Genomic DNA, 288,358 nt, shown 5'->3' on the forward strand with positions numbered 1-288,358 from the left:
GGGAGTCTAACATTTTATCAGAAGCAACATTAGACAAAGAGGTCAGAAGGTTGATATCAGGCTCAGAGGGAGCCACACCATCATGAAGATATGCTTAATTCATCCTTCTCTGTGAGAGAGAAGTTTGAGGAGCAAGTCCTTGCTTAATGCATTCTTCTTTGTGAGAGAGAAGTTTGAGGAGCAAGCCCTTGTTAATACACTCTTCCCTGTGAGGAAGAAGTTTGAGGAGAAGGCCCATGTTCCACCCTCTGGGAATAGACATGATGAATGTCAGCATGTTGGGTACCATGATGAATCGTGTTCCACCCTCTAGGAGTAGCCATAGTGGATGTCATTTCATAACTATATTATTAACAAGGATTCCTCCCTAGTTAAGAGGGAGTGTTGATGTTGTAGTGGCCACCCTTGTAAAGAGATAGATGGTGTCATTGAGGACTGACCCCTTGTGAAAGGGTGCCTCCCTCAAAAATATAGAAGATGCAAACTCATTCTTCGATCCATTCAATAAATGTGAAGAGCAATTTATATATTAGTTAGAGCAGATTGATCCTGTGAAGAAGGCCAATCAGATTTGTTCTTATGAAATTTGCTTCAAGGAGTGAACCAACATATATTGGGCCCGTATCTTGCATTATTGCTAGACATATTTGATATATAAAGAAGAAATTTTTATGTTGGGTGTTTCTCCCTCGAGTAGTAGGGTTTTCTCTTGGAGATCAAACTGTAGATATTCTAGCCAAACCTCTTTCAGAGTGAAGGTTGATCACTTCAGAAAAGGTTTAGGTATGATATAAAGGTAATTTTCTTTGTAATCCATATTTGCATGTTTAATGTGTAAACTTCTTTGTCATGACAAGACATTTTTGGATTTTATCCCCTGGGTTCATATCTAAGAGGTGATGATCTCTCAAGATAGTGAACACTTGTATGGGGACATTATAAGGTGATGATCTTATAATGTCCAAACCAGTTATCATGTTGGATCTCTGGTATGTCATGGATGTGCCATGATTGTGTTGTGATATTAAATTTGAAATAGAATGCTAGTGCACTTATCACAACTTGGATAGGTTGAAAATTTAATTATTTTCATATGATTATCCTTAAGTATTGTGTGTGTAGGAAATACTGATATATCACGTGCTTAGGTGATATCATGTCATTACAATATGACTAACCCCTTGTATCACGTGTTTAGGTGATACTTCATATTTGAAAGGTATAATCCTATGTAGAGTAAGATTATGAAATCTCGTAAGGAATCCTGACTATCATAAGAAACGAGATGATAGATATGGTAACTTTATCTTCCCTAGCTAAGAGAGAGTGTTGATAATATATAGTGTCGATAGTAATCCTACAAGCCAACTAACTGAAACCAAATATGTAAATAGCCTATCAGCCTTACATATTTGGTAAACTGATTATTTACTATCACCATGCTTTATACATTATTCATTCAATCCTTATATGTATGATTAATAAGCAAAGTAATATTATTTAAATCGGTATGGGTATAACCAATTGGGCCTTGATTAAATATCTTTGTTGGCATTGTCCAAATGATCTTATAATGCCCAAACCAGTTATCATGGTGGATCTCTGGTGGATCATGAATGAAGCCATGATTGTGTTGTGGTAAAACATTCATATGAAGTGTTAATGCACATACCACAACTTGGATAAGATGAGAATTTAAATCTTTCTCATATGATTATCCTTAAGTATTGCGTGTTTAGGCAATACTGATATCACATGCTTGGGTGATATCATGTCAAATACAAGATTGACATAATGAACTCTAGTATCATGTGTATAGGTGATACATCATACCAAATGTTTAAGTGGTGTGATTCCCATGAATGACTAAAAGAATAACTATCAATTACATTATGATGCTTGAATATATTGTCTACATTCATCTTACCTAGCTAAGAGGGAGTGTTAATGCATAATAGCTTCGATAAGATAAATGATTGAATGAGAGATAAATGAAGTCTCTCATTCAATCATTTATCATATTGATAACTATGATAAAACCATCAAGCAATTGAATCATCCTTGATAGTCATTATATATTTGTATATGATCAAACTATTGATTAAACCATACTTTGCATCTTCCTCATATTCATCTATTTAATGAATCTTATATCTAGATGAATATCGATCTAATATAATAATGACTCTGATTAATATATTATTATTGGATTGCATTAGACCAGGTTGCATATTATATCGGGGTGCATATAGTATATGTATCGAATGCATAGTTATCAGTTAGTATTATGTTAGTCATCGATAGTTATCGGTGTGTTAGTCTACGCCGATAGTTATCGGTTGTCAAGGCTAACACACTGATAACTATCGGTTGTTAGCATTGACAGCCACCAATATACTATCGGGTGGTAGCGCTTGGTAAATATCAATAATCATCGGTTATACTCCACACCGATTAACATCTATGTAACATGCATTTTATTAGTATTAACAATAAGACACGATCAAGTAATGTCTTGATCAGTCATGACCGATCAAGGCATTGCTTGACCGTGCCTTGTTTGTCATATACTTATAGCAAGTGGCATTCGTGAGATAGGACATAGAAAATATAAAATGCTCCTCTGACCTACCACAAATAAGAAGATATTCAGATATATACATTAAGGTAATCATAGAATTAGATAATAGAATATAACTTGCATATTGAATGTAAATTGGACATCTTTTACAATTCCAAAATCGGGGTTTGACCCAAGGCAAACTCCTATCCACAACCCTCTCTTGGTGTGTGTATGAAATTGATTTAGAGGCTACAATCAAAGATTTCAAAAGAATTGACAATGACGAACAGGTTCATATTTTGAAGGAGCAAAAAGTCAAGGAATAGAGCAACCTGCCTCCATAATCTCAGGAATTTTGCTTGAGCTTCCGATAGTGGATCTAGTGTGCCTCCTTGATCTAGAAAAGATCCCACTTACCTATTAGAGAGTTACAAAATAAGGGAGACCTACCACCATAGTCCTGATGGTGTAGGAGCACCCTTCCAAGCTCTCCCTCCTTCTTGTTTTGTTGGTGTTATGCTTCTTTTGAAGCCTTTGTATATAAAATAATGAGCCATGTGCTCATAGGTCCTAGTTAGGGTCCTAATTTTGTCTTAAGGGTTATAAGTCAAGATTGAGGATTTCTTGAAAATTGAGGGTATGTGTGCCTTGGAGGTGTTTAGGGGCCTTTTATAGCATGGTTTCCTTACATTGGCCCAATGTGGGTCTAGGAGTCATGAAAAGCAACATTGGGAAAGTTGCTCAAAAATTGCAAAAGTTGCATGACAACTTTTAAAAGTTGTCAAGCAACTTTTCCACCATGATGTCAAATTCTTTAGGTTAGCATGGAAAACCCTAGTATGGGCACACAGACTGAGGTATGGGTAGTATAAGTATTTCCAAACCCTAAGTTAATGGGTTGGATGTTAGATATTGTACGGCCTAAGCAAAGAGACTTGACTATGACTGTATTTTTGGCTACTAGTCAGTTTGAATGAAGCAACCGAACTGGTTAATGGATTGATTTACGTGCAAAAATGTGTGGATTGTCTTCTATGGTGTAAATACTTTCATTATGAGCAATTAGATTAGGTTTTTATTTGTAGGTTGTGTGTGTTTGTAAATATTTTGAAAATTGTCTTCTTATTGTCCAGTTTTGGACAAGATTGTGTAAATGGTTGCATAACTCCATTCCCTATTGTGGAACCACCATGAAACCATGGGGAATGAGAGTATAGACCTTGTACCATACTTCAAAGCAAGCAGGTCCCTTGAAAATGTAGGGAGGCCATCAAGAGACCCAATCCTAGGCGAGACTGAACAGTGCCCAGCTAGGAAGGGTTAAGTTGCAGAGGTCTTGGAGAGCAAGGTTGGTCAGAGAAGAGAGCACCCTATGGAGGAGTTGGAGAGGGGTGAGTGAAGTACCATTGGTGTGAAGGAGAAGCTTCCACCAATCCAAAAAAGGTGGCAAGAATAGCAAACCTGCACTGTGTCCCTGGCAAGTCCTAAAAACCCTCCTAAAAACTGTTAAAAACCTTAAAATCTACCTAGGGCACTATACGGCCACTTGGAGGCCTAAAACCTAGAAAATCCTTGAGCCCCTGCCAAATGAATGGTATTCCATTTTGGGAGTTTGGGTTTTTTTTGCATCATTTGTGAGAGGGATCCCTAAAGGACCGAGTAGGAGGCCTAATTGGTCCTAATCCTTGTAGCCCTGTTTTGTAAGCAAAAACACAAAATAGTGAAATCGGTAAGGAGTTGGAGTCTTGAAACTTCTTGGGGGCACATGAATGGGTGGAAAGACCATGAATTAGACCTAATATAACCTTTCTAAGACCTTGGAAGGTGTAGAACAAGCCTAGCCCTTATTAGCCACAGTAAGGGGTTTTGAGTCTCATGAGTAGGTGAGACCTTAGCAGAAACATTGCAACTCATTGGTGGGTGGATTGGGTAAGGTCAGGGGACTCCTCAAGTAAAGGAATTCCTAGAGACCCTAGGGTGTGTGGAGAACACTAGGTGATCCAAGGAAAGGATCCAAGAGCATAGACTAGGCTAGTCTATCCCTAACCCCATCCCATCATATTGGTGGTGTACCTAGATGACATTCTCATCTATAGCATAACCAAAGAGGAGCACCTTGAGCATTTGAGGCTAGTCTTAGAGAGGTTGCATGAGGAGAAGTTATCCATCAACCTAGAGAAGTGTGACTTCTTGAAGCAAGAGCTGGTCTACTTAGGATTTGTGGTGTCTAAGGGAACCTTGAAGATGGATCCAAGTAAAGTGGAGGCAATCTTGAATTGGCCTGCACCTAGAACAAGGACTGAGGTAAGGAGTTTCCATGGATTAGCTCAATTCTATAGGAAATTTGTGAGGAACTTCAGTAGCATATGTGCACCAGTCCTTGACACCATTAAAGGAGGCCTTAAAACTAAGTTTAAATCGACTGAGCAGGCTAACAAAGCATTTCAATTGTTGAAACATGAAGTAGCCACAAAAACTATCCTTCTCCTACCTACTTTTGATAAGCTATTCACATTGGAGTGTGATGCAAGTGGAATTGTAGTAGGTGGTGTATTGAGTCAAGAGGGAAGACCTGTGGCATTTTTCAGTGAGAAGCTTAATGAAGCAAAGAAGAAGTACTCAGCCAATGACCTAGATTTGTATGCATTAGTGCAGTCTTTAAAGAAATGGAGGCATTACCTACTTCCAAAAGAATTTATGGTGCTCACAAACAACTAGGCATTGAGTTACATTAACACTCAAGAGAATCTTAGCAACAAGCATTTGAAATGGATGGAATACCTCCAATCCTTCACCTTCACCATCAAGCATAAGAAGGGACAACTTAATAAGGTGGCAGATGCATTAAACAGGAAGATGTTGATAGTTGAAGAACTACAGTTGCAAAGCATAGGAATAGAAGGTTTCAAATACCTCTATGAAGGAGATGAAGACTTATCATCAGCTTACAAGGTTTGCAAGGAGTTTGAGAACCATTTCCATGGTGAGTATGTAGATTATACTCTCCAAAATGGTCTCTTATTCAAGGGTAATCAGTTGTGTGTACCAAGAGGATCCATGAGGGAAAAGCTCATCCAAGAGAAACACAATGGTAGTTTGAGTGGACACTTTGGAGTCAACAAAACCTTGGATTTAGTACAGAGGTACTATTATTGGCCAAAGTTGCCAAGAGATGTGAAGAGGTATGTGGAGCAATGTGGTGTATGTCAAAGAGCAAAAGGAGGATCAAGCAATGTTGGTCTCCATCAACCATTGCCGGTCCCAAATAGGCCTTGGGATGCATAAGCATGGACCTTGTAGTAGGACTTCCCAAGAGAAAAATAGGTATGGACAGCATCTATGTGGTAGTAGATAGATTTTCCAAAATGAGCCATTTCATCCCATGTAGGACTACACATGATGCAAGCTATGTTGCACATCTCTTCTTTAATGAGATTGTTAGAATTCATGGACTCCCTTTAAGCATTATTTCTGATAGGGATAGCAAGTTCATGGGCCATTTTTGGCAAACATTATGGAGGAGACTAGGAACTAACTTGTCATTTAGCTCAGCTTACCATCCACAAACAGAAGGTCAAACTGAAGTTATCAACAGGGTGTTAGGCAACTTGTTGAGGTGTTTAACTAAGGAGTATGGGCAGGCATGGGACCTAATGATTCCTCAAGCAGAGTATGCATATAATGACAATGTGAATAGGACCACTGGTAAAAGTCCTTTTGAGGCTGTGTATGGCAGACATCAAGGAGGAGTATGTGAGTTAAGAGACCTTGGTAGTTTGGAGATGAAGAGTGGACAAGCAGAGGACTTCACTCAAACCATCAAGGAAGTCCAAGAGAAAGTTAAGAAGGCCATCCTTGAATCCACTCAAAAGATGAAAGCAAAAATGGATGAGGAAAGGAGAGAAGTTCAGTTCAAGGTGGGTGACTATGTGATGGTCCATTTGAGCAAAGCTAGGATGCAAAGTGGTAAGCCTACCAAACTGCAAATGAGAAGGGTAGGACCTTGTAGAATCCTCTCACAATATGGTAAGAATGCTTACAAGATTGACCTACCTTCAGATTTGGCTATATCACCAGTCTTTAACGTTGCTGATCTGATCATCTAGAAGGGTGAGATAGAAGGGCAGACTAAGAATCAAGCCAAGGTACTGCAAGACCTAGATGTTAATGCCTTACCATAGGTGAAGAAGCCAATAGTAGAGGAGATCTTGAAATCCAGAGTAAAGAAGTCCACCAGACACCAGGTCTACATGGAACACTTGGTGAAGTGGGCAGGTCAGCCTAAGTCTGAAACTACCTAGGTTGAAGAGAGCAGGTTCAAGACACTTGGCATAGACTTGGCTCTCATCTCTTCTTCTATTTCTTAGTTGTGTGCATAGGGGGAGTATGGTGTAGAAGAACCCTTCCAAGCTCTCCCTCCTTCTTTTTTTGTTGGTGTTATGCTTCTTTTGAAGCCTTTGTATATAAAATAATGAGTCGTGTGCTCATAGGTCCTAGTTAGGGTCCTAATTGAGGTCTTAAGGGTTATAAGTCAAGATTGATGATTTCTTGAAAATTGAGGGTATGTGTGCCTTGGAGGTGTTTAGGGGTCTTTTATAGCATGGTGGTTTCCTTAGGTTGGCCCAATGTGGGTCTAGGAGTCATGAAAAGCAACATTGGGAAAGTTGCTCAAAAGTTGCAAAAGTTGCATGACAACTTTTAAAAGTTGTCAAGCAACTTTTCCACCATGATGTCAAATTCTTTAGGTTAGTGTAGAAAACCCTAGTATGGGCACATAGACTGAGGTATGGGTAGTATAAGTATTTCCAAACCTTAATTTAATGGGTTGGATGTCATATATTGTACGGCCTAAGCAAAGACACCTGACTGTGACTATATTTTTGGTTACCAGTCAGTTTGAATGAAGCAACCGAACTAGTTAATGGATTGATTTATGTGCAAAACTATGTGGATTGTCTTCTATGGTGTAAATAATTTCATTATGAGTAATTAGATTAGGTTTTTATTTGTAGGTTGTGTGTGTTTGTAAATATTTTGAAAACTGTCTTCTTACTGTCCAGTTTTCGACAAGATTGTGTAAATGGCTGCATAACTCCATTCCCCATTGTGGAACCACCATGAAACCATGGGGAATAAGAGTGCAGACCTTGTACCATACTACAAAGCAAGAAGGGCCCTTGAAAATGCAAGGAGGCCATAAAGAGACCCAATCCTAGGCGAGACTGGATAGCGCCCGACTAGGAAGGGTTAAGTTGCAGAGGTCTTGGAGAGCAAGGTTGGTCAGAGAAGAGAGCACCCTTTGGAGGATTGGGAGAGGGGTGAGTGAAGTACCATTTGTGTGAAGTAGAAGATTCCACCTATCCAGACAAGGTGGCAAGAACAGCAAACCTGCACTGTGTCCCTGGCAGGTCCTAAAAACCCTTAAAAACCTTTAAATCTACCTAGGGCACTGTGCGGCCACTTGGAGGCCTAAAACCTAGAAAACCCTTGAGCCCTTGCCAAATGAATGGTAGTCCATTTTGGGAGTTTGGGTTGTTTGTGCATCATTTTTGAGAGGGATCCCTAAAGGACCGGGTAGGAGGCCTAATTGGTCCTAATCCTTGTAGCCCTATTTTGTAAGCAAAAACACAAAATAGTGAAATCGGTAAGGAGTTGGAGTCTTGAAACTTCTTGTGAGCACATGAATGGGTGGAAAGACCATGAATTAGACCTGATATAACCTTGCTAAGACCTTGGAAGGTGTAGAACAAGCCTAGCCCTTATTAGCCATAGTAAGGGGTTTTGAGTCTCATGAGTAGGTGAGACCTTAGCAAAAACATTGCAACTCATTGGTGGGTGGATTGGGAAAGGTTAGGGGAATCCTCAAGCAAAGGAATTCCTAGAGACCCTAGAGTGTGTGGAGAACACCAGGTGATCCAAGGAAAGGATCCAAGACTAGGCTAGTCTATCCCTAACCCCATCCCATCACTCAATAATTCAACCCAAACTTACAACAATAGGTTTTCTTCCTCTTCTTCTTCTCAAATCCCTATCTGTGGCTCTGTATGATGTTTGTAGCACTCTGTTATTTCTAATTCGCTTCAATTATTCATTGCTTTAGCCTATATTTTATGATATAAATACAATTTCAACTAAAAGGGGGTGGCAAACAAACAAGTAAATTTGATCAACATCTCAACACCATCTCAACCCTTTTCCCAATTGAATTATGGATAGATCTATTGGTTCCACCCCTATTTTAATGTAATGGTTAATTTAAAGTAAGATTACTGGTTTTATTATCTTAATTGGTGAAACCTTAATTTTACCACCATTGTAGGTATCTAATATCATACCAATAACTAGGTCCATCTATGTTTTCACATATTTTAGAGATCTCAAAAAATCATGCCCTAATGATGACTTCTCACTTCCCAACATCGATATTATAGTACTCTTATAATGGGGCATGCGATGTTATCACCCTTCATGGATAGTATTTCAAGATACAATCAAATCCACATATCTATTGAACACCAACAAATAAATTTGAACAATCAATGGAGAACCATTTGTTATTAGATGATGCCTTTTAGCCTAAAAAACACATGAACTACTTGTCAAAGAGCCATGAAAATTATATTTCATGATCTACTCAAAGATATCATTAAAGATTGTGTGGATGACCTCCTAGGTAAATCCAAGACAATATAGGGACACCCTCAAGTTCTTAAGTGCATCTTTAATCACTTAGATAAATACAAAGTACACCTTAGTCCAAAAAAATCAAACAAGTTATTGGGCCATGCAAAATAATTGAGATTGATATAGCTATTCTAAGTTGTAATAGAAATGCCTCCACAAAATAATCTAAAGCAACTACAAAGTCTTCAAGGTAAACTTCGGGTAGTCAAATGTTTGATTACACAACTTGCAAATAAGTACCCACCATTTTCTCATCTACTATGAAAGAAATGACATTTCAATGGGATAAATCTTATCACTAGGCATTTGATAAAATCAAGGACTATCTAGCATCATCACTACTGCTCGTGGATCCTACTTTAGGATTCTCTTGTTATATATATTTTCCACATCCATAACATTAGGGGCACTTCTAGTGTAGTGTGACAAAAAGGAAATGATAGAGCCATATATTACATCAACTACACCTTGGTAGGATATATTTTCTCTCTACTCCCATCGAAAAATAATGTATATTTTTGTGTTTAGCTCAAAATATTTGACATTACATGCTCGGTAATCAATGAAGCTCATTTATAAGATGGACCCACTCAAATATCCTATCAAGAGAACCCCTCACGTGATCAATGGCTAAATGAGTCATGGTTTGGTCAATATAAAAGTGAATAAGTGGATAAAAAATCGATGAAGGGGTAGGTTAATGTGGATCAAGTAGTAGAGGATCCCTTAACAAACACAAATACTTTGATAGTGAATTTTATTAATAAGTCTATATTCATGGTTAGTGATACTTAACATAAGATTTAATTTGACATACCATACATGTGAAACATGGTCCAAGGGCACACATTATGTTTGTTACTCCACAAGGTGATCTCATACCAAAGAATTTCAAGTTAGCCTTTTCATGCAACAATAAAATGTTATAATATGAGGCCTTGATCACAAGACTTAAAATGTCTATCTAATGGAGAATAATCCAATTTCAAGTTTATGGGGATTCATTACTTTTCATAAAATAAATTATCGTTGAGTATCAAATAAAATATGACAAGCCCCTCCCTTGAAAACTCATGGTGGATATCTACAAATAGTACTTCATTTACATGTAGTTTGAACAAGTAATTTGCATCAATAATAGAGTTGTAGATGTAATTACCATGATTATATATTTGTTAGATATGCCATGAGATAGTTGGTGATTTGAGTTGCTAGTTGGATAACTATTGATTCCAACATATGAGGTCCTTGACATTGAACTCATTTGAGACATTTTTGGACTTGAATATCCTTGGTATCGCAATATCTACACTTACCTTCATGATGAAACACTACCACCATACCTCTACCATAACCACCCCTTAGCCCTTTTTATGAATGGGGCCTCAACTTAGTTGAAATGATTAATCTATAATCCTCTAATATCACCATTGACTATTTTGTGACATGGGTTGAATCCATTCCCCTCACTTTCCCTATTGGAACCCAAATATCCAAATTTGTCCTTTATCATATCATTTTCTATTATGCAATCCCATCCACCATCATAAAAAATAATGGTAAGTCATTCAAAAACTATGAGGTTCACACTCTTTGCAAAATTTTCCACATCTACCATTATTAGTCCATCCCTATTACCCTTGAGGTAATGGCTAGGCTAAGACAACTAACAAAACCTTAAAATCCTTAATGAAGTTGTCAATCATACTAGTCATGACTAGTACCTCCATCTTAATCCTACCCTTTAAGTATATCACATTATAATTCATGCAATTACATATGCCACTCCCCATTCCCTAGTCTTTGGCATGAAAGTTATCTTTCTGATCGAAGTTAAACTCCCATCATTATATGTCTCCTTGAAGAACCTTATTGATGATGAGGAGTATTGAATTGCATACTTGCATTAGTTAGAGATCCTAGATGAATAAGAAAAACCTAGGGAACTCTAGACTCGTGATCTTGTACTTAAAGAGAATTAGAAAAATCTTCAAAATTGAGAAAATAAAGGAAAACTTGAGCCTAATTGATTGGGGCCATATTTCATAATATCCAAATATATGGATTAAGTTCTTATTAGTTATCCAATCCTAACAAATTACATTTAGATGAACCACTCAACATCATCCATCTCATATGGTTTTGTGCTTGAATGCACGTGATATATTTTTTAAAAATAAATAAATAAATACCCAAAAAATGAAAAATCTATAAATAGTAAAAAGAAATAATTTGTCATATGGTGAAAACCACTCTTTGTGGTACCTTATATAAGTAACATGAAAAAAAATAGCAAATAAAAATCATGTTTAGAAGGTAATTCTATCATCCCACAAGTCCTCTGACCATCCTTGTTTCATCCATTCTTGCTAGATAGGTCATCCTAGCATATCCTATTGCATCCCATTTTTTCACATCTCTTATCTCTTATCCCTAACCTTTGCCAGACTGTCTATCCTATCTCCTTACCAATTAATCCTTACATGACTTAGATATTGATGAGTCTCATAAATGTCCTTATTTTCCTTGTTTTAGCTCATACTTTTCATAACTTTAGTATCAAAGTTATCAAAAAGTGTAACAAGATTGGATAAATTGCATAAACATATAAAGTTTCTATGGGAAAATGAAATAAATTGTAATTTACTAGGAAAAGTTTTATTCGTGTTATTATAATAGGAGATCTATTTGTCGAGAGGTGAGAGTACTAGAATCAAGTTGAAGGGAGCCATGTTCAATTCACTTGCATATGCAACATAATAAATAGACGTAAGATATGATTTATGATATCACCAAAACATAATACAAAGTAAAATAATTAGTTAAAGGTGTAATAATAACTTGTCCTATCAAATGAATGTTAAAGATCATGGAACCACTATAATGGAAAATTGCATAAAGTTGTAGTTAGAAACCTATCTTGGAGTCATTTGCTATGCGAACACAACAAGATTTTTCAATAAGCAATTGATGGTTAGGAAATGACAAATCCCTTAATCTTTATGATAACATACACTCTTAAGAACATATAATAACAATAAAATTTATATAGACAAATATCAAGTCGTATCAAATGATAAATCTCTAACAAATGTATTGGATCTATACTAAAATATCTAGGTCAAGTTTATATTTGAGATCATTTCTACATCTACTCTCTATTTTTGTCATGTCATAGATCTAATATTCAATATTATGTAATTTTCTTCTTGGTTCCTCGGTTTTCCTCTTTTGGATTTTTTATCCAGGCTAATAGTATTTTTTCTACTTTTGTTTCAATTTTCCATGCATACCCAATTGCTTATATTTGTAGCAATTCCTATATAATATTTTGAATTCATAAAGAAAGTCTTATTGCAATGTTCATTAATTTATTAATCCTTACTTGACTTATGCTGTAATTACTGATGATAGATTTTTTATATACTTAATGACAATTTATATGAGTTTTCCACAATGCATAATGTTATAGAGTGCAAAATTTTGGATTGAACTTTGTATGTTTTAAAAAACAATTAGAAATGTAAGCAAAGCATATGTATAACTTATTCTGTGCAACCCTTATTTTGCACAAGGCCTTTGAAACATTTTCAACAAGTCCATTGATTCCCACTCCATGAGATCACATGTATTTGAGCCTTTTTGTCAAATAATTCAATGTATTGTTGCCTATAATTCTACCACAAAGAAGATAATTTTGATTATTCTTGGACAAAACTTCAATACCCTATTGAATAACTCCCATTAAAGGGTAGGTCATGAGGGGAGATGGCAAAGGTAGTCAAGTCCATTTTACACTTGTCATTTGCATTTACTTTAAGAATTTCAAAATCTTTTCATCAAATATATTGCATGCATATTCTAGCCCATCCTTAGCAATACATATTGCAATAACTCGTAAATTATAAAATTATACCAAATATGTTACATGAAAACAATAGCCTCTACTTTATAGGAAAGATTTTTAAGAAAATGCTTTTGGAATTCCATTGCAAGAAATGTGGTAAAATCTTTAAATAAAATGCAACTTACAAGTGTAAAGCCAAATTCGACAATTGTAAGTGTTGTGGAGTCGAACATACATCAAGATTTATGTGATGAACTTGTTGAGGCTAGGTGATATACAATCACAAAACATAGTCCCAAATGAAACCACAATTAATAGTTCAATTGATTTCCTTTACAAGGTAGATAGAGGAAATGATGCATGGAAAATGTTTGACAAATATAGTAGATGTGCTTATCGCCTACGGTTGTGACATATAATATTTTGGTGGATGGGCTTGCAAAGATGGCAATGTTAAGAGTGTTGGTTGAAAATTTTACAAACTGGGTGAGTTTACAAAATTGTGGTTTTAACCACAACGTGTGAGATTAAATCTCTCCTGATTTCTAAGGGAAGCCTCCCCCTTCAACTTACTACTCTATCTTCCTAAAATAAGATACAACTTTGAAATTCTAATCTAAACTTTGGTGGTGCATCATCTTATTCTATTTTTCAGAATAAATGCTTTTCTCTCCTCTTTATTCTGGAAAGAATTTTACAATATAGAGCAGCGAGAATTCTTACAATTTCAATGTTACAAATTAACTCAAAATGTAAGAATGATCAAAATACAAATAAGTAAAGAAGCAAAATTTCTATAAAGGCCCAAAGTCCTCCATTGCTTCTCCAGGACAGGAAAGAGTGTTTAGGTTGGAAGTCTTAAAAGTCACTATTGTCCTATCAACCTTTTTAAAAATACTTCTGTAACCCACGGTATCAAATTGGGATATTCAAAGTAAAGTACAAAATCTTTATCTTAATATCCTCATACAAATTTAAAACAATATTTTCCAAAATGATAAAATGAAGCTCAAAGTCTTCAAATTAAGATTTCCTTTTCCAAGATGGCACAATAAAGCACAAAGTCTTTGAGGTGCTATCTTACTATATTTCAGCTAGCTTTAATCTCGAGAATAACAATTTGAAGCTCAAAGTCTTCAAAATGATATCACATTCACTAGTTCCTAATTCTACTAACAAAAGCCAAAACATGACACAAAGTTCACAAACCAACAATTGTTTCTATTCTTTAACAATGCTTCCTCAACAACACCTTACTTGAGCCAAAATAAGAATTTACAACAAGAATGACATAAGAACACTTTCACCATAAATCACAATGAATCCATCACAAAGTTTGAATGCCAAAGCTTTATTCTTATTTGATCAAGTTTGCAAAATAATAGGAACACAAAGTTTCACTTTTGCTCTTTACTTTAACAAAGTTTTGTTGCATATAGATTAAAGATTCTAGAACCATATTACAATAAGCAACCTCATATATATAGGTGAGGTGCATTGAGAAAATCTAGGAAAAACTATGAATAAATCAAAGAAGAGTCCTATTTGACTTTGGACTCGTGCATTTCCTAAGTGAAAAGAATTAAATACAAAATGACACTTGAAGTGTCCAAGTCTTATTCAAAAATGCATCTACAACTCTAAACTATGAAAAATGCTAAGTGTCACTGGACACTATATTTTTGATCTTGCATCATGAATTTATTGAACTTATGTAGAACTACTTTCATTTGTTCTTGATCAGGTCGTTTAGTGTGACTTGTGATGACCTTGACTCGAGTGATGGAATCTCTGAGGCTCATGTAGCATTTATTGTTCTTCTTTAGAAGAGAGGATAGATCATCCAGATTTACTTTGATATCCATCAACTTATTAATTGAGGATAACGAGAAATTTTTTTTGTCAACCTCTTCACCAACTAACACACTGAATTCTTTGACAATGACATCTTCATGAAGGGGCTTCTAATTCTCATCGACAAAGGTACAAGGAAGAGTTGATATTTTCTTGTTGATGCCTTTCCCTTTATCATTACATTCCTTATGTGCTTTCCTCATATCTTTGATAAGTACCTCTAATGTGTTCATTTGATGTTCTAGTACTTCTCTTTGTCCAACATGCATATCCATTGAAGGGACTACTCCATCATCAACTAGAACATATAATTAGAAGTCCTCAAACTTCAACCAAGAGTCAAAGTCTTTCTCATATGTCTCCAATTACAATTAAAAATAAATTCAAATTTTATTCATCTCAATCTTTACCTCCTCCAAGTTGTTCATTAGAGTGACTTTTGAACATAGAAGATGAATTCCTTGGCTCAACAACCTGTCCATCCATTTGCCAATTGTTCCCCCACATGAATTGACCTATTTAGCTTGTTTAATGATTTGCTCATCCTCTGAAGAAGTGGCAGGCTCAACTACTTCAGATGATTTGGTTATCTTGATCAAAACCTCTGTGAGTTGATCTACATATTTCTTCAACTTGTCTTTCTTGACCTTTTCTTCATTAAACATTGTCACAGGATGTTGGAAAGATGTTTAATCATCTTCTACTACTCCTTCATGCATTTTATTTCCTAAATCAATTTCCACATACTTATTCTTTGATTTGTCTATTCTCAATCTGGACGAAGTTTTGGCCTTCTTCGTACCCTTGGGCTTAACAGGAACCAACTGACTAAAATTAAAGTCATCTAGTGAAATGGCTTGTTTCTTTGTCTTGGGAGTGTTGAATACTAGCCAAGGTGGCAAAGGTGTGTCATCATCCACTCCAATAGTCAACAGTTGTGTTGCCAACTCCTAATAACAAACATTTTTAGTAAAAATGGGTGGAGTAGAGGTAACAATGACAAGTGGATTTTGAGGAATAGAAACCCTAGGAGGAACTTGGGTTTCTGACATAAACTTATCAAAATCTTCCAACATGCAAGAAGTAACCTTAGACAGATTGGGAAGGAATACAATATCAATATAGTCATGAGGTGTGTCAAGGGTAGACTCACTAGTGGATGTGGAAGGAATAACATGGATTTCAAGATCTTGTGATGAAAATGGAACCTAAAGGAATAGTATAAGAAGTTGAAATTGAAATGGTACTTGTAATATCACATGATGTAGGAGGAATACCTTCTTGTGTCTCTCGAGATTGGGAAGTACCTGGGATTTTGGGTAATCTCTCCTCAACAAATTATCCTTCCTCTTGTTCTTGTTCTTTTTCAGGTTCCTCTTCTTATTCTTTCTCACCCTCATTATCTTCTTCATGCAACTCTTCATCAACATCATCATGAGTTTGAGTCTCTTGAGTTGAAGACTCGCCTTGACTCTTACCTTTTCCAACTGTAAATTTGAACTTCAAACCCTTTGGAGCTATAGGATCCCGTCTATTCTTGGTCCTCAATTCTGAAGTCTTTCCCACAGCTCTTGCAGTGACATCCCTGGATCCGGTCTGGAAAGGCTTCAATTGAACACCATGCAGATTTAACCAAACATTGGTGTTAGCAAGGATATTCTAGAACATGGCCCTTATTGAAGTATTCTCCTTTTGGGACCATTGAATAAGAGGTAAAAGTGATCCGACAACTTTTTTCTTCTCATACATAAGATCTAGGATGTCTTCATCCTCCTCAAAATCCTCAGGAATACCAACAAGATCCAAATTCTCAATTTGCTCTATTGTCGAGTGATAGTAGTCAAGCCTCCAAATATCTTATTCGGTTTTGCAATCAATCCACGCTTCTTCAATCCAATGGACATGAGTGTATCTCTTCTTGATTTTATTCTTCATGCCTGTTAGGTCCCGGAGACAACTGAGAGGGGGGGGGTGAATCAGTTGTCTAATAAATTCAAACCAAAAACCAATTAACCAACTTAATGCTTAATACAGGTAAACCAGTTAAGTGTGCCAGTAGATAGTGTTAACAGTAAATTGCTATACCAGTAAAGATTAATGCATGAAACATAAACATAGAGTCATCCACAACACATAACACCAATATTTTGTATGTGGAAACCTTGTAAGGGCAAAAACCACGATGGGAAACCTTACCCACAATCAGATGATACTATTGTAGATATTAAGTGTACATAAATGGGGTCTGCACATGCAGAAAGGCCAACAGCTTAAAGCTCACTGCTCAATCACAAAATGGGAGTCACACTGACTATAGTTGGATGGTTAAATCCAATAAGAATGTACTGCACAAAATAGCATCTTCATATGTTGGATTCAGTACTGGTGTAATGCTAATATGCTTCTACAAAAACCTAGCTTCACCTTCAAATGATGTCTTCGTGTATACCTCTGCTTAATCTCGCATATACCTTCACTCAATTCTTTTTCTGCATTCCACACTTGATCTTACAAATAAGATCTTACATTTATACCATAACCTAAGACCAATTTTAGTAGGTCGACTCTACAAGATATTGCAATAAAAACATTTTACATACAATATAATATCCAATGCAATAACCGATTAAACATGTTGGCTTAATGCATTTACATCAATAATAAATCATCTCCATAGCGTGCCATGCTGATCTGGAAAAGATAAATCTGTCGGTGTAACCCTAGATAACCCTGGACCTATTTGTCGGTAAAAGCAAATATGTAAATATGAATATACCAATGATCAATTCTTCAAAAAAAAGTATCCACATGATGTCTTCGACATTACCAAGTGTCTTCCATATCATTCCAAGTACCAGTGAACATTATATCCTGTCGATGAACCATATACTAGTAACTGTGCAATAGTTGCTTGCCAGTGAATGTTGTTGGATCTCCAAAGTGCTAGTTTTCAGTAGGTGTTGACATCAATGACAAAACCATACCAAAATACCAACAATATCCCCCTATAGCATTGATGGCAACACAAGATGGAAAAACCATCAAAGTGCCAAAACAAAAATGCCAAATACCAAAAACCAACAATCTCCTTTAGACAACAATTTCTCCCCCTGGGAGCAACATGTGTTTATCCAAAGATTTATTTTTCAATACCAATCTCTCCTCAAAAGATAATGTATTTTTCCACAGATATCTCTCCCCCTTTGACATCAAATGCCAAAGTTACAAAAATCAAGTTCATACCAAATACCAACTACTCCCCCTGAGAAGTAGCTTCCTCATCAAAGATCGGAGTAAAAGATTTGTCTTTCAATTCTGTCGGTTGATGACAATCATCAACTGTCTAAGTCTCTACCAGTGGTGGTATGACTCCAAGATGAGATATTCAAAGGTCTCCTTAGGCAAAGGTTTTGTGAAAATATCTGCAAGTTGTTCTTTAGTATTCACATAAACCAGTTTTATCTCTTTTTCTTCAACTTTTTCCCTTAGAAAATTCAATTTGATAGAAACATGTTTTGTTTTAGAATGTAATACAATTGCTGCAGTGTTATCACAATATATAGTAATGGGTTCTTTGCATTTTACCTTTATGTCTTTCAACATTTGCTTAAGCCATAGTACCTGTGTACAGTTAGTTGTTGCTGCAACATATTTTGATTATGTTGTTGATAAAGATGTACAACTCTGTTTCTTACTCAACCAAGAAACTAATCTTTTTCCAAGAAAGAATGCTCCTCCAATGATGCTTTTTCTATCATCCACATCTCCTGCCCAATTTGCATCTGTGTATGCACATAGGTCAAAGTTTTCATCTCTAGGATACCATAATCTAAGATTTGATGTGCGGTGTAAGTACTGAAAAATCCTTTTTACTATTGATTCATGATTTTCCTTAGGACTACTTTGAAATCTAGAAACAATACATACTGCATTCATAATATCAGGCCTGGTTTGTGTTAAATATAGTAAACCTCTTATCATAGATTTGTATCTAGTTGGATTAACAGGTGTAGATTCGTCCCTTTGAGATAATTTGTCATTTGTAGTCATAGGTGTGCTTGCCGGTTTAGAGTTTTCCATCCCAAATTTCTTTAGTAATTCTTTCAAGTACTTGGATTGACTCAAAAATATACCTTTATTAGTCTGTGAAATCTGCAATCCTAAAAAGAATTTTATTTCTCCAATCATAGATATTTCAAATTCTTGCTGCATCTTAATAGAAAATTCTTTACATAATCCATCTTCTCCTCCAAAGGTTATATCATCAACAAATACTTCAATAATCAAGATGTCATCATTAGTTATTTTGTAATATAAATTCCTATCTACATTTCCTTTAGTAAAACCAATCTTTAAAAGATACTTATCCAATCTTGCATACCAAGCTCTTGGGGCTTGTTTTAATCCATATAGAGCTTTTCTTAACCTGCAAACCATATCATTGTCATTTGTCAAGGAAAATCCATCAGGTTGTTCAATATATACTTCCTCTTCAAGATCTCCATTCAAAAATGCACATTTAATATCCATTTGATAAACTTTGTAGTCCTTGTGAGCTGCAAAAGCCAAGAATAATCTGACTGCCTCAATTCTGGCTATCGGTGCAAAGGTTTCATTGTAATCAACTCCTTCTTTCTGAGAATATCCCTTACACACTAGTCTTGCTTTATTTCTGACAACCTTACCATCTTCATTAAGTTTGTTTCTAAATACCCATTTGGTTCCAATTACATTTTTATCTTTAGGCTGGGGAACTAATGTCCAAGTATTATTTTTCTCAATTTGTCCTAATTCTTCTTCCATAGCTTTAATCCAAAATTTATCTTCACATGCCTCATTGATAGATGATGGTTCAATTTGAGAAATAAGACATACCTCTTCATTTGCCAATCTTCCTCTTGTCATAACTCCTTTAAATTTGTTTCCAATTATCTGATCTTCAGAATGATTCAATCTTACATACCAAGGTGTCTTAGTTTGTTGTTGTTCTTCAATTACTATGGAATCCTCTGATGATACCGGGGTAACTGGATCTTCAATCTGTACCGGTGGATTTAGTGTAGGTTCATTTGTTACAATTTCTGTTGTCAATTCAGAGTCTATATACCTTGAAGTTCCTCTGAATTGTTCATCTATCTTTACATTTGTACTCTCAACAATTTTCTGCAATCTCTTATTAAAACATCTATATGCCTTGCTCTTAGATGAATAACCAAGAAATATTCTTTCATCACTTCTAGGATCAAATTTGCCAATATACTCATCTCTTCTAATATAACATTTACTTCCAAAAATTGTGAAATACTTAAGAGTAGGAGTATTACCAAACCATAGTTCATTAGGGGTCTTACTGGTTTCACCTTTGATGTGAACTTTGTTGAATGTATAGACAGTAGTTCTAATTGCCTCTCTCCAATATATATGTGGTAGATTTGCTTCTAATAACATACTTCTTGCTGCATCCAAGATAGTTCTATTTTTCCTTTCAACAACTCCATTCTGTTGTGGTGTCCAAGGTGCTGATAACTGTCTTCTGATTCCATTCACTTCATAGAATGTATTAAAGTCCTTAGATGTGAATTCTCCTCCTTGATCTGATCTTAAACATTTGATTTTCTTACCGATTTCATTCTCAACCATTGCTTTGAATAATTTGAACTTTCCAAGTGCTTCTAATTTTTCTCTGAGAAAAGTAACCCAACACATTCTAGAATAATCATCAATAATTAGCATGAAATATCTATCACCTTGTAAGCTTTTAGTTCTAGTTGGACCACATAAATCAGTGTGAATTAAATCAAGAGCATTATTGGATTTTTTTGGAATACTTTTGAAACTAGCTCTAACTTGTTTTCCAAGTTGACATTCCTTACAAATTGTATTGTGAGGTTTCACAATTTTAGGTAGATCTCTAACTTCCTTAGAAGTACTAATTTTTACTATGCAATCAAAGTTGACATGACATAGTCTCTTATGCCATAACCAGCTTTCATCTATATGTGCAATTAAGCATGCCTTTTCACTATTATTCAAATGAAAGATATTACCTCTAGTCTGATTACCGGTTGCAATTTCCAAACCAGTTTTATTCATGATTTTGCATTTTCCATTTTTGAATTGTAACAGAAATCCTTTCTCAACTAATTGACCAACACTTAAAAGATTATGCTTTAATCCTTCAACATAGTAGACATTGTCAGTGTTATTCTTACCATCAAGAGATATTGAACCCTTATCTTTGATTGAATAGGCTTTGTCATCTCCAAATCTTACTAAACCTCCATTGTATTCTGGAAAGTTCAAGAATTTACCTTTGTCTCCTGTCATGTGATGTGAGCATCCTGAGTCTATGATCCATTCATCCTTTACTTCAACTTTGGTTGCTAGGGCTTGTTCTACTGGTTGAGCAGTAGGTGTCAGTTGATCTTTTGTTATAGCAACAAAAACCCATCCATTGCCTGTTGGATCCTCATCATAATCATCAGTCACACCTTCATCAGCAATGTAACAGGATTTGTCTTTGTTCTTCTTAAATTTGTATCTCTGATATTCAGGATTAGGCTTGTATGTTCTTCTAGCTTCTTCTCTTAGTCTAGCATGTCTATCAGGGCATCTCGAAGCCATATGACCAATCTTATTGCAATTAAAACATTTAAAGGGTGCTTTACCTTCATACTTACTTCCAACTGGACCTTTTGGCATTTTTCTTGCAAATAGTGCTTCAAGTTCTTCAAGCTCTTCATTCTCCTTCCTGGTTTCTTCAAGTTCTCTTGCATAAAAGGCTTTCTAGTCTGATTTGTCAAATGATGGAGCAGATGATGTTGATGCTTTAAAGACCAAATTAGTTTTTATAGTAGCAAGAGGACCAAATTCGTCAATTTCAAAAGCTAAAAGTTTTCCAATCAATGTATCCCTAGTTACCTGATGTATTAGGCATTGTTCTCAACTCATTTATAGCAGTAACCTTCATTTTATATGTTGGTGGCAATCCTCTTAAGATTTTTGAAACAATTTCATCCTCACTCAGGGTTCCTCCACAACATTTAATACCCAAAACAATTTCATTTACTGTTTCCATAAAAGCAGAAATCCTTTCATCTTCTTCCATTTTCAGATGTTCATACCTAACTCGGAAGCTTTCAAGTTTTGCAATCTTGACTGTGGAATCTCCTTCATTTAGTGTTTCCAAATGATCCCAAATAACTTTACCAGTAGACCTATCTGATAATCACATGATTTGTTGATCTGATAATGCGCTCAAAAGTGCTTCTCTTGCTTTGCAATCATTCTCTTCATCTTTAGCTAAGGTAGTTGGAGCAGTCTGACCAGCAACAGCAGCAGTATAACCATTCTTTGTAACTTCCCAGATGTGTCTCCATCCTGATCTTCCATATCCCATAGTTGGTTCCATCAAGTTTAGGACTGTCCTTCTTGAAATAATTAGTAGACATTGGATCTCCTCAAGTTGTTAAACTTCTACAAAAGAGGACTAAGCTCTTATACCAATTGTTAGGTCCCTGAGACAACTGAGAGGGGGGGGTGAATCAGTTGTCTAATAAACTCAAACCAAAAACCAATTAACCAACTTAATGCTTAATATCGGTAAACCAGTTAAGTGTGTCGGTAGATAGTGTTAACAGTAAATTGCTATACCGGTAAAGATTAATGCATGAAACATAAACATAGAGTCATCCACAACACATAACACCAATATTTTGTACGTGGAAACCCTGTAAGGGTAAAAACCACCTTACCCACAATCAGATGATACTACTGCAGATAGTAAGTGTACATAAATGGGGTCTGCACATGCAAAAAGACCAATAGCCTAGAGCTCACTGCTCAATCACAAAATGGGAGTCACACTGACTACAATTGGATGGTTAAATCCAATAAGAATGTACTGCACAAAATAGCATCTTCATATGCTGGATTCAGTACCAGTGTAATGCTGATATGCTTCTACAAAAACCTAGCTTCACCTTCAAATGATGTCTTTGTGTATACCTCTGCTTAATCTTGCATATACGTTCACTCAATTCTTTTTCTGCATTCCACACTTGATCTTACAAATAAGATCTTACATTTATACCATAACCTAAGACCAATTTTAGTAGGTCGACTCTACAAGATATTGCAATAAAAACATTTTACACACAATATAATATCCGATGCAATAATTGATTAAACATGTCATCTTAATGCATTTACATCAATAATAAATCATCTCCATAGCATGCCATGCTGATCTGGAAAAGATAAATCTGCCGGTGTAACCCTAGATAACCCTGGACCTATTTGTCGGTAAAAGAAAATATGTAAATATGAATATATCAATGATCAATTCTTCAAAACAAAGTGTCCACACGATGTCTTCGACATTACCAAGTGTCTTCCATATCATTCCAAGTACCGGTGAACATTATATCCTGTCGGTGAACCATATACCAGTAACTGTGCAATAGTTACTTGCTTATCGGTATATGTTGCTGAATCTCCAAAGTGCTACTTTTCAGTAGGTGTTGACATCAATGAAAAAACCATACCAAAATACTAACAATGCCCTCGTAGTCAAAATGTTTCTTGGCCTTGAAATTTTCATTGTCACTCTTCTCATTTCTTCTTCCATGGCATGGGCCTTGTAGATAGAATTGATGAAATATCTCCCAATGGAAAAGGAGAACTTGAGACTAGTCTTATGAGCTCTAGATTGTGATAATTTTGATACTTAATATAAGTACAAATCTGATAGCCAACAAGATGAGAGGGGGGGGGGGTGAATCATACAAACTTAATCATTAATGAAAACATCAGATTCAACCTCGGTAACATATATCAGTCATAGAATAAAAACTGTCGAACATGCAAACTCAAAAGCATATGAACAATATAAACCTCATAACACCAGATTTAACGTGGAAACCCAAATAGGGAAAAACCATTGTGGGATTTCGGACCCACTAAGAAATATACTCTTCTAGAGTATGCTCGGTTAAAAGCCAATCCTGTTAAAGATTACAAAACACATTGCTAGATGTGACCCAGTTAAGGGATTTCCCTCAGATCTGTTAGGATCTTCACTTTGTTAGAAGTGACCTTGTCAAAGGATTTCAAACACTCATTTAGAATGTCACCTTGTTAGAGGATTTACTTATAAGACTGTTAAGTCCACTCGGTTAAGAGATTTCCTGTTACTTTCACAATCTAACAGTAATACAATCTATCTGCAACTTTACATCTAAAATGCTAAAGCAAATTCTTATTTGTTCAACACAATCTAGACATAGAACTATTCTTGTCTATTTGTTGGGCATCAATACTTTGTTATTCCAACATGTCTTCAAGCTTTTGTGCTTGGTGATCACTATGTAGCATCCCTGTGCAAACACTTGCCCCACATCCACTGTTTATCAATAGTTCCTTATTAATAAACAATCATCTAACCACTTAATATCCTTGATCACATTTCCCATGATCAATCATAGCCACCAGATCTTCAATCTTGTCCAGGTTTATTGTATCTTATGATCTAAAAAATGTTTTACCCTGCCTCGAAACTTGCACAATCATCTTGGAACTTGTGTTAGGGTAATGCGGTTCAATCTGAGCTGTAGATCTTCTTATCGACTTTCCATTGCCTTAGATTTGTTAACAAACTTCTTCCATGGCTTGCCAATCATTGATCTGCTCTAGCTCATCAGCTTCTTTCATTAAATATCACATGTAAACATTTAATGCATTATGTTATAGCTCGGTTACAACTCGGTGAATACTAAACTTTACTCGGTAGACATTCTATCTTCATTAACCGACTGTGATAACCTTAGGGTTTACCGACTAGGTTCCTTAGGGTTTACCGACTAGGTTCTTTGCCTGATAACATAGTGTAGTATTAACCTTTACATTTTACAACATATGTATGATGTTAAAACAATCTAAAACATCAAGATCTCATCATTGTCTGACTCGGTAGAGTTGCCCATTGAATAACTTATCCCTTTATTCATCATATTCTTTCTTGTGTCTTTACCGACTTCTTTATAATCTTCATATCATATTGCTTAAGATATGGCAACATCATACTAAATTAGAAAATCAATTTCTTGACATCAATGACAAAATAATAATATCAAGACAGTAAAACATCTTTAATCAGTTATGTCCATAATCATCAACAACCTTCTCAATATCCTTGTTATATTGCCAACAATCTCCCCCTTTGGCATTGATGGCAAAACCAATTGATTTGACCATTAAGAATTCGGATTGCTGTGATTCTGAAATGCTGAAATGCTCTCCCCCATACATCAAACTTCTCTTCTGGTTTTCTCTCAATCTTCTCAGGTCTTCTCCTCTTGGTAGTCTTCTCCCCCTTGGGTAGGTCTTCTCCCCCTGGTAATCTTCTCCCCCTTTGACAAAATAATAATATCAAGACAGTAAAACATCTTTAATTAGTTATATCCATAATCATCAACAACCTTCTCGATATCCTTGTTATATTGCCAACAGATTGATGCTCATGTATTGATATCATTTGATGAGCCATTTCCATGAGAATAATTTTATCTAATGGATACCTTGGAAGCATGAAGGATTCTTCATCAAAACATCCAATCCTAAGATATGTGAATGTAGGGAACTAGAAGAAGATACGACCATCTTGACTTACTACATTTCAGGCCTCATCTGACACTCTCTTGTTCCTAAAGATCCTTAATCACGTGTAATGAGTGAAGAAACAATCATTGACTCTCCTGAAATGATGTAAACTCTCCTTGAGAGTTAACTGGGTGAAGTACTGATAAACAAGAATATGACTCTTGCACCTATGGTTGATAAACCTGGAAAATGCCTCATTGAGGCGACTGCATAAACAAGATATGAAGTCATATAGAACTTCAAGGTGGTAGGCACTTTGATCAATTGCTCGCACAATGCATCTGCAATCTGCTTGCCCCAGTAGATCTTCTTCTTATTTTGTCTAATGATGTGAATGTACTGATACATCCACTTGTGATATGTATTAGAATCTGGGAGCCCTTTTACCCTACTAAGGAGAGTAATAAGATCATTAACCTCCTCAATGAAGTCATTGCGAGGAAGAGTTTCGAGCAACCTTGCAATTGTAGGCCTAGGAATCTTTAACCAATTGTTATTGATGTTCCTTCTGCACTTATCTAAGTTGTTGTCATAGTAGGTCACAACTGATTGCATATCAATGTTAGCATATTGATCTATAAGAGGGCACTTGAAAATTGTGTCAAAGAAGTCCTCATCAAGCTAGATGAGAGTGTTTTTCCCTTCGGCATCCTTCACTGATCTAGTTGCAAGATCATATTTGTTAGCTAGGGCTAACACAAATTTTGGGTTTTGTGCAGACATGGGAAAGACCGCCACCAGATGAATTCCATTGTTGATGGTGGGCTCCATTTTGTAAGACACTGGCGACTCTCTGACTCTTTTCAAGAATTCTTCAAGATCCACATGCTCGATTTTAGTATCTCTGATATGGTCAATATTCGATGATACTGAAAGAGGAAAAACTAGATGAAGCTCTTGCTTTTTTAACTTCATTATTCTTTTGCTTGGTGATGGCTTCGTCATTTGCAATAAGTGCACTGCAACATTGAAAAGTTCATCACCACATTTGAGTTGGTTAACCCCCATAAGAATTCCAATTTTGATAGAATAAAAGCCTTTGATCAATCACAAATTGGTTAAAAATCACCAATTTACAAGTGTGTGAATCAAGTGTAAATCGGACTTACATCTAATATTAATGAAAAATGGTAGGAAGTGCATATCAGACTTGTAAGTCCGATTTGCACTTAAGAGAAAAACAATCATCAAATTAAGGTGTATCTCGGGCTTATATCCCCAATATACACTAGGGGAAGGTCAAAAAAAAACAAAGGTGCATATCAGAGATATATCCCTGATATACACCACAAAATGGGAATACAACTGTAGAAGGTGCGAATCAAGGTTGTATCCTCGATTTGCACTTTGAAGGATTTATTTGGTGCAAGTTAGAGATATATCCCCAATTTGCACCTTGCGGAAAACACAATAAAAACAATGGAAAGATGGTGGTGTTGGTTGGGGTTGTAACCTTGACACGCACCCAAGCAAGGGACTATGGTGGGAGTCGGGGTTATAAACCCAACAACCACCAATAGTGAGCAAAGAAAAGGAAATGGTGGGTGCGGTTTTCTTTTTTAAAAAGTGACGTGAGTCAGGTTTAAATCCAACACACATCAAAGCCAAGGCTTCAGTGTGTGTCGGGTTCAAAACTCGATTCACAACATAGGCTAGGGTTTGATAAAATTGGTTATGCGGGTTTGAATAACAATAATATACACCAAAACAAAACTTCCATGTATGTTATTTGTATTCAAAACTCGCAGTGACATAACAAAGATTATTGAGCAAAAATCACAGGGAAGAATAACAAACATACGAAGGAAAGATGAACTCGATCTCAAACAAGAAGAGCCTTGATGCCTTGTGAATCACCACACAAATAAAGAAGAAAGAAGACCTAAAATCTATAATAAAATAGGCAACAATCTCAAAAAGAAGAGGACTCTTATAACATTAAATGCAAATGTGTGATTCATAATGGTGTGAATCGGACTTGTAAGTCCGATTTGTACCAACATGACCTAAGAGGTGTAAATCAGACTTACAAGTCTGATGACACCTAAAAAGGACTAGCAAGTGCAATTTCAGGTTTAGAATTTAATTTTGCACCTAAGGACTCAAATTGGTGTAAAGTTGGATTTTAAACCCGATTTTGCACAAGAACAAGAAAAACTCACTTTTAAGTTAAAATTTGAATTTCAACCAATAAGATGAGATTTTCAAGATTGAACACTAAGTATTAAAAGACGAGCAAGATGACAAAAATGCCCCAAAAACTTAACTTAGAGAAAAAGAGGACGAATTTAGGAAACAATTGTATTGGGTTATCTTGTTTTCTCACAAAACGAAAACAAGGATAACTAAGAGAGCTATTGAGTTTCTTGACAAAATGAAGGCAAAAAAGTTCCCTCCACAACAAAGTAACCCACATACAACAAAAACAAAAAAAAATACAATTTTCTTTGGTGGTTGCCTCCACTTGGGTTAGTAATGTTTCTTGCAACTACGATAATTATAACAATGCAAACCTCAATCGTACAATCTTTTAGTCAGAATTTTTTTTACTACCTAGGTTTCACAAACTAAGAAAATTTTCTCAAGTTTTACAAAAAAATTATTGAGTGATCAAACATTATAGAAGAATTATTGCTAAGAAATCAAGGTTCAAACCCTTTGCTAAAGAACATTTATTAGAATTTTAAAACCCTTGAATATCAAGATCTACTCTCCCCATAAATAACAAAGAGAATTACTTTTTGTGATGCTACTTATCATCTATAAACCTTAATGAACTATAATCTTGTAGAGCATATCTACAACTTCTACCAAAATACAAATCTAAGTCTTTCTTCTATTGCAATTCTATCTAGAAAGGGTGCACAAAATTTATAAACCAAAGACCATTGCAAGTGAATTACCTCAAGATTTTGCACAAATTATGTCATTGAAACCAACAAGATTGATAAGGAAAAATGAACAGATTTTATAGAAAAAATATTACGTAACCCTAAAAAAAACCATAATGTCAATTTCAAGCTTCCCCAAATCTACCCACTTGATTTTTAAATATATGGACTAGAGATGAGAGGATTCATTTGGCCAATGGAGTTGATAAATGAGGGCTCTATTTCAGTGTATATAATGATTGGGTGAATATGAGTTGTGGCTAATGCCCAAGGCATGTAAGGAGCATTTTTCATAGAATCCTAAGTAACACTGCATCTTAGTTGACTGCTACACAAAAAGAAATCAAAAACATTTCAATTAAACTATTGTTATAAAATTAAGAATAAGAGTAAACTAAAATTTATTTGATTCTTGCATAACTCGAAAGTACACCCTGAAACTAAAATAGCCACCACTTCATTTCCAGGTTTTACTATGGACTGACGTTACATAAATTTTGTAGTTGATAGATGCCTACACCTGTTTAAATGAATACTCTCCATGTCTTTCATTATGCAAACCACGTTCTTGCACACAATCAACAAGGAAGACTTTGTAAAATCTGTTACATTTTCTTCGCCATCTTTCCCGTTGAATTTTTTTTGTTGAAATATTTTCCAAGAAAATATGCAATGTCCAATGAAAAGCCAAATAAGCCATCATTTTTTAAGTAGCGATAAAAATAGAAAAATTGAACTTCAAGGCATAAGTCTTATGTTTTTCCTAATCATGTATTAGTGAGATAAGTTTAATACTACTTTTTTTGAGATGAAAACATTAGTCTCTGTCTATATAGGTAGAGACTTATAACTAAAGGTAAAAACTACTTTTTTTATCTGGTAGGCTTTCATTAGTGGGCTTTGTCTATCACAAGTGTCTCATGATTGCTCGACAAAAATGTTATGCAATTTCATTTTTGTTAAACTCCCAACAAAGTCTTATGTTGGATATTTTCTCATGTCTGGTTTCTACATTCCACCTTTCAATTTTCAATTGTCGTAATTGGAGGAAACGAAATCATGAAACCAGGTCAAGATATTTCGTTAGAGTTTTTTTACGATTCTTTTACATCCTCATCCGATGTAAATGACTTGTCGATTTTGCAGATATGATTATAAATTGAGTGTAATGTTGGAATTTTTGAAATGCTATGTTGTTTTTGGGTACACTTGTTATATTTTATATGTTTGCAAGATGATATTATTAATTCATTTCTAGAGTGTAATGGATTCAAATAAACCCAATTCTCGTACTTGAGTTAGTGTATGCTGCAAGTATTGGAATGATAGGACACAAAATTATATATAATAAAAAAATTTAGAAGATGAAGCTAACAAAAAAGCTTAGAAAATTACATGGAACATAATTAAATATAGATTTTTTTTTAGAAACTTGAGATGAATCTGGAGCTATCAGGCCTTGGATTGAATCAATGATAATGCCAGTCTATCTAATGTCAATATTATAATTTTTAGGGTGAAGGATAAAGTTTATAGTTTGTTTATTAATAAAAAATGTAAAAATTATATCGATCAAAAAAAATAAAAATGTAAAAATTATAAATTATAATTATTTACGGTCTAAAATAGAAATTGAGTTGAGAATACGACATAATATACATATAAAAAATAAATCTACCATAAAAATAAAAATACTATTGTGTTAAGTGAAAAATGATGATGACAAACTATTGTAAAACCACAAAGATCCAACCACAAACAATCTTATTCCTACAATAAAACATTCACCATACACCAATGAACATACCTAAGAACATGCAAATCAACAAATTGAAACAATAATACCATTCACATGCCAAGTAAGGTTTGATCTCCATTGTCTCCTATCTCCATTGATCTTGTTTAATATATTTGCTCTCGGATTTTGTATGTGCACAAGAGCTCAACAAAGAATGGATTGTGGTTGTGAAGTTACTTGATCACAAGAAGGCTTGATAGTTGCAGTAGGTGTTAGAAGGAGAGAAAGAATCCCCTTATATAGAAGATGCTTTAGAAAATGGAGGGATAAGATTAAGAGGTGAAAGAAATAAATGGTCGGCTAGGATTAAAGGGTAGGTATAAGAAAAAATAAAATATGAAGAGGGTAGGTAAAGGAAAATTAAGAGATAAATGACATCTGTCATGAAGAGAAAAAACTAATGAATTAATTAAATAAATAAAGATTTATTGAACTAATAGAAGGATTGGGACCAATTAAATAAATAAAATATTTATTTAATTTAGGGAAAAGATAATTTAAATAAATAAAAAATATTTATTTAAATGAGAAAAGGGCTAGAAGAAAGTAATTAAATAAATAAAAAATTATTTAATTAATAGAAGACTTAGGATAAAATAATTAAATAAATAAAATATTTATTTAATTAAGCAAGACAATTTTAGGTTTCTACAACTATATCAATGCCAATCCTTCAAATTTGAATCTATTTTGACAATTGGACATAAATTCGCTATCACAATTTGTTTTAATCTATTATAAACTATTTCATGACAAACATGGAAATAATGTTTAAATTTGAATTATGTATTTATAATAGTAAATTACTTATACTATAAAACATAGTTAGAAAGGAATTTGGATTTACATTAAATAGTTTATATATTGATTATTACTTTAAATTTTATTTCAATAAATATATTAATTATTTAATCGTAATTTGTTATTATAACTTTCTCAATTTCAATATATAGAATATTATTAGACTTAAACTTTTGATTTTTTAAATTAATATTTTTACTTATTAAAATAAAATACTATTCAATTTAATATATATATTTGATGAATTGGCATTTCCATTAAAATAAGTATAAAAGAGTACACTATTTACCAAAAAAAGTGGGAGGAAAGAGTCACTCCCTAAGAATCACACGAGCATAGCCCAGAATCATCTAAAAAATATGGGCCTAGCCCGAAAAATCTAGAAACATCCAAAAAAGCCTAAGCGGCTAAAGCAGTAGCAGCAAAAGGAAGAGGCAAATCCACATCATCTTTTTTACCCCATACATTAGTGGGGTTAGGGGGTGGGTCATGAAGAGACCATCCATCCTCAGCATCCTCTTCTTTATCATCTTTATCTTCTCTTGCTCGAGAAATTGCGAGGGCAAGCTGAGGAAACCCTTTAGAAGAACTAGGCCAATTAGAAGCCGATCAACTAGAACCACCAAGAGCTGAAGAAACACCGCCACCCGTAGGCCACCCAGAGGCAGAGCCACCTCGAGGTGGAGAGGCAGAGTGGTGCCGTTGAAAGTCTCTCCCTCAACCAGAGTGGCGGAGAGGAGCCTGAGAGCGAGGTGTGTTGGAGCCATTGATAGAAGAGTTGCGACCATGCTAACGACCACAAGCTAGTGAACGATTGCTCGAGGCAAAAGGGTCCGGCGGAATCCTCACATTCGTACAAGGGGCATTACCCCAGTGATCCAAAAACACTTACAAGTGGGCCACTTCAAGCACCACTTTACTAGCTTGCACTTGAATCTGTAACATCACAGTATTGCATATACAAGCTTAAAAAATCATTTATCCAGGTCCATAGTAGTTGGGCTCTTCTACAGAACCAGAAGAGATGCATAAAGGTCTCAGGCAACCCACAAAAGGGACAATGAGGGTTTGGCACCCCCAGATGCTTGAGATGAGAACCCAAGAGCAAGCCTTGGAAAAGAATACACCAAGCAAAATGAGCCACTTTAGGCTCAACAATAGCAAACCAGAGGGTAAGAAATTTGCGACTCCATGTGTTATGTGAAGACTGTAAATGCCACCTGAGCTTCAAAATGGGAACCATAGGCAAATGAGGCACAAGCCATTAGTAACCCATCTTGGGTTTGTAAGTACAAAACGTGGTGTTGGGAAACCAACGCCAATCTTTCCTCCAAGGCCTCACATAATGAATACCAAGCTTGTGTAGCATATTCAGAGGTAGAGCAGATAACACAAGCTCAAATGTCTATTGATTTGGTCAGGCAAGGTGATATTGGGTTCACAAATCTTCCCAAGAACAGAGACTCATAGTGGCATGAGAGAAAAGTTCTCGATGAGTGCAAATGTCGTGTTTGTGAAAACGCAGAGCATGAATTCCAAGAACACGGGCAAGAGGAAGCTCATGGACCTGTATGAGAGGAGACCACCAAATGTTGTGATGGTTGAAAGAAAGACGATCACAAAATTCTAACCTATCCTAGCGAAGCCAAATCTTAACAACTTCCCAAGCCCACCAAATAATTTTGGCAACAAAAGTGCCTTGAATGCGCACATAATCTTTCACAATAAGAAGGGTTTGAAAGCCAATCCCCTTGTAGGCCAGTCTATTAATTGGGTACCTCGAAGAAATACAGTTTTAGAGCAGAATTTTCCAGGCTTTATTGCCAAAATAGCTATGAGAACCTATTTGGCACATAATGCAATCACATGCTTCTGGGTAGATAAAATGCCAAGCCCACCAGATTCGCGTGGGAGACAACAATTAATTTGCTTTTAAAATTATGTCAAAAATATTATTCTATGCTTTATCTTGATTTTTTATTAAAATCATTTTTCTCTCCATTTTTTGTATTTTTTTGATTAGCGAATAGTTTTTTTCTGGGGGTTTTAATTTTTTTCAGTTAAAATAAAACCAAGTGACCAATCAAATGTGAGGAGGGAAAATATTGGGATGGTTTTCTAATGTTTTGTAAATTATGATATTGATATTTATTTTATATTCATTCTTATCCTTATCCTTATTTATAGTTTACTTTATAGCTAATCATAATTAATTTATTAATATCATTTTTTTCTTTTTTTAGCATTTTTCTCATTCACCCATATATTTTTTCCTGAGATTTTTATTTATTTTTCCTTAAAAATTAAAGGATGCCCAATCAAATATGAGAAAAAAATTAAATGGTTTTCAAGTGTCTTATGGTAAGGATCTAAATATTGTTTGTTGTACTTTTTTTCTAAACCTTAATGCAAATAAACCCCTCTTATAAACTTTTTTTTTTTTATTAAACATTGATTATAAAATTTTAAAAAATTCAATGATATTTGACATTATTTATGATATAAAAAATAATTAAAAAATTACATAAACAAAATTAATTTTTTTTAAATCTTTTGAATATGTTTTTTGTTTTTTGTTTTTTAAGCCTTTTTACTATGATTTTACTTGTAAGTTTAATGTAAAAGTTAAAATGTAAATTTATCAATTTTAATATAGTTTATTTTATTTTATTTTTCATCTTTTATTTCAATTATACTTTTAATTTTTCAAATTTAATTTATTTAAAAATTTAACTATATTTATGTTTGATTTTATAATTAAAAAATATTTGTTAATTGAATTCTTGTAAATTTTAATATTTAAATTTAGATTAAGAAATATAATTTATATAACTTATATAATATTATAAAATAAAATAATATGATATAAATGTGCTCCATTTAAAAAATATTAAATCTTGACATAATAATATTATATAGTTAAATGTTATATATTGATTTTTATATAAAATTATTATTCAATTATATTTATTTCATTTTTTAAAATATATAATATAATTTATACTTACTATTTTTTTTTGATCGGTAAGAGGCCGAGGCCAAGAATTTTATTAATTATTTTAAAGTTTACAGTACAATACTCCACTCGTGCGGGCACCGGTAGGAAAGAGTGGAGGCGAGAAAACCTTCGGCCTTGCCCGGGACCATAGTCCAGCATAATTTACATAATAAACAAAAATTCCAGATTTTGGTACAACAACAACAAAAACCAACAAGACCCCGTGCCAGGGTAATCAGGAGGAGTGTTTCTATTTTACCCCTCCTTTACAAGCCCTTATTTGCCACTTTCATATATAAGATGTCATTGTCACTTAACATCCAACTTTTATAGCTCTGTAGATGATCTTTGATTGTATAGTTCCATGTTTGCACGGGGTCTACCTGTTTGGCCTACATAGTTAGTTGCTCAAACACTAGGCCGGTTGTTAGTATCACTCAGCCATTATAATGAATGAAAAAATTTACTGTCCACCTGGAAAGATAACCTTTGTAAACTTATCTTATGAAACCTATCCTTAAAGAAAATTCATACGAGATATAGAAATTAGAACTGTGATAGGAATTAGATTCATTAATGCCCAGACATGAGGAATCACACACTTACCAACTCTTGTTAATGCTCCTGGATGCGGTCCCTGAGAGAGAAGGGATCCAGGTTACACTAACAAGGGTAGGTAAATGGGATTCAGTCATTCCCACCTCCTTTCCTTTGAAATTATAGCAGAAAGGATGGTGGGGTAAGATTCTACCAGGTTAGTCATAAATAGCTGTCCCATCCCTAAATTTGCCTATTACCACCTTTAAACCATATTATGTAAGATATGTCTTGCAAGATAGCTAATTATAGAGATTCAGCAAGTGGTCATTAAAGACTTCTCCTGGATACATATATAAAAGAATTCCCTTAGTGGATGTAAATGCCACTGAATACATACTTTCACATGCAATCTAAAGTAAAAATTAACAATTGCTGGTGCTTTAGAACAAAGAGGAAGAATATGACAGCCTTGACTATGTCTTAAGGGATCAATACCTCTTATTAATTTGTCTCAGTACTAATGTCTATAGTTAGGGTCTTATTTACCCGAAGGAGTCTTCTGCTTTGATTCGAATCAAACAAGAAGATCTTCTGCAAATATGACCCCAATCTGCTATCGAGAATTATACCTTAATGAGACTGTAGGTATGAAAAGGATTGTGATGAGAGATAGGAATGAAGTATACTTCGAGGGTTGAAAATTTGGTGGTGGGCATGAACATGAAAAAGGGACCATAGACAAAACCATCCATAAAATTCTTGAAAAATAACACAGAGTATATGTATATATATATATATATATATATATATATATATATATATATATATATATATATATATATATATATATATATATATATATATATATATATATATATATATATATATATATATATATATATATATATATATATATATATATATATATATATATATATATATATATATATGCATGAGTATATATATATTGATGCATATGATGGTATGTTTGTATATATATTGGTATTTATGAGTAAATATATTTGAATGTAAGAATTTGTAGGTATCTGAGTTTATTTCTGTAAGATGACATTGAGCTCGCCCAAGGCTAGAAATGACTAGTGTAAACTGGGGCTACCAATAAAGGGATATATCCGAATGAAAACCATTATAGACGAAGCACTAAAACATGAATACTTCCCTTCATTTTTATCCCTGAAGCTTAAAAGACCCAAGAAATCTACAGGAAAACGGAATTGAAAGAACCAGTTATGCCTTTAAATACTAATAATCCCTTGTCTCTATATTTCTTATGGGTCTGAGGCTAATGACTGGATTAAATATACAATTTGCTAGATATGCAAAGCACAAAGTTACCTTTTTACTAGGGATGGTTAGCACCTTTAGAAAACCACTAGAATCATGCATTTCAGGGGTGAGAATAACGCCTTAAAATGATGGCCACACATCTTAAAAAACCAATGTTATTGAAAGCTAACCAAGAATGTTATATACATATGTATACATATGTATACATATGTATACATATATGTATATATATATATAGATATATGTATACATATGTATACATATATGTATATATATAGATATATATATATACATATATATGTATATATATACATATATATACATATGTATACATATATCTATATATATATATACATATATGTATACATATGTATACATATGTATACATATGTATACATATATGTATATATATATAGATATATGTATACATATGTATACATATATGTATATATATAGATATATATATATATACATATATATGTATATATATACATATATATACATATGTATACATATATCTATATATATATATACATATATGTATACATATGTATACATATGTATATGTATACATATATCTATGTATACATATGTATATATATATATATATATATATACATATACATATACATATACATATGTATACATATATGTATATATCTATATATATATATATGTATACATATGTATACATATGTATATATATATATCTATCTATATATATATATATGTATACATATGTATATGTATACATATGTATACATATAGATATATATATATACATATATACATATGTATATATATATGTATACATATATATATATAGATATGTATACATATATACATATGTATACATATATATATATATATATATATATATACATATGTATATATAGATGTATGTATATATATATATATATACATATATATATATATATATATATATATATATACATACATCTATATATACATATGTATATATATATACATACATCTATATATACATATGTATATATATATATATACATATATATACATATATATGTGTGTGTATATATATATATCTATATATACACACACACACACATATATATACATATATATATATATATAGATGTATATATATATATAGATATAGATATGTATATATATATATAGATATATACATCTATATATATATATGTATATATATGTGTGTATATATATAGATATATATATATACACACACATATATATGTATATATATGTATATATATACATGTATGTATATATATACATATATATACATGTATGTACATATATATACATATATATACATGTATGTACATGTATGTACATATATATACATATATATACACATGTATGTATATATATGTATATATATACATATATATGTATATATATACATATATATACATATATATATATATATATCTATATATATATATATATATATGTTATATATATATATATATATATATATATATATATATATATATATATATATATATATATATATATATATATATATAGATATATATATATATATATATATATATATATATATCTCTCTCTTATGGATATAAATTACTGAATGAATGTACAATACTGAATTACTTCCCTTTTTTAGACTAGAAGCATAAGAAAAAATCAGGACAGTAGACATCTTCAGATACAAGGATAAGATTGTAATCCATATTTTACCTTTGTGTAAATACTTTCCTTATATTCTTCTAGCAAACTAAATCATTGTCTTCGAAGTCAAAATAACTAAGAAAAAACCAGCTCAAGACTATCAAGTTTAAGAGATCACCTATGCTACGTTCTTTTTCAAAAAAGGTTATTAAGCATAATGTTTCAGAGTATTCCTTAACATCTAAGAACAAAAGATTATATCTAATACTGAGACCTTGTCTTTGACGAGTGCCCTTACAGGGCCATTATCCTTTCCTGCTCAACTTATGAGAAGAGCGAGGCTCAGAGCTCCCTAGAGTCTTTGCAGAGAGGGCTTCAGGGGAGCGGGGGATGGGCATGTGATCGGGGATGACCGTAATATTTTCTGCATCCAGATAATTCTGCAGCCACTTCTCCCATGGGGGTTTCTTTACCATGAGGATCCAGGAGAGAAATAGGAAGTTCTTGCTCCTTACAGAGCGTAGAGCTTCGAAAGCCATTTGGTCTTCAATAACCAGAATAGGAAAACAAGGAACCGGTTTGTTATTCCTGATAAAGACATCATAGTCCCGAGGCCTGGGAGCTATAAGTTCATCATCTATGTTCACCAAAACTCATTCCAATTCACCAAGAACGTCCTTGATGAAGACCTTCTTGCATAATTTCGCCACCACCTCCCAATCCCTTTCGAAATACATTGCCAAGGCCAGAAACATTGCGGCAATATCTGAGTTGGCTCGAGTTCAGTCCTCATTCATTATGAAATCCTTCCCAAGAAATTTCATAACCACCCCAGAAATCAGAGGGTTTTGTTGAACTAGGATACCTTTCAGTCTCTCATCTTTAATTTCACCCACAAAGGCCATCTGGCGTTTCAATTCCATTAGTCTGAGCGTTGTATCCATTGTTGCTTAGCGGAAGGATTCTCAGCTTTCCAAACAAGGACTTGCACTCTACCAACTTAATAATGAGCAGTTACTAAATAGTAAATATCAAATAGGGAATGTGCATTTCAAGACAAGAGATCATTAATATTACCTTGCCGCAATCGAGCCTAGGTTAACTCAAATGTCCCATCACTGTGGCAGCATTACTCATCTTTCGCTGTTAGCCGTCAAAACAGGCTTTGATCAAGAAAGGAGCTAATGTATGGAATTATCAATAATGATTCATACGGCTATTAGAGTCCTCCAACTAAAGGGGTCAAATAATAGAGAATAAAGCTATGGATACCTTAAAAAGCTTAGGTTTCAGCGGGAGGCTATCTATACATTAATAGGGTTAGCTCTATATCCATGTTTCATATACTTTAGCTAAGATATGAACTCATGTTTATAATCCTAAACTTATTTAATGTATGGATTAGTCTTCTTCTAATCCCCAAGCCTATTACATCGCATTTAACTATAAAGATTACCTGAGAAGAAGGAATAAAGATACAACTTATATCACCAGGTGTCCCTTAATTTAGAGCCTATCTGAAAGGTTTAAAGGGGAAAATCCTCAAAGATTAATTAAAAAGTGAATATTTAACCATTGGCTCTAAAGGTTCTAAAGGAAGACTTGCAAGGGCTCGAAGCTTTTCTACGACATAATTAAGTTTAAGATATCTAGTTAAATGAATATAGATCCTGATAAATATGATTGTAGAAGGACTTCTACAAGAGATGAATTTTATGTATATATATTTAAACGATGGCTCTGGAGACTCTGAAGGTGGACTTGCAAGGGTTCGGAGCCTTTCTAAGGCCTAAATAAATTTGAAATATATGGTTGAAAATCTATAGATCTTAATAAATATGATTATATATATAAAACTTCTACATGAAATGTATTTATATATATATGAGGATTTGTGTTTATAGATATAACTATTTCACGGATGTGGATATATGTAAGTATATATATCACATTTGGAAAATATATGTGTGGATGTCTATATATACATTACATATATGCCTGCATGCATCCATACATCCATACATATAAGTGTTTATATATCTATCTATTTGTATTGATGTATGAATGTATGTATGTAATTGTATCTATGTATAAATATCCACATGCATATATAACTAGACTTGTGAATATATACTTAGTATATTCAAATATCCAACAAATTTATTTTGGAGGAAGCTAAAAACGCCCAGAATCTATTCCTAGATCTAAATGCGGGGGAAAGAATTATCTATGGATGCTAAGATGTATCTATAAGAATGATGATTATCTGAACACCTCGATTCTAGGAGTAGATTGAAAATGGATTATGGATCAAGGAAATACCGGCCTCTACACTGAAGATGGGAGGGAGTGAAGATAGAAAGGGCAGAAATTATCTTAGGTAGGCAAGGATGGGAGTTTGATGCCATCAGCCCCCAAGTTAGCAAGCTCATCTGCCCTTTTATTGCCCTCCCTATAGATTTGATTAATTGTGAACCTATCAAACCCTTTGCATAGATCCAAAGCCTTTGATAACAAGGTATTAAGTTTCCAATTGGGAATGTTGCCTTTTCTAAGAGCATTGACAATTATAGCTGAATCACCCTCAATTTCTAAACACATTGCATCAAGTTTCCTGCATAAGAGCAGACCTTCCACCAGGGCCAACAGTTCTGCCTAGTTGTTTGTAATAATGCCAGTTGGGGAGGCGAGGGATGCTACTTCCTTGCCTTCCCAGTTGTGCATAACGCATCCTATCCCTGCTTGCCTTGGGTTGCCCTGGGAAGCCCCATCAAAGTTTAACTTCAGCCACCCTTTACCAGGGGGATGCCATCTGCAAGATGCTCTAGATTGAAGGCTGGTCGAAGGGCCTTCACCTACAAAGGGGGGGAAGGACAAGCCTTTCCAACATTTTATTATCTTTCATCCCAGTAAGACATGTAAGCATTTTTAAGTGAACCCGAGGCAAGTCTGTTATTTACAAGCTCTGTGACAGCTGACTCTATTTTATTAATGATTCTGAGGACATCTAGTTTTTCATTCTTAAAGATGCGTTTGTTTCTTTCTTTCCAAAGTTCCCACATTATGGATGATGGGAGATCTTTCCACAATCCTTCAAAGAGACAACCCCTCTTAAGAAGAGGCCAAGCCCTAAGCATTCCTAAGATGGTATTGGGGAAGGCTGCAGACCACTCAAGTTTATTGGTAAACCATATCTAGCACTGATGAGCATAGGGACAGTTAAGGAGAATATGATTGGTGTCCTCTTCCTCTGCTTTGCAAAGGGGACATCTACTAGGACCCTCATAGCCCATATGCCTGAATTTGTCCGCAGTGAGGAGTTTGCTTTGGATTGCAAGCCAGGAGAAAATGACTGCCTTAGGTAAACAATTCCTATCCCAGCAAAGATTTAGTGGAAGTTCTACCTTAGGTCTTAAAATTGCTTTGGATATGTGAGAGTACCCATCCCTGGCATTGTATTCTCCTCTTAAGGAGCCTTCCCATACAAGCTTGTCCTTATCATAACTTAGGACAAAGTTCCTAGAATTGAGAATGGACAAGAGTTTATGCTTGTCCCCTATCGGGATGACTTCATCATCCCTTTCAATCCACTACCAGCCAACCCCCTCCTTTGAAGGGGATAGGTAGCTATTTAACAGGGGACCTCTTTTTGCTTCAAGAAGGGCTCGGGTAGTCCCAAAGTCATGGATGTTTTCAATGGCTTTATATCCTCCCCATGAATCTGACCAAAAGAGAGCCTTGTCCCCTGAGCCTAGGTTCCAAGTAAGCCTGTCTGTGATGATCTTCCTACAATCAAGCATAAAATTCCAAAGGTAGGAGCCTCTAGGGGGGTTGGACTCCCTAAATATATGAGATGGGCCATCTCCATTAAGGTACTTGAGGTTAAGTAATCTTGCCCATTTAAGATGTGTGAATCTGAATAATCTCCATACCAGCTTCACCCCCAATGCTCTTCCTTGGACTCGAAGGTTTTTGATGCCCATACCCCCATCCTCTTTGGGTGAGAATATCTTGTCCCAGGAGATAAGTGAGATTTTGTGGTTGTTATCAGTTCCCTGCCAGAAGAAAGTTCTAAGATGCTTGTTGATTTCAGCAAGTTTGGAAGATGATAGCTGCTGAAGGGAAAGCTAGAAAATGGGCATAGCTGATAAGACTGATTTAACCAAAGTAGCTCTGCCAGCCGAAGAGAGCCATTTCCCTTTCCATGAGTTGATTCTAGATTTGATCTTATCCACTAAGTTATTCCATAAATTAGAGGGTCTCCTGCCTCTGTCAAGGGGGATGCCTAAATATTTGCAAGGAAGGGATCCTATACTAATTTCCAGAACTCTGTTGATATCTTTTTCTAGAGTGGGGTCAATGTTGAACATAAAGATAGCAGATTTAGCTAGATTAACCTCTTGACCTGATGCTCTCATGTAGGAATTGAGGATATTTTTAAAAGCGCGGGCCTCCCTTATGTCACCTTGTCCAAAGAGCATTGTGTCATCCACAAATTGCTGGTGGGTAAAGGGGGGGAGGCCATTAGTGATGGAAATGTCTTGAATCTTCCCTATCTTCTTGGCCATCGTAATAGCTCTTCCTAGGGCTTCAGCCATAATGATAAAAAGAAAGGGAGATATAGGGTCCCCCTGCCTAAGCCCTCTCGAACTACTAAAGAAGCCTATTGGGGAGCCATTAACTAGAACCGAGAATCTAGGGGAGGATATGCATTCAAAGATAAGGTTGATCCAGGTTTTTGAAAAGCCAAAGGCTTCTAGGCATTTGCAGAGGAAGCGCCAGTCGACTTTGTCATAAGCTTTACTAATGTCCAATTTGATTAACATGCTTGGTGATTTGTTAAGCTGAACTGAATGCAAAGCTTCTTGGGCGATAATCACCCCATCATAGATTGATATTTCCATAACAAAACCAGTTTGTTCCTCACTAATAATTAAGGGAAGGAGATTTTGGAGTCTAGCTGCTAAGGTTTTAGTTAAAAATTTGTACAAAGTGTTGCATAGAGCAATTGGTCTGAAGTCATTGAAACTCTCCGGGTTTTCTTTTTTTGGAATGAGGGCGAGGAAGGTGTTGTTGACTTCTTTAAGAATCTTTCCTGAGTTTCTTACCCCTTCCAAGGCCTCCGTGATTTTTGTTCCCATAAAATCCCAGCATTTTTTAAAAAAGCTGGTGGGGAAGCCATATGGACCTGGAGCTTTGTTAGGATTCATCTTGAAGAGGGCAGATATGACCTCCTCCACAGAGAATTTCTTTAAAAGGATTTGGTTGTGGTCACTGGTTATGAGTTTTAGGATATTCTTAATGAAGTCGATTGGCCCTTAAGGTCAAAGCCTTCAAGATTGTTTAGGATATTCTCATAGAACTTAGCTGCTTCAGACGCAACCATATCTGGTTCGGTCAGGATGGACCCATGGTTGTTCATAATTTGAGAAATTCGGTTGACCCCTCTCCTTTGCTTGGTGCTATTGTGGAATAACTCAGTATTTCGGTCCCCTTCCTCAACCAAGTCTCTCTGGATTTTTGTTTCCAAAATATCTCTTCGCAGGATAATATCTTTCCATATTCCGAGAGAAGGGTCTTCTCCTTAAGGAAAAGGTGCTCATCCATCCCTCTCTCTAGGACCTCAATATTAACCCTATTGAGATCGTTCTCTATTGATGTTTTTTTGTCAAAGATGTTACCAAATTTGGTACTATTCCACTCTAAGAGCTTCCGTTTTATGAGTTTTAGCTTACTTGCAACAATAAACATCTTCGAACCTGAGAAGGTGGAGCTACTCCACCATTTTTCAAGTAAGCTTAGAAAGTTATCATCTCTAAACCACATATTCTCAAATTTGAAGGGACATTTTTTTGGGGTATAGTCTGATATTAAGTTTAATTGAAGTGGGAAGTGGTCTGATCCTGATAAAGGAAGAGGCTCTGCCTTCAAGGAATAGTTTAGTTCTGAGAGCCCGCCGTGGATAAAAAACCTATCAAGTTTTTCTGCTATATTACAGAAATCAGATCTTCTATTGTTCCAGGTAAAGGCATTTTCTACTGTCTTGATTTCCAGCAATGAATTCCTGTTGATCCAAAGATTGAAGTCTATAGCTGAAGGGGGGAGCCTACTGCTTCCTCCTCTTTTATCTGAGGCTTTAGTAATGGCATTAAAATCTCCTCCAATGATACTAAGGTCATTCGAGAAGCTTTTAAGAAAGATCTCAATATCCTTCCATACTTTCACCTTATCATTATTCAGGATGGGGCCATAAACATTAATTAGTTTAAATCTAAGGATATTTTTGTAGATTACAACCTCTCCTCCTATCCAGTTCTACTGAATCTCTAGTGGTGTGAACGAAAGGGATCTAGGATCCCAAATGATAGCTAAGCCCCCTGAAGCACCAGAGGCTGGGGAATGATTAAGTTGTCTAACCCCTAGTTTTTGCCAAAAGATAGAAATCTCGGATGCATTCATTTTTGTTTCTTGAATTAATATTAAGTCAGGTTTAGAGACAGAGATACAACGCTTTAAGATGCGTTGTTTGTTAGGGGCGTTCAATCCCCTAACATTCCATGTTATGATTTTCATGGCTCTGTGAGGAGGTACTTCCCCTACCCTACATTAAAAAGAGTAGATATTTTGGATTGACCCTTAGCTTCTCCATCCTTCAGTCTCAATTTGGCTAAGGATCTCCTACCTCTTCTTTTACTGAATTTAGCACAATCTAGAGAATCTTTGCTTTTCCCAAAGCAGAGAATGCCCAAGGTGTTAGGATGTTGATTTTCCTCATTCTCTGATGCTATGAAGAGTTCCTTTGTTTCTAAGTTAACTCTAGTAATATTTACCAGATTGTTAATAAGGAGATCTCTTTGTCTTTCCAATTCTTTGTTATCACAGATTTCTTCAATCAATTGGTCCATGAGGGCGTTTACTACTTCTTCCCCTATGAAGTTGGCGATGATATCAACTTCCTTGGCTACTTGGTCAGCCTCAGAAGCTATAGTTGTGGCAGGGTCAGCCTCTGGGGATGAAAGATTAGCCTTTTCCCCTAGAGGGGTTATCATATTTGAAACTGGGAAGATTTGATGGGATTGCTGTGAAGTCCTTTCTAGATCTTGGGTAGAGTTACCCTTATCTTTTGAAAGTGATAGGGTAGTAAGATCCCGCAGAGGGGAAGTTTTGAGGAGTTCTCTCTATCTTGTGAGATAAGAGAGCCTAATGGTGACATAATTATCATGCCAGATTGTTCATTCTGGGGGAGCCCCTAACAAATTTCCCCTTCTTCCAAATTACCAATTCCCCTATAAGGGTCACCCATAGGAGGGACAAATGGTGGAGGTGGTTGGGGCTAAGAACATGGGGACTTAATTAGGGTTTTCTGATGACATAGAACTAGAGAAGGAGGATTAGCCCTGAGGTTATTAAAACCTGTGATGGTGAATCCCCCTCTGTCCACAAATCTAATTGGAGCTATTCTTGATTCAGTGATTAATTTAGGGAAAGCATTTTTTGAGGGAGACTTTCTTGGTCTATCCATTTCGAAAGGACCATTGTAGAAGGGTAATTCAAGAGGTAAACTCCGATTATCATACCTTAGTGTTACTGATTCGACGGTTTTAATGTTTACATTCATGTTGACAATCAGGAGATTGTTAAAGAAGCTTAAAGCAGATTTTTTAACTTCTACAAATTTGCCTATTTTATTCCCTAAAATTCTTTAAAAGTCATTATTTCTTAATTCAATTGGGATTCTTTCGAGTGATATAGCTCTATTAACCATACATGAATTTAATTGTGAAGGATGAAAGAGGGTATGCCACTCCCAACAGTCAAACCCTAAGCCCTTGAACTCAGATAAACCCTTATTTAATACTGAATTTTTAAAATTTTGATTACCACATTCAATAGCTAAGAACTGATTAGGGAGGATGTCAATTTTTACCTGGTTATTGAGAGAAGACGCCACCCAGTTGGAAATTTGTTCAGATGGAATCCCCCAACCTTTCCATGGTGTAAAAAACATTCTTTTGTTGCAATGCATTCGATACATATCCAATGTTTGGGAATCAATGTCAATGATTATCCCATTGGGGCCATCTTTGGAAGATTTGCCAGCAGACATTTTGGTGGCTGAAGCCGTGGGACTGTTTGTTCGGTTAGGTTTTACAGAACCTTCCTTCCACCCTGGGTTGGGATGTCACTGCAAGAAATTTGATTGCTTTTCTGCCTTCTTATTTCGGCGCCTTACCGGCTTCCAGTTTCGATCCCTGCCTTGGAACGAAGGAAGGGAAGCCCTAGCCGAAACAACCAGTGGATATTTTGTTTTAGCAAAGAAGGCTTCTTGCTTGTTGATCTGAGATTTTGCTCGACTTAATTCATTTTCCCTAGCATCATTAGCCAAAACCGCAAAATGGTTTCCATAGCCATGATAAACACTTCGCAGAGGAAAGGGCTGGTCGCAAAGAGAAGACTTGATTCTATCTTTCGCAAGTGAAGATATTTTCACATATCATAAAACTAGATTATTCTATGCTAGGTTTTAATTTATACTTACTATTATATACAATATTTTAATATTATAAATTATTATATATATATATATATATATATATATATATATATATATATATATATATATATATATATATATATATATATATATATATATATATATCTTACATATCAAGGAGGTGTCTAAACACAAGTTATCCTCCTTTACCTATGAGCAAAATTGGCCATCTTTCGTTTATAGATATGAAAGTATTTTGTATCCAACATCATCTCTTACCATCCCCATCGAAAACAAAAAGTACCATGCCTTAGACCAGGGACTTACAAAAGCTGCATCACTTTTCTTCCTAACTAGCTGTACCAAACTGCAAATATTTGAAACAGGTTAGAAGGCCAACAAATACACTTACCCCATAACATTACCTATTTATCTAAAAACCTCAAAATTTGTGAGATAGTGAGACAAAAAAACTATAATACCACATAAAAAACCTTTATCAAGCATCATCACCATACGAGCTTTCCACACTTGCCCTGCATCCTCTGCACTACAATAGCCTTTGCAGTCACTGTGCAATCCTAACCGCATCTGGAATGGGCCTCTCCCGCTGCAATTTCCTATATCAGGCGCCTGTCATCTGGAATCCATAGCTCCCCCACACCCAACTCCCAATCATTCCCTACTTCCACCTCCCTACAGTCATCCACCCCAATATCCCTCCACCCTAATAGCCCCTCATCTCTCACAAATTTACCCATCTTGAAATTTTTCAGTCGAGCTAGGATACTCGTAACAAAGAGGATAAATATCATATTTCAATTCCGCTTTGCACCGGTTTGATTGAATTTCTCCACATCCAACGTTAGCACCACCAGAAATTTTCTCACTTTCCTATCACCTAGTCAAGACACGTAATAGTGATGTGCCATGGGGACCCGCTTATGCTCATCAATATTGTCTAGCACGACATCAATTTCTCCCAGGAAGGAATGTCGAAAAATCATCTACCATACCTTCTTTGCCCTCGGCTTGCATACCCCTAGCTCAATGCAAATTGCTAAGAATATGGCTGGAATATTGACATTTACCCTGTATTTGTGGTGCAACACTTGAAATTCTAACCCTAATATTTTCCTCATCGCATGAAGGACCAACGAGTGCCCAGTCTCCATCACTGGTGCAGGAGCACCTAGTTTTGCTTATACTCTCCATTTTTGGTATTTTTCATGTTTTAGTGTCTTGTTAGTTTTTAAATGTTTTCATAGGTTTTTTTTAGTCTTTTCACAGGTGTTTGATCTCATTTTGTGCTTGAGAGATCAAATTTTGCTTCTTAGAGCTTGAATTGTCAATTTTGTGCTTCTAGGCCAAAAAGGGCTAAAAAGTGAGAAATTGCCTTACAGGCCTAGAAATGGTTGGGAAAGTTTTGGAACATGTTTTTTGAGTGATTTTAATCATTCCTAAGTGTCTAGGAGGGATAGATAGGTTAGGTTGCTCAAAAATGTCATTTGGAGCAACAAAAGTTGCTTTCTTGCTTGGAAAGTTGTCATTTTTAAGACAAAATGTGTAAAAGAAAACCTCCTACAGTTGTGTGTCTGTACAGGACCTCATAATTGCTTCATAGTTCTATAAATATGCCTCCCTCTTCTTTTTAAAGGGTTGGCAATTGTTTTGAAGACATTTTCAATTGGAAATATCAAGAATTTTGGCTTTTTAATGGTGTTTTAACTCATTTTCTTGTGACAGTCCGTACTGGAAAGTTCCTTTCCATATTGTACTTCCTGGAGATTTTTCTTAATGTAAATTCAAGGAATTTAATGTATTAAATTCATTTGTTAAGCATTTGGAAGTTTATTGTACAAACTAGTTTCATTTTTGGCTTTTGACTGCCCTGTCAAGGGTTTGGGCCACAAAAATGCATCAACTTCTCTAAATCCAGGTTTGGGATCCCATGGATGGACTTATACAAGTTTTATTGTACTTTTATAGTGTAAATATTTCACATTTTGGCCAGGGTTGTGAGAAAGAAGAGTTTTTTAGCATATGCTAGGCAAATTGGAAATGAATCTGGCTAGCAACATGAGTAAGACCAAACTTGTTTGTGCTCAAGACCAATTTGAGTGAGAAAACTTGAGGCAGAGGTCTGCACTATTTTAAAATGAGTTTTGGATGCATTTGGAGTGCCAAACAATGTACTTTTCATCTTGCAAGTGTGTGTTAACTCTAGCTGGCAGCAAGCATATATACATTGTCCAGATTTATGATAGTCAAAATAGGTCTCGGTGCAGAGATGATAACTGTTTATTTCACCGTTGGATCTTTATGAATTTTGGATATGTTTTTCATAATCAAGATTTATAAAACTCCACTGAAGCGATTGGACTATTCTTTTCTGGTTTGGGATTTATTAATGTCTGAGTGTGTGCTAATTCTAGCTGGCAGCAAGTACCCAGTTTTGGGGAATTAATGAATTTTTGGGTATAAACTTGCTTTGTATACATTTCCATGCTTTGGATTCTTGTGACAGATGTTGAAGAAGTGTTATGAAGTTACCACAAACCTTGGTGAAGGTTTGTATGCTATCCTAACCTTTTAAAGTGCAGTAAAACAGTGAAAGTGCAGTCATAATGCACAAAACGGACAATTGATTGCTTGTATGGAAAGTGTTTGTCATAATGTAATGAAGGGAAGTGATGGGGAGTTGTTTCTAATTATGTGACAGAGGTCCTACATGAATTTGGGGGCTTTGTTTGTAGTTTAAGATTGACTTCCTTTGTTACAAGGACAAAACCCTCTCAAACCCTACTTATTTGCCTAAAAATGTGGACAGTCACCATGCCAACTTCTCAGGGGCTAAAATCATAAAAATCTCTGAGAATACACCTTTTTGACACCATCCAAGTCAGTTTTCATCTTGGTTAAGGCCATCGTTAGCTTGTGGAAACAAAATTCACTCAATTAGGCCTCCACGGGCTAGTAGCCCTTTTTAGCCCTGTTTTCACAAAAGTGGAATCTGATTGTGCAAATGATGCATAAACCTTCCTAAATTGTCAAAAAAAGTTGAAAAAGACTCAAAGGACCTAATTAAACCAATCATGACAATCAAGACACCATTTTGGGGTGTGGACCTATGTTGGAGGGTTTGAGTAACTTTGAGTACCTATGAGGAACCAAGCTAGTATAAGGAAGTTGCATAACACACAATAGGGTGGTTGCTTGAGGAGAAGTGTGGGTGTGGAGTTTGATGCTTCCAAACAAAAATTTAATACATTAGGAAAGCATATCCTTGGGTCCATCTGACAAACTAGACTAATTTAAGCTCATTGAGTAACTTCTCACTCAATCTCCCTATCAATCACCATGAGCAATCTTCTGTCTGAAATCTCTCCCAAGAATTCTATTTGTTGTTTGGTAAATTCCAGAAGAATTGGAGTGTCCATTTTCATTATGTGCCTTCTTGAGTGAACAACCTTATACAACGAGTCCTTAAGACCATATGTAGCGTCGTAAATTGCACACCCTTAATTGGGTGGTACAATTCCACGCTTAGGTTAGCACCCACCTTAGTGCGTTTGCATTTTGCATTTCAAATTCCCTTTAAGCATTTAATTAATTAATTTAATTAAATCTACAGTCTTCTTTCATCCCTCTACACATCATAAAATTGAGCCCTTTACCTTAAGTATGCCCCTTGATATTTTATTCTTCCAATTAACCATTTCATCAAATACCCTAATTATGTCTTATTTTGAACTTCAAGGCCCGGTTTTGCATATCTAAATGTCACAAATTCCCGTATACTCTTGGAATTTTCTCTAAATCAAAATATCTTGCTTCCCCAAAAATTTAGCGAAAAGTTGGTTGGACCGTGTGTTTGGACCAGGTAGTTGTTATCGACTGTAGCGGCGGGAGTCTCCTTGGCCGACTACGATCAAATATGCAATTAGCCTTTCAAATTTGCATATTTCTATATCCCAATTAAAATAAATGATTTGTTAATAAAATATATTTATTTTGTTGAAGGGCTGACTTGGTAAAAGTTTGCCACCCTTGAGGAAAGACATGTTGATTTGAAGGGAGCCGACCCTTGGTGAAGAGACACCCACTTATGGGTATAAACAAAGATCAATTCCCTCTCCATTATATGACATATAATCTACAACAATTTGAATATTATACACAACAGTTCAAATACATACAACAGTTCACTCTCACACTCCAGATTGCAAAACATCTACAACAGTTTGCACTTCTAGAGTAGATCGGGTATCATCTAGAATAGTTTGTGTATCCTCAATAGACCGATTCATTCTGATCATGCTTCAAGGAGTGAAGTGATACATATTGATATTGTAAAGGCATCTTATTGTGCCTATTTGTTAAATATAATAAGAGATCTTGTTGCTGGGTTTTTTCCCCTCATTTTGGAGGGTTTTCCCAGGGTATATGCTGTGCAAATTTGATTGAATTGTCTTATATCTCTATTCTATTAATATGATCATAAAAATAACGGTACCTACCTACTTGGTCCCGAATTTTGGGAGCATGTTTTGGCAGTATTTTAATATTCAAATCCAAGAGATTGCAGAAAATATTATTTCTAGGTCGGCCTATGACTCAAAACAAAGTTAGGGTTTCATACATATAGGCTTTCCTTCCTCATTTGAAGGATTTGATTCTCTAGAAATTGAAGGAGCCTCTTATGAAGTGAAAGTGCAGGTTATGTGGAGTCTACATTAAAAAAAAAAGAATTCATCAAGCATTTATCAAGCCTTCATCAATCATTTTCAAAATCAATTAGGACCTTCGAAGATATTGAAGAATAATAGGAGATCACTGACTGTTGATTGGCTTCTACCTATCCCTTAGGGTTTGGTATGGTTTCATGTTATTCTCATGTCTTTGTATGAGCTTCATAACATTATTTTTAGATTCACAATCATGCTTTAGATCCATTATTACATTTGTGATTTGAAGCATTTACATTCACATTTACAAAAAATCATTTAGGGTTTGCTCTCCAAAGCGTAGGGTAGAACTCTAGATCTACTTTCTTGTTCATTTAGGATCTTACGTACACATGAGATTATTGCAAACACATTTTCAATACATTATCGGCTATTTGTGGAGGTAGAAACCACCAAAACAAGGGGTTTTACTAAGGCAAAACCCTATATAGCCACCTAGACACCATTTTTCAAGTTGCAGGTGTAGGTACAGGAATCTGACGCATGCACAATTTTTGGGACCAAAAGAACACATAGATATAGATCCAGTCTCAGAATTTAACCTTAGTCTTTAGGGACTAGGGCATGATGCCCTAGTCCTCTAGTTTTTTTGCATTTTTTGGTAGTTCTACATTTCAGGTCTTCAAAATCGCAGATCCAGTAATTTCAACTTTTTGTTTTGACAAGGACCAAGGCGCCCAGTGCCCTAGTCCTGCCTAGTCAGCTCCAAATTTCAGTCACAAGTGCACATTTGGATTTCCCTCTTTGCTCTGTACTTAGTCTCTTAGTTTTATTCAATTAGATTCTGCATTTTTAATTTATGTTTGATCCATTGTTCATCTCCTAGCTTAGTTGGTTATTGCATCATATTTTGCACATCTCCTCTTCGTTGCAATGAAGGAATATAAACCCTAGGAGATATTTCTTGACTCTCTCTTTCTCTCACAAGAAGTAGTCAAAGTGAGATATCTCCCTAGGCTCTTTCGTATTCCAATGTGTACATGAGAGTGGGATTAGATGATAGTTAATTGGTTCCCTTTTTATGCTCCACACCACTCTGCCCGCCTAAATATCCTCACCCCAAAAAAGGTTGCAAGTTGTCATAATTACATACCATTATGAGAGTGCACCCCTGATCGTATTAATTTAAATCCTTGAGCATGCCAAATGATATCAAAATTATTAAATCAACGCTTGGGAACTGACGTAGTGATTGCCTATAATCCGTATTCTCACATCAAATTCATCCCGTACAAATATTTTATCCCCTATACCATGCTGACAAAGCTCGACTCCTTATGAGCTTCTCACACAAGTCTCTACCTCAAACATCACTTCTCAATCGTACATCTTTTTACCAGGATTTCCATACATCATCCTGCCAACCATCATCGACGAGTAAGCCAATATCATCACCACCAAATCGTCCTTCCGAATAATCCTTTTTTATGGTTGTCCAAATTTTGATTTTCAATTGATTTCTAGGCATTCTATCTTTCCTGCTGCCAATTTTGCTAGTTCTACCGCCGTACTGTTCCCTTCACGATAGATGTGACTAATTTTTAATTCTAAGAATCTATTGAGAAGACTTGAGATGAGACTCAACCACCTTTGCAACTGCCAACTTGGCATCCAATTGTTCCTAATTACATTGATCGTAAGCAATGAATCACCTTCTAAATGAATCAGATCAATCTTTAGCCTCACTCCTAGTTCGAGACCCCTTGCGCTGCTCAAAATTCAACCATATTGTTCGTAGATTCACTAATATGTTCTGCAATCGTACCTACAATGTCTCCCTTTTCATTCCGGGCAACACAAGCAATTCTCGTTGGCCTTGGGTTTCCCATTGAGGCCCTGTCGAAATTGATTTTCAACCATCCACTTTCAGGAGCCTGCCAAACTATGTTTCTTCGAAGTTGTGACAGTGAAATCCTAGGAGTGGAATCATACCCCTTAGGAACAACTAGTCCACTAAAGTTCTTTATCATCTCACTATCCCTGTTTGTGAAAATGTTGTGTTTATTTGCTTTCCTCTTTGCCACCTCATTAACCAATTCTGCAATTGAGGCTTCGATTTTCCAGACTAGTGCCTCTCTTGGAATTACTGGTCTTTGAAGATCTGACAGTTTCTCTCTTTCCAGAGCTCCTAAATAATGGTTGAGGGGAGTATTTGGCATGTGCAACTAAACATTCGAGTAGTCTTGTGTTATGGCCATGAAATGAACCAATCTTGCAACCTGGCAGGGGTCATGTTGTCCTCATTTTTGTTTTAAAAAATGAAAGACCATTACATTAAAAAAAGTCAAAAAATGAAAATTTTACTTTATGGCACACTTCCCGAGGTAGAATTTTGCCAACCACGTTTTAAATTTCATCGCATTTTGGGTTCGTTTTCTATGTCTTTCCTTCAATTTCGGGTTTTTTCTCCCTGACTGTAGGTGAAATTTTTTCCTTCAATTGCAAGTTTTAATGATTTCATTTGTTTTGGTCTTTGTAGGGAAATTTTTGGATAATTACAAGTGCACTTTATTGAAAAAAGGAACTTGTAACTTACTTTTTATTTCCCCCTTGATGCTTTTTGGCTTTTTAAGTCATAATAGGGATTTTTTGGATAAGTTACAAGTTAATTTTAAATTGCATATTTATAAATAACTTGTAATTATTTTCTAAAACCCCTATTTTAATGTCTTTTGCTTGTAATAGGGTTTTAAACCCCTATTATATGTGTTAAGTTATTAAAACTTGTTGTAGGGATTTTATTTTTCCTTTACAAGTAATTTGTAACTTGCACATCTCTCTCCAAAACCCGATTTTGCTTAGAAATGAAATAAAGTGACAATTTTAAACTTGCTACTATGCCCAAAAAACCCGATTTTCTTCATAAAGTGCAAATTGGGGAATTTTAAACTTGTAATTGCATTTCTAAAACCCGATTTTGCCTTGTTGAGGGAAAAGTAACATTTTAAACTAGCAATATGGGAATTAAAACCCAATTTTCTCTATTGCATGTAAAATAAACTTGTATTTCTTTCCCTAAAACCCGATTTTCCTCTCCTAAGACAAATTTTCTACAAATTCTTCCCAATTTTTGTGGAGAAATTCATGGAGCAAGGAGGTGTTTTTGTTGCAAGGCGATTTGTGTGAGCTATGGGACACATTGTTGCTGATTTGGTGAATGATTCAACCCTTATTTTCTGCTAAACCGTTTTCCACGTGATTCCTAAGACCCATATTTTGGTGGATCCAAACTTCACAAAGCTGCAATCTCCTAAGTCATTTTTCTTTTCATGCTAAGGTGTTGGGGTTTGATGGAGGATTGACCACTTCTTATGCCTCTAAGTTTGCATTTGTTGCCACATTTTGCTACCCATAGCAAGGGTTTAGAATACGGTTTATTCTCTATTTAAGAGTTCTTCCTCCTTCTTTCAAAGCTTGATCATCTTTTTGAAGAGGCATTTTCAGTTTGATGCAAGGTATGATTTCTTTTTTTTGTTTGTTTCATTTCCTTGTTTTCTTGTCTTCTTGTTTTTCCTTTCTACTTGTAAATTTGTGTATATGTTTATTTTGCCCCAAAAATCGCTTTTGTGAGAGAGATTTTCCCCTTTGTAAAGCAATTTTTGAATTGCATTGTTTTTCCCCATTTTCCCTCTTTACTTGTATTCGGGATTTTAAGTCACGATTACAAGTTGAATGAAAATCATTGTTATTCCCTTATGGTTACAAGAATTTAACCATCTTTTGTCAAAACTCCAAGTTGTAAAGATGAAAAATACCCATCCTTCTAAAACCGGGTTTTTAGAACCAAATTGCATGTCCAAAGTTCTTCCCATTTTCTTGGAAATAACATTCCCAAAATCTTCCCATTTTTATCCATCCATATCGCCTATATTCGTACTTTCCGTTCATGTCATTTCCCACAAATCTAATTCTCATTTTTCACCATTTCTCCATTTTCCGTTTTACAAGTAAACTTGCATTCAGGTTTTAAAAATCCGATTGCATGTGCACTCTTCCTAACTTGTATACTTGTAAAATTTTCCCCAAGATCTGAAATTGGTCAAAGTCAAATTTCCACCATTCCCATTTATGTCCCATCTTTCTCTCACAAAATCGTGAAGTGCAAGGGTTGGAGTTCTTCCCATTTGAAGAAGGAAAAATGTTAGTTGTAGCTGATTTTGATGTTGCCTTAACACTTTTAAGTCTTCATTGCAGTATACCAGGTTATCCTTCAATGTCAAATTTACCATCCTCTCCTATTCCAAAGAAGATGAAGTATAAATATGACAAGTATCAGAATGAAGTTTCACCTTCGCAATTTTCCTCTCCTTTGGATCGCATAAAAGATACAAAGATAGGGCATGTGGATATGTTAGAATTTGTCAAGAGAGTGGAGGATCTGCACGATAGTAGTATGTAGCGATTGTTGGACAACCACATCCATCACACATCCTCTTTTCCAGTGGCTGCCCTAGAACCTGAATTTGTTCTCGCTTGCGCCCATCGGTTTGACAAAGAGACAAGAACCATTAAAAATGATGATGGTGAAGCAATAATCCGCCTTGATGCAGGTAAAATTGAGAAAGTCTTCAGAATACCACCAACACCTGTTTATATGGAAATTTAAAAGGATAGTGCAGCCAAGTACTATGTCAAGAGGGAAAAAGACTGCAAACGTCATATTAACAGGTGGATTCATGAGCAACGAGCCGCCTTCTCAAGGTGGGCTAAGTTGTACCGTTATGACTTTAAGTGGGAAATTAGAGACATCATAACTCTCCTCAGCAGGATAATGGGTCTTGAACACTCGAATGTTTTTGAACACTGGATGTATCAGTTTACCATGTTCATAAGGCAATCCCATCATATATCATGGGGAGAGATTATCAATGATGCTTTATGCGAGCAACTTGCAACAATCCCTACCACCATGACTTTCTACATGAATTCATACTTAGTGTATTTGGCAAGGTCACTCAGACATTTCCCTGGTCTTTCTACCAAGGGTGACCGCTCCCTTATACTTGTATGGGAATATTATGATCAACTGCCTTTCGTGTGTGTGAAAAGTGGACTAAGGATCTGTATCTGCAATACACAACACTTCAATTAAGTCATTATATGTATGGTTAGATGGATATAATCAATGAATAATAAAACCATAACAAATCGACCCATTGCCTTCTAAAATATGCGAGTATAAGATTGCTCTCAGATTTGTAGAAGCAATCCAGTGACTAGACAACACCAAGACGAAGGATTTTAATCTATATGAGAATGATATTAATGCTAGATGGATGCAAGATTAATCTAACAAGATTTAAGCAATAAATGAGATAAATGATCTAAATATGTATGCAATATTCTCAATGAACCTAGAGAAAAAATAGCATAATAACAATATATTCTCCAGGATTTTTTGAATGAGAGATGAGAGCTTGAATTTATAGAAAATTCAGAAAGAAACCAACGACTGAGATCAAATGATGATGAGCGGTCAAGATTTTCCAAGAGGAAGCACAATCCAGGTCAGTTGATGTGATTGGATGCTTTTCTCAGTTTTAAAGGAAATTGAACTAAAATTAAGATAAAATCAAGAAAAAATCGATTTATTCTCTATTTCATTCAATTTTAAGATTTAATTATTTTAATTGCTTTCTTTGAGATTATTCATCAATTTTTAATTTGTTTTTTTCAAGATTATCTCCAATTGATTTCTTTTCTCAAAATTTTAATTCTTTTTTGGTCAATTAATTCCTTTTTTGATTTATTTCCATTTTTGAAGATTTGTGCTCATAATTTCCAATTCCTCTTTCTTGATTTTTTTCCTTTTTTGAAGATTTGTGGCAAATTGATTTATTTAATTAAATTAATTCCTTTTTTTGATGATTTAATGGCAAATTGATTTATTTAATTAAATATGCAAAAGATATTTAATTAAAATAAATAAGATAATTGTTTAAAAATGATTTACTTGGAATGGTCAATTAATTAAATAAATATTTAATTAATATTGGTTGATTAATTTGCCATGTGACATTTGATGATTTTAGGAATTAATTGTGTGCTCAAGATTTATTTAATTGCCTTTGGTTAGGACCTTGGTGACGTTGTCGAGATTAGGGGCTCATGGTTTAGATGACTTTTTTAAGGGTATTACATTTGCCCCTCTTTGAATTAATGTGCGAGCAGCGCGTTGGTTCAAAGAAAATTCGATGTCTAGGAGATACCAGTTCTGAACTTGATTGATCTTGAACTAGATGAAAAGCGAGTTGTTTAGCTTGTTTCAAAGCGATGAATCTGAATGAATTCTGATTAAAGCGATACCGATCTTGAACTTGATTGAACTTAGGAATGATAGAAAACAAAAGATACCGAACTTGATTGATCTAGACACAGTGAGTGATGATAAAAATCGATCTTGAACTTGATTGATCAAGATACGATGAGTAAAGATAAACTGTCCAACTTGATCCAAAGTGACGAATACCGAACACCTACATAGATTGAGTGTGATTAAAGATACTCTTTAAACCCTTGATTGAGTTTAAACGAATAATCAGCTTGATGAAAAGTGATGAAAGTGATTAACGTTAAGAGATTGATTCAGATGAAGACATATATTAGCTTGATTTGAAGCGATAAAACTGATATGCCCCTAGTGATTGATTCAATTCAGATGATTGAGAAATCTCAACTTGATATAAAGTGATGAAGTTGAGATGCCCCTAGCGATGAGGTCTTATTTGATTGATTTTCTTTAGTTGAAAAAGATTTTTTGCTCGACTTTCGATGAAGATTTGAAAATTTTCTCGACATTGAAGAATGTGAGGTCATAAGGTCATGAGTATGCCCCCTCAGGAGCGAAATCAAAAAATAGCGAGGGTACATGATGATAGGCAATTTCTTTAGCGATGATAAGTTGTTTTGAGCATAAATTGATTCAGAGGAATTTTTGAAAATTTTGCATTGATTGATAAGAAATTGAGCGCAAAGTTGATTTGTAGAAATTAAATTGAGATTCGGCGTTGATTCATGAGAAATCGAGCGCAACTAGAAGAGAGAATGAGTTTGTGATGAAAACGCTAAGTGGTCAACATCATGAAATTTTGATGAGAGAATTGACATCAGATTTCTATTTCGATCCCAAAAATGGACTCAGGACAGTCGATTTATGAGCTCTTGATTTGATTTCATTGTACTTGTGTTGATTGATTATGAGATGTTGTTCTATATGATTTATTCTATATGTATGCATATCTTTTTAGTAGGGATGAATGAATGCAAATGGAATATTGGTGTTTATTTTTGTTTCTTTTTATGCAAATAAATGATGATGCAAATAAATGAGGAGAATGTGTAACTAGTAATGCAAATGTTTATTTTTCTTCATGCAATAATATGAATGCAAATAAGTATAAAATGAAATGTATGGATCTATAGAAGATGCTCATGTATGCAACTAACATCTCAATACACAAGTACTCGATCGGAGAAATGATGAAAAGAGACCACTTAGCTAAGAAATGATGAAGCTTCCAACTCTCATTCAGAAGATACAGAGATTAGTGTTACCATACCGAAATCACTCTACATTCACGAGATGCAAAATGAAATGCAAGATGACATGCAAAATGCAACCTAAACCTAGTCACTAGATTTTGAAAAGCTTAATTTTCATCATCGAGCATTTAACAATTATAGCAGACAGATTAGAGTTCCTTGCTTTTCATGTGCAATATTAATTATCTTGTCCGCAATGACCCTTTTTTCATTCATATCCTTGGACAGATTTCGCAGGGACCTAGATTGCACAATAAAGAAATTCCCTCAAAATAGACAAAGAAATGATGGGAACCTCCCTGTAGCATTCAAATAAGCGGAGTCCAGGTATGTGAGGCGATTTTATCTTGATGTGAAGGCTCTTATCACATACACCCAGCTAATTTAGATGTATCCAGATCATTGGGATCATTCCTTCAAGTAGAAAACAAAGAAGATATTATGCCCCCAATCCTTGCTCCTCTTAGTCAAGATAGACTTCCTTGAGTTACTCAGAGGGATAATAATCGAAAACCAATATAAAATACAACACACAAAGAAAATTTTCATTCATAGCTCAAACTATTTAGTGATTGTTTTTCATTATGTTGTTTTGCTTGTTAACTCAGTGATAAAACTCTTCAGTAGTTAGGAGACAGGTAACCGACTCGGAGTGGACGACCAGGTTTCGCTGACGTAAGGTTGACTTGGTTGATACTGCTTAGGACATGTAATGTGCTTTGTTGATTACCTAAGACTAGGACATTTTTTAGTTTCGAGCCATGAGGGTTCCAATGAACCAAGATGTCACAAAAGTGACTGAAAGTTATGTACAAACGAAAGCAAAGATGCATGAAAGCAGGAATGCCAATGTTGCATTGATAGATGGAGCGCTTGAGTACAAGAGGCACCTATTTTCCAGGTTTTCACCTGCTTGGCAAAGATTCATTTTTTTTTTTTACCAAGGTGCTTGTTTACCAGGTTTTCACCAAGGCATTTTCTCTCTCTTTTCCTTTTTTCTTCTGTTTTTCTTTTTCTTTCTTTTTTTGAATTTCTTCAGGACTTTTTTTTTTATTTTTAGGATTTTTTCAGGACTTTTTCTGATTTTTAGGATTTCTTCAGGACTTTTTCTGATTTTTAGGATTTTTTCAAGACTTTTTTTTATTTTTAGGATTTTTTCAGGACTTTTTCTTATTTTTAGGATTTCTTCAGGACTTTTTAGCTGTATAGGCTATTGGAGCAGAGAAATTTTAAGTGAATAATTTCCTCAGATGGATGGTGTTGATCGGTTCACGGAGCTATTCTCCTTCCCATGTTGAGAGTTGATAGGCACCAGAGCCAAAAGTTGCAATAACGATATAGGGATCGAGCCAGTTGGGTTCAAACTTCCCTTTGTTGTCTCGAAACTGTTGATTTTTAGGATTTTCTCTCAGAACTAGGTCACCAACCTGAAATTCTTGGTGTCGAGCCTTCTTGTTATATCCTCTAGACATTCGCTTTTGATACACTCTGAGATAATCAAATGCCACTTACCGATGCTCATCCAACAATTCGAGCTCTTGCAATCTAAATATTCTATATTCTTCATCAGTAACAAGACCTTGCAAAGAAACTCTTAGAGATGGTATTTCCACCTCAATAGGTAATACTGCTTCAGACTCATACACCAAAGAGAAAGGTGTAGCCCCACTAGGTGTTTTGATACTTGTTCTATAAGCCCACAGTGTAGGATTGAGCTGCAGATGCCAATCCTTCCCAAATTTTTTCACTGTTCTGTGCAAGATAGTCAATAGGTTTTTGTTAGATGTCTCTGCTTGTCCATTACCTTGAGGGTAATATACTGATGACCAGTGTTGTTTTATTTTGAATTTCTCACAGAGTTCGTCTAGATCTTTGTTCTTGAATTGTCCTCCATTATCAGTTATAATGGATGAAGGTATACCATACATGCAGATGATATAATTAAGAATAAAGAGAGCTACTTGTTTGCCAGTTGTCTTGATGAGCAGAACCACTTCTACCCACTTAGTGAAGTACTCAGTGACAGTGATAATAAATTTGTGTCCATTAGATGATGCAGGATATATTTGGCCAATCAAATCAAATGCCCAATGTTGAAAGGGCTAGTGTGTCACAAAGGGTATCAGATCCCTTGCTGGAGCATGGATAAGGTGCCCATGCAGTTGGCACTTTTCACAGGTTTTAGCAAATTTTATAGCTTCTTTCTCCATGTCTGGCCAATAGTAGCCAACCCTTAGTAGTTTTCGTGCTAGAGTTAGACCGTTCGAATGGGATCCACAAACACCTTCATGAATCTTGGATAATGCGTGTTGAGACTCTTCAGTTTCTAGACATCTAAGCAAAGTATTATCTAAACCTCACCTGAATAGGTCGTTAGTAATGATGACGTACCGTGACGCATTTCAGATTAGGTTCTTTTTTTTCATTTCGGGAAAGATTAGCAGGGACAACTTGGTCATGCAGGTAAGAGTAAATGTGGCTATAACGAGATGAGTCATGTCCAATAATAGAACAAACTACCTGGGACTCGAGAGAATCATAGGCAAGGTAATGTAACTCTTCCACCAGGAATTCAAAGCGAAAATTAGACTCTTGCAGCTATGGTATAGATGTCAAAGTGGCCATTGCATCCGCTGCTCTATTTGTTGTTCTAGGGATCTGCTGAAATGATACGAAGGTAAAGTATTTCTTGAGATCATCCACCATTCTCTTATAAGGCATCAATTTCTCATCTCTTGTCTGATATAGATCATTGATTTGGTTGATAATGAGTTGAGAATCTCCATAGATGTGCAATTCAACTATCTTCCACTTGATGGCCAGTTTGATCCCGTTTACCAAAGCTTCATTTCTGCAATGTTGTTTGTGCAAGGGAAGAGAATCTTGTAAGCTTTCATAATTGAATATGTCTGAGGAGTAATAAAAAGTATTCCAGCACCAAAACCATGTTGAGTGAAAGACCCATCAAAGAACATCTTCCATGATTGTTCAGTAAGGTGCGTGATTGATTCATCTAGGAATTCTATATGCAGAGGTTGACTATCTTCAAGTGGAGCATCAGCAAGTTGGTCTGCAATAACCTGTCCTTTGATGGCTTTATGTTCTACATATTCGATATCAAATTTTGTAAGAACCATGACCCATTTAGCTAGTCTCCCTGTAAGCGTTGCTTTATTGAGAAGATATTTGGGCGGATCAATCTTGGCTACCAGCTTAATGGAGCGTGCTAACATATAGTGCCTTAATTTTTGTGATGAAAAGACCAATAATAAGCATGCCTTCTCTATTATAGTGTAGTTCATTTCATACGACACCAATGTTCTGCTGATGTAATAGATAGCTCATTCCTTTTTATTGTCATCCTATTGTGCCAGAAGTGCCCCTAATGAAGTATCTGTAGTTGATATGTATAGGATCAGTGGCTTACCTTGAATCGGTGGCATTAATATGGGTGGATTAGAAATATATTCTTTGATTTATTGTAAATGTTGTTCACAATCTTTATCCCAGTTATATTGAATCCCTTTCCTTAATACCTTCGTGAAGGGTTGAGCTTTGTCTGCTAGCTGAGATATAAAATGCCTTATTGATTGAAGACGGCCCTGTAAACTTCTCATTTGACTGATATTATTGGGTGGAGTCATTTTCATTATAGCTTGGACCTTTTCAGGGTCAACCTCAAGTCCTTTTTTTGAAATTATGTAACAAAGCAATTTTCCTGATGTTACCCCAAATGCACACTTTTTAGGATTTAACCGGAGCTTGAATCTTTCCTTTCTATCTAGTATGAGACCTAGCTCTTGAATATGCGTAGATCTCTTCATAGTCTTTACCAAGGTGTCATCAACATAATCTTCCATGTTTTTATGCATCATATCGTGGAAGATAGTGGTTACTGCTCTTTGGTAAGTTTCTCATGTGTTCTTTAGACCAAATGACATAACATTCCAACAGAAGGTTCCCCATGCACATGTGAAAGTTGTCTTTTCTTGATCTTCAGGTGCTATCTTGATCTGATTGTAACCAGAGAATCCATCCATTAATGAATACATCTCATATCCAGCAGTCATATCTACTATCATGTCAATGTTGGGCAATAGAAAATTGTCTTTCGGACATGCTTTGTTGAGATCCCTGAAGTTTGTGCAAACTCTAATAGATTTGTCCGCTTTTGATACAGGTACTATATTTGATATCCATTCTGCGTAGCCTATAGCTCTGATAAATCCAGCTTTTAGCAACTTCTCTAGTTCAACCTTGACTAGCAGTGCCACATGAGGATACATCTTACAGAGTTATTGCTTAAATGGTTTAACTCCTGGTGTAATAGAGAGATGATGCATGATGAGACCAGGATCTAATCCTAGCATATCTGAGTATGTCTATGCAAAGTTGATCTTCTTTTCTAAAAAAAGGTTATTGAAATCTTTTAACTCTTCTGTTCATATTGATTGAGCTAAATGAATGATGTGTGGTGTCTCTTGACTCCCAATGTTCACTGGCTGAGTTGGCTCGATCAATATGGAAGATCTCTCTTGGAAGTGACATGGCAGTATATCAAGTATCTCACCTTTAGGCACCTCAGAGAGGTTTTCACCTTTAGGTACGTCCTTTATTTTCTCTTTTTTAGATTTTGACACCGCCACAATGTGGTTTTCGCCATCAGATCTTTTGTTTTTATTTTTCTTGTTTTTGTGACTAAGATACTTGATATCCGCTTCGGTCATGTTTTCATTTTGTTCGCTAGTGGAAGAGTACATGGGTTCAACTGCATTGAGATAGTAGGCTAATGTATAGTCATTGGCAAAGGTAGGTACATTCAAGGGTTGGTTATAAAGAGTACAATCAATCAGTTCAGGATGTATTAGGGATAAGGTTGGAACAGGCTCGAGGGAGTTCACGGTACTATCATCATGACTTTGGACCAACCAGTCGAGTTCCAGAAGACTACCTTGCATATGTGTTTTGAGACCAGGAAGAGTTACGACATGATTATCGAAATTCATGTTAGTATTTATTGGACTTAACCCAACTGACCTACTTCTAGCGTCGTCACCTACTTCAGACTAGACTGCATATCGTGGTGTGACAGTAACACGGTCAGTGGACAACATCTCAACATTCATGACAAGGTAATCATAATGTGTTGTTGAATAATCGTTGTTATAAATAGAGCTCATGTCTAAGTTATTAGAGTCATAAGATGAAATTTATGACTCATCTTTAAGTGGCTTAGTAAAAGTATATATAGTATCAACACCCACATCTTTGATGTTGCAAGTTCCTTCGTGATTTGGTTCATTGATTGCTTGTATTTGACACACTTGTGGACGTGACTTTGACGGTTCTGTTAATCCCTGTTGCCTGTTCCATTCAGCTTCCTCTGGACTGATGACTGGTTCTATTTCTGTAGCTTCTAATTCTTCTTTTGTAGTTTCGTACCTGATTTGTCCTACCTCATTAGAGGTAGAGTTAGTAGGTGAAGAAATTGCTTGTGTCCTTTCTTCCTCCATATGTCGTTCATAGTCTTCTTGTCTTTTTAGTCTGATTTCTTCCATTTATTTTTGCATTTTTAGGCATATCAGCTCTTGTGCATCATCTATGATATTACTGAATTCTTCAGGGATTTCTGTAGTAGATGTATCTGAGAGATGGTCAAGACCCCATTCATACTCATTTGAATCAGTTTCTGAATCATCTACTTGTTGTCTGCCAGTATATGTGACCAGAATGTTCAGCGGTGCAAACAATTCTCTTATTTTGTATACTTCGTCTCTCATATCCTCGGGGACTTCTACTTCCTGTGGTATTATAGCTGATATAACTGGAACTTGATTACTATTTGTTTCCTCTCTCTGGGTGGGCAATTCTTTTTGTTCACCGTCACATTCTTCCTGAGTTTGTTGAGTATTAATTTCTTGTGTTGTTAAAGGTAGTAAATTTTTCTTCCACTTACGTTGATGGTGGGGCGTGTGCTTCTGATCTGATGACTTTCTTGGATCATATCTCAGTCCAGCTTTATCATTGGCAGAATTAGTTTGTAACTGAATAGGTTCAACAATACCTTTTTGATGTTTGCCTAGAGGACCAGTACCTGAATATCCCATGCATTGAAGCATCTTATAGCCTGGACCATATTGTGTCGGGGAAATCTCACAATGTCGTATTTCTTTGTTTGCACCGTCTTCTTTGAAAAGTGATTTGAGAACATCATCCTCTTCTATTTCACCTGCAAGAGAAGTAGAGGACTGTATAAACAGACCATCATACATGACTTTTGGAGTTGAAGCTTGTGGCTTCATAACCTCTGATGGTTTTCCTGACTACCTTGGTGATGGAGGAAGAGACATTAGTGAGATTATAGGCTTTATCTTGTAGCCATCTATGCTAGTGTTTGTGATTTTCAATTTCTTTTGTAAATCTTTCAGCAAAGATTCTGAACTTCCAGCTGTGGAGGTCGCTCTATTATGAGGAACAAAAGCATCAACACTCTGTATTAATGCATTGCAGGTATAACTTGTATCGGTAGGAATACTGACTTCAACTCCATTATAAGGAAACTTCAGGCATTGATGATACATAGATGGTACTGCTTTCATTTCATGAATCCATGGTCTTCCTAGTAAGATGTTGTATGAAAGATGAAGATCCGGGACTTGAAAAATGACATCTCTTTCTACAGGTCCTACCCTGATTGGTAATTGCACTAGACCCTTAGAGGTTCTTTCTTCTTCATCATAAGCCTTGATTGTTATTTTCTTTGTTGGATCAATAACATTTGCAGAAAATCCCAGTTGTGTCAGTAGATTGTAGGTACAAATATTCAACCTAGCGCCTCCATCTATCAAAACATGTTTAACTTGGTGTTTATGGATCATGGCTTCAATGTGTAACGACTAGTTATGTGGGTGACTCAGTGGGTTATCATCTTCTTCAGAGAAAGTGAGATAATAAGGTGAGGTTAGGTGACCCACTGTAGATTGAAACCGATCTATGTCTAAATCTTTAGGGACATTGGTGGTAATTAAAGCCTTGTCTAGGAACTCTCTATGAGTATAAGAGATCTTAAGTAGTTCTGAAATGGAGATTTGAGCATTGGTTCTCTTCAATTGTTTGACAATACTATAACCAGGAGAAGATGATGAAGCTAGTTGTTTTGATTTAGCCATGATTGTGTTTGTTTTTCTATTTGGTAGATTTGATGTTGTTTGATCGAAAGTTGAGGAACTAGCTCCTGGGAGAGTAATCTTCCTTTGAGCGCGAGTCACGACATTAGCACTTTGTGTTTGATTTTGGTGATCTGGGACTATGATCACATTGCAATATTCAGTTTGAGCATATTCAATCATGTTGATCAGATTATCGTTGTTAGTGTAAGTATAATTGACTCTAGCTCCTCCCTTGGATTTTGAGGAATCTCCTTGTTCATAAGTGGGTAAGGGATCTTTAAAGGCCTTATGATCAACATTAGTCACATGATTTCCAACAACGATCTTGCCTGCATCAATGAGATCTTGGATTTCATGTCGAAGTTTCATGCAGTTGTTTATGTCATGTCCCTTGTTCCAATGGTAGTCACAGTATTCATTTTCTCTCCACCATTTGGGTCTAATTTATGGGTCATATGGTCTAGAATTGTCTGGCAATGTTATCAGATTATTTGCCAATAAAGTTTTAAAAGCCGATTCATATGATTCATCTAGAGGAGTAAAATCACGCTTAGGCTTTGAAAGCCAAGGTTTTTCTTTAAACCATTCTCTTGTTTTCTTTGGGGGATTCTCTATTGTAGTTTCAGCTGCCTTGAGTGCTTGCGTGCCACTGGCCAAGTTAAATATTGTGGATTTTGTTTTTGCTAGGATAGTATCTACCACTCCATCATTAACGACGTTCTTGTTGCTATCTTTGCCATATTTCCAGTATTTACTCTTTTCTTTAGAGCTAGAACCTTGCGACGTTTCATTCCAAAGTGATATATCTCCCTTTTTGATAAGCATGTCTTCCATTCTGAGGGCGTTATCTCCCATTTTTTTGAATGAAGGGTGTACTTGCATCTAGACACTATACTTCAATTTGGGGACTAAGTTGTTGACAAAGATATCCATTTTCTCAAGATCTGGGATGGTCCGTGAATATCTAGAGAACATCTTTCTCCATCGTTGGAGGAAGGTGAGAAAGGGTTCTCCTGTCTTTTGTCTAGTATTGCAAAGCTCTAACATAGTGACTGGGTGACGAATGTTGTATGAGTATTGTTGTAAAAATAGTTGGATTAGTCCTTCAAACATTTTTATCCCTTTGGGTAGGCTTGCGAACCATTCCATTGCTTGACCCCCTAAACTCCTTGGGAAAATGCACATGAGGTACGTTTGATCGTGCATGAACTCCATACAAGCGGCACAAAACTCTCTGACATGATCTTGAGGATCTGAGGTACCATCATATTTGTCAAATTTTGGGATCTCAACTCGTGAAGGAAATGGAGACATGTAAAGGTTTTTGTCAAATGGGAATGGGCATATTCTGTCCAGAGAATATTGTTTTGGCGTTTGATCTTTGTCTTCTATTCTTGTGACCGCAATTTGTAATGCTTGCATTTGTTTGCTTATTTTTCCCCATGGTGTCTCTTCCTCTTTAGCGACGAGGGCCTCCATATTATAACTAGTAGGGAGTTTGGCACCTTGCTTTGCTAATTCTAGGAAATAGTCTTCTTTTTCCCTAGCCATGATGACCTTTATCATTTTTTGAAATTGTTTATCATTTTGACATCTATGTACTTCAGCTTCAGGAGGTTTAGGAAGCTCAGATTCAGTCGATGAGGAATCACTATCAGTGGCATGATTGCTAAAGTCATCGTGAGTGTCTCATTTATTAGTTTCTCTTTCTTGTCTTTCCCTAGACACGGTGGGAGATAGCGGTTGACCAAAGATTGGTATGTCGTAAACTGGTATTTGTGATGAGGACGATTTATTGTAAAAGGGGTTTTCCACAAAGAATGGATTATCTTTTGACAAAAAGGGCATTTCTTTTTCTTTGTCTCTTTTGCTGCGAGAATTTTTGGTTTGAACAGGCATTTGTAACCAACAGGACCGAGAACCAAATGTTTTGTAGAAGTCAAGATCAAATTATAGCTAGTAGTTCGTTTAACGTAAAGATTGAGAGAAGTAACTAAGATCTGGTTTGGTTTCAAGAATGATCTATCCTGTGTAAGATGTTATCTAAGTTAACTTAGGTTTGAAAAGATATTTGTTTGAACTAGCTTAAAGATGATCGACAAAATCGTGCAACACAACGATAGAGGTACACTATCAAGGTTGTTTATGCTCAGGAGGATGATAACTAGTTTTAGGCTTGTTGTAGACTGTTTTGGATAGGTTTGACTGTTCTAGACTAGCAAAATCAGAGACCCGTACAACAAAATTTCTGAAACCGTACGACAGTATAACAGGTTCAGGACGACGATAGTTCTATTTCGTACGAGTTGCTGCCTAGTATCGTACGACAAATGGGTAGGTCCCGAACGACAAATAATTCTGAGCAGTTATGTTTCGTACGACACAGGATTTAGCTTGAAACGACAGACTGCTAGGTTTTGTACAACATATAATTGAGCTTTGTACGACAATTTAGTAGACTCTTACGACACAAGATATGGTGCAGGATGACAATTTACCAGACTTGTACGACTATTAACAGGACATAGACAAAATTATGGGTTTTTCAATGGCTGGGTATGACAACTGAGTATGACCAATTCTGAGATGGACTAATTTTTGACCAGGATAAACTAGTTTGTGACATAGACAAAGTTTATCACTGAGTTTGTTGATTTGTTTTCTCCAGTATTAGTATTCTAGTTTTAGTTTGAGGGATGAAAACACAGAAAACACGCAGTATAATTAGTAACTCCAATCACAACATGCAAACCCTATGGAAGTTGGCTTAGAGAAGAAAACCTTTGCTTGTTGACTTAGGTACACACCCAATAGCTAATCAGAATACGACCACTGAGTCTCACGCAATGGATTCTCAACGCCGTATTAGCCGACTCCAAACGATAATGGGGGCATGATATGGCAAGTGTCTTGGGAGAGTTACTATCTCTCTTGCACAAAGATTATCAACCTTTCGGAGGTGAATCAGGTAGCTTCTAATTTTAATTGGATCTAGTAAGGGTTTCGTTCGGCGCGTCAAGGTATAAACTCAATTAAGAGGTCTCCCAGCCTTGAAAACCAAGGTTCAATATACTCGAAGTTACTGAGGAGAGCTATTCCCGAGCATTGCTGTTGACGTGATTTTCATCAAGTCACGTTTATTTCATAGTGGGTTGGAGTACTTGGCATTTAGCCGTTCCCCTCACACCGGCCATAACGACTTTAAGAGTTTTTCAACCCCTCGGGAGGGCTTACCTGCTAAAGATGTACAAATATCAAACAAAAAAAAAAACCTCAAGGGTCTAGATTTTTGATTGTCTTAGAAAGACAAGAGCATACTCTCCTACCTCTCAGAATTTTCTAGAAAAACACAAAAGACGGATTTGTTCATTACCTAGATAGCAAGTTAGGTGCCTAAGAAAATTAAAGAATACACGATGTTTGATTAATTTCTCTTTAGGCAACCTGCAAAAACAACGCATCAGTAGTCATGTTGTTTTTATTCTTTGACAGGCGTATGTTTGATTGATAAATTCTTTGACAAGCGTCTTGTAAGAAACTGGTCAGGCTGTGAAAATACCAGGCAGGCAGACAAAAGACAATTCAGGGTTTAGCGTCAGCATAATCAAAATTTAATTCAAGAAAAACCCCGAAAGGTGAAATTTCTTTTAATCTAACAGAGAACAGAATCATACGACAATTCTCATAAAATGGAACGACAAAAAACTTTTATCATAAGAGTCAGAAATCAATAAAGAACGACAGAAGATAATAGAAGCATTATGTCATACGAGTCCATATTATGATTCGTACGACAATTTACAGGATATAATATTGTGTCGTACGGTAAACTGAAGGCTTCAATATAATGTCGTACGATGCACTGAAACTGCTCGTACGATATTTCGCAAAGATTGTATGGACAAAACCTGCAGGATAAAATGAATGATTCTGAGGCCAAAAAAAGTAGTTTTTTGCCCCACGGTGGGCGCCATAAATGTGTGTGAAAAGTGGACTAAGGATCTGTATCTGCAATACACAACACTTTAATTAAGTCTTTACATGTATGGTTAGATGGATATAATCAATGAATAATAAAACCATAACAAATCGACCCATTGCCTTCTAAAATATGCGAGTATAAGATTGCTCTTAGATTTGTAGAAGCAATCCAGTGACTAGACAACACCAAGTCGAAGGATTTTAATCTATATGAGAATGATATTAATTCTAGATGGATGCAAGATTAATCTAACAAGATTTAAGCAATAAATGAGATAAATGATCTAAATATGTATGCAATATTCTCAATGAACCTAGAGAAAAAATAGCATAATAACAATATATTCTCCAGGATTTTTTGAATGAGAGATGAGAGCCTGAATTTATAGAAAATTCAGAAAGAAACCAACGACTGAGATCAAATGATGATGAGCGGTCAAGATTTTCCAAGAGGAAGCACAATCCAGGTCAATTGATATGATTGGATGCTTTTCTCAGTTTTAAAGGAAATTGAACTAAAATTAAGATAAAATCAAGAAAAAACCGATTTATTCTCTATTTCATTCAATTTTAAGATTTAATTGTTTTAATTGCTTTCTTTGAGATTATTCGTCAATTTTTAATTTGTTTTTTTCAAGATTATCTCCAATTGATTTCTTTTCTCAAAATTTTAATTCTTTTTTGGTCAATTAATTCCTTTTTTGATTTATTTCCATTTTTGAAGATTTGTGCTCATAATTTCCAATTCCTCTTTCTTGATTTTTTTCCTTTTTTGAAGATTTGTGGCAAATTGATTTATTTAATTAAATTAATTCCTTGTTTTGATGATTTAATGGCAAATTGATTTATTTAATTAAATATGCAAAAGATATTTAATTAAAATAAATAAGATAATTGTTTAAAAATGATTTACTTGGAATGGTCAATTAATTAAATAAATATTTAATTAATATTGGTTGATTAATTTGCCATGTGACATTTGATGATTTTAGGAATTAATTGTGTGCTCAAGATTTATTTAATTGCCTTTGGTTAGGACCTTGGTGACGTTGTCGAGATTAGGGGCTCATGGTTTAGATGACTTTTTTTAGGGTATTACATTTGCCCCTCTTTGAATTAATGTGCGAGCAACGCGTTGGTTCAAAGAAAATTCGATGTCTAGGAGATACCAGTTCTGAACTTGATTGATCTTGAACTAGATGAAAAGCGAGGTGTTTAGCTTGTTTCAAAGTGACGAAGCTGAATGAAGTCTGATTAAAGCGATACCGATCCTGAACTTGATTGAACTTAGGAATGATAGAAAACAAAAGATACTGAACTTGATTGATCTAGACACAGTGAGTGATGATAAAAATCAATCTTGAACTTGATTGATCAAGATACGATGAGTAAAGATAAACTTTCCAACTTGATCCAAAGCAACGAATACCGAACACCTACTTAGATTGAGTGTGATTAAAGATACTCTTTAAAACCTTGATTGAGTTTATACGAATAATCAGCTTGATGAAAAGTGATGAAACTGATTAACGTTAAGAGATTGATTTAGATGAAGACAAGTATTAGCTTGATTTGAAGCGATAAAATTGATATGCCCCTAGCGATTGATTCGATTCAGATGATTGAGAAATCTCAACTTGATATAAAGCGATGAAGTTGAGATGCCCCTAGCGATGAGGTCTTATTTGATTGATTTTCTTTAGTTGAAAAAGATTTTTTGCTCGACTTTCGATGAAGATTTGAAAATTTTCTTGACATTGAATCCCCTTGTAGATAAGCCACGTGAGGAAATGCAAGTTGTTGATTACAGGGTTACAAGGATAGAATTGGGCAAACAAACACACAAAGTGGTCAAACACGATGCCCAACAATCTATAGCCTCATTAGTGCAGTGGTATGACGAACTTCTAGCAAAGAAAGACAAACTAGAAGAGGAGAACCAACAACTTGTTGCAGCTGTTCATAAAATTGCAAAACCTGCTGGTGAAGGGAGTAATCCTACAAGTTCTTCCGGTTCCAATTCATGGAGTTGAGAGAGATGCCCAGAAAGTACAAGCATTGGATTCTTGGGTGGATCAACTTCATGATCTATGTGCACAAGTGCTGAAAGACATTTTCCAAATGATGTCTAAGTTGGAGGCCATTGAAGAGAAATTGAATCATACCTCTGACACTTTCAAACAGAATCTGGAAAGGGTTGAAGATAGTTTGACAATATGGCGCACCATGCCCCAAGAACGGTTGAGTGTTCTTCAGGAGCATGCCATTATTTCTTCTAGGGTCATGTACTTGGAATTTGAAGAACTTCTAGAGAATAAAGCCCTTGTTCTCAAATCCCTCATTGAGGAGATTAATGATGCAATGAGATTGTGGGGTGAAGTATTTCAAGGTATTGTTTCCCATTGTGGGAAGGCTTCTTGCAATATAATGAGTCAGAATGGAGAGCTGATACCAGAAGAAGAAGTTCTTGCAGATTTACAGATGAGGATCCATAATGAATGGAGGAGCGAACAATTCTCAGCTGCTTCAATTCAGGCTCTAATGAAACATCAAACCTTTTTGCATGAAATTCAATCCATCTCGGAGAAGAACAACTCTATGCTTCTTCGATGCCATGATACCATTGTGAAGACCATGGTTGTTGCCAAGAACACCCACGAACCGAATCCTGCTGAGCTACGAATGATCATCCACAAGTTTGAAGGATTCGTGTCTTCAATAATGCAACTTAAGTGTTTTTCAACACTTATGTTGTATTTTTCCAGATTTTTAATCTTTTAGTTGTAGTTTTTCTTTTAACAAGTTACATGTAAAAGCCTTTTGCAAATTGCAAGTTAAGTCTTTACTTGCACTTTTGTAATTACATGTAAGGCAACTACAAGTTGTGTTCAGTTAGGACTATAGTTGGAATAAGTCTTAGTTAGTTAGCTAGTTATTGAATAAGTCTTGGTGGTTGAGAGAATCTCTCAAGTTAGTTAGGATCCTCCCACCTTTTTCTCAAGGTTCCTCTTCTATAAATACTTGAGGGGTCTATTGTAATCTTTATATTTTTGAAAGCAAGCAAAAAATTTGCCAAATTTGTAGCAAATAAGTTTTTGAGCTTTTATGTGTAAATTGAAGAATTGAAAGGAATAAAAGAAAATTGCTCAAGCTTTGAGTCTTTGTGCTACATTTTTGAGTTTGTGTTCTATGTTACCTTACTTGCAAGTGTTTCTTTGAGAACTTAATCAAATCTGATTTGCAGTCTTTGAGCTGCAAGTATTGGAGATTAATTTAGTTAAAGTAGAAGTTCTATTGGGAAAAAGCTGTAAGACTTTATGCTTACACTTGTTCTTAACAGAGTTTAGAAGTAAGTAGATTTTATGAGAAATAACTGTGAGTCTTTGAGCTCACAGTTGTTCTTGCTGTCTTGCGTAGAAAGAATAAGACATTTCAGTCTTTGTGCTGCTATAATTTGTTCTTAATAAAATTAGTATAGAAAAGGGTAGATAAGACTTCACATAATCAAGACTTTGAGCTTGATATTATTGTCCCGTCTTGAAGGAAGTGACGAAAGTCTTTGAGCTCTCAGGAAACTTCATTTCCTGTCTCTCATTTCATTTTGAAAGTTGTTATTGTTGTTTTATATCAAATCGCTATCACTTTTGTGTGAAGAGAAAAAGATATTGCCTTTCTTGAAAAAAGAAGAAAGGCTGCTGTCCCATCTCATTTTATTTTTAAGCTTTAGATAGGTAGGGGGAGCCTTCCCTTAATTATGAGAGTTTTACTCACACACTGTGGTTGAAACCACAATTTTGTATATTTCCCCAGGTGTACAAAATTTTCAACCAACAGGTCACAACCTGAAAATCCATTTTTTCAAAAAGGTTTTCCAACAATATTCTGCATATGGACAAGTCCACAACAAATGATCTGCCGACTCCGCATTGCATTTACACATCATACATCTATTGGGACCCATGAAACTGAGTTTTGCCAATCTGTCTTGAGTCAAGATTTTGCCTTGAATGACTAGCTAGGAAAAAACCCTCGCTTTAGGTAGTAACAAATTATTATATATTATATCATATATAATTTCTTATATATTTATCTCTTCCTTTTTATATATATGTCTCTTCTTCTCCCCCTCTTTCCCTATCACAAACATAACATGTGTGTATTGGCAATGGATCCTTAGTATTCTCTATCACTCTATATCACCATGTAGATCTATCTTTCCTTATCCCTCTTCCTCTACATCTTGCTATCTCTTTTGCTTCATATCTCCCTCTCTATCTTCCTACCTCTCTCTTTATGTTTGTCTCCCTTTTTGTCTTCATCCTACTCCCTCTATCTATAGACATGTGTCCCTCTATTCATTTATGTCTATCCCTCTTTGCCCATTTTTGCCCCTCACATTATTCTTAGGCGTCTATATCTATATCTCATTGTCTCTTTATTGAGCTATCTCTCCATACTTCTTGTCCCAAATCTCCCTTTATCTCGATCTCCCTATCCCTATATTTATCTTTCAATCTCTCCCCAAATCTCTCTCTCTCTCTCTCTCTCTCTCCACATCCCTTTCCTCCATCTCCATCTTTATCTATAGCTTTTTTTTTAATCTCTATCTCCTTACCCCCTTTCTCTCACTCTTTCCCACTCCCTCTCTCCCTCTCTCCCAATTATGAACATAGCATGATCTTAATTATCTTCTCAATTTATAGGTTTTATTTCACTTCCGATTGGATCTTTGTAAGTGGATGCATAGTTGATTTGAAGATATCATTTCTTCATTAAGACCTTTGTTGCACAAACAACATAACTTGCTAAATGGTTCATTTAATACACTAGAGTATGTAATTAATAGACCAAAAAATTCCCTAATTGACCTTCCACACCTCTTCGACATACATTTTGCACAACATGGTGCAATTGCTAGTTTTAGGCTAATGCCAAATTACTCCATCAATTGTCTTATTTCACTTTCACTATTGAAATATCTGTATGTTTGTTTCAACATCGGAACAAAAATGATGACAAATAAAAAGACAATTGACTTGAGGTACTAGACAAGCCAAAAACCACATAGCATCAATCACTAAGCTACTTACGAAATCTAAACAACAAGCAATCCTTTTATTTTTTTCACAAAAAAAAAACAATAACTCATTAGTTTTTAGCAAATAGGCAGGGACTCTAACTGTAACACAACTCTTATGTATATTTAATTGTTTCTATTTTAAAACCAATTTATTTACATTATAAATAATTATCACTAATAAAAAAACTTTTTTATTTTAAGATTTTAAACCCTTCAATATATTATTTATTATTTAGAATTTATTTTACTATATTGCACCTTTGTTTTATGCAAGTGCGAAAGCCCAATTGAAATTACATGCAACCATTCTGTGAAATTGATATAGAGCCGTCCAACCCAAAAAATGTCCAGCTTGAATTACTTCATGCATCGTCGACAATCTACTTGTGTTGCTGCTCCACATTGGATTGCGAATAAATATTTCCTTTCCTCCTACTCTAACATCTGCAATTCATCCAATTTTTCAATCTATACAAACTGCAGAGGATTTACAATGTTTTCCAAGAAAAACTTCAAGTTGCGAGCCCTACATAGATGGAAAGCTGAAGAAATGCCCTCAAGTACGTCTTACAAGTTGAACGAATCCTGCAAGCTTGTTCTTCAAGCAGGGGATATAACCAAATGGCACGTCAATGGCGAGACTGATGCAATTGTAAGTATCAACATACACAAATCCTGATTTATATCTTTTTTTGGTTTGAGTTCAATCTTTATCTATGAGTACCCTCATTCTCAAATCCCCTGTTTTTACAGTTTTCCTTAATCAGTTTACTTAGGTTTAAGTACAGAGTCTTTACTTGTAAGTCATCACTTGTTCAAATTTTTTATTTATTTGATTATTGTTGTTATCTTTCTGGGTTGAAGATCATTTGTATGTATCACATGCTTGAACATCGGTAATTACAGTAAATATCAAATGAACCATTTAAAATCTTCATAATAAATAACTCAAAATAAGAATGATGATAGATTTACTATATACTACAATCAATTAATTTCGCAAACCTAAAATTTAAAAATCAGACGAAATCTAGAAATAAAAACGCGAAATCTATGTAACTACTGAATCCGCTATAATTCAACTGGGAAGCATTGTTTTTTTTTTCAAAATTACGCTAAAAGTGTCATTCCTTTTATCACTGATTACACAAAGCAATAAAACAATAGAGTCATTATTGCAGTGTCTCAGAGACAAACAGGGGTTACCTCCCTGTGATTTTTTCATATTTTCTCGATTTCCCGAACAGATAAAAGATAAATACATAACACCCTCCAAAAAAACAGAAATAAACAAATAGATAAGAGATTTCAGTACGTAGGTTTAGTTTTCATCTTTTTTTCCTACAAGATGAACGGATAACTTAAAAATCCAAAACTAAATGAGTCAAAAAAATAAAGAAATATCAAATCTGAGACTTCAGCATGAGGGTGCTTACAGATTAAGACCACATATTTATTCCCTATTTTGCAACACAGGAGCAGTAGAGACAGTGTGACATTTTGTCATGGAATGCCCAGTATACAGTGACATCTGTGCCATTTATGAAAACATTTTGAAAATGGACAACTTAAACTCTTTGTTTGAAGACACAAAACTCGAAAGAACAGCAAACCTATTGATCAAAATTCACTGTTGATGTAGTGTCCGCTTCCCAAATCTGCACTAGTTTTAAGCTAAAATCACAAATTACACAAATTAGGGCTAGGCCTCTTGAAACTTACCAAATAATATCTTGCTTAACATAATGAAATATTGTATGTAGATCCTACACACAAAACATGGGAGCATATACATAGATATATATTCAACTTATTGTTAGGGTTAGACGATATTTCATTCTTAATCAATTACTAATCCTACAACACATAAGAGTTGGGGAAAGAGGCATGAAGGGTTTTCTTGGAGCCATTTCTACACCAAGCCTAAGAGAGATTGCCTTCTACAACCTTCTTGTTCCACTTGGCGGGCCGTACTAGCTTGCTCTTCGTGTCCTCTTTCTCCCAAGTTGACAATATCTTGTGGGGTTAGGTAGAGAATGTAACCGGGTTCCTTGACTCCACAAGGTAAAAGCCCTCAAGGTTCTAGATGCCGCTTGGGACATTCTAGAACGGCCTACCTTCGAGCCCCTCGTCACCCCTCCATTACATCTCATACCTCTCCCTACAAGTTGAACTACTATTAAAGATAATTCCTATCATATTTCTTAGAATATCAGTATGCTGATAATGTTAATAAATAGAGTTGTGGCACTAACAAGTAATGCTACAATAATGGGAATGGTACCCTAATAACCATAATGCCAAGTATTATTTCATATGGACTATTATTAGGCTGGGATTAAACTGCTTATTGGATTTCATGTATTACAAGGAATCAGAAATTAGGTATGAATCAGCAATGCATGTTATAAATGACAATACCTTAATTATATTCATACCAAGTGTTGGTGTTGGAAATAAGCCACACCCGGACTGACAATGGACTGGTCCAAGAGGGCCCAGTAGCTCAGTGGTAGAGCACTCCAGCAGCGTATGGAAGGTCCTAGGTTCGAGTCCTAGCTGGTCCATGTCTCAACATGGTATCAGAGCCAGGTCCAGGCTAGGAGCCCCAAGCACATGAGAGGTGTGGCTTAAGGGGGGGTGTTGGTGTTGGAAATAAGCCACATCCGGATCGATCATGGACTGGTCCAAGAGGGGCCAGTAGCTCAGTGGTAGAGCACTCCAGCAGTGTATGGAAGGTCCTAGGTTCGAGTCCTAGCTGGTCCATGTCTCAACACCAAGAATACTTATAACATCTTGTGGAACAGATATTTAATATTATCCTAATAGGATTTCCAGTAGAATGTAATTGTAAGCAGCATTGGTGCATGGGTTTGATACAGCATACCAGTTGTTTATTACAGGTAGTGATGCTTTGCTGTCTTCCTCGCTGAGATGCAGTTTTCTTGTCCTCGATCCTTGGCTATCCTCTTCAATGAGATGCAGACCTTCGATCTTTCTTAGAGTGGATGATTCCCTTTGCAAAGGGGAATTGATCTCCTTTTATTGATCCCAAGAGAGTTGTGTTCACTCCTTTAGAGGTTTTTGTTGATGCGTTTTTGTGACACTATGCAACACAGAATAAAATACCATGTATTTTACCCCCTCTTGAACAAAATCCCCTCGGATGCTAAACTATGTGGTCAAATGAGATGACTCCAAGGTTTCTACTGTCAGGGTTTGACGTGTGGATAACTCATCGGTTTGATGTGATATTGCTGGGTATACAAAGGGACTTACATGTTGCTCTAGGATTGATCAACTTGAGGAAAACTAGTTTAGGAATGCAATCACCATAATTTGATTTGTTGGAAACATGGTTGCTGTTGCACCAAAAAATCGACCTGTCAATGCCCAATACAACCACTAGATTTATAGAATCCACAAGAGGCGGTTAAGCCATGTCACAAACCTGAGCGTTGCGCTGCACAACACAAGGAGACCAAGGGTGCACACTTGCAACAATCCCCCCCCGCGCAAGCTAGGAGGTTTGAATCTGTGACCCAGGCTCTGATACCACTTGTTGGAAACACGGTTACCGTTGTGCCAAAAGATCGACTTGTTAATGCCTGATACAACCACTAGACTTATAGAATCCACAGTGGGTGGCTAAGCCATGTCACAAACCTGAGCGCTGCGTTGCACAGCACAAGGAGACTAAGGGCGCACACCTTGCAACATGATTAACTTATGATTTAGCAATATGAGCACTTGATTCTAAATCTAACAAGGTTTTGAAATAAAATGCAAAAAAGGTAAGGGTTTAGAAATCTGATTTTAACACTATCAATGTAAGAAATTGATGACAACTTAGTGAAACCAAACCACACTTTGCTTCACCGTTAGGAACAATTACGCAAAGATGGTGCAAATCTTCTAAGGAAAAAGAGTGATGTTCGAATCACCGACACATATATTAATCCCAAAAGCACTGCGAATTAATGAGGAATAAGCAATCGAAGTTAAGTACTTAGGAGTTCAAGCCAACCATGCACTATAACTTGCAATGAACAAATTATAAATGGTATGAACTTGTAGGTTTCACCATCAATTATCAACAATATCATCCATGCAACTATGAAACTTTTACTTAAGCATATCTACTTTAACTTGAGAAGTAAAGAACCATACAAATACTCCAAGATTTCATATCAATGATTTATATCAATTTTGGCAGCATCAAAGTAACAATTCTCCAAATCTCTCTTTTACAAATGAATAGAGGAGGGTTTATATAGAAGTCTCTATTTCAAGCAATGGTCTAGATTGACTTGGAATCAATGGTTGAGATCATCCCAAAATTGGGGTTTATTGAAAATCACTAAATGCAAGGCAACAAAAATGAAATATCATCCTCATCACCAATTACGAGGAGTGAGAGCCAATGAGAAAATTAGATGATACCTAATCATCTAATAAATTTTCTTCTAGAATCTAGTTGCCCTTATCCCTTTCCTTGATGGCATATTTAGTGATTCTGGTCATCACTAATTCAAGCTCCTCGTGACACTTGGTAGGACATCATGTCGAAGCTCTATCATGTCCAAACTTTTTGTACAGGCATCAAATATGTTCTCCCAATCAGCTTCTTGTTTCCAAAGATTGCTTATGTTGACCATGAGAGAAAAAAGATCATCCAACCAATTTGTTTTGATGGATTCCAGTTCTCGGAAATAAATAACTTTTAGCCTCTCTTTGAATTCTCCTAAGTTCAGACCACTTGTGATAGTAACCTCTCGATGGATCTTTGATTGTATTTCCTTAATCGATCCTTCCATCTCAATGCAATCTTGCTTAGCTCGATCAAATGCTAGATTCTTCATCACCAAGGAACAATACAAATGATTCAAATCATATATATCTCTTTCTTCAGTCACTCCTTCTTGGATCAATGTTGGCATAGGAATCCTTTTCAATACCCTGAGGCGTGGAATTGTCTTATCTTGAGCTGTTTGGAAATCTTCTCACACTTCTTGCAAATTTTGTATTCTATTCATGAATATCATTGTCTTATCATATACTTGGATGAAATTCTTTATCTTGCTTTGAAATACCTTCAATCCATTCCTTCACTTCCTGATTTGTACTTCTCATTGCTTCATAACTATCAAATGATTCTCGAGAAATAGAAATTGGTGGGACAAATGTATGATCCTCTTGCCTCATTGGATTCATCAAGCGTTGTATGAACTCTTTCAATCTCACGTTTTCCAATTCTAATCTTTCTTTCTTCTCTTCAACTTTGTCCATCCTTGCCTGAATTGCCCTGGCGGTATCATTGAGTTCCTGAAATTATTGTTTCTTTGTTGACGGTCCAAGGTCAAGTGCCTTAACTTCATAGTCCATTGGAGTAATTTCTTCTCTAGACTTATTAACCATTCGAACTGCCACTTACAAGATGCGTGATCCTACACTGTCTCTAGTAGATTGGGAGAATTTCTTAGCCTTCTTTTGTTCCTTAGCTTTACCAATTCGAGTTAGGAAATCATCCAAGTCCTCAATTGGCTGAATTTCTTCTACTGTCCTTTACTTCAAGCTATTCTTCAACCAATCAGGAACTGTGGATAATTCCGTTCCATCCTCAAGCTGATTATCATTATTAAGTCCCCTCAAGGTTGAAATGATTTCTTCTTCATTAGGATTGGGGTTGTTGGATTCTCCCAAATCTTCTCCCATCCCTGTTTCAAAATGATGTACGGTTGGAGAAGCCAGACCTTGTTCCTGATTTTCATGTTGTACTGATTGTGATGATATGTGTTCATCATTATCCCCTCGAGGTAGCATCTTTGTTTTGGATTCATGTCTTGATTCATTTCCTGCATCATGCATATCAATCTCTCTTATGGATGAAGTGCTCATGGTGGATTGAGTAGTATTGGACTTTTGCTTCTTACTTCTTGATTCCTGACCGGCAACTTCCTTGTCTTTTGCTTGTGAACCTTCAGCCATATCCTCCTTCTTTCTAGAAACCAGAATTTCTCCTTCATTGTTTACCTCTTCATTACTTTTCATCATTTCATCTTCATCGAAAGAAGATTCATCATCTTCTATTCTTCCATATGTTAAAGGAGCACCTTGTTTCCTTAGCTTGTTAATTTGCTGGTCTACCTATTCTCTTGAGTAATCAATCACTTCTCTCATCAATGTGTTTAAGTCTGTCATTTTTGGTTGTGACCAACTTGGTGCTGGAATAGGTTTGTCTTTCTCTTGCTCATATTGAGGATGTATGTGATTCCTATTGTCTTTCATTTGATCGATGATTAAAAAAAATTGCACTTTCTCATGAAGTCCACAAACATTTTTGATCACATCTTCCTTCTAACTCCAAATTCATCGGTGAGGTTCGCCCAGTAGTCCTCTAGATCAATTTTGTGCTTGTATGTCTTTCCTTAAGCTACGAGGATCTTATGAAAAGGATCAAAATGAGTTTTGGACTTGTATGTTCAAAGTTTATAGAATTGTAACTCTGTATTAGCTATCTTTGCTACCAGGGCTTTGTTGATGTGTATTTTGTACACAGCCAAACACAGAATAAAATACCCAAATGGTACCTTATCCTTTCTTGATTAAAGCCTTTGAATGCTGAAGATATTGCGAAAAGGATCAATCAGGATGACTTCAAGGTTCTTCGTTGTAGGATCTCTACGTGTGAATAAGCACCAGTGGTCGTTGTATATGCTGTTTCTTCAAGGGGCCTTACGTACTTTCAGAGAAAGCTTGTCCGTGTTACTCTCTTTTCGACTGCAGGAACATGATTTTCCTAACACTAACAGATTTTCAAATTAAAAAAATAAAATATATATATATTTTTTCAACGTGATCATGTATCACGATGGTGTTGCCACATGAAGGATTGAATGAGGTAGTACAACCTAATTTGGAAATAGGCAACATTCAAGAAGACATTATTTCAAGATTGAACAACTTAGCGTGGAACTTGAGGAGAAGTGAAGCGGAGTATAACAGAGTTAGAATCCTTTTGGAACAAGAAGCAGACAGAGCTGAAGAACGCCAAAGGGCCACCGCCAGAGAACTTCGCAATCAAAGGAACCCGCAGTAATCTCTGCAAAACAGATCTTCACGCTGGATCGTATTGGTTCTTTCTCGCTCGAAAAACACCAAAGAATATTGAGGTCTACACCAGGCACCAAAAATCTGACTGAACTCTAGTTCACTTCAAGGTCGAAGCGGGTCAAAAGAGAAGATACTCTAAGAGAATCTGAGTCAAGATTAGAAGGCACTTCTGAGTCATCACAAGCTCCATCTCTTCAAGAACAAGTACAAGCAGCAATTCAAGCAAGTATCCAGGCAATTTCTCAACCAGCGAACCAGGCCGGTTCATCAAGTTTCCAATCAAGTTCCCAACCTTCGGGAAGCACGATGGCTCACAATGCTCCTCCTCCTCCTCCTCCTGCTCATGTGCTCAACGGCGCTACATGGATGATCAACAATCCATCACCATTAGAGTTTGCACTCTATCATGACATGCCAAAGAATTCGGAGAATTTCTGTCCCAAATTCAATGTTAGTGATTTCAATCGTACAGCAGAGGATCATATCAAGATGTTCGAAGATCTTCTTCGTAACAGGCGAGTTGAATATGGAGATGTAGCATGTAGGCTCTTTCCCTACTCATTGGGAGAAGAAGCATACTTCTGGTTCATTCACTTACCAACAGGATCAATCAGGACTTGGGATGCAATGAAGGATGCATTTATTGCAAAGTTTGGTATCCCAACCACACCAGCTGAGCTATATAGACAGTTTGTTGAGATTCGAAGGAGAGAACATGAGCCGATCACTTCTTTCAACAACAGGTTCCACAGGGCTTACACAATGTTATGACATCCCTACCTCATTGCTGACCCAAGGGAGATCTATTATGGAGCCTTAGATCATCTTACTCCCATGTTCGTAAGGACACATCCTATCCCCAATGATCTAAACACAGCATATGCAAAGGCTATTGAAGTCAGTAAGCACATGGGACAGAATATTACTGGGCCGCTACTTCATATGGGACCTACTGCAACACCAAATCAAATACAAGCAGTTAGTATGGCATTAACCAACCAGACTCTAGTTATGAATCCTATTCCACAAGCAACATATCCTAACATGCAACCGGCAAACCAGATGGTGCTTCATCCCGGAGTTGCACTTTCGCAAGCCCCACTAGCACAACCTGTGTACCTGCAAAATGCAACAAACTCTTCAAGAACACAGGAAGAAAAGGATGAAATGAAAGAGTTGATTGAACAAGTCAAGAAGCTGTCAACCGAGGTAACTCATTTGAGGAATCAGAATAATCAACTTCAAAGCATGCAAAGGATCAACCAAGGCCAACATGCAAACAATCAAAATTTCCAAGGAAATAATAATCAAGGTTTCAGGAACAACTATTAGGGAAACAACAACCAAGGCTTTCAAAGGAGAACATGGAATACAACTCCTAATAATGGAAATGTGGTGACGCCATTAGACAACCCATCAAGTTCACAGAATCAAGAGAATCATCCTACCAGTAAAGTGTTTCTAGCAGAGGCGGCCTTGTCCAGCTGGTGTAGACTCCACAATACAAACCAACATTCCGAGTTGCAGTGTCCTGAATTCAAAATTGCAGCCGACATATTCCAGCAGGAGATGCGTAGCAATGATCCACCTGAAAATCCTCCTACAATAGGATATGAAATGGTCCCAACTACCCGGTATGATCAAGCCATGGTTGTGGAAAGCTACAAGCATTTACCAGAAGGAGAAAATAACCAAGCTCAAAATGGGAGATTTCCACCAGAGTCAGCTAATGGATCAATGGTACCTCCTGGTTCCCAGTTTCCACCTGCATCAGCAAATGAACTTGTTGAAGACTCAGAGTATTATTTCCCGCCTTTGAATAATAGCGTCCTAGTTGAAGGGATAAAAGAAGTATTCCACCAGTCCTCAGGAGGTGTGGGTCCGAGAGTATACCAAAGAAATCAGAGAAATCAAGAACCACTGACAACATCGATCCCTCCAAACAATTTCTCTACTCCTCCAGATCCACAGGCTAGTAATAATCCGGAGTATCCACAAGATGCGCGAGAATACAGGCAAAGGAATGTTCCTCCTCCCGCAAGGGATGAAATGAAAAGGCTGGCTATGTTGGTGTTGGAAGAACTCAAGAAGGTTAAAATTAGCTTGCCGCTTTATGAGCTATTGAAGGTATTAGAGATTAAAGATGCTGTGATTAATAGTTTGAATGATTCAAACACAGTAAGGCCAAATGTTCAGAATACGTCCAAAGAAACGACCAACAATGTTCAAACCACCATCAATGTAATTCAAGATGAAGCTGATAGCAAGCAACGATCTGAACAAGACGAATGTATGGTCTAGACTGTAACCTTCCCAGCCAAAAAAGAAGATATGTTAGAAGGCAAGGTGTTACTCAAAAGAGGCGAGGTTAAGAAAACTCCACCCACCGTCAAAGAAAGTCTCACTACAAGTCAGATTCTTCCAGAAAAAGGGGCTGCCATTAAGAAAGATGCGATCAAAAAAGGAAAGCCTCTAAAGAAGACAGATGATTCGAAAGAAGAAACATCAGAAAAGTGTAACAATCCAAAGGTCAATGAAGTAAAGAATCAAGAACATGATGAGGATTCCTCAATCCTTTGCCAAGGAAAAGATGAGCCAGCCCCGCTCCTGCTGTCAGTCAGAATTTTTGGAAAATTATTGCACAATTGCCTATATGATTCAGGAGCTTCCAGTAATGTGATGCCCCTGGCTGTCTGTCAGAGGCTAGGTATAACTCCTGCTCCCACTAGAAGGAAGGTCACTCAATTAGACAAGACAGAAGTTCCAGTAATGGGAGAGTTGAACAGTATCCACATGCAATTAGCTGCAGACCCAAGAGTTCAAAATTTCATAGACATATCAGTCGTAGATATACCTGACTCGTATGGGATGCTTCTGAGTAGAGATTGGTCACGAAAGTTGAATGGATATGTGTCAACGGACTTTGCACATATGTGGCTACCCTGGAGAGGAGTTCCAAACCAAATCAAAATTGACAGTACTCCAAGATTGAGACTTATGATAACTGAGTATGGAGAAGATAACGAAGTCCTATTCTTAGAAACTGATTTAGGGACATACAAACCTAAAGTGGAAGAAGTCTTGATGATACAGAACCTGCAAAGCAAAGACAGTCAACAAGAAGTGATGGAATCTACAGAAATTGTCGTGGAAAGTGACCAAGGATCTGACTAGGATGATGATGGAATGTTTGAAAATTTTAGAAAATTTGTCCACAAGAATGTGCAACAAAGTATGCAACTTGGCAACTTGGCGTCCGTCCGAGATCTGCTCCTCCCCAACTGGTGTAGGATACATAATGCCGTCCATTCAGAACTATCCTGTGCTTTGTGCTAGACTGCATTAGAACAAGTATACAAGAGGGTCCCACAGACATTGATTGTAGAAGAAATTGAAGACCCAAGAGTTGAAAGTTCCTCAGAGGATGAAACTCTATCCGACACATCAGCCGAAAGCCAGGACCAAGAGACGGAAGACCAAGGAAATTCAATATGGACATTAAGGTTCGATGGATCTAAATCCAAACAAGGATTTGGAGCAGGCTTCGAATTAATTAGTCCGACAAGAGAAACTTACCTCGTCGCTCATAGGCTACAATTTCCTTGCACCAACAATGTGGCTGAATATGAGTCCTTGATTCATGGGTTATTGCTGGCTATCAGAAAGAAAGCTAAAATACTGCAAGTGTATGGAGACTTAGAAATAGCGATAAGACAAATCAGAAGGCAGTATGTGTGCCATGACAAAAGGCTGACTAGATACCGGAATCGAGTTTGGGACCTCATCGAAAGTTTTGAGGCCTTCAATATCAAGTCCATATACAGGCATCAGAATCAAGTGGCTAATTCTCTTGCACAAGCCATCAGCTCTTTGATACCATTAGCGATGGAAGGATTGAAGAAGTTCACAGTAGAGCTAACCTCAGTACCTTCAGTCCCAGATAACATCACCAATTTTCAAGTCTTTGAAGATGACAAGCATATATTGGATTTCTTGACCAACATGGATGTCTTCTTAGCCCAAATCATTGATGAAGAAGAAGTGGAGGGAGCAGAATTGGATGCAGAAGGAGTTTTGAATTTGAAAACAAACACTATTCCAAAAGGAATGGTGGAGTTAGAAAGAATCTTTGATCCCGACAAATTGAGAGAGATGAAAAGCCACAGCATGGAAGGAAACGTGTGCGACACAATCAATGTTGGTGATGGTAGACAAGTTAAGAATGTGTTCATTGGAAAGGCCTGTACTGCGCAAGAAAGAAACGGTATCCTAAAAAGTGTAAGAGATTTCCCAGATGTCATCGCTTGGAGTTATGAAGATCTCAAGACTTATGACACTGCAATCATCACTCACACAATCCCTTTGAAGCCAGGAAGCAAACCGTTTAGACAAAGACAAAGGCCGGTCAATCCTTTACTGGAACCTCTAATATATCAAGAGGTTAAGAAGCTGCTCTCAGCCAAAATCATCTTTCCAGTAAGACATTCGACGTGGGTCGCCAACTTGGTTCCCGTCAGAAAAAAGAGTGGAGAAATCAGATTGTGTGTTGATTTCAAAAATCTCAACCGAGCCTCAGAAAAGGATAATTACCCACTACCATCATTGGATGAAGTATTGCAGATTGTCAACGGGTCACAGATGATGTCATTTCTGGATGGGTATCCAGGTTATAATCAAGTATTGGTTGAGCCAGAAGATCGACTGAAGACCGCTTTCACTACCAAGTGGGGGACATTTGCGTACAAAAGGATGCCTTTTGGACTTATCAATGCTGGGGCCACCTTCCAGAGAGCCATGGATATCGCCTTCAGAGACCTAATTGGCAAATGCATTATCATATACATGGACGATATCACAGTTTTCTCCAGAAAAAGGGAAGATCATGTGGATGATTTAAGAAGAGTCTTCCAAAGGTGCAAAAGATATGGTGTTCCTCTCAATCCGAAGAAATGTATATTTGGGGTAATGGAAGGAAAGCTGTTAGGACATGTCATTTCAGAAAGGGGAATCTCTATTGATCCTGAAAGAGTGAAGGCTATATCAACCATCAACTTGCCAGCTAGTAAGAAGGAACTCAAATCATTCTTCGGCAAGATCAACTTTGTCAGAAAATTCATCACCGGTTTTGCTGAGATAATCAGGCCTTTGAATGAGATGTTGAAGAAAGACGTGAAAATTGAATGGTCGACACAGGCCAAAAGAGCATTCGAGGAGATAAAGTCGGCAATCGCAGAAGCACCAGTACTGATCAGTCCTAATTATATGAAGCCTTTCTACTTGTATTCCTTCGCCTCTGAATACACTTGTGCGGCTATTCTCACCCAGAGGAGTGAAGAGAAGGACGAGAACCCAATTGCATTCATGTGCACCCCCTTGAAAGATGCGGAACTCAGATATCCCAATATTGAAAAACAGGCATATGCATTGGTCAAAGCCATTAAAAAGTTTAGACACTACCTCTTAAGGGCCAAGATCTATGCAATTGTACCAGATGCGGTTGTAAAAACCCTCCTCATGCAGAATGAACTAGGAGAGAGAAGAGGCAAGTGGGTCGCCATTATTCAAGAATTTGATATTGAAATCCAGCCTATGAAACTTGTCCGAGGACAAGCTTTAGCTCAGACACTGGCAGTTGACGGCCCCAGATTGATCCAACAAGTTTATGAATTGGAGGATGTCACCCTAGATGAATGGTATAAGGAAATTGTGACTTACCTGCTCAACAACAAGTGCCTTGCTCGCATGACACCCACGCAGAAAAGAGCATTGAGGATAAAGTGTCAGCATTATATGCTTCAAGGATCCGTCCTATATCGCAGGAATCACGAGGGAATGTATCTAAGGTGTGTTGGCAAAGAAGAGGCCAAACAAATAATTGAACATTTTCACTCTAAGTTTGGGACAGGACATGGAGCTAACCTGGCTACAGCCCATCAAATCCTGAGGGCAGGATACTACTGGCCCACACTTTTCAAAGATACATTTAATCATGTCAGGACTTGTCACACTTGCCAAGTTGCCGCTTTCAGAGAGAAAAATCCTGCCATGCCCCTTAATCCAGTGATCGAGGCAAGACTGTTTGCAAAATGGGGAATGGATTTTATTGGTGTCATCAACCCCGCATCCTCGGCACAACACAAGTATATCATCATTGCTACTGATTACTATACTAGATGGTCGGAGGCTCAAGCTCTCAAGGTATGCACTACTGAGGCTGTAATTAAGTTCCTGGAGGAAAACATTATCACAAGATTTGGGTGTCCTTATGCATTGGTTTGTGACAATGGCTCAGCCTTCACATCATTGAGGTTTTCAAATTGGGCTTTTGAGTACAGTATAACCCTTAAGTTTTCATCTAATTATTATCCTCAGGGTAATGGGTTAGCTGAGTCAACAAATAAAAACCTACTCAGTGTTATCAAAAAACTGCTGGAGAGAAGTTCGAGAGAATGGCATACCCAACTGAGATTTGCCCTTTGGGCAGATAGGATCAGGACCAAGAACGCATTAGGGATTTCGCCTTATTTCCTAGTTTATGGTCAAGACCCGATATTCCCCATGCAACTTAGGATCCCGACCTTGAGATTTATCCAAGAATACATGGAAGACACCGATGTTGTCCAAGCCCGATTAACACAATTATTGAATCTTGAGGAAAAGAGAGATCAAGCTCTGGAAAATTTTGCAAAGCATCAGGGAATTGTGAAAAGATGGTTCGATCGGCAAGCCAGAGTCAAGGCGTTCGGGATCTCAGATCTTGTTTTATACTGGGATAAAGCACACGAGAAAAAGGGGGAGCATGATAAATTTGATAAACTATGGAAGGGCCCTTATCAAATCTCCGAGATTCTAGGAGAAAATGCGTTTAGACTGAAGACCTTAACTGGAGAAGATGTCCCATTGCCTGTCAATGGGAGGTATCTCAAACATTACTTCCAGTCTTAGAGTTCAGGAGGCCTTCCTTTGTACATAGTTAGTCTATTTTGCTTTCGTTTGGTTTGTTTTGTTTCAGGTTTGTCCTTCGTTTTTTTTTTGGGTCTTAGTTTAGGTGGTTTTGGTGTCTTAGTTTTGGTTGGTTGGTTTGTTCTGAGGGGTATCCATTTGAAATTGGGCGATTTTGTGATGAAACACTCTGACCTCCTGCTAGATTGATCGCCCCATTTGGATAATTGTGAAGTCTTCTGGAAACACAAAGAAGTTTTTCTTGATAAAATTTTGAGGCAGGCCGTATTTGCAACGAAGTAAGATTGACTTATTGGACTCAGATATTATTGTCCTCCAGTTATTATATCTTTTCACACTTATAATCTTTGAGTCATTGTGATTTTCAGGCAAAACTGTGATCGGTGAAAAATCTAAAATCTGGCTTCAGCGCCACCGCAATCCTCAAACCCTAGTGAGCTTCACTGCTTACAAGCCAAAAGAATTGACGGAATGAAAAAGCAATATCAAAGGAAAAAAGTGAGAAAATGAAAAGAAAAAATCAAGAAAGAAAAAAAATGAGTTGAAAAGGAAATATCAAAATTGGCTAACGGGAATATATGGATAACTCCATCGGGGCTATAGACGCCTGACTGGCAATGGAGCAATGTTCGTGAGCTTGCGGCGATAACCTCGTCGGGACTATGGACATCTGAGTGGCAGCGAGGCTCTATCCAGGATGCTTTTGAAGTTCAGATAAACTATGTAGCTTGTCATAGGGGAACCTGGAGATCATGACTGTCTTGTTGAGGGGAATTAACTCATTGTACACACATGGGTAACTATGGATCTAATACTTTATCCCGATATGAAGATCTCTTCTTGTAAGTGCTGTTTAACTCCTTGTTTTATTGAGGGAGATTTTTTGAGTTTTTCTTTAAGATGGATTGATGCCCAAATGTTCGCAAACATTCTCAGTGGTGTCGCCAGATGTTGTGACCTTTTCACACATCGCCCCATTAGAATGGGGACCCCCTGTTTTGTTTTTTTGGTTTGCCTTTTCTTTGCTTGTTTTTCTCTCTGCTTTTAGGATTTTGAGTGAGTGAGTGGTCTGTCTGAGCTAGCTGGATTAGGGCTGAACCTTGGAAGCTCAGTTTTAGGGTTCCATTCAAGTTAAGTCTAACCAAATTTTGGAAAATTGTTAGTCTACCTGAAGATTCAAGATTGTCAGAATGAGGTATACCTTTTAGGAGAGTCAAATTGGTTAGGTCAGGGATAAGACAGGTCTCAGGTCAGGTCTGGATTGAAGGAGGGTTTTCCTGGGTAAGGTCCAGTTTGTTTCTAAGTCTGGGTAAGCTTAGCATGGTCAATGAAGAAAGGGAGTCCAGTCGACCAAGTTAAATAGGGAATGAAATGGTTCAAGGGCCTGAAAATGTCAAATTCGCTCTTGACCCTTCCAAAGGGTCTAGGGCGAAATTCTTTGTAGACTGGATTTCCTTCACAATTTTGACTAAGTTTTGACGTGTTTGAAGATGAATTTATGTGTTCTTGCCTGGAGAGGGATTTGATCGATTTTGGAGAGCAAGATGATGCCTGAAATAGGATTTTCGCTCTTGACCCTTCCAGAGGGTCCAGGGCGAATTTCATTCTAAACACTATTTCTTGCCTTAGATGAAATTGCAAACCTGTTCTTAACCTGGAAAATGACCTGACTTTGCCCTGTGAAGTGGTTTGAAACTTAAAAATTAAGTAGTTTACCCTGGAATGGGAAAATCGCTCCTGACCCTTCCTGAGGGTCCAAGGCGAAAATTCTATTTGAGCTTATTTTTCACTGACTTTGGCTAACTTTTTATGTGCAGGGTCTCCTGGAATGAGGATTGGACGTCACTTGATGCATTTGAAGGTTTGAGAACATGAAAAATGGTGAATTTTGGACAAGGAGGGTAAATTCGCTCCTGACCCTTCCAGAGTGTCGTGAGCGAAATTTTGAATATCTCTTGTTTTGCAATAAAAGGGGTCAAGTTTTGGACATGAATGGAACAGGAACAACTCCCTTTACCCGCCTGAGAAAGTTTCAACTTGAAAAGATGAAGGACTTTGTTGAAAACCTAAAATTCGCTCCTGACCCTCCCAGAGGGTCTAGGGCGAAAATCCTTATGGGAGATGTTTTTTGCTTAACCTTGGTTGAATTGGAGTGTCAGAAGCATGATGAATGGCGAAATGAACATGATGAAGCCCCCAAACTTGTTTGAAGATGAAAGAATGAAGGAATTTTGCCCAGGAAAGGCAATTTCGCTCCTGTTCCTTCCTGAGGGTCTAGGGCGAAATTCCTTTTAAAACACATTTTTTGGTTTTTCTTGGACATGAAATCCTATTCATAGCACATTACAAGATGAAATCTTACTTGGCAAAGAGGTTTCAAGGTGAAAAGTGAAACATTTTGGTCAAAATTGCAAAATTCGCTCCTGACCGTCTTAGGAGGTCCAAGGCGAAATTCTCAAAAACACCTTTTCTTGCAAAGTCAAAATGATTTTTATGGTTGGAGTGGATGTGAAAAGGTATGTTTTATCCTTTGAAGATAATTTGGAGGGCCAACAAGAAGCAACCAAGCCCAAAAAAGGAAAATCACTCCTGACCCTTGCTGAGGGTCCAGGGCGAAAATTCTTAAGCATATCTTTTCCTCCAAGATTGAGCAGAGCTAAGCCTAGGCGTGGGTTTAAAACAATGTTTGGATTGCCTTGAAGCGAAGAGAGATTGTTGAAAGTGAAAGTTTTGATGCAAAGAGGGAAATTCGCTCCTGACCCTTCCAGAGGGTCAAGGGCAAAATTTCTAGATTCCCCCTTTTCTTGCAAATTCAAGACAAAATCTTGCTATTCATGACTTAGGTGGGAGAAGGACGTGATGTCTTATGCCTTAGAAGTGATTTGGAGCCAAAGGAATGAAGGAATATGCCTAAAACTCAAAATTCGCTCTTGACCCTCCCAGAGGGCCCAGGGTGAAAATCATAAAATCAACATGTCCCTTCTAAGTTTTTGCTAAGGCAGGGATAGACCAAGGTTGAAAAGGCCTTTAAGACCACTTGTGAGTAATGGTTTGCTTCAAAACTTGATGATTCTAGGCCAAAGAGGGAAAATCGCTCCTGACCCTTCTAGAGGGTCCCGGGCGAAAATTTGAAAAAACTCCTATTTTACCTTGCAGGAATAAGACAAACTTGGGTGGAGTGAATAAAGAACAACATTGCCTAGTGATGAGTAAAGGATTCAACGAAAGATAATGATGGAGTGAGCCTATATCATAAAATTCGCTCTTGACCCTTCTCGAGGGTGCAGGGCGAAAAACTTTATTGGAAGCTTTTCTTGCTTGGTTTGGTTGAATTGAAATGTCAAAGGCATGTTGAAAAGAGGAATGAACATGATCTTGCTTTGACAAGTGTTTGATAGCATTAAGGAATGGAAATTCTAGCCAAGAAAGGCAATTTTGCTCCTGACCCTTCTAGAGGGTCCAGAGCGAAATTCCCCTAAATACACTATTTCCTTCAAAATTTGGATGAGCTAACCCAGTGATGGAAGGAAATGGACCCTGGAGATTGCCTTGGAGGAGTTTAATGATTGAGCTAAGGTGAATTTTGGCCTAGAATGGGAAAATCGCTCCTGACCCTTCCAGAGGGTCCAGGGCGAAATTTACATTTTCACCTAATTACTCATGAGAAATGATTAAAAATTGAAATACAATATCTTGATTAGGCCAAAACAAACATAAGCTTGCCTTCCAGGAGATTTTGGAGTGAGGGGAATGAGGTGTTCAAGTCTTAAATTGAAAATTCGCTCCTGACCCTTCCAGAGGGTCTAGGGTGAAATCATTAGCAAGCTTCACTAGCCCTCAATCCAACATTGATATTCCTCAAATCATCAAAATTGCTGAATTCGAAACATTTGGGAATATTAAATTAAATTCGCATTAATTGAAGGCATTTTTCTAGTTTAATAAATTAATTTTTTGACCTTGAAATAATCAAGAGAGTATCTTGGAGGCATTTAAATTAATTCTTTAAAAATTAAAATTTTTAAATGAGCGCTCAAAGGCATTATTTTGCCTTTATTGGCAAGTCGGCCACCTTTTTTAAAGGTTTTTATTTATTTTTTACCCCTTTTTACCAAGTCGGCCTTGGGGAAAAGGAGGGTGAGCGCTCTATATAATAGGGGGGCATTGTTTCAAATTCAAATCATTCATTCATCCCTTCTAAAGTGCGAAATTGAGGAGCGAAATTCAGCAGATTGGAGGCTAAATTTCCAGAATTTACTAAGTGTTGGAGACTAAAATCCAGAATTTGCTGAGTGTTGGAGGATAATTTCCAGATTTTGAAAAGCTGGTGGAAGGCGAACTTCTTTTGAAGGTTAATCAAGACAATTCATCCAAGAGGACCAGCAATTCAATCCTTATCCAGCAAAGTTTGATCTTCTTTCTTCATTTTTCCAAGGTTGATAGTTAAGCTTTCAAAGAAGGAGGTATGAAGAATTAAATTTTTGAAGTTTATATTCAAGACTTGTTTTGATCTTATAAGCAATCCTTTGAAAATCTAAGTCTTGTGCAATCTGATTTTCATTCATAATTTGAAAATTCATAAATTCTTGAGTTGTTATTTCCTTTTCAAATTAATGTTTTGAACTATTCCCTTGGAAAGTCTTAATTTCTAAGCTTTAAGGTACGATGCTTAAGGACTAATTTTGAACTTTTTGTGTAGGCATCAAATGGCGACCCCTAAAGCCGGAGGATCTACTAGTCGGCAGGGTCTCATTAAGGAAGATCAGAAAGGCGACGAGTTGGAGACCAGGATCGTGTCCAAGTGGAGTAATATCGGAGACACCAACTTAGGAAACTTCAATGTGAAGAAGTTTCGAGAGGTCCCCTACATTGGCAAGCCATCACCTGTTGCGAAGAAGATAATTGAAAGTGGCATCATCAAGGCGGCAGGTTTCCCTCCCGCAGTCAAGTGTCATGAGCTGATGATCGAGTGTGCCCGCCACTATGACTCACAATCAAGGACGATCGTGTCCAAGGACGGGAACATCTTAGCTTACCTTTCAGAGGAAGCTATAAGCGAAGCTCTTCATCTTCTAGACCATAAAGATATGATTTACAAAAGCTTAGAAGGAGCTAGGTCAATCTATGAAGATGATCCTGAGACTTGTCTGAATCTCATCAATAAGAATTGGTTGCTCAAAAGTCGACCTCGCCTGAACAAGATTCCCAATACACCGCATAGGATTGACTTCCAGGAGGAATACAGAGATTTGATAACTTTGCTCAATCGAGTTACAGGGGCTCCTCAAGCCTTCTTCTTCGAAAAGTGGATGTTCTTCTTCATTCAAGTGATAGTCCAAGGAAAAGGAATGCTTCATTGGGCCAGAATTATTAGCAATTGCCTGGACGTGTAGTTGAGAAGGCTAAGACCCACCAAATCATTCCACATGAGCTCATATGTTATATATGCCTTAATCAGGAGTTTCGAGTATGTAGGGCTACCTCACAGAGGAGTGATTGGAAGAGGACCCGGAGAAATGAGAGTTTGTGACTCTTATGTTCATCATCCGCCTAGAAGTGACTACAAGTTAGTCAATGACACCTTCACGATGAACATTACTAGGATATTGCAAGGTGGGATTCATAATCGACTATCTCTGGATGCACAAGAGCTTGTGAAGAAGTATGGTGCATGGTTCATCCAGTTTCAAAGATTCACATACATCAGAGTTCAGGGGTGTCCTTCACCTCCCTACATGTTGCCGAGATATCCGACAGACAGGATAGTGCTACTTGAGGTGACTAGACAGTTGGCAGCCTATGTGAAGGCATCCAGACACAAGCATGGAAATGGAATTCCCGTGCCCATCATACTAGGGAATTCACTTGAAGTATGTCCTAACACTCAAGCCTCGGAAGATGCAGAGAAGGAATTATCTTTATATTCATTCACCTCCTTTGCCCCGCGGGAGAATTTTGATCCTCACGGTTATAGGGAGGAGACAATCGGTAAGAAGTACAAACATGAGTTTCAGGTGGAGGACTTTTGGATGAATCTCCCAAGTGATTTAGAGGTTAAAAGAAAGATGCATTCCAGGCTACCCTTAGATCTCATCAGGAAATGCAAAGTTTATAGAGTAGCCGATCAAGCCCAGGATAATGGTAGATACCTCCAGTTGTCCTATGAGAAAGAAGACAAAGAAGTGAAGATAGATTGGAATGAGCCCGAGGTTTTAGACTTGAGAGTTTTGATGGCTCCCGTCTTATCGTGCACTTGCAGATGGGTGGATGTACAGCATCAAAAGTTGAAGGAGCAGAATGTATCAATGACATTCACTTTGGAGGCAAGACCAGAAGAAAGAGAAGCAAGCGTGAGTGAGAATACTTCTCATTCCAAAGGCTCAAAGAGGAAAGAAAGACCTGAGAAAAGGGAACCCTCCAGGAAGAAGCAGAAAACTAATCCTGATCACCCACCAAGCACATCTTCTCGACATGAAAAGAAGGCAAGTCAAGGAGAGGATCAGGAGAGGATGGTACATGAAATTGATGAATCTATGGAATCCATGGTACAAAATGACAAGCCGGAAAAGGGACAGACGCCTCAACATTCATCAAGTCAATCTCCCCAAGTTGATGCTAATGAGCTACATGAAGAGAAAAATGATGATGAAGTGACATCTCCTTTCCTAGAGGATAGATCACTGCTTAAAGAAATACAAGTAAGAGAAACAAGATCTGCCATTCCGGATTGGTTAAAAGAGAGACTGACAAGGGTAGTTGTGGTTGAAGAGGAAGATGATGTATTTGATTTAGAAAGCCTTATAGGAAATTCTCAAGAGGTAATGGAAAAGAAGAAGGCCACAAAGATGTCCAAGGTAATAAGGGATGAGACAGGATCCAGGAAATTGCAAGTAGCTACACCAGTAGTGGACAAATATGAGGGTGAGATTTTTGCAGATGAGTATGACTTAGAAACATTTGAGCTTGGTCCACTTACCACCGAACAAGCGATGGAAGAAGCAACCGATTCATTTGAAGCACTTAAAGACAAACTTAAAGAAGAAATGGAAAAGAATAAGAAGCTTGAGAGAGAGGTCAGTGCTTGGAGAAGCTATTTTGGTCATCTCAATCAGCCCTTGAGACGCCAGGATCCAGCAGTATCTCCTTTACAAGCACTCCCTCTCGAATCAGTTGGCGAGGCAGAAAGGGTCAAGAGCTTGGTTCAGCTTATGAGCTCTTGGATTGATAAATCCCACACGGTAGCCATTGAACTTGCAACAAGAATGATGAAGACAGTTCATCGAGCTATCCAGGTCCTTGAAGTTATCCATAATCTAATGATAACTGTAGCCGCTTTCACTCACACTAGAGATGTTATCATTCCCGTCCTACAAGTGATAAGACAAACGCCAAGACGGATTCTGGCACAAGAAAAGATAATGGATGGAGGAACCCATAACCTCCTATAGTGGTCAGCTCTGCTCCAGATGAAAGAGGTCCTTTTTGAAGACATCAACACCAAATGCAGTCAAGTTGAAGGTATCATCCATCCAATTCAAGATAGGGTGTTTGAAGTGTTGTGTACCATTCTTGGCAGGCGGATCGAGATTGAGACAGATGTGGACATCCAAGAGTTGGAGGAGAGAGTCAAGGTCAGCTTTTGCAAAAAGGAGAACGTCATCACAGACGAGCAACGAGATCAGATGTTCACTACTATGTTCCTGATTGAGAAGATCAAAGAACTTGAACCCGGATGGGAGACAGCTCTTCTCACTGCTTTTGATCAAGTCCTTCACTTGGAAGAACGAATGAAGAATCTTCCTGAGATTCCCATTGCTGAGATTGAGGGAATTGTGTCCAGATTCATTGGATATGCTAAGAAAGAGCATAGGAAAGGGAACAAAATTCTAGATGAAAAGTTGTTATAGAATGATGTGGTTGCTTAATTCCTATTGGTCTATGTTTCCTCGATATTTGTGCCAATTAAATATTGGCTATGCATTTAATGATGTTTATCTAAATGGGGACCTTTTTTGTAACAAACCCTAATTAGGGTTTAGGTGTCAAAATCGCAGCCGTTGATCTTCTTTCGATCTGGGCCATTCATTGTATTTGAGGATGCTATATATACCCTCACTCATTTCATTTTGATATAGTTAGAAGTTAGAGAAGAGAGAGAGCTTAGAGAGCAGGATGTTATTGTGTAGCAAGATTGAATAGTGAAGAAAGAATTTTGAACAATTGTTGTCCATTTGGCTTTGAGATCAATAAAATATTGAAGTTATGGTGTTTTATTGCAATACTTGTGGCTATCTTCATGATTGTTTATTTTCTTGAATTGCTCTCAGTCGAAGTAGTATTTAAGTTTAAGTTTGAAGGACTAAGTGTTGTGCTTGATCTTTGGTGAGATTCATGTTCCAAACCACTAGCTTCTTACTGTTTGTAAGGACGCCTTGTGTGGTCAACTAGAAATATTGAGATTGCTTAAAAATTCAATCATTGTTGAAGTATTGATATGTATCTCTATGATAGTATCTATATCCTTGATGATTTGAAAATTACTGAATCACCTTAGAAGATCGCATCAATTCCAGTAGAGTTGTAATTTCTTGGCAATACTGAAATTGGTAGAATCTTACCAAGTCTAGCCTTCATTGAGTCATTCTTAGGATTAGATTAACATTCATCTTTTGAAACCCTTATCTTTTGATTTTTTTTTTTTTTAAAAAAATCTGTTAGTGTTAGGAAAATCCTGTTCTTGCAGTTGAAAAGAGAGTAACACGGACAAGCTTTCTCTGAAAGTACGTAAGGCCCCTTGAAGAAACAACATATACAACGACCACTGGTGCTTATTCACACGTAGAGATCCTACAACGAAGAACCTTGAAGTCATCCTGATTGATCCTTTTCGCGATATCTTCAGCATTCAGAGGCTTTAATCAAGAGAGGATAAGGTACCATTTGGGTATTTTATTCTGTGTTTGGCTGTGTACAAAATACACATCAACAGGCTTTAGGGCATATCTTCGACATTTTCCCAAGTGTGATAGGGAAGTTCACACCGGGTCTATGTTTCTTCTTCTAGATGAAGTCAAACTTGGACAATTGTCTCACTACCTTAAGAAACACCAATTTGTCTGTTGGATACCTTAGAAGCTTTAAGGATGATATGTGCATCCTCGGATCCTTACGTATGTGAAGGTTGGGAACTGGATAAACCACGACCCATATTTCTCTATCAATGCCATTGCTTCCTTGGATAACCTTTTGTGCAATCCACCTTGTAGCAAACGAGTGAGATACATTGAGAATGTATCACTCACTTTTCTATAGTGCCCTTTCTCATGCAATTGCAATTGGGGATAGCAATCATCCCTTGAATTGACCTCTCCTACTTCCCACTTCACCTTTGCATATCAACCCTTAATACTTTATATTCCTAGCCAACATGTATACCATATAGGAACTCATATAAAATGTCTTTGTCCTTTCCAAGTTCCTTAACTGAATATCCAAGTTGTCACTTATCATCTTCGCCCAATTTATCATAATCAATCCAGCTGAAATCTCCTCTATGAAGTAGAACATCCATGTTTCAAACAATGTCCCTTGAGGAGTCCCCATGATCCTATTCAATAGGAATATTATATCGCTATATTCCTCCTTGAAATCTGTACTTATGAGCTTCTTTGGTAACTTGGAATGATGTCTTCTTGGTTCACTGACCTATTCATTGTTAATGAGAGTCATACATGCATTCGGCTTATTCTCAAACATTGCCTGAGATTCCTTCTAGTTCGAGTCAGCATTCCTTGATGGTAAGGAATCCCAAATGTTTCCCTTATTGAATCTTCATCAAGGAATGCAAGTACCACTCCTTTAGGTGTCTTTATTGTCCTTGATTGTGGGTCATAATGTCTTGCACATTCGACCATCAATTCACTGCATTGCATTGCCGGTGGGAACCTGCTGCTTGATATATTCCATTCTTCATCATGTTGGCTGCCAAAGAGGATGGCATTTGATTCTGGGTTCCATACATCCTTTGTCTGATCTTGGCCATATTTAGTTGCTCAAAGTTGGTATCTCCAACTTTCTTCCACTTTGCTGACATTTGAGACTCTGGAAAGAATCCTTCAAGCACTTTCTTCATTTGTGTCTTCCTAGCAGCTATTTCGGACTTCAACCCCAACATGATCCTATATGAAGCTTGAAATCAATGACCTTGAAGTACAATGCTAAGGATGATTAATTAATTCCAAAATTTCTTAAGTTGTGATTTTATTTGTGAATTTCAGACATTTTAGCCTTCTAAAACCAGAATTTAAAACTACTGATGCTTAATTCTGGAAAAGACATGATAACTCAGCAAAATAAAAAAATTAACACCCTAGAAACCTGATTCTCAATACTTTAATAAGGTCTGATTATCATTCAAACTCAGAAATATGTCTTTCACTTCAAAATTTCACGAATGATTGATTGAATTCTGTGATTTTATTCTTGAACTTGATTGCTAAAACCTGAAATGATTTCTTGAAGATCCTTATTTGAAAATGATGAGGGCTTTGATCTACGATCAGCCCCTTCTTTTCTGCATGTAAAATTGAAAAGGTCTTCTTGAAAGTCTCCGATCTGCTGGCAATTAGTTCGCTCTGCCTTGGATCACAATCGATTTTGAAATCTGAATGGTTGAATTGATTTCCTCGTGTCTCTTTATATGCGTGTGAATCAGTTCGTGTCTTTTCCACATGATAACCCCGAGCATTTCCTCTTCCAGCTGACTTGTGGATTAAATTTTACAAGGTGCGATTTGAAATTCTATTAGTGGACATTCACACCTCATAGGGACAAACTTGTCCTTGTTTTTTGTTAATCCTCACTTGTCTTCGCATCCCTTGATGGAAAGTCATAATGCATAGGGATAGATTTCGTTTCAAACTCAATCACCTTGGTGGGAAATCGATATAGATAGGGACAATTTCGTCCCTATGAAATTCATTGCCTCCGATTCCCTTTATCAAATAGGAAGTGGAAAACTGATTCTTATAGGGACAAAATTGTCCTTAATTTCATTGATCCTTGTTTTGCTTCGAACCCCTTGATGGTAGGGTGGATTTTATAGGGACTGATTTTCGTTTTAGTTCAATGATCCTTTGTTTCAAATTTGATAGGAATTTATCCCTATGAAATTCGCTTGTTACTAACTCTTTCCACCAAATGCAATGGTGGAAAATCGATCCTCATAAGGACAATTTAGTCCTTATAAAGTTCGCTTATCTTTGCACAATGTATCCTTGAGTGGAAATCCGATTTGAATAGGGACAATTTAATCCTCGTTTTTGTTGGCATATGTGTAGAGTATGATGACATGATAGTATTGTATGTTGTCATTGATGTCAATATGCTGAAGTATGAACCGGTATATTGAAGCAAGCGATCTGGCAAGTGAACTGGTATGATGGTACAAGTGAAGCGGTGTGATGAAGTGTGAACCGGTATGATGGAATGAACCGGTATATGCGAAAAGTTGAACCGGTATGTTGGAATGTGAACCGGTATATGCAAAGTTTGTATCGGGGTTTCTGGTTGATGCATTCTAAGTCTGTGTGATTCGATCGACGACATCCTGTGATGAGTTAGCATTGAAATGAAGATGAGATCGTGTTGCCACGTCAGCCTTGTGCACGTGAAGAATCTTCTTGAGGATCTTGCATGAAGAAGATTGATTCTATCCACCTCGAGAATGTGCAAAATCTCAATAAACGGTGGAGAGCGCGTGATGGGTTATCAGCTTCCAGAAGCGGTGAAGAACGGACGATGGAGAATGTCTTGAGATTTGTTCAAGATTGTTTTACTCTATGCAATGTGATTAAACGGTTAGGATTGGACCGACTGTGTTGATAACCTAGATGCTTAGGGTTTAGGGTTTATGCTACCGACCTAATTGTTGTCTATAAGGTCGATGATGATTTGCATTGTGAAGTTACTGGCAAATGTTATGTGTGTATCCAAGTGAAGAGATACTTGATTCTTGCCAGACCAGAGTAGTGAGTAGAGATCTGCAGAGTGTGATTGCAGAAGCAAAGGAACTAAAGTGGATCTGCCTTAGCATTGAGTGCTGTTATCAAATCAGTGTATTACCTGTTGACTTCTAACCATTTCAGTAGTTGGAAAATCCCTTTACCGGGTAGCTTTAACAAGCTTTTTGTAAATCCTTTAACAGGGTGACTCAAAATCATCGAGTTCTTCAAATCCTCTTGCAAGGTAACCTTTAACAGGGTTCTAACCTTTAACCGGGTATTTAGCCATCCCTTAATCGGGTGATCCTTAGCAGGATTGGTTCCTAGCAGAACCTGTTGTAAAGTCTTTAACTGGACTAGGCTCCTAACAAAGCGGACTTCAGAAGAGTTCAAGAACAACTTGTGGGTATTCATCCCCACCATGGTTTTTCCCAGTTGGGTTTCCACGTGAAAAATGACTGTGTTATGTGTGATGCTTTAGTGTTTTCTGTTAAGTAGTAAAGCATGCTGATCCGGTGGTCATTATATTTTTGATGTATTACTTGTTTATGCATATGGGTGAAGTGGAAATGAGATATTAGGTTGTGTGAAGGTCTAAGTGTTACCGGTTTATGTCTTTCCCAGTCATATTGTGTTTTACCGGTGGTGCCGTGATTTAGATCGGTGATACTATTTTGCTAGTCAGTGCAATCTTTGCAGTTTGAGTTATTACAGAAAGAAGTTTTTGTCCATACTGATTCACCCCCCCCCCTCCCCCCCTCCTCGTATCTATTGAGTATTTACTATTCATCATTATTCATCAGTTTTAAGTTGATTTGTCCCTATAAATTTGTTCAAATTTTGCAAGTTCAACCGTGAGTGGAAATTCGATGGGTATAGGGGCTATTTAGTCCTAATGAAATTTGATCAATCCTTGCTCATTTTTTCACTTAGTGGAGATTCGACCTCTATAGGGACAAATTAGTTCCCTACTTTTGTCCCAATTTTTGTCCTTACTTTTGATGTAATCTCCCTTAGGAAAGTTGATCTTTGTACTTTGAGTGGAAAATCGATCTGTATAGGGACTTTTTGTTCCTTACTTTTGCCCCATCTTTTGATTTAACGCCCCTTAGGAAAATTGATTTTTTTTGTGGGGAGGGTGGAAAGTCGACCCTCATAGGGACAAAATGATCCTTATATCAATTGCTTAGTGGAAATTCGATTTTCATAGGGACAATTTGAATTTTCAACATCAATTTCTTCAATTCAACCCTTAGGGGTGGAAAATTGATCTCCATAGGGACAAATTCGTTCCTCAAATTCATTTCATTCAACCTTCCTTCTAGGAGTAGAAAATTGATCTCCATAGGGATTTCTCACTTGTCATCACAAAATTCGCATTATCTTGCAACCATTTTCATCATTTCCGCTCAAATCCAAAGGAAGAGTAGAAATTTGATTTCCACGAGAACCTTTTGCATCCTTGACATTGTTGACCTCATAAACTCTAAAACCTATTTACACTTGCAATTTGGAGACTAGGTGGTTTGATCATACCTTAAAGGTAATATTCATGCTTGGAGCTCAAAATTGATACCTGGTTACCTTAACTCTAGGAATTGACACGACCATAAAGCACAAAACAGGCGTCCCCAATGGGGTGATGTGTGAAAAGGCCACAACAGTGTCCCCTTTGATTGTAACAAATCAGATCATCATGCTTATGTTTTGATAACAAAGTCATGGTATCATTAATAGATCGGTAATATATATATTAAACAAAGTTATGCGCGCACACACACACACACACACATATGCATATATGCATATATAAATACATACACACACACACACACACATATACATATACATACATACATACATACACACACACACACACACACATATATATATACGTATATATGTATATACATATGTATACATACATATCTACATATATGTATACATATATGTATACATATGTATATACACAAACATATGTATGTATACACACAAACATATATATATGTATACATGCATACATATATGTATATATGAAGATAGATATTGATCAAAGGGAATATGAAGATTAGGGATGGTTTATGACAGTTGAAGAGCAGATCTAGAGAAGAGATTACATATTGTTTAAGGTCTTGGTGCCCTGTCTTTTTTGGGTGTGTGCTGTGCATGGGTCCCATAGACTTCTTTTGCCTCGTGGATATTATTAAAGTATTTCTTTCATTCATTCATTCATCCAAAGAAGAAACAAGAATAATGATTAGTTAAATAAGACATATTGGATACTTACAATGAAAGCCCAGAAAAAAACAGGAACTTGAGCACGTGGATAAAAATAGAGAGTAGTTAATTCACAAACTAAGAATCTAAGAATGTGGGTCTTTAAGAAGCGAATCTTTAAGAAGCGAATAAACTAATAAACAGTAATGAACAAATACATAAGGATTTGAGCATGCGGATGATTAAAAATGTAGACCTTCATAAATGTAGAAAAATAAACAGAAATAACCAAAAAGGAAGGGAATCGAGCATGTGGGTGCTTATACATCGAACCCACAAAAAAAACATCAGAGGTTTGAGATTCTAGATTCGTAGTACTTACGTATAGTTATGTTTGTTTGAAATAATCCATGTTTCAATCAATTTGGTTAATTATTGTTCAAGTTTTGTTACGTTTTTTAATTATTTTTTAAATGTAATCAAATTTTTATATTTTGTACTCATGTTTAGAGCAATCAGAATTTTACCCAAATTATAGTTTTTTCAAAATGACTTGCGATCAAAACCATTCATGGAAAGATAATTAATATACCCAAAATGTAATATCCCTAAATAAATATTAATTTAGAATCAATTAATTGTACTCTTATTAATATTATTTTATAATTTCTATCTTATATACTATTATATAATCCATGTCTACATATTAATGTATAATGTTTAATATTTAATATTTAATAACATTCACTAATATTTGATATATAAATTAATCTTTGTTTAAATATTAATTTAATATTAACCTTCAATATTGTTAATATCAATCGGGGGGAAGATTATTCCCGATAAGGCATGAACTGTTGGCAATATAGGCTGTGAATCTTTACAAAGAAAAGTCATGACTCTCCTCTACCACAAATTATATAGAGAAACTTTACCGCTAGCCAAGCGAGGATAGAGGATCAGCAGACAAAGGAGTCAGATTGTTAGAAGGACTTGTTGACGTGTTTTTAATGACCGCGTCTAACACAGAATAAAGTCACCAACGGTCACCTTATCCTCTCTTGATCAAGATTAGTCCGTATGCTAGGATTGCTTAAAGTTCAAACGGCTCATTCCAAGGTTCCTTCAGTGCGTGGACGTGACTCAGTTGTTTGATGGGTTTGCTAATAAGCCAAGGGGGCCTTACGTATGTTGAAGAAACTTGTGCAAGCTCAAGGATTTTTTTGTACGGATGATTTGCAATGAAAGCTCTAGTTTTGGATCTTTTGGATTTTGAATTATGCGGAAAGTAAATAGAAATAGGGTAGAGAAAAAAAACTAGATTAAAAGTAATCTAATCCTATGAACAAGGAGACGGGATAACTTGCGCAAAATCCAACCACGCTTCGCTTTGCCAGCAATGCACAACTACACGAAGGCGGTGCAATCTTCAAAGGGTGTGTTAAATATTTTTCGATTATCAAGAGAAACCATCAAATCGAACAATCTCTTCTGATAATCGAAGTTAAACATACACATATAACGGAGGCTTAGGCTAACTTTGCACAGTATGCAACAATCAGCTGCACACCAAAAGTATGAGCACGAATTTTGCAACAAGCGATCCTATCAAATCCAGTTCGTCTAACAACATGAAAGCAAATCTAATCTATGAAGAGAATGAGACCATGTGAGCTCCAAAACAACACAAGAACACACCAACAATGGAACAATGTATTAAGTGTTTGCTTCAAAAACTCTTAGCAACAATCTCTGACGATAGTCTCTCCTTCTTTATAAATGAAGGGGTCACCCCCTTATATAGGCCTCAAGCCATGATTACATGCAAGACCCTAATTAGGGTTTGCCCTAAAGATTACCCACTCAAGGTGCAACAAGGTGGGATCGGCAATTAATAACCCATTATGCCCATGAACAATTAATTTAAAGAGCCTAAAATAGCGCCCACTAGCACATTAAATGTGCCCCATGATGTTGATTATGCCCAGAATATAGCCGACACCATCATAAATGCCCATCATTCTCCTAGCGACGATGGCATGCACAGAGAATCTGTCATAAAACCATAATGAGAAGGCGACATGCAAGAAGATTCCTTATCTGATGATGACATGCATTGACTGGACGCACGTTGAGTCAACCTTCCTTCAACAATAAGTACAACATTACTATTCAACCAAAAGACTTTCGTCCAAAAATGGACGACCATTATCTCGTTCATTTATGGCGTATGCAATGAATCTGCTGACAACAACTTCCAGTTCTTCGATGGAGACACTTGGCACATTTTCAATGTTAAACTCCATCAAGGCAATTTCTTCTTTGCTCCTGGAAAAGAAGCTTTCCCACTCTATCATGACTTCCTGTGTCGTCTTCATTATACCGGAGAACGAAGAAACATTTGCAAAATGTTCCTTAGGGAACGAACCCACGAAGAAGAAATCGTGCAACTGGGATTTCAGGGAGTTCACCGTTATTCCTCCGTCACTGAGTTTCCTCGCAAACAAAGCTTCCATTGCACTAAGGATTTCTTCTTGTATCCCTTTGATAGACTCCTTCAAGGTGACAGAGTCAATGCTGAATTTGTCAAGGTTGTTCTTTCCTGAACAGATGGCGTAGAACCATCAGGGAAAGTCATAAGCTTCATTTTCTTGGATCACTTTCCCGTCCACCAGAGTTTGCCTTGGAGTCTTCGTTAGAGCCCTGAGTCACGAAATGGTTAAGTCTTGGTAAATGTCTACATCCTCCCATAGTCCTTCTGCTGTCTCTAATCTGTTTAGGAGGGCCACGAACTTCGAATGAAGCTGAGCTAGATCCTCAATGAATTTTCTTGCCTCAGCATAAACATCCTCTACCCATTCCCGGGAATTTTGCGCCATTGCTCTAATAAGTTCTGCATCATCAACCACTTCCTTGGGAAGGGAGGGAGGAGGAGTGAATGAAGGTCCTACCTCCCTGAGGGGTCTTTTGAAACTCTTGACGTATTCGCATAGGACTCTATTTTCTTCCCTCAGCTGCTTACATTTTGCCTTTGATTTCAGCAACTTCTCCTTTATGGCTAAGGAGGAATCTTCAAAGTCTCCTTTCAACATCCCTATTTTTTAGGGATTCCCCCAAAATTTAGGAGTCAGGTTCATAGGATGGAGAATTTCATCCCGATTCCGAATCTATAAAATTTTCCATACTCTGTCGAGATTTGGTGTCTAAAAATAGCAAATTCAAAAATTTGCCCGAGGGGAATTTTGCTTTTTATTCCTCGACTCCCTGGATTCCATGCCTTAGGCAAAATTTCAACTTTTAGCTTGGGCGGAATTTTGCTTTTTATTCCTCGACTCCCTGGATTCCATGCCTTAGGCAAAATTTCAACTTTTAGCTTGGGCGGAATTTTGCTTATGCCAAGGATTCATGGAACTTTCCATCTGTCCTTGCCTTCTCCAGTTTGGGGCCTGACTGCATACTTGGGCGCAATTTTGCTCTGGCCAAGGATTCATGGAATTTTTCTTTTGTCCTTGCCTTCTCCAGTTTGGCGCCTAACTGCATAGTTGGGCGGAATTTTGCTTATGCCAAGGATTCATGGATTTTTCCATTTGTCCTTGGCTTCTCCATTTTGGCGCCTGACTGCATATTTGGGTGCAATTTCCATTATGCCATGGTTTCATGGATTTTTCCATCATTTAATCTCCTAGACTTAGAATATTTTGACCTCTTGTGATTTTGAATTGTTTTCCCGAGCTTTCCATTTTAGGCATGGATTTCCAACATTTGACCCATTTCTAGCTTTCTTTGTTTGGTGTTTGACTTTCCGGAATTAGAAATGTCTGCGAACGTCTTATCCTTGTCGCCTTGTCTGACTGACCCTGCCAGTATTGACTTTCCAAAAATAGAAACCTTCCAGGGGTCAGTGTTAGATCCCTAGACAGGGTGCAGGAATGACTTACTATAAATAGAAACTTACTAAAAATAGAAATTACTAAAAATAGTAAGTTTGATTTTTGGCAAAATGACGACATTCCGGGACTCGGAAAAATCCCTAAAAAATAGGGACTTTCTAAAAATAGAAATTTGCTCCGTTTGGGCTCAAATTTTACTAGGAGGTCCCTTGAAGGGTCCTGATTCCAGTCGTATGTTTAGTTTTCCAAAAACCCTAACAGGAACCCCTAAAATCTAGGACAAAAGGCAGAAACCCTAAAAAGGGACAAAACAGGCCCTAGACTTCATAGAATTCGCTCAACAGAGAAGCAGATTAACTCTAACTGACCCCCGAACATCCGCAAACCGGAGAGATTGAAGAGATTGCCACCGAAACACACAAAAAAACAAGACCAAACGACCAAAAGGGGCTAAAAGCTAGGGGACCCCTATCTGGGATGGGGTGATGTGTGATTAGGTCACAACAGGACTGTCTGCAGTGATATGTACTCCTTACCCGATGTTAGTATGGAAATCTTAAATATGTAATAAGGTATTAATATTATTAAATATTGTTCAATGACAATCATGTTCCAGAATAGGAATAGAATTCAGTAAATAATAAATAATACGTTCCAGGATAAATGCAATATGATAAAAGAATATATCTTAGAAGATAAACTAGCTGGTTATCCAATTATAGAATAGCAGTAAACTATACAATGTTATATTGGATATTTACAAACATAAATATAGTCAGACACATAATAATAGAATAGGATATTTAATTAATTATGAAATGGTTAAGAGAAATTACTTTAAATCAGTATAATATTGGAATTACTTTGAAATATTCTTGCCATTACTACCAGTAACTAAGGAGAGGTGATGGACTTGTTTCCAAGAGGGGCAGTCTAAATCCAGTCAATAGGTTGTTTCCCAAGAGAGGGTGGGGATCAGTGACCCGAGAACCTTGAGGACAGGGTCCAAAATGGGGTAAGGGCTTGGATCTGTAAACTTTGAGGGAAGCCTATTGAAATCGGTATCAAAGCACTTGGCAACATAGTCATTCTCTTCCTCTTAGACTGGAGTAATGCAAGGGTTAAAGGTTATATTTGTTGAAGTTAATCATCTTAAATTAATTAATGAACAATTTACTTATCAATCAATCAAACCAATAAAATATGGAATGACACACATTTGATTATTTTTTGCTGAACCAGTTTCTTATTTTTACTGATCTAAGTCATATTGAAATAAGATTAATTATGATTAAACAGGGGACATTACACAAAACACAAACAACCCAATTTGAGAGAAGGGCATTATACCAAATAGATAATGTTAGCAAGACAATAATCATGCTAATATTCCCTTCACAATCTAAAAAGGGTCATCTTCAGAATCCTCCCACATCAATCAACCAAAAGGGTAAACCCAACTTTTTGTTACTTGTATCCTTTTTTAGGCATTGTTTTTGTATCCATAAAAATGCACCTTTATACATTTCAGATTCATTTTGTTCAATGCATAGAGCATGCCCATCTTTTGGACTTGTGAGATCACTTGATTGCCCTTTGGAGTTAGCATTGTCTTTGAGAATTTTGTCACATTCTCTGTAGGCATCCAATTTACTTCTTGTGGATCAGTGCATTGATCAATTCAGAGAGAGCAAGGCGCCAGATGATACCTATACCTCTATTCACTATTTTTTGAAGTCAAGTGGTGCTCATCAACACCTTGGCTTGATGTTATAATGAGAATGTAAACGATATCATCTTCTCATAGTTGTTGAGACTCCATCTAAAAAAAATGTCGTACTATTTAATAATTTAATAAAATAATTATTTTTTAAAAATTATACAGTTTAACAAATATAAAATATTTTTTATTTAAGTTGTAATGCAAAATAAATAATTTATTTTTTGATCAGTAAATATGATTTGTATTAGATTATAAAGAGCTCATACAAAATTCAAAAAATATAGGTTTGTGGCTACAAACCACTGGTTTAACTTTGAAACAGACCAGATCAAAAAAATTAATAGTCCACCCATAACAAACTACAAACCGCCCTTCCTTTCAATACTAAGCATTAAGCCATTCTAATTGATAGGGCTGAGTTAATGACCATAACTATGCCTACGAGCAGAGTCCATTACTTACAGATAATACAAAATTACAAAATTTACAGACTTAGTGCCAAAAACGAACTTTCATTTAATAATATCATCATACTAATTTAAGATTTCTTCTCTTCAGGCCGCGACACGCTCACCTAGTAGTCTTCCTTCTTGAACTTCAGTCTCTTCTTTGTGTTCTTCACCGCCTCAAGACCCAATTTCTTCACCACCCGCTCTCTGTCCTAGAGATAATCTTTGATAAAATCCGAGCCCAATTTGGCTTCCGCTGGACATTCCTCTTTATCACCAGATGCACTCCATAAAAGGAAAGGCCTCAGCAGTGGAGCGATCTCTGCAATGTGGAGCCATTCACCGTTCCTCGCCACAAATCCTTCGTTGAGCTTCACCATTGCGATGAAGGCCCCCATACCAAACGTCCATTCATCCCTCAATGAACATCTTTTTTGTTTCCTAGCTCCAGACACCAGGCCAAGAAAAGGGATACAATATCAATATTCGTTTGGTACTTGTACTCAGACTTTATGTATTCTTCGCCCAACATCACATCCACCATTTGCAAAAACATCAGGTCTTCTATTTTGAAGATATTCCTCAATCTCTCCTCTGATATTTTCCCCAAGAAAGCGAGTTGTTGCTTTTTTGTGATTAAAGTAAAGTAAAATTTGCTTCCATGTTTAATGTCTGCAACCCTTGATGGCCACTCCGCAGCTCACAACTTCCAAAGCCAAATGCAAATGAAGCTTGACAAGACTCAGCCAACTCTTAATACAACTTCGCACGTTTTCTAGCGTGCTAGGGCAAAAGCCTTAATTCTTCATAAATATCCCCTCAAATGGCTGCATACGGAAACATTGAGATCTTCCTATATCTCATCTGTTTAGGCATCATTTAATGCTACCACCCAATTTCAGGGCATCGGCTAAATCATTCCTTTCTCGCCCCGTATGTGTGATTTTAAACTCAACAAACTATAATAATTCATTTCTAATAAATTTAATATATTTATTTAATCTCCAAGCCATAGCTTCACCCTTTTTAATTCCATTTATGATTATTAAGGAATCACCTTCTAAATGTAGTTTCAGAATCGACAGTCGGCTCACCATTTTAACTGGTGACATGGCTGCCTGGGCTTTGGCTTCATTATTCGTACCAACCATCAATTTTTTGGCTCCAAAAGCAACAAATAAATAAATTTTATTTATCGTAGGGATATGATAATAATTAAAAAAGAAAAAGACATCTTTGGAACAAAAAGTTATAGGGGAACAAATGAATGAGGGAGGCAACTCGTGAAGGTAGGAGAATATGGTGTCCATCTGCTACAAAGCATGGGTAGTAGGAAAAACTTAATGGCAGTTTGACAGGAGTTTGGTGAGGGAATAGGGTGTGGACATCCATCGAAGCATAAAAGATAGAGGAATTTCTTTATGTGTTGGAGATGGCAATGCCTCAGTAGACATGAATGTAACATGTACAAGCACGCAAAAGGCACAAAAGTGTATTGACTGCATATTTATATTAAAAAAATTGTACATAACAGTATTTTGGACCTCCTTTTTATAGTTTTCAACAAATATTGCATTTTCTTTAAATTGTGTCATAATATCAATATGTATAAACTAAATCTTCTTACAAAATGAGCTCCAAAGTCTTCATCATGAAGAAGTGTGCCTGGTTTAGAGCACAAGTTTGGAGGTAAAGCTTTTGGGAGGTTGGCAAGGGTGGGCATAAGAAGCATCTATGACAATGTAAGAGGTGTACGTAAGAAGTGGTTAGCCTTTTTTGGACATAAGGAGTTGTTATTTGGTCTTTTAGTGGGTTGTTTTTGTCTTCTAGTGAAGTTGGATTGCCAAATCCATGAGAAAAGTCTTGGAGCTTTTAGAAAGATGTGTATTAACTCTTGGACACTCCTCGTGAGGTATGTTTTGCATGTAGACCACTTGGATCATGGGTTTAGTTCAAGGCTTTGGAAACCATTTATTTTTTTGTATTACTTTTGTCTATGCAATGGAGCTTGGAGTAGGAGGAAATAAGTTGTTTTGTAGGTTGAAGAAGTAACAAAGTGTTGTAGAAGTTTGGAGAGAGAAGCTATATTGATGTAACTCTATTGAAGGTTTAATACAAGCTTTGGATCTCTTTGGGTGTAGAGTTTTTTATGTAAGGGTTTCTCCACGTATAATTTGTGTAATGGTTTGCATCTCTTGTTTGGTTAATTCCATTTCCATCTATGATTTATGATAGTCATGTACTTGGATGCTTTGATTTTGCAACATACTTTCACTTGTAAGTTATATCGTGTTTCTAGTTGAGCTGCCTAAAGGGAGAAAAGCCATGGGTTTTTAAAAAGAAATTCAGAGCAAATGGTAAGTTGGAGTGGTACAAGGACCGATTAGTGGCAAAAGGTTATTTCTAGGTTGAGGGAATGAGTTTTGGTGAGATTTTTTCTCGTGTCTTGTAGACGTCTAAAATTATTATCTAATTAATTTAAGCCTTTCTACGTAATTAATTAATTTAATTATGTTTATCCTTATTCATCTTGAAATTAATTAAATTGAATTTAATTAATTTTATCACTATAGCCTCATAATTAACTCATCAAAATTACTTATGCCTTATTCTTCATAATCATCTCAACCTTCATTATTTCTTATAAACCTTGATTAGTTAATTAATTTTAATTAACTAAGCTAATTCCCTAATTCCTACAAATCACCTTTCTCTAATCTTCATCTAGCCTAATTAATTCTTCTGTAATCATGCTTATCATTATCCCTCAATTTTATATTCCTCCACTCATTATCTCTCCTCATGTCACATTCTCCTAACGTGTCCACTTGCATTCTAATATCTCATTAAGCCACCTAATCATTTGCACATCCATAATCACTTTGATTAGGAATGAGTCAACTCTTTGTCATAAATGGCTTTCCCATCTCATCCTCCAATCTTAAATGCTACCCACTTTGGTCCTTAGAATCCCATGCCACCTCTTCCCAAGGAATTTTTAATTCCTTTGTCCATTTAGTCTTCCCACACATCTCTTATTTTGGAATTTTTAATTCCTCCTCCCTCCCCCCAAGGAATTTTGTATTCCTTTTCTCTTCCCAATGTACTTGGGAGCTCTTCCCCACATGCTTGGAGAAGTGTGGAGACAAGAAATGCCTTTATGGCATATCTCTTGAATCCTACACCTTGTCCTCTCAATCCTCTCTCCCACTTTCTTTCAATCCTAGCCCTTCATTTTGAATCAATCTTGGCCCTCCATTTTGGCCTCCTCCAATCTATAAATTGGAGCCTCCTCTCCTCACGAATCATCCTCTTCCATCATATTTTTGTTGACTTGGTGGTCAACACCTCCTTTGGGGTTCGTGACATGGCTTAACTGCCTCCCGTGGATCTGGGTAAGTCTGGTGTTTGTAGCGGGTGTTGATAGCTCGAGCTTTTAGCACAACAACAAACATACCTACAATTGGTATTAGAGCCTTGGGTCATGGGTTCGAATCACGGGAGGTCTCCTTCATTTCGTCGGTGTGGAACCCTCAGTCGATGCTAAGGGGGAGATTGTTGACTTGGTGGTCAGCACCTCCTTCGGGGTTTGCTACATGGCTTAATCACCTCCCGTGGATCTGGGTAAGTCTGGTGTTTGTAGCGGGCGTTGATATCTTGAGCTTTTGGTGCAATGACAAACATACCTACGATTCTTATGCTGTCCATTTGAGGAAGAAAATCCTCCATCACACCCTCATAATGCCATATCAGATCCCTCATCCATCACTCTTAGCCAATATCCCTCATCAAATCTTGTTGTGTAGTGGAGAGCAATCTACAATCCCTCATCCAAGGAGCAAATCAAGTGGAGCAACAAGGGCGCCTCTACTTCATCAAGCTCAATCCGAGGAGCAAGAGAAGACTTTGGAAGGTATAATGGTATTTTTCATACATGTTTATGTAATTTATGTATTTATTTGAATTGATACTAACCATTGTCACCTTCATAGCTTTTTGATGCAAGACAGAGAGGGAGGATTGTCTAATTGTTGTGAAAACCCTAGTTACCCTGCTAACTAGGTCACCGTGTGAAAACGGCTAAACTTCTTCCTTACAACAAAGCAGGAATTCAAAATCACTAGCAGAATGGAAGGTAATGCAATGTTGTATCCATACATATGGCTATCCAATCAAATTGAATTCATACAACACCATACACGTGTAGGAAACAGAGTAATTGCAAAAAAAATGAACTTCCAATTGGTTGCCAATGATTTCAAATCAAGTTTTCAGAAATTCAAAATATCGAAATTCATATATCTTCATGAAAAACTGTCTCCAACCACTGGCTTATACAATTTATACCAAATTTTTGCACTTTCTCGCGGTCACAATAGATTGTTGGGCTACATGACTGTTCGACTCCCACACTTTGAAAAATCAAAACTGGACACTAACATTAGAATAACAATTCCGACCTGACAACTCAATGCTGGACACCGACATTGGAATAGCAATCCCAAATCGAGGTCCCAACCCATTGGAATAACTAGAACAGGCAGAGTAACCATTTTATGCAATTCCGATAGAGTAACCTACCCCGATGTCCCTATTTCGGTATGGCTACACCGAACAAGGCATTTGGACGTCTATCAACATAGCCATCAACAGTCGGCTATGCAGTATTCTCCAATCCCGATAGAATAAACTATCCTGATGACCACTTTTACAACTTTTTACAAACTTGTAATTTATGACTCCAAATTTGACATACAGACCTAAAGACATGAAATGACATTACAAATGGTCTCAATAGACCTTATTGAATCAAAATGACATGACCTCTAACTCTCCTAAGATTCAAACATTTAACTGACATGATGATAAAACTCTAGGTGTTCCTACACCACTTTTCCCTTGGTTCATGTCTAAATTGATCTCAATTAGATTCCTTTTATCCATTATTGTTGCTTTCGATTTAGAGGTAGAGAAAATGGATGTTAAAATGAATTTTTTACATGGGGATTTTGATGAGGAAATATTTATAAAATAGGCTGATCATTTTGTGGTGTATGGATAGGAACACTTGGTTTGTAGGTTAAAGAGATCTTTGTATGGTCTGTAGTAGTCACCAGAAATGTGGTATTGAAAATTCAATGCTTTTGCATTGAATCATGATTTTATTACAAGTGAAGATCACTATTTGTTATTTTAAAATTATTGACTACAAATGATTGTCTATATATTGATGATTTGTTTTTCGTTGGGAATGGTTGGGGAACATAAGGGTCAATTATTTGGTATCTTTAATATGAAAGATTTAGGGACTGCAAAATATACATAGGGTATGGAAGTCAGTAGGGATCAAGTTAACCAAAAATTATGGTTAAATCAAAAGAAGTATGTTGACACTATTTTGCGGTGTTTTGTTATGCATGATTGTAAACTAGTTAGTATTTCCTTTCTAGTTGGCATTGGGCTACCTCTTGTTCAATGTCCTAAAACTGATGATGAACTGTAAAAGATGTATAAAATTCCATATGCTAGTGTTGTAGGAAGCCTCATGTATGCCGTGGTCTATACAAGAACTAATAGTGCCCCAGCAGTGGGAGTTCTTAGTAGGTTTATGACAAATCTAGGTAAAGAACATAGGGCTTATGTAAAAAGGGTTTACAAACATCTATGTGGTACCTATGGTAATTGTGTTTGTTATCATGGATCTAATGACGTGGGCAAGATGCTTTATTTGCATGGGTTTGTTGATTCAGATAGGGTTGGAGATCTTGATTGCAGGTCAACAAGTGGCTATTTTTTAACTTTGTTTGGAGGAATAGTTAGTTCAAAGAGAAAATTACAACTACAGTCACTTTGTCTCCTACATAAGCAAAGTATATGGCTGCAACACATGCTTGTAAAGAGGTAGTGTGGTTAGAAAGATTGTGTTGAGGCATTGGCTTTCAGTGTTAATATTGAGGATTGGATGTGATGTCAGAAGGCTATTTGTTTGGCTAAAAACCTAATGTATTGTGCTTCCACTAAACATATTGATGTCCAATATCACTTTGTTCAAAAAATGGTTGAGAGTGGTAGAGTCATGTTATAGAAAGTGGACACTTAAGAGAATGCTGCAGATTCTCTCACTAAGTCAATGAACACAAAGTAGTTCTCTTGGTGGAGGGAGGCTTTGGGCCTTGTCTCTTATAGCACCTGGTTCAATTTATTTTTATGCCATATCATGCCATTGCAATGTGAATATCAAGTAGGAGAATGTTAGGATTGGTAATATTAACCTTGGTAATATTAGACCATTTATCTTAACTTTAATATATTATTAGATAGTATTATTTTATGTGACTCCAAGATTCTTGGAAGGGAACTTCAATGTCCCACACAAGGGGAAATTTTCTTTGTAATTAAATATTATTTTCTAGGCACTTGGAAAATTCTTTGCAAGGTGGCATTGAGTGGGGAAGCTTGATTTAGCCAATGGCAACACCTTAAAACACTTGGCATGAAGTGGAAGGGAATCTCACTATTTGTAGTGGTGCAAGAAGCATCTATGATAATGTAAAAATTGTAAGAAAACATCATGGACTATGTGTAAGAAGTGGGTAGCCTTTTTTGGACATAAGGAGTTATTTTGTCTTCTGGTGGACTTTTTTTTGTCTCGTAGTGAAGTTGGAAGCCCAAGCCATGAGAAAAGTCTCGAAGCTTCTAGAAAGATGCTTGAAACTTTTGGACACTTGTCATGAGGTACCTTTTGTATGTAGACCACTTAACTTATATTTTTAGTCCATGATAATGTTATTGGAAACCATTTATGGTTTTTTATATTACTTTTAGCTATCTATTGGAGCTTTGAGGAGGAGAATAAGTTGTTTTGTAAGTCCAAGAAGTAACAAAGTGTTGCAGAAATTTAGAGAGAGAAGTTGTATTGATGTAACTCTATTCAAGGACTAACACAAGTTTTGGAACTCTTTCGCTTTGGAGTTTTTTTTCTGCAAGGGTTTCTCCACGTATATCTTGTGTAATGGTTTGCATCTCTTATTTGGTTATTTCCATTTCCATCTATGATTTATCATTGCTATGATGCACCACTCTTACATTATTGGCTAAGTTGCCAGTTCGGGTTCGAAGAGCCGTGTTGAGACATGGACTAGCTAGGACTCGAACCTAGGACCTTCCATACGCTGCTGGAGTGCTCTACCACCGAGCTACTGGCCCCTCTTGGACCAGTCCATCGTCGGTCTGGGTGTGGCTTATTTCCAACACCAACACCCCCCCTTAAGCCACACCTCTTGTGTGCTTGGGGCCCCTAGCCTGAACCTGGCTCTGATACCATGTTGAGACATGGACCAGCTAGGACTTGAACCTAGGACTTTCCAACGCTGCTGGAGTGCTCTACCACTGAGCTACTGGCCCCTCTTGAACCAGTCCATCGTCGGTCCGGGTGTGGCTTATTTCCAACACCAACAAGCCGGTACGACAAAATTTTGAAAAGGGGTTTGGGTTCTCTAGTGCAAACACACACACACACACACATGTATATGCAGCCTATAAGCATGAATTAAGATTAGCATGTCACATAGCATCATATAAACAACAAAACCAACATAAACTTGTAATCATAGCATCATGATCATACCATAATAGCATCATATACATCAAGTTTAATATCAAAATGACAAAATATTCAAGTATCATTGTTTCAACTTTCAACAATTTAAAGTTTAATCATCATATGGATTCTCTAATTCATCATCCTTATTCTCCTCCTCCTCATCCTCCTCATCATTGACATTGACATTAGATGAACCAATGCCAATGCCACTTGCACTTGCACTATAAGTTTGCCCGCTATCCAAGTCATCAAATGCAACAAGCTGAGAAGTGGAAGCATCCAAATCAGCATGCTCTGGCTGTATATCCCACATCTTCGTTTTCCCTTGGTTGTAGTCATGTTGCTTGTGTGAAAGAAGACGTAGGTTGGAATGCACATATACTAAATTCTTCGCTCTTTTTGATTGCAATCTATTGCGCTTTACTGAGTGGATGAAAGGGTATGTGCTCCAATTTATTTCTAAAGCAGATGAACTAGCAACCTATGAAGACAAAGTAAACAGTTAAAGTTCTAAATTTATAGAAATTAAAGTTAAAAATTAGTAGCAACCTATGAAGACAAAGTAAACTATAAATAAAACTTTTGATAAATTTTAATTAATTAAACTTGTGATAAAACTTTTATAGCGAGGGGTTGTAGGTTTTGGAAGCATGTGCCATGGAAGTGTTGATCTGTTTTTTATGCACATGCGAACACAGAATAAAATACCCAAAAAGTATCTTATCCTCTCTTGAACAAAATCTCTCAAATGCTGAAGATTAGCTTAAGGATCACTTGAGAAGACTCCAAGGTTCATGAATGTAGGGTTACTACGTGTGGATAAGCTCATTGGTTGATGTGATTATGCTGGAACCACAAGGGGACTTACGTTTGAATGCCTGAATGCTTGATTTGTTGGAACTTAGATCATCTGATGTTGCAATTTAGTGATGCTTTTTTGTCCTAGACTAACTTGAATTGAAAAAGGGCAAAAGGAAAGGGTTGAGAGAGTCTATTCTAAGACCTAGAATGTAAGAAGATAGTTGAATGATTAGCTGAAATCCTACTGGGCAAGGTCTCACAATCAACTTGAACAATTTGACACAAGCTTAGTGCAATCTTCTAAGGACATTTCAAAGATGTTCAAATCATTACCATCGAACATTGATCACCATTCAAGTTAATGCATAAAAAATGAACACATAACAATTTGAAGTTAAGCTCATATCATTCTCATATCATTCCAGTTGACCACACAAGGCATGCTTACAATCAGCAAGAGGCTAGTGGTATGGACTAGGCGGATTCCACATAAGTACATTTAACAAATTCCTTCATTCAATCTAATTATTTACCATCTAACATGAAGATCCAACAAGAAACCATGCACGTTGTAAAGAAACAATACACTTCACCATAACTTCAATGAAAATGGAGTTCATTTACAACTTAGGCAACAATTTCTGCCTTCTCCTCCTATTCTATTCTAATTGCTATTCTATTCTTCTATTCTATTCTCCTCTTGCTACTAACTATTCGCTATTAACCTTTACAAATGAAGAGTTTGAGCCTTTTATAATGCTCTCAATGCAATTCAATGGCTTAGATCCATTAGAAACCAATGGTCGAGATTTTACAATGAAAACCCTAATTAGGGTTTGTTACAACAGACTCTCCTTAGCCAATGAGAAAATTATATTCAGTGAGTGTGGACCAATAGATTGTTGAACACAGAGTACCACTGAGAGGGGGGTGAATATGTGGTTCCTATCTTCCTAATCTTTACCAATCCAATTCCAGATAGTCCACTTTTTACTTAACCACTAAACAGTCATACCGGTAATGGAAGAGAGAAGAACAAAGAGATCATCCACACTCAAGAGATTCACAACACCAGTTTACGAAGAAAACCCAATATGGGAAAAACCTTGGTGAGAAGAGCTACTGGAGACTATTGCTCCAATCCAGCCTCACAAGTAAAACATAGATTTACAAAGATTTTGGGCACCAACCCAAGGAGCACCAACCCCTGCACCAAGCTTCAACTTGGTAACGTATAATAAAATACTATTTGAATACAGTTAAGGCTTCTTGTTGCAAATGAATTCTGCAACTATTGAATCAAATAACTCTCTGCCAGTTTACAGTCTTTTCTCCTTCACTAGAGCTCACACTACCGATTGTGAGATCACTGTCTCTATTTCTCAAACTCTGTTATCTTTCTCTCCCTCTCACATACAATCTCTCAACACACTTTTCACTCTAGGATGTTGTCTCCTCTGCCACACCTTACCGGTTAGGTTCAACTGTCAGACTATGACACTACCGGTAGAATCCTCTCACCGGTTTGCTTGCTCACTCACACTGCAACTTTGCTCATGTCACCTTCTGAAGTTTTCACCTTGCTCACTCTTACTTCCCTTGACCTTTCAATCTTCACAGCATCAACATGTTTCTGTCCGGAGCTCTCATCTATACGGTGATTTCCCGCCAAAATGCAGTTCAAAGTTTTGACCGTTAGGGTTTCCTCACCATCTACGAGGCAAACCAAATCCAATCAGATCCTGCACGATCTGATCACCTTGATGTCCATTTTTCCATCTTCGCCATTTGCGCGCCTTTTTAAAATACTTTTTCCAGATAAGGGAAATACGATCCATTATTTGGATCTACATCTGTCAAACTGCTATTAATATCTCTGCTGTTTCCTTCTCGAGGTATTCTTTCAATTAGATCTTCTTGCTTCGATCCAGGCGCCAACTGCTCCCTGATCTTCCTCTATCATTCCTTCTTCCTTGAGCCGCAATCAATCTGATGCAATCCCGTGATTTGTGGCTCCTTCATTAATGGCGATTATCTGTTTCATCAACCTTGTCGGTGAAGCTTCACCAACCATACCCTACTTGACACCTCAGCTCCACATGACATCACACCGATCAAGACATGGCCTACCAACACGCAGTCAGTCCGGCAAACACATCCCGGTGAAACCCTTTGCTGATAGAGTGTTCTTCTTCTGTTAACCGGTAGAGATTCCCATACCGGTAGACCTTCATTCTTTATGCTCACTGGATCTCCATCAAGCCGGTTGACATCAATGACAACTTAGTGCCAAAATGCCAACATAGACATTGAATCAAGACGTGCTGATGTGGACCTCTTTGATTGGTGGAGTAGCGACTGGGATGCCATGTCAATCTTGCACTTTGTAGACTTGATTTGATTCATCACCATGAAGGGATGTTGAGAGATATCTCTTGATACTCAACATTATCCAATTTGCTCAGTGATGATGATGATGAGAAGCAAACTTTGATTAACTCTTCTGAAACTATCTGCTTCTTCAATCATGTTCACTGTAGGACTTGTGATGACTTTGGTTGATCCTCCTTCGTTTTTGACATACTTGATGAATGATGCAACTGGTTGAATGTAGCTCTTCATTATATTGACTTTGATTCTCGGATTCCTGAAGGGAATTGAAGATTGTAAAACATTCTCTCACCATGTAGGCTATCCTTCACGCTCCAGTGTTTGCTGATGAAGCTCGCTGTTGCTTGATGAAGTTCACCAATATTCAGATGGAATTCGCTGACCTGCTGCTGATGGAGAAAAGAAAATGTTTTGAATTGATGATTAAAATGATTAATTTACCTTCCTTATATATGCACTTAGGGCAAAGGATGTGTCTCTTGGGGTAGGGGCCGACATGATTTTGAAATAAAGTAACAAATTACCTTTCTCATACTGGCCGACTTCACCTTCTTGCATTCAAATTCTAATTTTTAATTGATTTTGAGGAATTCGCTTAAGATGGAGAGTAAGGTACATGATTTGGTAAAATTCGCTCTCAATCTTGAGTAAGGTATAGGACCTAATGAAAATTTCACTCCAAAGCTTGAGTAAGGTACATGGTCTAGTGAAAAAGTTCGCTCTAGATGCTTGACAAGGTACATGACCTTAGGAAGAAATTCGCTCTGGATCCTTGACAAGGTACATGACTTTAGGAATAAATTCGCTTTTGAACCTTTGCAAGGTACGGGGTTCAAAATTCACTCTATGTCCTTTGCAAGGTACATGACTTGGAGATGAAATTCGCTCTAGGACCTCAGCAAGGTACATATAATTTCGCTCTGGACCCTTCGGAAGGTACATGCCTTGGAGATGAAATTCACTCTAGGACCTTAGCAAGGTACATCAAAATTTCGCTTTGGGACTTTTGGAAGGTACATGTTATCAAAATTCTCTATAGGACCTTTGGAAGGTACATGCCCTTGGTGAAATTTTCGCTCTAGGACCTTTGGAAGGTACGCAACTTGGAGTTGATCTTTGATTCGATTCCTTCAATTCTCTTTCACTTAATTGATTTTATCTTTAAATTTTCCAATCTTTTCATATGAAAGCATCACCAATTTGTCCTTTGAGAGCACCTATGGAGGAAATTCACTTGGACTCTTGAGCTAGTTACATGATTTCAAAATTTCACTCTCAAGCTTCTGCAATGTAGACAATTTGAAAAGTTCGCTCTCAAGCTTGAGTGAGGTACGGGGTCAAGGTACTTAGGCAAATCTCGCTCCAGTGAGGGAGCAACGTACATGATCTCTCCAAATTTGCTCTTGACCCTTGGCAAGGTATGGGAGCTAAATGCAAAAAAATCGCCATGAGTCCTTAGAGAGGTACAGGGTCTCATGTCCTTAGTAAGGTATGGGGTCTTGTTGACGTGTATTTTGTACACAATCATACATAGAATAAAATACCCAAGGGTACCTTATCCTCTCTTGAATAAAGCCTCTGATTGCTAAAGATGTCGCAAAAAAGGATCAATCAGGGTGACTCCAATGTTCTTTTATGTAGGGTCTCTACGTGTGGATAAGCACCAGTGGTCGTTGTGAATGCTGTTTCATCAAGGGGCCTTACGTCCTCCAAGCTGTAGGAACAAGATTTCTCTAAACTAACAAATTCTCAAAAAGATCAAAGGGTAGAGTTTGCAAGGGATAAATTCTAATCTAATCCTATGAATGACCTAATGTAGGCTAGACTTGGCAAGATTCTACCAATTTCAATATTGCCATGAAATAACAACCCAACTGAAATTGATGCGATCTTCTAAGGTAACAAATGATTTTTCAATTCATCAAGGATTATGGACACTACCACAAAGGCACATATCCAAAGCTCAATGACGATTGAAGGTTTAAGTAATTCAAGTCTCTCCAGTTGACCACACAAGGCGTTCCCACAATCAGTAAGAAGCTAGTGGTTTGGAACGTGAACCTCACCAAAATCAAGCCCAACACTTAGTCCTTCAAACTTAAATACTACTTCGACTGAGAATGATTCAAGAAAGTAAACAACCATGAAGATAGCCACAAGAATTGCAATAAAACACCATAACTTCAATATTTTATTGATCTCAAAGCCAAAATAGACAACAATTGTTTGGAATTCTTTCTTCAAACTCAATCTTGCTACAAAATAACTTTCTTTTCTCAAAAGCTCTAACCTTCTAACTATTTCCTATTCTCTTCTTACAAAATGAAAATGAGTGAGGGTATATATAGCCTCCTCAATTACAATGAACGGCCCAGATCAAAAGAAGATCAACGGCTGAGATTCTGACACTTAAACCCTAATTAGGGTTTTATTACAAAAGTTCCCTTTTTATTGCACAATATTAAATGCATAGCCAAATATTTAATTTGGCACAAAAATCTAGGAAACATAGACCAATGATAATTAAGGTGCCATGTCATCTATAACAACCTCTCTTCTAGAACCTTGTTCCCTTTCCAATGCTCCTTTTTAGCATATGCAATGAATCTGGACACGATTCCTTCAATCTCAGCCATAGGAATTTCGGGAAGATTCCTCATTCATTCCTCCAAGTGAATAATCTGATCAAAGGCCTTGAGAAGAGCTGCGTCCCATTCAGGCTCGAGTTCCTTAATTTTCTCAATCAGGAGCATAGTAGCAAACATTTGATCTCTTTGCTCATCTGTAATAACATTCTCACCTTTGCAAAAGATGACCTTGACCCTTTCTTCTAATTCTTGGAGATCCACATCTGTCTCAACTTCGATCCTTCTGCCAAGAATAGTGCTTAAAACCCCAAATACCTTGTCCTGGATTGGATGGATGACCTCCTCCACCTGATTGCATTTGGTGCTGGTGTCCTCGAAAAGAACTTCCTTCATTTGGAGTAAAGTAGACCACTGGAGTAAATTATGAGCTCCTCCATCCATTATCTTTTCTTGTGCTAAGGTCTTCCTCGATGTTTGCCTGATTACTTAAAGGACAGGAATGATGACATCTTTAGTATGAGCAAAGGCGGCTACTGTTATCATTAGGTTGTGGATGATCTTAAGGACCTAGATAGCCCGATGAATGGTCTGCATCATTCTTGTTGCAAACTCAATGGCAACTGTATGAGATTTGTCAATCCAAGAGCTCATAAGCTGGACCAAGCTCTTAACTTTCTCTGCTTCACCAATTGATTCAAGGGGAAGTGCTTGCATAGGAGATACTGCTGGATCCTGACGTCCCAAGGGCTGACTGAGGTGGCTAAAGTAGCTTCTCCAAGCACCGACCTCTCTCTCAAGTTTTCTACTCTTTTCCATTTCTTCCTTAAGTTTATCTTTAAGTGCCTCAAATGAATCAGTTGCCTCATCCAGTGCCTGCTCGGTGGTGAGTGGACCAAGCTCAACGGTTTCTACATCATATTCTTCTGCAAGGATTTCACCCTCGTACTTGTCCACTGTCGGTGTAGCTATCTGCAACTTCTTGGACCCTGTCTCATCTCTGATCATCTTGGACATTTTGGTGGCCTTCTTCTTTTCTGTTACTCTCTGAGAATCTCCAACAAGGCTATCTAAATCAATCACATTATCTTCTTCGTCTTCGATCACAATCACCCTTGTTAATCTCTCCTTCAACCAATCTGGAATGGCGGACCTTGTCTCTCTAACTTGTATTTCTTTAAGTAGTGACTCTTCTTTCCGGAGAGGAGACGTCGCTTCATCGTCATTCTGGTCTTCATGTAGCTCATTGACCTGGGGAGATTGACTTGATGAACGTTGAGATGCCTGTCCTTCTTCATGTTTATCATTCTGAACCATTGACTCCATAGATTCCTCAACTTCAAGTGTCCTCTTCTCTTGTCGAGAAGATGTGCCAGATGAGCGATCTCGATTGGCCTCTTGCTTCTTCTTGGAAGATTCTCTTTTCTCAAGTCTTTCCTTCCTCTTCGCACCTCTATGATGGGGATTGCCTTCACTTACGCTTCTGGGGTGAAGATTGCCTTCGCTTGTGTTTTTAGGATGAGGATGGCCCTCACTTACGCTTGCTCCTTCTGCCGACCTTTCCTCCAAAGTAAAAGTCATTGATATATTCTGCTCTCTCAACTTTTGATGTTGCACATCAACCCATCTGCGAGTACAAGACAAAACTGGAGCCATCAAAGTTTTCAAGTCCACAACCTCAGGTTCATTCCAATCTATCTTTACTGCCTTGTCCTCTCTATCATAAGAGGATTGGAGGTGTCTGCCACTGTCCTGAGTTTGATCGGCCACTCTGTAAACTTTGCATTTCCTGATGAAATCCAAAGGCAATTTGGAATGCATCTTTTTTTTCACTTCTAAATCATCTGAGAGATTCATCCAAAAGTCTTCTACCTGACATTCATGCTTGTATTTTCTACCAACTGTCTCTTCTATATGCCCATAAGGATCAAAATTCTCCCGCAATGAAAAGAATGAAAATGAATATAAGGCCAACTCCCTTTCTGCATCATCTAAAGCTGGAACATTAGGACATACCTCAACTGAATTTCCTAATATGATAGGTATAGGAATTCCATTTCCATGCCTGTGTCTGAATGCCTTCGCATAAGCTGCCAGTTGCCTAGTCACCTCAAGTAGTACTATCCTGTCTGTCGGATATCTTGGCAACATATATGGAGGTGAAGGACACCCATGAACTCTAATATATGTAAACTTCTGGAATTGGATAAACCAAGCACCATACCTCTTTACAAGTTCTTGTGCCTCCTGAGATAGCTGATTATGAATCTCGCCTTGCAGTGTCCTGGTGATGTTCATTGTGAAGGTATCATTGACTAACTTGTAATTACTCCCAGGTGGATGATGCAAATGAACATAAGAGTCACAAACTCTGACTTCTCCAGGTCCTCTTCCAATTGCTCCTCTGTAAGGTAGTCCTGCATATTCAAAACTCCTGATTAAGGCATACATGATGTACGAACTCATGTGGAAAGATTTAGTAGCCTTCAGTCTTCTCAACTGTACGTCCAAGCAATGGCTAATAATTCTAGCCCAATGAATTGTTCCTTTTCTTTGAACTATCACTTGGATGAAGAAGAACATCCACTTCTCAAAATAGAAGGCTTGAGGAGCCCCTGTAACTCGATTGAGTAAGGTTATCAAATCTCTGTATTCCTCCTGGAAGTCTATCCTATGTGGTGTGTTGGGAATCTTGCTCAGGCGAGGACGACTTTTGAGTAGCCAATTCTTGTTGATGATGCTCAAGCAAGTATCTGGATCATCTTCGTACATGGATCTAGCTCCTTCCAAGCTTTTGTAAATCATGTCTTTATGTTCTGGTAGATGAAGAGCTTCACTGATAGCCTCATCTGAAAGATAAGCCAAAGTGTTTCCTTCCTTGGATACGATCGATCTTGACTGTGGGTCATAATGGCGAGCACACTCGATCATCAGCTCATGGCACTGGACTGCAGGAGGGAAGCCGACCGCCTTGATAATGCCACTTTCAATTATTCTCCTTGCGACAGGTGATGGCTTTCCAATGTAAGGGACTTCTTGAAACTTCTTCACACTGAAGTTTCCCAAGTTGGTATCTCCAATGTTGCTCCATTTTGACACGATCTTGGTCTCCAATTCTTCATTCTTTTGATCTTCCTTCATGAGAGCTGGACGACTGGTGGATGCTCCTGGCTTTGGGGTCGCTATCTTGACACCTACACAACATTTCATAATGAGCAATATATCTTGGAACGTAAAAAATTTAGGAAACTTCATGATAAATCCTTGAATTATCATTTCCTAAATATGACGATGCAATTTGAAATTCAAAATTTCAAAATTTAAACAAGGCTAGGAAGATCTTCACCATACCTTTCTTTGAGAACTATCTCTAAAAAAGATGCAAAAATTAAGAAATTTGCTAGGCAAAATGTGTATCGAAGTCTTCAACGTGAGCTTCCTCTAGCAATTTCACCACCCTTAGCCTTCAATGCTTTGAGGAAAATTCGCTCCTCCTCTAACCTCTAGCAAAGCTCGCACTTCTCCTTGGATTGAAAAATCGCACCTTCTCTTTGGATCAAAATTCGCCCTTCTCTTTGGATGAGATTTCGCTCCTTTTGTTGCTTCTCCAAATCGCACTTAAACAATGATTGAGTGATGGATCAAAATGTTTCACAATACCTTTCTTATATAGGCGCTCACCATTATACTCTCCCATAGGCCGACTTGGTGGAAATGTGGCAAATAATAAACAAAATTAAATAGAAAGGAGGCCGACCTTTATAAAATATTTAAAATAAAACCCCAAGCGCACTCCTTTCATTTAATAATTTAATTAATTAATCAAATGCCTTTGCAATTAAATTTCGATTTTAAAAAGGCTAAATTCAATTATTAAATGCCTTATGCGAACTCATTAAATGCCAATTTTAATTAAAAAATATTTCAAAGTTTTATCGAATTTGGTATTTAATGCAATTCAAAAAGGTGTTGGCGCCTAGTATGGGAGATATTTGGGACATCAAAAATATCGCTCTGGTCCCTGGGTGAGGGATAGGAGCGCCTCATGCATTTTAGCCTTGCGTTCTTCACTTTCACGTTCAAAGTCTTATCCTGGACGTTTGAAATAGCATTTTGCTTGGGAACCCTGAGCTTAATTCATTCCTTTTGTGGAAGGAGTGTGCCTTAAAATACTTTCGCCCTGGTCCCTTGGAGAGGGACAGGAGTGATCCCCCACTTAGCCTTGGTTCGTGTCTTTTCCAACCGCCAATTCATGTTGCAAGGCAATCGATGATCTTCCTCCATCCATTCCATACATGCTTAACTTGTCCTTTGTAAGGCAAACTTGATATTCTAGAGACTTTCGCCCTGGTCCTCCAGTGAAGGACAGGAGCGAACTTTGCATTTGAGCTTGAAATTGTTGACTTTTGGGGGCAATTCCTTGTTTATCGTCCTTCGAAAGGCATTTTGGACTTTGCATGACCTTGCCTTGGCGTAGTTTTGGAAGGAAATGACTAGTTCTATAGGAATCGCCCTGGTCCTCTAGTGAAGGACAGGAGCGATCCTTAGTCCATGGTGCAAATCCTCAATCATATTGATATCAAATTGTCTTCAAGGCGTAAAATGTCATTGCTTAATCCATCTTGAATGTTTGAAACGAAAGCGGCATCTTAAAATTAGGTATACTTGAACATTTCGCTCTGGTCCCTTGGAGAGGGACAGGAGCGCCCTAACCAATTCCATCAAATTCTCGTGGTCTTCGCAACTTTGTTCTTCTTCGAAGCATTCCTAATATCATCTCCATCATGCGCCTTGGCTTGGATCCGACAAAACTTGGAAGGGAAGTCTTGACAATACATTTTCACCCTGGTCCCTTGGTGAGGGACAGGAGCGCTTTTACAATTATAAGCTCAATCACTTTTTGCTAACTTTCAAAGCTATATTCAATGGATTCATTATGTTTTCCTTCACTCATCTCCAACATGAAATTTGTTTTAACTTTGCGGGAAATTTGCCTTATGAGGAGATCGCTCTGGTCCCTTGGAGAGGGACAAGAGCGCCTTGGCCATTATGGGCTTACTTTGTGTTTTGCAACCTTCAAAATTATCTTCAACGGGTTGATTGTGCCTCCTTTCCTTCATCTCAGGCTTGAAATTCGTTTTACCTTGGCCCAAAACTTGTCTTGAGGGAAAATCGCTCTGGTCCCTTGGTCAAGGACAGGAGCGCCCTTTGAAATTCGCTTTGGTCCCTTGGTCAAGGAGAGGAGCGCCCATTGCAACTTGGGTTGATTTTCAACTTTGTAGACGGCTCAAGTTATATTCAATAAGCAAAACGAACTTTCCTTGTCCTCCTCAAATCGCGAAATCATTTAAATCTTGTGAGGACAACGTAAGTTTGGAATTCAAGCTCCGGTCCTTCAGTGAGGGATAGGAGCAATTTTGTCATTTTAGCATATTTCCTTACTAGTTGGTCGCTCAAATTATATTCAATGGACAAAACGTGCCCTCCTTGATCTCTTCCAATCAAAAAAAAAAATGTCTTGGCCCTGCAAGGATAGTGCAATTCTGAAAAACAAGCTTCGGTCCTTCAGTGAGGGAGAGGAGCGATTTTGTTCCTTAGGGTCAAATCTTCACAATTTTCATCTCAATTTTCCTTTGCTGGGAAATATATCATCATTTTGCAAGCTATGACCAAGAGTCAAAATCCAAAAAATGTCCAAGGAGATGTGTTTGAGGAAAATCGCTCTGGTCCCTGGGAGAGGGACAAGAGCGAACTTGCCTTGAATCTTCAAAATTCATCATTTTTGAGTCTTTGAAATCTTCAAAATATTCAATTTACGTCCAATTTGTCCTCCTGGAGACCCTGCACAAAACAAATTAAACAAGTCAATAACCAATATGCACCAAAATATCATTTTCGCCCTGGTCCTTGGGTGGGGACAGGAGCGATTTCACCTCTGCAGGCCAAAATATCCACATTTTTGATCTTCAATCACTTGACAAGGCAAAATTAGGCCATTTCCAAGGCCAGGGGCAAGTTAGTAAACTTTCCAAAATTTGGTCAAAATTTACCCGGACAGAATTACATAATTTAATCATTGAAATGCTAACACTTTTGAAATTGCCCTCAAAATCTTAACTGGACCCATCCTGAGACAAACTTGACTTCCTGACAGGCTCATCCTATTTCAAAATTGCAATCAATGCGAGGATGCTTAATAATCTGTCAAAATTGGACTGGACTTTAGCTTGAAAATATCAAAGGAAACCCTAAGGCTTAACCCTAATCCAGACGCTCACTCATTTAATCCAAAACCCTAAAGCAGAGAGAAGAACAGGCAAAACAAAAAAAAATCAAAAAGAGGGTGTCCCCATTTTAATGGGGCGATGTGTGAAATGGTCACAACAGGTCTCAAACAAATTTTTGTAACTCAACTCCCCAACTTTCTTTTACTCTATTGGATCATACCCCAAATCTTTAAGTCTTCTCACATAAAACATGTTAACTTTAAACCTTCAAGAAGGCTCAAGGAAAAATTCGCTCCAATCTTGAGTTGAAGGACGGGGTCTAAGGCAAGTTTGCTCCAGCAAGGTATAGGGCCTTAATGAAATTCAAGGAGGACACCATTCAAACAATCAAGGCTTGCTCTTGCAACTAGAAATATGATTAGATAACATAAGAAACCTAGGTGTGATACAAAGGAGTCCTATCTAACTATCATGCTCAACTCACTTGACTTTCTTAGTTCCTCATTTCAATCATAACCTTGCAAACAAGAGACAAGTCATTCATTCCAAAAGCCTCAACAACTGACTGTCTTCACTCCAACCTTAGGAGACCACCCTAACTTGATGAACCTTCTAGCTACTTGAGAAACTCTATCCCTTCAATGCAAAGATTAGTAGCAAAGACTCTAACACAACCTAGGACTAAGCAAAAAGGACTAATCCTGGAAAGCGAAAAGTGGGGGGTTCCCATTTGCAATGGGGTGATGTGTGAATACATCACAACAGGAAGTACCACCAACTATGAGCATCCTTCTTCGATCTATGACGAAGAGCATCAACACTTAGATCATTTCCATTTGCAAATTATATGAACTCATTTGTAATAATATCTCGCAGATCATCATCAAGATAGAGTCTAAGGAATGCTACCTTGTACCCATCAGACACTTCTAGATTTCTCCATGGTGGAAGCCTTCTCGGTTGATCAATAAAATGATTGCTATAGTACTTTGGTGTCAAGGCATGGGCTGTAATATCCCGGATAATGTTTTTTTTGTTTTAATGCAATAAGGATTACAAACAAACACCATAACTCGTTAAGGTTAGAAAATATAATCTCAATACTGCTGAAAGTAACCCTTCCACTTTCTGATCACCAAGAGCCCAATGTGGGAAGGTGAGAGCATACGGTGATAAGGGTTCGTTAGCTCACTGATCTGTTGGAAATTATAATGCAAGTACAATACTGGGCGGCAAGCCAGCCCCTTCCATTTCTCAGCGGGATGAAGACCAAGAACTTGGCGGTAAACCAGCCAAGGGAACAAAGCATAACCAAAACCAAATCACTCTACCGCTTATGTAGTGGTAGGACTTATGCATAAAAACTATCACTCAACCACATATTTCAGCGGGAGGACAATACCACTCCACCACTTATTCAGTGGGAGGACAAAAGTACAAATGAAATTACAAACACTAAGGCGGCCCAACCAGCCTCTTCCACTTATGCAGTGGGGATTAAAATGAGCACTTCAAGTTCAATAAGAGGTTAGTACTACTAACCAATGATACAAGATGATTACAATGAAGTACTACAAACATTCAATCATAGATTAAAACTGATTTCAGGCTTAAACATAAAACAACAATTTCTGATATAAAATACCAGCCTCTCTATAAATGGGCCAGCAACACAGCAATGCACACAACTCTTCCGAATCAGCTCCGAAATGCTCACGAACTCAGGTGAACAATTGCTATGACCAAGGCGAACAAACAAGAAGCTCAAACCAACACCAAAATCACCACACACGAATGGCACACAAATTGAGGCACTCCAGGAAAGGTACGACCAGCTGAGAATTTCGATTTGCTCTCAAAAATTCTACTCAACACAAAATCAAACGCCCTTCCAGAGGAATGATTGCCTCTCCAATACGCTTCTGACAAGCCTCTACCCAGAAGAAACGGACACTTAGGCAGTGATCTATGAACAAAAATCCGCTTCAGCCACTCCAAACCAGCAACACAGAAAACTCACCAAAACTCTAAAACTGAAAATCCTCACACCAAAATCCACTCTCGACACACCCACCAACTAGGTACTATATTGCAAGTACGAAACTGTGCTAGCTAGGAAGCCTCAACTTCGAAGCTCAGTTTTGCTCTCCATTTCGGCAGCATAACAATGCAAATTCTTTTGATGATCCAAATGAGAGCCCAAGGCTCTTATTTATAACTTTCTGCTCTCCCAAATTCAAATGCAAATGCACCCAAATACGCCCAAATTACATGCCGCTTCATTACCTCCCAAGGGCGCCCAAACACATTTGAAATATATTAAATAAGTCCGCTCAAAGATGGTGTCCCCATCCACTTAGGCAAGTTCGAACTTTGCCTAGGACAAAACTTGCAAACACAATAAAGTGATGCTCATGAAACAAGCTTGATTTCTCTTATGCCATTAAATTAGGAAAAATTAATAAAATCACTTGAATAAAATAAACTTCCATTTTCCAAAGTCGTCCAAAATATAATAATTAAATATTAACCTTAGAATGTAGTGTTAATATTTAATAAATCATTCTGCAAGCCAAATACTGCTCAAAACCCAAATGAATTGAGGACTGAAGTGCCGAACCATCTGCTGGACTTAACTGAATCCCTGAACTGCCTTGCTATAAATAGAACCACTTGAACTGATACTTACTAAAAATAGTAATTCATGCAATACTGCTCCGAAAAACATAATCTTCGCACCCAATGACAGAACATGGAAAACTGAGTAAGACAGCATCATCAAAACAATCAACCCTTAACTTACTAAAAATAGTAAGTTCATGTTGCACCAACGTTTGAAACCCTAATTCTTCATTCCACAGCCTACGGGTCCTTGAAATAGGCCAATGGACCACTGAAAGCACATCATTGAGAAGGGGACATTACATAGGCAAGAAGATGCAAAGGAGTGATCATCTTATTCCACCTTTCTACAACACTTGCTTCCACTTGTTTGAAGAATTTCTCCTCGAGGTCTTTCTCTCTTGCATTTATAATGCACTTCATTTTTTCTAGCATTGAGTCAATGCCATCATAAATCTCACCAATGCAATGCCTATCCATGTTGGTATAGTGAATCATGCTCATAATGGGCTCGATGAAACTAAGGAGATATGTCACAAGATCTCACAATGACTCATTCAATATTCGTTCCCTAATTTTTGCTGCCCTCTCACTGCTGCTCTGCTTCCATATAGTCCAATTTGTGCTGATCACCATATTGCAAAGTGCCACTTTAACTTTCACAAGTCGTCTCAAGACGATTGTGTTTGATGCAAAACGGGTCTCAGCAACCTATAACACAAATTAATGCCAAAATGATTAAAAAATAAAGCCAAACTTTTAAAAAGAATACACAATATAGCTTACACAATGATATTATGAACATTGAAAATTTAAAAAATCAGAAAATGTAAAATTAAATTACTATTTCACTTACCTTCAATAGTTCCAAGTTCGAAAAGGATCTAAAAATCCCTTGAGACATGTGGTGGTTTGTGATGAACATCTTGATGTCCTTAGCCTCTGCATACACATCTTTGATCCATTTAATTTTATTCCCAATCTTTTGTAGCATAAGATTGACGAATGGACTGCACAAGGTTTCCAAAAGATGTGATGATAGTGTTCCTCAATCAACAAACCAACAGCTCTACAATTTTTTGCATTGTTCGTTATGACTTGGACAACATTGCGAGCTCCGACTGACTCAATGGAGGAGATGAGAATATCTGCAATAAATTGGCCACTTTTACTTGGCCCTCACAATCGACAACTTTTTCAAAAACATTGCCCCTTTAGGGGACACTGCTATGACATTGATCAAGGGACAATTTTGTAGAATCTTTCCACACATTTGAAACAATTGATACACCTATCTCAGCCCATGAATCCCTTATGGGTTTCAATGCATCTTCAACCCCCTTCACCTCTCTTTCCAATAAGGTTCTACGCATCTTCTCATAACTTGGGCCCTTATACCCTCTTGGAGCTTCATTAACACTTCTGAACATTTGCTTCCAATATGGGGAGCGAACAACATTGAAAGCCAACCCATTTGCATATATGCACCTTGCTACATCTTGGTGGGCAATGTCTCGACTCTCATTTTGAAATGCGGTTTCTAAAGGCCCCTTTGTTCTTTTGCGTGTCAAGGGTGCTTGACTTTGAGGGTTAGCTATGGAAAAGAAGGGGTGGTTTTCAACTACAACATTGAGATTAGATGGGGGTTGCATTCCCTTTGTTTTTTTTGGTGCGGTTTGATTCAATTTGCGGGCTTCTCTCTCTTCTGCTGCCTCATGCTCCCTAATATATTTCATCACCGTCTCATCTGGTATAGGTTTACCGTCTTTTCTAGGGCATTTTTTGATGCCTCTTCTTGTTATTCCACACAAATGGCCTACCAACCGAAAATATGAACTATTACTTTCTATGCCACATCCTTGGCATCTCCAACGGAATCCCCCACCTCCTGGAAGTGGTCTTATAATGTCAACATACTTCCATAGTGGAGAATTTGGATCATTTGTTTGTTTTGATATTGATTGTTCATTTGTGCCAATGGAGGAAAAGGTAGATGCCATTCTAGTTCCTATGGCAAGAAATAATATGAACACATTCAAAACAAAAACAAAATACTGAAAAACAATTAATGTTTCATGTTTAACAATTTGTGAAACAAAAATAGTTGAAAAAAATGTTAAAAAACCTACCTCTTTCAGCCAGTGGGCGCTGTAAATGTGTGGAAATGATGCTGCAACATTTGTTGAAGCTTCAAAAATCAGTCTTCAACTCCTCCTATTTGATTTTGGAAGCCAAACTTTGTTCACCCTTTCTTCAACTTGCTAGCAAAAAACTGTTGTTTGCAACACAAATGAGTAGAAATGAGCCATTTTTATGTTTTATAACTCACTTTTAGGGTTTTATTTTAATTTTTTAAGTGGCGGATTTGAAATTTTTTTTTTTTTGCAAAAGAAAGTTCGTTTTTGGGGTGTCGGCCACCCGGGTTCGACCTGGGTCTGCCTTGGTCCGCCTGGGTTTGACTTGGGTCCGCCTAGGTTCGACTTGGTCCGAACCAGGCCTATGAATCATGGACCTTGTCCCAACCACAGGCAGACCGGACCAGGACCGGACTGGACCGGTACCAAGGGGGTTAGGGGTGCGAACCTTGCAACTTAGCATATTGGAATTTTGTGCCCTTGTCCATGGGAACTACTATGTACACATGCAGATGTACATTCATTTTGGGAGGTCATGAATGGTGGAAAAATCCATGATTTATACTTGCATTTGGATCCATTTAGGTGGCTGGTGCATTTGGATGTTTGCTATTAGTTTATCTGAATTTTCGAGCATGCTTTGGGGTATTTTGGTGCCACAAATAATTGGTTTTGTCACCATTCTTTATGTAATTTTGGGTGTTTTGGTTGCATGAGTTTGAATCATTAAGACTGTTATAATGCTTCATTTTTTGATTGCGAATAGTTTTCTTGTAAAGTTGTAAGCTGCATTTTTTTGTGTAAGTTCAATTGGGTAGCCATGAAAAGGCCAACCCACTCATATGGCTTATCTGCACAAAGCAAGAGACTTGTGAAATGATCCATGGTAATGATTGACCCCTCCTTGGTTAATTTCCCAATCCATATGCTGAGATCATTGTATAAATCTTGTGAAAGCAATAGATAGTTTAAAATAGAATAATGCAAACTGATATGTCAATATGGAACTGCTGATACACAAGTTAGAAATCGGAAGAATAAACCATATCTAGATGATGTCTAAACTAAACTTTGATTGGAAATCCTTACCAATATCTCATGGTAGAGAAATTAGAAATTTAAAAGTGAAATAGATAATTGTGGTATTGAAATGTGAATTTAAAAATCTGAGATAGAAGCCTGTTGGATAAGCATGCCAAAACTTTAGCGTTCATTCAGATTTAACACTACTTTTTTGGTAAATGTTGAAATGTAAAAGTTTTGACATAATCTAGTCCCATGTAACTAAATAGTAGGATTGTTTCAGAATGGTATCACAGCTGCCTGAATGATAATTATCTAGGCATAAATATGTGAAGAAAATAATTAGACAGTTCACTCAGTTAGGCTACTTTGAAAGAACTTAAACATTTAATATTAAGTATCGGAACTGTAGTCATATGCCATCTCTTTACTTTTACTTAACTATAAAAAAATGGTTCGTGAAATGGTTCTGCATGTATTTGTAAACTTGATTTAAAAGATGTGATGTCTAAATTACCATATTTTGAAACACGAACTACATAACTGACCTTTCAGATTTTGGAAAACAAGTTGGTATGATAAGTCATTAGCAAACCCATAGCCTTTGTCACAGTGGTTTTTTGGTCAAAAGCATGATGATTGATATGGTAGTTGTAGAGTAGAGACTCTTAACTTTATTTGAGAAATACTATGAACATTGTATATCTTATAAAACCATAAGGTTTTAGTTACAAGACTGTTGTATTTATGTCTGTATGTGAACTATTTCAGACATTGTATCAATGCATTAGTGCTTAAATATTCTATCTATTCCCTGCTGGTCCATAAGTTTTATTCTGTATTGGAACTAATATGGTGATTTCTGTGTCAAGGAAATCCTCTATAAACATGTGATGGTTGAGTGTTGAAATAAGTGCAATTATGACCGTAATTTCTTAACGAGTCTTTATTAAAAGGTGCTAGTCATGTTGAGTTATGTCAACCACTTCATTATGGAATTGGGTGCCGAGCAGATTGGTTGAAAGTAGTGGTGCTAGATGTGGTTTACAGGGGCCTTGGCTAAACCCATATGTTCCCAATAATTTTGCATGTACCTCAATAATCATGTTATGTTTGAGTTATTTATGGGGAGAGTTTAGTGGTTAAGGAGTAGCACTCTGAAAGAATTCAAAGTGGTAGGTGATTAGTGCATCTGTCCTATTGTATAGTTGAAATATACTTATGTGTGTAAGAGAGTTGTGCTGAAGCAGAAGTCAGGCATATACAATAATATTATTCAAATTGTTAGGATTAAATGTGAAATCATTATGTCTTATCCCCTAAAACTTGGCTAGGGTTGATTCTTGTGAAGTTGATCAGTTCTTTGTATCTAGGTTACATGAATGTCCTAGGATTCCTTGATGCTGGACTCAACCTTCTCCGTATATAGTATTCTTCTAGGACTTCACACATGAAGGTTGGGTCCAACTGGAACAAGGTGGAGCACAAGAAAACCTTGTTTGACTCTATGGCTAGAGAAGAAGTGCTTACATGACACCTTTTCTTCCATATACATTAATAAATGCTTGGAAGATATTATATAAATTATCATTTTTTTAATCATTGGTATAAAAGGTATAATTATATTTAGTTTATTGAATTATTTGATGTTTTCGATTCTGAGATAGTGCTGATTAGATGATTGTCTAATGCCTAAACATGTGCAAGTTATATGCTTTATTATTGGCTTTTAATTGGGTCTTATGAGAATATGACTTTGGAAGGAATTTGAAGACAAACTTAGAGTATGGGACCTATTCATCCATTTAGCTAGTGAATGATCATAATATCATCCTTAGTTGGTATGTATTTTGACTTGATTATTCCTATAAATGATATTAGTTGGCAAAATATATCAAATTGGAAGTAAGCATAGATGTTGCAAGGGTAGTACTAGTAACCCTTGTGATCATGTTTTGCAAGCTTGGAAGGACCCATTGGGTAGGTTGTGATTATGTGTTTTGTAGGCTATTTTTCATTTGTGGCAGACATATAATTTAATATAAAAATGAGAACATGTGACTTCGATCCTATTTGGAAGACGTTATGTTGGTAGCCCTTGGGCAAAGAATGCTCTTGTGATCCAAGTCTATAAGGGAGGTGTTTAGGGAATTGTATTACAGTTTGGGGTTGTTCCCAAACTTGATCAATCCTCCCTCTTCAATATGTATCAGCTTTAGGCTGAGATTTGTATCAGACGGCTATGAGCTCACCTTTGTAATTAATATGCCCCTCACCATATAGGTTTGAGCAAATAAAAGAGAATCCATCATGATCAAGATTATCTACTTTGAGATTTGGTGTGTTTGGATTTCCAAAATCTACTCTAATCTTGGATGAACTTTTAGAGGCTATGAGTTCACCTTTTCAATTAATATGCCCCTCACCATATAGGTTTGAGCGAATAATAGACAATCCATCATGATCAAGATTATCTACTTTGAGATTTGATGTGTTTGGATATCCAAAATCTACTCTAATCTTGGATGAACTTTTAGATGCTATGGTTTATACAGATTGGAGCAATAAACAATTTTAAATAAAATGTAGAATAGAAGAGGCAAAAATAATAATTCACAATAACACAAAGATATAACATGGTTCACCCTATGTGGGATACATCCACCAATAAATATCTATCCACTTTCTTTTTATCATCTAACGTAGAGAAAATTACAATTTGATGATATTTCACATTTGATAGCCACTTATTTATCAAGCCTTTTTGGCAGTTTGCAAAGGTCAGTTCACATGCCAAAAAAATAGCTGATTCCTTTATTAAATAATGGGCCCCACAAAAGGGGCAAAGCATTCCCCGTAATTGATTTGTGGGGAAAATGCAGCTGACAAAGTCACCAAAATTTTAGCCCAACAACATGATCAGTCGCCACATACCAACATTAGAGTCATTGTTATTATGGTTTGTCTCTAATGTGAACTTATGAAATTGTAGGGTTCAGAGTGGTGTACGATTCTATTGAGCCATGGCTTGAAACCACAATCATCTTGGTTATATCCATAATGAACACTGATAGCCACAATAGCATTTTGACCTTTATAGAGCTCCACCTTCCTCTTTTGAGTTACTTTTCTTATAGGTCTATGAGCCCTGAGATTTATTTATCTATAATTATGTATTTTTCTATGTATATGTGACCTGATAGAAGCAAATGTGTGTTGGTTCAATGTATTGTTTGTGTGTTGGTAATTTGACCGCCAAAGCCTATACAATCATGGGTCTAGGCTAATGGTTAACTCTATGTGGTAAAGGCAACAAGGTCGACCAATCCAAGGCTTGTGAATTCTTTGGATATGATCACATTTACCTTGCTATAAGATGATCCCAGTGTGTTGGAATCAAGTCAAATATAGGTTTAGTTTAGTCAGTTCTCAATAGTAATGTGCAAGTGATGGATACTAGGAGCTAATTGCCATATCGGTACAAGTGATGGATGCCAAACACTACCCATGATATGGTAGGGTTTAGCCAACTTTCAGCAGTACTATGCATGTCATAGATGCTAGGAGCTACCCCATGTTAGATTGGATTGACTTTCACTAGTAGCATGGAGGCAATAGATGTTAGAATCCACTAACTCAAAAGGTTCATTGAGTATTGGAAATTTTGTTAATAGCCTCATTTGTTGTGTTTTGTTACACTTACGCTCTTGCTAGTGATGACAAGCAGTATGTGATGTTTGTCTCACCATCACAATTCCCAGTGAACAAGGAAAAAAGATGGGACCCACATTGTAGTATGGGATGCATTGACATTCCTTTTTTCAACAAGATGTAGTTAAGAGCTTATATGTTAGTGAACTAGGTAAAAGGGAAGAAGCATGTAGTAAGGTGTTTCCACTTCCTTTTGCCAACTGATCATTGTGTACGTGTGATATTTGTCTGAGCTGTTTACTATGTGTACATATGATGTGTTTGCGATAGCCACATTATGTATATGTGACACATGCATGAGCTAGTTGTTAGGTACCAAAACTGTTCTCCCAAATCCTAGAGGTTTCTTCCACCTTCAAGGTCAAGTGTTTGTCTTCAAGAGGGTGAATAGAGGCTCATCAAGAGATTCAAGATGGTTTAAAGTTGACAAGTGAGAGTGGGTAATCTCTCCTACTCTTTAGACTCAATTTGAACCTAGGAGGGTATTCCTAGAGGTATGCATAAGTAGACACTTAAATTAAACAAAATGAACTATGACCCACTGATGGGGTTTCTTTAGCTTGCTCACACTTCACCTAGTTGGTGTTGCTCAATTCCACCAATCTCACCGGGTCTAGCTATGCTCCAAGACCTCCAAGTCCTTCCCAATCTCTGCTAGGACTTGCTCCTTACTAGTCTCAAGGTGTTTGCAACAAGTGTTTGACTAAAAACCCTACCATTTCAATGTGTTTCCCATATGCTCAATCTTGCTATCTTGACAACAACTTGTCAATTTCTCACTTTTCACCCCCATACTGTTGTGAGTCATTGCAGAGGTGTGGAGGTGGTGTTTACCATGGAATCAATCCAACTAGGTCCATTTGAGGTTGTGCAATCTTCATCTCCCTTACCGATTTCATGAAATTGCCTAGAAGTAGGGCTACAAGGATGAGCCTCAATTAGGCCTCCTAAATCCGGTTTTTGGTTTTACGGTCCAAAAGACTTTGCAAAGAGTCTTACTTTTCTTCAATCACTCACCTATCCCCAAGAGATTTTGGTGGTTTTGGCTTCCCAACTTGCCGTACAGTACCCTAACCCAAAAATGAGGGTTTGCTAGGGTTTCTAGGCCGGTAGTGACTGTTCAATTTTGTGGAATGGGCATCTAAAGGTCTTGTCAAGGCTTCTCCTTGTAGTTGCAACTCTGTATGGACCTCATGAACCTCTCCAAATGATTTGGCTAAGGTTTTGTATTCACCCCTGCAGTATGCACTCAATTTACACCTTGTTTCCTCTAGTCGGGTTGCTCCTGGACTCGCCTAGAACAAGGTGGTAACCATGATGAACTCCACTTCCAGAACTCCTCCCTGCATATTTACACTGTACATAGGGTAGCCTTCCATGTCCCAATAGGCCGTGATGGTAGCACGGAGGGATTTTATGGGGCAACCATATTACAAGAATTTACTATTTACAAGCCAAAACTGGCTGTTTGGAAACAAAATAATGAAAGTATTAACACACCCTATCTACAAAGCATGAAATGAGCCAAATAGTACTGGAACACACCAAAGAACTACAATCCAAAACTGGATCAATGGATTCAATCCATTAGTGTTCACATTTTATGCAAAAGAAGACCAAAACAGTGATAACAGTCCGAACATGAGTAGTTTCAGATTGCCAATCATACAAAATCAAACTTCCAACCTTGGTAACCGTGCAAGAGGAGGTTTAAATAGTCTTCCCCATGTGTGGGGGCATCCTAGGTCAAAGTGCTAACCCTAACTCCACTGCTAAGCTCTTTTAGGACCAAAGTTGTCATGACAACTTTTACAACTTTTCACATTTTGTCTTTACAACTTAAGCAACCTATTACAAGTCATTACTCATGACTTTTTAAACATTCCTAAGTCTATTCATAACCTCTCTAATGCTCACACCAAGTTATGCCTCTTTTGACCAACAAGAAGGTCATTTACCTACTCAAGCTACCACCTACTCACAAAGATGCAAGCCTAGAAAGAAAACTAACTTAACTAGGCCTACACTTGACTCAAATCAAACATACACACACACCTTGGACCCTCCCGGAGTCCTTATTAGAAACCTGACTTGCCTAAGGTCAGTACAAGCCAAAATTTGTGGAAGGACTATGAGCCTAAGTCCTAGGTGCTCCTGCACCACCCGCAAAAGCCATATGCAAATATAAACTTAACCCCAATAACTCTCATTAAGTTCAGCTGGTTGCACTAACCTCTCTATAGCTGATTTAAATAATCTACACATGTATCTAAGGATGTGTAATGTCCCCACTTTGGAATAGAATTTAATAATAAATAATAATAATATTAAAATACAAATGAATAAAAATAAATTTAAATTAAAATATAAATAATATAATTAAATATAATTAAAATTTAATAAAGTTTGTGAATGGTCAAAAATTAAAATACATGGAAGGAAAAGTTGTGACTCCTTCAAACATGGGATATATAAGGGAGAAGAGAACCTCATTTGAGGAGGGGATGATTGTGGAATCAGAAGTGCAGATCTGATCGTGAAAGGTTGTGTCCCTTTCAAAGGGCAGATATAATGAAGAGTTGTACTCTTCCAAAGGGTGCTAATGGTGAAAGGGTGTGTCTCTTTCCAAAAGGCATATATGATGAAGAGGTGTGACCTCTCCCTCACATTGAGAGATATAAAAGAGAAGAATCAAAAGCATCCAGGGACTTCACCATTGATCAGTTCTGATCATATAGAAAAGAGAATAAAAAAAGAAAGGGCTATCTTCAAGAAAATATATCAGGTACACCAAATGCAAAAAGATTGAACCTGTTCACCACGGACAGGTAAGGGAAGCATTTCCCTGATTTAATAGAAGGCACATCACACTTTCAGTATCTACATTATTTATATTAGTAACAGTAATAATAATATCATTAATGCTGATAATATTACGTGTATGTTTATAATGAAATATTATTGTTCTGAAAGTTTATGTATACTGAGCAGATATGTTTGATTTCTTATTGTCTGTGAATATATATTGTGTAATTTTATTTAAGATGAATGTTGTTTCGTAAAGAGTTTTAGGAACTGTCTTATATCCATCTTGGTGAGAGTATGGAGAGGGTTTTGTTGTGTCCTTTTCACACATCGCCCCATTGCAAACGGGGACCCCCTCTTTCTTGCTTTTGCGTTGGTTAGTTTAGGGTTTTGGCAGCATAGTGGGCAATTTTGAGTTCCCTTGCCTGAGTCTTGGATTTTTGATCATGCCTAACTGTCATTTAGGGTTTTGAAGTTATAGGATCAAGTGCGTAAAAGTTGAGATTTTTAATGATCCTAATTTTGTCAAAGTGTAGATCTTTTGAGCGTTAACGTGTTTTTGAACGTCCTCATCCGTGATATTTAAGTGCTAAGGTGTTTTAGGACCTTAAGGAGTCGTTTTCTCGCTTTTAGGAAATTATTTAATTTGATTTTGCACTTTATCCCGATAGGTTTCCTTTTGTTTCGCTCAAATTTTGGTAAATTTGCCTAAGTCCCAATGCATTTTATTGAAAATTCTAAGTGTCCAGATGATTTTGAGTGGTTAAACTATTAAATTCTTGATGAAAATCCATGTTCTAAGGGTCAAAATGCCAAAATTCTTGATGGGAGGTGCTTTTCCCCCACATTTCCGATGACCCATGATTTCCCCCCACTCAAAATCCTGATGGGAGGTGCTTTTCCCCCACATTTCTGATGATCCATGATTTTCCCCCACTCAAAATCCTGATGGGAGGTGAGTTTCCACTGGATTCCTGATGGACCTCTTTTTTCCCCCACTCAGAATCCAGACATGGGGCGATTTCCACCAGAGAGGCAAAATTTGACTAAGTGTTGGGAAATTCTCCTTATGACCCACGTTTTTCCACCAGGACTACGGATAGCTTTGATGATGACTGAAATGATGATTCCTGATGCCAATCGATTTTCCACCAAGACTTTCATGATGAGATTTCAAGGATTATAATGCGGATAGTGATTCCAGACATGAGGCAAATTTCCATCAGTGATGATTTTGACGATTTTTAGTCTGGATAACTGTCCAGACAGGGGTTGATTTTCCCCTGGAAGCAAATTTGTGCAAGTTTGATGAAATTTGATTGGGATTTTTATCCCAACATGGGGCGATTTTTCCCCAAAGGCATTTTAATGATTTTAATGAATTTTTCATTGGGATTTTTATCCCAATATGGGGCGATTTTCCCCCGGGGGTCAATTTTGATCCAAATTTTAATTTTTTTAAATAAATGACCCCAAATTTAATTTTTTTTTAACAAATGACCCCAAATTTAATTATTTTGTAATCATTAACGATTATTTTAAAAATCAAAATAATTAATAAATGATTTGCAATAAACATTAAATGATTTTTACCTTCTAGAAGCAAATCAATTTTCCCCAGGCAAGTATAAAGAGCAAAGTTTTATCTCACATTGCTTGTGTGGTGAAAACATGTTTAAAATAGAAATTCCAGCAATATAATAATATTATATCTGCCAAGTGTGATTGCTGAGTTGCTGACTTGGGTGATTTTCTCCAACTGGGCGATTTTTGGTGAAGTGTCTTTTGACACCATTAGGGCTGAGAGTTAACTTTGTTGTTCATTTTCTGATTTTTCCTAGCTGGGCGATATTTTTGGGCAACCATTGGAGTGTGTTTGAAGATTAATTTTCAGATTTTGGCGATTTTGCTAAGGTGGCGCTACTTCTCCAAGTGGGGCGATTTTGTTTGGAACATCATTTTCCTCCATTTTGTGTGCATTTCCTTCATCATTGTTGGTGCCATTGCTGGGAGTTTGCTGTTGTTGCTTTCAGACCTGATTATTTCCTCCTTTGCTGAAGATTCTTGACCTCCATTGTTGGCTGGAAGTGCATTTTTTAGACATACACTTTGTTCCTAGCTGATTTCCATCTAAGACGATTTTGTCTAAAGGCTGTTTGGAGGAAATTTTCAGTGCATTTTTAGAGTTATTCATTGTTGTTGCAGGTCTGAGACGCCATAGTTGCAGGCTGTCCTCATAAAAATTTCATTTCCAGCCCTCTCCCAACTTTGGCAATTTTGCTTGGAGGGCATTTTTATGTCATTTTGTGATCATTTCCAGGGTTTCTTATTATTTTGCAAGGTGTTGGTAAGTCTGAAACACACATTTTCAGACTTGTCTTCAAAATTTTTTCTTTTACCAGCCCTACATATAGGCCCAAAATTGATTGTTTTCACCATGGGAAAATTATTTTCATCAAATTTTTGCATTACGCGCAATTGCAACATGATTTTAGTGATTAATTTATAGAGTTGCAGGTTGTCTTCAAACTTGCTGGCAGCCATTGTTGACCTTGGGAAATTGTCTTCAGACAATTTTTTTGAGTGAAAATCTTACTTTTCACACCTTTCCTAGTTCATTTCCCAATTCGCGGTATACTCCTTTGCACTCTAATTTGGATGAAATTTCTAAGTATAAGGAGATGTCTTCAGACTTTGTTAAAATTGAAAAATATGATTTTAATGAATTTCATGAGGGTTTCATACCCTAATTTTTGTTCTATTTTCAGAATTCGTTGAGAATGTGGATAAAATTCTTGATTTCCATCCCTAAAATTGTCTAAATCGTTAAGAAATCAGAACTTGTTCAATTCTGAAAATAGTTACTAGGATAAATTTTCCGAAGTTCCTAACTTCCAGCTTCATACAGGTGCAATGTCGAAGTCCGGAATCAACATTCGGAGGGAACAACAAAAGATAGTTGAGACAGGATTCTTTCCAGAATCGAAGATGTCATCCAAATGGAAAGAGATTGCAAACACGAACATGCATTTCCTGAACATGGACCAGATGTGGCAACGAATGTTCGGAATTGGAAACCAGATTCCTTCCCCTACTTATGCAAACACTATGAAGAGCGGTATCTACCAGGCCGCTGGATTCCCGCAGTCCATTCAGTGCAGCGAGCTAATCTTGGAATGTGCGCGATGTTATGATCCCCGCTGTCGAATGATCAAGACTCCTAAGGGTGCCATCATTGCCTACCTTGTTGAGGACGTAGTTGCTGAGGTGTTCGGAATTCCACGTGGTGCAGACATGAAAGATAGGACAAAGGATGAATATGAAGAAAGATAAGATGAAGATGGATGCGTGCAAGACCGTAGTGAACAAGGAGTGGATGATTGAACCTAGGGCTCATCATTCCAAGGCTCCCAAGATACTCATGTGCACAGATTTTAAAGAGGAATATAGCGACTTTATATTCCTGCTTAATCGAGTGATGGGGATGCCACAGGGTGCAATATTTGATGGATGGATGTTCTATTTCATCTAGGATTGTCTGAAAGGAACACTGATCAATTGGTCAAAAATCATAAGTGACAATCTGGATTTTCAGCTGAGGAATGTGGAGAGATCAAGTCATTCGCCATGACTTCCTGCTTGGTGTATCTACTTGCACAATTTGTTACTTAGAAAGGATTGATATGCAGAGGTGAAGTCGGGAATGGACAAGGGCAGTGCAAAAGTTATGATTGCTATCCGCAGCTGAACATGTATCAAATTGAAGATTATAAGAGAGTGAATGATTTGTTTACCATGTACATCACACGGATGTTGCAGGGTGAAATTCACAAGAGGTTGTCCAAGGAGGCAAAAGAGTTGATTGAGCAGTATGGATCATGGTACATACAGTTGTTAAGGAATTTAGATCAGAGATAGAGAATACAATATTCTGGTAATATGTAGTGAGGATAGACTTTAATAAGATCACTGCAATGAATATGTTTTACCTCTGATGTGTATATATATATATAACTTTAACTATTAATCTTCTATGATAATATCGACAGCTTGCTGGTTCGTGAAACTGCTACGGTTATTGGTTTTAGTTCACAGCAAGTGTCGATGCCTATAAATAAAAGGATGAAGAGTCATGTCCACGTAGGGGCATGACTTCTACGTGGCTTATACCACGTAGAGTCATGATCCTACGGGGACATGACCCTTTGTTCAATGTCGTTATATATTACTTGCTTCAATTTGAATGAAGCTAAATCCTTAACACTCCCTCTTAGCAAAAGAGGATTGAATTTCATAATCAAGTTTTAAGGAACAACATTCTAGATATACACATTCATTTGACATGATCATTCACTCAGTAACACTTACTAGTGAAATACTTCATATCTCAGAGAGATATGGATTATCGGATATCTAGCACTCTGGGACAACAACAACTTGAAGTCTTATCAGATTACAACCTTGATTCTAGTGACAATTGTAACATTGTCATTATCACAGGTGAAATAATTTTAGTATCATGATATCCGACACATTCCGGGACAACAAATTAATGTAGTCAATCATGATATGATTGTTATCATAATTTCCGACATATTTCAGAACAATCATTTAATGATAACAATTCAATAACTCATCATAGCAAATTTAGTATCAAGGTTTCTGGCACATTCCGGGACAACAACTTAATGTAGTCAATCTTGATAACAAATCAGGCTATTGTGAAAGTCGTCACCTTACAATAGCGATCTTACACTTACATCACATGAAAGATCGTCACCTTCCATGACATAACACATACATGCAATATTGCATTCAAGATATTCATGAATATATCAATTACATATGATTAAGATTAATATCAAAAATTTCCATTATAATTTAGTCATACCAAGTTTACCTCTAAAGTACTCCACTTTCAACTTTGCAAGAGGTTTGGTGAATATGTCGGTACTTTGCTCTTCAGTGCTGATGTAGGTCAATTTGATGACATCTCTGTCTACCATACCTCTTATGTAATGGTATGGGATTTCTATATGCTTGGATCGATTATGAAAAACTGGATTTACAGAAAGTTTGATGCAGCTTTGATTATCATAGTAAATCACAGTGGGGTTTAGGGGCTTCCCAAATAGTCCAACTAGCAATTTCCTTAACCATACTGCCTCACGTGCTTCCATGGAGGCAGCCATATATTCGGCTTCAGTGGAACTTTGAGCAATTGCTGACTGTTTTCTGCTAAACCAGGATACAATAGCTGATCCAAGACTAAAGCAACACCCCGTTGTACTTTTACGATCAATGGAACTTCCTACCCAGTCGGAATCAGAATACCCTTGGAGTTGTATCTCAACATATAGTGCCACACAAGTATCTCAGAATATGCTTAGCAGCCATTAGGTGAATCTTCTTAGGTTCGCACATGAAATGACTTAACACATTGGTAGCGTAACAAATATCAGGGCGAGTGTTTACTAGGTACTTGTTGACGTGTCTGAAGTCGCATTGCTGCAGACTCCATACGGCCAACGCAGAATAGAATAGCCAATTGATTATCCTACTCTCTCTTGAGATAAGGAAGTCTCTAATGCTGTTTTCTAAGTTTGATCAAAGGAGACAACCTCAAGGTTTCTTTTGTCAGGTCTTGACTGCGGGATCTCTCAGTGGCTTGATGTGTTTTTGTTGGAAACACAAGGGGACTTACGATTTGCAACAAGCTAGTTTGCTGTGATTCTCGAATTACGCAATAAAGAGCAAAAGGAAAGGGGTAGGAGATCTAAAACTAACAACACGGGTATGCGGGTAGACGGATTCAGCATAACCAATTCCTGCTTGGCCAGAATAGCTCACAACCTTGCAGGAACGGTGCAATCTTCAAAGGGACTTGGAAGATTTTCAAACTGGAGACGCATGGCTAAGCACCCAATTCTGGCGCAGCTCAGACGAACACCTGCAATTGAACTAAGCACAATCAAAGGCTCAGGTTAACCACACAAAAGGATACACAATCAGCATATCCTCAGTAGTATGAGCCCGAATCTATCAAATACCTACACACCCAAAATAGAAAGATCTATCTAAAATGCTGAAAGAAACCATGCAAACAGGATGAAAACAAGACAATAAACACCAAATCAATGTTCATATATTGATTTCAACTGCCTATTACAACAATTTCTGCAGCATCTCTATGCTACTGCCAAGATCTAACCTATTCTAACTCTAAAATCTAACTATCTAACCATCTCACTATCTAACAATCTAACCCTTTACAAAAGAAAGGCCTTTGCCTTTTATAGATATTACAATTTTGAACCGAAGGCTAGGATGGACTGCATCCAAGGGCCCTGATCTGTCTTCCAGAAGCTGACATCTTTAACCCATGCCTAATCAATTCCCAGTTATCCAACCAACCACAATTTCAACCACCTACAACTGTTTTGGCATTAATTTGAGTCTATCCAACCTTCTTGGTGGTTGGGAATAGTTATCTACAAAAATATCTTGCACAGGACCCATAGGCAGTTTACAATAAAGTTGTTTCAGTTTTAAAACTGAATTTCTGGACTTAAATCCAGCTGTGTGTTTTTTGAGAATGCATAAACTTGCAGCATTCAGAGTGTTCTTTTGCTTTTTGCCTTCAATTTCGCTGGTGGACTTTATCTTTGTTCAGTGGCACGGTTCCCAATGCTCGGTTGTTTTGATCCTGCATTGCATCTTTTTCTTCTAGCTTCCAGCGCTTGGCCTTGGATTGCGATCCTTCCTTGATTTGCGTTTGAGGTCTTCCTCCTGGTTCTTTAATGACATTCTGCGATCAATCAACCAATTTTATCTCATTAAATCAATTTGAAAAATTAATTAATTAATTTAACAAATATTAAATTTAATTACGACATCTGGCTTGAGAAGCACTTTGTGAGATGTATCTTGAAAATGCTTCTCCTTTCTCTTCGAACGTGAAATCTGATCCTTGGTCTTGATAGTGTTTGGGCGATTTACTTCTGCGTGATTTTACCTTTGGAGTCTTGGGCATTTTGAAAACTTCTTATAGCGCGACTCTGGAGTTTTGAAGAGCTTCTGCAAATTGTTAAAAAACTCTCATGCTTTTTCTGGTGAATTTTGAAGCATTTAACACCTTTTGCGATTCGGAGTTTCAAGGCGCTTTTACAACTTTTAGGAGTTTTCGCGATTTTGGTGCCCAAAGGCATTTTCAGACCATTGAACTCTTCTTGGAACTTAAAGAAAACTTCGGATCCTTTGGACGTTTTTGCAAATTTGGAGTATTTAAACTTTTTGCGAATTTTCAAAACCTTTCACTTTTGGCTCCTGGGTCTGATTTTGAGGATTTAATATGAATTTCGGACCGCAACGAATCTGGCTTTGTGTTTTTCAATACTACCATTTGGTGCATGTTTGATTTTGAATAACCACTTTGATGAGACAGCTGATTTGTCTTTTGGTCTAGGTACAATGTCCCAAACATGATTTTTTAAGATAGATTGGTATTCCTCAATCATTGCATCTTTCCAAGCTTGACATGTTAAAGCCTCTTCAACATTTGATGGTTCAGATTTTGTAAGTTCAGTCATGAATGCAACATAGCATGATTGACTTCTTGTTTTCTTATTCTCTTTGAAGATTTCATCGGGTTCCACATTATTTTCTTCAATCATCTTTCTTGCCCATAGTGGTCTTTTCTTGTTCTTAGGATTTTCAGCATTCTCGAAATTAGGTGATTGAAGTTCATGATTTTCTATGCTATTCTCCCTTTGATTTTCAATTGTAGGATTTTCATCTGATTTTGCGGTTAGATCATCTTCTGCACTTAGAGATAGTTTATAAGCAGCATCTTCTTCAAATTTGACATCTCTACTGATTTCAATAGATCTTTGTCCTAGAATATAGACTCTGTATCCTTTAATGGTTTCACTGTAGCCAACAAATATGCTTTTCTTCCTGGAGGGTTCTAGTTTGGTTCTCTTTTCTCTAGGAACGTGAATATACACGTGGCAACCAAAGATTCTTAGATGGCTTAAATCTGGTTTATTTCTTGTAAAGGCTTCTTCAGGTGTTATATTCTCTAGGATTGAATGAGGGCATCTGTTTTGAATGTACACAGCTGTATTTGAGGCTTCAGCCCAAAATGAGATATGTAGATTTTGATCATGCATCATGGCTTTAGCAGCTTCGATGATGGTTTTGTTTTTTCTTTCTGCAACTCCATTTTGTTGAGGATTATAAGGTACAATACACTCCCTCTTAATCCCAACAGAAATGCAGAATTCTTTAAAATTTTCAGATATATATTCACCCCCATTATCTGATCTTAGAGTCTTTATTTTCTTCCCAGTTTGATTTTCCACTAGGGCCTTAAATTCTTTAAATTTCAATAACACTTCATTTGATTCTTTGAGTTTATGAAATAGATCCAAGTTTTCCTAGAGTAATCATCAACAAATATCACGTAATACAAGAATCCCCCTAGTGATGGTAATGACATTGGACCACACAAATCAGTGTGGACAAGTTCTATTACAACTTTTGATTTGTGTTCACTTGAGGGAAAGGATCCTTTTGAGTTCTTCCCTAGAGCACAACCTTTACAAGTTCCAACATGATCAGATTTTAGATTGGGTAATCCTGTGGTAATTTTTCCTATAAAAGGTAGGGGCACTAAATCGAAGATGTCCTAATCTTCTATGCCAAATTTCATTAGAGTTTGATACTTCATGATTTAGTGCTTTCTTTTGAGTATTACATAATTTGTATAAACTACCATCTCTAGATCCTATAGGAATAGCATTCTTTATGTTAGAGTTTTTAGGCCGGAGTAGAACTTTATCTTCATGGCAGGTGACATGATATCCTTGATCAGCTAGTCCTGAAATAGAGACCAAATTCCTTTTGATACTTGGTACAAAGAGAACATCTTTCAATTGTAATGTAACTCTTGTTCTTAATTGAATTGAGCAGGTCCCAATTCCTTTCACTGGATAAGTAGAATTGTCTCCTATTGTAACTTCTTCAGTTGAGTGGCCTTCAAAGGTTTTGAATTGATCTCTAAAACCGGTTATGTGTCGAGATGCTCCACTGTCGATTATCCACATATGTTTGTTTGAGTTTAGTTCACTTGATAAGGCTAAGAAAAATAGAGGATTCTCTACTTCCTTGACTTCAGCTATGGTTGCTTGAGCATTCTTTCTTTTTGGGCAGAACCTATGAGTGTGTCCAAATTTATCATACTTGTAGCATTGAATCTTGGAGAAGTCTTTGCTTTTGTGATTATTTCCTCTCTTCCGTTTGAACTTCCTTTTCTTCCCTTTGTTGCTTGTGTTAGCATGTAGTGCTTGAATTTCTCCCCCTTTGTTTGGACCCAATCCTCTTATGATTAGTCGAGATTCTTCTTCAGTACAATCATTCTTGAGTTGATCGAATTTTGGTAGTGTCGGACGAGCACTAATGCCTTGAATAAAGGATTTCCAACTGGATGGTAATCCCTTAAGTGCTATTAGAGATAGCTCCATATCATCTATATTATTCCCAATAGTTGACAATTGGTCTTTTAATTCTGAAATCATCATGAAATAGGATGTGATTGTTTCTCCTTTGTTCATGTAGATATGCATTAATTGCTGTTTTAAAGTGAGCAATTTGCTTGCATTATTTATTTCATATGAGTTTTGAATGGTCTTGAACATATCATAAGCCGTAGTTAGTTTTGAGATGGTTGGGAGAATGTGATCTTTAACAGCATCAATTATGATTTTCTTAGCCTTGTTGTTGTGTCTTTTCCAGGTTTTCTCTGGCTTGTCTTCGGGCATCTTAGTATCTTCTTCTATGTATGCATCTAGTTCGAGTTCTTGAAGAATTGTTGTTATTCGAATTCTTTATGAGACGAATTTGGATGCGCCTTCGAGTCTATCCTCCACTCTAACACTATTCACCATGATTGTTTTTCCTTTGATTCTGAGTGCAAGTCTGAATTTTTTTTTAGGAAAGAGGTGTCACTATTTTATTATTTCTCTAGCAATGTGGCTCTGATACCATGTTAAGGAAATTAGATCAGAGATAGAGAAAACAATAGTCTGGTAATATGTAGTGAGGATAGACTTTAATAAGATCACTGCAATGCATATGTTTTACCTCCGATGTGTATATATATGTATAACTCTAACTATTAATCTTCTATGATAATATCGACAACTTGTTGGTTCGTGAAACTGCCATGGTTATTGGTTTTAGTTCACAGCAAGTGTCGATGCCTATAAATAAAACGATGAAGAGTCATGTCCACGTAGGGGCATGACTTCTACGTGGCTTATGCCACGTAGAGTCATGACCCTACGGGGACATGACCCTTCGTTCAATGTCGTTATATATTACTTGCTTCAATCTGAATGAAGCTAAATCCTTAATAACAGTTTCCCACTTTCACATACCTAAGTATTCATGGATTTCAATCCGAACCTTACAGGCTTCCTAGGTATCCTACAAACAGAATGATATTACTTGAGGTAGTGAGACAACTTCTGGATTTTGATTCTATTTAGAAAGACAAACACAGAACGGGGATGACATTTCCTATTTCCGTAGGAAAGACATTGGAGGTTTGCCATTCCGCCACTGCAGCTAGCACAGTCATTGAAGAACTTGCATATTATCGCCTTGCGACATACAAAAGAAGAGAAAGGTTTGATTCGAATAAGAAAGTTAGAAGGATCAGGGGAGATAAGTTCATACACAAAGTGGACATAGAAGATTATTGGGCCAACCTGATGGACGAGCAAGCAGAGAAAAGAAGAATGTGGTCCAGAATGTTCGTGGATTTCATGAGGAAGTGTGGACTTTTCCTCTTTCTTGATCAGATGTTAGATGACAAGGATCATATGCATCCGCAATATGAGAATGAAATGAAGAAGGCGATTCAATTGCCTAATTGGTCAGAACAAGAAGTGACAGATTTGAATGTATTGATAAGATAAGTCTTGAGTTTCTCCCGAGGATGGGTAGACAGTTAGATGAACAAGTTAGTTGACATGGGTGTTATCTTCACTTATAAAAAGATGAAACAAGAGGAATCCTCTTTCGAAGATGATCAAAGAACTATCAACGACATAAGGATTTATGCGAATGAGGAAAGTGAAGCTCCCAAGCGAAGGAAGAACACACCAGGAGAAGTCAAGGCTAGAGGGAAGAGGATTGAGGAGGTTAAGAAGAAGAAGCAAAAGATTATCATTCCTTTACCTCCCCTCAGTGTCTCATCAATCAAAGAGATTGAAGTACTAGAATAGAATAAGCAGGTTGAACAATGTTCCAACACGGTGATATTACTAGAGAATGTTTAGGATTTATATGCCACCGCTACATCTGCTCCACCTAATGAAGATGATGATCAGACGAGATCTCCTACTGTCCTTTTAGAGGTTAGTTTGGGGAAGAACGTATATGATTTGACTAAGGATAATCCTGATGATGATGATGATGTTATCTCGACATTGAGAGAGCTTGATCGAGAGATGTGTCTCGATGATGTTATGGAGATGACTGCTATTCCTGATTGGATGATGAAGAGTATGGAGCAAAGTAAGAAGATGGTAGAGGTACAACCAATTGACGACATTGATGAATACTTAGCTAGGAGCAACAAGGGAAAAGAACCAAAGAGGGCTGAGATTTTGTCGCGTATAACTAGAGATGATACAGGAATTCGGATTGCACACGTGGTTGTTCCTATTGGAGATGTGACAAAGGATGTTGCTACTCTCATGGATTTTTCAGATTACTTCAGTTGCCCTTGGTTGTACTACAAAGGAGCAGGAATTTCAGGAAGTTGGTGGTAATCTCAAGGCGATCACTGCGAGATTGGACAGGGAGATAGAGAAGAAAAAAGAATTTAAGGAAGAGAATATTAGACTTAGAGAGTACATTGCAGGGATAAGGCGTGAGAATCCCACCCTTATTTCCCCTATTGCAATTGATCATGGACTACATATAGATTATGAGGCAACGAGAGGTACACTCTCGGAATTGGAGAGATGGATTGAAGAAACGAAGAGACAGGTGGATGATTTTCTTACTCATTTTATCTAGGCTTTTGATAGGACAACGCCACTCATGTTTAGGATATAATATCTAGAGGGAGTTTGGGAGGAATTCTGACCTATTCAGGAGAAGACTATTCCACGCCTCAAAGCCTTGAAGAGAATTCCTATGTCCACATTGATCAGAGAGAATATTGTGCATAATGGAGACATACGATTTCTATGGCTGGTATTGTTCATTGGCCATGAAGAAATCTACTTATGAGCACGCACAAAAGAATTGTGCAGAGATGGAAGGATCAATTCATGAGATCCAGTCGAAGGTCGTTGCCTCAATTGAGGAATTATTGGGAGTTGATGTCAGTGAAGCCAGTGGTTTACACTCAGCAGAATTGAGAGACAAGATGAAGTTCAAGTACTTCAATCAGTTGTATTCTTTGAAGAAGAGTCAAATGGATGACTTAGTTTCTTTGTTGATTCATGTCCACAATTCGCAGAAGCTCATGCCAGATTGGGAGAACACCTTGGATGCTTGCTTGGATACATTGGACGTGATTGATTTACAATAGGATACCTTACCCAACATTTCCATGGAGGAATTAGATTCTATATTAGCTAGATTCTTGGATTATGCTGTGAGAGAAAGAGATGCAGGGTGGAATCTTCTAGAAGATTCCCTATTTGATGACTAGGTGTTTTTCTATTGGGCCATATGTTGGTGGCTCCATTTTTGATGTAAACCCTAATTACGACAACTCTAGGGCTTTGTTGGCATGATCTTGGCCCTTGATTTTGATTAAATCTTGGCCACACATTTTGTTTGAGACTCTATATAAGCCCCATTGCCTCTCATTTGTAAGAGAGATTTTTGAGAATTGTTGGTAGATGCTGCAGATTTGAATATAAATCATTGTTCGAATTGATGGTGATTTTTGTTTAAGTGTTGTCTTGCATTCAAGGTTATCAATTCCTCCAAGTTAGATTAGAATTTGCTTTCAAGTTGTTAGATTGAATGAAGGAATTTGTTGAATGTATTTGTGTGAAATCCATTTATCCATACCACTAGCCTCTTGCGGATTGTAAGTGTGCCTTGCGTGGTCAACTGGAAGTTTATGCAAGCTTAATTTCGATTATTATGCATCCATTGTTATGCATCAACTTGGATGTTATCAATGTTTGATCGTAGTAATTTGAATATATATGAAGTACACTTTAGATGATTGCACTAAGCTTGTGTCAAAATCTATTCGACTTGATGGTGAGACCTTGCCTAGTTCAATTCTACTGAATTTGCTCACTACTTCTTGCATTCTAGGTTTAGAATAGAATTCCTTAACCCTGTTCCCTTTTGTCCTTTTTTCTAAAAATTCTTGTTAGAATTAAGTCAAGAGCTTCATTGGTAAATCCTAAGTTATCAGTACACCCATTCCATATTCATGATAGTTGAAGTTGATTTGAACAATTGTGTAAGTCCCCAAGTGAAAACAACAATTCACATCGACCATTGAGTTACCCACTCGTCAAGACCTGACTATAGAAACCTTGGAATCATTATAGTTGATCTTACTCTTAGCATCTGAGGTGATTTTGTTCAAGAGAAGGTAAAGTACTTTGGTACTTTATTCTGATGCTTGCATGTGCATAAAACACAAATCAACAGGTTTCTAGTGGTAATGAGGGGCTTTCATGTGGTCATAGGACCCATGAGGTCAAGGAGCCAGTTGCTTTCTCCATAACTGTCTTGCTAAGTTGGAAAGAATCTGAATGTTTAAAGGTATAAAGACTTGAAGGGCAAGCAACATGGGCCGCCAAGTCTAGCAAGGAGGTTAGAAGCAACCATTCCTTGGGCTTGGTAGACAACAGACCCGTGCAACCCCTCTCATGTCTCATATACCAATTTCTATCTAATTTTGCATTAGAATGAATTAAGTCTAATTATAATTGAACATGTATGTAGGTGCTTGCCTTTCCTTTTAGGTGCAGGTTGTCCTTCCAAGACTACACTCATCCAATATAAGATTAATTATTATTAAACAGGTCTATATCTAGTAGGGGACATTACAAGATGACAATAGTGATGTAATCCCTTGAGATGATTCCTTTCCAGACTCTTAACATTACTAAAGCATAAACATGTTAATGATTCACTAATAATATAATGTTTCATTTTATCTAAGAGCTATCCATAGTTCTAATATTGAATCATAAACAAGAATATACCAATTTACTTCTACTTCCTATAATACTGGTGAATGAATGAATGAATGTTTATAATATCCATGAGGCCAAACAGTTTATGGGACCTATGGATAGCCAACAAAGCAGATGAGCACGAAAAGCCTAAAACAAAAAAACCCGGTGACACTATGCCTACTTAATCTATTTTTCCTTTTGTATCTTGGATCTTCTACTTTGTATCTTGATCAGGAAATATGCGCCTAATGATTCTAATGATTTTAAGGGGTGTGGAAGGTCAAGATTTATTATTTATACCAACTGGTGGCTTATTGGGTAACAGAGTTATATGCAATCGTGACAAACAAAGAACTATAAACAACAACAAAGATATGATGTAAAATAAACACATCTACTTAATAAACTTTATTTGAACTCATTGAGATACATCTACGATAGGTAGGAGATCATTAAATATATTGACTATGCAATAGATTTAAATGCTGCAACATTTTCAAATACCCATTATAGCTTCACCAGCAAATGTGGTGGAGGAAAGTTTACCAGAAGAGGGCTTGTCAACCTCTCACTCCAAAAATCAATCCAAAATTTCAATAATCAGTCAAGGAGACAATTGTTTACATACATTTTCTACAGTAACTACCTCTTTGCAACTTCGAGAGCAGCTCTAATGGTGGATAAACGATCAAACATTGAAACCCTAGACTATTTTGCACTATGGACAGCAAAAACCCAAAGAAGCAACTCCGGATCCTTTCAAAATGATCAAGATGCTTTTATAATAGCTATATGGCATCAACCCTGATCGTAGCACTATAGCTGACTTAAAATCAACGGTGCAAATCTAATCCTACCTAAAATGGATGCTTGAGATGTAGAGAAGACTAGATGAATTGAATGTAGGTAGTTGGGGATTGATTTGTAGTAATGCTGAGTAGTTAGGAGTGGATGGAGGATAATTGTGCCATTTCATTTGGTGCTTTGTTTTAAAACTAAACATAATAGGCTACACTTTACCTCTGCATTTTAAATATTTTTTATCAAATTGTTTTTAATGACCTTTAATTTCAGCAAATTGGTGTTTTGGTGAACTTGCCTCTTGGCGAACTTTGATGAAGGCTCCTCTCTCACTCTTTATCATCCTTTACTTTTGCCTCGTTAGCGCCTTTGAAACACACAAACTATTTTGGTATTCGGTAAGTTTGCAAACTTGTGAACTTGTTGAAACTTGGATTCATTCTCCCATTCCTTCTTTCTTTTCTCTCTTCTTTTCCTTTGGCACTTCACACTCTCAGTGAAATTGAAAATCAATTAATTGTATCGATAGGTTTGCAAATTGAAAGAACTTCCGAAATTTGAACTCACTTTATTCATTACTCTGTTGGTATTTGACTCTTTCCTCCTTTTGTGTTGCACCTTTGATAGGTTCGTGAACTTGTGAACCTACTGAAATTTAAAGCCTATTCCTTTGTTTGAGGTTCAGGAGGTTTGCAAACTCGTGAACTCCTTGATGTTTTGACTTGAACACAAAAGTAACACTTAAACAACTTTTGTGATTTGGCATTTGGGGTGATTCGCCTATGTATAAGGGGAAACAAACATAATACAAAGAAATAATTGAGCATAGGGGCCCATTTAAGATATCTTGGACTGGCTATAAGCAGTGGGGAAAAAGGCGACTGATACACACAATAGAATGGACTTAACAAAAATGACACCACAAATTTGAGTCCCAATAGTAGTCACTATATATATGTATATGTGATGTATGCATGAGCTAGTCTCACTACGTATATATGACATGTATGAGGCTATGATCTAGTCATGTTATGTGTATGTGATGAATGTTTGAGTTAATCATTACATGTGCATGTGAGTTGGACTTTATGGTTTTATGTTCCTACTTGTTGACATTGTATTAACCTTTGTTTGGAATACACTTAACACTATACTATTGTTTATGGATTGAATTGGGAAGCACAAGCTTAATTAATGGTTGCAATTCAAAAGAGAGGTTGTCTATGTTACACGAAGGTTCTTGACAGGGGGATAGGTTTCAGGTTGGGAATTGAGGGCCTATGTTTGGGGATGGTGAGCAGCACAAATACATATAGCACTTAAAAGAAAATTAGTCATAAAAATATGCTTGAGGAATCAGTATAAGAATTATATATGAAACTCTTACTAAGTAAACTACGAAAAAAAAAAAAACGTTATAATGATTCCATTGAACATTAACAATGGGGGATGGAGGTTTTGGGGCAATGCCCCTAGCAAGGTCAAGGGGTAACGCCCTTGGCACATTCCTTGTCATGATGCAAGATAGGGTCAAGGGGCAGAGTCCTCGCACCAAGCATAAACTAAGGCCTTCAAAACGACACAAACCTTCATGGCAAATGTCATTTTCAAATTTTATCAATTTTATTTTCCAACACCAAGTCCTTTACTAATTTTGAAACTTAGGAGTGATTTGAAATGTGGTAGAGAAGTTAGATGCCTATTTATAAGATTTTGTGAGTGCTTAAGGTTTGGGTGGGGCCCATAGACTGTTTGGGTTAGGGTTTGTGGTATGTAGATTGAGAACACTTTTTGATTTTTAAAAAATATTGACTTTTTCATTTTCTTTCCATGGGTGAAGCCTAGAAGTCTTGAGATGGTCCCCAAATAAGGGGGATGCTTGAAAGTCCTAGGGTGGTTGGGATACTCCTTGGATTCCTTTGTAAGTCTCGGGGATGTTTCAAAGTCACCAAACTAGGGGATGCCCCAAAAACATCTCTAGGTTTTGAGTGACAATGTTTGGATGGTCAAGGGCATCCTTATGTCTCAAGGACGTCTCTATTTTATGAATGTGGGGATTTGGGGGGCGGGAGGGGGGGGAGGGGGCACAGCCCTATAGGAAACAAGATGTACGAGGTCTCATCCCAATCGTGTGGATGAAGTCTTCTTTTTGGTGTGCAAGCTATGGAACCTTTGATTCCCTAAAAGGGATATATAGGTAGGGTCTTTTCAAATGAACCCTCGAGGAATAGGATTGGGTCGAGGGATTTTTTGAGATATGAGAGCTTATCCTATTCAGTGCATGATGTAAGATTGTGGCCTAAAGTTGCTGCCATTACTATGGTTGGCAAGGTTATGAAACTAGCACTTCTAAATTGAAAATAAGCTGCTTGGTTGATTAAGGGGGTATTTAAGATGCAATGGAATTAGTAAGAGAAACATTGTTTTTTTGTTTAACCAAGGGTGGTTATTACAGACTTAATATTCACCAATCAGAAGGGTAAACTCAATTTTTGGCTACTTGTACCCTCTTTTTGGGCATGGCTTATGCAGATATCAAAATGAACCTCATTGACTTTTCAGATTCATTTTGTTGGATGCATTCTCACATCTTGGACATGTTAATTGAAATGGTGTCATCAAAATTCTCACCAAAATCACCAAGAGGGCAAAGCTCATTATAGAGGAAACTAGTTTGGACATATCCCAAGTTGATGACGAAGTCTATCATAGCACTCAACTTTTGTTAATCAGTTGGTCCCAACTAACTTTTAAGTACCATAGTTTCATAAATAGGCAGCGTTGTAAGGAATAAGAGAACAATATTGAACACTGAATTGCAAAGGAAACAATGTTGGTTTTGGTTATTGCCTCTATCCATGACAATTAAGAAATCAACTTGGGCAAAGTTGCCATGTATTCTCAGTTCTGACCGCCCAAATGTTTCTGATTCCCAAATATGACTTGGCTTACTATGATTATCCAAGTTATTGCCAAGTTTCAGGCTAATCATGATATGGATTTGAAGTCTTAAATGACTGAAATTGGGTGATGCCAGTCCTATTTGGTCAACTCTTTGCTGTGTTGCTGCCAAGGCATTTTTGCTGAGTTTGTCCCAAGATAATTAGGAGAGGTTTCCAAACTACATATCACACTTTACTCTTGAGCAATTATTGAGGAGACCTGACAATGCTCTTTTTAGGTCTTCTGTTGACTTTAGTGGAACCTTTGACATGACACCCTCACACAATGTTTTAGAGGTTACATGAGAGTATGCATCCAAAAGGCATCCTTTTGTATTGTCATATTTGTGTCCACTAATAATCTTACACCTCTTTTTCTTAAAAAAAAATTCCCTGTGGCAGTGTGCTGCTCATCATCCCTCCAGTTTGCACTTAGCCGTCTCCTAAGGAGAACGCAGAAGAAAATGCTTCCACTGGGTGGGAGCCAATTAATGACTCTACCCCCGGTGATGTTGTGGGGAAGCCTGATGATCAAGACCCTCCTCTGCCTGGTGTAGCCATGTCCACTTAATTGTGATTCTAGGTTTGACCCTCCTGTCAGACTCGTGGGTGTGCTTCTCTATCACCCTCCTTTTTTTGTGATATTGTACTATTTTCTTTAATTTAATGAAAAGTTAAAAATGATATATTCATATATCTGATTTTAAGTCCTCGGTTGTTGCATTTGTACAATTTATGGGCCCTTGCTCGCTATGTTTTAATCTAGTCCCTATTTTGCCTCAGCTTTCCTGCCCTACAAATTAACAAGAAAATGAAGAATTAAGAAGGCAAATGGTGTTGGAGTCTTACCTCTTTTTCTTTGTAGGTATGAATGCCACCTTCCTCTTGGCACTTGAGTTGTAGCTCATGTTAAAGAGTATGAAAATGTATGTTTTATCGGGTCTGATTGAATTACCATTGCACGTGGAACATCTTTGGGTTATGTTTCATGTTCATCTTTTTTAGGTCCTATGCACCTTGTATATGAGGTTTACATATATCAGTGAGCCTTCTTGTATTTAACGGCCTATATGTGTAAGGCATGATATGCTATATTGGGCATACATGTAAAATTATTGGGTACGCCTATTCTCTTGTCTATGCATGATGGGTGTATAAATACAAGCAATTTGTCTAAGTTCTCAGTTTTATGTTTCCAAGTTGATTCTTCTCTTTGGTGTCTTTTTATACTTTCTCATATTGGCATCCTAATCTCTCTTTTGCTATTGGAGTTCACTTTCCTGTTCAATGTGGACCTGGTTGTAGGATCTGGCAATTGCTGTTAAATGATGTCTTTTATATTACTTATTGAAGGAGGTATATGGTGAATTTGGTGGACCCACAAATTAGTGAGTCTTATCCCAACAGGGGTGGTTGTTAATATAATTGTTTGATTTGTGTAAGCCTATCAGAAATGCGTGCCGAAGTCACAAAAAAACCTCCTAAGATTTGAGCAATAAGACTTTCTCCTCAAGCAGAAGCCAGAGGATGAAATTATTACATACTGCACGATCTCTTTTTGTTTAATGTATAATGTTTTTAATTTGACTGCAATGGAGGACTGGCCCATGCTTCTCGCAATGTTGTACAATGCACTTCGGTAATTTTAGAAGATCTCACCACATTTGTCTTTTTGTATATGGAAAATTGCAGTGAAACATTGCAAATTGTTTCTTCTTTCTCTGTTCTCTATTCTCTTGAAAATGAAACTGAGAAGATGAAAAGTTAATCAGATGATATTATACATTATAAAGAAAGATTTAATGATCATAACCCATGTTCTTATTCTACGTCTTAGAAGGTGGATATTTTGTGAATTTTTTTGTATGAATATTGACAATATGCAGGAAACAGGTAAATGCGGCCAATAAACGCATGCTGGGAGGTGGGGGAGTAGATGGAGGTACTTCAATATTATTTTAATTTATGAATTTGAGCTCAATGTGTAATTGTTGCTGACATTTCTAGTTCTCTCAGCTATTCACAGGGCTGCTGGACCGGAACTTTTAGCAGCATGTCGAGCTATTCCAGAAGTTGAACCTGATGTTCGATGCCCAACTGGTAGTGCCAGAATCACGAAGTAAGTTAAGTTCACACTGAAGAATATTCAATTTTGTTTGCAGAAAGCTACATGTTGCACTCAATTGAGTTAATTTGCTTCCTGATATATTGCTCTGCAGAGCTTTCAAGCTCCTCGTATCACATGTTATATATACAGTTGGTCCTGTTTATGAAAGTGACGAAGACCCACCGAATGCCCTCTCAAATGCATACAAGTATGCTTATGCCTTTTTTAAGCTATTTATACAGGGGCTATACAACCATCATGGTCTTTTGGTTTCATTCTGGTTATGTTGGCTGTAATTACAAGGGTTTTTGTAAGACTCATTTTAATGGATAAATATAAAACTAAATTTCATGTTTGTTCGAATGAAGAAACTCTGTAATGGTTGCAAAAGAGAATAACATCAAATATATTGCATTTCCAGCCATATCCTGCGGTATATATCGGTGAGTTTTTGGGCACATGTGAGGTTGATTAATGTTAGGTCATTGAAAATAATTTTGGAGGTTGATTTTTCGATTAAATATGCTTATGTGTTTACATCTATGTTTACATGAACTGATTTTTATCATAGATATCCTCCCGAAGCAGCAGCTCAAGTGGCATTGTCGACGCTTCAGGAGCACACAGCCGATTTGAAGGAGGTATGTACTTTTTATTTTAAGTTGCAAGTTGCAACTGGCTAGCAATCATTAACATGATCTGGTTTTTTGCATGAAAGTTTTCACTTATAGCCTCTGTTAACAATTGAAGCAAGTAATATGTTTTTTTTAATGATCGATTCCTCTCGCCCCCCTTCTGTCTGCCTTTTTGTATTCTGAGAATTGCTTCCTAAACAATTGTGTGGAGTTGTCTTTTGGATTAAATTTTCTATTTTCTTCTGTGTTGTAATAAATTCATTTGAGGAAATAAGGCCTTCCTTGGAGCCTTTTTTCTGGGAGAACTGTATGGAGAGTAACTGAACTCTATCAACAAAGATTGTTTATGGATGGATCTTTAGAAGGAAGCTTTTACAAATTCAAGTTGTCAACTGCATTTGGAAATCTTGAAAATACACACACCTGCACATGCACACAGAACGTTCTGACACACCCTGAGACACTTCTGCATCCACATATCCTGGCTATCGTGGTTAGTTTTCATTCAGTTGTTCAATTTATACTCTCGTCTTTGTTTTTTGCAATGCACAACATTTTTGTTTTCTCCAGATACCCTATATCTATATATATATGGCATGTGAATGCGTTGAATGTGCTGCCTCTCTCTCTATATATATGCACCCAAAATGCGCTGCCTTATAGACCTTGGATTTTGAAAATAGCATACTGGTCTTCTCTTGATCACCACTCTATTCAAATTTGGCTTAGATATTTTGGGATTTGTTTGTATCTGTTGCTGTTAGCCGTTCTAGTTGTTCTTTAGTGCTTTTACTATTTTCAATTTCAGTTTTGTTTTATATAAGCAATGTGCGTTGCTGTTGAGGGTAGTGCTTTTGCTGCTGTTGTATGAAAGCTCAAAAATTGAAATTGATCAACAGTATTTCCTATGTGTCTTTGTGGAATAATTAAATGGTTCGTGCAGTGAATCAATGGAGTATTGTCATCTATGGCTGTGCTCTGTCACTATTGCCCTGTTTTGACTGATTATCAGCTTGAATAGAGCATATACAGGCTGCTGCAGGGGCTGTCTGCCGTTGTTTCAATGAGACTAAGAATAATAATTCCTTTGTTTTGTTTTCTTTGTTCTAGTTTACCATTTAAAAATACGAGTTGCAGGATCACAGGTCCAGTAAACAGAGGTTTGTCCACATCAGAATATTTATATACAATGTGAATGCACAATTTTCACTTGAAAGCCCTTCGAAACAAAAATACTAGCAATTGCACCTTTGTGTGCAACATAGTTGAAAATCTCGGACTCGCCTCGGACTCGGCAAACCAAAATTTTGGACTCGGACTCGGACTCGTGAAAGACTCGCGAAAGACTCGGCAAAAAAAAAAAACCGTAGTTTTACAAAAAAAACAGAAAAAAATTAATGCATTTAGAGAACATAAGTGCCATAATTGAAACATTACACATGTCATATGATCTACAAAGTACAAACACGCAATATTTGAAATTTCATCATTCATGGCAGCATATTCAAGTTTCAAGTTTCAACTCTAAAATGTATAATGGCAGCATAAGTATATAAATGTTCACAAAATTACATACAATGATATGTCCAAGTCCAACTGCAAATGTGAAAAACAACAATGTGAATGAACAAACCAAAGAGAGGACTACATCTTCCTCTTTGTATTTTTCCTAATATAGCTCAATTTTTCAGGCCTTGAGCTAGAAGTAGTAGCAGTGGGTGTTGTGGTATCTAAATGGTGAGATGATTCTTCTTCAAAGTCAAAGTCCTCATCATCATCCTCATCTTCGTCCTCATCTTCATCCAATCTTGCTCCTTCTGCATCTTGTGCTGCTCCTCTCTCTATTTCTGCAATTTCTTCTTCGGTAAGGACATCATCACCATCATTTTGTTCATTCATGGTCCAATCACCATATGGATCAATTTCATCCAAGTCAATGGCCTCATGTGAAACACCCTCGACCTGTCTAACTCGAAGGCGAAGGTTGTACCGAACAAATACTAGATCATTGAGCCGCTTTTGTGACAATCTATTTCTCTTCTTTGTGTGAATGCTCTCAAAGACACTCCAATTTCGTTCACACCCAGAAGCACTGCCTGGCTGAGACAAAACATAGATAGCTATCTTTTGAAGATTAGGCGTGCCGGCACCATAATTCTCCCACCATAAATCTACAAAAAACATTTAGAAATATTAGAATTGAGAAAAAAATGTAACAATCAAGTTTGTAGGTTTTTTCTTGCACTATTGAACTAAGTTACTAAATTTTTTAACTGGTTGTTGTTTTCCTCTCCTATCAATTGCTAGTTGTGATGAGAAGAGTCTCCCCTCTGCACTTTTGTAGATGTTGAACAATGAACATTTCCAAATTCAGAAATAGATACTAGATAGTCAAAGTGTCAAACTCAAATTCAATAATGAACATTTCTGAATTCATAAATAAAGATAGAGCAATTGCAAATGTCAAATCTCACCTCCAACTCATCAAGAACTTTGTCTCTCAACTCAGGATTAGGTGTCATCTTATCAATGCATGTAATAACACCTGTCATGACCTCCTCATCAGCCCTAAATGAATCAGAGAAGTAGAATTTCGGGTTCAAAAAGTAGGCGAAGGCATGTATCGGTTGGTGGAGTTGGTTTGTCCACCTACGATCAATGATGCGCCAAAGGATTTCACATTTTTTTTGTATTTCCACGATAGTAATGTGAAATGGCCTCTTTGGCCCTATCCATGGCATCATAAATGAAACCCATTGGCATGCCCTCTCCATCCACCATACGAAGAACCCTTACCAAAGGTTCTGTCACCTAAAAAAATGAAAACAAATTTTAAATTAGTAAGAAATTAACCCCTAAAAAATAAAATCAGCAAATAGACAAGATTGTATAAAGTTTACTTTTGTGTTTGTTACTTACCGCAGTCAACTCCTCTCCACTTTTGGTGAACCCTTCATCAAAAACAATGCAAACAATCTTCTTTGCTTCAGGTCTTTTGGAGTATGCAGACCCCAACCAAGCATCTGACACAAACATTTGCTTAAGATGAGGAATGGCACTAAGAATGCTCTGCAAAGTGATGAAGTGGCTAGCAAATTGTGTCACTCCAGGTCGCACAAGGTCCTTGCCATTTGTGTGTTTTCTCATCAAAGCAAGCACCCAAGTATGGTTGTAGATGAATTTGGTGACACTTTTTGCATCTTCAACCACCTTCTTCACCCATCCAATCTTCCCAATGTCCTCTAGCACCAAGTCCAAGCAATGTGCAGCACAAGGACTCCATGTAATCGAAGGATGCCTCTGCATAAGCATTCTACCTGCAGATACATATGCAGCTGCGTTGTCCGTGATAATTTGGACAACATTCTCAACTCCAACTTCCCGAACCACACCATCCAACAGATTACACAAAGTCTTTGCATTTTTTATTTCATTTGAGGCATCAACAGACTTTATGAATACCATTGCACCATTTGAAGCCACCAAGAAGTTGAGAAGAGTCCTATTCCGTCCATCTGTCCATCCATCAGATAAAATGCTACATCCTTTTCTCTTCCAATACCTTTTCTGATCATCAACCACACCTTCTGTATTTTTCACAGCTTTCTCTAGCAATGGCCCACTGAAGTCATGACCTGTTGGGGCCTTAAACCCCTTACCCGCCACTGTACATGCATTAACAAAACTTTCCCAATACACATTGTTTGCTGCATTGAAAGATAGATTATTGTAAAACCAAAAGTTTGAAGCTGCTATCCGTGCTTGTTCATGCTTCTCTCTATTCCATCCTGTACCTTCAAGTGAAGGTTGTGCACCTGGAACATTGCGTGGTATAAAAAAATTAGGGTCTGATCGAACAGGAGTGCCACTAGCCTCACCCTCATTGTCACCAAAAGATGAAAGTGACTGACGACCTCGACTGTGACCAATGGGACCCGAAGTGGACAATGTGGGATTCATTGCAGCTGCCATGGCTTCTCTTGTTTTTTGCCTTTCTTCCTTATGCATATCATTCTCAGCAAGAATGGCCTTCATCTCTCTAATAATTTCAGGAGTTGATTTGGGGCATGCCTCCACACCATATCCAGGTATTTGTGCAAGGTGGTATTTTAATCTATTGATTCTACTAGTCATCCATTTTGTGCATTCGGTGCAAGTGACCTCCCCCTTTTTGCTTCCTGCAATCCCTTATTTCCAAGCTTTATCTCTTTGTCTTCCTGACCTTGGGGTTGCCCTTGGAGTTGAACTTGCCATTGCTAATTTAACATGAAAAAAAAAAAATCAGCAGGGTTTTATGGAAAATCAACAAAAAAAATGACAATGAATCATTTGGGAAAAATAGCATTCAAAAACAAGAAAAAAAAAAGAGGAAATAACTTAGGAAAGAAAATAGAAAAAAATTTGGCAGCATATCCCCTTGTTTTTCAAGATTTTTTTCAGTTTCAAAACAATGAAATGATTTAAATGAAAAAAAAAAGAAAGAGAAAAATCCTTACCTAGATCTCTCTTGCTGATTTTTCCTTCTTCCCTCTACTCCTCCAAACCCTTCTAACCTGCTACAGCAAAAAAAAACCAAAATGAAGTCAAAAATTAAAAAAAAAACTTGTTTTTAACCCTTACGGGCGTGTTTTTCTGGGCCCGCGAGTCCCTGTGAAAGACTCGCGAGTCCAAGCGAAAGACTCGTGCGAGTCTTTGCGTAAGACTCGCGAGTCTTTCGCTGGGACTTGCCTGGACTCGCCTCGCGAGTCCTAGGCGAGTCGACTCGCGACGCCAAAGGACTCGCGAGTCCGCAATTTTTAAAACTATGGTGTGCAATGGGTACACTGAAGAGGTGTGGAAGGTCAATTAGGGAAAATTTTGGTCTATTTATGGAGGGGTAGAGCATGAGGAGATAGAGAATGGAAGAGAGGGAGAGATAAAGAAAGAGGAGATGTGGATAGATAGAGATCAAAGAGAAATATACAAAGAGGGAGAAAGAGGCAAATAATGAAGAGGGAGAGATAGAAAGATAAAGATAGAGTTAGGAAGTGATATATAGAGGGATGCAGAGAAAGAGAGATACAGGGTGTTGGTTAACAAATTTGTCTCTTAAAAATTACAAATAAATTGACTTTCTTTTGCCCAAACACAAAGACAAAATATTAACAAATAGTTGGGTAAACTATTGATTAGTTTCCCTCTAAATTTTGGAAAGGTACAACTCCCTTCATATGATCACAATTTTGGCTTTTTAAATATGTAGACAACTAAGGTATACTTTTAACTAGAAAGTAGTAAAGGTATTAACATTTGCCTATCACCATAGAACGAATGCGAATAACAGAGAAATGAAAACTCAAGTATGTATAGCTTAAGGATCACAACTCAATAATACAAAGATTATCACATGTAGAGGAGGATTCCAAACACAAGCATCAACTCAAAGATTGACAACCAATGTCTGGACAGAGCAATTGATAGACTAAAAACACCAACTGATTTTTTGAGAAAATGGATAATGGTCATTTGAATATTAATATTCAAGAGAACATCACATTTATATTTGTGCAAACTCAAAGATTTACAATACACAAACAAAATCCAACTCTAATGCTCAGAGACAAAGAAGCTCAGAAATTCAGCAAAAACTCTTTTGATCTTCAAAATTTGATCGAGTCACACTCACATGTCACAACATAAGGGGGACCAAAAAGTGTCGATCCCTTCTAATGTCCAATTTTAACATATTTAAAACTTACAAACTGTAATTGTCCAATAGTTCAAAGAAATCGATTCTTTTAAAGAATCGTTAAAAACATAATTAAACTTTTACAAATAAGCATCATAAAGCTAAGGCATGATACAAAAATGGCATTATAAGAAACGACTTCATTGCGTGGTAGTTGCATCTTCCGACTGAGGAGGCTGTTGCTATGCTTGCTAGCTTGTTCAATCTTGTCAGGCCTTGAGGACACCTTGAATTCCATCCTCATTGGTAATGATCACATTTTTGTTTTGTATTGCCCACAATGATTTCGCCTTCCTAATTTCTTCTGCCTTTAAAAGGAATGCCTTATAATGAATGGCATACAAAATCAAGGATGCATCAATCCTTATCAACTTGTGTTTCTCCTCATCAAATGTATTTGGGTCTTGTTGTGATGTATTCACACATCGCCCCATTGCAAATGGGGACTTCCACTTTTTTTTTTGCTTTCTAAGGTCTTGTTAAAGTCTTTTGCTATTAACCTTGCATTGGGGAGGTATAGTTGGTCAAGAAGCCAGGAGTCAAGTGAATAGCCCTTTTGTGAGGTGTGAAATGAAATAATGTGAGATGAGGAGTCAAGCCAAGAGTTTGATAGAGGAGCCCCTTAGGCCAAGCCTAGTTGACTATGCAGGTGTTTTCTTGATCCTCCAAGTGACCCAATTACACTTCAATGAGAGGTGAGACTTGGGAGCAAAATTTGACTAAGTATGCTAAAATTTCCTTTGCTCTAGTCTAAGAGCAAATTTTGCTTCCATTGCTCCCCTTTGGGAGCGAAATCCCTCTCTAGGCTTTCCAAATCACCCAAAGCTGCCTCTAATCATCACGTGACACCTTAGTTTGAGCGAAGGATTCAATCCTTGATCAGGAATCTTGAATAAGGTTAAGTGTGGAAATCATTTCCATTGCTCCTCATTAGGAGCGAAAAACACTTCCTTTGCCCTCATCTTGGAGCGAAATTGTTTTCCTTAGCACATTTGAAGAAAATGAGTGAGTTTTAATGCCTTTGACACCATTTTGATCATAGAAGAGGTGAATTTCATCATGATTTTGGCTAAGGAATGGAGGGAAGATGGCTTATTAGGGTCAATTCCATTGCTCCTCTCTAGGAGCGAAAAACATTTCCATTGCTCTCCTTTGAGAGAGAATTTACCTTCTGTTGCCTTTAGTTGAGGGCGAAATCCTATCCAAAGCAAGCATTGAAGTCTTTTGAAGCATAGAAGCTAAACCTATGGTGTGAATTAGTAAGACCAAGCTAGAAGGTAAGTTTGGAGATCATTTCCTTTGCTCTAGTCTAGGAGCGAATTTTGCTTCCATTGCTCCTCTTTAGGAGCGAAATCCTTTCTAAAGCATTCATTGAGGGCTTTTGATAATTCTTTATGCATAAAACCAAGAACTTAAGGTATGAGTTGATAAAGGGGCAAACTTGAGGTCATTTCCATTGTCCAAGTCTCAGAGCGATTTCCTTTGCTCCTTCTCAGGAGCGAAATGTACTGTTGGCATTGAGTTGTCATTGATGTCAACCGATATTGTAGGTTACCGATAGAGTGTGTCAACTGGTATGAAGAAGATTGAACCGACATAAAGAAGAGAAGTATGTTCTGAGTTGATAGATGATATCATCGGTATGAGGTGAGATGCAGGAGTGTGTTGGCATGCTTGAGTGATAACCGGTAAGGCATAAACCGATATGAAGGCTGGCTATTTGTTTGTGATTAAGAGGCGAAATGTTATATGAATCACAACAACACCCGATGAGTAGAACATAAAGAATGGCATGAAAACATACTGGAAGGCAAGATGTTGTCGGTAAGAGTGATTGTTCAGTGTGTTGGACATATTGGTAAGGGTTTGTACTGGTAGAAGGACTTGTCGGATGTTCAAGTTGGAACTGACCCTATGTCGGTGAGTTGAATGTATGTTGATGTGTGCCCCATGGAGGTGAGGTGGAAAACATGCAGAGGTCGGTGAACTGTTCATCGACATGGTTGTCTGTGTTGTAGGTGGTCATTAAATGATAAAACCGCAAATCATGGGTTGATGATAGACTGATGTGGCTCGAGGAAGAATGGATGACAGAGAACAATCATACAATTAAGGAATTGTGATCGAAGCATGAAATCCGATTGCAGATTGACCTCGAGAAAGAAACAATTGGATCATAAATGAGTCAACAGATTTCAAGGTCGTAAAACAGGGTTAGGTTTGCTATTTTTAGCAAACATGTTTTGGTCAGATAAAAACGCATGATGTTTTATCTCCCCAAAGCAGGTGAGCGATCCAAGGCAGATCAAATCAGATTGGATACAAATTGGGTTGAAGGAGAGAAACCCTAACCGTCCTAAGTTTGAATTAGTTTTTGGCGGGAAGCCTCAAGTTTAAAAGATGCCGACCTGAGACTGATAAGGGATGATGTTGGAGAATGAAAGTGTGTGGGTAAAGTCTGTTTGAGTGGAAAAATAAGAAAAATCTGAAGTGTTTGTGTACTGGTGAGAAGGAACAAGGAAAACAGAGTAAAGGACAAACCGATAGAGTAAGTGAAGAACACAAAGGTGTGAAAACCAGTAGAGGCAGAATCTAGGAAGGTGTGGTCAAGTGTGAATTGAATCCAACAGTCAGAGGGAGAGAAGTTTTAGCAGAGTAAGAAACTGCAACAAGGCATTGTTGCAAGGTGTGTGGAGTTTTCACATATCGGTAAGATTGAAACCGGTAGTGCAGAGTACTGAAGGGTTGCAAAACTTCATTTGCAACAGGGAATTTATGTATGCATTTGAATCTTCATATTGTCTTCACTAAGTAGGTGCTTGCTTAGTGCAGGGGTTGTAGCTTTTTTGGGCTGTAGCCTATAAATTGATCAGGGTTTGGTGCTCCTTTGAGTCGGTGCTCATAAATTAGGGGTTGGTTCTCCTTGGATTGGTACCCTAAAATTGCAATCATATCATTTTTATTGTGAGCCTGGATTGGAGCAAAATATCTCCAACAACTATTCTCACCAAGGTTTTTCCCACATTGGGTTTTCCTCGTATATCTGGTGTTATGTGATGCATTCTTGTGTATGTGTTATATTAATCTTATAGCAAATCCTTTCACACACTTCGTTTGCATTGTCTGGTTTACCGGTCATCACTTTGCTTGTTTTATGGTTACCGGTATATCCCTGATTAGGAAAGAAGTGTTTAAATCATTGATTCACCCCCCTTTCAGTGATCCATTGTGTCCAACAATTGGTATCAGAGCCGAGGTGCCTTGTTTTGTCAAAGCGTTCTCTAGCTTGGATAGATCCTATCAAGTGTTCACAATGGCAAGAAATGAATCTGCCTCCTCAAAAGCTCCTATGTTTGATGGTGTCAACTATGCCTTTAGGAGTAGAAGAATGGAAACCTATTTGTCCTCTCTAGGTTTTGATATGTGGATGTCGGTTAAGAATGGGTATATAGTCCCAAGTGTTCCCCCTACCGATCCAGATACTAAGAAAGAATATGAGAACAATGCTAAAGCTAAAAATGTCATTCTTAGTGGGTTATCTGATAATGAGTTCGTTAAGGTTATGCACTATTCATCTGCCAAAGAAACTTGGGATAAGTTGCAGAAAATATTTGAAGGTGATGCTAAAGTCAAGGAAGCCAAGTTATAGACATTGAGAGCACAACTTGAGGGTTTGAAAATTAGAGATGAAGAGAAGATTGCTGACTATCTCGAAAGGATTGATGAAACAACAAACACCATTAGAGGGCTTGTAGAAGAAATAAAAGATGAGGTGGTAGTGAAGAAAGTACTTAGATCTCTCACATCTAAATATGATACAAAGGTTTCAACAATAGAAGCAAAAGATCTGCAAACCTTTACAATGGATGAGCTATATGGTTCCCTAACTGCTTATGAGATGAGGACTGTCGGTACTGAGGCAGTGAAGAAAGAAGCTACATTCAAAACATCTTGGAAAGGAAAATAAGATTCTGCTCAAGATGGAACCGGTGAAGATTCTGATGATATCATGACAAACTTTGTCAGAAGACTCAAGAGGGGTTCCGACAAATACAAAGACAAGTTGCCCTTGAAATGTTTCAATTGTGGAAAGATTGGACATTTTGTTGCCAAATGTCCTATGGTGATAAGGATGAAGATGATCAATCAAGTGGTAGCAAATCAATTGGTAAAGACAAGAAGAAGAATGTCTACCGGCATGGTAGAAGAGGGAACCGGAAGCAGAACAACCTTTACACACATGAAAATGATACCACAGATGAGGAGAGTGCCTCAGATGACTGTTGCAGTGAAGGTGAAGTCAAAGCAAACCTTTTTATGGCCCAAGAGGTCCCGGTACCAGAAGAAGGAGAAGAAGAAGAGCAAGAAGGTGAAGTAGATCTTGAAACTGAGCTCATCAGTGCCTTGGAAGAGCTGAAGAAAACAAGAAGAGATCTGAAGAAGGTGAAAAAGGCTGCAGCTAAAGAACAGGAGATGTTGGAGCAATCTCTTGAAGAATCCAAGAAAACAATTGCATATCTAAAACTTCAATTGGAAGAGGCCAAGAGGATCTATGAAGTTACTAGTACCGGCTTGAGTAAAAAGGAGAAGGAGCATCAGAACCTGGAAGAAGAAATTGTTAAGCTCTAGAAGGAATTAGAGAAGAGCAAGAATGAACTGATGATGAGAAGCAAGTATGAAAGCAGCACATAGGCCCTAGATAAAATGTTGAGCAAGCAAAAGTCTTCAAAGGATGTCGGTGGACTTGGATTTGAAAAGGGCCAGAGTTCCGAGAGCAAGGACTCAACCGAAAAGGAGATATAGTTCATGACATCCAGTGAGAGTAAGGTCAAGGAGGTATTCACTATTGGCAAATCTAAGAAAAAGAAGTCATATGCTGCTGCTACAAGGGATCAACCAGTAAGACAGAATGCAGCCGCAGTTCAACATACAAACTAGTATGCTGGAAATAAAGGAATGAGGAAGGTTGATGACCAAGGTTTCACTAGAGTTCATCAAGTGAGGAGTAGATATCCGGTAAGACAGAATCATGCTGCTCCTAGGACACAAAACCGGTATGTATCTGAATTCTATGGCTATTGTCACCGGTGTAATAAGTTCGGTCATAGAATGACAAAATGTAGGAAGATGAATGTAACACCTAGTTTTGAGAGTAGAAACTCATTTGCTGCATTACAAAGTGCAAATTTCACATGTTATAATTGCAATGAGTTTGGTCATAAGAGTTATGAGTGTAGGAGAAATGTGCAGGATTCCTACATGAATGCTTTGAATACATCTTTCAATGCTAATGTGAAATGTTATGTCTCAAAATTTTGGTCACATAGCAAGGCATTGTAAGCTAAGAACTGACAAGCAAAAGAAAATTGTACTGGATTAGAAGATATAGACAAAATTGGAACACAAGATGACATGAGGAGAAGAAAGAAGAGAAACAGGTTTGGGTAGAGGAGAAGAAGAACAAGACAGAGTCAAGCTTGATTGTGCAGATTGCTCTACATGTTGAAAGGAGGAATCTGTGGGTAGTAGATAGTGGTTGTTGAAATCGCATGACCAGAGACAAGAAAAAGTTAATCAAGCTTGATGATTGGAATGGTGGTTCTGTCCGGTTTGGTGACAACTCCTCTATCAAGATTAAGGGTCGTGGTACATTGAATATTGATGGAAAGTTCAAGGCTCATGATATGTACTATGTGGAAGGACTAAAGCATAATCTACTGTGTGTAAGTCAAATGTGTGACAAAGGGTACAAGTTCACATTTGACTCTACCGGTTGTCAGATAAGCAAACAGAGTACCGATCAGGTTGTGGCAGAAGGAAAGAGGACAAATGGTAATGTTTACAATATGAAGGAATGCTATGAGTCCCAATGCATGATGGGACATGCTGATGAAAGTTGGTTGTGGCACTAGAGATTAGGCCACGTGAACTTTGATAATCTGGTAAAGATAAGCAAAAATCGGTATGTAAGAAATATTCCACAAATAACTAAACCGACAAGTAGGTTTTGTGATGAATGCATCAGAGGCAAGCAAATCAAAGTGAGTTGCAAAACAAAAGAGTACAATACCTCAAGACATCTGGAATTAGTACATATAGATTTGTGTGGACCAACAAGGACTAGGGTTCTGGCCGGTGAGAGATACTTCATGATATTCATTGATTACTACTCAAGTATGACTTGGGTGACATTTCTGCATGACAAATCATAGGCATTTGAAAGATTCAAGATTTTCAGAAGAATGGTTGAAAATGATAGTGGATACCGGTTAAAGTGCTTAAGATCAGACCGGGGTGGAGAATATTCTTCCAATGAGTTTATTGACTACTGTGAGAGACATGGAATCCGGAGATAGTATTCAGTAGCAAGAACACCACAACAAAATGGTGTGGCAGAGAGGAAGAATAGGACAATGAAGGAGATGGCTAGAACAATGTTGAATGAGACCAACATACCGGATACATACTGGAAGGAAGCAGTTCATACTGCTGTCTACACATTAAACCGGGTACAGTTAAGAGTGAATAATAGAATGACTCCTTATGAGTTATGGTATAACCGGAAACCATCACTCAAGCATTTTAGAGTGTTTGGAAGTAAGTGTTTCATCAAGAGAGATGCTGATGGATTAGGAAGTTTATTTTTCCGGAGTGATGAAGGAATCTTCTTGGGTTACTCAACCAATAGTAAAGCCTACAAATGCTACAACAAGAGATTAAGAAAAATGGTTGAGAGTATAAATGTGAGAATAGATGAAGACCTACACAAGGGAAAATCTGCACCGACACCCTACATTAATGATTTAGATGTTGAATATGAAGAACAATCTGACAATGGACCAGTAGAAGAAGCACCAAGCAAGAACCCCAACCGCTATGTGCAGAAGAACCATTTGGAAGAACAAATCATAGGAGATAAAAATGAAGGTGTGCAGACCAGAAGGAGACTAGCCCAAAACAATGAGCAGATAAATTTATGCCTCATGATAGAACTTGACCCCAAAACCTTTGATGAAGCTAGCAAAAGCGAGAAGTGGGTAGATGCCATGGATGAAGAGCTGAAACAAATTGAGAAAAAATCAAACTTGGGAACTTGTCCCTAGACCGACAAACAAGAATGTCATAGGTACCAAGTGGGTCTACCGGAACAAGATGAATGAAGAAGGCAAGATAATCTGACATAAAGCAAGGTTAGTTTGCAAAGGGTATGCTCAAGTGGAAGGTATTGACTTCGAAGAAACCTTTGCACCGGTTGCTAGGTTAGAGGCAATACGAATGTTTTTAGCTTTCTCTGCCTATAAAGGATACAAGGTTTACCAAATGGATGTCAAATCTGTATTTTTGAATGGTAATCTTGAAGAAGAGGTTTATATGGAACAACTAGAAGGATATCTATTACATGATGATGAGAGTTTTGTATGTTAGTTGAAGAAAGCCCTGTATGGTTTGAAGCAGGCCCCCAGAGCATGGTATTCCTGGTTAGACAAATATTTGAAAGAGCAAGGATTCCGTAAAGGGAATGCAGACAACAACTTGTATATCAAAGTAAATGGAGATCATATGATTATAGTTGTTGTATATGTGGATGACATTATCTTTGGTGGAGACAAGGACATAATTTGCAAAGAATTTGCAGATCAGATGAAGACAAAATTTGAGATGTCCATTTTGGGTGAGTTGTCCTATTTTCTTGGTTTGCAGATCTCACAGCAGGAGAAAGGAATTTTCATCTCACAAACCAATTATGTTAAAGACATGTTGAAAAAGTTTCAAATGGAGGACAACAAACCGGTAAGTACTCCCATGGTTACTGGTTGTAAATTGAGCAAACTAGATGAGTCACCAGAAGTAGAGCAGACACTGTATAGGTCTATGATTGGTAGTCTGTTATATCTAACAACATTTAGACCAGATATAGTACAAGGAGTTTGCATGGTTGCAAGATTCCAAGCTGCGCCTAAATAGTCTCACTTAAATGCGGTCAGGAGAATCTTTATGTACCTACAAGGAACAATAAGTTATGGCTTGTGGTATCCAAAGAAATGAGACTTCACTTTGCAGGCTTATATTGATGCAGATTGGGCAAGATGTATTGATGACCGAAAGAGTACAAGTGGAGGTGCTTTCTACTTAGGAGACCGATTAGTATCATGGCACAACAAGAAGCAAGATTCAGTGTCATTATCTACTGCTGAGGCCGAGTATATAGCTGCTGCTACATGTTCATAGGTATTGTGGATGAAGCAGACACTGAAGGACATACAAGTGGAGATACTGAATTCTATTCCAATCCGGTGTGATAACTCCAGTGCAATCAACATCTCCAAGAATCCAGTAATGCACTCAAGAACAAAACACATTGCAATCAAGTATCACTTCTTGAGGAAGAAGGTAGCAGACAAGAAGGTCATAGTAGAGTATGTTCCAACCAGTGAGCTGATTGCTGACATATTTACCAAGCCACTTCCTTTGGGCACATTTGAGTACTTGAGACAAAAGTTGGGAGTTGTCCCACCATCATGCAACACTTAAATGTGTAGGGATATGTATGGTTCAGGGGGAGTCAACAATTATTATTATCTTATGACTTTGGAATCATGAAGCATGGACATAGGGGGAGAATGTGTCCTACCTGTTGAAGGCATGAGTTGTAATTCAACTTGTCCAACTCCTGATTCCATAACTGCTAAAGGGAGAGAATAAGGTTGGAGTCTAGTAGTATGATTGGTGTCAGACTAAAGTTCCCTTTGCCATTGTTGTCAAAGGGGGAGGGAAACTGGTACATAAAGTGTTGACATCAATGCCAAAGGGGGAGATTGTTGGCATTGAGTTGTCATTGATGTCAACTGGTATTGCAGGTTACCGGTAGAGTGTGTCCTAAAATTGTAATCAAATCATTTTCATTGTGATGTTGGATTGGAGCAGAATATCTCCAACAACTATTCTCACCGAGGTTTTTCCCACATTGGGTTTTCCTCGTATATGTGGTGTTATGTGATGCATTCTTGTGTATGTGTTATATTAATCTTATAGCGAATCCTTTCACACACTTAGTTTGCATTGTCTGGTTTACCGGTCAACACTCTGCTTGTTTTATGGTTATCCGTATATCCCTGATTAGGAAAGAAGTATTTAAATCACTGATTCATCCCCCTCTCAGTGATCCATTGTGTCCAACATCCACTTCCTTTGCCCTTGCTTGAGAGTGAATTTGCTTCTAATGCCCTACGTGAGCATAATGCGAGGCACTTGAGTTGATAGATTGAAGGAAAGTCAGCAAGAAAGTGTTAAGATTCAAATTGGTGGCCATTTCCATTTCTCCTCAGTGGGAGCGAAATTTACTTCCTTTGCTCATGGATAGGAGTGAAATTCTCTCTAAGGCTTTCCTTAAGACTAATTTGACACATTTACACATTAGGAAGACAAAATCACAAGGTCTAATTTGATGCAAAGGCAATGAATTGATCAAACCTAGCTAAGAGGTGAGTTTGAGGTCTACTTCCTTTGCTCTCTGACAGGAGCGAAAATCCCTTCAATTGCTCCTTGTTGGGGGCGAATTTGTGTTCCTTTGCCTAAGGGTAGGAGCAAAATTGATCTCAAAGCCTTTCTTAAGGTTGATTTGATGTACTTGAAGTGATGAAAGGCAAAATTTGATTAAGTGAGAGATTTTTCTTTGCTCCTTGATTGGAGCGAAATTCACTTCCATTGCCATGGTTTAGGAGAGAAATTTCTTCTAGGGTCATCTTTGAAGTCAATTTGATATGTTTTCATGTATGGGTGGGTAAAAACTAAAGGTTTGAGTCAGGGGAATGAAGGTAAGTAAAAGAGATTGAGCTAAGTATCCAAATTGCAATGACTTCCTTTGTTCCCTGATAGGAGCGAAATGTTCTTCCATTGCTCCTCATGAGGAGTGAATTTCATTTCTATTGCCTCTATCATGGATCGAAATCATCTCCAAGACGTTTGGTGGAAGAAATTTGACAAAGCTTGAATATGAGAGATGAATTTGTTCTTCCATTGCTCCTCATGAGGAGTGAATTTGACAAAGCAAGAATTTGACAAAGTACCAAAAAATTTCCTTTGCTCCTTGTTAGAAGCGAATTCTTGTTCCTTTGCTCCTCATTGAGAGCGAAATGTTCTTCCTTTGCTCATGAATAGGAGCGAAGTTGATCCCAAGGTTCCTCTTGAGATTATTTTGACCTATTTTCACCTATGGATGAGTGGAACCTAGAATTTGAGTTGATGGATTGGAGAAAGTGGATGAAATTTTGGCTAAGTATGGCATTAATTTCCATTGCTCCCATTTAGGAGCGAATTGTGCTTTTATTGCTCGTTAAGTGAAGCAAAAAGTACTTCCTTTGCCTCATCACGAGAGTGAAAAACCTTTCCTAAGCATTTTGATGACTATTTGATGCACACCACATAAGAAAGGTGATAAACTTGAGGCATATGAAGGTAAGATCGGTGAAATTTAGCTAAGTGAATTGGGGTTCTTATCACTTCCTTTGCCTAAGGATAGGAGCAAATTTCTATTCCATTGCTCCACCCTAGGAGCGAAAAGTTCTTCCTTTGCTCCCCTTTAGGAGCGAATTTGCTCATTGACAACGACTAGCATCAAATATAGTTCTTCAGAACATCAACCATCTCACCCAAAAACCTCTTCTTTATCAGACCAAGGCGTAAAGAGTTAGCCATCTCCTTGGATTCCCTTGCATTAAGGAGGGTGGCTAAAAACATGTCAAAAATATCTGTATTTACACGATGGCAGTGGTTAGTCTTCATAAATTCTTCTCCAAGAACCATTTTCATAGCATGGATGACCAAGTCATGACTAGAATTCAAAACACATTTTAACCTCTTCTCCACGATCTCTTTAAGAAAGGCCATCTATGTTTTCTTGGACACCAAACAAATAGGCATTTTCATCTTACAGTCACACCTCACTTCCACAGTTATCGAGCAAAGGAAAACGGAAATGAATGCATTGCATCAAGTTGAGACTGATATTTAAAAGCAGTTCCATGCTTCAAACTGGAAATATTGTAGCTTGGACCATTATGAAGGTGTCACCTCAGAGGTTTAGCATGATAAAAAATCATTCTTGAGACACCTCAATTCTTAAATGTCGTCGTCCTTTCTATACCATCCCCCAACTCACCAATTCGTCATTCAAGCCATCATCAGAGGACCACCTTCTAATTAGTCAAAACATACATCACTATTCAATGCCATAAGGCTTGTGCCTTGCTTAGCTTGAGCGAAAAGGAAATTAGTGTTAACAAATTATATATTTATATTACTTCATTACTCATAGTCACAATGTGTAAATAGTTTTTATTTTGAGGAAGCAATACAAGGATGTTAGCAATTATTATCATGGTGGAAAATCACACATTTATTAATGATAATTTATTTCATATTATTTGAAGAAAGATATATTACATCAATTATCGTTTAAATATTTTAATCTATTTTTCTTTAGCCTTTCTCTTTGCAAGTTGTCTACCTTTTTTCATTTTTTCATAATGGTCAAATGAGAATGTTGACATTATTCTAAGACCTTCCAAAGACTTTACATGAGACACTGCCACAAATTTTAATCTTGTTATTTCTCGTGGTCCTATATCAATTGTGACTTTTCACAGAGTCAACCTTTGAGATTTATGTATTGTTAATGCCCATGTCAATCTTAATGGTAATTGAAGTGTTTTGCACTTTGTATTGTTGTTATTGGAATTGTATTTGGATGATGATTGTCAAATGGTATTCTTGAATAATTGTCCAATTCAACCATGACATATATTGGTGGCTCAGGTGGAGAACCTCCTAGTTTATAGATAATCTTTCGAATATATCCTAGAGCTCCATTTACAAGTCCTTCTTGTATCCAAAGATTTAAAGTCAACACCACTCTTGAATTCTCACTGATAAAAATCTCTAGATCAAGTTTTTCATTAGAAAAATCTTTTGTGATGCACGCTTCCTACTTTTGTTGCAAGACTGCATGCAACAATACATTTCAATGAATATAACATTTTTTTGTTATGATTATGAACATTTTCCTTTGTGGACAACAACTGGATAGTATTGTCAAACTCAACATTACTTGCAACATCTATGCTACTTGGGGTTCTAGTTATAAGCGACCTCTAGTCATCAATTTTTGGGTTTGCATATCTTAGATTTGTTAAAAGTTGACAAAATCTTTGTTGTTGGTTGTTTTCTCAATCTTGTTTGAATGTTTTATCAAATGTAACCATAGTTTTGAATTTATCCCACAATAACTTTTCTCTTCGGTTGCTATCATATGTCGGTCTATCATTGACTGAAGGCAATTGGTCCAAATCTCCAACCAAAATCATAAATATACTTGAAAGATGATTGACAAAATGTATTTTAAAATTGTGGAGTAATTATATAAATGTTGCAGTTATGTATATATTAAATATAATATGAAATAACTATCTTCATTAGTCATAATAAAAGGTTTACTTGCAAAACTTATGTGTCCATTTTGGGGAAATGTTTGTAGAAGTCGAGAATCTATGTTTTCTAACATCTTTTGACCAATGAAGCTCATTTCATCAATCAAAATGTATTTGATGTGTGCTATATCTTCTTGAAAACTTGTCAGTCTTGTTCCTTCTAGCTGAGCAAAATCTCGTTCTGGGATTCTCAATTTTGAATGGACTATAGAGGCCCCTATATTGATGTTGCAACTCTCGTTGGTGCAAGTAGTAGAAGGGGAGAATGACATGGCATTGCTCCATTTTCAAGAGCTTGACTAATGACACCAATTAGATATGAGTTTCATGTTTTTGTTGGTCCTTGTATTATCATGAATAAAGGCTCTTCATCTTGATGTGTATGGTAGTGTGCTATAATCATGTTGATTGCCTTTCTTTGTTTAGCATTGAGGGTTGTGTAGTTGATGCGTTGCGGTATATCATCATGTATGAGACATCCATGATCTCTCATGTTGCTTATGAAATTGATTGCTTGAACTGTGTACTCTTCACCTTGATATTTGTGAGACCAATATGTATGTCTATCAATGTCTTTTTTGCCTAACATATCTATTTTAGAATCATGTATATTTTGACCTTGATGCAATCTAGATAAAATTTCCCATTCATGCTCTGTGGTATTTCTTTGGACATGTTCATTGTCTTCAATTTCAAAATCATTGGTATTTTCAACATTTTCTATTATTGTTCTTCATTCCATATGCTAAGGATAATAGTTGAGTGACTCCCACATTGCTATTATGGAGTCATTATCATGACCAACATCTCTTTCTATGTCACCAAATGGTTTGTACAATAATAATTCTGAGAAACAGAAGTCAATCCATTTATTTGAGTCACGTGGAGTAATAGATACAAACCTAGGGGTAATTTTGACGATAGATGCACTTTGTCTTTGTTCCCATTTATTGTCTCTTCTTCCTTTAGGATTATATATCCATGGTTTGACTGCATCAAGCAATGGGACACCTTCCATAGAAGGAGGCCTTGTTTTATATCCATCAATGAGAGATATTGTTTGATCTTCATTGTTCTCTTCAGTATGTAGAGCTATAGGTTTGAAAACCTTGAACATGAAACATTTAGATTAATTTTTTTCTATTTCTCTCTGCTAATGAAAGTTCTAATAACATGTGACATTTTTCTTGAGCTGCATTGTCTTTCTATAACTGTCTCAGTTAGAAGCCTTCTATATGTTCGTGCAACTAAATCATTAGGGTTTTCAATGTTTGAAAGGCGGATCAACATTTGGCTATGTGTTTCTGAGCTTTTTTCTATTTTTGCTGCATACTTTGCAATATATTTGATTACAACATGCTTGGAAGGAACACATGTTGCCAATCTATATTTGCTCTCCACAATTTCAATATGTGGGGATTATGTGAATTCACTCTTTCTTCATTCCTTGCTAGTTCAATTTTTTTGTCTCCTGTCTCTATGTTTTCATATAATTTAGATCTTCCCAAATTCAATGGCCAAGGGCTTTATACCTGGAATGAAGATGAATTCATATATTTTATTAATTGGCATTATTTTTATATATATAAACAGTGTAAAAATATTTTGACCAATTAAATAGTCACCTGTAAACCATCCTTCCTCTTTTTCTCAAGCATGCACCCTCCCTACACACTGTTTGTCATTTACAGAGTTTAGTCTCTTCATAGTCACATTCAACGTCTATCTCTGCATGTTGTGTTGTATTTTTTAAACATGGATGGTGGTGAAAATTTTGGAATGCCTACAATTGTAAACACAAATGAATGTATTAGTTATTTGATTAGCTATAAGTAGTTCATGTGATATATTAGATGTGTATGTAAAAATATTTATGTATATGCCTGTATATGTGAATCTTGTCTAGGATTCCATGCATGGACAATGGAATGAAAATAACTTTCAACATTTTTCTTTTGCTCCTCATTTGACCAATCGATGTTGTCCATATTTGGTGCTCCATGCATTCAAAACGAATCCATGCACATGTGGTGACCCCCTATGTTGCCATTCATATGTGGTCGAATAATCGTTAACATTCATTCCTTTTTGTAGAATTTCTTTTCTAAATAGTGAATGTCTTAAGTGCATGTAGTGCACGACAATATGAGGATAATCTATAACATTTTGTTTTCGCCAATTTTGAGCTTCATGTGGAGTAGGCAGTGGTGATCCTGACATTAATGCATGCAAATCAGAGCAATACATGTCTGCAACTCTTAATGTAAAGAATATTGTAGGAGTGCCAATTTGATGAAGCATATCTGTCAATTCTGCATTACATTGAGCCAAATAAGCTCGTGTACCCCTTGATTTGGTTCCAAAACACATTAGTCTATCCGCTAGATATGTTTTCCATATGTTGACACATTTTCCATATGTTGACGCAACTCATTAATGGTGATTAACATTTTCTTGAAAACTTTTTTTTGCAAATAGTGTAGATTGATTTTGTGCACAGTGCCTCTGTATCATATTCATCACGAAATATTTGAATCTTGAATGTTGACCAAAACGATGATCCTTATACCTCAATAGGTGTTTCACAAATTCATGTAAATGCACTTGCCTCATTCAGGGTTCTAACCAATCACATCTTCCATCAGGGAACAATGTTGGGAATGCAATATCAAGTAATCCTGATGTGGCATACCCATTGATAGCAGATGCACCAATTCCTGGCCAATCAATCAATGCTATTGGATTTGTATCAAGGTTATTAACCCATTCATGAATCAATTCCATCTCTCTATGAATAGTAAGGAGTTTTGAAGCTATTGGTGTTGTGTGCTCAATTATATTACCTTTTTCTATCTTAATCAGTGGACCCACAAATATGATTTCATTTGCATCAGAATCAAATTCCATGTGCACCGTCTTTAATTTGCTGAAATATTTTTGTCTTGATAGAGTGTTGAGAACATTTGTGTCAATTCTAACATTAGAGTAAAACTTGTCATGTTGTACTTTGTACTTAAGCGCTTTATACACACGATCCCTATTGACTATAAAGCTATAATTGGTGCCACGTTGATCCCTTCTTCAAACAATAATGATTGGCAAATGAGCTATTGTATGTGGCAAAATTTGTGCAACATGTTCGACATTTTGCAAGAAACCTATCGTGTGTCCTTTGTATCTATATTGACCACCTATTGCATGTGTATCTTGTAGTATTGGGTTGACACGTGCAATCAACATTTCTTCTACTTGAGTCAATTTCGCAAGCTCCTTTGGTTGTGGCCTGAGATCCATATTATTTGAAGCGGAAAATCTATGAATACCTCTCTTGTCGACATCTAGTACATACAATACCTTGAGTAGTGGGAGATATTTTGATTCCTGGATAATATTCTTGACAAATATGGCACATGTTTGACAATCTAAGGTTATCCAATTGATGTTGAAATTGCAATTGGAATCTTTTGAAATCAGTTTCAAGCATTCCATTCAGGTTTTGTATATTTTCGACACGTGTTTGTACAATTGAATCGATTCCCATTGGAGTTGCATGCTTAGGTGTTTTTGGTACATGTTCTGTTGAACTTGAACTTGAACTTTCATTTAGAAGATTCAATTCAATATTTGCATGACATTGCTGATTGTATGTACCACTTGATTGTAGATCAAGTTGACGTCTTTCTCTATTTTGATTTTCTAATTCTTGTACTATTACTTCTGCCCTTCTTCTAACATCTCTTTGCTGTCGAGCTTCATTATCTCGTATTCTTTGTTCTTACCTTTGAACTTCTGTCATTTGTTCATGTTGTCATCTTTGATATTCTCTTCGATACTCTCTATGACATTCTCTTTGATATTGTCTTCTTTGCTCCTCTAATTCGAAATTCAATCTTGGTCGCACCATAGCTATTAATTTTTTTTTGACATAAAGTAATTGTGTTAATTTTGGAGCATTGTAGCGAAGAAGCTTGAACTTGAAAAATTATAGTGGACGAATGGCAAACCCATTTTTATTTTATAGCAATTGAATTTTGCATACAAGAATATTGGAAAAGGAACATTCAAAGTAGAATATAAATTTATAAGAATTGAGAAGTCTATATTGAATCGAACAAAATCAACCGAGTCCAAAAAATCCAGTTACCGCTAGATTCAGCAACTATGATTTCTCATTGTGGATGCCAACCTTTTTCTATTGTGAAGCTGTTTGCTATAAATTTGGAGGTCGATTCCTTGTTGTGGCAGAGCCATTAGATTATGGGAAGGATGTGTTACCTTTATTAGTTGCAGGGTGCAAACTGAAACATTTGGAGCAGTATCCAGTCACTACCTTTTGGTGTGAGAATAAGTAATTATATAGGCAAATTCTTGTGCCACTATTTTATCTCTGAAGGTGTAAGTTTGGCTATTATTGTGAAGCGAAAGGTATCTTAGGCTCGCATCTAGATAAGACGAGTATTATCTTTGTTGTTGCTATTATAGTTTGGGCCTAAACGTGGAAGAATAAAGTCATTATGCAAGTATCATTGTATTTAGTTTTCTTGAGTCAGAAATAAGGTCATAAATACAATCTTTTCCTTGTATTTTTTTTAGTGATATTTGAGAAATATTGTAATATGATCTTAACATTAGAGGTTATAGTAATATTCCAACTTTTCAATCCTATGTTGTATTTAAATAAATGCATGTGAATGTCAAACATACTTCCATGAACTTGAAACCAAACTTGCAACTGTATTGATCTGCAAACTATTCACAAAACAAAATAAAAGAAAAATTAGAAAAGGGTTTTTATACCTGTCCGAATTGGTGGATGGTCACACTTAATTACATAGGAAACTGAGTTTGGTATTTGCCATATACATCTAAATCCAAACCCTTATAGGGTGGATATGGCCTTGGCCTCAGAGGTCCCTATGCAAATGGGAATGTAGATCTAAATAATCCATATGTTGAACCTCCATCCCCACTGAGCTTTTGGCAGTCTATGTTGAATGCGATGAGACTTTTTCTCTTATTTACCACGTGTCTTTTCTTCTTATTCTACATACTGTGTTCAGTCTTCTGATATGAAAATTATTAACATTTCTTGAAATGAATGAAATATAACAATCAATTGTCGTTTTTGAAACCTATTATCTAGCTAGTGATCATTCTTGATCGCTTAGTCATACACGCTTCTCAAACTCAAAGGTCGTTGTGGGTATTGTACAAGCATCAATACATTTTTAAACATATTTGATGTGCAAATGGAGAGAAAGTCTTGGGATGTTATCATATCATGATTGTTAAGTTCTTTCAAAATTCTGTGATCAAAATAGAAGAGATGGAGATATGATCTGAAAGTTGTATTTTATCTGCTATAGCGTGTTTTAAAGATGCACCACACTTATCAATTTCGGTGTGTACATCCTCCTCAATGTAAGCATGCTATATAAGTGGATGAGGGGTTACGTAGTGAAGAGATATGTCTTCCCACGTGGGAAGACACATCTCTTCCCTACGTACCTCTCACCACAATATATAAACTAGTCACCGTTTACTTACCCGATCGGAAGGAGTGCGACTTGTTTGAGAATCGCTTTACCACCCAATACCATGAACAGTGTAACCGTTGGTCAAACGCGATAAGTTAACTTTGGTTTTATTTATCATTAGTCAACGTTAACACACACACACACACACACACACACACATATATATATATATATATTAACTCTCCCTCTTAACTAGGGAGGACACATTTCATGTTAAAGAAAACATCACAATTCATCCATTGATTGTGAAGAGAGGAGATATCACACCATAGTGATATTCAAAGATATGGTTCAACAATGAATATCAAGTCTCATGATACTCACCATAACTCATAGTTATCAAGGAAGGTATGTGCACTGACATCAAGTCACATGATGCCTACGATAGTGATAATGATTTCATGGCATGTCCATGAATATTATGTTCATAATATTCACCATGAAGATCTCTATCATAATTATGGTTTATTTAATGATATCAACCAACATATATCTACCATAATGTCTCAGAGATATATATACTATCATGACATGTCCACAGATATCAAGTCACATGATATCCATCAAGATAGTTAAATTGATAGTTGTAAAATCGTCACCTTACAATATCATTTGAAACAAGTGTTCATTATTGAAAAGTCGTCACCCTTCAATAATGTTCACAGAAGGCCCATGCAGTTATGGAGTCACACATATGACAAATAAAAGAGTTTACACACTAAACATCTTTAAATATATTAGTATATCAGAATAAATGAGACTCTCTCAAAATTAAATAACATTTTCAACCATACCAAGTTTATCTCTAAAGTATTCAATCTTGATCTTGGAGAGAGGCTTGGTAAGAATGTCTGCAATCTGATCATCTGTACTAATATAATTCAGTCGGATCACATTCCTTTCCACCATATCTCGAACATAGTGATAAGGAATCTCAATGTGTTTAGACCTATCATGAAATACTAGATTCATTGAAAGCTTGATGCAACTCTGATTGTCACAGTAGACGACAGTAGGATTTAAGGGCTGACCAAATAGTCCTACAAGCAATTTTCGGAGCCATACAACTTCTCTTGCCCCCATGGAGGCTACAATGTATTCAACTTCTGTAAAACTCTGAGCAACTGAAGATTGTTTTCTATATATCCATGAGATCATTCCTAATCCTAAACTGAAGCAACATCCTGATGTGCTTTTCCTGTCAACTATGCTTCCAGCCCAATCAGAATCAGTGAATCCATGTAGGTCAAGTTTTACATGTTTATATTTCAAATCAAAACCAATAGTTCCTCGAAGATATCTCAGAATATGCTTTGCAACAACAAGATGTATTTCCTTGGGTTCACACATGAATTGACTTAGTGCATTTACAACATAACATATATCAGGTCTTGTGTTTACCAAATACCTCAGAGATCCAATAATCTGTCTGTAGAGTGTAGGATCTGCAAACTTTGATTCTGCAACTGTTTCCTTTAGCTTGTGTAGATTTGTCTCCATAGGTGTGGTCATGGATCTACAATCCAACATTCTAAATCTCTTGAGTATATCAATGGTGTATTTTCCTTGATTAAGGATTATACCATTTGCCTGCTCCCAAACTTCCAATCCAAGGAAGTAGTGAAGAATTCCCAAATCTTTCATATCAAACTCAGAGGCTAATTTTTTCTTACATTGAGAAATACAACTATCCTCTCCTGTGATTAGTAGATCATCAAAATAAAGAATAAGAATTAATAATTCACCATTGATTACCTTGTAGTAGAGATTTGGATCTGCTTCATTCTTAGAAAACCCTAATTCCAAGAGATAGTGATCAATTCTTTCATACCATGCTCTGGGGGCCTGTTTCAATCCATAAAGAGCTTTCTTTAATTTGTAGACATGTGATTCAGCCTTATGAATCATAAAACCTTCAGATTGCTCCAAATAAACTTCTTCTTCAATCTTACCATTCAGAAAAGCATACTTGACATCCATTTGATGGACTTTCCATCCTTTAGATGTTGCAATAGCCAAAACTACTCGGACAGAAGTGTATCTGGCAACAGGAGCAAATGTCTCTTCATAGTCAATACCCTCTTTCTATGAGAAACCTTTGGCAACAAATCTTGCTTTGCGCTTCTCAATGCTGCCATCTGCTGCATGTTTGATTTTGAAGAGCCATTTAGAAGATACCACATATTTGCCTTTAGGCCTAGGCACAATATCCCAGACATCATACTCTTCTGACATAGCATCTTTCCAAACTTGATGCTTGAGCGCATCTCCAACACAGGAAGGTTCTGCATCAATGATCTCACTCATCAAGGCAGTATAACTGGAAAATAGGTTAGGTCTCTTACTTTCTCTGAAGGTTCCCTTTGGAGCAGCATAATTTTCAGCTTCTTGAAGCATCTTTTTAGCCCAAAGTGGTCTCTTCCTAGTTTCGGGATAATTTTCTTCTAAAGGTAAGCCTTGAACTTCATGCTCAGCATCTTCAGGGGTCTCCCTCTGAATCTCAGGGGTTGAATCCTCATCCAAGCTTGTAGGAGGATCTTGGTGTTCTAATTCATTAGAGCTTTTGGACCTCCTGAATGCTATGTCTTCCTCAAAGATGACATCTCTGCTTAGTTCAATTTGTCTTTGACCAAGTATGTATATTTTGTAGGCTTTAAAGGTTTCACTATACCCAACAAATACTCCTTTCTTTCCAGAATGTTCTAACTTTGACCTCTTTTCTTTGGGGACATGAATATAGACTGGACACCCAAAGATCCGGAAATGACTTATGTCAGGTTTGTTGCCAATAAAGGCTTCTTCAGGGGTTTTATTGTCAAGAAGAGAGTGAGGACATCTATTTTGAATGTACACAGCTATCCTAGATGCTTCAACCGAAAATGAGGTTTCTATATTTTGGTCAAACAACATAGCCCTAACAGCTTCTACTATAGTCCTATTCTTTCTTTCAGCTACCCCATTTTGTTGTGGGTTATAAGGTACAGTTAACTCCCTCTTAATCCCAACATTTATACAATAATCTTTAAACATATCAGAAGTGTATTCCCCCCATTGTCTGTTCTTAAGGTTATGATTTTCTTACCTGTCATATTTTCTGCAAGAGCTTTGAATTCCTTAAATTTAGAAAGGATTTCTTCACACTCTTTGTACCTCAGAAAATATATCCAGGTCTTCCTAGAATAATCATCTACAAATATTACATAATATAAAAAAACCCCTAATGAGGGAACAGACATGGGTCCACATAAATCAGAATGAACTAATTGTAATACAGTTTTGGATTTATTGTTGCTAGAATTAAAAGACCCTTTAGTATTCTTTCCCAAGGCACACCCTTTGCATGCTCCTTCAGATTTTTGACTTAGATTGGGTAAGCCGATCACCATCTTCTCTATCTTAGGTAGGGCATGGAAATGAAGGTGCCCTAATCTTCTGTGCCAAAGTTCATTCGAATCTGGAGTCTCATGAATCAAGGCTAGAGGTGGAGTGGTGCAAAGTCCGTAGAGGCTCCCTTGTCTTACTTCAATGGTGTGGGCTTTCTTGATGGTGGAGCTCTTTGGCCTAGCAAGTACCGCTATTGTAAAAAAATATTGTTTCAATGGTAAGTTGATTAGTTTGTTGAAAGAAAAATAAATTGTTTGATTGTAAAATTTGATTTGCATCTAAGCAATAGCAATCCCTTATGTCAAATGTTTCAAGACATGGAGCATATAGTCTCAAACCTTGGAACACCTATGAGCACATAGGGGTTCTTTTCCACTGAGAGTTGTTCTTGCACAAGTATTGCCTTTGTCAAAGTGTGAAGTGAACCTCCATATTAGTAAGCCATTGAAACTCCTATTTCTTTAAAGAGTTTTTAGCATAAGACAAAAGTGATAAGTCTATGGAAGGCTTCTGTAACAAGTGTAATTTTAGGCAAATAGATAAAGCAATGTTGTAATCATGTTTTGTGGGCTTCTAGACATGGTTTAATATTCCTTTATTAATGCAAGTTACCAACTAATTTCAATTTTAAAAAGTTTTGTATTTCAAAGAACTAACCTAGAGGCTAAAATCTGTAACAACTGGTAAATATTAGTGTTGTATTGTTGTATTTCTAAAGCCCCTTATTTGGTTGTTTACGCTAGTTCATCTTGGGCACCTCTTTGTGCATATTAGAAAATGTGGATCGAAAATGATAGCACAATATTTGACCATGGTGATGTGATAAGATATAGAGAGCAAAACTCGTGTATGTTTTGAGTCTCTCTTGTGATGCTATTTTGGGGAGTTTTTGGATATATTAATATTTCACCAAGTTTGGAGGAGATAGGTGTTCGGATTAAAATTATTAAAATTATTTTAAATTGTTTAAATTAATTTATTATTTTTTCTTATTTTATTTACATTAATTTAAATAAAATCTAGTAAGTATTTTATTGATTTCTTTTTTATATATAGAGTTATCTAATGAAAATTTTAAATATTGAATTTGACAACTCTTATTATAAGCGGTTGACGATATTAAAATTATCAAAATTATTTTTATTTAAGTAATAGTAAAACTAATTGTAATTATGACGGGTGTCAATTTTAATCATAAGGAGTTTTTAATCGAAAGAACTCTTATTATAATTGATTGACCGGATTAAAGTTATGTAAATTATTTTTAATTAAATTATTTTAATTTGTTTAAATTAATTTATTACTTAATTTAATCCATTTTACATTAATTTTAAATAAAATCTAGTAAATATTTTATTGATTTCTATTATTATTAAAAAATTAATTTGAAAAGTGGTTGATGAGAATTGGGTGATGTGAATATAAATTCCAACTACCTATTGAAATATGTTTATGTTTGTACGTTGCTCGATTATTCACATGGTTAACTTCTGATTAGGTTATAAAATTTAATTTTTTACCATGTTTTAGTTCCTTTTTAGGGAGTTAACAATTTATATAGATATCATAACGTGGGATTTTCCCCAAACATTTATTAAGGATTATCTGGTAAAGTTAAAAACTTTTATAATTGCATTTTAAATTAATTTAATAAATATATAAATAAATAAAAAATAATTAAAACTTTTATAATTGCATTTTAAATTAATTTAATAAATATATAAATAAATAAAAATTAATTAAAATATTTTACATTTATATAATGAATATATAAGTAATCGTTAATTTAGATAATTGTATATAATAAGGAATGATAAATTGGATGAATGTATTTGTTTTGAATTTGGATAATAAAAGTTAATTTAAATATTTTAAATTAATTTAATGAATATGTAAATAAATAAAAAATAATTTAGATAATTGAATATAACAAAGAATGTTAAATTTGATATATGTATTAGTTTTAGATTAGGAAAACTAATAAGAACATAGGAGTATTAGTTTGATTATGAAAAATAGGAGTGTTTAGTTTGATTATTAAAAATATTTAGAATTTAAGTAGGTAGTGTACGGTTTAGAAATAATGTCTTTTTTTCATTAAAAAAAACAAAACTATTTATATTTATGGTAGATTGGTACTTTATCAAATGATAAGTTTATAGATATAAGACAAATTTATTATTGTGAATTTACATTGTTAAACTCATCATTAATGATATTTTGCTCTACAATTTCATCATGATAGTTTAATCTATTCCTAATTTTTTGAGAACTTGGTAGTGTATTTAAAAATACTTTTAAGGTTATTGATTGATTGCAAGGAAACAAACTCCACCTAGATCAACTTTCTAAAATAGATCATTTTTATTTTTTTTAAACTATACATTATTACTTTTATAAAGTAAGTTTTACTAGAATTTTTTATTTATTTTTAAATTTAAATTGAGATCTTTCAAAATAGGATCAACTAATTTAAAGATTTAAAAAAATAATAATTTGTCAATATTATTTTGAAGATAGACACTTTATTTGAAATTTGGTAATATTTACTTTTAAAAATTAATATTTTTTTAACATTCATTTTCAAAAATCACTTTCAATAATAAATAAAAGTAATTATCAATATCAATATTGATAATATTTATTTATTACTGAAAGACAATGGTTTATTGATATTTATTTATTTATAATATAGTACTATTCATTTTTGAATATTAATATTGTTAGTGGCCATGATACATGGAACTATTATTTAGTAAGTTATCTATTTAAGAAACAATTTATTCAAAAAAAATATTTTAAACCTTCTAAACTTACATGGAAGGGGCAAAGATTAAAACTTACATTTTTTAGTTTCTTTTAATTATAACATTATATTTATAAATAATTTATTATATATGAAGAATTTTTTAAATATTATTTAAATTTTAAAGATTTTAATAATGGTTATATTATAAATTATATAATTACATCTATATCTCTCCTTCTATCTTCCTCTTTCTAGAGCTTTACATTTATATCTTTTTTCCTCTCCATATGTATCGCTTCATATTTCTTATTCCTTCTCTCCTTTATCTATATCTTATTCTCTCTAGATCTCTCTATCACTATATCTCTCCCTCTGTCTAGTTCTCTTTATATATCATTTACTGTCTAGCTCTCATTCTATACAATTTAATGTCCTCACCTAATATTAGGCATGTCTACATTTCCACTTTAAAAAACAAAATATATTTAATTTATAAATAAACTAAATATTTAGATTTTAGAATATAGCTACTATAATCATGCTTTAATGCTATACCTTTTTTATTGAATCGAGCAAAGGAAAAAATTACATTATGGGAGGCAACCAAACAACTACCAATATGCATGATAAAACAATAGCATTAGCATCTCAGAAGATTAACAAATTGTAGTTCATACAAAAATCTATTTACCAAATGGGCTTCCTTGCTTCCTCCAAATACTATTATTAAAATAAAAAAAATAACATATATATATAATTTAGTTTATATTATATATTAATAATAATATATTGTATTATGCTTATATTTTATAATTTTAAATATAAAAAATAAATATAATCAAAATGTATAACATTCAAATGTGAATGAGAATTTAGGATGAGATTCTGACTAGTATAGTTACGTAACATGTTTAGGAATGAAAAGCCATCAAAATAATGGCCATACACCTCATCAAAATCCAATTTACTTGTATCTTATAAGTGATAGCAAGAGAGCTGATACATGATCCTTTACTTATTATTTTGTATATTTCTCTCTAGTTGCTATTATATCATCTTTGCAATATTACTGTGTAGACTTTAAATTTGAAGAATGATGTTTTGCTTCCTACAAGTGATATGCATTAACATCATTTGATAGGATGCGCCCAATTCATGTTAGAATTTAATTCAGAAGAAAATTAGTTGTTATAGTTTTTAGTTGTCTATGTAACCTTCTTTCTCTCACGTATGCTTCCTCTATCTCTATCTCCCTATCTCTCTCTTTGCTTCTCTATCGATATTTCATTTTCTCTACTTCTCTCTCATTTACTCAACCTATCCTACTCTATATCTCCATCTCTCTCTACTATCAATTTCTATCCATAGATCTCCTAGCTCAATATCCCTTTCTCCATCTCTCTCACCAACCCTCTTTATCCCTCCATATCTCACTCTATCTATATCACTCACTCCCTCTCTCCTTCACTCCATCTCTCCCAAACTATCCCCTATCTATATCTTCTTACCCACGCTCTCTATTTCCCTTCACCTCTCTATCTCTTTCTATCCATATTTTTATCTACCTCTATCTCCCTATCTCTATATCTCTTTCCCTATCCCTATCTATCTCTCTATATCACCCACTATCTATATCTCTCTCTCTTTCTCTCTCATGCTCTATATATTGGCCTACATCTCCCTCTTTGTCTCTCACTCTCCCCACATTGGATTACATCTCCCTGTCCTCTCTCTCTCTCTCTCTCTCTCTCCGCTACCTATCTTTCTATGTATCACTCTCTCTTTATCTTCCCATATATCGCTTTTTCTGTCTCCCTCAATGTATCTCACCCTCTTTATCTCACTTCATTTGTCTCTATCACTCTTTCTCACCATCTATATCTCTATCTCTCCCTACCTCTAATACTCTACATCTCTCTTTCTATTTTTCCCTCTCTATCTTCCCCCTATCTTCATCTCTACATCTATCTTTCTCTCTTCCCTTCTATCTCTAGACATATCTCCCTCTTTATCAATCCATCTCTCCCTCCCTCCCCCTCTTCCATAGTTATCTCTTGCTCTCCTTCCCCATCTCCATCTCCCTCTCTATCTCTATCTCCTTAGCCCTCTCTCTTGATCTTAGCCCTCTATTTATCTCCCATTCCATCCCTATCTCTACCTCACTAGATCACTCTCTCCATAACATGATCTTGTTCATATTGTAGCCTAATTTTCCTCCTCATAAAGGGATTTAATTGATCACGTTTGGATCCGTGTAAGTGGAAGCATAATTGATTTGAAACTATCACTTCTTGATTGAGCATTTTGTTACACAATTTTATTTTTTTCCTAAATGACCTACCAATTGACCCCAAGTACTACACAAATGTATGCAAAAAATATACCAAAATGTTTCATTGAGAACATACAATGTTTTTTAATTTTCCTATGGAAGTTTGGAAGTTTATAGGGTAAAAATTATTGCATTAATTCGTGGGAAGTCTTAGAAAAGATGTCTAATCTTTAAAATTTATTGTTTACCATTCTTGACCGTATGTTAATAATCATAAATTGTTTTAAAGGTATTAATCCATGTTATTGTGCTAACAATCATATATTATTTTATTGTTCAATTTTATATGATTATTATTATATATTATGTTTAATATAATTTAAATTTCTTTTAAAAGTAATATTATGATTAGATTTATTATAATTAATTATATTTTCTATTAGAAGTTATTAAATATAATAAAATATCTAATATGTATTATAACATAATTTAAATTATATATAATTATATTTATTATAACATATAATTTTTTTAGTTACATGAATATATGAAAGACGAGAAGATAATTTAACATTAGTCTATTGTTAAAATTGGGTAAAACTGCCTGCGATGTCGTCTGCGGCTGCGACTGCGAGGGCTTCTGCCACGATGCCATCTGCGGCTGCGACTATGGCCGCCGCTGCGACTGCGAGGGCTTCCGCCACAGTGCCATCTGCGATTGCGTCTATGGCCGCTGCCGCTGCTCGCGAGGCCAACCCTTTGCAATCCGCCCTAACCCCTGGTGCGGCTACGACTGCTGTTCTTGGGAGCTCTGTGGGGGTTTTGGGTGGTGGTACGGTGCTTCCTGCGCCCTCTGCAGCCGATCGGGGTACCCGTGGCTTAGGGCCTGTGGCGGTTTTTGTTTGCAAACCTCTGGTTTTCAAGGTGTCTGCAGATACGGACATGGAGATCGTCCACACTTCCTCAGTGTTTGAAGCTCATGGTCTAATTTGCAGGTTCCGGGGTTTCTGGCCAAGCCTTCCTCAGCTGCACACTTGGATTTCCCAAAGCTAGGAACCGATCATAAAAGGTTCAATTAACATTTTTCCCTCAGCCAAGGGTTTTTTCATTGCCAAATTTGAATTTGCAGAGGATAGATCGAAAATCTTAGGGATTAATCCTTTCAGCTGTGAGGACAAATATGTTTTGATGGTTAAAACCTGGTTCTCAAGCTTTAATCCATCTACTGATTCATTTAATGAGATTCCTATTTGGGTTAGGCTCCCCAACCTTCCCCTTCATCTTTGGACGGATTCTCTGCTAGAGGAAGTGGGGGAGGCTTTAGGTGAATTCCTAATGATTGATAAGGAATCCTACCAAATTTATCATTCTACTTATGCTCGTATTTTGGTTAACATTGATGTCTCTAAAGGGCTTCCAACTGAGTTAGAGATTGAATCTTCCTTGGGATCTTAGGTCCAACCACTTGACTTTGAAGGTATCCCCTTTAGATGTCGAAAGTGCTTCCAGATTGGACATGTTGTTGCAGGGTGTGAAACAGATAAAAAGAAAAAAAGATCTGCTTCTTGGTGGAAAGGTGCATCCTCTTAACATTATTTTGTTAAAAAGAAAAGCTTATCCCAGGTGGTGGCACAGGTTCCTCAGGCTGAGGGTACGCCTCCTGTTTCTGGTGTTGTTGTGCCTCAGGAATGTGTGAATGCATGCGGTGGCACCCCGAGTGATTCGATGGATGACCCTCCCGCATCTCAGGTTGTTGCTGGATCTTCTGCTGTCTCTGCCTCTGTGGATGTTGGCTCTGCTCCTCCTGATGAAGGGAGGTCCTCTATTCTGGACCCTTCCTCTTGGCAAAGGCTGCTACTAGGGTTGAGGAGGGATGGATTACTGTTAAAAGAAAAAAATCTAAATTGTCCCAGTCCTCTTTTGATATGACCCTTCGATCCCATAAGGGTAGGTCAAATTCTTGATCTTTCTTGGTTGGGGTAGGGCTACTGGTTTTTGGCAGCTTGTTGGTTTTGGGTGGGGGTTAATGTTGTTCCCCTCTTTTGATTGGCTGGGTCAATTCTCTCGTGTTCTGTTTCTTTGAGTGGTCTTTCAAGTTTATCTTTCGGTTTGGGTTGCAGGTCCTTCTAAAACCTGTCTTGTATAGGGTTTCTGGTCCCTTTAAAACTTGATTTTACTTAATCAAAAACATATAATTTTTTTAAATATAAATAATATTATTATTGTATATTATATTTTATATATGTAAATGATTGAATTTATTTGAAAATTAATATTATAATAGTTGTCTTTGGAAAATTAAATATATTAATAATTTGGAAGGTTTCGTGCATTAGAATTATAAGTTATGTTTTTTCAAATACTAAAATACAATGGATTTATATGTTCATAAAAAATAAGGGATAAATAAAAGAGAAATAAAGATTTTTTTACCAATTAAAACATAGTTTTTAACTTAATAAATAATTGAATTGTATTATATCATATCATATTATATTATATTATAAAAATACTCTCTCTATATCTCCTCCTAGAAAATTGAATTAGAAAGTTAATTATTATTTTAGGAATAATAAATTAAATGTAAAATGATGAAACCATTTATATTTTTGGGTTTAATGTTGAAGAATAGGTTTTACGTAATGTAGCATTTAATTTTTTAAATATGTTTAGTGAGATTGATCTTGTCTATTACAAAAATGTTGTGAAATGTAGAAGTGATTTATAAATTGGGAAAACTAACTTGTTGATAATGAGTTGATGTAACTTGTTTAATTGTTCTCTTTCTACTTTGGACCAAATTCTCCTAGATTGTCCCCTTTCTTCGAGTAACTTTATAGTTGTTCAAATGATCAAGACAACTCACTTTACTCTTGAAAGCCATAAAATGATTTGATCATTCTCCCTATCCCTCTCTATATCAGTCCCTCTCTCCCTCCATCTATTGAGCTATCTCACCTTCTCTCTCTCTCTCTCTCTCTCAAGGCCTACATATCTGTAACTCTTTGGTCTCTATCTCTATCTGTCCACATTTCTTCTCCCATCTCTCCCTCTTTTTCTATGTCATTATCTCTCCATCTCTCTAGGTCTGTATATCTCTCCCTCTCTCTACCTCTCTATATATCACTTCCTATACCCCTATTTATCTTTATATCTCCATCCTCTCTCTCTTGCAAACATAATATGAACCTATTGGTAATGAAGCCTGATTATCTTCCTAATTTAGAGTTTTTGTTTCAATCTTGTTTTGATTCCTATAAGAGGATTCGTAGTTGATTTGAAGCTATTACTTCTCCATTGAGACCTTTGTTGCACAAACAACATAATTTGATAAATGGCCTACAAATTAACCCCATATGTTACACATATATATGAAAAAAATACATGAACATTTTCTTTGATTGACCTTCCAAACCTCTTCAGCGTACTCATTGCACACCAAGGTGCAATTGCTAGTATGTATTGAAGTGCACAATCCAAATGGATCTCACTTTAGAAATAACGTATTGCAAATCCGGTGACCAATTTTGAAAGAAAGGCTAGTGTTTTTGCCATTTTAACACATTGTTTTTCTGAGTGTCTGGAACTAAGGCTCTGAGAACAATTTCTGATTTCTCCCACTACATGACTATGCTCACTTCTCTTCCGTGTATGGCCTTAACTCCTCATTCAAAAAGGATTATGAGCAACCAATCTTGTAAAAGTGCTCCTAAAGGTTATCCTTAAAAAATAAGTGGGAAGTGGAACTCGTATGGATAAGGAAGGCAGAGATTTTTGAATAATCTCTTCGTATCATTTACAGACCATCTTGGGAAACTAAATAATGTTGCATTGTTGATGAAATGTCAAATGAAGGCTACTATTTTTACTGTTTTAATACTTGTATTATTTTGTGCAGCCTTTGGAACTAAGGCTCTCGGAACAATTTCTGATTCTCCCACTGGACCACCATTCTAACTTGTCTTCTCTGGCCTCCACCAGCGCCTCAACCCTCATTCCAAAAAGAATTGTGAGCAACCAATCTTGTGAAGATACTTCAAAAGGTTACTGTTTCCTTGAAAGTTTAATTGAATCCCGTTCCTCTGTAAGCTGGTCTGCAAAATACATGGAGAGGGCCTGGTTCCAAATAATTTCTTCTTTAAAATTATTACACTCTTAGTTCAAGAAGGGATTCTAATGAGTAGGGTTGAGAAATCATGTTTGCATGATTTTATGTTGAGTTTTAAAAAAATGAAATGCAAAGGAAGCAAGGTAACCCGGGTAATTATAGCACATATAGCTAATAGCATACATGTTTTCATTATTATCGGCATAATTTGTAAAATGTGGTCGCTACAAGAATACGTAGTCCCAGAAAGGTGGTTTTGGGCTCCAAGACTGAAGTAGATTTGATATATAGGTTAGACATGGTGCTTAACCAAAAAGATTAATTATGTGGCATAAGGTAACTTATTCACCACTTATAATATTATTAGTTCCCTTCTTCATACATCGTAGAATGCCTGGTAATCATTAGAATCAGGTATTGACTGATTAAGGCAATGGCAGGTGCACTTTGTTCTATATGGTCCAGATGCTTGGAAAGCATGGTTGAAAGAATCTGAGAGATTATTTGAAAAACAAGAGAATTGTGTAGAGAATTGATCATTTGTTGGAAGAGCTTCTGGATGTTACAGTCTAAATACATTCTAAGAGTTCTTTCAATAATAAAGCACTGCAAACAAGGCCTCAAAAGCTTAATGGTTATTTGCATAGACATCTATCTCACAATCTTGTATTTCTTTGGGAATCACAAATATTAAAGTGGATTGCATGGTACTCTAAAATGCCAACTTTGAATACTATCAATCTTCTATTTCATTGGGAATCACAAATGCTGAACTGAATTTCATATAACTGTAATATTTTTTTTTAATATTGTCAATCTTCTATGTCATTGGGAATCACAAATCTTAAACTGAATTGAATGTTACTGTTAAATGTTTGGATTGAGTACTGTCAATAAAATAAATTACTAGATAACTTTGTCCTACGTGATAATATATAACAATGCACAAAACTAGCAGTGATTTTATAGTTGATGAGCTGAAAAAGTTTCTAATGTTAATTGTCTTGCGAACTGGTTAGTAGAACGGATGAGGCATATTCTTCAGTTTTTTTTTTTTCTTGTAGTGTACATTGAATATTGTGTATTCATAGTTGGAAAAAATGTTAAATCACATGAATGGATAGAGAGAAACAAGAACTGTGAAAATGCACAAAAATAGCTGTGATTTTATGAATGTTGAGTCGAAAAAGTTTTTAATGATTTATTATCTTACCAACTGGTTAGTAGTACTATACTGGCCTTTAAGTTATGTATTAATTTTTTTCAATTCTAAGTTGCTAAAAATAGAGGTCTATAAATTTTAAAAGAGGAAACTAAGACCTAGATTATTTATCCAAATCCAAAACAAATGAAAAATACTTAAGTATGAGAATAGACTAAAAACTCAAGGATAGTTTTCAAACTGATAGAGCTGAATTTGAACAGATAAAATAGCTAATAGAATCCATATATACTTCTCCATATCTGGATTCCTATTTGTATCCTTTGCATCAGCATTTGCATAGATAAACTGAAATTACCAATTTGAATGCCGAACTTTATCAAAAATAACAGATGAACAAAGTGAAAGGGGAACAAAGTGTTTTCAAAATAGGGTGTTTAAAAAGGGATATGTGGTTCTACGATTCGAAGCAATGATTCTATGGATGCCACATTTTCTGTGGTGGTTGCTCGACATGGGGCTCTAGAGAGCTTTCATCTTGGGCCGAATTACTATGATAAGATTACAAGTGATTTCGTGGCGTTTTCAAATACGAAGATGTTGCTAAGAAAGTTTACGAATATGGTGAAGGGATTAGATGTGTTTGTTAAGGATGCCAACCTCGCCTCGTCTTCCATTGCCCACAAGTGTTTTTTGTTTTCATTCAATTTGCCTTGTATTGCTTGTCGACGGGCAACCTGCAACGATCAACTCTCTTTCTTACTGGTGTAGTCACTGTAATTCATAATTTCATACATTGAGCGAGCGAACTTTGGGCAAAGTATATGTGCTTTTTTTCCTAGAGTGGTGCAGACTTGAGAATGGAAGCTCCTTTTGCCAATAAACAATTTGGAAAAATTAGCATTTTGTATTCTCTTGTTGCAGATGCTTGTCTTCAAGTTTGCCCCAAGAATTTAGTGAATTTAATGTGGATAATGTGCAAGTTGTTAAACTACCGGGGAGGGGATTGCATGACTACAGAATAGTGTAGGGTATGGTATTGAAAAGTGACGTTGAAATCATCAAGCATGTGGAGAGAGTTAAGATTGTAGTGTTTGGTGGAGGTGTGGATACATCAGCTACAAAAACTAAGGGCACTGTTATGATTCAGCATGGTGAACAGCTCCAACATGACTTGGAAAAGCTAAAGTCTTGCAAAGTTTCTTTTTGGGCTTGGTTACAATGTGATATTAAGAGTGTAAAGTAGGGGACATCACTATATGTGGTTGTATTGGTTGGACTTTTAAGTGGGAGATTGTTGGATGTGTGAAGTTCAATGATCATCTAATCTTTCCTCGCCTCCCAGTTTCTTTATTTTTAGCCGTCTCTTAATATTTGGAGAGTTAAATATTTGTATAAAATAATGTGTAGACTCTACTGTAGCAGTGAATAAAGGATATTGCACTACTTTTCCGTGGATGTAGCTTTGTCTATCTTTTGATTGTCTCTGTTTTCTTTTTTCTGTTTCATGTTATTTATATGTTCAATCTACTCTTTAAACTCAATAAAAAGATCCCACAAAAACCATTTCTCTCGTCGAAAGCAAATTATTGGCCTGAAATTTGGTGACCATACAAAACATGCACATTTTACAAAATCCACTTTTCATTATGCTTAGATGGATGTTTGTGCACTCTTCCAAATCTTCAATATGAACAAAGGTAGGGAAGATGTTGGAAAGGTTGACTAGTCCACATTTAATGTTGTTGGTTGCATCTGTTTAATAGATTCTAAGGCCTTTTTTACAAAACTATGTCAAACATATCCTACAATCATGGCATTCCATGAACCCGCATTTCTTTGAGCCATTTAGTCAAATAGTTCACATGCCTTGTCTATGTTTCTACATTTTACATATATTTATGCTAGGGCACATGCAACTATAACATTTGACAATATCAACCTTCCATTATGCTTTGATTGATTTCCAAACCTTGTGACAAAGCTCATAAATCAAAAGAATAATAAAACAAACTTGAACCAGATATAAAAAAACAAAACAAAAAAAAAAACACATCAAAATCTCAACCCAAATTAAAAATTTTGCTTCAAGATTAATATTTAGCATTTTAAAGTGGGCTTAAAACCTAGAAGACCTTGATAGCTTATATTGCATCATTCTTAGTGAAAGGATATGCAACAACATTTATGAATAGCCAAGAATTAGACCAATGTGAAACCATCCCAAATCGTAAAACACTAAGTGCACATCAAAACATCCCAAATCCATATTCACTTGATAAACAACATTTTAAAACCATTATGTCAAGTTTGAAGTCCAATATTTCAAACAAAAGATGGAAAATTAATCAAAACTAAATCAACCTAGAGATTGGAGTGCAAAACGCACATCAAACCCATACCTTGAATCCATATGCAATCTTACATGCCAACTTAAAACCAAAGTGCTAAAAACTTTGAGCTTGTTTATTGATCAAATAAAAACAAATGCAATTTTTAATCTAGAAAATTCAATAGGTAACAACCCATACCTACTCCAAAAAATTATCATTTTCAAGCCCTAATTATTCATGTAATACTCGCCAAAATACCCTAGAGAAACTAACCATCTAGTATGCAAATAGAGATTTTTTTTTTTAAACATCTACTAATGCAACACATGCAACTAACTACTCATATGCATATAACGTCCATTAACAAGATAAACAATTAACTATCATGAACATATTCACCAAAGTACTATACGCAAGCGGAAATAAATACAACTCTACAATTAATCTTCCCTAGGGCATCTCAATGCCATTACCTAACCTATCCATAGAGTATAATCACATCATAAGCATAACATCATCATGATTACCACCATCATCTCATGAATTTTAACTCATCTATCATTATCTCTTTCATGCATACATATGATTCTTTGCTAGACCATTTGTCATGATTCCATTCCTAATAATGCAAATGCCAATAACCCCTTAGATTCATTTTAAAACACCAGTTCCAAATGTTCCTAATCCCAATCACTTATTCAACATCCTAGCATCATTATGTTCACCTAATATATCATCTATCATTACACATGAATACAATATCCATTTTACATCAAAGAGCATAGCTATCAACTACAAATACAATTACATTGTGAACTCTACACATACAACAATCTGCTACAAGTATCCATCCATAGTTGAATAGATAATAATCCACATTCATGCACAAGAGCATCCAACGAAGAACATCCCAATGGAAGAAGGCATCAAACCACCCGACCATGTGGAACCATAGGAACCACCCCCCGTGCTAGGAGATGACACAAAATCCCACACACTCTAGATCTAGGATGACACCTAATAAGCAAAGAATAACACTCCACACATCACGTGGCTAAATCAAAGCTCGATATAAACATAAGACCTCCAGAGGATACTCAACAAATCAAGACTCAAGGTGCTAGGACCTACATGTAGGGAAAGAGTGTCATCACATGCAATCATAATGAAAACCTGGGAACCCGTCTTGACATCCATAATGCCCATGTAGAGCCATCTCAATCTTGAAAGAGTAAGGGAGATTAGCTTACCTGGATCACCAAGGTCTTCTCAACCATTCCCAGATCACTATAAATACTCCAGGGACATGCATTGAGGCCACAAACCATTTCCTATCTTATTATGGCGAATTACTAGTACCCAAACCCTCATAGAATCAATTAATTTAAATTATCACTTGATTAGAAAATAAACTCCCAATGAGATATTCTAGCGGTCTAGACTCCGAGTAACCTGGCTGTCTACTCTCCATGACTCCAATCACTCACTTGGAAGCCCACTCCCCCTAGCATGCACCTAGACCTTAGGGTGACAACAATGCACATCACATAAAGATGGGCTCTCAATACATCATAACCGGATAACCAAAGTGCAGACACCTAAAATTGTCCTGTCTAATTAAATAAATATCTTTATTTATTTAATTATCTTTAGCCTAATTCTTCTATTAATTAAATAAATCTTTATTTATTTAATTAATTCATTTATCCTCTTCTAGCCTTATTTCTCATTTAAATAAATACATTTATTTATTTAAATTATCCTTTCCCTAAATTAAATAAATAAGATTATTTATTTAATTGATTCCACTTCTTCTATTAATTAAATAAATCTTTATTTATTTAATTAATTCATTAGCCTTTTCTACCTATGACACATGTCATTCATCTCTTAATTCATACACTACCTACCCTCTCATTATTTTCTTATTTTCTCTACCTACCCTTTAATCATAGCCAACCATTTATCTTTTACACCTCTCAATCTTATCCTTCCATTTCTTATTGTGTCTTCTATATAAGAGGATACTTCCTTCATTATCAACCTTAATAAAACTATGCATCCTCATTGATCAATCGACTACACTACGCTTTTGAATTTTTATATGCGAAACCTACTTGCAACCACACTTCCGTTCTTTGTTGAGCTCTTGTGCACATAAAATTTGAGAGCAAATATATCAAGCAAGATCAATGGAGATGGGAAGAATGAAGATCCAAACCCTATTGGAAATGTGATGGTATAATCTTTGTGATTTTTGATTTGCATTGTCTTAGGTAATCTTCGTATGTTATGGTGGATCTTTGTTGTTGCTAGGCTAGGGTTTTGTGGTTGAATTCATTTAGTCTTTCAATATTATTGTTGTATCCATTTTCACCATATACATTTTGGCACGCCCGGTGGGACTCCTGTCCCTTTTGCATTTAACATCTTTTGTTGTAGATTTTGTGTTTTGAAGTTGCAGATCTGACATTTCGGACAACATTTTGATACTTTCGCGTTTGCGTGCTTTCGGATCGCGTTTTTGGTTTTTTGCTGCGTCTGTGACATCTGAAATCGCTTTTGCACCCTCGACAGTATTTTATTTTTTTTGCAGATTTCGGGTAACACGTCTGTGTTCTCTAGTCGCGTCTGTGTTCTCTAGTCGCGTCTGTGAAGTCTTCAGGCGCGTCTGCATCCAAGAGCCGCGTCTGTGTTCTGGAACCGCGTCTGCATCGGATCTAAGTGCATATGCGAAGTTATATAGCGTTTGTGTTTCTGATAACCGCGTCTGTGTGAGGTTGTTACATTTTGGGTTTCTTTGATTCGGTTTTTCGTCATTCGGATTTTCAGATCTGGTTTATTTTGAGCTAACATCTTTAGATCTAGCTAACGAAATTGGTGCAGCTTGTCTTGAAAGCAAAATCATTTTGTTGAAGGCCCCTATTTTCACAGTCTTTTGGATCTAAAATCTACCTAACTTGTATGCTTGCAGGAAGGGGTGATCATTTGAAACAATCCAAACTACTAATAGATCTTTGTTGCAGGACCCTGGCAAGGGTTTTTGATTTTTATTGTGTGCCTTGTTTTCATAGACTAGCAAACACTTCAATTGGTGCACTAAAATTGAACTATTGTCTTTTGTGTCTTGAGTAATAGGCTCTTTTTGTTTAATCTTTAGAGGGTCCGTCTCCCCGTGTGGTCATTAAGACTACTAGTGAGGAGAGAACAACCCAAGTGGTAGCGAGGAAAACTCAACTCTTCCAAACCACTATAAACAACTGTATTCATGGTGAAAACCATGGATAACGTGTGCTAATTAGTTCATACCGACATTATGTCTCCCCATAAACCTGTTTGATCAAATTTATTTGATCATTTGTAGGGTGTAACCCCTACCGGCTGGGAGCCTTCTGTATTTACAGAGCTGAAAGTGCCGCATGTATGGCCACATGAGCGGATGCCCTTACTAGCACCTTTTTGTTTTAGAAGCCAAAATCCTTCTAGTTGTTGGGGCAAGAGGTCGGACCTCTGGTAGCGGCTCACACACATACGGTTCTTAGTAGAGATACAAAGTTCACCACGAGGAGTTTTCGTGTGGACTGATGCTTGGCTGCCCCGAGAAGTGAGTGCCGAGGGTGGAGCCAATGGGGTCAAGCATCTAAGTATCCACTTTGAATAGCGTAGCCTTGGGGGAAACTCCATGTGGGATCAACAACTATTGTCTTGGCCAGCCATAAGAATTGTGCTTGACTTATTTTAAACATTCAAACATTCAAGACGAAACATCAAAACATTGTGTCTTTTGTGTCTTCAAGTGTATGCAAAACAATTTTACATCAAACAAACACACTTTTCTTTGGAGTCATTTTGAGTCTAAACACTTGCAAACATTGAGTCTTCATCAACATTGTGTCCTCTTGTCACGAAAAACAGTCAAAAATTCAGATTTGGTCACAACAAAACGACTTCACAGATTGGAAAAAATCGCACAAAGTTTGCAGAAACGCGTCCGTGTCTAATAGAGCCACGTTTGTGTCGTTTAACTGCATCTGTGAAGGGCAGAAACGCGTCTGTGTCTTTTGAGCAACTTTGCATTTTCAACATCTCAGAAACGCGTCTATGTCTCACAGAATAGCGTCTGTGTCGTCTAAGTGCGTCAGTGAAGTATACAGGAACGTCTGTGTTCAGAATTAAAAACTTTCATAATCTAGCAAACAAGGAACAATCAGTTTCAGACTTATTGAGCTCCCTAGGTTATCTCTCTGGGTTTTTCATCTAGCATTCAACTTGTCTTTGGGTCTCACAAAGTCCATCATTGCTTTACACCTTACATTACATTCACATTTGTCTAAACTTGAGTCAAAAGGTCACTTGCTTGTCCTCATCATACTTTGTCCACACATTACATACAACAACATTTTGCTAAGTGGTCCCTCATCAAGGTCTATCACCTTTGGGTCTCATTTGGTCTTACTTAGAGTCAAGGTCAACTTACCTCATCAAGAGAAACAATCATCTCTTTGGAAGCCACACCTACTCTACTACATACATACTTGGTCTTACACTTTGGACATTGCAAGAACACCTCGGATTCATTTACATTCCATCCAACTCTTGGTCTTCCATAATCTTTCCATTTTCATCTAGTCTCACACATCTTGGTCAAGACCTAGTTCATGGTTGAAACCCGTTCCCAAAAACCTAGGAGAGAAACTAAAAAGGCTCAAGAGTCCGCAAACATGAGTTCCTATGAATATGACAATGATATCTTTTTCAATTTTGATCATACTACATTACCTGACATGGATGCTTATAGAAACATTCCAAATGTTGAGCACATGGACACTACAAACAACACTGATACACACAATGACAATATGGACAACTTTTCCGTACATTCAGCAGAAGTGGAAGACACCATTATGGATCCCTGTTTGAACAGATTGGTTGAGGAAATAATGAGAAGGGATAGACAATATTTCTTACAAGTGATGGCACAAAGTGGAGCCAAGATCCCTCATGATTTTGACATGTCTCAAATAATGGAAAATTGACCTTTGCAACAAACTCACTCCAACATGAATCAAAGGAGGCCTAATAGTGGAGGCAATAGAGGACCACATCTTGTGCCTGAATCACCATCATCTTTGTTTCAAAAACTTGAGGTCCTACATACACAAGGTCAAGCATATGATACCCACCTTCGCAGACCATTATGGAGGCCTTATGCAGAAAAATATACTCAATCACATACCAATGCTAAGGATCAACCACCAAAGCAATTGGATATCCAAAGACATGATCAAAATTTGGACACAAGGAAACCCCGTGTCAAATTTGGGGGCAACACACTAGAACAAACTCATGACATGCCTATAGAGTATGGTATACATGGACAAAGCAAATATTCCATTCCTCGCCATGACTCTATACCAAGTGGTACATATACGCAACATCATTATAGACCTCCTCCATATGAACATGTGTATGATCAATATCATCCATATATGCAACATGCTTCTCCACTCGGTGCTTCAGGCATGGGGTATGGTCCAAGAAGTCAGTCTCCACCTAAGAATAATTTGGAACAGCAAATTAAGGACTTACAAAAGAAAATGGAGGACATAAATACATTGAAGCCAACATACACAATGAGAGACGTATGTCCCTATCCATTTGACAATAGCATTCCAATGCCTCCATTTTCTACATATTTCGTGACGCCTAAGTTCGATAAGTACAGAGGAAAAGGGGATCCTAAGGCACACATAAGACAGTTTTTCACAACTTGCATTTAGGTAGCAGTAGAAGAGACATATTTGATGAGATTATTCCCATAGAGCTTAGGTGATCAAGCTATGGAATGATTCTCCCAACTTCCACCTGGTATTAAGTCATGGGGTGACTTAGCAGAGGCATTTATCCAACATTTCTTATACAACATAGAGACAGATATATCAGTCACTACCTTGTGCAACACCAAACAAAAGGATGGCGAATCTTTTTCATCATTTTTACAAAGATGGAGGAATCTAGCCAGCAGATGCTCTTGTGAAATTCCACAAAAATAAATGGTAGAGATGTTCACCCAGAATGTCAACAAAGACATTGGTTGTGACCTAAGAAAAGCTTGTTTGTCCACCTTCAAGGACGTCATTGAAAAAGGATTAGCGACAAAGAAAGTCCTAATTGAGCAAGACATTATCAAGATATTCAAAGAAAACAAAGATGACTTTAAAGGAAAAGACAAGCCAAGATTTTGGAATAAAAACAAGAACACAGTCAATGATGGTGTTGTGGATGCGAATACAGTATGACCCAAAATCGTTTTTTTTTCAGATCAAGCTCTACAAACAATCAAGTGAATACTCAAACAACTTCAAAGTCACGAAGGAAGTACACTCCATTGGGAGAACCACTTGAGTCAGTTTTCAAGAAGCTAGTGGCAAACAAGATAATCACAATTCCAGATTTTCCTCCATATGAGCCAAAGGTCAAACCAAATTGGTGGAATGATGATGAATATTGTAAATTTCATAAGAGCAAAGGTCATAAAACAGGAAATTGTCATTGACTGAAAAACATCATACAAGATCTCATTGATAGAGGTGACATTGAGATCGAAGTACACTCGTCCAATCAAGAACATGAAATGTTGAAGGAACCATTCCCAAAGCATGACGAGGGAAAAGCTATAGCCACAGATGACCAAACCAACTATACCAGAGCATCCTATAACTATGATTCCACTATCAATCACATTTCGATGGACAATTATGTCTCTACCATTATCATCAAGGACAGAACGCCTGAGAATTCTACCCAAAGACTCGAGATCGTCCTGAAAGGAATTGGATCTTCTTCCGAACCTACCTCTGAATGTAATGTTACAACTCGTCGAGGTAAATTCACTTTGCAAGGTGCTCCAACTAAAAACACTGCTTCCTCATGAACCAAACCTGAGTATGACCTTTTAGAACAGTTAGGGAAGACAGTCGCACTTATCTCAATCCTTGAGCTCTTATGCATATCCCCACACATAAAGCTATTCTGGACAAAATCTTAAGAGACATTGTTGTCCCTATTGATCTGAACCTAGACCAGTTTCAAGCCATGGTGGGATATCTTTCCATTCCACACTCCCTTACATTCACAAAAGCTGATGACGCCTCCGTGAGCCAACCACATAATGCACCTTTACACATTGAGGCCTTCATACACAAACATCGAATAAAACGAGTCCTGATAGATGGAGGAGCAGACCTAAACATTTGTACATTGAGCACTATTAAACAATTGGGATATTCCGATTAAGCTGTGAATTCTACAAACAAAATTACCATCAAGGCATATGATGACAAAGAGTGCTCATCCAAGGGCACAGTCACCTTACCTCTCAAAGTTGGGCCAATTACCAAGGATGTGGTTTGTCAAGTCCTAGAATTGGATCTCACATACAATATCTTACTGGGACGTCCTTAGATTCATGAAATGAGGGCAGTCCCATCTACATATCACCAATGCATTAAATTTCCTCACAATGGAGTTGAAATAACAGTTAATGGAGATCCTAATCCATTCATATACTGCAATAACTTGAGACCGAAAACTGAGACAATCATTCCAAGTAATAGAGAAGTTGTCCCTTCTTCTGCATACATTTATCCTGAATCATTAAAACCTTCAACATCAAAACAAGGTGAGCTTAAAGGGAAATTCTAGGACAAGGGCATAGGTGAATACACTTTGAATCAAACCATGTACTTACAACAAGTCATGAGTTCACCAAAAGAATATGGAAGACCACATCCTAATAAGCAGGTATCTATCATTATACTCAAATGGGACCCTACTATCTTTCAAAGATGACCACATCCTACTAGGCGGGTATCTATCATTACACTTAAATGGGATCCTACAATCTTCCAAAAGTGGAGTGAAATGGAAGAAGAAGACTTGTACAAAATGCTTTACAAAGACCCTGAAAATGATACACAAGATCACATCAGCATACCATGTAAAAAAAAAGGCAAAGGGTTCAAGATCTTACAAAAATTTGGGTATGATGGCAAAAGCCCTCTTGGCTTAAGAAAGGAAGGCATCATTGAACCTTTACAACCTGAATTGACATTCAAAAATGAGCGCTCAAAAGGACTTGGTTTCATGACTTCCAAGGTCCGCACTCAAGAGACAGGAGAAGCATTACAAATCAAAGCTGCCAAAATTCAACAAGAAAATCGCTATTCCACAGACTCCAATGAATGGGAATAGGGTTCAGACAAATCCACCAGTGACTATGAGCTCACCGAGACATTCAGAGAACCAGGTGAACCCACAGAAGAAGAGGAATTTTATAGAAAATTCAAAGTTGGTCAAGAAACAACCTCGGAGGATCCCACATAGTCCTTTCCTCTAGGTTCTAGGTCGAAATCACATAGAATGAGAACACTTGTCCCAAAATGCGCTACTAGTGATGATAATTTGGATTCGTTCACGATCGAGACTGATGAGGAGAGTGCCAACAATGACCTCGATAACTACCTCGACATACTTGAGTATAACTGCATTTTCACTCTTAGCCCCGCTAACTTTGAAGACATCAAAGGCCTTCCCCTTGTTCACCACCAACTTATTGACTGGGACCATGAAGGACCTGCACAGTTCAACACATTCCAAAATGATGAAGCTTTTATTGACTATCTTGTCATACGAAATGATCTTCCCCTTGGGGACCATAAAGAGGGATACACTATAGAACTCAACAGCGTGGCATATTTTGGTGAGGGTGTCGGGCCTTCCAGTCGCAAAAATATAAAAATAAAAACAAATCAAGGGTCTTATGGCGAAAACCACGTTGTGACGCTGTCTGACCCCAAAAAAGTAAAAAAAAAGGACGTATCTGAGGGTGAAAACCTCTTTGAGGCACCCGAAGATGGAAGGCTCGACATTCTCCCGGCATCATATGAGGAAAAGTCATCCATGTTGGTAGAGGAGACTATCAAAACAAACATTGGCACAGAAGAAGTTCCACACAACATATTCCTGGCTCAATCTTTGACAGAGACAGAAAGGTCAAAGTTCATAAGTTTCTTCATAGAACAACAAATCAATTTTGCATGGTCATACGCTGATATGCCTGGATTGGATCCGAATTTGGTAATGCATCATTTGACAGTTAAACTGGGGGCAAACCCAGTGAAATAGAAATTAAGAAAGATGCATCCACAAGTGGCATTATTAGTCAAAGCAGAGCTTGAGAAATTATTGGATGTCAAATTCATACGCCCAATTGATTATCCTGAATGGATCTCCAACTTAGTGCCTGTTAGTAAACCAGATCGTAGCATTAGAATATGTACAGATTTCAGAGACATCAACAAAGCTTGTCCTAAGGATGACTTTCCATTATCAAATATTGACTTGATCGTCGATCTCACAGCAGGTCATGCGATGTTATCTTTGATGGATGGATTCTCTGGTTATAATCAAATAAAAATCGCATCCGAGGATCAGCACAAAACGACATTTACTTGTCCTTGGGGAACTTTCTGTTGGAATGTCATGCCCTTTGGGCTAAAAAATGCAGGCGCTACATATCAAAGAGCCGTGACTGCTATCTTTCATGATCTCATGCACGTTACTGTGGAAGATTATGTAGACGACCTCTTGGGAAAATCAATAGACAGAGATACACATTTGGACATACTTTCAGTCGTTTTTGATCGGTTGGAAAAATATAAAGTAAGATTAAACCCCAAGAAATATGTCTTTGGAGTAACCTCCGGGAAGCTCCTGGGATTCATTGTCTCAAAAAGAGGAATCAAAGCCAATCCAACAAAAGTCAAGGCCATCCTAGAGATGCAACCACCAAGAAATATTAGTCAACTTTGATCTTTGCAGGGGAGACTCCAATCCATACGAAGATTCATAGCACAACTTGCAGATAAATGTAATCCTTTTCAGCACCTGCTACACAAAAACATCAAATTCAAATGGGATGATAATTGTCAACGAGCTTTCTGGACACTCAAAGATTATCTTCTGAATCCACCAGTTTTGATGCCACCAGTTTCAGATCAACCTCTATTACTATACATATCAGCTACTTCAACAGCACTGGGGGCACTCTTAGCACAACAGGTTGATGAGGGTAAAGAAAAGGCAGTATACTACATCAGTCACACCTTGGTGGGATATGAGCTAAATTACACACCAATTGAGCGTGCATGTCTCGCTGTGGTCTTTGCTTCGCAGAAATTACGACATTACATGCTAACTCATAAAACTAAGTTGGTTGCAAGGATCGATCCATTGAAATACCTTCTCAATAAAGCAACACTTACTGGGCGACTAGCCAAATGGGTGATGCTCCTGAGTGAATTCGACATCGAGTATGTTGACAGAAAATCAATAAAAGGACAAGCTATCGCAGATCAGTTAGCAGATGCTCCCATGTTAGATGATGTTCCTCTAATTTCAGAATTTCCAGATGAATCCATTTTAACAGTGTCACATGCAAAGCCTTGGCAACTATACTTTGACGGCTCATACACATAACATGGGGCAGGAGCTGGCATCCTCTTCATAACTCCTCAAGGGGATTCTATACCAAAATCATATCGATTATCATTTCCCTGCACTAATAACATAGCGGAGTACAAGGCATTAACAACTGGATTACGGATTGCAGTTCAGTGGAAAATCAAAGAACTTCATGTTTTTAGGGACTCTCAACTTGTAATTCGTCAAGCAACTAATGACTACCAAACAAAGGATGAGAAATTAATGCCTTACAAAAGAATGGTGGATGACCTGAAACAACATTTCATGAAGTTAGACTTTGAGCAGATACCAAGAGAGCAGAATCGAGCCGCAGATTGTATGGCTACAATTGCTTCACTAATCGATCTACCACTGAATGAGACCCGCTATGAGTTCTTGGTAGATAACCTTTTGGTTCCCTCATATGAGATCACTCCTACTGAGATGATATGTGTTGTCGGTCTTGAGTCCCCGTTATATGGTCCCATTTTCACATACCTTCGTGACAATACCCTTCCTCTTGACCTATCCAATAACCAACATCGCACTTTCATTCACCAATCTTCTCGATACATCATTTTAGCCGATATCCTATACCGTCGCGGTGTAGATGGCACTCTCCTTAGATGTTTAGAAGGGGACGAAGCTTAGATTGCGTTATGTGAAGTTCATGAAGGGATATGTGGTCCACATTCTAGTGGTCCCACCTTAGCCAAGAAACTCATCAGGACTGGATATTACTGGCCCAACATGGAAAAAGACTCATATCAGTTTGTCAAGAAATGTAAGCAGTGTCAAATTCATGGAGACCTCATTCATGCGCCAGCGCAAGAACTTCAACCAATTGCGACTCCTTGGCCCTTTTGTCAGTGGGGACTCGATCTCATAGGCAAGATTCATCCTCCTTCCTCCAATGGTCATAAGTTCATCATCACTACCACAGAGTATTTCACAAAATGGATCGAAGCGGTGCCTCTTACACAAGTCACTGGAAAACAAATTGCTACATTCATTCTCAACTATATCATTTGTCGATATGGTATTCCTATTTCCATCATCATCGACAACGGGCGTCCCTTCAAAAACCAGGATGTTCGTGAACTCTGTGACCGCTTCCATATTACCCATCATTTCTCCACACCTTATTACCCCCAAGGTAACGGTCAAGCTGAGGCGTCTAATAAAACAATCCTTAAAATCCTAAAAAAGACAGTTGACGACGCTGGCCGTAATTGGCATATCCAACGTAATCCCGCACTTTGGGCCTACTGCACAAGCGTCCGCACACCTACAGGAGCTACACCCTATTCACTTGTCTACGACGTTGAAGCTATCTTGCCTATTGAGGTCAAGTTACCCTCTTTACAAGTCTCTTTGCAAAACATTATCAGTGATGAAGACTAAAGGGTCTCTCGCTTACAAGAACTTGAACTATTGGATGAACGAAGACAAGCTGCTTTTAATCATCTCAAGGTTTATCAACAACGAATAAGTCGCAGCTACAATCATAAAGTCAAGCCTCACACATTTGAGGTAGGTGGCTTGGTTCTCAGAGAAAATCCTAAAAATCAGCAAGACAGAGAGAAGAAGGGCAAGTTTGAACCAAACTAGCTTGATCCTTACATCATCACAACAACATATGGATCTGGTGCATATCAGCTCTCAACCACACAGGGTGAACCTTTGGAGGATCCTATCAACAACATGCACCTTCACAGGTTTTACACATAGCTCTTCAGAGTATCCCAATTCAAAAATACAAAAAAGTCAAAAATAAATATCAAAAATACAAAAAAATCATAAAATAAAAAAATCGTTACGTGGTGAAAACTTGGCAAACAGGTGCCTTGTGACACAAAAAAATCAAAAATAAAAAAAGTACAGAAAAACATTTTCGTCCAAAGGTGAAAACCACTTCGGTGGTTCCCTGGACAAGTACCGTGGTGAAAACTGGGTCACCAGCGCGATGCGTAGAGACATTGCTCCTCCCTCCTTCAGGATTCCATCTCATCCTTTCACTTTACACACAGTCATGACCTATTCATTCATAATAAACTTACGCATTCCCATCATGGCTTGTTATTGATCTACCTAAGATTGGTTAGCCATTCATAATAACCCCCTTTTCACCCTTTCCATCCATAATAAATTAGCTCCTATCTGTGGCTAAGGAAAATCCTACATCTAGTAATGGGTGTGGAACTGAGCACATCACACGTCTTGAGGAGTACAGTTTCTTCCAGTTTTCTTCAGTCTATCCGTGCACAATCCACAATCCAGCAACATTTGCATCGCCAATCCACAATAAGGTTCCGTCTTCTTCGCAATAAAGTATCAGTTTCATGGATTCAGTTAGTTTCAGATGAGACACAACAACAACAATGGGCTTAAACAAATCAAACCTTTCAACAGACTCAGACAACATTATGGTTTAGTGCTATCTATCCTTTTTGTGAAAGTAAACATTGTGACCACAATCAAATAAGACTTATATAAGTGACAAGAGACACTAAAACTTGAGGACTACAATAGATGTTTGTGTCGAGTCTTGGTTTTCTTTTGATTTTATCTTTCTGGTGACATGTCTTTTAGCTTTTCCAAGATGTCTCTGACTAGAGATTCTATCTCCAGGATGTCTTTAACTAGAAAGGCAAGGATGGGGTATCGTCACCTATTTTTCTTTGCTGTCTGTGGATTGTCTCTTAGTAATGCTATTTGTCCAAGGATATGAGGACACTTTGAGTCTATTGTGAACGAGGGCATTCCTTGTTTGCGACTGTCTGATCTCCATGCAAATGGGTACAATGACTTTCTTGGTTGAACATATGCCTCGATTGTCATAACCTACTTGCCATAATAAAGCTCAATGATGATAATGCACAAGAAGCTCTTTCACTTTCATATCTTCTATCTTCCACCCCCCTTTCTTGATTGACTTCCATCATCTTTCTTGAGTCCGTGTAGCTCGCTATCACATGACTGAGTATAATGACACACCAAAAACATTTGCATCTCATGTAGTTGCACTTGCATTATCACATATTAAGCATTTCATAGATACGTGTAGATATCACAATTGCATCACATTCTGCACACAACACATGTTAGTACACTTTACATTTTCATCATGTAAATTGTTATTTGCATCATCATATTCGTCTGCATTTCATACATTCACATTTGCATAACATATAAAAACATAAAAGAACAAAAATATTGCATTTCCTCATGTACATATTTGCATCCATATCATAAGCATCACATAGAAACATACATCATGAAACATCTCATCACATAGGTACACATGCATATAGCTGCTGCAAAGATAAATCATCTCATATATATAATCATTAGTGTCATGATACAATGATGTCCAAATCATATGGCAAAATCACCCGAAGGTGTCTACATCATCATACAAAAATGGTACAAAAACTGATACATAGGGAGCCCTCTAAGGCTATGATGAACTCTCTCCCTCGGAGCCACCTGGCCTCGACGGAGTCTGAGCCCTGGAAGGACCCGCCCCAGGATCATCTCTTATGTCCCCTCTATTTGGTGGTGGTGGAGGACCCATGACCCCACCACTAGACACCTGTCTCCTGTGACTCCCTACAGTGGTCGTCATTGTCCGCGATGGCCTGCGGAAGCTCCTCGCCCGCTGCTCTGGTGGCACTGCCCCGTAGTATAGGTCTCGCCAATAACCTATCTCCTCCCCTGCCCGCAAAACATAGGCGCATCCAGCCCCTATGTCCTCTACCTCCTGCCTCCCAGCCCTTAGTGTTGTCTTAGCCTCAGTATAACGCTGGATAGCCTGATCTCACTCCCGCTCAGTGTCCCTGAGCTGTCTCCTAAGTCGATCCCTCTCCCTCTCCAACTCCTGGATCTCATTTGCCTGTCCTTGGCAGATCTCCCTCAGCTCTAATAGCTCATCCTCCTCCTCCTCGACCCCCTGTACTTGTGGCTCTACCTGTGGCTGCCCCTGTACTGGTGGTTGTACCTGTAGCTTCTCATGTGGCTGCCCCTACCCCTGTCCCCGTCCCTGTACCTGTCCCTACACCTGTCTAGGACCCTGTGCTGTTGGCACTTGTAATGGCAACCCACCTCGACCTCTCACCACTCGAGCCTGTCTCTCCTCTCCACCCTCTCTCCGCGGAGCCACCCTCCTCTCTCCTACTGCACCTCGCCTCCTCCGTCGGCCTCTACCCCCACCATCTCCATCATCATCCTCATCCTCTCCGCCATCTCCATCGATCAGCTCTCCTGGTTCTGTTAGGCGTGGAAATGGATGCTCTGCCCAATATGCAGTATACTCTGCATCCATCCCTGCATCCTCAATCTCAGGCCACATATCCCATGGCAAGGGAGTCATCTCCACCAGCTGCATCACGACCTAATCATATGATAACAGTGGCCCAAAGTGTGCCTGGTCTCGCACTGTCCGTGCATACATATCGGAACCCCGTGGCATCCGCTGGATCCTGTCAAACTGTCTGCATACCATATCTACCAACTACCTCTCTAGTATATAGGGCATCCGCCCAATCAGATATCTGCTCCTGAAGGTATAGGGTAGCTCCACTGCCTCATCCTCCCACTGCTCGCACTCTCGGTACAACCTCCATATCACAGTGTCAATCTCATCAGGACTCGATGCTAGTACTCCAACATGCCAATTTGTGGCTGTGATGTAATCATATCATACAAGTGCACAAAGCTATGTCCATGACCCTTGCCTCTGAAATGTATCAGTCGTGTCACTGGCAGATGCTCATATGCCCACACCTATAGCAATGTAACTCCACAGCCCAATCTTACAGATCCATGGTAGACGAACTGATGGAGCTCATAGTACAAATGTGCCAGCATGCACGATCCCCAGGCATATCTGGTATGTTGTGTCACCAGTGTCTCCAAGGTGCTCCCCCAACCCACAACCAACCCTCGTGTCGCCCTATCTGGACACAGGAACCCACTGATCACTCCTCCTAGCACTACTGGTAGCACCAGTCCTGTCGCTATCATGGTGTTCCAAGCGACATGTCATGCCCTCATCTCCAGTCCCGGATCCCGGAACACTCATCTCAGTGCATCCCTGTCTCCATCTCGATCATAAGGAACTAACTCCCCATCGATCGGTATCCTCAATATCCTATATACATCCTCTAAGGTGACTGTCATCTCACCCATCAGCAAATGGAAACTACAAGTCTCTGAGTGCCATCTCTTAGCTAGCGCAGTCAACAATCCCATGTTCGCTCGAAACTCAAGCACATACAAAATAAATCTCAAACCCATAACCTCAATGGCAGCTCTGTCAGCTCTGGTCGTAACCTGTGAGTCGACGGGAATCTCTCTCGTGACTCCAACATAGGCAAGTACTCCTGCAATCAAGCAAATCAATCATGTCAGTCAAAGTAGCATTCATTTTTCATCACAAAGTGCTGCTTATTATCCTAAGTGCTTATATTTATCATATGATACTCTATCCAAGTGACACTCATTGTTCATCACAAAGTGTTGCTTCTATTCTAGTGACACTCACTGTTCATCACAAAGTGTTGCTTCTATCCTAGTGGCATTCACTGTTCATCACAAAGTGTTGCTATGTATCCTAGTGGTACTCCCTGTTCATCACAAAGTACTACGTGTTTTTGCACTCCCTATTCATCACAAAGTGCTGCTCATTTTTGCACTCCCTGTTCATCACAAAGTGTTGTTCATATTAGTACTCCCTGTTCATCACAAAGTACTACGTCTTGGTACTCACTATTCATCACAAAATGCCTTGATCTATCCTAGTCTTCCCTAGAGGACCTACTTGAGTGTATCCTCTTAGCAGTTTATCCAATCGACAGCGTATGTTCATCACAGAACTGTCAATTTGCCCTAGAAGACATAAATGCACATTTTTGACACAAACGCGCCTTCATAACATAAACACGCTTACATACTGCATAAATGCACCTGCTCTGCATAGACGCGCCTGAAATACCCAGATGTGATTATGCTCTGCACATACGTGCCCACATAGCACAAACGTGCCTGCACAACGCAGACGCGCTCGCATGTTGCACAAACGCTTTTTCTGGCACAAACGCGCCAGGCACAAACACAAACGTGCCTAGCCAACCTAGACGCGCCTCGACGTTTTTTGACATTTTTTGACATTGCCTAAAAGCACATTTATTGCACTACCTAGCATGCATTAATGGCAACATTTATGCGATAAACTACAAAGAGGTTTTGTCGTACTCACTGACTCTCTTGCATCGACGAACGCGATCGAATCTATGTACCAATGCCATCGCTACTGACTGTTGCTGCTCTATTCTCTCTCTGCACTCTGATCTCTTGGATGTGTGGATGATAATGAGGATGTATTTCCCTCATGGTCTATTTTATAGACTGCCCTCGCCCTAGCCCTAGTCCTAGCCTCCCGAGTCAATCTTCTTTATCCCGTGACTCTGTCACTCTATCCAGTCAGTTCATTCTAGCCTTTCTTTCTTATCGAGAGATTGTCTGCGATCTTTCCAGACATTTTCATCCAATCTCTCTAGGGAGCATATCATTCCCATCTTGGGGCAACTTTGTATCAGTTCTTATTATCTTCTTTGAAACAACACGACAAGCTGCATTGTCTCAAAGAGGGGCAAAATGTAAACACCTAAAATTGTCCTGTCTAATTAAATAAATATCTTTATTTATTTAATTATCTTTAGCCTAATTCTTCTATTAATTAAATAAATCTTTATTTATTTAATTCATTTATCCTCTTCTAGCCTTATTTCTCATTTAAATAAATACATTTATTTATTTAAATTATCATTTTCCTAAATTAAATAAATATCTTATTTATTTAATTGATCCTACTTCTTCTATTAATTAAATAAATCTTTATTTATTTAATTAATTTATTAGCCTTTTCTACCTATGACACAAGTCATTCATCTCTTAATTCATACACTACCTACCCTCTCATTATTTTATTATTTTATCTACCTACCCTTTAATCATAGCCAACCATTTATCTTTTACACCTCTCAATCTTATCCCTCAATTTCTTATTGTGTCTTCTATATAAGAGGATACTTCCTTCATTATCAACCCTAATAAAACTATGCATCCTCATTGATCAATCGACTACACTACACTTTCGAACTTTCATATGCGAAGCCTACTTGCAACCACACTTCCGTTCTTTGTTGAGCTCTTGTGCACATTAAATCTGAGAGCAAATATATCTAGCAAAATCAATGGAGATAGGAAGAATGGAGATCCAAACCCTATTGGACATGTGATGGTATAATCTTTGTGATTTCATTTGATTTGCATTGTCTTAGGTAATCTTCATATGTTATGGTGGATCTTTGTTGTTTCTAGGCTAGGGTTTTGTGGTTGAATTCATTTAGTCTTTCAATATTATTGTTGTATCCATTTTCACCATATACACAAGGTTATACATCAAATAATAATCTCTAAGAACATGAACAACATATGCCAAAATCATAGCCTTAAATAGGCAACCAAGAATCATCAAACATCAAAAATCTCATTATCAGAAGCATCTAATACAAGCTGAAAGAATAACAACAAGGTATTTCCCATCTTGCTAAATCCATTAGTGCAATTAATAATCTCAAATCGATAAATCATTGTCGGAACAACATCAGGAAACTTAGAAAAGCCAAAAGGACAACATCTGGATTGGCAAAACTAAAAGCGCAGACAGCCGAGATGACTCAAAACATCAAACACAACAATCTATCACCTACACAGACTGTCTCGGTGTATATAAAAAACAATGCAGCGCTTACGCCAATAAAAATAGTGCTTTTGTTTAACAATTTAGTGCATACAAGTAATACAATAGCGCAAATAAGACAAAGCACAAAAAGTTCTCAAAACAACCCAAAAACATTTGACCAAGTCCGAAAAATAAATTGAACACTTAAGACAAAGTCGGACTTAACAAAATCGAGGCATAAATAAGTCACAACATTAAATAAATTGAATTAACCAAAACAATACCAACAATCCATCCATCTTGATGGGTCTTAGTTGGGGGTTGGTTTTAGGTTGGCTGTTGACTGTTCTTTTTGCAACTTTGTTTTAGGTTGTGGACGCCTACTTTTTAAACCCATGTATTTGGCAATGGGTGTCATCTTTACCCATGGTTGTTTGGTGCTTTCATGCTTCTTTTGTTAGGACAACTTTCTGGTTGAGGGTTCCAGATCCATGATAAATTTGATTGTAAAGGGTTTCGGGTCCCATCAAAACTTGTTTTTGCCTTAATAAAAAATAATACATCTATCCAAAATTCACGGCAAGCATTTCTAGAAAGGATAATCACAAAATACAATAGTCCCCATAATATATTTTTAAACCATGTAATTAATTTAACAACGTCAATTTCTTATCCCTGCATACAATCTTTTACAAATAGTCCATTTCAATAACAGAAAAAGTAGATCTCCAACTTGGTATTAGAAGTTATGGAAAGACAACAATCTGATGAAGTGCAATCCCAACTCCAAGCTCCAAAACCAAAAATCCCCAAATCTTCAAACAATGCAAAAAATTTCCAGCCAAGCCCACACCACGACAATCTCAGAAAACCAAATAAATAGAATTTCATTCAAAACCCATGGAACATGTCGGCCAATAAAAAATAATTTAAAATATAATATTTCATATCAACCCCTATCCAAATTTGAGGTAAGAAAAATATAAAATAATATTACTTAACTTACCTGAATATCTCAACGAATAATAAAATAAGATAGGTAGGGTAAATAATTAAATAATAGATAAATCATTTCTATTTTTTTAAGGGGTAAACGATTTTAACCCAGAGCTATGAACCAGTGGGGCTTGAACCTTGGTGGAAAGAACAACAACACAACAACTTAACAATCACAACAATGCACTATTGGCAAATAATAGATAAATAATTAAACCAAATGAGAAAATGGAAATTAAATAATAATAACTAATAAATAAAATATAAAGGATTAGTAAAATAAACCCAATAAATCAAAGCCCCAATTAAAATAATCCAAAATAATATATTTCTTACCAACCATCTCTAAAATTAAAACAACAATAATATAAAATAATATTATTACAATCTCCAACCTCACAACCAATAATGAAAGAGGGTAGGTAAGATAAATAATAAATAAATAATGCGTAGGAAGAATAAACAATAATAAATAAACCCATTATCCAATAAATAAAATAGAAAGGGCTAATAAATAAATGAAAATCCCAATAAATGTTAAACCACAAAAATAATATAAATAAATAAATAAACAATGAATAATATTATCTCACAAAGGGTAGGAATAATAATAAGAATCATTTTTGTTAATGAGTAGATGGAGAGGAGGAGGAGTGGGAGCGGTCGCTACCCAAAATTTGAATTGGGCAATGGGCAGGAAAACACTCTGGGATGCAATCGAGGTTCAGGAAGGACAGGTTTGCATTAGGGTTTCGTAGATAAATATTGGTTGGGTCAGAAGCACAAAAATAGTCATCAACAAGCTCACGTTTTGACGAGTAAGAGAAGACAACAAAAACCCGTCCCTAGGGTTGTTTTTGACATATGTGATGTATCTCCTCGATTGCTAAACAAGACTCATTCAAAGAGCTTTGATGAAAGACTATGGCAAAATCAGAGTTCCAATGATCATGGCAAGAGTAGGACCGTATCTGATAGGCGCGCAAATACTTTCTGGCGTCTCCCATCTTTTGTTTCGTGGCCAAACAATATCTCTGTCAAAAACCCTAAATTTCTTTCTAGTCCAAATAACATTTTGATCCAAAATAGGTCTTCGGAAGGGGAATTTTTAAAGGCAATGTGAAATAATAGTGCTCCCTTCATACCAAATAAATCTAGCAGAACCTGGAGAAAGAAGGTGTCACAAACTGAGAAAGACGGGACCAAGGATCACCCCATAGAGAGAGATGTTGATGATGGTTTCATTAACAACAATTATAGTATTGCATTGTCAGACGAGTTACTTTCCTCTCATATCAAATTTTTAAAGGATACGACACTCATAGGTAAATTCTGGGACCAAAATCTTCAGCTTTTTGATATTATGGAATGGGCAAAAAAAATGTGGATAGGGGTTAAGACTATTTCATTCATAGATTCACAATCAAAATTCTTCATTGTTTTATTTGATTCGAAAGATAATAGAGATGAAGTCCATAAACACAAGGGTTGGTTTTGCATGGGATCAGGGCTTTTTACTTTGCCTTGGGTTCCAAATTTTAAGCTTGACCCAAATTTGTGTCAATTCATGTCTTTCTCGATATCATTTCCACACTTACCTTTAGAATACAAAGATCTTGATATTATTGAAATTCTGGCAAATAAGCTTGGAAATTTTATAAATCATGATTTGATCCAATTTGAGTTTATCCATTTGCGAGTAAGAGTGTGTCTTCTTTTCAATCTTTCAAAGCCTTTTCCCAACTCAATCTCTATTCAAAGCAAGTGGGGTATTTTGGATTAGAAAATAGAAATCCAAAATGCTACCTATGTAGATCAACATTAGAATATTTTGGGTCACTACAACACTCAATGCCAGGGCACTGCTCAGCAAAGGATTTTTGTGTGTAAAGATCACACTTCATATCCCTTTCAATGCTCTTTATACTTGACAGAGAACAAAGGTCAATATGAGGATGAGGGATCGAGCGGTGAGCCTTCATTCCTGCTGCTTAAGGTATAGGACAAGATGATTTCAAATGTCCCTTTTGAGTCATTGTTTAAGAATATCCATCCAGATTGTTCATATGTGCCTCCTAATCAAAAGGACTTAAATGTAATCAATTTTAAGTTGATTTGTAAAGCACTTTTAGAAGCACTTCTTAAGGTATTTCTCCCATTTATTCAAAGGAAGCACAAGTTATTAGGTTTTGATAGGAGCTGGTACTTTGGAAAGTCTTTCTACTCTGGTTTTTCTTTGAATGGGCCACTTTGGCTACATAAATTATTGGGTTAGAGTCAAAATATTTTCAATATTTCACATGAAGGACTCCAATCTCACTTTAAATTGGAAAATATCGTTCAAACTTTGATCTTCCATAGTGATTCAATTGATATTTTTCACAAAGAGCCACTCTCTTCTTCCTTGCATCCTGTTAAATGTAACAAGAAGTCTGATGAGTTGATTTTAAGTGTGGCTTCCCAACGTTTTGATGAAATTGCTCAAGAGGAAATGTTGGGAAACTATGCTAATTATGTGCACTTAGTAGGTTATGTTGATAAGGTTGGATCTACCATGAGTGGTAAAGTTGACATTGTGTCCCATTTAACTAAATTTGAGGGACCTGAGATATTTTCACAATCTCACTTTGAAGACTGGATTATTGGGAATCAAAAGGCAGCGGCTCAAATTCGAGATATTGCAACTGATCAAGTTTTGCCAGCGGATCATGCCAATCTAGAAAATATGCATTATTTTGGTCCATTTGACTCTAGTTTGGATGACGTTGATATCTGTCACCAACTATCACCAGTTGAGTTTCCAAGAAATCTATCAAAAATAGACTGAAAAGAGGTTCTATTAGAGGAAGAGCAGATAGGTTTTGTCCCTTGCAATTTGCCCTTGGAAGAAGATCAATTTAAGGGGAGTTTTGATTTTTCTCAAACCCTTTCTATTTCCCAAACGCCTGCTTCAAGTAAATCATATTTGAGAACTCCTAAAAAAAGAGGGAGAAAGTCAAAATTTATTAAAGCAAAAGAAGAAATTGAGGCTGGTATCCAAACTACCATTGATAAAATATTTTCAGCTACAAAAAGAGTTACGAGGAGGACTAAATGTAGTTCTCCTTAACAGGTATGAAAGTTTTGTCTTGGAATGTCAAGGGTATAAATGTCTCTGACAAAAGGAAGAGAATCAAGCTACAACTTGACTCTTCTCGGGCAGATGTAGTTTTGCTTCAAGAAACCAAAATGTCAGATGAGGTTTTTCAGAAAATAGTTGCCAAATGGTCAAATTGGAAATCAGCACACATCTAGAGTATAGTAGCTTCAAGAGGTCTCGTTGTGCTTTGGAATCCAAAGTCGATAATTGCACAACTTGTGAAGCAAGGAACCAATTGGCAATATATTAGTATAAAGCACTTTGACATGTTTTTAAATTTGATAAATGTTTATGGCCCAACATCTACCCAGGATAAAAAAGAATTTATGGTCCTCTCTCACTCTGATCGTTCAACAAGTTGCAGGGAAAAATGTTATTCTGGGGGGGGGGGGATTTAAATGCAAATACTTCACTAGAGGAGAAAAAAGGTGGTATTTGCCCCCTATTAGGACTATTGAAGATTTCAAAGAATTTATAAGTGATAATAACTTGTTTGACAGTCTTCTGCAAAATGGTTTTTTTACATGGACTAATAGGAGATCTGACTTCTTACAAATTGCGAAGAGATTAGACAGATTCCTCTTTTCACAAGAGTAGAGGGCTCGAAACTATTCTTTGTAGGTTCAAATTTTAAACTTATCAGGCTCAAATCATTTCCCTATCCTCTTGAGCATTGATAAAATGGTAGACTTGCCAAAACATAACCTTCTTTCAAGTTTGAAAGGATGTGGTTCTGGCACCCCCACTTTCATGCCTTGCTTCAACAGTGGTGGGTAAGTGCCTCTCAGGTGGTGGGCACCAAAATGTTTAAGTTTCATAAAAAAATGTAGTATGTTAAAGCTCAAATTAAAATATGGAATAAGGAAGTCTTCAAAAACATATTTGCTCAAAAAGAACTTGTTGAAAACTAGTTGCGTCAGATTAATGACAAATCATCTCTAAAGGGCTAGATTCATATTTGTTTCCTAAGCAGAAACAGTTTCAGGCGGAATGGGAAGAAATCTGTAAAAGAGAGGAGCAATACTGGAGACAAAAATCTCGTGAGCTATGGTTATGGGAAGGGGATAAAAACACCAAAAATTTTCAGATGTCAGCTAAGCAAAAGAGGGCAGCCAATACTATATTTTCCATTAAGGAAGCTTCCTCAGGCAAAACCCTTCGAGATGCGCAAGAAATTCAAGATGATGGAGTAAACCACTTTAAGAACTAACTTGCTCTTGCTTCTTCAGACCTTCCACTTGATCTTCAAGAGCAAGAGATTATGGATGCTATCCATCATGTTGTTTGTCCCCTTGATAATCAACAATTATTGGTTCTTTTCAAAATTGAAGAGATTCGTAAAGTAGTTTTTTCTTTCCCCTTGGATAAGGCTCCGAGTCTGGATGGTTTTACGACTTTTTTTCCAAAAATATTGGGATGTTTTGGGTTTTGAATTGCTGGCACTGCTAGAGGAATCAAGAAAGAGTTCATCCATTCTTCAAAATTTCAATACGACTAATATTGCTATTATTCCGAAAATCAAAGAGCCTAAATCTTTTGCAGACTTCAGGCCCATTAACTCATGATCAGTATTGAATTGTAATGTTTGGACTGTGTTAGTCCTTGGATATACTGATATTTTTGGTGTTACTCGTGTAAAAATTTGATCATCATCTAGGTTTCTTCGGATGTAGCATACTTCTATATAGCTAGGTATGCAGTTTTCACCCTCAGTGTTGGCCTCCTTCTATACATTGTAATCTTGAGCGAGGAATGGAGGTTTTCTTAGCTAGTTCTTTCTTCCAGGAGCTCTTGAACCAGTCTATTATTATATAATATATATTTGTGGCTCGTCCACTTTTGCCAAAAAAAATATACATTATCTCACAAACACAACTCCCAAAAAGATTAATCATAAAAATGTGCAAGTAAATAAATAAATAAATAATAAACAACTAATGACAAATAAATATCCAATAAATAGATAAGCTAATGATAAATAACTAAATGAATAATTACATAATAAACAAATAATTAAATGTACAGATAGATATAAAAATACACAAGATCAACTTTTTGGAATTTTATTGTTAGTTGTAGATTGGTTATCCTTCCTAACCTCTCTTGGGTAGTTTATAATGGGAAAAAGGCTCATTTTTTGGATGAAATCTGGATGCTCATGTTGCCTTTCTTCCATTTGGGATTGGTCTCCTTCATTTGCTATCCTCACAGATATTTGGGGTCTTTTTGTTGTTGATTATTGTGTTGTTAATTCTTCAGGTCCCTATCTATTTTTGGTTGGAAATCCATTGATTCTATGTTAATAAGTCAAGAACTCAAAGATGCTTATTTACAGGAGCTTGAAAAGAGATTGCTAGTGTTTCAAGATACGGAGGATGTTTTGATGTGGACTAAGAATGCTTCAGGTTCTTATACAGTAATGGAGGGGTACAAGGTCTTGTCTCATTCCTCTTCTATCCCTTCTTGGCCTTCTCAACTCTTTTGGCATCCGGTTTGTCTTCCTAAAGTTGGTTCCTTTGCTTGGCTTGCAGTTCAAGATAGAGCTCTTACAGGGATGAGATTAGAAGACTTGGGGTTACAACTGTGTTTCCTTGTGTGTTTTGTGGCTTCTTCATGGAATCCATGGATCATGTGTTTTTGCATTGTCCATTTGCTTTGGATTGTTGGTACTGGTTGTTTGGTATGCTTGGATGGTTTTCTGCTATTGGCCCTAATTTATTGTCTCATTTTTTGGCTTGGCCTTTGCTGTATTCATCATCATTTTACGCTTGTCTCTAGGTTGTTTCTCCATCTATTGTCATTTGGAATATTTGGCTTGAGAGGAACTCTAGGATTTTCAAGCATAAAGTTGCTTCATTGGTGGATGTGCTTGATAGGATTCAATCCTCCATTTTTGAAGGGGTGCTTTCTTATATTTATAAAAAATTGAGACATTTGTGTTCCTTTTCCCACTGGGTTAATTGGGTGACATGGAAATGGGAGTCCCTTCGAGTCATTCCATCTCATGGGGTTGTAGCATCCGGTTAATCCTCTCTTGTCAAATGTAGGCTTGCTAAATGGTCTCCTCCTCTGCAATTCTCTTTTAAATTAAATTTTGATGGGGCTTCCAAGGGTAATCCGGGTAATTCTGGGATCAGAGTTGTCCTTTTTTATCATAATTCTAAGATTGTCAAAGCTGCTTATAAATTTATTGGTGTTGGTTCCAACAATCCTGCTGAATTCCATGCTTTATCATTCGATCTAGATTTAGCTATTTCTTTGGGCATTAAGGATATTGTCATTGAAGGGGATTCAACGTTGGTTTTTCATTCGATCTCCAATAAGAAATGTGTCTCTTGGCACTTACAATACCTTTTAGATTGTATTCTTGCTCAATAAAAGTGTTTTAGTTCCTTCACTATTTCTCATTGCTATAGGGAAATTAATTGTATTGCTGATTTTCTTGCTAATAAGGTTGTAGTTGAGGGTGTGGAATATTTGGAAGTCTCCCCTATGGATATTCCCTCTTCTTGCATTAGCATTCTCTTTTAGTTTTCTATGGTAGACACTTGGGCTCAGGGGCCTCTTGTTTGATTGAGTCGGGCATGTGTTTTCTTGTTCTTCTCGATGTGTAATCTGAATTTTGCCCGGTTGTTCATTTCTTTGGATTGGTGGTATCCTTTATGTTTGTTTGCGGTCTAATGCTTTCATCACATACCATGTTCGTCGTGGATGTTCTTGTGTGTATTACATTAGGGAGGGTGTTGTCTCATCTTGTGGTAACACTTTTGCTGATGGCATACATGGTAAGTATTTTCTCTACAAACGGGGATGGTGATGGAGTTTCATCTGTGCAGTATGTTTCTTGTCAGACAGATCGGGCTTATTTGGTCATTTATAGGTTTTTGATTCTCTCCCACGCTCTTATTCAATCGATCATTTTTGTTTTTTGGCATTTCTCTTTAGCATGATCTGCAATTTGGATGATTGATTTGGTAATCATGTTGGGATATGCTCTTTATCCTTTTTGATTGATCAACTTATCATGGGCTTGGTATTATGTTTGGGTGAGTTGGTTTTCAACAGCTTTTGAGTGATGATGTGCTTCGCTTCACTCTTGTTCAGTTGATCATTATAGTTTCTCTGGCATTCATCTTTATCATGGTTCGCAGCTTGGTTGCTTGATTGGGTAATTATGATTGGATGTGCTATTGATCACTCCTTCCTTCGGATCGTGGGCTTGGTAATTATGTTTGGGTGATTTGGTTGCTGCAGTTTCTGTGCAATATCTTGCTTTGCCTCAAGGTGTTGTTGTTATGATGTTCTCTCTCACCTAGCTTGGGTTATATATGGGCTTTGTTTTTCTTTATTCTCATTGCTTTTTTCATCTTCGTGTTTGAATCTTCTTGTTGTCTTACTCATATGTTAAGATGAGATTCGTGGTTGGGTGTGCATTTTGTTTCATGCGAGTGAATTTTTTGAGGCTTGGAAGGTGTTGCTTGTCATTGAGTTCTTGGAAACTGCAGGTGATATGGTATATGCGGTGGTTTCTTGTTTCTCTTTTGCTTGTTTGGCTATTTTAATGGGCCATCCTTTGGCTGGCCTCATTTTGGTTCCATCGGGTTTCCAATATCCTCTTCTCCTTCTTATCTGGATTATCCTTTGTTTGCTCACGGTTCTCATCTTGGCAGGCTCACTTGCAGTGGTTTCATTTATTTTCTTTGTCTCATAATAATAAGTGGTTTGGAGAATTGTTCTGTGTAGCCAGGGGTGATTCGTGGATGACCTTATTTGTTGTTCTTCAGTTGTAGTCAGTTGTTGTTCTTCACACTGATCTGAAAGGAAGATTATGTTGTTGCTATCTTCTTGTATGCCTTTTAAGGCAACTTCTTTTGTATCTAATGGAAAGATTATGTAATATGGGAAGGGGTTTTGTGGAATGTGCCCAGGTGGCCTTTTGTAATAGGTAGGTAGGCTTTGTATTTTTGGAGCAATACTGAAGGGTTTTCTTACTGGTCCTTTCCCTTCAGTGCTCATTGAACCAAACACCTTGTAAAAGATTAAAAAATATTAATATAATTTAGTGGTATATCCACTTTTATCAAAAAAAGAAGAAAATATACACTAGCCAATATAATTTAAACTCATTACCATTACTATCTCCCACATACATCTAAAATATAATAAATAAATAATCTTTCATGCATAATTATAAATGCTAAACATTAATAAATAATAACCCTCAATAATTAATTACACATTTATGTTTAAATACCAATGCCATCCAATAATTTAATTTGTTATTAATAAACTATATAAGCCAATTAATTAATTAATAATTTAATTAACCTATAGTACCCCTACCGTAATCGATCTCTAACCTTGGTTTAATCTTGATTAGTTTATCGTGATATTATGATTATAATTAGATGTTGATTTTACGCATAGCTATTGATGTGGTTCTCACACTAGTTGTATGCAGGTTATTCAGTGTACCTATTTCGTGATTTTAGTATCGGACTAACGCTTTCATTAGATTTTATAAATGTATGCATGTATGATTTTTTTGTTGCAGGAGATTCCAGGTACGAAGTCGCATGAGTGCGAAGTTCGTCGTCACCTGGTTTTGCAGGTTTGAGCATACCTTTTTAATCCTTAGAGTCGGTTTAGGTGGTCGTAAGACCTTAGTCGGCCTTAGTCGTGCTCTAGTGAGCATCGCCAGTCGTCGTCGGTAATCCCTTCTTGCTTGGGTTTGCGAGTCGTCTGTTTGGTTGACCTTCTCGGTTTGCGTGCTTGGTGTGCCTGATTAAATTGATTATTTAGTCTTTAGTAATTGTCTTGATTAAATATGCGTTTGTGCATTGAAGATTAATGGATAAAATTGATTTAGAATTCGTTATGCGATTTTCGTTGTTAATGAATTGCCTGTTTTAATTTGGGAGTAGATTCGATTTTAATGTCTGTTTTTGAATATTAATGCATTTATATATGTTGTTGAAAAGAACGTTTTAGATTTTATCGCCATAGAGTTAATTGTGTTCTATTGGCTTATTTGAATTGAAAGGTTAAATTTGATTATATGAGAAATCGACTTTTGATTTGAAAAGCAAGTTATTTTGTTGTTATAAATAGAAAAGAATTAATTTGTGAGTATTATTTTTTTTAAATAAAAGTTTTTATTCCAAAAATGGAATTCTGGGGTCAACTCTTCCATATAACCCAAATTTGGGGAAAAATGGAAAAAAAAAAAATGGACAAAATTGGAAAAGATTTTGGATGGAGAAAGATGGTTTTGGACAGCTGGAGATGGAGACTCCTCAGCAGATCTTGCCAGGAACGCGAGATCAGGTAGGATTCCATTCCCAATTTTAGTTATTGGTTAAAATGGAAATGGAAGTTGGATGTTTTCATGTTTTTGGATTGATTTAGTAAATTAACCAGCTTGGCTGGAAGTGTTTTTGAGATGTGTTAATTCCTCCTCTCTTTTTGGGCGTTTGAAACCCTTGGATGTTGAATGGAATGAGCAAACTATCAAGAAATTTGATAGTAAACCCACTTCGTTTGAACCGAACCAGTCCCTTTTTAAAACGAATTTTTATTGAATCAAAATTTGTATTCATTACCAATTTCGCGATGGACGTTTGATGAAATCCGAACTGTGTTTTTATAAAGAAATTTTATTAGTTCTGTTCCGAACTGTGTTTTAATGGAAAACGAAAACTTTTATTTTATTTCGAGCCTGTGCGTTGGATTTACCACGCTGTGTATTTCATTTTCGTAGCGAGCCGGGCGTTGTTTTTTGTTTAAACTCGTGGGTTGGGGTTGGAGGCGGGGAGCGAAGCTCCCCCGCTCCTCCTCCCCTCTCCCCCCCGCTCGTCCCTCGCGCTTGCGCCCCTGTTTCCTTTCCCCTCCCTCGTTGGTATGTAGGGCTCGGGCCGCGGCACACTGCGGTGGCCGCAGGGCGCCGCGGGCCTGCGGGCACTGCAGCGGCGCCGCCGCCTGCGAGTTACCCTGCGTTAGGGTTAGGGCACGGCCCTAACCCTCGCCTCGCTATCTTTTTCCAATGCGTTTTTAAAAAAAAAAAAAAAGGGGCATAGTTTATTTTAAATGCATTTTCGTGGTTTTCAACGTTGTTTTTTTTAAATGCGTTTTTTCTTGTTTAAAGAAAGTATAGTTTTTAAAATGGGTTTTTCCTTTTTATGTATTTTCTTTCCCATTCAAAAAAAAAAGAGAGGGATTATAATATGGTGAATATTATTGTAATTTTAGTGTTAGTTAGTCCTTAATTTTGATTAAGGAGGCTTTAAACTTGGCAAATGTTAGTAGGTTGGGATTAACTTTATAATGGCGTTATAGGCTAATTGTTTCGAACTTCATTTTGTGATTTACGCCTTCTTCCTAATTAAGTTCTACAACGGTAATTTCGCAATTGGATATTGTCGATTATTTTCTGATTGATCTTGTTCTAGTAAAATTGTACCTTCCCTTCTAGCTGATTAGGGAAGATGGCTATTTGATGTAGTATTGTTTAAAAATAATAGAGAATAACATGTTATTGGAAATCGTTGGAATACGATGTAAATTCTACTTAATGATGTTTTGTTGGAGATTAAATATCTTATTTTAGTTGATTAATGGTTGTCTGAATTTTGTTAATATGAATTGGTTAAAAACTCTTTACGGCTTTATTTGCCTGTTCGATGCTTTGAAACTTAGGAGTTAGAAAACCAAGAACATCTTAACCCTTGATGAGATAGATAACTATAATCAGATTTAGATCTTGTAGAAAACTTGATCGTCTGTAATGATTAAATCAATTTGAGGAACATTGTCTTTTCTGATTATTGTCTTGCGAGTTTAATTACTGTATTCGCTTTAATTATGAAATGGCATGTTTTGCTTGGTGTAAAAGGACCCTGTCGTATGGATGATTTGGTGTTCCTGTTTCAGTCCTCGAATTTTGAGTTGACTATGGTATTGTGATGTTGTCTTAGTTGGTTATATCCTCTTTGAGTGAGTTGAATAATGATTCGTGGTTAACCTTAGTTGTCAGGTCTCTAGTTAGAGCACCGTCAGTAAGTGATTACCCTTGAGTCGTGTTTGACCTGATGTTGTATCTTCTTGAACTCCATTCGTCTTACCATGTGTATTCCGTGGTTTGAGTTCGTCTGAGTTAGTCTAGTGTCGTATGGGAAAGTGGCTTTCGATTGGGGGCCGCGCCCAAAGTGGCTGCTGGGTAACCCGTCGAAAGTGAGTCTAATAAGTGATAACCTAAGTAGATTAGAATGTAATTTATAATTAAGATAATTGTGCCTCACACATGAGACGAGTGCTATCATAGATTCGACATGCTGTGAGAAGGCCTGAAATGGCAAACTACCTTCCTTGTCATCACGAGAGGATGTGTGGGTCCACATGAGGCTTGGATGGGCCGGAAGTTCGGATTAGGTTGCCAGGGTTACCAGTGTATGGGCCGGGACCTATGAAGACTTGCCATGGTATCCATACCAGGTTGTGTGATGACACTTGTCCCTACGTTCGCTAGTGTGTTGTCGTTTTGTCCTGTTTTGAGTATCTTGTGAGTCGTCCTTTTTGTCTCTGCCCTTGTGAGTGTCGATTTCATGCTAGGCCTTGGGTGGTGATGGTTCAGTTTCATGGATGCTCTCATGGACTCTTATGTTATTAGCTTTGTTTATGTTCAGTTGGATCCTGTTCTTTTTAAGGATCATTTATGTATTATTGACCGTTGTGGTCGTTTGTATATTGCTTATGTATCGCCTTGATGGCTGGATTGTATGGTGTAACCTCTTGTACTCTTAACGTTATTAATTATCAGAGGGGTCTTGCAGTTGCGCAGACCCGGAGATGTAGCCCTTTAGGGGTGAACTCCGAGATCATTATGGTGTTATGTGATGCGTTCTCTTATGTTCCCTTTATTCAGCTTTATCATGTATGTTTAGCTTATGTAATGGTTAAGTGGATAAATGGAATTAACTGTTAATGCTTATACTCAGTTCTATCTTGAATGCCATGTTAATCGAATGCATATTTGGTTGAGGTGCGATTTATCGTAATGCATGTGTGAAATCGTCCTTCTAATGTAATGAATTGGGTTATGGAATAATGTATCTTAGAGTAATGAATTATACTCAGCTGTTGTTAACGAATTTAGATATGCTTGGAAAGATCTCTTATGTTATGATGAAATCTTAGTGTATTAGAATGTTAGATGTTTGGGTTGCAATTTTAAATGAAAAGCTTGAATGATAATTAGGAAGGGATCTTAATGATGAATCCTTGTTGTGGTTTATATTTCCATCCTTGAAAGAAATTATCCTGAGTTTGAATTACCTCGTTATTAAGATATCTAGCTTATTGGATTAATGGTGTGAGTTAAATGAATTTTGAATTTAAGTAATCTCGTTGGGAAACTCTTTAGGAGATTGTCGTTAATGTCTTCCGCTATGTAATCTGAATCTTTGGTATCTTGTTGCATCTTATGTGTTGTAACTTTAAAAAAAAAAATTTGCACTCTATTCTTGTGTTATGGCTTTATCCCTTCGGGGTTTCCTGGTGGGGCATTACATAACCAATAATCGCAACTCCACAAGTCTACCCATCATAGGGTAACATAAAATACCACAAGACAACTCTAACCACAAAACTAAGACTGACAGGGTACAAACTTAAACCTAGAGTATAGAATGAGATTTCAAGGCATCTCCAATCAACTTGCCATTGGGATGAAGACACGATCAAACCTGTGAAGCCAGGTGGAGTCGATCTCTAGTATTTGCAAATCTGTCACCACCAATACATGTACAACAACATATACCATAACATATATCATGAAATAGACAGACAAGTGAAGAGGAATCTCAATGTCATATTGTGCTCATGAATGAGTGGTGTGGCATTGTCCCTATCACAAATGCAATTGAAGATAGTCACAACAACCAAGCACTATCATAATCATCATCATCATATCCAAAATCAACATGAAATAGGGTTAGTACATAGTATGATACTATCAAATCATCATAAAGTAAACTAAGCTATATCAATATGGTCTATTGATGTACAAAAAAACAAGATGAATTAAGGAGGGGCACTACAATTCAACCCACCATTTTTAACTACCTCATTGAACCAGAAAGCTTTAAATTAGCCCTAATTTTATAAATAGAAAGTAAAAAGGAATATTATACTAATGAGTCTCTAAAAGAGGCCTACATCAAGGAGATGTTCTCACCATCTCTCTTTCTCATTATAGTGGAAGGATTTGATAGGGTTTAAAGCACCTCAAATTTTTGAACTTATATTTGTCTTTAACACTGTGCAATGTATGGATCCACTTTCTCATCTTTAGTTTGTGGTTGACACTTGTTTGATGGGTAATACAACTGTTGAGTAAGCTATTGATCTTAGGTGATCTTTTGACATTTATATCAAGGTTCTATGAGAAGGGTTTTCATATGTGCAATCAAGGGAGACAAATTTAAGGACTACTAGCCTGGATAAGAACTATGATAGAACATAAGCTAATGGTGAAATAAAACCTTGCAAAGCAGTAGAACAAAATTTAATCACATACAAACAATCCCACAAAATGCCACGTACGTGAGAGTTTATCTAGATACAACTTTTCCTTAGGAACTCTCCTTATCCTAGGCTAAGATGTTGCCTATATTTTATACACAATAATATTCTAATTGAAGCCTAGAACTAATCAAACAAATTCCTTTTATTTAGAAAACTAAATAACAATTCCTAATATTACTCTAACCTCCTACATTTTAGTTCAAACAAACTTATTTGAGAGAGATGTCATTTGAAAAATATCTAAAAATAAATACAAAATGAGTGATGTGCTTGCATTAGACTCCCAAGGAATAAAAGACTTGTTCATGGACTCATGTCCATGAGGTACTAAAAATAATCCTTGCCCCTAGTTTTCCTGACTACTTTCTTGTCCAAAATTGCCTCAGGTTGCTTTGGTGTCTCTTTGGGAAATTGTTGCTCCCACTCAATGGTTCCTCTTTACCTATTTAAGGCACTTGGATTGTTTGATTTTCACCATTGTAAGGGTATAGATCTGCAACATTAAAGATAGGAGAAATTCCAATGCCTTTACAAATTTCTATCGCATATGCATTCCTATAAAATTGCTCTGAAACCTACAAGGACCAATTTTCTTAGCTTTCAACTTGTTGTACTCACCCCTTGGAAACCTTTCTTTTCTAAGATGAGCAAGAACAAGATCACCAACATTAAAATTGACCTCTTTCCTCTTTTGATCAACACTCTTCTTGTTCTTGATTGTACTTTCTTCAAGGATTTGTTTCACCTGTTCATGCAGGTCTCACATTATACTTGCACATTCTTCACCATCAACACTTCTTGTTTCCATTTTACCTAGATTCCTTAGCTCATACACTCCTCTAGGATGCATACCATACATGATTTGAAAAGGACTCATACCTATACTTCTGTTAGGTGAGCCATTGTACGCAAATTCTGCTTGTGCAAGCACCAAATCCCATTGTATTGGATGTATACTCACCAAGCTTCTCATGATATTACTGAAACTCAAATTAGTGCCCAACTTCTTCCATTGAGTCCTCCAAAAGTGTCCTATAAATCTAGTGTCTCGATTAGAGACAATACTACTGAGAAGGCCATGTAGTCTAACTATCTCCTTGAAGAACAAATTGGCATAGTAGCATCACTTGTTTTTGTGCATGGAATGAAATTAGCCATCTTGGAGAACCTATCAACTACCACAAAGATTGAATCGTGCCCCTTTTGAGTTCTTGGTAGACCAAGTTCAAAGTCCATACTGAATCCCATAGCCTGTTAGGGATTGGCAATGGCTGGTACAAACCTAGATTTTGGCTGCTCCCTTTGGCATGTTGGCACACTTTACATCTCTCCACAAACTTCTTAACATCATTTCTCATACCTGGCCAATAATAGTGTGTACTCAATTGGGCCAATGTCTTATTTTGCCCAAAATGCCCTGCTAAGCTACCACTATGTTTCTCTTCCAACAAGTTCTCTCTCATGGAACTTCTTGGAATGCAAAGTTGGCTTCCCTTGAATAGTAGACCTTGTATCATGAAATCCATCTAAGGACTTTTATCCCTGCTAAGAGGATTCACACACGCTTCATATGCTTCCTTGAAGTCTACATCTTCCTTGTATGTCTCCTTCAAATTATCAAATCCCATTATGCTTACATTGGACTATTGTATGAACAAGCTCCTTCTACTCAAAGCATCTACAACTTTGTTAGGTTGACCACTTTTATGCTTGATAACAAAGGTAAAAATTTGCAAAAACTGAATGCATTTTACATGCCTTTGAGTTAATTTGGTTTGGTTACTAATAAATTGTAAGGCATGGTTATTAGCATACAATACAAATTCCTTAGGCATTAAATCATACCTCTATTTCTTAAAGCCTGGACACGAGCATAAAATTCTTTGTCATATGAAGAGTACTTCTTCTTTGCATCATTGAGATTTTCATTGTGGTAAGCAATTGGCTTACCTTCTTGACTTAGGACAACATCTATAGCAATCCCACTATCATCACATTCAACTGGAAAAAGCTTAATAAAATCAGGTAAAGACAAGATAGGTTCTTCAGTTATTTTCAAACCTTCTTATGACACAACAAATCCCAAGTAGATCAACTCTGACTTTATGAAAGTATACTTTTTAAGATTAATAAACAATTTCTCCTTTTGTAACTTATTCAAAACCATTTTTAGATGTCTAAGGTGCTCCTCCTTCGACTAAATATGAACCAGAATATCATCTAGGTAAGCAATGACAAATTTACATGTGAACTCTTTTAGTACCTCATTCATGAGTCTCATGAAGGTACTTGGGCCATTTGTTAACCCAAATGACACTAGCCATTCATAGCACCCATCATTTGTCTTGAAGGTTGTTTTCCATTCATCACCCTCTCTGATTCTTATCTGATGATATCTACTTTTTAAATCTCTTAGAAAAATATCTTGCATCAGTTATACAATCCATCAAAGCATCATTTGAGGCAAATGAAATCTATACCTGATTGTAATTTTGTTGACCGCTCTTGAATTTGTACACATTCTCCAACTTCCATGTCCTTCTTTGGACTCAACATTGTTGGAACAACACAAGGACTCAAACTTTTTCTTACTAGTCCTTTGTCCAATAACTCTTGTACACGATTCTTGATTTCTTCATTTCCCTTTGGAGTCATCTTGTAAGTTGCTATGTTTGGTAGATTAGCTCTTGGAATGAGGTCTATATGATGGCTAATGCTTCTTAATAGAGGTAATTTATTAGGTAAGTCATTCACAACAATATTAACAAACTTATTCAACAAATTTTGTATTTCTTCAAACAAATTATTCAATTTTGTGCTAGTAATGATTGTTCTTGGTTTACCAATAATTGCAAAACTTACCTCCTCATCCCTGATTTGATGCAAGAATTATTTTACACTCATCATCATCACTCTTGAGCTTGGCTCAACAACAACATGTTCTTCTTTCAAGGGGTGTAAGAATGTGCTTCCTTCCATCTTTCTCAATAGTGTAACTATTGTCCCTCCCATCATGCATAGTTTTTTTTGTCACATTGCCAAGGTCTCCTAAGGAGGATGTGACAAACATCCATGAGTTAGATTTGTGGACAACTAAGAGCAGGGGTGAATCAATTGACAATAAAAATTTCTTCTAAACTTAATTAACAGATCTAGAACAATTAGCAGTATTAATCAAAGAAAATAAAGCAAGTACATAACAAATCAGACACAAGAAACACCAGAATTTACGTGGAAAACCCAAGAAGGGAAAAACCACGAAGAATGCTAATTCTCAGTATGAAAACACTGGTTAAGGTGATTTTTACAAAGGATGGCTCACTGCCAAGGTGCTCACTATTGGAGGGCTCATTGCCCAGAAAAGCTCACTGTCAGAGGGCTCACTACCTATAAAGGCTCACTGCCGAAGAAGAAAGAAAGATAAAGAGAATCCACCACTAAAACACGGTCTGCACAGTTGGAACTGCTTCCAGTAACAATTTGCAACACAACTCAAACACTTCAACTGGATTCTTTCAATCTTGCATGTATTCAACACAAAAAGCCATATATCAACTCATCAAATCATACACCTAAATATACTATCTCTGGAAAAACATAATCCTTAATGTCGACTGAGACAAAGATCTAAAATAGGTCTCCACTAATCATTCCAGTGTGAGGAACATATCAAAACGCTACACACTTTGCCAAAGCTAGACCCAAAATGTCATCCACACGCTACACAATTGTCATAGCACAGTCTCAACTTTTGAACCAAGATCTTGACTTTCGGGTTAAACCAGACCCAATAATAGCACTGAATAATATTAGCAATACATCTTCTGAAAAGGCAAGTCATCCGATAATTCTGAGAAACCTTCGAATGCACAACACCATCTCATACATACATTGTTGCTTAAAATACCACATCTGGACCTAATTAGGACCGCAGGATTTGACATCAATGACAACACATAACATAATGCTAACACCATGGGCATAAATCATACACTATTTGATCTTTGTAAGTTCCTGTTTGGAAATTCATCTTGCACTATTCATTGACCAAGAGTTGATGCCCCTTTTTCAACCATGATACTTTTTAAGGAGTAGGATGCATTACTTTTTTAAGCCTAGTTTCTCCATTGTCTCCATTGAGACAAGATTGTTTATGCTCCCACTATTTATGATGACCTTGCAGTACTTTCCTCCACTCTTGCATGTTCTAAACAAATTCTTCCTTTGAGATGGTTCTATGACTTCGTTGTTAGGTTTAAGTAATACTCTCTTCATAATGAGTGACTCGCAAACTTCAAGTGGATCTTTATAAGTTATAGGTTCATGTACGTCTTCCTCGTCTTCACCTTGAGCAATATGTGCACTCCTTTGGCTTGTGGTAGGATTCTTTGGACACTCATAAGATCCATGACCATATATATTGCATTTAAAACATTTGCCAAAAAACTCTCTACCTCTACCTCTTGAATAAGACCTTCTTCCCCTAAAAGAATCATTAACTTGGAAAGATTGTTCCTAGTGATGTGAGCTACTAGCTTCTTCTTTTTGAGCTTGCCACTGACTTCTACCACTCTGTGATCCTCTTCCTCTAAAACTTCTACTTTTCCCTCTCAAGCTCTGTGTTTGTTTCCTAGACAATTTCTCCTATGCTTTAAGAGCATGTTGGTATGCTTCTTCCACTATTCTTGGACACAAAAGGTTAATTTCATATTGAATATTATATCTCAATCCATTGAGATATTAGACAACTTTTTCAAGATCATTTTTGATGTGACCAGCTCTAATGGGCAACCTATAAAATTCTTTTTTATAATCCTTAACTGATATTTCTTCTTGTTTAAGATTTTACAATTTATTAAAAAGATTAAGCTAGTAATCTTAAGGCAAGAATTTACCTTTGAGTTTGACTATCATTATGTCCCAACTCTTGATCTTGGACTTAGACTTGCCTTTCTATCTCCTTTCATCTTGTAATCCATCCTACCAAAGGGATGCACGACTCTTTAATTGGGTAACTGTGAATTTCAATTTCTTGTCATTAGCGACATTTTCATACTCAAAATATTTGTTCATTTTATTAATCCAATTGATCAGGTCCTTAACATTCAAGGTACCTTCATACATAGGTACCTCCAACTTTGGTTTGAAACTTGCTCCTAGAATTGCTCTAATAATTCTTGTTTTGAAACCATCTACCTCAAACTTGACCTCTTCTTCTTGAGGTTCTTCCTCTCTGTCACCGGCATCTTCTATGACAATACCTACTCTTTGTGCAAGTTCCATCACCTGCAACTGTGCTTGAATGTGTCTCGTCTCTTCTAGAATCTTTGCATTCAGAACTATTCTTCCTCGACCTCGTCCTCTTCCATGGACTCTGAATGCCTTTTCTTGACAAAAAATGTTTTCTCTTTCACCTGCAGGAACTCTTTCGTTTTCAGATACTAGTAATGGTATATGATTGAAGACCAAGGTCTTCTTCTCATACAAGTTTCAATTCTCAACAAGATCAATTTTTTATTTATTATTCATTGTTTTTGATAGAGCATATATAAAAAGGATTTTTAAATATGCAAACTATAAAAAATCTGATTGCATAAAACTTACCCACATCAACTTTACTCTGTATTGAAACAAAAAAGCCCGTCATATTCTGATTAAAACTGCTCATTTACCAAAATTAATTTTCTAGAATGATGTTCTTGGTTTGATGCTTCTCATTTCTTTCTTTCTAGAACATTTTAAATTTCTCAATTTCGTTAAAAAATGAGAAAGTTATGGGCATTTTACTGGGATTGATTTTTTAGATAGCAGCCTTCCACAGTTAAACAATCTCACTCTTTACAACAATTTTTATTGGCAACAAGTCCAACTCTTCTTCCATAGTTTGACAGTGAGCTCAATCTTTACTTAACAATAACTTTCAACAACTTCATCTTTAGATTCTTTTGTTGGGAGTTTTGATTCTTCTTCAATAGTGGCTAAAGATTGTCTTCATACTTGCTAGATTTTCAAATAGCTACAATCTTAAAGAGCTTTTGTGATTTCCAAGACATGACATCTTACAATTGCTACAGTAGTTTAGCCAAACAAAACAAAACAAAGTAGCAACTCCACGATTCCCTTGTGTTTTCATACAACTCATGCAACCTATTACTTAAGCAAATCCATAAATGCTTTGAATAAAATTGAACACTTTATTTTAATTATCCAACAAATATTTATGCTTAAAAGAGACTATTGCAAAATAATAACTTTTTTAAATTAGTTTAGCCTCTCATTTTCTATACCAACCATTTACCAAATCAACAATGACTTATAGACGGAATTTAAAAATATTGTGACTGGTGTAGGGCACCTAGCACTCCAAGAATGTAAGCTTTGATTTTTCTTTTATTTTTGTGTGTTAATGTGTGATGTAATAATGGACCAAACATTGAGGACTCCGTAGAGCCATGGTTGAGTTGTCCAAATTCTGGTTTGAGTCAATTGTGCTCAGGGTGTCGTTAACCTAAGAAGTGAGATGCTTAGGTAGTTCACAGGCAAAATACTCCAGATGAATGTATTCATGAATTAGGAGTCAATTGAGTTGTGTTTAGGTCTTGTAAGGTGTTTGAGGACCTTCAAGATATTACTCCCAATTTATCCCTTAGGTACTCAAAAGTCTCTTTTGGAAGAGGCTTTGTAAAGATATCTGCTAACTGTTCCTTTGTTGGAACATATTCCAACTTTACTTGCTGCTCAAGAACCTAGTCTCTTAAGAAATAAATTTTGATAGGGATGTGTTTTGTCCTGGAGTGTATCACTGGATTCTTTGACATGCTGATTGCACTTGTATTATCACAATAGATAGAGATAGGATGATCATACTCAATCTTAACATCTTGCAAGGTTTGTTTCATCCACAATACTTGCGTACAACATGTTGCTGCTGAAATGTACTCTGCCTCTGCGGTAGATAGAAATATTGAAGCCTATTTTTTGCTCAACCAGGATACAAGGTTGTTGCCAAGGAAAAAGGCTCCTCCACTGGTGTTTTTTCTATCATCCTTGTCACCTGCCCAATCAGCATCTATGTATTCTTTGAGAGTGAAATCATCACATTTTGGGTACCACAATCCAAAATTCATTGTACCCTTCAAATACTTGAAGATTCTTTTAACTACCTGTACATGTGTTTCCTTTGGTGATGCTTGATACCGTGCTGCTACACCAATAGCTTGCATTATATCTGGCCTAGTAGCTGTTACATATAAGAGACTTCCAATCATGGATCTATATTGAGTCCAACTCGCATCAGGGGATTCATCATTTTTACTAAGTTTGCAACCAGTGACCATAGGAGTACTGACAGGATGGCAATCCTCCATTTTGAATTTCTTCACCATCTCCCTAACATACTTAGTCTGTGAGAGAAATATCCCTTCATCTGATTGTGAAATCTGCAATCCCAAGAAGAAAGAAAGTTCTCCAAGCATAGACATCTCGAATTCTTTTTGTATGTTAGAAGCAAACTCTTCACACATTTGATTCTTACTACCACAAAAAATGATATCATCTACATAAACAACTACAATCAGCAAATGATTACCTTCACATCTGAAGTACAAATTATTGTCTACTGCTCCTCTTTTAAACCCTTGTGTTTGAAGGTAGTTGTCTAATCTGGAGTACCATGCTCTAGGGGCTTGTTTGAGACCATAGAGTGCCTTCTTTAATCTGCATACATAATCTTCCTCTTCTGACAGGATAAATCCTTCGGGTTGTTCAATATATACTTCCTCTTCTAAATCGCCATTTAGAAAGGCTAATTTCATGTCCATTTGATAGACTTTGAAACCCTTATGACTTGCAAGAGCTAGAAACATTCTGATAGCTTCCAATCTGGCAACTGGGGCAAATGTTTCTTCAAAATCGACTCCCTCCACTTGTGCATAACCCTTACACACAAGCCTTGCCTTATTTCTTGTAATTTCGCCATCCTCATTCATTTTATTGTGAAAAACCCACTTGGTCCCAATGACATTTTTGTTTGAGGGTCTTGGAACAAGCTCCCATGTGTGATTTCTTTCAATTTGGTCCAACTCCTCATTCATAGCATTTACCCAATACTTGTCTTCACTAGCTTCATAAAAATTCTTTGGTTCTATCTTAGAAAGTAGACAGAAATGAGCATGTTTTGTGGTGGTAGCTAGTCTCCTCCTTGTCTGAATGCTTGTATCCAACTCTCCAATAACTAAGCTTTCTCGATGATTTTTCAGAACAAACTTTGATGGAGTTTTTGATGGTGTTTTTAAAGGTGTCTTTGATGGTGTTTTTGATGGAGTTTCAAAACTTTCTTGTTCCTCATTTTCACTTTCTTCTTTTAATTCTTCTTCATCACTTTGTTCCTTAGGATGATCTTCTATAGCTTTCTCAAATTGCTTTCCTTCATCTATCTTCACATTAGCACTTTCAACTATCTTGTGAAGTCTTTTATTGTAGCATTTATAAGCTTTGCTTCTGGTGGAATATCCAAGAAAGATTCCTTCATCTGACTGGGCATCAAACTTTCCCAAGTCCTCTTCATCTCTTCTAATGTAGCAAGTGCTGCCAAAAATTCTAAAATAATCAACAGTTGCAGCCCTTCCTTTCCATAGTTCATATGGTGTCTTGTCGTCGTTTATCCTTATTTGCGCTCTATTCAATATGTACATTGTTGTGTGAACTGCTTCTTTCCAAAAAGTGTCTGCAATCTTTGATTCATTCAACATAGCTCTTGCCATTTCCTGAACTGTCCTATTCTTCCTTTCAACAACTCCATTTTGTTGTGGAGTTCTTGCTGCTGAAAGTTGTCTTCTTATTCCATGTTTTGTGCAAAAATCTTCAAACTCATTTAAAGTGAATTCCCCTCCTCGGTCTGATCTAAGACACTTAATTTTGATATCCATCTCATTTTCAACTAACTCTTTGAAGGCTTTAAATTTTGCAGGAGCTTCAGATTTTTCTTTTAGAAAGGCAACCCAAGTCATCCTGGAGTAATCGTCTATGAGTAGCATAAAATACCTTTCCCCTTGCAAACTTTTTGTTCTGGTTGGTCTGCATAAGTCTGTATGTATCAGCTCTAGAGGCTTTGAAGACGAGTATTCTTTGGATTTAAAACTTACTCAAGTTTGTTTCCCAAATTAGCATTGTTTGCAAATGACATTAGATGGTTTTGTAATTCTAGGCATATCCCTTACTGCTTCCTTTTTGCTGATCTTGACAAGATTGTCAAAGTTAAGGTGGCCTAGCCTTTTGTGCCATAGCCAGTTTTCATCCTCTTGAACAAAATTACATGTTTCTTCACTTATTTCATTTAGAATATATAAATTATTTGCAGTTCTATGGGCATTTGCAATGATTCTTCCATTCTTTTTAATCTCACATCCCTTAGACAAAAATGTTACACTATGTCCTTGATCACAAAGTTGGCTAACACTTAATAAATTTTCTTTTAAGCCTTTGACATATAGCACATTCTCAGTTTTAGTCTTTCCATAATCTAAACTAAGTGTTCCTTTACCTTTTATTTCTCTTTTTGTATTATCACCAAACCTTACTGATCCTTCATATGCTGGTTCAAAAGAGATGAATTTGTTTTTGTCCCCTGTCATGTGCCTTGAGCATCCGTTGTCTACTTACCATCTATCCTTCTTGTTCTTTGCATGAAGAGCTATTTGAACAAATAAGGATTCTTTCTCTTCTTGTTGTTTTTTCTTCCAAGTCATTCTAAATGTTTCCTCCCTTTTGATAGGTACATCTCCCTTTCTTGGTAAACTAGGGAAGATAGTTCGGCAGAATCTGGCTGTGTGTCCAAAATTGTGACACTTATAACATATTACATCATAATTAATTAGAGGAGAAAATGAATTATATTTCTTTGGAGTGAAGTTAGAAATATTTCCAGTATGACTTCTACAATCAATTGCTTTATGACCAAACTTATAGCATGAAAAACAATGTCCTTTGAATGGATAATAATTATTAGTTACATGTGATTTCTTTATGTGAGATGTTTTCAACATATTTGTGGGAGGATGATATTTTTGAGCATCATTCTTCCTTCTTTTGTTTTCTATTGTCTTCCATGAGTCATCCAAAGTTTTTGACTTAGTAGCATTTGCTATTTGATCCTCTTCATGTCCTAGACCTGATTTAATGAACGTAGGTCTTTGTGCCTTAAGAAGTCGATCCATTTTCTTGGTGTTGTCTTCAAATTTTTTAAGTTTCCCCAAGTCTTGTTTTAAGGAGACAATTTCTAATTCTAATTTGTTGCATCCTTCCTCTTTTCTTTTAAGCTGATCCCTTATTTCCTTCTCATTCTTCTTTGCTTCCTCCAAGTGTATTTTTAAGTCTTCAATGAGCTTGCTTGATTCTTGTAATTTTGTCTTATATTTTGAGACCCTTCCTTTTAGCTTTTCATTTTGTTTATATGCATAATGTAACTCTTCTTCAAGATCTACATCTTCTTCATCACATATAGCCTCTTGTCCTTCTTCCTTCTCATCTTCATCATCTTCGACTTTCATTGCCATAAAAAGAATCTCTTCTCCATCACTGTTGGACATATCTTCAGAACTTTCCTCTGATGAACTAGAACTTTGCTTAGAGTAGAAGCTTTTCTTATGTTTTGAGTAGTTCTTCTTGAAGTATTTATTTCCTTTCTTCTTTGAATAGCTTTTCTTCTCCTCTTCACTGCTATCACTTTCATTTTGAGGACACTTTGAAGCATAATGTCCAACCTTGCCACAATTGAAACATTTGAAAGGGGATTTGCCTTTGTATTTGCCTTTGCCCTTTTTGAACTTTCTCATGAAGTAAGCTTCAGCCTCATCTGATTCACTGCTTGTACTCTCTTTTGGTGTATGATTTTTGTTCTTGCCCTTCTTTGATGCTTTGAAAGATACCTCCTTTTGTGATGGTTTGTCTTCTCTCCTCATTTCATATGGTGCGAGGATTCCAAACAATTCATGTTTTTTTAATGTTTTCAAATCCTTCATTTCTTCTATTGTTGATATCTTAGGATCAAATTTCATTGTCAATGTTCTCAACAACTTTTGAACGAGAGGTGTGTCTTCAACTTCTTCTCCTAATGTTGTGATTGCATTTACGATTTCATCCACATGCAAAAAGTAGGTGGCGATATCTTCATCTTCCTTCATTTTAAGGCTTTCAAATTTCATTCTAAGTGATTGAAGCTTGGCCTCTCTTACCTTTTCATCCCCTTCATAGATACTTTTCAGTTTGTTCCATATCTCTTTTGTTTATTTGCAATGCATGACTTTTGTAAATTCAAAATCAGCTAGGCTACATAGGAGAGCATGTTCTGCTTTGGCATTATTCTCACTTTTCCTCTTTCCTGTTGCATCGGTCGGAGGAGTTGATGGAGGTGTGTATCCATCTACCATGGATTGCCAAACATCATAACCAAGTGCGTTCAGATAGGCTTTCATCTTGATACTCCAAAATGCATAATTTGTCCCATTGAAAATTGGATTTCTAACTACATAGTTATCTAACATTGTGCTCTTTTGAGGATCTACCTTCAAGCTGTAAGGCTATCTCCGAAGGAACCGGCTCTGATACCAATTGAAGAGCACATAGTTATACTAAGAGGGGGGGTGAATCAGTATAATGAAACTTTTCAATTCAATATTTTATATGGTAGAATCAATCACTAAAAATAATTTTGCATATGAACACAATAACACAAAGATTTAAGTGGAAACCCAATGCGGGAGAAAACCACTGAAAATGAATGCTATATATTTATGTTCTTTTACAATTTTGTGAGCACCAACCCCCTGGAAGCACCAACTCCCTAACTATGTTTTGTGAGCACCAACCCACTGGAAGCACCAACCCCCGAACTTTGTTTTGTGAGCACCAACCCACTGGAAGCACCAACTCACTCTTCACAAATCTAATTTTCCATCTTGAACATGTTGCTCTAACAATGGATGATGGACAATGGTAACACTCTTTAAATCTGCATACACATCTTCATACAAATATGTCACAATTTCTTTCTTAAATCTGTTGTAAGCTGATCATAAATCTGCCTTACTCTTCATTTCAAATCTGCATGTGCTAAGTTTATATATCTACTATTATATTCTAAACTTATGCTCTTTTAGGACTGATTGTTCATGTTTCTCTTTGCACACCTCCTACTTCACCTACGTGAGGTATACTTTAAAAAATCCACAGTTTTATACAAAGTATATATATCCAGCATATCAACATCCTTCTCAAAGCATTTTTAAAAATTCATATATATATGTGCTAGTTCCACCGGTTGCAAACCAACATGACTTTTAGTTTGAAAAGTCATATCCTTCAATATTTCAATAACTTCTTTTTGTTAAATTCTATTAATAAACTTTTTACGGGAGTATTTGTTTGCCAAACACTTTTGTTTATATTAATAAACTCTTATGCCACTATACCTTAGACAATACTTTTCATAATAAACAAACCACCGAACTTAATGAAGCCCGATAATATGTATTGTAAAAATAAGGTATGTAATTTATTTAGGATATTATTTTCTTCCAGCCGGTATTAAGTAAGTTCCGCAAAACACAAAGTTTAATAATTTTTGTTGTCGAGATTTATTTTTCACTTTTAATTTTGCTGCTCCATATCTATCTCCGCTTTAATTAATTTAAAGTGTGCCACCAATAATATTGTTCAATATATTAACTCTCATGAGGTGTCGTAAAAAATACTTGGTTAATACATCCGCCATCAAAACATTTTTTCGCTTTAATAAACTTGTTGTTATATTAATATATTTTCCGATAATTATAAAGTCTTTCCATATTATATATCGGGTAATAAATATATCGGATTATTTATAAAGTCTTTCCATTAATAGTTTTCATTTGATTTCTATTTTTGCCTTCAGATAATGATATAGATACGAACCATGCTCACTGTAATCTTCTGCTTCATCGTGCTGATTTGCCAAGAAACTTCCAAACCAACACTCGACTCTAGGATATATTTGTAAAGCGGAAAATCGCGATCGAACCCTAGTTGTTCTCCCCTCTTCCAACTCCGAGGAGAGAGAAGGGAGGTTTGCTAGGATTCGATGGTTTTCACTTAGGGGAGAGACTTTACATTCAAAAGAGGGGTTGAAACCCACAAGATCCAATCCCACACAATGCAAGATTGGATGCTAAATGAATTTCAAGGGTTATGATAGCAAGGCTACCCTCTTTTGTAAAGAATGTTGATAGAAGAATTAAGCTAAGCATGCATAGAAAGTGACAAAGATTCGCTTATAAACTGAGATAGGGATATAGGATGAAGCTGCGGACCTGGAATTAGCAGTAAAATGTCGATACGGCGTTGTCCTGCAAATTTGAGCAAAAGTTGTCGGGACGATGGCGCTCGGCGCCACGATCCTCCGAAAAATCCGCGAAACGAAGGGGGATCTGTTCGTCTCTACACAAGGATTCCAGATCTTCAATTTCAGCCGCGTACCTGCAACCTACACACAGAAAAGTGAAGACGATTGGGGGGTTAGGGATTAGGGGTTTGCCTTTAGGTCAAACCCCAGTTTTAGAATTAACCAAGAAATGAGCAAGTGCTGTAAATGTAAATGACTGTAAAGCAAGTACTAATACCTTGTTCTAAGGATGTTTGTATCCTTATGTGCGAAGGTTTAGATGTTGTATGTTGTATGTTGTAGTAGTATGTTGTATGTGATCTCCTCTTCAATGGTTGAATCCTTGTCTTGAATGCAACACTTAGCCTTGAATGGAGACTTGAAATGATCAATTGCTTGAAGGAATGCTTGAATGCTTGAATGCTTGAGTATAATTTCCACACCTTTTCCATCATATCGAATGAAAGAGGAAAATGTCATTTATATACTTGTCAATTAGGGCTGATAGACTGATTTTCCCGACCTTAGGCCGACCAGGAAAGATAATTTTCCAATTTGCAAACATAAAGACCCGAAGTCCAAAAGAGACCGGGCCCAAAATAGGACCCAGGGACCAGGGCATTGGGCGCCATGGTCTTGGGGACCAGGGCGCTGGGCGCTCTGGTCCCACCTCCCGGGACAGCAGGGTGCAAGGAGGTTCAGGCCAGGGTGCTTGAAAAATGCAGTTTTCAATGTCGTGAGCAAGTTTCGGGGTCTCCATTCAGGTTGCGTGTTGCGTCGCCATCGTGAAGACCGAAATGCAGTCGAAATTGCAAGTGTCGCAATTTTAGGACGCTACAATATTTTAGATACTTTCATTCTTTTTGTGATGTCATTTTAGATGCTTCCTCCTTTCAATTAATTTGACATCAATGACAATACTTGCATTAGTTGTAACAAACAAAGGCTCCAAGATTCTCTCCATCAGAGTGGTATCAAAACCATTCTTTGAAAGATTTGGTGTATGTCAGATTGTGAAGAATCATAAGCAAGTTCAATGCCTCCAGCGACAATGACTCCAGAAGCCATCCGGCAGATGGTGGCAGAAATGATAGAAGGATTGAAGGATGTAGAAAGAAGCAGAGGAACTAGAGAGGTAAATAAGGAGAAGGGAAATGTTAAGATAGAATGGGGCAATGAGATTGATGAAGAAGTGGAAGATGGAGAGGAACCAGCAGCAGTAGCTATGCCTCAAGACCAAAAGTTATTCCTAGATGCAGTCAAATCCATTTCTAAGGATAATTTGGATGGATTACCTACATATGGAGGAAACCTCAATGGAAAAGAGTTGCTAGATTCGATAAATGGTCTCAATAATGATTTTGATTACAAAGAGGTAGTAGAAGAGAAAAGAGTTAATGTGGCCAAATCAAGAATGAAAGGATCAGCATTAGTTTGGTGGAATATGATGCAAGAAGAAAGGATACAAGAGAGCAAAAAGAAGATAACTTCATGGGAGCGTATGAAGATCAAACTTAAGGCACAATTCCTTCCAGGAGATTATGAAGTTCAAATTCATAAGAGACTGCAAAATCTGAAACAAAGGGAGTTAGATGTCAATGCATACACTAAAGAGTTCCATAAGCTCATTTTGAGGGCTAGGAAGCATGAGAATGGGGTGGAGAAGTTGGTCAGGTATATGAATGGCCTTAGACAGAATATATAAGATCAAATAAGTATCCTCACACCAGACACTATCCATAAGTGTTTGCAGTTGGCCCTAAGGGCATAAGAGAAGATCAAAAGGAGGAGTGAGCAAAATCAGAAACATAGGGGAGGAAAGAATTTCAGAGGTAGAGGGAACTTTGGTAGAGGGAAGAAATCATCAAGAAGTGAAGAGCAGCAAGGCCAAGAAGGCAGTGGAGACTCTCAGAGAGCAGCATTTAGAGGATCTTATAGAGGAAGGAGAAATTTTAGGGGCAGGTTTGGAAACTCAGGTAAGGAAATACAGTTTTCACTGGTAGGTGTTATCATTGCAATCAAGTTGGGCATGCCATGAGTAAGTGCTCGGGAAAATCCTCAAGCTCCACAAGTTCATACATGGGGGAAAGAAGAACTCAATTGTTGCAAGAGGAGGACACTCAGAGTGTAACTTCTTCAATCAGCAAAGCAGGCCCAAGGACAGAGGGAGAAAATTTGATGATGAGGAGAACAATGCTCAAGATACCCCAAGCTCAAGAGCCACCACAAAGTAAAAGCTTGTTTAGGACCACTTGTAGGTCACATGGAAAGATTTGTAAAGTGTTTGTAGATTCAAGTTCCACTGAGAATATTGTCTCAGTTGAAATGGTGGACACGTTCAAACTAAAAAGATTGGCTCACCTCACACCCTATAAGGTGTCATGGCTCAATCGAGGTCAACATGTATTGGTTGATGAACAAGCATGGGTGGATTTTGAAATTGGTGAGTACAAGGATAGGTTATTATGTGATATATTGCCTATGGATGCTTGTCATTTGTTGTTGGGTCGTCCATGGCAGTATGATGTGAAAGCTACTCATGATGGGGAGAAGAACAACTATCTTATCATTGAGAATGGGAAAAAGTATCAAATGGATCCACTACCTGAACCAAAGGAAGAAAAACAAATAGGCTCAAGTGTGATGCTGATGAGTGGAAAAGAGTTTCTCAATGTGTTGAAACAAGAAGGACATTAAGGCCATGCTATAGTGTTGAAACTTAGTGAAGAAGCTAAGGTAGATCCAATGAGGGTAGTGCCTCAAGAGGTGCAAGGACTACACAAACAATATGCAGAAGTGATAGGGGATGACTTACCTAATTCCTTGCCTCCAATGAGAGATCTAAATTATCAAATAGACTTAATACCAGGGGCCAATCTACCAAACGAAGTTGCCTACAAAATGACACCTAGCCAAAATGAAGAGATCGGCAAACAAGTGCAAGAACTCTTAGACAAAGGGTTTATTAAGAAGAGTTTGAGTCCATGTGTTGTTCCTACTATGTTAGTGCCTAAGAAGGGAGGCAAATGGAGAATGTGCATGGACTCCAGAGAAATCAACAAGATTACCATAAGGTACCGGTTTCCCATGCCAAGGATCGAGGACCTATTAGACAATCTAGGAGGTGCAAGCTACTTCACCAAGGTGGACTTAAAGTATGGTTACCATCATATCAGAATTAGACCTGGAGATGAATGGAAGACAGCCTTTAGAACCAATGCAGGCCTATATGAGTGGTTGGTAATGCCATTTGGCCTCACCAATGCACTTAGTACCTTCCAAAGGCTCATGAATGAAGTCTTAGTTGAGTTTATTGGTAGATTTGTAATTGTATATCTTGATGACATTATGGTCTACAGCAGGTTCAAGGAGGAACACCTCAAGCATTTGGAGATGGTTTTGAAGAAGTTGAAGGAGACTCAACTCAAGATTAACCTTGAAAAATGTGACTTTCTGAAAATAGAGCTGGTATACCTTGGTTTTATTATTTCTCATGGATGTTTAAAAATGGATCCAAGTAAGGTAGAAGCAATACTTAATTGGCCTATCCCTAGGGGCATAAGTGAAGTTATAAGTTTTCATGGAATGGCATCTTTTTATAGGAAGTTTGTGAGAAACTTTAGCCATGTTTGTGCTCCTATTCTCAATACTATTAAAGGAGGGATTAAATGTCACTTTAAGTGGACAAAGGAAGCCAATAAGGGGTTTGAGATGTTGAAAACCAAGATAGCAGAGTTGCCAACCCTTAGATTTCCTGATTTCAATCAGTTGTTTACAGTAGAATGTGATGCAAGCCAAAGGGCAATAGGGGCAGTTTTAAGCCAAGAGGAACATCCTATAGCTTTCTTCTCAGAAAAGTTAAATAAAGCTAAGAAAAGGTACTCCACATATGACTTGGAGTTGTATGCAATGGTCCAAGCATTGAAAAAATAGTGTCACTACTTGCTGCCCAAAGAATTTGTAGTCTTCACTGACAACCATGCTCTTAGTTTTCTCAATGGGCAAGAGAAGTTGAACCAAAGACACCTAAAGTGGGTTGAGTACCTACAATCTTATACATTCACTATTAAACACAAGAAAGGGACATCCAACAAAGTTGTTGATGCACTAAGTAGGAGAATCATGACCATGCAGGAGATTCAATTGCAAAGTGTGGGTTTGAGTGAGTTAAAAGACCTCTACAAGGATGATAAGGATTTTGCAGAGATATATAATGTTTGTACTGATTTTTCTAATGCCTCACATGTCTTTTATTTAGAATACATGGTACAAGAGGGTTTTATGTTCAAGGGTCATCTTCTTTGCATACCTCAATGTTCTATGAAACAAAATATTATTCAAAAGAAGCATCAAGGGGGTCTAGGAGGTCATTTTGGTATTGATAAGACTTTGGAGCAGGTTGGTATGTTTTATTATTGGCCCAAGTTGCAATCAAAAGTGAGAAGATTTGTAGAGCAATGTACCATCCGCCAAAGAGCAAAAGGAACCTCAAGTAATGCAGGTCTATATCAGCCCTTGGTCATACCTCAAAGGCCTTGGGAATGTTTGAGAATGGATTTTGTGTTAGGCTTGCCTAGGACACCAAGAGGATTTGATAGTGTGTATGTGGTAGTAGATAGGTTCATAAAAATGGCACATTTCATACCTTTCAAGAGTACCAATGATGCCACCTATATTGCAGGCCTCTTCTTCAAGGAGATAGTCAGAATTCATGGTCTTCCAATTAGCATTGTGAGTGATAGAGATGTGAAGTTTTTGAGCCACTTTTGGAGGACACTATGGAGGAATTTGGGCACCAAATTATCTTTTTCATCTGCCTATCATCCTTAATCATATGGTCAAACAGAGGTAGTTAACCAGTCATTGGGTAATTTGCTAAGATGTCTTACCAAACAACATGGACAGACTTGGGATCTAGTACTTGGATAGGCAGAATATGCATATAATGACTCAGTGAACCGCAGCACCGGTAAAAGTCCTTTCGAGATAGTGTATGGATTCCATCCTAGGGGCATATTAGAGGTCAGAGATCTCAGTTCAATGGCACCCAAGAGTGCACAAGGGGAGAACTTTACAGAAGGCATTAAAGAGGTGCATGATAAGGTAAAGCAGTCCTTACAACAAAAATCTGAGCAGTACAAGGTTCAAGTTGATAAAAAAAGGAGGAAGCTACAATTTTAGGTAGGAGACTTAGTGCTAGCATACCTTAGAAATGAGAGACTTCCAAAAGAGCAGCCTATCAAGCTCATGATGAAGAAAATTGGACCTCTCAAGGTAGTGCACAAGTATGGGCAGAATGCCTATGAGGATGAACTTCCACCTACCTTGGGAATATCTCATATCTTTAATGTATGTGATCTCTATCCATACAAGGGAGAGTCACCAATAAATTAGAAAGACATGACATCATTGGTTCATGAAGATTGGGTAAAGGATTTGCCACCTAGTCAACCGGTTGAGTTAGAGAGTATCTTGGATACCAAGATAGTAAAAAAGACAAGGAAGGGAGTTTACAAGAACTATCTTGTTAAGTGGAAAGGGTTACCAGATTCAGATGCCATGTGGATGTCAGAGGCACATATACTTCAGCATGGAGTGGAGATTTTAGACCTCATAAATCAAGGGACTTGAGTTCTTTGACCCAGGGGAGTATGGTGCAAGGCACCTAGCACTCCAAGAATGTAAGCTTTGATTTTTCTTTTAGTTTTGTGTGTTAATGTGTGATGTAATAATGGACCAACCATTGAGGACTCAGTAGAGCCATGGTTGAGTTGTCCAAATTTTGATTTGAGTCAATTGTGCTCAGGATGTTGTTAACCTGAGAAGTGAGATGCTTAGGTAGTTCACAGGAAAAATACTCCAGATGAATGTATTCATGAATTAGGAGTCAATTGAGTTGTGTTTAGGTCTTGTAAGGTGTTTGAGGACCTTCAAGAATCTTAGAATGCAATAGAATGCAAACTTACATCCTGGAGCAAAAGTTGTTGAGCAACATTTTGCAATTTCTTGCAAAAGTTGCATTTTTTATTATGGGCGTTAGGAAGTTGGTTGAACCGACTAAAAATAGTGGATATAAGCCAAATTTCACTTCATTGTACGGGTTGGAGGATTGGAAATGCAAGAGCAAGTTTTTGGTTTGTGAAGCAATCTTGTTTCCATCGGTTTTTGATAGTTTTGTCTTGTTTTCATTGCTTGTACGGTCCAGTACGGACTAGATGGTGTAAAATAATTGTCATATTTGTATGTTCATTTTATTTTCTTTCAATAAGGTTGATTTGCAGGTTTGATTGTTCCAGGTTGTAAAGATTTCTCTCATTCTTTGCAACTAGGAGCAAAACCCTTGCAAGTAGGGTTTAAGAGCAAGAAATGGCTCTAGCCTCTAGGCATTCTTTGATAGTACTTGTTGAAATCATTAAGAATTCTAGGTTAGGGTCTTTACATAGTTTTGGAATAGGGTGTGTGATGTTGCAAGTCCAGGAGGAGGAGAAACAATGAAGACCTAGGCTCATCATTGGGAGTAGGTGAGTTAGGACAGTAAGCAAAGTGCGATTTGTGAGCACTTGGAGATTGATGCAGGCCCAAGCGGCATATATATGGAAAGAACTCAGAGTTTCCTTGAAGGTTCCCAAGGTGTTTGGAGCAGGAGATTTGACTGGTGAAGAGTTCTAGACCTATCTTGCCAATCCACCGGCTAGGCCTAAAACCCCTCAAAATAGTGTAGCATTGGAAACCCCACTTGTAAAGATAACCCAGATGCACTTTTCCATTATTGTCTATAACTTCCAAAAGGGTACTCAAATCCATGATTTATTCCTAGGCTTGTTTGGGACTTCTGCAAATTAAACCCCTAAAACGGCCTAGGGAGGGCTAATGCAATTAGGCCTAATTAGGTGTTGGTACAGACCTAGAAGGGTTAAGAAGACAAGGCGATGGATTTGGTGAGTCTTAAACCTCAAAAGACATTGAAGACACCTTGTTGATGCATTGGGAAACCATAGGAAGAGATTGTGTGGTAAGATCCTTGCAGGAGTGGTTGGAGCCCAAGAGAGGAGTGTGTGAGTAACTAAGGTGACAACCTCAAGTGGTGAAGTTGATTGTCCAGAAACCATTGGCTATACCTAGGAGGCAAGTCAAGAAGGTTCATACCTTGGAGGTCTAATTATCATAACCCCTGCCAAGTGCCACAAGAAGGACTTGAGTAGTTGTGGGGTTGAGTAGGACAAGTCACTCAAGAAGGTGTAACAAACAAAGGCTCCAAGACTCTCTACATCAGTGACTCGCCTGATTTCAAACTACAACCTCTCTCAAACAATTCCAACTGTACCTTTCCTTTGTTCTTTGCAACTGCCTCTTGTCTTCAATGACTAGCAATAATCACCTCACATCTTCTTTGGTAGAAAACAAGCTTTATTATTATTACTTTTTTCTAATCTGTCCTCTTGCTGGCTGCGATCACCTCTTCAAGCCACGACTCCAACAAAAGTCTACAAACTTCCTTCAAATCTTTGGTATCTTCCTATCATACGAGACTCTCACCGGCTCTGATACCAAACTGATAGAACATAAGCTAATGGCAAAATAAACCAATGCAAAGCAGTAGAATAAAATTCAATATCACGAAAAGCAATCAGACAAAACATCACATACATGAGATTTTATTTAGATACAAATTTTCGTCGAAACTCTCCTTATCCTAGGCTAAGATGTTGCATCTTTTATACACAATAATAGGCTAATTAAAGCCTAGAACTAATCAAACAAATTCCTTTTATTTAGAAAACTAAATAACAATTCTTAATAATACTCTAAGTTCCTACATTTTAGTTCAAACAAACTTATTTGGGAGAGATGTCATTTAAAAATATCTAGAAATAAAAACAAAATGAGTGATGTGCCTACATCAAACTATTCCACGAAAAATGCACTAACGAAGGAAATGAAGACCTCCAAAGTCTCATAGGGATGCAAAATTTTCAAGGAAGGTTGGATGAACATTAAACACCTTGTACTCATCCACATCATGCTCTTGTGTAAATTGAAGCCTTGCTTAGGGGAATTTACTATTTATAGAACCACAAGAATGCAAAGTTGTGTTCTTAAATCCTCAGAGATGTCATTAAGAAACTTGATCCTAACAATGTGTCATAGGTTGTGGCAAATGCAACATGTGTGTGAATGACAACCAAGAAGTTAGTTGGAGCTACGGTCAAGCATACCTATTAGATCTAGTTTTGCATGCATAGTTACATGGAGTTCCAGAACAATGTACAAGCTTCAAGGATGGGGACCGTGGACCTAATATTTCATATATGATCTATGCTTATTTTACAAGGTGTAGCTACCTTCTAATAATGTGTAATGAATGAAAACTGTGTGTGCTTTTAACCAGAAAGCGGATAATTAAAAGGCAATAATAACAACTTAATTTAGAACAAGATAGAATACAAATATTCTATACTTAAATATCAATATCACAACAACTTCCAATTAAATCTTTGTTATAATACCCATTGAAGGATGAATCATCCATAACATATGGATGAATAAAATTTCAACCACTTCTGAAGACAATAAGAAATTATCCAAACAACGGTATATTTAACATAAATAAAATCTTATGTGATCATTATTTTAGCTGAGAGGATAGATTTATATTGATGATTAAGCCTTGGCACTCTGATTTCAACCCTTCTTCTAAAATGTTTAACAAGATCCCGATTTGGGTTTGGCTTCCTAATCTCTCCTTTCATTTATGGGTTGATCCTCTTTTAGAGGAAGTGGGTGATGCCCTTGGAGATTTGTTGATGGTGGATGATGAATCATTTGATATTTTTCACTCCACTTTGCCCGCATTCTGGTTGAAATGGATTTTTCAAAAGGGTTTTTTGTTGATATATTACTCAAATCTTCTAAGGGTTGTTGGGTTCAATATTTGGACTATCAAGGGATTCCCTTCCATTGTAGAAGATGTTTTAAAACAAGTCATCTAGATGCACAATATGGATTTGATAAAAAGGCAATGACGGCTACGTAGTGGAAAGGTGCTTCTCAACAACATTATACAGTTGAGAAGAAATCTAAGCAACATAGGAGTTTTTCTTAGGTGGTTGTGATGGACTCACAGGATCTTGGGGCATCCTCTCTAGATGTCACAAATGGTGGGGTTGTTGAAGTTGTGCAATATTAGCATGTTGAAACCCCTAGAGAGAGAGAGAGAGAGAGAGAGAGAGAGAGAGAGAGAGAGAATGGGTCTCAGGCTGCAATTTCTTGTGATAGTGTTCTGGCTATCAAATCTGATGGCTTTTCTGACAATGGCATGCCTGTAGGGATGAAAACTGATGATACCTCTGAGGTAGTGGAGACTCTTTCTGCAGGCATTCATTCTAAGGATAATGGTAGTCTTTCGTTGGCTTGGCATGGTAAGGCAGCAGAAGTGGAAGAGAGCTAGATTTTTGTTAAGGGTAAGGAAGCTAAGTTCTCTAAGCCCTCTTTTGACATGACTCTCCACTCCCACAAGAGTATCTCTAAATGTAAATCTTGATGGTTCTTGGTTGGAGGCTAGCTTTAGGTTGCTTGTTGGTTGTTCTTTTTGCAGATTTTATTTTTGGTTGTGTGGGCCTATTTTTAAAACCCATGTATATGGCTATGGGAGTCAAAGCAACCCATGGTTGTTTGGTGCTTTCATGTTCCTTTTGTTAGGACAACTTTCTAGTTGAGGGTTCCAGATCCATTTATAATCTAATTGTAAAGGGTTTTGGGTCCCTTCAAAACCTATTTTTGCCTTAATAAAAAACATAAGCACAATAAACCATTCATCAACCATAACACAAAGTTTGTGATTTTCAAAAAACTATTCTGATAGCTTTCATTAACTGTCTTTCCAGTAATTGCAATAATACCTCAAAAATAGTGAAAGGAGTCTCACAGCCCAAAGGTCCCGAAGGAGATCTCCCTACTCTAATTTATAGTTGAATCTTAATAACTATCATCAAATATAACGACTTCTTGAGGACAATCGTTTTAAAAACAAGACACTAAAATAGAAAGATGGCCCTCCAGAGCCTATAGTTTAAGAGATGGAATGAAATAATTTCATCCCTTTTCTATGGATACATCCACAAATTAGTCTTGGTTTGGTATTTTTAAATCTTGTGTAACAATTACAAAATTAATTATTGTAATTACAAAGTCATCATGAGCTCAAATTTCCTTGGAATCAATAGGAGAGATATTTTCATGTCGTATTTTTCTTAGGATAGCTTGAAGTCATGTGTCTCCCATATTTGTGTCCTTTATACCACCAAGGCCATATTCTATTGTAGGTGACATTAGAGGGAATCAATATTTCAAGCACAATAAACAATCAACAAGAAATTTCATAGTACTAGAGTTCAGCAAGAGAGCTTGCAAAAGACTCAAAGGGGGTGTATTACATAGACTCATGAGAGGAACTCTAAAGCTTTCAAAACAACTCGCTTTTAAATATTCCTTACATTAAAAAGAGAAGAGGTAAAATAAATGAGGTAGATTAATTCTAGCCTAGTTCTTTGCTTCTTTGCAACCTCCTTCCAGAAACGGTATTGGCTGAAAATTTTGTAAACTGGGGAAGTTCACAAAATTGTGGTTTCAGCCACAATGTGTGAGATTAAAATCTCTCCTAATTATAAGGGAAGGCTCCCCCTTTTCTTATTACTCTAACATAAAACAAAATTCTAACTAGTTAAGCCTATTTTAATCTTGGGTGTTACACCATCTCATTCTCTTTCTTCAGAATAGATGTTTATCCTTTTCTCTCTTTTTAGAAAGGATATTACAATTTAGAGAAACAATGATTTCAACAATTTCAAAATTCCTAAGAAACAACTTAGGAGCATTGATAAGAGATTTACAAGAATGAAGCAAAGTTTCTATAAAAACACAAAGTCTTCCATTACTTCTCGAGATGGGAAAATAATGGTGAAACTCAAAATCTTCAGCTCACTATTATCCTATCTACCTTTTTATAATAACTTCTATAACTCAAGCTACTTTCTTTAAATATAAAAATAAATCTTAAAGTCTTTATGATGTTATCTTCCAATAAATTCTACTCTATCAATTTTGAAATGTAGCACAAAGTCTACATAACCAAATTTATTCTACTCTTTCACAATATCCCTATAAACTGCTTTACTCAATCAATTCAATTACCATAACAAGAATTACATAAGAACACTCTCACAATAGAGCACAATGAACTCAACACAAAGTTTGAGTACCAAAAATACCTTCTTTATTGATTGAATTAGCAAAACTTTCACTTCGGTGGAGTCTAGTTCTATATAGATAAAAGATAAAAATTACCATGAGCATCATCATATATATAGGAGAGGGCCAATGAGAAAAATTAGGAAAAACTCAACTAACTATGACTAAGTCAAAAGTAGAGTTCAATTTGACTTAGGACTTGTGTACTCCTTTGTGCAAAACTAAATATATAAAATGACACTTCAAGTGTCGATTAGAATTACAAAAATGCACCTACAGCTAGAAAGCATGGAAAAAATGACTAAGTGTCTAGATTTCCGTCTTGAACATCATCATGTCCATTTTTCTTCAAGAAATTCTCAAACTTCTAGAGAGCAGCTTGTACTTTTGAGTCCTCGGGTCCATCAACATGGCCTGAGATGACTTGAGCTCGTGCAATTGAGTCCATCAAGCTAGAATAGTTCTCCTTAGATTTTCTTTAAGATGGTTCCCAAACTCTCCAAGATAACTTGGATTTCTATTAATCTATCAATTGATGAGAGAGTGAAATCAACTCCCTCGACCTTGCCTTGAACAAGCAAACTGAATTCTTGTATGGCCAAATCCAAGGGTAGTAAGTTAGGATCCTGATCAAATAAGTCATAAGGAGGCTCATCAATCTTGTCGCTGATCCTTTTCATTGTCTTCTCACCCAAACCCTTTGCCTCCTCTACATCTTCAATGAGTTGCTCTAAAACTTCCATATGATGTATTAGCAACTCTTTGTGTTGGACATGCATTCTCCTAGAAGGAATTACATCATTTTCAACCAAAACATCTAGGGAGAAGTCCCTGAACTTCGTCCATGCATCAAAATCCTTCTCATAGGCAGTCATTACCTCCAAAAAAGCTAAGTGTTGATTCCAATTCAGATTGAAAACTTTGCACATTATTGATCAATTTGGTAGTAGAGCTCAAAAGGTGGGTTCCTTGACTGAGCATCCTATCCATCCATTCTTATGCTGCTCTACCCTATGAAATAACCCACTCAACTTGCTTAATGACTTGTTCATCAACCAATGAAGTCACTAGCTCAATCACCTCTAAAGAGTTTGTGATCTTAATTAATACAATGGTGAGTTTCTCCACTTGTACCTTAAGCTTATCTTTCTTGACCTTTTCTTCATTATATCTCGCCACAAGAGTATTGAAAGTTGACTGAGAGTCCACCATTGTACCTTTATGGGTTTTCTTCCCAAGCTCAACCCTCCTTATCACATAGTCCTCTACTTGGACTTCACTTATATTTTTGTTAGGAGGAGGCTCTGCAACTTTTTCATATTTGTTCTCGGCACTATCTACCTTAACCCTTGAGATGGTCTTTGGTTTATTTACAATCTTTGGCTTAACAGGCACTAGTTGACTGAAATCAAAACCATTAGGAGATATAGCCTGCATCTTCCTCTTGGGAGTGTTAGAAAGCAACCAGATTGGCAGAATGGAATCATCATCAACACCTGTATCTATTGTTGGCAAATTGGAGGAATTGATTATGTGTTGCATTGATGTTTTGTCATTGATGGCAACACTGGCTGTTTTGGTTGTTTACTGGTTTCTAGTAGGTTTGGGTAGAGCGGTTGGATTATTATATTGATCTGGTATGCTTCGATTTGTGGAATTGGTTTGGATCTGTCATTCATGATATTCAGATGTGTATCATGATTAGTTGGTTCGGGATTTGATAACTCGGGAGCTATCATGTGTTCTAGTATGTCTTTTGGTCACCGGTAAGGGTTTTACTGGCAGAGCTTTGTTGAAGATCTTTTGATGCACTTGGTAAGTGGTGTTGGTGTGGCTTCTAGATGGCTTTCAGGATGTTTTTGGTTATCTTGTTTGTGTTCATGTTGATCGGTGGTATTGCATTTTGGACCAAACCTAATGTTATCTTATTCTGCTAGGTTATGGACCAGTTTATGTAACGTGTTGGTGGATGATCCTAATGCGTTTTCGGTTGGATCTATTGATTGGATTATGTTGTTTCAGTCTTAGGCTGACTTGGTTGATCATTGGATTGTGGGTTTATGTTATGAATTTATTGTATTATCTTTTAGGTGGCCAACCTAATTGTTTAGGTCCCAGGTTGGTATAAATATGATGTAAGATCTCTTTGTAGATCATGGGTTTTTGGGATATAGGATTATCTGTGTACGAATAAGGTTGTAATCATATGCAGAGGTTTTGGTCGATCATAGGTGATCTAATTGGGTTGGTAAAAGAGGTTTAAGACCTCTGGTACTGATTTTAACCGGAATTGTATTCAGGCATAGGAGATATTATTCTTGCAGTTCACTCTTCTTTCCGGATTGTAGTCTAGATTTATTTTGTAGTCAGTGAGGCTCCTTTTGTAATGAGCAGTGCGCTCTAGGTTGTTGGCCTTCCTGCATGTGTAGGCCCCTCTTTTTGTAATCACATACTTACTGCAGAAGTATTATCTGATTGTGGGTAGGCTTCCCACCGTGGTTTTTCCCTTTACTGGGTTTTACACGTACAAATCTTGGTGTTATCTTTTGTGGATGGTTGGTAAATGTTATGTGGTTTATATTTGTTCTTAACTGTTATATATGTTATTCCGGTAATAATGTTTTAATGCTTAAATTTCTATAATATGTTAACAACTGATTCACCCCACCCCCCCCCCCCCTAGTTGTTCACTAGTTATTTTAGCTATCTAACAGCTAGTGGCTGGGAAGAAGTTCCTTAGCCTTGAATAACAATAGTTACAATTGAAGGAGTGAAAGTTATAATAAAAGATGGCTTTTCAATAGCTTGTATATTTGGTAATGGTTGCATATCGAACATGAACTTATCAAAATCCTCAAACATTGATGTAGATAATTCAGACAAATTTGGAAAAGTGGAGAAAACATTTTCAATATTGTCTTGAGGAGTATCTAAGACAACTTCACTAGCAGAAGAAGAAACAATAGGAATGGTCACACTAGGAGAATCTGACAATATGAAATAGTGGTCCCAAATGGAACGGATTTTGAAACATGAACCTGAGAAGAAGTAACAACTAAAGTAGGACTCGATACCTATGGAACATGATCTTCTATGTCTCCAAGTTTGGTGCCTCTAGAAATCTCTAATAAACCTTGTTTATCAAATTCTTCTCCTTGCTCTTCTTGATGATGTTGTTCCTCCTTAAGTTGGTCCACAACAATAGGTTCTTCTTAACATTCCCCTTTTTCTTGGTTCATGTTCTTTCTCTTGCTGAGAATTTGATGTAGAAGACATCTCTTGTTCCTTCCCTTTACTCATTCCTACTGTGAACTTGTACTTGGGAGCTTTAGGAGAAGCAACAGGATCTTGCCCATTCTTTGTTCTCAATTCAAATCTCTTTCCAATAGGCCCATTAGTATCATCCTTTGATTCGATGGTGAACGACTTCATCTGGATTCCCTTATGTGCTAGCCAAACATTGGTGTTTGCAAGAATCCTTTGAAATCGGGTTCTTATAGAGACAACCTCCTTTTGAGACCATTGAATGAAAGGGAGAAGAGTATTGGCAATCTTTTTATTTTCATAGATTGAGTCTAAGACATCATCATCATCAACCAAGTCATCGGGAGTATCAACCAAGTTGAGATTCATTATTTTCTCATTTGTGAGGTAACAATAGTCTAATCTTCTAATATTTTCCTCTATTCTACAATTAGTCGAGATATCTTCAACTCTATGAACATGAGTGTAGTTATTTTTTAGTTTGATCTTCATACCTCTGTAATTAAAAGCATTTATGGACTCAAATTGCCTCATTTTTGCTCTTCTCATCTCATCTTCCATAGCTTTTGCTTTGAAAATTGAGTTGATAGAGTATCTCCCAATAGACAAAGTAAGCTTGAAACCTATTTTATGAGAACCAGATTGTCTCTCATGAACCACCACCATTTGCCTTCCAACTTTGTCAAAATAGTTTTATCAGATGGGTATCTTGTGAGCACGAAAGGCTGATAATTATAACATCCTATCCTAAGATAGGTGAAGGTAGGAAACTATAAAAACATATATTTATATTGGTTGACAACTTCCCAAGCCTCATCAAAAACCCTATTATTTTCAAGTTTCTTATCAAACATACACATATATGAACCAAAGAAGGTGTCGTTAACTCTTCTAAAATGATGTAAACTTCTTTAAGTGTTAATTGAGAATAGTGTTTCCAAACCGAGACTTGTCTTTTGTCTCTTTTTTGGGACAAACCTACAAAAACACTCATAGTAGAAACAACATACACAAGGTAGGAAGACATGTAGAACTTCAAGGTGGTAGGTACCTTAGTGAGCTACTCACACAAGGTGTCACTGGTCTGTAACCCAAAAGATCTTTTTGTTGTTCTATCTAATGATATGAATGTATTAATACATCCACTCATAGTATGTATTAGAAGTGGGAAGCCCTTTTACTCTACTGAGAAGAGTAATCAATTCATTCACCTCCTCCTTGAAGTCACTTCGAGGAAAGGTCTTGGGCCATCTGGAAATTGTAGGCTTGGGAGTCTTTAACCAATTGTCATTGATATTCCTCTTGTATTTCTCAAAGTGTTTCTCAGAATAGGCCTTATCAAACTTAATATCAATATCCACATATTGCCATATACTAGGACACTTGAATAAGGAGTCTTAAAGAAATCATCATTCAACATTATCACTTTATTCCCATTTGCATCCGTTACACTTTGGCTCACGAGATCAAAGTGATTCACCACTACAAGCACGAACTTTGAATTTTGAGCTAACATAGGAAAAACTACAACTGAATGAATACTATTATTAATGGTAGGTTTCGTTAAATAGTAGCATGGAGGATTCTCAACCCACCTTAGGAACTCATCAATATCCACATGGCCTATCTCTATGTCCCTGATATTTGTTATATTTGATGTTATTGTAGATGGTGGGAAGACCGGATGAGGATCTTGTTTTTTAAACTTCATTGTTTTCTTTCTCAGAGATGGTTTTGACGTTTGAAAATATCTTGAACTGCATCATGGTTCAAAAAGGTCCTACAGAATTAGTGGAAAAACATCTTCAGTACTGATAAATCTTCAACATTGGAACAATTTGATACTTAGAAAAATTTATAAGTTTTGATTGTGAATCAGGCTTATAGACCCGATTTGCACTTTGGCGAAATGGCATATTCACTAGCTTAGATGTGAATCGGGTCTATAGACCCGATTTGCACTTCAAAGTGAAAAAGGATGAAAAACATATAAATTGGGTCCATAGGCCCGATTTGCATCTTGGAAGGTCAAATGATTTTTGATGTAGGTCGGGTCTATGGACTCAATTTGCATCATAATGGGAATATCAAAATAGTAGAATAGTTTGGGTCGACAAACCCAAACAACACGAAAAAAGAGATGTTTGGTGAAGTTTGGGTTCATAGGCTCAAACAACATCAACAAAACTTAATGAAAGGCAACATGGTGTAGATTGGTTCGACAGATCCGAACTACACCCAACACAATCATATGGATGTGTAGTTCGGGTTCGATGGCTCTAACTACACCATACAGTGGCATTTGCAAGTGTTTAAAGATAGGACTAGTGTTGGTGTGTATCAGGTTGACAGACTTGAACAACACCACAACAAAAAGTGTGGTTCGAGTTCGCTGGCCCGATCCACACCAATGGCGACTAGTAATGTAAAAAGAAAATTGGTGTAGATCGGGCCTGTCAACCTGTCTCTACACCAAAGGGTATGAAAACGGTGTAGCATTGGGCCTGTAGGTCCTACCCACACTGAAAGGCTTGAAACAAGTGCAGCCAAGAAAAAATGGTGAAATATGAGGACATGGCCCCGAATCATACCACAATGTGACACATTGTAGTGTGATTTAGAGTCATGAGCTTGTAATACCAAGGGAAAATAGAAACAAAAGAATAGAGGATTCAAAGGCCACGAGCCCAATTTCATCTAAAAACTCTAAACTCAAAGGATGAAAACAAGGGAAAAGTACTACATGCCTAGAAATGCCAACTCAAATCAAGATGAAAACCCAAGAACTCAAAGGGTTTCGCCTTGAATACTCAAAAAACAAAGTAAAACTAAAATCCAAAACTATAAAAAAGGATTCAAAGGGACAAAAATGAGGGCTATTGAATTTCGAATTGGGAACCATAAATGCACTAAGGCATGGGCATTAAAGAGGTGTAAATCAGATTTATGAACCCGATTGCACCTAAATGTGCTTTTCGGGTTCATAGAACCGATTTGCACTTAAAGGGACAAACTACGTGTAATGTCAGGTTTAAGGCCTGACAATACATCTAAACGCCTAAAACTAAATTAACTCTAAAATGATCCCAGAGACAAATTAGATGCTTGAAATGAGCTTAGAGCTTATGGGCCACAATTCCAGACAAAAATTGTGGGGGTTATCCCAAAATTGCACTCATTTGAAATTGGGATAACACGTGGAAAACTTAAAGTTCTTGTTGTTGCATTCTTGGGACAAAAATGAAATTAGAAAGATGATGACCATTTAAGGACTAAGGCATTGATTGCATTTAATTTTGGTGGCTAGGGTACTACATTCTTTCTTGAAAATTGTGCTAACACACTTCACATGTCTTCCACCACCTAATTGCTATTAATGAATTTAATTGGCCGACGTCATGAAAAGATAGTGCCTTGAGAGTTGGAAATTCTTTGAGTCGAGTGGTCGATAAAATGTTGAATTGTTGAACCATGTTAGTGAAGGGTACACAGGTTCTAATATCTCTCGATGAACCGACTACAAAGACTCATACACTACAAGTGACTGACAACAAAGGCATACACTTAAAGGATAGTCATATGGATGAGGATTTCTTGAACTTATGAACCAAAAGAAAAGGTTTAAGAGAGCTTGGTAAATTGATGACTTGGCACAAGGAATTGACAAATGTCCAACTGCAAACAAGACTTAGCATGTTGAGTAAACAAATCAGGGTAAAGAGCGACATATGAACCAAAATTTTAGACTTAAGGCAAGAAAATAAAATTTTCAAAAATTGAGGTAACATCATAGAGAATTGTTCTTCAATTTTGAATTTAGACCATTGATTTTTAGTTTATGTAGGAGGATCAGTGGTGATCATAGGTTTTCTTTTTATTTAAATTTCCTTTAAATTTCAAATTTGCGATGAACTAGAGGAGGATAGCTGAATAAAATATAGCCACTTGTAAAATAACTTCACAAATTATCAGGACATAGCCATATATGTTATTAGGCCTTCAAATTAAGATGCTAAGTTGTCATTATGTAACATTGAAAGTAGACTTTTCAACACTGCACACTATCACAATTTGGAGTGGTTGTTACTTTAAGAACATGTGCTATGAAGGAGAAATGTGATGCAATAATTTTTTTCTAGTTGGATCCTACTCAATGGTCAACACAGTAGCTACAAATGAGAAAGAAGCTCAAGCCCGCACTACCTCATCTGCACTCGTCATAAAAGCACGTCATGACAACTTCAATTTTTAGTCCTCTTAGAAACCATGATGAACTAAAACCATGTAACACAAATGAGAGCTCACCACATGAGACTGATGCGGCACACTATTGGAATGCAATACAACTATCACTAAGGACACATAGTAGTATGGTGCATCATGGCAATTTTAAGAATGAATTAATTTTTTAAATCATGTCCATGAGACTAAATGGTTCAAGGGAGCAAGGAATAACAATCCTAAATCAACTTCATATTCCTTTCGATGTTGGATCTTCTACTATGGACATGTTGACTAGGAAGCTAGTAACCTAGTTAATCTGAATTTCATCAAATAAATGGTGCATGTTGTCAACCTTCAAACCATTTTCATACTGAGTACGAATATCCTCATAAATAGCACATTCCATGACAAAGTGTCATTCGGTCTCCACCACATCCTTATTGCAGAATATGCAAGTTCTCTTTTCCCACACTTCCTTAGGTATCTTCTACCTATCGGTCTCACGTCTAAGATGGTGCAATCCCATACTCAATTGTTCAACTAGCAACCTTTCTTTTCCTTTAATGATTACCCCTAAATATGTTTTTCACCATGCTCACAATTTGGGTTGAACTCTTTGATGTAGTATGCTTTTTTTCCCAATGTGATTAGTCCACATGGCAGTCCTAAATTTTTTTTATCACATTTTTTTTCATTTCTTTATTGGTGTTAGGACCTTCATGCACCTTGATGTTCCACTTGCTCAACCGCTTTTTTTTTTGCTTCATCCAAATTTCCTACGGTCTAGATCCTCCTCCATAGCTATTTTGGGCCAACATTGGTTATCCATGTTTTCAACCTTTTTTAAATAACTTATTAATCGAATTATCAATGTTGCCTCCAACAAAAAAGTTCCTACTTCAGCTAAAAGAATTTCATATGGGATTGTGGTTTTAAAATTGAGATTGCTTGTAATTAGATGCTTCTGGATTCTTTCTAACTATCTCCAATTGTAGTTTGACATGTTGTTGCCCCATCCTTCACACCCATAAAGGACAACCGACATAACCAACAAACCAAAAAAGAGTTTTATTGGTTTTCTACTCTCAAAGTTTAGTTTTTTTGCACCTATTTTGGATTAGGTGTGAGGCTTTTCATCCTTCCTATATCCTTTTTGTTGTTCAAGCTTCTCAATTGAGCTTATAGTGGAAGTCAATCCCAAGATATTTGTACTCTTTCACTACTTTTAATAGGTTTTCTTGAAAAAGAAAGGTAATTTGTTTGTCAGATGAACATGGATACAAAGGATTGGTGCAATACAAAAAAAATTGACATATGGTTGCCAATGGGGACATAGTAGGGACAACTTGAGTAGGCACATATAGAAGTAACTTAAGTGATTTATTGGCATGCAAATTTAAAAGGCAAGGTCAATCACTAGGACAAAGGGGACTATGAGAATTTTCCAAGATCTAGAGGCAATGGAAAGCACAAATAAGAGAGACAAAATAGATGATAGGAATAAATTGTATTCTATCAAGATGCAAAATATGATCAAATGGATCATTACAAGATGTTCAATGATTGCCAGTGCAAACAATGTAGATGAGCCTGCTTATATAGGCAAGGCTTATGGATATGCGAGCACACAAACATGACATGTGGCTCAATAAGAAACTAGGGTAGGTAGGAAATAGGTGTGGGTAGGTAGGAGAAACAATATAATATTCCACATGAGGTGGAATGTAACAACAAAATAAGATCAACGCCATAAAAGATGGAAATTCTCCTACACACACTATCACAATGTGGCACAAACACCCAAGTGTCTCATACCCAAACTACTATTAAATGCATGTACCTAAGTAAACTTAAGTAAAGTGTAATAATATCCATGATGAATAATTATTTACACCAAGACCCCCCCTTAAGTGCAACTTAGGGGAATGCACTAAAGTCTACAATGCAACTAAGCAATGCAAGATGGGTCTCGGCTACTAGGCCATGTTAGGTACCCATGTACAAATGCAAATGCATGCAAACCAATGCAATGAAATCTCTCAAAAAGTGGGGAAAGAGAGAAAAACCCAATGGGAAAAAACCCTCCCCCAAAAGAGAGATGATGAAAGCACACAATGCTCTCAATGAGGAATGAGAAGAACAAAATATGTCCCCCACATAAGAGAGAAGAAGAGACCATGAAGTCCCCCCTCAATGTCGAATCTCTTGCAAGGATGGTCCAATGATGATGACCAAAATACCTCCCCATAAGGAAGAAAGAGAGCCAATGTTGCACCAATAATGTCAAAGTGTGACAAAACCAGGTACCAAGTCAATGACGATGAATCACTCGCTGCAATAAAAATGAAGATCAAGCATGGAGACAACCTGCTTTGAGCATCATCTGGATACTTGTAAATGGTAGAAATACTGGTACAATCTAAGTCTCATGGGAGCCATGCACAAATGTGTACAATCTAAATCTCAACTGGAGCCATGCACCAAGTCTCACAAGATATTCCTAATCTATGTGTACAAGAGGATTACATCAAATAGTCAACAATAACAAGATACAAAGAGGTGTGGCACTTTATGATAGTGTGAGTACAACATTTCTCAAGCAAGAGCATGCATCATGATAAAATATTCAAATGTGGAAACATGAAAATGATGCCACCAACAAAGAAGCCCTGTAGAATACTGCAAATGAAGATGCCTCCGAATGGAATTTCACCAAGAGATATAAATGAACAACTGACCCCCCATAAAAAGATCATGTTGGCACTTGCAAATAATGGCAAAGTGGACTTCTGATTTCAACTTTACAACTTCTCAAAATGAAATATAAGAGACTTCAACAAATACTGCTAGTGATCTAAACTGAGATTCAAGCAAAATACAAGTACCAAATAGGCCAAAAATGACCAAATAATGAAAGTACAATATCCACTCAAAATCACTGCAAACTAATGGCAGATTATGAAAGTAGACAAAAAATTATGCACTTTCAAAAAAACGACACCTGAAAAGGAGTCCATATGAGCCCAAATGAAGCCTCCAAAGTTGTAAAAATCAGGATTTCACGATTTCAGAAAAACCTGTATCCGAAAATCAGACAACTTCTGCACCACTATATAGATCACAAAATTCTACCCCAAAACAAAAACAATTGCTCGAAAAAAGGAGTCCAGATGAGTGAGATATCACTATTTGAAAATTGTCTGCAATATTATAATTTCTGGAAAATTTTCACTGCAACTTCAAACTTCAAATGCCTCTAGATTTGGCCTCCGAAGTCCAATTTGGATGAAACAAAAGGTAAAACTGACTTTCTTGGACCTCCTGAATCCAATGGTGACCTCATATTTTACCCAACAAGCTCCAATAAAAACCTACAATAGAAAGCTCCAAAATGCAAACCCCAAATTTCTCTCAATTGGCAAACCAATGGCACTCTAATGACTCTGATACCATGTGAGATTTGGATCAGCTCTGATACCATGTGAGAATTTGCCAAGATCTAGAGGCAATGGAAAGCACAAATAAGAGAGACAAAATAGATGATAGGAATAAACTGTATTCTATCAAGATGCAAAATATGATCAACTGGATCATTACAAGATGTTCAATGATTGCCGGTACAAACAATGTAGATGAACCTGCTTATATAGGCAAGGCTTATGGATATGCGAGCACACAAACATGACATGTGGCTCAATAAGAAACAAGGGTAGGTAGGAGAAACAATATAATATTTCACATGAGGTTGAATGTAACAACAAAATAAGATCAACACCATAAAAGGTGGAAATTCTCCTACACACACTATCCCAATGTGGCACAAACACCCAAGTGTCTCATACCCAAACTACTATCAAATGCATGTACCTAAGTAAACTTAATTAAAGTGTAATAATATCCATGATGAATAATTATTTACACCAACGGGGACCAATAATCAAATGTTCGTAGACTCAAGGTTGCAACTTAAAAGTTGTTGATGGACAAGGTAAGTAAACTTAAAATTAGAAAATAAAAATATAGAATATGCATGAGGGTTCAAGGTTTTAGGTTAGATAAATAAAACCTTGCAGGGTAATGCAAATAGAAAATTGCCAGTTCCAACAAAAAATTCATACAATCATAAAAGGTAAAGAAATTTGCATAGTGTATAGAGGTGAGAAGAGGTGGAATGCAATTTTCATTCATTCAAGGGCATAGAGCTAGTTAGAGTTTATAGGAAACTGAATAATTTACAAGTCTTTGGTTTGAAATTTAAGAAGGAAATACTTTATAAAATGAGGCCTGCCAGATAATATATCTAAAGGAAGGCATGCAAGATGTCAGAAGCCTTTAAGAAATCGTAGCTGCAAATCCTACCAATGCATTGATGCCAAGTGTCTTCTACAAATTTAAGCTTATTGAACAAGAGGCATGAAAAAACATCCCTAGATTTGACAATGCCAAAGTATTGATGACTAATGGGTTTAAGTGTAGAAAGGGAGGAATTTTCATAATAAACCTATTACAAAAGCGACTTGGGGATGGTGTTTTGACAAAAAAGGACATTTACAACATTGAATAAAGGCATGAGCATAATTTTCCTTCCTTGGATTCATGTCAAGACACATTAAAGTAATTTTGGAGTTTTCTTGTATCGAGGTTTGGTATTTGCAAGCATTAATAGACTCCAACAAAGCAACAAACAAATTTTAACAAGAAATTTGAGCAAGTTGTTGGGATCGAAAGGAGATGTACAATGTAGGTATGATCAATCTCGAGAGTTTGAAAGATTGACAAACATACAAAACATCAAATAAAATAACATAAACAAACTAGACTTGGACTTTTTGTAGATTTTTGTATCTTTGGATACTTAGGAGACCCCTTTAAGATGTCTCAAATCAATTATAAACAATGGATTAAAAAATGACTAAGGCACACAAAATGGAAGGAACTGTTGGCAATATTGCATTATAACAGACAATGAAAGATTGTTGGCATTTCATAAGGATATTGAGAAGGTTGTTAATGATTATGGATATAACTGATTAAGGATGTTTTACTATCTTGATATTATTATTTTATCATTGATGTCAAGAAATTGATTTTCTAATTTAGTATGATGTTGCCATATCTTGAGAAGTATGATTTGAAGATTGTAAAGATGTCGGTAAAAGACATAAGAAAGAATATGATGAATAAGGGGATGAATAAGGTATTCAATGGGCAGCTAGTACCGAGTCAGACAATGATGAGATCATGATGTTTTAGATTGTTTTAACATCATACATATGTTGTAAAATGTAAAGGTTAATACTATACTATGTTATCAAGCAAAGAACCTAGTCGGTAAACCCTAAGGTTATCGCTATCAGTTAATGAAGGCGGAATGTCTACCGAGTGAATTTTAGTATTCACCGAGTTGTTACCGAGTTGTAACCAAGCTATAACAGAATGCATTAAATGGTTACATGCAAAATTTAATGAAGGAAGCTTATGAGCTGGAATTGATTAAATGATTGGTGAGTCGTGCATGAAGTTTGTTAACGAATCTAAGGCAATGGAAAGTTGGCATGAAGATCTACAGCTCATATTGAACCGCAATACCCTGGCACAAGTTCCAAGAAATGTATGCAAGCTCCTAAGCGAGGTAAAATGTTTTCAGATCGAAAGATGCATTGAACCTGGACAAGATCGAAGATCTGATGGCTATGATTGATCATGGGAAATGTGATCAAGGAGATTAAGTGGTTACCTAATTGTTTATAAATAGGAAACTATTGATAAACAATGTATGCGAGCAAGTGTATGCACAAGGATGCTACATAGTGATTACCAAGCACAGAAGCTTGAAGACCTGTTAGAATAACAGAGTATAGAAGCCCAGCAGATAGACAAGATTAGGTCTATGTCTAGATTGTATTGAACAAATAGGAATCTACTTTAGCATTTTAGATGTGAAGTTGGAGATAGATTTTTATTACTGTTATTTTGTGAAAGTGACAGAAAATCTCTTAACCGAGTGGACTTAACAGTCTTATTTGTAAAACCCTCTAGCAAGGTGACATTCTGATTGAGTGTTTGAAATCCTTTAACAACATCACTTCTAACAAGGTGAAGATCCTAACAGATTTGAGGGAAATCCCTTAACCGAGTCACATCTAGCAATGTGTTTGTAATCTTTAATAGGATTTTCTTTTAACTGAGCATACTCTAGAAGAGTATATTTCTTAGTGGGTCTGAAATCCCACAGTGGTTTTTCCCCATTTGGGTTTCCACGTTAATCTGGTGTTATGAGGTTTATGATGTTTATATGCTTTTGAGTTTGCATGTTTAACAGTTTTGGTTTTATTACTGAAATATATGTTACCGAGGTTGAATCTGATGTTTTTATGGATGATTAAGTTTGTATGATTCACCCCCCCCCCCTCTCATCTTGTTGGCTATTGGATCTGTACTTATATTAAGTATCAGAACTATCAATTGGTATCAGAGCTTTGGACTCCAGAAGGAAAGTTTAAAGGCACTTGAGTTAAAGATCCAAAGATTATAAGAGGGATGCACCGAAGTTGAACAAGTCAAGTTTCTCTACATGGCAAAAAAGGATGAAGCTACATCTATCAGGAGTTGGAGAATGTGTTGTATACTATCTGGAGAATGATTTTGTTACACCGAGCACCTATCCATTGACTATGGAAGAGATAAAGGCAAAGCAAGAACATATTCAAGCAATGATTGAAATAACGTCTGCATTGACCGACTCAGAGTTTAATGATCTAGAAGGCTGCAATGATGCAAAGGCAATGTGGGATAAGCTCATATCAGTATATGGAGGAGATGAACATGTTCAAAGAGCAAAAGTAGATAGTCTAAGAGGACAACTTGAATCTATGAAGATGAATGAAGGTGAGAACATAACTCAGTACAGTACAAGACTAAAGGAGATTGTCAATCAAATCAAAGGAGCAGGTGGAACTATTGAAGAAAAGGATATAACAAGTAAGTTGTTAAGAACCCTTCTACCAGCTTATGCAATCCGAGTCTCTTCAATCAATGAATTAAGGTCTGTACCTAATATGTCAGTTTCTTTAGATGCTACTATTGGTAAGCTACATGCATTTGAGTTAAGTAACTTTGATAACAGTGGATCTTCGGTGAATAAAGTTGAATCTGCATTTAGTTCTTTTCATCTTGATGAATCTAATGATTTCAATGAAAGAAAGTATAAGTACTCTAAAGGAGATCACAGTGGAGCAAGTGAAAGATTTCGTAAGAACATGGAGGCAGTACACAAACTATATGAGGAAATCAAAAAGCAAGAAGAGTTTGAAGCACTATTAGCCAAAAGGTTACCGAGAGGCAAAGGTAAGTATAAAGGAAAGTTACCTTTGAAATGTTTCAATTGTGATAAGATGGGACATATGGCTTCTAACTGTCCTAACAAAGAATCTACTCAAAAGAGAGATTACCGAGATGACAGACAGAAAGATAATCATTACAGAGGACACTGAGACTTCAGAAGAAGAGAAAGAAAGACATGCCTAATAGCTGATGAGGAATCCAACGATGATAAATCAGATGAGAATGATACAGAGGAAGTAGTTTATGTGGCTATCAAAGATGGATCAGATGAAGAAAGGTATGAAGAAAAAGCCCTAATATCTCACATAAACACTAATGATTCTTGGATCATAGATAGTGGATGCTCACATCATATGACAGGAGATAAACACAAGTTTGTTATATTAGAAGATTATGATGGAGGCTATGTCAGATCTGGTAATGATGCACCATGTCCGGTGAGAGGTAAAGGATCTATAACACTTCTTGATAATGCAAGATGCAATGATGTTTATTGGGTTGAAGGTTTGAAATATAATTTGTTGAGTGTAGCACAGCTAAACAACACAGGTTACCGAATAAAATTTCAGAAAGGAATTGTCAAAGTTCATGACAAGAATGGAAAGTTAGCTGCTACTGGGACACAAACAAAAGGTAACACATTTCACCTTGACTCAACTCGAAATAACTGTTTGCATGCAAAGTTAGATGATACCTAGTTATGGCATAAAAGGTTTTGTCATGTAAATTTTGATAATTTGATCAAAATAAGCAAGAAGCACCAAGTAAGAGGTCTACCAAGTCTTGAAAAACCTGAGAATGCTATGTGTCGAGGATGCCAGATGGGTAAGATGACAAGATCAAGCTTTACAAGTAAGTCTTACACTTCTAAGAGAATTTTAGATCCAATGCACACTGATCTTTGTGGTCCTATGAAAGTTCAAAGTTATTATGGTGATAAATATTTCATATTATTTGTGGATGACTATTCAAGGATGATGTCAGTAATGTTTCTAAAAGAAAAATTAGAAGCTTTTCAAATGTTTAAATGGTACAAGGCAAGAGTTGAAAATGAAACAGGAAGACAACTGAAATGTCTTAGATTAGATAGAGGAGGAGAGTTCACATCTGATGAGTTCAACTTATTCTGCAATGATCATGGTATTAAAAGACAAGTCTCTACACCGAGAACTCCACAGTAGAATGGAATAGCTGAGAGAAGAAATAGATCTATTGTGGATTGTGCTAGAACACTGATGATTGAAAAGAAGGTGCCACAAACATTTTGGAGAGAAGCAATAAGCACAACTGTTTACACCTTGAACCGAGTTCAATTGAAGAAAGGTACTTTGAAGACACCATATGAAATCCAGTATGATAAGAAACCTAATGTAAGTTATTTTAAAATCTTTGGAAGTAGATGCTATGTTCACAAAGATGATAGAAATGGCAAATTTGATCAAAAAAGTGAAGAAAGAACGTTTCTAGGTTATTCTTCTAGAAGCAAAGCATTTAAATGTCTGATCAAATCATCTAACAAAATAGTAGAAAGTGCAAATGTGAAAATTGATGAATTTGTAGAAAGAAATGATGAAGGAAATTCCAAGGAACCAGAAGACTATGATGAATTTGTCTATGTTCAACCGAGAAGTCTTACCGAGAAGACTATTGAAGAAAATGAAGAGAATATCCAGTTACCGAGTGATGAAGAAGATCATATAGAGCCTACCAAGCCTGTATTAGCCAAGTATGTCAGAAGACATCATGCACCAAGTCAGATTATAGGAGATAAGGATGATCCAGTGATGACAATGAACAAACTGAGACAGAACACATGTTTGATATCTTATTTTGAACCGAGAATAGTGAAAGAGGCATTTAACAATGAAGATTGGATAACTGTTATGACAAAAGAGATTGATCAAATCAAGAAGAATGACACATGTACACTAATCCCAAGACCGAAGGACAAAAATGTAATCGGTACAAAATGGATTTTCAGAAACAAGCTAAATGAAAAAGGAGAGGTCATTCAAAACAAGACAAGACTAGTTTGCAAAGGTTATGCTCAATAAGAAGGAATTGATTATGGTGAAACTTTTGCGCTTGTTGCTAGACTTGAAGGAGTAAGAACATTGTTGGCCTATGTTGCTTTCAAAAATTTCAAGGTATATCAAATGGATGTCAAATCTGCATTTCTGAATGGAATATTAGAAGAAGAAGTTTTTATCGAACAGCCTGAAGGATTTGTTGAAAACAATAATAAAGATCAAGTATGTAAATTGAACAAAGCTTTATATGGTTTGAAACAAGCACCTAGAGCATGGTATGAACGATTGCACTCTTATTTGATTAAGATTGGTTTTATAAGGACAAGTGAGAACAACAACATGTACATGAAGAATGATGAAAATGGAATACTGATCTCAGCCATATTTGTTGATGATATTATATTTTGTGGCAATGACTCTTTATGCAAAAACTTTGGAAATGAAATGAGCAAAGAATTTGAGATGTCATTAATCGGTGAGATAAAGTATTTTATAGGTTTACAGATACTGCAAATGAAAAATGAGATTTTCATTACTCAATCCAAGTACATAAAGGAAATCTTGAAGAAATTTGGAATGGAGGATTCAAAACCAGTAAGTACTCCTATGACTACCAATTGTAAATTGTCAAAGAATGATGAATCTGCATCTGTTGATGAGACACTTTACCGATCCATGATTGGAAAGCTACAATATGTTGTTCACAGCAGACTAGACATAGCACATGCAGTAGGTATAGTTGCAAGATTCTCTACAGATCCTAAGGAAACACACATGACTGCAATCAAAAGAATTTTTAGATACTTGAAAGGGATAGAGGATTATGGCTTAGTATATCAGAAAGGAAATGATTTTGATTTAAAAGTTTATACTGATGCTGATTGGGCAAGCAACATTGATGATAGAAAAAGCACAAGTGGAGGAGCTTTCTTTTTAGGAGAAAGACTAGTGAGTTGGCTTAGCAAGAAACAAGGATGTGTTTCACAGTCAACAGCAAAAGCTGAATACGTTGCTGCAGCATTGAATTGTACCAACATTGCATGGATCAAACAATTGTTGGAAGGTATAAATGAGAAAGTTATCGAGCCAGTAACTATATTCTGTGACGATACTAGTGCCATTAACATTTCAAAGAATCATGTTATGCACTCTAAGACAAAGCACATCTCTATCAAATATCATTATCTTAGAGAAGAAGCTCAAGAGAAGAAAGTGGTGTTGGAGTATGTTAGCACAAAGGAACAAATAGCAGATATCTTCACCAAGCCACTACCAAGGGACACTTTTGAATATCTCAGAAGTAAGTTAGGGGTCCTACCCCTATCTTCTACTCACTGACCGAGTTCGGTGAAAGCATCAATCCGATGACTCTATTGAATATCTTTTGGGAGTTGATGCTGATTTATACACTTTAGGATGTTTTCTAAAGGTGTACAGGAAATATTATAGGGAACAGGAATTGAAGACAAATGCTCTGACAGAGACTCAGTTGATACACAACAACAGGAAATCACTTCATACAGGAAGAAATTATGCTTTAAGTTCTTTACTTTTTGGCATTGTTGTCAAAGGGGGAGAAGACTACTATACAGGGGAGAAGACTACAGATTAGAAAGAAAACTGAAGAAACAGGAGAAGTCTAATGTATGGGGGAGAAATTCTGATGATAGCAAGAGAGCATTTCAGTATTTCAGAATCATAACAATCCGAATCTTTTAAGGTCAAATCAATTGGTTTTTCCATCAATGCCAAAGGGGGAGATTGTTGGCAATATTGCATTATAACAGACAATGAAAGATTGTTGGCATTTCATAAAGATATTGAGAAGGTTGTTAATGATTATGGATATAACTGATTAAGGATGTTTTACTGTCTTGATATTATTATTTTGTCTTTGATGTCAAGAAATTGATTTTCTAATTCAGTATGATGTTGCCATATCTTTAGAAGTATGATTTGAAGATTGTAAAGATGTCGGTAAAAGACACAAGAAAGAATATGATGAATAAGGGGATGAATAAGGTATTCAATGGGCAACTAGTACCGAGTCAGACAATGATGAGATCATGATGTTTTAGATTGTTTTAACATCATACATATGTTGTAAAATGTAAAGGTTAATACTATACTATGTTATCAAGCAAAGAACCTAGTCAGTAAACCCTAAGGTTATCGCTATCGATTAATGAAGGCGGAATGTCTACCGAGTGAAGTTTAGTATTCACCGAGTTGTTACCGAGTTGTAACCGAGCTATAACAGAATGCATTAAATGGTTACATGCGATATTTAATGAAGGAAGCTGATGAGCTGGAACTGATTAAATGATTGGTGAGTTGTGCATGAAGTTTGTTAACGAATCTAAGGCAATGGAAAGTTGGCATGAAGATCTACAGCTCAGATTGAACCACAATACCTTGGCATAAGTTCCAAGAAATGTATGCAAGTTCCTAGGCGGGGTAAAACATTTTCAGATCGAAAGATGCATTGAACCTGGACAAGATCGAAGATCTGATGGCTATGATTGATCATGGGAAATGTGATCAAGGAGATTAAGCGGTTACCTAATTGTTTATAAATAGGAAACTGTTGATAAACAATGTATGTGGGCAAGTGTATGCACAGGGATGCTACATAGTGATTAACGAGCACAGAAGCTTGAAGACCTATTAGAATAACAGAGTATAGAAGCCCAGCAAATAGACAAGATTAGTTCTATGTCTAGATTGTATTGAACAAATAGGAATCTGCTTTAGCATTTTAGATGTGAAGTTGCAGATAGATTTTTATTACTATTATTTTGTGAAAGTGACAGAAAATCTCTTAACCGAGTGGACTTAACAGTCTTATTTGTAAAACCCTCTAGCAAGGTGACATTCTGATTGAGTGTTTGAAATCCTTTAACAAGGTCACTTCTAACAAGGTGAAGATCCTAACAGATTTGAGGGAAATCCCTTAACCGGGTCACATCTAGCAATGTTTTTGTAATGTTTAACAAGATTTGCTTTTAACCGAGCATACTCTAGAAGAGTATATTTCTTAGTGGGTCTGAAATCCCACAGTGGTTTTTCCCTATTTGGGTTTCCACGTTAAATCTGGTGTTATGAGGTTTATGATGTTTATATGCTTTTGAGTTTGCATGTTTAACAGTTTTGGTTTTATTACTGAAATATATGTTACCGAGGTTGAATTTGATGTTTTTATGGATGATTAAGTTTGTATGATTCACCCCTCGCCCCCCCCTCTCATCTTGTTGGCTATTGGATCTATACTTATATTAAGTATTAGAACTATCAGGAACTCGAGCAAAAATATAAGGAAAAGGAAAACTTAGGAATTTGTAGAAGGAAAGGGTTCAAGGAAATAAAGGGTGTAGGTAATGAAATGGAAGCATGATAATATAAGGAAGCCCGAAATCATGTCCTAAGCAAGAAGTGATCCAAACATTCCCAAACTCAAATAAATTAAGAAGGGGACATTAAAATTATCTTTGTGTAGACTTCACATTCCCTTTGTGCAATCCCTTTTGTTGGTGTGAATAATTTTTCATCATGGATATCATTACACCTTACTTAAGTTTACTTAGGAAATGCATTTCATAGTAGTTTCGGTATGAGACACTTGGGTGGTTATGGCACATTGGGATAGTGTGTGTAGGAGAATTTCCACCTTTTATGGTGTGATCTTGTTGTTACACTCCACATTCAGTGGGTGATCCACCTCATGTGGAATATTAAATTGTTTCTCCTACCTACCCACACCTATTTCCTACCTACCCTTGTTTCTTATTGAGCCAAATGTCATGTTTGTGTGCTCACATATCCATATAGCCTTGCCTATATATGCAGACTCATATTCATTGTATGTAACTTTTGATGATCCAATTGATTAGTATTTTTTTTTTTGATCGGTAATTTTGTAGTATAATGAATCATAAAAAAGGTATACAACCATCCAAGTCCACGCTAAAGATATAAACATCATCCCAAAATTTCACAGTCCTGACCTACTCTGAGGACATTTGAAGCTAAAGCAAGGAAATAAAAACAGCTATGTGCATCTATGCACCGAAATATTACAGACATGCCTAAAAAGTCTTTTTATAACAGAAGTGAAAGAAAATGCAAATAAAGATGGCCCCATGGCCGCTCACTCGTTGTTGCTCTGGTTCTCTTTCTCCTCATCCGTGATATCTGCCAGAGCTTTTCCCTTTGCAGCTTCGCTCTTCATCTTCGGGATGCATTCCAAGCATCCAAAATTGGGATCACCTTCCAGACTTGCGAGCAACTGTACCGCTCGCCCTTCCTCAAATTTATCTCGCAAATCTCTCCCGACCTCCATTCGCGCCACCACCTTGAGAGCCTTCAAAACTCCATCTGTCCTAATTAGTTTGACATAGAGCTTCATGGCTTCCCAACCAATGCGCACTCACTCACGTCATTGCTCCTTAATGTGGTTTTCTGGACCTTGAACAAATGACAGTGTTTCCTCCTTATCATCTCCCTCCCTAATGTGAATGCCTGTTCGAGGCACTACCCACTCCAAGATGGAGTCGAGGTTGATTAGGTACTCCCCATCTATCAATTTTGTCAAGGTGAGCCTGATTTTCTCCACCTCCGGCTCGAACTCACATGCCCATGCCATGATCAATGAGTAAACCTCCAAGTTCGTCTAATAGCGAAAATGGATATGTGACACCTCCTCTCCTAGCATCAAATGTGCCACACTTCACAATTTCTCCTCTTTGTACCTGAACAGCCCCTTCATTCTCTTCTCCGAAACAATCCCCAAAAATGGAACCAATTTCTTCTCGATTCGCAAAGTGAAATTTGCTTCCATTAGACCTGCACAAATTGTTAACTCCAGCGTCTACAATGCAAATGACATGATACCATTTATCAATCAAAATAAATACAAACTCAATAACCAGCTCACAAACCAAAGGAATTAAATTCCTTCGCCGTCATTTGAGACAAGTCATAAATGCAGGCGTAGTGTCATAAAAGGAATAAGATTTCGCAGCAGATTTGTTGCACTCCACTGTCATCTCTAACAGGTACTATCTGCATTTGGCAACTGTCATTTTAATTGCAAAGTCTTTAAAGGATGTACTTGTCATTTCGGGCTCCCTTGCGTGCATGTTGTTTGCTTCATGCTTCTAGGACTGCGTTTAAGACCATTTCCACACTCTACCATCTCCCTTCCACCACTTGGCCATTTGGCTAGTCATGTCACATCCAATGTTGGAGAGTAGATCTGCTACTGCATTGGCACCTTGTCTGACGTGGGATACCCAAAACTCCTCAAAAAGATTGAGTTTCTCTCGAATAATCGCCACCTAATGAGATAATTTCCATGATGGAGTATTACCCTTAGTGATTGCATTGATGACCACCTAGGAATCTCCTTCCAAATGCAACCATTGGACTTTCATGTTTAAGGTCAACTCAGTTGCCAGAAGTGTCGTTGAACCTCTGCTTCGTCGTTTGTTCCATCCTGCAATTGACGTGCGCCTTTGAAGAGGATAGACCCTTTGTCATCTCTTGCAACTACCCCCACACCTGATGTTCCCGGGTTTCCTCTAGATGCCCCGTCGGAATTTATTTTTATCCATTCCTTGGTAGGCGGCTCCCATTTGACCTTTTCTTTTTCTAGTGTGGGATTAGCCCTCAGGGACCCATTAATGGGTTAGTTGATCAGTATTTTCATCTTGATAGAATATAGTTTATTCCTAACAATATTTTGTCTCTCTATTGTATTTTTCATTGAGCCCTAGATCTTGGAAAAATCTCACATGGTATCAGAGCCTATAGGGCTTCATTGATTAGTCTTTTGGAGAAAATTTGGAGGCTTCAATTTTTGGATTTGGGGATCTTCATTTTTGGGGGGCGTCATACAACGATTTGGACATCACGGTTGAATCTGGGAGGCCGTTTCCATGAATTTTGGCTATAAAGTTGGCCTATTTTGGCGAGAAAATTTTTTTGCCCATTTTGGCTATTATTGTACTGATTTCGAAAAAAAATTAGTATTTTTCCGGAAAAAAAAAGTATTTTCTGAGGAAAAAATATTTTCGAAAAAAAAAATCAAAAAAAATTGTTTGGGGGGTTCGCAGACCACCCCCCCTCCCCCCGTGACCCATGTGACCCATAGGGTTTGCAGATTACGTGCACCATGCAGGTCTCCGCGCTGCCCGTACTATGGCCACCCCGGCCCTTGTGACGACCGCCAGTCTTCGGCTGCTCCCCGCCGGCAATAGAAGCTTTCGCCCTGGCCCGTCCTGTCGCCGACCTCCATCCAAGCCGTCGAGAACTCCCATTGCGGCGCTCTGGCTATTCTCATCACGAATTCCGCTGGCGAACCCTTCTCTGCACCACTGACAGCTTACACTCCTCGTCGTCGGTCGCTCTCTCTCCCGCCGATCTCGATGCCTTCCTCCAGTGACCGCGCTTGTCAACCCGACCCCACGCGCCCTCTTCCAGCAGCCTCTCGCCACATGGACAGTCCACCTTAGCCTCGGGGCCGTCATCCTCCGGCCACATCAGCCCAACACATCAAACAGCCACGTCATTTTTTTCGCCCAATCAGATCGCCACGTGTCATGTCCGTACTGTACGAACATCGAATGGGTAGGGAGGAAAACTTTTTTGATGGGCATACGGGCATCAAATTTAAGCCCGTCATTTGCTGACGTCAATGCCACATCAACAATATTTTGAAAAAAAATTGACCCCTCTTCTTTGAGTTTTACAGTTTTGCAGTTCATCTTTGGAAGGCCATATCTTGCTCATTTTTGCTCCTTTTTTGGTGCAATTTTTTTTGAAATGGGCTAGAATTTTGTGCTCTTCGCATTGGTGGAAGATTTTTTTAATTTTGATAGACCGATTTTTCAAAAATCGCAGATCTTCATAACTGTACTTGTCTAATCCCCGATTTTGCAACTTCAGAGGCTTCGTTTGGGGTCATACGACCTCCTTTTCAGGTGTCGTTTTTTTTTAAAGTACATATTTTTTCATCTAATTTCATAATCTACCATTTTTTGCAGTGATTTTGAATAGAAATTGTACTTTCAGTATTTGACCATTCTTGGCATATTTGGTGCTTGCATTTTGCTTTGATCTTAGTTTAGATCACTAGCAGTATTTGTTGAAGTCTCTTAGATCTCATTTTGAGAAGTTGTAAATTGAAATCATAAGTCCACTTTGCCTTGTTTTGCAAGTGGCCCATTGTATATGCACTAAGTATAAAGTGCCAAAATCACCATTTTTTTATTTATTTTTTTTTTTTTTGGGGGGGGGGGTGGTTCTTGATTGAGTATTTTGGGGGGGTGTCTTGTGTGATTGTGCCTCTCTTTATCTTGTGTTTTTCATTTTGGTGCTATGGGTTCTCCTAAATTTCCACTTTAACTCCTGATAATTATGCATCATGGAAGATTAAGGCATGGAGTAAACTAATGGAAAAATGACTCATTCATTATGTAAATGAAACTATTACAACACCACTTGATCCTAAGGTTGATCCTAATGCTCAAATTAAATGGCTTACTAAGAATGTTATGGCACTTGGAACTCTTAGAAAGTATGTATCAGATGACCTCATTTTCCACATTGATAAGTGTACAACAATTAAAGAGGCTTGGGATATTTTTAAGAAATTGTATGGTCGAGTTGATGAGATTAAGGGCTACAAGCTTGATAGTGAGCTCACAACTTTGGATCCCAAGGATTTTGATACAATCCAAGATTATGTAACAAAAGCAACTAAGCTTAGAGCAAAGCTAAAGGATTGTGGAATTGACAAAAATGATGCTCAATTGGTTTATAACTTGTTGGACAAGCTTCCTTCAGAGTATGCAGCCTTTGTATCTAGCTTTCACACCCATAGGTTAGCTCAAGGTTCCTCATACACTTCTCCCTCATTTGATTCATTAACAGAGATGTTGATACTTGAGCAATCTAAGTTGACCACAATGGGGATCCTCAAATCTTCAAAGTCACAAGCTTTGGTGGCTAACAAAGGGAATCAAAGTAATCAAGGAAAAGGCAAGAATCAAAAGCAACCTAAGTCAAAACCACAACAAGATGGAGCACAATCTTCCTCTCCACAACAAGGTGATTCACCATTCTCACCTAAGAGGAAATCATATAAGGACAATCTTTTTTGTGGATATTACAAGAAGTCGGGACATGATGAACATCATTGTTATAAGAAGGATATTGATGAGTTGAAGAATCTTCTTGAGAAGAATAGACACAACCTACCTTCTAGAATGTCTACATCAGCTTCTTCTTCCAAGGATAAAGGAAAGGATCACTCTTTTGGGACAGATAAAGGAAATGGACAAGCTCTTTGTGCTACTACAAGTCCTGATTCAGGGAGATGGCTTCTAGATTCAGGGGCTTCTCATCATATGGCATCTTCGCAGTCTATGTTTTCTACATTTGAGCCTTGCCACATGCCACAAATTTTGATGGGCAATCATACATACATGGATATGAATGGGAAAGGATCTATTGCCATTGGGGATAACTCCTTCAATGATGTGTTGTGTGTACCCCACTTGACAAATAATCTTCTTTCCATCTATCAAATCACACATGGGGCAACTAGGAAAACTGTGGAGTTTACATCTGATTCAGTTATCATTAGAGACTTGGAGAGTGGAGCTATCATTGCGACTAGGGTGGTTGATCATTCATCTCGGTTGTACTCTTTTTCAGATTTTGGTCCTATTGATGAGGTTGATTCTTCCTATGTTGCTTTTGAGGAGAACTTTGGGCATTTGAACTTGGGGATTCTCACATGTGACCCCCTTCTTGAGCCTTGTATTTCATCTCCTCCTATTAATATCATAGCACCTATTGCACCTGATGATGCAGCTAGTGCGACAATTTTGCCTTCTTATGATTTAGTGCAGCAAGATATTTCATGTCTTCCAGCTTTAGTTGATTGGGATGCCTACTTGACAGACATTGCAGGTTTGTTTGTGGACTCCTACATTGCAGATTTGGGAGATACCATTGATGACATTCATCTTCTCTTTGATGAAGATGATCCTTCTTTGATTGTTGTGAGGGATCACTCTAACCCTCTTGTGCATTCTCTACATGATCAATCTTTAGAGGTTGACATGATTGTGGATACTTTTGTACAACACTTGGAGGAGGTCTCTTTATCTTTTGATGAGACATATGAGTCTTTGGATATTGTTCTACATTCATCTCCACTAGATCTTGGAGTGCCTTTTTTAGCAATGTGGCACAGTTTACCACCTTTGGAGGGGGTACCTTTCAGCATCGACATGGGGACACTTGAGCAGTTTTTAGAGATCCCTTTCATCATGAGTATTTTTTCTCCATCTGCCTTTCATGGTTGGGGAGATTTTTTGGATCCACCTTTGGTTTTGTTTCTTCCTAAGGGGAGGAATGTGGTTCGACGTTCATGGAGCAGTTTCTTCATTCATCTTCGAGCTTCTATCATTGGTGCAGATTCCACATTGAGGGGGGGCTTCCTAGTCTCTCTTCTTCTTCTCTCATATGGGGGGTACGTTTTCCACACATGGGGTTTTGTCCTTCACATACTTCTATGAGAGTTCTTTGTATCTAGTTTTCATCTCTCTTTTGGGGGAGGGTTTTTTCCCATTGGATTTTTCTCTCTTTCCCCGCTTTGTGAGAGATTTCATTGCATTGGTTTGCATGCATTTGTATTTGTACATGGGTACCTAACATGGCCTTGTAGCCGGGACCCATCTTGCATTGCTTAGTTGCATTGTAGACTTTAGGACATTCACTTAAGGGGGGGTGTTGGTGTAAATAATTATTCATCATGGATATTATTACACCTTACTTAAGTTTACTTAGGAAATGCATTTCATAGTAGTTTGTGTATGAGACACTCGGGTGTTTGTGCCACATTGGGATAGTGTGTGTAGGAGAATCTCCACCTTTTATGGTGTGATCTTGTTGTTACACTCCACATTCAGTGGGTGATCCACCTCATGTGGAATATTATATTGTTTCTCCTACCTACCCACACCTATTTCCTACCTACCCTTGTTTCTTATTGAGCCACATGTCATGTTTGTGTGCTCACATATCCATATAGCCTTGCCTATATAAGCATGCTCATATTCATTGTATGTAACTTTTGATGATCCAGTTGATTAGTATTTTCATTTTGATAGAATACAGTTTATTCCTATCAATATTTTGTCTCTCTATTGTATTTTTCATTGAGCCCTAGATATTGGCAAAATCTCACACCTTTAAAGCCATGAACAAGTAAGTCAAGAACTATAGGTCTAAAATGGATTATGATTTGGGGAAGAAAGTAGTTGATGTTGAATACTTATGTATTGTTTAATGTAGTTAGTAAATGTGGTTGCTTGGGTGTTGAGTATAGAGTCGTGCTAATTACATGTCATGGTCTTGGCTTGGAGGTGCCTCTACCAAGTAGTTATTTTAAATTGTATATTCTTTTTATTTTAATATATATGCATATTTCCAATATAAAATATATAAATGTCGTTGTAGGTGATTATAATGTGTCTACTTCCATTAAAAAATAAAACCCAAGATGAATACATAGCAAGATGATGTTTAAGAATAGTAGTTCAACATGCACCACCTTAAGTCAACTATATTTTTAATCTCTTGAAAAGTAGTTTCCACAAATTAGGATCATATTCTCTTCTCTAGCTCACTATATGATTCGAAACGTTGATGACAAAAAAATTCACACAATCAAATCTAGAAGCTCAAATCACAACAATATGGACTATAGAAATCTAATGTCTACAATTGAAAACAAAATTATTATTTTTTATATTAGACAAAGCAAAAAAAAAAATTTAAAAATAAACTAGGGGAAGAGTACCAGTAGTTGAGCACTCTAACTTCGCGCTTCTCAAAATCTTACATGGAAATTTCAAATCACTCCCAATTTTTTTATAGTAGCTTACTTGGCAAGTCCCCTACTTATAACTAAGCTTTCAGCACCACATCATCAAGTATGGTGCCACATCAACATGCTTTTTGCCAAGGTGTCCAAAACAGCCCCCCAAAAAAAGTGAGACCAATAGGCATGCAAAAGAGGCCCCAATAGTTGTGCAGTTGATATGGCATCACCTGATTGGTTACTTTTTACAATATTAGTACATTTTCTAACAACTATTGGTACATTCCTAACAACTATTGGTACATTTCCTAACAAAAATTGATATTTTTTGCTTCAAACAATAGGTTTTATTTGTTCAATTTTTGGAACAAAAGGTATCAACAACCCTCACAACAATTGGCAGTTGATATGGCATCACCTGATTGGTTACTTTTTACAATATTAGTACATTTTCTAACAACTATTAGTACATTCCTAACAACTATTGGTACATTTCCTAACAAAAATTGATATTTTTTGCTTCAAACAATAGGTTTTATTTGTTCAATTTTTGGAACAAAAGGTATCAACAACCCTCACAACAATTGGTACATGCTCAACTAGTGGTGCTCTTCCCTACCAATAGATAACAAAAAAGAAGAAAATAATACCTCACAAAAGTCCCATAAAGGTAAATGCATGAAATATGTCATGTTTCAGCTTTTGTAGAGGTGTTATTTTATTACTCCAAATAAAATAGAGCCCTCTCCACTTGTATCCAGCTAAGCTTTTTCCATGCAGGACTTTAATAGATTTAATGGATTTGTATTCTTGGTGTTTAGTATTGTAGAATAACAGTTATTTTACAGATGATTCTTCTCTATTAAGATATCTTGACATATTTTACATATATTTTTTAAATATAAATATACTAATTCATATCTCACCTACATAATTATATATATTTTTGGTACCAATATGACGCGTAGAAGACCATATCAACGGGCACACCACTGTAAGACTCTCTCCCGTAAACTGTAAACCTAATGTCCTCAATAATCTTTAATCTTATCTCTCCACCGACCCAAAATATCATAAGCTGATGTCATCCACCGGGTAAAAAATCTCTATTTGACTAAGGATCTGACGGGCTATGCACAAGACCTGACAGGAGTTTTTGGAGCTTCTTGTTCATTAGAGAACTACGATCGAGGTAAGAAACTGCTGGCTTTGCAACAGAACCTAGACTCTATTACTGTTATGTATTTTGGGTTTCTGCTGCTGTTTTAGAGGTAAAGATTAACATCTCTGTTCGTAATTTGTTGGCTTGCTGGATTTGGGTCTCTGGGGTATCATGTTTATTCTTTCGGGTTACTAAAAACGTGGATATAATTTTTGCTTCAAGACAAGATTTTGGTTCTTGGTGTTTTGTTTTGAATAGAATCTGGGCTTGAAGTATTAAAGATGAATTTGGACTTGAAGCAGAAAAAAGAAAAAATGTTTTAGGTTCAGTTTCATTATAGTTCGAACTTGAAGCGAGAAATTTCCTTTTGGATTGTCAAGGTTCAGTAAAAAAAAAATATTGGAGCGATAAACTGCCTTTTGGGTTCCTTAGTGTGGATAGAACATGGTCCTGACGCATTTGG

The 288,358-nt window shown here is 36.9% G+C and overlaps 2 protein-coding genes across 7 annotated transcripts in view; both read left to right on the forward strand.

Moving 5' to 3' along the window:
• Positions 1 to 74,860: 74,860 nt before the first annotated feature.
• On the forward strand, positions 74,861 to 198,639 carry LOC131047046 (uncharacterized). Of its 6 annotated transcripts, none has more exons than XM_057980855.2 (8): positions 74,861 to 75,244; positions 160,723 to 160,771; positions 160,846 to 160,948; positions 161,049 to 161,144; positions 161,305 to 161,379; positions 161,508 to 161,577; positions 197,625 to 197,769; positions 198,275 to 198,574. In XM_057980855.2, exons 1-8 carry the CDS (start codon positions 74,936 to 74,938, stop codon positions 198,328 to 198,330), a joined length of 903 nt encoding a protein of 300 aa, XP_057836838.2. In that variant the 5' UTR covers positions 74,861 to 74,935; the 3' UTR covers positions 198,331 to 198,574. The 6 variants fall into 6 exon arrangements, with proteins under 6 accessions (XP_057836838.2, XP_057836837.2, XP_057836840.2 ...); XM_057980854.2 differs by having other exon boundaries at positions 197,625 to 197,735; XM_057980857.2 differs by having other exon boundaries at positions 160,716 to 160,771; positions 197,625 to 198,639.
• An 89,076-nt stretch (positions 198,640 to 287,715) lies between these two features.
• Positions 287,716 to 288,358, forward strand: part of LOC131047031 (uncharacterized) — a 3,419-nt gene continuing 2,776 nt past the window's right edge. Inside the window, exon 1 of the mRNA XM_057980825.2 lies at positions 287,716 to 287,925. The gene's annotated coding sequence lies outside the window, so the exon portion shown is untranslated. The remainder of the gene's footprint in view (positions 287,926 to 288,358) is intronic.

Source organism: Cryptomeria japonica, chromosome 7 (assembly GCF_030272615.1).
Source record: "Cryptomeria japonica chromosome 7, Sugi_1.0, whole genome shotgun sequence".
Lineage (NCBI taxonomy): Eukaryota > Viridiplantae > Streptophyta > Pinopsida > Cupressales > Cupressaceae > Cryptomeria > Cryptomeria japonica.

Coding starts and splice junctions, on each gene's coding strand:
- LOC131047046 (XM_057980853.2), top strand. CDS start 74,936: ATGTCCAGCTTGAATTACTTCATGCATCGTCGACAATCTACTTGTGTT. Junction 161,145..161,304: donor GCCCTCTCAAATGCATACAA/GTATGCTTATGC, acceptor GTTCGAATGAAG/AAACTCTGTAATGGTTGCAA. Junction 161,578..197,624: donor ACACAGCCGATTTGAAGGAG/GTATGTACTTTT, acceptor TATTTTGTGCAG/CCTTTGGAACTAAGGCTCTC.